The following is a 218,959-nucleotide window of genomic DNA, read 5'->3' as shown; positions in this document are numbered from 1 at the left end:
CCATCTTTGTCTATCCAGGCACATTCCTTCCTTCTCAGCTTGGTGCCATTCTACTATTCTTCCTTCCAGGTCCTGGTTTGCTTGACTGATCTACCATTTCCTTGGTCTGCCTCAAGGTCTTTTGCCTTCCAGTTCCTTTTCTAGCCATTTTTTTGCTGTTGTCATTTGTTCCATCCTTTTTACATGGCTGTACCATTTGAGTCTTGATGTCTTTGCAGTTTTGCTTAGTGTCTGCTTTACTTGTGTATTGTGACGGATCTCTTCATTGCAGATCTTATCTGTTCTTTTTTTTTCTGTAGCATTGACCTCAGGAACTTCATTTCTGCAGCTTGAAGTCTGCTTTATTGTTGATTGGCAGTAAAGAAAATCAAAGAAGAATTTGTAAAGGGAATTACAATCCAAGCAGAGGAAATCAAAAACTTGAGATTTGCCGATGATATTGTTATTTTATCTGAGACTGCAGAAGATCTCGAAGTTGCTGAATGATATGGACAGAGTCGCGGGTAAGGAGTACAAGATGAAAATAAGTAAGTCCAAAGCAAAAGTAATGGAGTGCAGTCGAACAAAGGCAGGTTATGCAGGAAATATTAGATTAGGAAATGAAGTCTTAAAGGAAGTACACGAATATTGTTACTTGAATAGTAAAATAACTAACGATGGCAGAAGTAAGAAGGACATAAAATGCAGACTAGGACAAGCAAGGAAGAGCTTTCTTAAGAAAAGAAATTTCTTCACTTCTAACATTGATATAGGAATTAGAAAGATGTTTCTGAAATCTTTCATCTGGAGCGTGGCATTGTATGGAAGTGAAACATGGATGATAACTAGGTCAGAAAGAAAGAGAATAGAAGCTTTTGAAATGTGGTGTTACAGAAAAATGCTGAAGGTGAGATGGATAGAGATACTGAATCGAACTGGTGAGAGGAGATCGATTTGGCTAAATTTGACGAGAAGAGATGGAATGATAGGACACATCTTAAGACACCCAGGACTTGTTCAGTTGGTTTTTGAAGGAAGTGTAGGTGGTAAGAACAATAGGGGTAGACCAAGATATTATGAATGTGACAAGCAGATGTAGGATGCAATAGTTACGTAGAAATGAAAAGTTTAGCACAGGATAGGGTGGCATGGAGAGCAGCAGTATCAAACCAGTCTATGGACTGATGACTCAAACAACAACAACAACAACAGTTTTCAAGGGCATATGTAGTTATTGGCACAAAATATACCTAATATAGGGTTCTTTTTGTACTTACAGGTATTAGGTGGTACTTGGTTATCCCAAAGATTAGACCTAACTTGGTGATAAAATTGTGCTCCTGTTTGGACTCTATTAGTGATTTCAGCAGAGGACTTTGCATCACTACCAAGATATTGAAAATGAAAAATGGTTAACATTTCCTAGTTTCTCGCTGTCCTGTTGGATGTTAGCCTATAGGGCTTGCCTGCTGACTGGCATCACTACTGTTTTTGTTTGGCTGATTTTTAGGCCACACTGCTTAAACTGCTGGTTCCAAGTGTTTAATTTCTGTTGAACTTCTGTTCCTCCCCAAATCACCACATCATTTGCAAAGATTAATGCATTGAAGTCTTCGTTAGATTCATTTTTTACGTTCTTCATTACTTCATCCATCACCATAATGAACAGGAGAGGTGACAATGTGCTGCCCTGTTGCACTCCTTTATTTGTAGTGAGCCAGTCAGAATAACTATCTCCTAGCTGGATACAACTCTGGCAGTGGTTGTACAACATTTTTATCTTGTTGGTGAGCTACATTGGCATGTACCTTCTTTCCAGACATTCCCATATTTTATCTTTGGCAAGCTGTCGTACGCCTTTTCTATATCCAGGAAGATAAAAATGATCTCTATTCCCTTCTCCCAGTGTTTTTCTCAGTTGTTGTTCCGTTGCTTCTAAACCTGTACTGTTCCTCTTCAAGTTGTGATTCAATAATGGCCCTTAATCATCATTCAATAAATTTCTCCATCTACTTAAGTCCGTGTGACAGGAGTGTGATTCCTCTGTAGTTGCCACATTTTCGCTTGCTTCCTTTCTTGAAGAGGGGAACATTGATGCCTTTTATCCAATTTTCTGGGACGGTGGTATGTCTTTCCTAACATTTCTGGCTTTCCTTGTCCTTTCTCATTTAGATCCTTTCCATTCTGGAGCTGCACAAAATGATTCCTAATCTCTTTTTGTATGTCTTTACTCTTCCATGTGATACTTCCATTTTCTTTCTCTAGAGCATTTATTGGAGTAAATGGATTCCTTTTATTTTTCATGGCCCTATACAGTAGCTTCTTGTTGCTTTTACAGTCTTCCTTCAATTTCTCAGTAAACTCCATCCTACATTTTTTCCATCTTTATTCCTTTTGCTTTCAGTTTTAGTTCTTTGTATTTTCGATCTAATTCTGTAAACCTGTCCATGTTCTTTCTACACACTTCTGGTTATCCTTGTCCTTCTGTTTTCTTGCCATATTTCATTCCCTTATTACACTCTGGACACCATCATTCCACTGCGGGATTTCCTTCTCTTTCACTCTTATGCTAGTCTTCCCAACAGTGTCAATTACAGTACTCACAATATGGCAGTGTAATTTAAGGGGATTGGTATAACTAATGCTATCTATAATTGTTAGTATGTGTGAAGTTTAAAATGTATCATCTAACAATGCCCCATGAACTGCTAGACAGCAATTGGCTGCAATTTGTTAATTGTGGTACATCTAATATCTTGATTGGAGGACGTGGAGTAATATCTCCGGCTTTTATTCCTCGACTCCGCGGGGCGCGAGTGAATTGCCGACGTGCCTTGACCTGTGTTCCTACTCTACGAACAGGGAGTTGGCTTCTAATCGTCTCCAGGATGGCTGTGTTTGCTGTGACAGTCCGTCTAGCCATCATGGCTAGGGGAAATGATTACCGTCCACCGTAGTTATGGGACTGAAGTGGCTGTGGAGCCTCTTACTTACATTGTGCCTGCTGTGTGATGGGTTAATTTGTTTGGTTCTATTTACTATTCAAGTGGGTGATTCGTGCAATGTTATTTAATTTTGTTTAAATACTAACCGTGTGTAATATGCTACTCTTTTATAAAAGGGAATCTGTAAGGATTATTAATGGACCTCTTCGTCGGTAAGTACTGAAAACATATTTTGTGTGAAAGATAGCTTGTCTACCATGACTGTGTTAATACCAGGAGTTTCCAGAATGTAAACATGTCGGTCTGAAATACATTACTATGCAGCGCAAGGGTATTGCATGGATATTTCCTGTGATATTGCGTGAAAATGCCTCAGATCTGGTCTTCATCGCCTGAAATAATGTTTGAAGCTGTTTTAAAGTGTTTCCCTCAAAATTTCAAGGCGATATCCGGTGTGTACTTCGACAGCCTTAAAACTAAAACAGCTGTGGTCTCCGTAAGTGTTCTTTCAGTATTATATTTAAAAAATATTCTAGGCTGTGCCAAGGCCTAGTAGCATAGTATTATCATTGGTAATATTTAAATTTGTCATTCTCAGATGTGTTCTAGTTAATTTTTTTGGGTTGTTGTTGTTATTATTATTATTATTATTATTATTATTATTATTATTATTATTATTATTATTATTATTATTATTATTAGTTTTTCTTGGAACTCATTTATTTTCTTTATAATATTGAAGGTGCTATTATCCTTTCGGAGCTTAATTTGCTTTAACATTACGTATTTTATTCTTGCTTACAACGGTTATGTCATTGTTACGTCAAGATAGTAGGTATTGATTAGATACGACATAATTTGATAAGGATAACATGATTGTTACGAGGTGATTGCCTTTCGGGTAGCGTTGTGGAGCAGGCGCTCGTGTGGGGGAGTGGTCAAGTAAGACCTGATTGATGATAACTGGGCTTTATTGTACCTCATTAAATAACATTGGCAATGTGATTTAAGAAATGTTATAGCTATGATGTTTCTACCATTGAATGTGTTATGGGATTTGGTGAAATTAACTATTTTTGGTGTGAATATGTTGTGGTTTTGACAGATCCCCGACTTATGAATCTTTTCTAGTTCTTACTTTGCCACCGAGCTCGATAGCTGTAGTCGCTTAAGTGAGGCCAGTATCCAGAATTCAGGAGATTGTGGGTTCGAACCCCACTGTCGGCAGCCCTGAAGATGGTTTTCCGTGGTTTCCCATTTTCTCACCAGGCAAATGCTGGGGCTGTACCTTAATTAAGGCTACGGCCGCTTCTTTCCCACTCCTATCCCCTTCCTGCCTCATCGTCGCCGTAAGACCTATCTGTCGGTGCGACGTAAAGCAAAATTTTTAAAAAATCTTACTTTGCCTACTACACTTGTGGTATTAATGTTGATTGGGATGTGTTTCTTCCCTTCTGGTTAAACTTCTTAATTTTATTTCTTGTGTGAATTTTAAATGGTGTTGATATTTTCAAGGCTTTTCAATATTGTTGTAAAAAAAGTCTACTAAAGTCTACTGAAATGGATACTCCATTCTTTAAAAAGGTTCATTGAGAGCTCTCTACCAAACAGTCAAATGACTATTAATCTAAAGGGTTCCTTTTAAAAAAGGAACTGCAGTTCGTGTGTAAGATATATATACATTTTTTTTCTCCCTCTCTAAAGCTATTACAGCTTTGGTGATTTAATATGATTCCAGTGAATGAATAAATTTTCTTGTATTCTTATTTAATTTATTTAGTCAAATGTTGTTTATTTTAAATTTATATGGATTATTTATTGGTGTTACTCCCCTTTTAAAAAAAAATTCTTATTTATTAAATGTTCATGTGGTTTAAACGATTTAGTTTAGGGTATTTCACATGAATTGCTCTATCCTATTTCCCTGGATTTCTCTTGATGTTCCTTTCGACCTTTGGTTCTGCGCAGATTCCATCGCTTCCCAGTTCTGTGTTGTGGTTTTATCGAGGCCTACCCTAAGTAGTTGGCGTGATTTCGCGCTGGGGTGGCCTCTTGTCTCTTTGGTGGTTAGCCTAACAATCGAAGGCTTGGGCTGCGGTATTGTGGCTTCTGTTGTTTGATTGGGCTTTTCTTTGGTTGTTGGTACGCCGCAGAGTGTAAGTGGTAGCAGAGCGTGGTTCTGGGTACGCTGTTGCTATGATTACCGAAGTGAGCAACATTTCACCTTGAGAAATGAATATCACCGAAAGACAGTGAATGGTTGTACGCTCTTCATGCCTTCCTACCGTTTTTCTGCCTGTATGTTTACCTGTTTGCCTGTTGAAATACCAGTTAGATAGGATTAAGGCATGTATCTCACACCTTGGTGGAGCAATTCATTGCAAGTAACTTTGTATATCTTGTATAAATTTATTTACTGGCCAGGTGCACCCGCTTATTGTTCTGGTAATTTGTGTTACATATTCATCCATGATGCCTGCCAGATCTGTACCACATCCTCATATGCTGAGGCATGCGGAGCTTGATTTTGAGTTGAAGATCTGTAATTTGAGCAGCACTGGTACCATTGCTTCCAGTATCAGAGATACGCCTATTGCTCTTCCTGATCTTAGCCCCAAGGATATATGTGAGCATACGACCGTTATTAAGAACTCTTTGTTATAATTTGGTAAAATTTGTAATCGTATTGAGGAACTTGAACCATTGAAATACCAGTTAGATAGGATTAAGGCATGTATCTCACACCTTGTAGGTTGTGTGCAAGACTTTCTAGATGTCTGTATGGACGTCCAGAGTTTAAAAGAGTGTTCTGAACTACCAGCATTGTCTGATTGCATTGGTATCATGTTCAATTCACGTGGGATTAAGACTATGTCTGTTGTATGTCCGGGGCTCCCTTCTCGCTCCGTCAGCCAGCTGCACGCGCGCCTGTGTATCATTCTGCTAGCTTCGACGCGCAGCCCTCAGTGCGCGTGCCTGACCATCGAGTGTACTATAAATAGGAGCTCCCTGCCTGCTCAATTGCCCACTTGCCCCGGTGTCCAGCTCCAGAATACACCCTACGTCGAGCACGGAGGCTACTCCTCTTGAAAATGTGCTTCGACCAGGTGGACTGAATTTCTGGCAGTACGAGGTTTCACCTCTGGTCACCGCTCCCTTACCTGTTTCCGCTGCCTATGTTCCGTAATTCTTTTGCAAGCCATTCTCATTCCCTAATTTACGCAAGCTCCCTTAGTTTCGCTAGGTGGAATTTCTTCAATCAATTGAACTTGCTTTTTAGGAATTCAGGCACTTCAACAAACAAGGACTCTCAAAGACATTTATGTTAGTGTGCCAGATAGTTCTCGACTATCAACGTGTCAATTCACAAAGACTATCTTTTCAAGATAGAAGTGTATATAAAGACTGTAAACCTGTACATATTGTATAAAGACAGACTTTTCTCAAGATTCAATATTCCTTTTTGCTTCAAAATAAATTTCAGTTATTTGTGTAAATATCATAAAGTGAAGCAATAAAAGTTGTGTTCTGTAAATTTCAATCTTGGTTACAACACAACTCTATGGCGACGAGGTAAAAACGCAACAACCTACCATTCTTCGACCCCAGTTGCCAACTCTATGGCGACGAGGTAAAAAAGCAACAAACTACACGTCATCGGCCCCAATCGCCAACTCTATAGCAACGAGGTAAACACGGCACTACAATTCAACAGGCCCAGTTGTCAACTCTACGGCGACGTGCTAAACAACGACGACACTCCAACCAGTTCTGACACACAGCTTACCTTACTTTTTTCTTGCACGCATCTCGCAATGGCTACTGCGGAACAACTCGCTACGGTCTTCCAAGCCTTACAGCAGCAACAACAACAGTTTATGCAACAACAACAGGCAGCATTACTTCAGGCTATTCAAGCTATTTCTGTCTCTACCCAGCCATCAGCTATTCCTCCGTTCTCTGCTTTTGATCCGGCTAAGGAAGAATGGTCAGTTTATTTAGCCCGTTTACAACAGCATTTCATCTGCCATTCTGTCACTGATGATCAACGCCGCCGCGCACTATTTCTTAGTTCGGTTGGCAATGCTACGTGTGAATTACTACGTAAATTAAGTCCAGAAGAACACTTATCTGAGGTACCCTTCACGCAGCTCTTGGCCCGTCTCACGGAACACTATGCCAAAGCTCCTCACATAGTGGCTGCTCGCTATAAATTTTTTCAGAGCAGAAAGCAACCCCATCAGACACATACTGAATGGATAACTGAATTGCGTGGTCTAGCTAAACCCTGCCAGTTCATCTGCTCCAAGGACGGTTGTGGTTCATCCTACACTGATTCTCTCATTCGGGACATGATAATATTACATACTCCTGAAGACAAAATACGTTTTGACGCTGTCAAGCAGAGTAACCCTTCTTTAGAAGACGTCCAGCGTATTGCTACGGTTTATGAGCTTACTACCAAGACTGCCGCAGCCATAGCTTCTACACACGAAGTTGCACAAGTCTCGCCTCAGGCCCGCAAGTCCTCTACTACAGTGAACCGTACGGATAAGGCGCTCTCCACCAAGCATTCTCGCCAGGTTCCCTCTCGTAATGCTACACGGAAGCCCACTTCTAAAAGCACCTCGAAACTCCTGCCTTCCTGCCGAGGTTGTTTCAAGCATCATGAACGTCGTGACTGTCGTTTTTTCAAAGCTACTTGTGAACGATGTAATAAACTTGGACACGTTAAGACTGTCTGTCAAAGTTCGCTCCGCCCTGCTAAGACTACTGCAGCACGCCGGAAGCATATACAGCCCCGCCAAGACATGGAAGTTGATCAGATCAATCTTATTCTTCCCACACAGGATTCTCACAAAATCATCATTCCTCTCTCATTCTCTGATCGATCTGTCGATTTTCAATTAGATACTGGATCACCTGTCTCTATTATTAACCTGACTACCTACCACGACTTAGGTTCACCTTCATGCTCTCCAGCTGACATCCAGCTCGTGACATTTAACAAGAAGAAAATTGACATCAAAGGTCAAATCAAGCTTCAGGCTAGTTACAAAGGAATTCAGAAGGCCATTCCTCTTCTCGTAGTTAACAACTACACTGCATCAAACATTATGGGCATGGATCTATTTAACTTATTTGGTTTCCAGATACATGACAACATTAACGTCGTATCTACATTGCATCCTACTTCTGACGTTACCGCTCTCCTAGCGCAGTTTCCTGAAGTCTTCGACTCTCAGCTCGGAACAGCCAAAGACTATACAGCTCACATACAGCTGAAATCCGGAGCTAAGCCTCGCTTCCTCAAATCACGTCCAGTACCCCTAGCACTTCAAGACCAGGTCACGAAAGAATTAGAAAGATGGATACAAACTGGAATTGTTGTACCAGTTACTTCTAGTCAATGGGCTACTCCACTTGTGGTAATCAAGAAACCTGATGGTAATGTTCGACTTTGTGGCGATTTTCGATCTACAGTCAACGCACAACTCGACACAGATATCTTTCCTATTCCACGTCCAGAAGACTTATTCCGTCGTCTCTCTGGTGGACAATTCTTCTCTCGAGTTGATCTTAAAGAAGCATATCTCCAGCTACTTTTAGACGAAGAATCTAAGAAATTTCTCACACTCAACACTCCTCTCGGACTGCTCCAGCTCCAGCGGCTCCCATTCGGTATTTCATCCTCAGCGGCTATTTTTCAGCGCTATTTGGCTCAACTCACCGCCTCCATTCCCGGTTGTGCTAACTACCTGGATGATATTATTGTTACTGGAAAAGATCATCAGGAACATCTAACCAATCTACGCCTCCTTCTCCAGAAATTGAAAGACAATGGCCTACGAGCGAATCTCGCTAAATGTACCTTCTTTCAGCCTCAAGTTCACTACCTAGGACATATACTTGATAAGAATGGAATTCGTCCTAGTACACAGAATGTCTCAGCGATAGTAAACATGCCAGCACCTCAGAACCTCAAGCAGCTTCAGTCCTTCATAGGCAAAGCGAACTATTATAATAAGTTCATTCCACGCTTCGCTACAGTGGCAGCTCCATTAAACGCTCTACGTAAAAAAGGTGTTAAGTTTCAGTGGACTCCGCAATGCCAACAGGCATGGAAAACAATCAACAACGCCTTAATTCAAGCTATACAACTCACTCATTTTCAGCCCGACAAGATCATCACGCTAGCTACTGACGCTTCAGACTACGGTGTCAGTGCCGTTCTCTCCCAGAAGGATCGTCATGGACAAGAACGCCCCATCGCCTTCGCTTCGAAAACACTTAATGACCATCAACGTCGATACTCACAGATAGAGAAAGAAGCTTTAGCCATCATCTTTGGTATTCGCCGTTTCAATGAATATCTCTATGGCAACCATTTCCTGATCATTACCGAACATAAGCCTCTCGTACACTTATTCCATCCTGGTAATAAGATCCCAGAGAATTCCCTCAGAAAGCTTCAAAGATGGTCCATGTTCCTTTCTGATTATTCCTATCAGATTGTATATCGAGCCACATCCCAGCATTGTAATGCTGATGCCCTCTCCCGCTTACCCGTTGGTCCTGATACTGCCTTCGATTCTCAAGAATCTGAATGTCTTCAGTTGGACATAGAACTTGAAGATACTGTATCCAGTTTTCCTATTGATGCTACCTGCATAGCTAAAGCTACGGATAAGGACAGTACACTTGCTACTGTACGTACTTACATCCGCAACGGTTGGCCTCTTCAGAGCACACTTCCTGCCCACCTGGCACCTTATCATCGTATGCAGCATCGTCTCACGACTCGTGCCGGAGTTGTATTACTAGAAGCAGGCACCATCTTCCGAGTGGTTATCCCACTTAGCCTACAGAAACAAGTTCTCGAATTATTACACCAAAGCCATTGGGGTATCTCCAGAACAAAGCAACTCGCCCGTCAACACTGCTACTGGCCCGGTATTGATGCCGCCATCGAAAAGCTAATACGTCATTGTGAGCAATGTCAAACGAATCAGAACGCCCCGTCTTCTGATCTTGCTTCATGGCCTCCTGCTACTACTCCATGGGAACGTGTTCACATCGATTTCGCAGGTCCTTTCCTCAATTCCATGTGGTTAATAGTCATCGATTCACTGTCAAACTTTCCATATGTAGTGGATATGCATTCGACTACTACAACCGAAGCTACCATTCGTGCTCTCCAGAAAATCTTTACTACAGAAGGTTTACCGCAAGTACTCATTTCAGACAATGGACCTCAATTTACAGCTACTGCTTTTCAGAACTTTTGTACACATAATGGCATTCGTCATATCCTTGCACCACCTTTTCACCCTCAATCTAATGGTGAAGCTGAACGCTTCGTACAAACATTTAAAAGAAGTATGAAGAAAGCTGTCTCTTCAGGCTTAACTAAAGACCAAGCCTTGCTCCAACTCTTAAACAACTATAGAACTCTACCAGGCGCTGATAATATCACTCCTGCACAGAAGCTCCATGGACGACCTCACAGAACTTTACTTTCTCTGTTACAGCCTCTCCCGGCCCAGCATAAGACATCACCAACGAAGTTCTCCCTCAACGCCAAGGTCTACACCAGGACATTCAAATCCAACCCACTCTGGATACCTGGAGTCATCTGCAGATCTTTGGGTCATCGTCTATACGAGATACAGACTACGGAGAAACGTATCTGCCGCCATCAAGATCAGATACGTCTGCGCTACCGCCCCTGTCCAGCTATTGATGCTATTGCTAAACCTGATAAATCTATTGCTGAACGCGCTTTAGATCATTTAATAACAATGGGTTCCTTTCAGGACGAGACAGCGCCACTCCGCCCAGTTCCAGCTCCGGACAATACAACAGAGTCATCAGCAGCTCCGCCCCAGCATCGCAGTCGCCGCCAGCGCCGCCGCCGTTTCACGCCGTACCGGCGTATTTAGGAGGGGAGGGTGTTGTATGTCCGGGGCTCCCTTCTCGCTCCGTCAGCCAGCTGCACGCGCGCCTGTGTATCATTCTGCTAGCTTCGACGCGCAGCCCTCAGTGCGCGTGCCTGACCATCGAGTGTACTATAAATAGGAGCTCCCTGCCTGCTCAATTGCCCACTTGCCCCGGTGTCCAGCTCCAGAATACACCCTACGTCGAGCACGGAGGCTACTCCTCTTGAAAATGTGCTTCGACCAGGTGGACTGAATTTCTGGCAGTACGAGGTTTCACCTCTGGTCACCGCTCCCTTACCTGTTTCCGCTGCCTATGTTCCGTAATTCTTTTGCAAGCCATTCTCATTCCCTAATTTACGCAAGCTCCCTTAGTTTCGCTAGGTGGAATTTCTTCAATCAATTGAACTTGCTTTTTAGGAATTCAGGCACTTCAACAAACAAGGACTCTCAAAGACATTTATGTTAGTGTGCCAGATAGTTCTCGACTATCAACGTGTCAATTCACAAAGACTATCTTTTCAAGATAGAAGTGTATATAAAGACTGTAAACCTGTACATATTGTATAAAGACAGACTTTTCTCAAGATTCAATATTCCTTTTTGCTTCAAAATAAATTTCAGTTATTTGTGTAAATATCATAGAGTGAAGCAATAAAAGTTGTGTTCTGTAAATTTCAATCTTGGTTACAACAATGTCCTTCATTATCACCCATGATTGCAGCACTGACAAGGGTTTACAGTGTGAGAAAATCAGTATACCCATCACATCTAATAATCCTGTGCCTACAGGAGTGTTACACGAACACTTCGTCTAATAATAATGTTCCCTCTTCGGTTAGCGATTTGTTTAAGGGTCAGAATTGAAATCTCAATATTGACACCATTGAAGAGGTTATCAGGTTCTTTAGATTCTTTGTGGAGTTAACTCGAACAGCCAATGTGTTTGACATTGACCATAAGGGGATTTTCCGTGCATTGTATCCAAATTGTCTTGGTGTACATAAACATGAAGTTGCTTGGGTTCTTGATAACTCTGTATCGACTGATAAATTCCATGATGTTACTCTGCGAACTTATATCCCTGCTAAGGCGTTAAGAACCTTGATTCCTAAGTATTGCGTTAGAGTCCAAGCAACAAATGAGACATTGACAACCTATATCCTTGATTTCTGCTTTTATTGCAAAGTGTTCATGCTGTCTGTTCCAGAATCTGAGATGGTTGAGGATATCTTAGAAGGTATTTCTCCTCAATATAGGTTGTATTTGGCCGTCTTCAACACTCCTAATACTCTTGCCGATCTTAGAGCTGTGTGCGTGAAAGCGGAGAGTATCAAGTATGCCGACACCTTCATGTGTCAAAACCAGTCAGGACCATCCTCCTATTTCATCCAAGCCTAACCCTGTTAGAAATTGTTATGCCTGTGGTGCGTGGGACCACTTGCACAATAATTGCCCATGCGTTTGACATACTACAGTGTCATCTACCAACCCTGACCTTGGTTGTTACGTTTGTGGTTCGCTGGAACATTTTCAAACGTTTTGTCCTTCCAAAAGGGTCAACTATGGTAAACCTCTTGATCGTGCAGGAAAAAGATGACTAGAGGTGAAAAACTCTCACCCTGTAGCTCCGAGTAAGGGTTCGAGAAGTACTAATAAGGGTTGTAAACCTCTGGAAACCAAATTTCCCCCATCCTGTAATCGTATCTCTGCCAGTATATCTATGTGTGTACCGATGGTAGATTTTGAAATCAGTAACGAACCTGTTAGTGCTAGTATCGACACAGGTAGCGTTGTATGTCTGATGGACGCTGAATAGTGTGAAAGGATGTCTAGTCCGTGTAAACTCCCTTCTATTAAACCTGAGATCTTCAATTGTGTTTGTGCTGATGGTAGACAGTAAAAAGTGCTGGAATCTGTTTTAATTAAGGTTCGCTTTTTCAATTTCTCTTGGAAAATTAGAAGATTTGCGGTGCAAGATCTGTCTTGTCCATTTATCATTGGGGCTGACCTTATATTCAAGGTAGAAATGCTGTTGATTTACAAGACAAGTGTCTTAGTTTCAAATTCTGTCAGTCTCTTAGCTTTCCAATGTGAGTCACATATTCGTGTACTGCCATGTCTGTCATGGATGTCGATCATTGTATTGAGGCGGATCTTGATTTAAGTCATCTGAATGATAACCAGGCTGGTAAAATTTGTGAAATGTGTGACCAATTTAAGGATGTATTCACTGATCGTTTAGGTTGTACAAATGTACTTACTTACAAAATTGATGTTTCTGATAATATTCTGGTTCGATCTGCTCCATATCGTTTGGCCCCTCCCAAAATGAAAATCCTAAAGGAAATCATTGATGATGAGATGCTCCACGATGGCATTATTTGGCCCTCGACTTCACCATATGCTTCTCCAATGTTCTTAGTACCGAAACCCTCTGGTGGTTTCCGTCCAGTCATTGATTATAGACAGTTAAACAGTAAGGTGATACTTCAATCTGTATCCCTTCCTGATCTACACTTGTGTTTCGCTTGGTTTCATGATGCTAAAATTGTTAGTGCGTTTGATCTGAATAAAGCCTACCATCAGATCCTCCTCAACGAGGAGAGCAAACATCTCACTGCATTCTGTACTGATTGGAACTTGTATGAATTAAATTGTTTGCCGTTCGGTTTGTCCACGAGAGCTGCTGTTCTTACCAGACTCCTAGATTCTATCCTGGGGGATATTAAATTTAATTACATATACCACTATTTGGATGATGTCATCGTGTACAGTGAAACCTTTGAGGATCATCTCATACACATCAAGGAAATGTTGGAGCAATTCAGAAAGGCTGGATTAACGGTCAAACTTTACAAGGTTAACTTCGTTACAAGTTATAAATCTCGTTATAAAACTATTGGATTTCAGAATAAGAAGTTATTATATTAATAAAACCACCTTTCCAATACACAATAGTCCTTTATATTCAGGATAAAACCATTAAATTACAAGTAGGACATGTTTCGCTCAATCTTAGTGAGCATCATCAGGTATAGATAACATAATCCATGGTGGGGCAGGGCCCTGATCCTGGTATATATAATGACAAAACGTCTAATGTACATTGATTAAATACGAATTTTAACAATTTAAAAATAATCATTGAGATTATATTATGTCTATTAAAACAAATATTGAAAGTACTGGTCCAAGGAAATGTAAGCATTTTCATACCCAGTCATTAGACTGCTTTTATTTATGTATTTGAGTATTTGCATATCTTGATTGATAGTACTGAAATTATGCCCTGTGTTCCTCATATGAATAAACTGTTTTTAATCATAAACAGTCTAATGCAATTGAGTGAAGATTATTATGGTCATTGATTTATACGAACATTTAATCACTACATACTATAGTAACATTTCATGTCATTCATTCCAATTACATTTTAAGCAATTTTAATGATCAGTATTTGTTTTAATAGACATAATATTATTGATTATTTGTAAATTGTTAAAATTTGTATTTTATCATTGTATATTAGACGTGTTTTCGTTCTATATACCAGGATCAGGGCCCTGACCCACCATGGATTATGTTATCTATAACTGATGATGCTCACTAAGATTGAGCGAAATATGTGCTACTTGTAATTAAATGTTTTTATCCTAAATATAAAGGACTATTGTGTATTGGAAAGGTGGTTTTATTAATATAGGTTCTTATTCTTATAGGTTAACTTCGCCCGTAGTCAGATTTCCTTTTTAGGGCATATTGTATCCCAAAATGGTGTTTCTATTGATCAGTCCAGAACAAAGGCTATTCAGGACTTCAAGCCTCCGGAATAATTACACAGGAGTATTCGTGACTGTATGCAGCCTGGACATTCTAGCTCTGAAACTTTGAACTGTTAGATCAACACCGTAGTACTTTCCGCTAAAAGTGTGTGTGCTGTTTTCATTTTATTGAATATTTCAGATGACAGCATTGCTTTTAATCACAATATTCATACTGGCATCATTGTAATGACCTATGTTGACTTCAGTTAGGAAAACTATAAGGATAGTCTTTCTGAGAATTCCGTAGTGAAGCACGGGTACATCAACTAGTTATTTGATCCAAATAGCATTGCGCTCTGCATAATCACGCAGGTGCTTGATGCAATACTATATTAATCTATGCCTTTGCAAAGTAATGGCATCTAAGTGCATGACTGATTAACACATGTGGAGCATGAGTTCATACTATTTTCAGTAGGCTTTTCAGAGACTGATCATCTCACTCACGTACTTCCTGTGAGCTAATAGAGATGTGTAATTTTTAGCCTTGTAGCCTCGTATAGCAACAGTTGGGCTTTAAGACAATAAGTGTTATAAATATACCGTAGTATTGTATTTCGCGAAACATGAAGAATAAGCAGTTTTGACCAGTTGTATCTCCTGATTTCTCCTGATTTTCATATCAAAACCTCCTGATTTTTAGTTTTGTAAAGTTGGCAGGTATGTCAACAGAATGCTTTTGATAAGTTAAAAAGGGCGCTGTCCAACGCGCCAATTTTGTCTATTCCTGACTTCTCCAAAACCTTTATCATCCAAACTGATGCTTCATCTAAAGCCGTTGATGCCGTACTTTTGCAAGGTTCCGATCTTGGTCGTAGAGCTATCGCCTATGCTTCCCAATGCTCGTCACTGTTAGAAAGTAAATACTCCATCTATGAGTTGGAGGGGTTAGCAGTCCTTTTTGCCCTTGATAAGTTCTGTATGTATGTTGAGCATGTTTATGTTGAGCTTGCAACAGACAATATGGCATTTTCATGGGTTCTCACTCGACCCCGTAGATCTGGTAGATTGACTCAATGGGCTGTTAGGATCTCTTCTTTCAAATTCACTGTTCGGCACATCAGAGGATCTGAGAACGTTATCGCCGATGGCTTGAGCCGCATGTTTGTCGTTCATCAAGATAGTCCTGATCATGCTCCAGGTTTTCTAAATTTGCCTCAACCTTGTGTGGGCACAACTGTCCCAATTAATGCTATTCTTACTGATTTTCCGGTACTGTATCAGGACATTAGTAAGTGTCAGGCTATTGACTCTGAAATAAAGAGTCTTGTGGACTAAATTTCTGCTGGTGCTATTGTTAAACCTTATTCCATTGTCAGTGGTGTTTTACGTTGTTAGTCACGTAGTGACAAGAAGTTCAAAATTGTTGTTCCACCTAATCTCATTCTGGCTATCTTTAAATATGATCATGAAATCTGTTTGTTGAGGACACCTTGGTGTATTTAAAACTCATCAAAGAATCAGATCCTATTTCATTTGGAAGGGGATGGATGTTGAAATACATGAAAGGGTCAAGTCGTGCAAAATTTGTGCTATAAGCAAACCTAATTTGAATTCCTGTGTTGGTTTCTTGTTTTCTTCACCTGCTACACGTCCTATGGAGAAGTTATATATAGATTACTTGGGCCCATTCCCAAGGTCTAGATTGGGTCACCAGTTCGCCCTTGTGTGCGTACACGGTTATACTCGTTTTTGCCGGATCTTCCCAACTCGCCTTGGTAATGCTCAGACCACTATATCTATGTTGAAGTCAATATTCTCGTGTTTTGGTCCTTGTAAATTCCTTCTTTCTGATAACGCTAGAGCCTTTTGTTGTAATACATTTAAGAAATTCTGTTTCGACTTGTCTATCTCCCGTGTCATGACTACCGCCTACTATGTAAACTCTTTCAAGATTAAAATTATTGTGTCCACCTTTTCAATACAAATATACATTTTTAGTGGTTAAATTCTACATGAATTAAACACACCAGTTAGGGACATGTTTCGCCCTAGTTATGGGCATCTTCAGCCTATATTAATCTTAAGGTCAAGAATTAAAACTATAAACATTGGAACTTGTAGTGAACTAACTTAATACTGAATACAATTGTCTTATGCTCTTTACATAGTTTACAATATGTGCAGTATGTACAATATAGTTTACAATATGTACACTATGTACAATATGTGCATTAACTTTGCCACAATTTATGAACAATGAATTAACTTATTTTATAATGACTAGACTTCCAATTGTGGATTGGATTGATCACAGCGTGAATTGGGGTTTCTCAAATTGTATTGACTAGAATTTATCACTGCTGAGTTGGGGTTTCTTCAGCTGTTATGGTCGCCTGAGTCTTAAGAATTTTTACAAAACCGGAATCTTGGTTAAAGTCATTAATATTCAATTTATAGTCCACATGTAGCATTCATCAGAGACAACATTTGGGCTAAAAATAAATTTGTTCTGAATTCTATTCGTATTGGTTATACCCTTCCTCTGCATGAGTTTTAGAAATTTTGATACCAATTTTTGTTCTGCCAGAATTTATGAACATTGAATTAACTTATTTTATAATGACTAGACTTCCAATTGTGGGTTGGATTGATCACAGCGTGAATTGAGGTTTATCAAATTGTATTGACTAGAATTTATCACTGCGCGAGTTGGGGTTTCTTCAGCTGATATGGTCGCCTGAGTTGTAAGAATTTTAACAAAACCGGAATCTTGGTTAAAGTTGTTCATGTTACGGTTTGAAACAGTTTGAATATTCCTTTAGAAAGAAGCATGGTTATGTTTTAAGGTCGAAGCGTGTAAGTAGGACACATGTTGTTGATTTCATTGCTTATTGGATAAAAATATTTGGAAAATTCCGTCATTCTTGTTGTTTAATTTCCCATAGGTGCATATTCAATCTGGGAGGAATAAGAGTTGTCTGTAACTGGATAAGAGAAAAAACAGGGAATTAGAATGATGAATGTGGAACCCAATATGGTAATAAATGTAGAGTGAGTGTTTATTGTATGAACTTACTTGTCTTGTCGGCATAGCCCTAGTGTAGGCACTCCACTCACTCCGCTTGCTGTACACGGAAGCTCCGCGGCCGGTGATGCTCTTTTATTTTTAGTTCACAGGATTGCCGATAGAAGCGTCCTGTACGATCTGTCAGCGATCTCCGAATTGTTGCCAACTGTTAAGGAAATGTCCAGCGGACTGTTGCGAAATTCGTTTTAGGTTACAACCACTAAATTACTTTTTTTCTTGCCGTGCGGGCAGTATGCGCCGCGGCGATAGTTAAGAGCCTCTCGAAGTGAGTGTGGCCCCCGAAGGGGGTGACTGTTCTCATGACAGAGCTTGGCCTGGATTTGCAATGATAGATTACAGCTACTAAATTACTAAAATTTGGTTTAGGCTACAACCACTAAATTACTTTTTTTCTTGCCGTGCGGGCAGTATGCACCGCGGCGATAGTTAAGAGCCTCTCGAAGGGAGTGTGGCCCCCTTTGGGGGCCACTGTTCTCATGACAGAGCTTGGCCTGGATTTGGAAAGATAGGTTACAGCTACTAAATTACATATTCTTCTTGGTGTGTTTCTTGCTGCGTTTTTATTCTGCACGGGTTGGTAACGGAATCAGCGAGTTACGAATTCTGGGAATGACGTCATATCGGCCAATGGCCGTGCTCGTAGCTGGCCCGCTAATGGTGCATGGCGCGTGAAAACTTTCGTTCTGTTATAAAAGTAAACATACATTTTTGGGAGGGTTGGTGGGTCCCTGGCATTGGTAATGAACACATCTCTCTTCTAAAAGGATTTTAAGGTACAATTCATATATATTTCTTCGCCAAGTTGTGTGTTATATACTGGAGTGCCTAGGGTAGGGCGCTACCGTCTTGTCGACGTTAGCTGGGGCCAGTTGTTCCGGTTGTGTCTGAATGGCTAAGCTTGCTACTCCTAGTGTAGTATTGATGCTGTAGCGGAGGGGTGGAGCGTGGTGGGGAAGGGGGCGTGAGTTTCAAATCGTGCGCCCGTATTGTTGCTTGAGAGGCGTTACTTGGATTGGATTGGGCGGGCCTGGTATTAGGTGTGGCTATTGGAGCGCATGCGTTCTGTGATTTAAACATACTGGGAACTTTATTCTGATTTACGGCCTGGATTAACCTCGGAGTTGTTTCATATAACGGATTTTTGTTATCGATGACATCGTTAAGATTATTATTTTTGTTATAAGTTTGATCCAAGTAAATATACAAGTTTTCCGTTTTGTTCAATATTTTCCCCTTGCTTAGGCTTTTAATGACCGTCAAATAATTTTCTATTGAGGTGAACTTATGGCCTGTTTCAGTCATATGCTGGCTCATGGCCAAATACTTATTATGCTTGGAAGCATTGTAATGTTCCAGATACCTCGTGTAAAAGCTCCTCCCGGTTTATCCAAAATATGTGAACTCACATTGGGCACATTTTAACGTATAAACACCTGACCCTGAGTAAATGTTGTTGCTATTATTGACTTTACTGTGGTTGAGGAATATGTTCTGATTATTATTTATTGGCTATGTTGACGCTGTGTTTTTTTTAAATATTAGTGATATAATGGATAGCCAAGCTATTATACGTAAGGGTGGTGTAGCTGTTTGTCTTTGATTTCTCTGTGACTAGGTTGGATGATAGCCTACTACCCGTGTCCCTCCCTTGCAGAGAGAGTTAATCACAATTTAAGATCAGCCCTCATTGCTTACCATCATTCCGATCATTCTAAGTGGGACACCAGTCTTCATTGGTTGCAGTATGCTTTCAGTACTGCGGTTCATGAATCACACATGCAATCTCCTGTTACTATGATGTTGAGTTACGAACCATATTCCCCATTGTCCAATGCATTAAAACTCGATGAGATTCTTCCTGAAAATAGTGCGCTCATGACATGCACAAGGTATGGGATTGTGCCAAAGCTAGATTAGCTGTATCATATGGGAATGTGTGTAAACAATATGGTAAAGGATGTAAGCCATATGGTATATCCATAGGTAATCAAGTCTTTGTCAAGACTTATCCTCATAGTAAGTAAGTTGACAAGTTTGTGGCCAAATTGGCCCCTCGTTTTAATGGTCTTGCACCGTCTTACAGTTTTTGACATCTGTCTCTTTGCTCGTCAGTGACCCTGTTGCTAGGAGAATAATGAGGGTTGACCTGAGCCAGGTGAAGATTGTGTAATTGTAAACTCATTTACTTGATGTAAATTGTAATGTCTTGTATTTACACTGTTGTAAAACTTGATATTTGTAGTAGCTTAAGTCATGTTATATTTTCCATTGTATAAGTGTCAGGGATTATCGGGACCTCATTGTTTTCAAAGACTTATTTCTCCAAGGTTTTAATACTACAGTGGTGAACTGACAATGAACGGCATCCATGTGGCACGCAAATCTTGTGACTGATTGATGTTTCCCAGGTGCTTCTTACCCATATTACCCCTGGTGTGTCTACCCCTTAGATATGTGTCAGCAATGTGCAGTGTAAGTTTCCATCATCTGTGCTGATATGTGGGCTAGATGACCCTTCTATATTGCTGTATGACAATTGCCATTGCCTGTGCTCATATCGACTATGTATGGACAACATCTGCCTGGCAGTATGAACAAGGTGCTGGCCACACCACATTCGTCATTTCTGTGCCACTAATAATTCTGTCGACGACATTGACTCTGTGCTATTGCCATTACATCATAAAGCTAAAAGACTGTGATAACCTCCATTTCCATGTGTACTTGCCTTGTGACACTTAATTCAGTCCCGACGATATGTGTGAACTGTCATGCTTCGCCACTCACTACCTGTATTGACCCGATCTACTCAAACTGTGTTTATCGCCCATCCCTGGTGTGTTCTTTCGGGGGGTGAGGATGTGGCGCAAGGGTGCCCATGCCCGGGGGCAAGGGGGGGGCTGCGGCCCCTCCCTAGGTCGCAGGTAAAGGAAAAAATCTTAATTTAGTCAGGTGGTTTTTCTTTCAAGAAAATGATGTAAAAGTCGGTATTACGTAGAAGTGGTAGTACCGCCCCCACCAACACGCAAGGGATACCGTGGGTGTCATTCTACCGCTGAATACAAGTCTCCATTCATCTCCCAAAATATTAAAAATACCACATACCCCCAGGTCTAGCCCCCCCCCCAATAAACAGTCATATGGGCGCCCATGCTATGGCAGTATAATTTAAGGGGACTGATATAACTACTGCCATCTATAATTGTTAGTCCGTGTGGAGTTTAAAATGTATCACCTAACAATGCCCCATGAACTGCTAAGCAATTGGCTGCAATTTGTTAATTGTGGTACATCTAATATCTTGATTGGAGGACAGGGAGTAATATCTCTGGCTTTTATTACTTGACTCCACGGGGCGCGAGTGAATTGCCGACGTGCGTTGACCTGTGTTCCTACTCTACGAACAGGGAGTTGGCTTCTAATCGTCTCCAAGATGGCTGTGTTTGCTGTGACAGTCCGTCTAGCCATCATGGCTAGGGGAAATGATTACCGTCCACCGTAGTTATGGGACTGAAGTGGCTGTGGAGCCTCTTACTTATATTGTGCCTGCTGTGTGATGGTTTAATTTGTTGTTTCTATTTACTCTTCAAGTGGGTAATTGATGCAATGTTATTTAATTTTGTTTAAATACTAACCGTGTGTAATATGCTACTCTTTTGTATAAAAGGGGATCTGTAAGGATTATTAATGGACCTCTTCGTCGGTAAGTTTTGAAAACATATTTTGTGTGAAAGATAGCTTGTCTACCTTGATAGTGTTAATACCAGGAGTTTCCAGAAGGTAAACATGTCGGACTGAAATACATTACTATGCAGTGCAAGGGTGTTGCGTGGATATTTCCTGTGATATTGTGTGAAAATGGCTGAAATCTGGTCTTCAACGCCTGAAATAATAATTGAAGCAGTTTGAAAGTGTTTCCCTCAAAATTTCAAGATGATATCCTGTGGCCCGGTTGTATAAAGACATCTGACTGGTGATCAATTAAGAACTTAGTTCTGAAAATGACCTGAGATTACGACTTCATCGCGTTGTATAAAACTGAACTCGGTGCGTACATGTGTAGTTCAAATGTAATCGGAGTTTTAAAAAATGGACTTGGCAACACCACAAAACAAATGAAATACGAAATAGCTCTGCCCGTTGGATAATACTTAAATGGTGGGATTGACCTGGCCGTGACTGTCAACAAATGAAATACGAAATTGCCATGACTGTTGAAGGAGAAGAAGATAATATTGTAATCTTGCGAAGTAAACATGGAAGGAACTTCAAAGGAGCGTTCTGCGAATTTCACACCGAAATAAAAGGACGATCTGATGGATATTGTACTATCAAGGTACAAACATGTACCGTAATAGGAAATAAAAGAACCAATATGGTGACATCAAAATTGAAAGAGAAAGCCGTTGACTTGTCAATTTAAAGAGATCTCCAACAACCGTTCGAAAACTTCCTGTAGCATAAAACCTAAAAGTTATTAGTAACATACACATGGGTGACAGGAAATACTTTTAGGTTTTTTTAGTGTGTCCCTTAACTTTATTTCCATTCGTTCCAAAACATCTTTCGATAAACGAAATCTCATTTTGAACATTTGATCACTCATTTCAATCATCGGATTCCATCTGTGCCGAAAGATTCGAGAAGCTCGTTGTAAAATCAACTCTTCTTCATCAGACAAAAATTCGGAATAATCTGACATCCCTGCTAAAGAAAATGTGTGTATGTATATCTATATATTACACAGTTGCTTTGTTTTGTAAACTTGAAACATAATTTAAAAAAGCCGTATCATTATATTATAACTATGATATTCACATAATCTAACTTCTGTAAAAATCAAGCGATCTTTAGCAATATTATTTAACTACTAGTATTCAAGGTATTTATAACTCACCTCGATATTATTAAGGTGCGGTATTCTTACGCAGATACGATACAAGGAAACACTTCTCAAGTCTTAAGGTCTAGTTCAATATTTAATATGAATGAAAATGATCTAGGTTCAAGGAGATTAACCGACGAATATTCGGCAGTCAAATCTGAACTTAGATCGAGACGAGATGATCTTAGATTAGCGTTTATACAACGGAAAATTGAGGTTCAACTTGACTTGCAGCCATTTTTCCTCGTTAAACTCGGATCAAATGTTTTATACAACCGGGCTGGTATATACTTAGGCGGCCTTAAAACTAAAACAGCTGTGGTCTCCGTAATTAAGTGTTCCTTCAGTATTATATTTAAAGACTATTATAGGCTCCGCCAAGGCCCTAGCAGCATAGTATTATCATTGGTAATATTAAAATTTGTCATTCACAGATGTGTTCTACTTAACTTTTCTTGAGTGTTATTAATATTATTATTAATAGATTTTTTTTGGAACTCATTTATTTTCTTTATAATATTGAAGGTGCTATTATCCTTTTAGAGCTTAATTTGCTTTAACATTACGGATTTTATTCCTGCTATTGTTGTGTTGCTCCATCTTATAACGGTTGTCATTGTTATGTCAAGATAGTGGGTATTGATTAGATATGGCATAATTTGATAAGGATAACATGGCCGTTATGAGTTGATTGCCTTTCGGGTAGCGTTGAGGAGCAGGCGCTTGTGTGGGGGAGTGGTCAAGTAAGACCTGATTGATGATGACTGGGGTTCTTGTACCTCATTATATAACATTGGCAATGTGATTTATTAAGTGTGATCGCTTTGATGTTTCTACCATTGAATATGTGATGGGATTTGATGAAATTAACTATCTTTGGTGTGAAGATGTCGTGGTTTGACAGATCCCCGACTTGTGAATTTTTCTAGTTCTTACTTCGCCTACTACACTCGTGGTATTTTGAAATGTTGATTGGGATGTGTTTCTTCCCTTCTGGCTTAACTTCTTAATTTTATTTCTTGTGTGAATTTCAAATGGTGTTGATATTTTCAAGGCTTTTCAATATTGTTGTAAAAAAAGGTATACTAAAATGGGTACCCCCGTTCTTTAAAAAGGTTCATTGAGGGCTCTCTACCAAATAGTCAAATGACTATTAATCTAAAGGGTTCCCAGTTTGTAAGATATATATATCTCTCTCTCTCTCTCTCTCTCTCTCTCTCTCTCTCTCTCTCTCTCCTCTCTCTCTCTCTCTCTCTCTCTCTCCTCTCTCTCTCCTCTCTCCCTCTCCTCTCTCTCTCTCTCTCTCTCTCTCTCTCTCTCTCTCTCTCTCTCTCTCTCTCTCCTCTCTCTCTCTCTCTCTCTCTCTCTCTCTCTCTCTCTCTCTCTCTCTCTCTCTCTCTCTCTCTCTCTCTCTCTCTCTCTCTCTCTCTCTCTCTCTCTCTCTCTCTCTCTCTCTCTCTCTCTCTCTCTCTCTCTCTCTCTCTCTCTCTCTCTCTCTCTCTCTCTCTCTCTCTCTCTCTCATGATTTAATCAATTTAGTGTTTTAGGGTATATCACATGAATTGCTCTATCCTATTTCCATGGATTTCTGTTGATGTTCCTTTCGACCTTTGGTTCTGCCCACATTCCATCGCTTCCCAGTAGTGTGTCTTGTGTTTTTTATTGAGGTCTACCCTAAGTAGTTGGCGTGATTTCACGCTGGGATGGCCTCTTGTCTCTTTGGTGGTTGGGCTAACAATTGAAGACTTGGGCTGCAGTATTGGGCTTCTGTTGTTCGATTGTCCTTTTCTTCGGTTGTTGGTACGCCACAACAAGAACTTTAAATTTTGTCCATTCTTCTTCACCATTTCTTGCATCTTCTCTGGGTAACTCAATGTACTTGATAAATTGGTTATCCAAAATAAATTTCTTGCGAAAGTTTTGAAAAATGTGAGTAATAGTGCCTCTCGCTCCATTCATCAATCCTAATACCCATCGTTTATGTCACTGATATGCCTTTGAGCAGTGCCAGCAGCCTTCGGCAGATGTGCAGGTATACGATAGACACACTCTTGTCCTTGAAGCAGGAAACTGCATCTGAAGGGGGATGGAGTAATATGGTCAACAGCATAGGATGGAGGAGGACTGAGGAAAAACCACTCCATTAATGCAATTGCAGACACACTATTTTGGCTATCTCCCTGCTCAAGTGCCATTTTGGTTGAAACTTAGAATTTCCTAATGTCTTATTTTATCGTGTATGTGTAGAAGTTGGTGATTTTGGTGATCCAGAGAATGACAAATTTCTAATACCATTGATCTAATACCATTGTCAAGTTAAATGACTCAGAAGTTGTGGAAAGTGACTCTTATAGTTAGGGACAAAACAGTCTGAGAAGATCTTAGTCGAGAGATCCTGCAAAAAATAGAACAAGATTGGTTGAACATGAAATACTGCAGAGGGCAGTTTTGTGATAATGGAGCAAACATGGCTGGAAAGTACAAAGGGGTTCAGTCAAAAAGCTAAAATAACATAGAGGGACTGTATGCCCGACATCAGCGCTCCTTGCAGAGGCAAGTTCATAAAGCGCAGCTGTAATTTGAGTTGTCGAAACAAAGCGAGTTGATGCGAGAACATATGATGAGGTGACATGGAGATTGTGCGTGGTGATTGAACATTATGAGTTTCAAGAAGTGAAAAGTTAGATTCTCACCTTCAAGAATGCAGCCAGCCGTATGCTTAGCGTATGTCTGCACTAATCGGAGTAAACTAATCTATAATGTTCCCTTTTTTCAGACTTTGGTACTTGTTTATCTTTGCCCTTGAAAGTTAATTTTGTTGCCATCTGGTGTTGGTGTATGATTCATTGAAGTTTGATATTCAGGTTCTTTCTTTTTCCTCTCCATAATAGTCCTGAAGACTTGTCTTGTGCATTAGTTTGATGTAGGCCTATTTCAGTCAAACGTACACCAAGCATGGTAAGTACAGTATTTTACTGGTGTTCATGAAATTTATGAAGTGTTTATTGTACAGCGAGCGAGTTGGCCGTGCGGTTGGGGGCACGCAGCTGTGAGCTTCCATTCGGGAGATAGTGGGTTTGAATCCCACTGTCGGCAGCCCTGAAGATGGTTTTCAGTGTTTTCCCATTTCCACACCAGGCAAATGCTGGTGCTGTACCTTAGGAACATGGGCGCTTCCTTCCCACTCCTAGCCCTTTCATATCCTACTGTCGCCATAAGACCTAAGACCTATCTGTGTCGGTACGATGTAAAGCAACTTGTAAAAAAGAAAGAGACAGAAAGAATGTTTATTGTAGACGTCAGCAGCATTAATATTTAAAATTAGGCTACACTTCATAATGGACAATTTTCAAGGTTACTTTACAGCTAGTAATCCCAGTATGATACGGTCAAAGGAAAATAAAATGTTCCCTGCACTATAAGTACTTTTACCCAGCGAGTTGGCCGTACAGTTAGGGTTGCACAGCTGTCAGCTTGCATTCGGGAGATAGTGGGTTCGAATCCCACCGTCGGCAGTCCGGAAGATGGTTTTCTGTGGTTTCCCATTTTTACACCAGGCAGTTGCTGAGGCTGTACCTTAATTAAGGCCATGGCTTCTTCCTTCCCAATCCTAGCCCTTTCCCCTCCTTCCGTCACCGAAAACCTTTAATGTGTTTGTCGACGTTAAAGAAGTCGCAAAGGTAAAAAAGTAAAGAAATAATACAATTTATAGTGGTACTCATGGAGATGCAATACATTTAAAAATATGATCAGAATGAGCTTGTAACCTATTGTAGGTCCCTTTGGTTTTAGGGACTTCTTCATAAATGCTCATTTATGTCCATGGCTTTTATTTTAATTTATGCTTAACCACAACAGCCAAGCAGGGTAACGCTCGTGTTTCTTTTCGTGGCCTGTTCGTACATCACTCTATGACTATTCTCATTATCCTTTTCGAACTACCATACAATCAGCTGATCGTGGTATTGGCCTCGCGGCACAACAAGGATGAAGTGGCGCTGTTTGCACTCTGTGATTATTAATGCTCTAAGCGTTTAGCTAACTGCCTTTAATTTTGCCCCAGTTATTCTATCATGCGTATTTTCAATATTTTTCTTCATTCGACAGCCATGCCAACTTGCTTGACCACTGAAAACATGACAGACATTCGTTCAATCAGCTTCAGCCAGGCAGTGCTTCCGCCTCTCTATGATTTTCTAGCTCGTTGGGTCCAGTCAAGAATACTTGAGAAGAATAACTGGCCTATTTTGTACCATGTATTGCTCACACTTTTAATTTAGTAGGCGCACATGCAGCCAACACATCTGTCGAAGCTCAAACTTTTTTCCTATTCTTTGTGGCTTCAACTTCAAGATGGGAAATCTTACAAAAGCATGTTCCCATAACATTAAAAACCCAAAGTAATGCCTATTGCTCACGGTAAAATGTTTTGTAAAATTTCTTGTACAATTTTATAAAAAATTCTTGAAAACAAGTTGTGTAACTCACGGTAAAATAATTTTACAAAATCCGTGGAAGCATCAGGATGGTCATCTATGAACTCACTTCGTAACTATGATGTGCATGTGCTGCCATCTATGGATAAACTTTTAAACCAAGGATTAGGTGTTCAACTTACAGTGTGTTTGAGAGTATGGCTCCAACAAACAAAGCAAACCTTGCTGCTTTAGCTGCAATTATATGCTGTACAGTAGTAAAAAGGAAAAGAAATGCCAGGAAATTCTGGACCTGGGACTGGATCAAAAGAAGAGAAGAGGGTAGAGGACTGCTGTCCTTGGTTGAAAATTAGTTGAGGTTAGAAGACCAGCATTCATGTAGGAATTCGGCAATTATATTTTCTGCCTTTCTTCTTGCATTTCTGTTGTGGTAAAGTAGCGTTTTCACTTTGTACAAACAAGGATATTTCTGGTATTCATCCAGTAAAACACTAACAGCTTCCTTAATCCACCCAGATCCTGCCATTGTAGAAAGAAGTGTTTGTTTACAACCGAGCTTCATAATGTTCTCACGATGTAGCGCCACCATCATCGTGATGTCAGCGTCGCTGATTGGTTTGTTTCGTAAAATTAATTTTACGGAATAGAATATGTCCTATTTTATGAAAAGTTTTATCAAATGTTTTATAAAACTTGAATTTGACCTTGAGCAACAGAAATTTTATAAAATTAAATTATTGAACAATAAATTTGACAGAAAATTTTACCATGAGCAACAAGCATAAGACTAGCTGGCCTGCAAGAGTAGAGGCGGTCGAATATTTTTACAAGAAATTTGTTAAAATTATAAAGGTTGTGGAAGAAGTTGAAACTTGTCAAGACCAGAAACAAAAACCGAGGCAAAATCTATTTTAAAGAATATGAGAAAATTAAAATTCATTGCATTAACTGGTTTCTGGTATGCAACATTTAAAAAAAGAGATCATGTCAATCAGGTTCGGCAAAGAGAAGACCTTACGATTGCTGAAGTTGCTCAAAATATTCAAGGCCTTTTGAATTTTCTTAAAGCTTCTAGAGACGTTTGTACCTCGGAAGCTATTTCTGAGGCCAAAGTATTAGCAGAAAGTAATGAGATATCAATGAAATTCTCAGAAAAAAGGATTAGAGGAAAGAAAAAAATGGCCCATGAGTTTTGTGAGGATGAAGTATCCAAACATTATCAGGAAGATTCATTCAGGAAGTCACTGTTAAAAATAATTGACATTGAAAATGGAGCTACATACCAGATTTAAGGCATTGGAGAAAATTAGTGCAAAGTTTAGTTTTTTGTGTGGTGTCCAAATTCAAGAAATGGAAGTGGAGGACTTAAAGACCAAAGAAGCAGAATTGACAGATATCTATGTAGAAGATCTTAACAAGGAAGAATTTTTTGTTGAAATTGAAAGTTTCAAATACCATGCGCTGGCAGTAGAGAGAGAGAGAGAGAGAGAGAGAGAGAGAGACTTGCAAGATGCCACTGCATCATCCACAATAAGTTTAATTTATTAAAAAAACCAGCTGATAACCTGGATGTTAGGCCCCTTTAAACAACAATCAATCGTTTTAGAAAATCCGTAGAGGGGTATCTCAACCTTATTACAGCCTTAAAAGTATTCCTTCCATCCCAGTTTCTGTTTCCACTGGAGAAAGGAAGCTGGAACCAATAAAAAAATTATTTGAGGACACGATTGCTCAACAAAGGTTAACAAATCTGAGTATTATCCCCATATAGCACAAACGAGCTGCATCCATAAACTATGATGAGATCATAGACATTTTTGCTGCAAAAATAGCTTGGAAAGTGAAATTTTAAATTTATGATTTGCACAATGAGTAATCATATTTTATTTTAATGTTATGAGATGGTGATATTTATTTTGAAATGTATTACCTAAATTACTGTTGTGAAACTCTTGAATTTTAAGGCAGGGGGTGTTGAAAGAAGGGGCAGCAAATTTAAGCTTGCCGCCTTTGGCAAAAATCCTAATTCCGGCCCTGTTGGGAAGGACTCCTCCTTGTGAACATCATCGCTCAAGGAACCACCGTTAATTACAACGCACATCTGACAACCCTGAAGGAACTTCACGCTAGACTGAATTATGTTCGACCACATCAACATCGGAAGGATGTTTCGTTGTTGCACAAGCCTGTCGGAAAACGAAGCCTTGCTGTAGTTTTGCCGTAAATTCTTGTTTCGTGGTCACTGTATAACTGAAGGTTGCCATACTTCAGAGGAAGTTCTAAGACTATGCTAATAAGTGAAATCTGTGAAGATATTGCATTATCTGTGTATTCATAAGCCAGGCTCAAATTTTAATTATATGTCGGCATAGGTTTCTTTATTATGTTGTAACCTACGTGGTTAAGTGTAAGACAGGATCACGAGCCCTAATTTCGCCACTGCATAAACCACAAATAAATAAACATACTGTATGTGATGAAAATCAATTTTAAAAATAATTGTTTAAGTGCCATGAAGTGGTTAAGTGCCACTTTACCTACTACCCCTCAATAGCCGCTCCAATCTCGCATTAAATAAGCCCTGACCCTTGTATTTTCTGTCAGAGTAAAGCAAAACATCAGGGAGTGCCACAAGAGAGTTGCAAATTTCCTTAAGGGCACTTTTGATCAGGATATCAATGTTCTGAACTTGTTATACTGATGTGCCCATGGCCGCCAGATTACAAATACATGTATTTATTTGATCAATTTTCATCACTCTTTGCTATGTATATATATATATTTTTTTTTTTTTTTTAATTTGCAGCTTCTTCTTCTTTTCGCGTTCATGCATGATCGACGTTTCTGACAAGTCTTCACCATTTCCCTTGGTCCCAAATGGCATTTTCTGTTAACTGCTTTTCCCTGAGATCTTCCTGCACACAATCCATCCATCTTCTTTTGGTTCTACCTCTCTCCCTGCTCCCTTCCAGCAATTCATTTTATTAATTGTTTTCAAGACATTTTATCTGACCTGTGTTACATGTAGTTTTCTCATTGAGTAATCAACATATTGGAATATTTGAATGCATAGAACGCATTCTCAATCGGCCGACGCGCTAAATACTGTAATGTACAGGGTGTCCCAAAAGTCTGTTAACATTTGACGAAGCAATACTTCACAGAATATTGGAGATTGACACACATGATTGGCATGACATGGGGTTTTATTGACACTGAAATAAACTATACAAAATGACCAACAGATGGCGCTGAACAGCAACACGTCGGTGATACCGCACGAAACTCGTGTACAGTGTAAAAGGAGCCGTTATGAAAGGGCGTCAGATCACCAGGTCATATTTTGACCCTCTGATTTTATGACAACAGACCACCCAAAAACACAAAACAGTCCAGTCGCTAGCTTAAAACACTAACAAGTAGTAGCATTCATGGCCTCAACAGGCCGAAGGCATATAATTTCTCACGGTTCCCGCCTGAACCAACAAGATAATCCCTGCTGCGTCAGACGCGCCTGCAATCGCGGCATATTGACGTTACCAGAAAAGGCATTGTTAGTGAAGCTTTACTGTACTTTATTTTGGCATCAATAAAACCCCATGTCATGCCAATCGTGTGTCAATTATTACCTCACTGCCTCCAATATCCCGCAAAGTATTGCCTCGTCAAATGTAAACGAACTTTTGGGTCATTCTGTATAATGTTGTTTTCCCACGGTCGCCAGCGCCGTGCTACTTCCCACTGGAAGCGCCGTAACAATACTCACGCATGTTGTTGGCTACGTTTAGTCTGCCGCTAGCCTTACTCTGGTTTTCCGCAATACGGCGCTTGTTGAAAGAAGTCCTTGGTCGTTTTCTGCGAATTGCTACCGCTCCATTGTGTCACAGCAACATCCGGCACTGTCGTTTCCGTAGTGACAAGGGGTGTACCGGTAATTTCTAAGGAACGCCATACCACCACAGGTTTTAAGCAAAAATGCCTAATTTTGTATTTTTAAAAGTCCGAAGAAACTGGAAATTACTTTTTAAACTCAATAGATAATTTACGATTGTATTTCCTTTTGCGAACTGAAATAACATCAGTATTTATCCGATTTAAATTTTTTTGAATAACTAATTAAATAAAACGGGTGTGTTTATGACCACGCTTTTAAAGCAGATAGCTATAATAATAATAATAATAATAATAATAATAATGATAATTGTCTGACTTAAGAGTTCCGAGATAATAAACTACGAGTAACTCTGCTCGTTCTAAATTTGGCAACCCTGCAGTCTCAAGGTCGCGTACGCCTGGACGTCTCATTCCCCACTCCTTTACGGCCTGTCATTATACAATCCCGCGCTATGAATGTCTAGTCAGCCACGTTCAGCAGTTGTGTGAGCAGTGTGTTGTTATTGTGTCGTTGCGTAATGCTCAGTTTTGCTGTGCGTTTTTCGAAAATAAAAAGAAACAAAAAAGGGCTAAACTTATGTAGCTTTTCTCGCGTGAAACCACTCTTCTTCATCGAGCAAAACTGACTTCAATCTATTTCGGATAGTGCATCACGGAATGTGAAGTCACAGATAATAAGGATATTGATTCTATAAAATCGTTAACAAGGATATTGATTCTATAAAATCGTTAGACTTACCCGTGTCTGGTAGCCCATGATGGACTACTGGTATGTGGTACGGAATAAGCTTAGTCATGATATAGGCTTTTTGGCGAAGGTATGCCATGTCAAGAAAACAAGGTGAAATTCTTTACGTTTCGCAGTCTGTACGAGCCGTAAAAGCATCAATAAGTACAAGCTTAGTACAGTTCATTAAATTTGAGAACTGTCCTCGAAATAATCTGTAAACAAGCAGAACATTTGAAATTAAATGTTTTCTCTATAATTTAAGGTAGGCCTACTCTTAATTTTGTGCTCAGTTTAATTAATGTAGACGTGAGGTTTTGTTGAAGGCCACTCGTCAAGTATTTTGAGTAGACTACGTTTAGAAGAGACTCGTAATCATGCTTTCTTTGGTCTCGTGCGTTCATAGGTACATAGTATTTTGTAATATTGAAATCACTTGCAGAGAGCCTCAAAACTCGACATTTTGTTCTCAACATTGTCAAAAGTTTTCCGGGGGAGGATCCACTTCGCTCGCTATTCTGGGGGCTATTCCATACCCCTTTTCAAGTTGCATTTAAAGTCACTGGAGGGATAGTACGGCTTATATATAGGCCATCCGATGGTCCCTGTGAACCGATTAAGCCTACAATAACTTCGGTCTTTTCGAGATTGAGAAGGAGAGAGTTATCACTGGCGTACACGTCGAGATGTAGCCTAAGTCCGTGTTTACGTCTCTTATCGTCCGATATATGTTTGATACCAACGTGACATAAAATTTGTTTTCAAGGTTTTTCAAAGATGTCTGGACAGTTTTTATGTCAACAGTCCAATTCTGCGGGACTGGAACCCAACATAGTATGTCACTTTCTAGTTGTGGAAACATCGATCAGCTGAAGATACATGTAAGTTTTAGTGATTCTCTATTATTTTATTTTAATATTACGTCCATGTGCCATTCGTCACTATCATTACTTGTATCTTTATATCTAGGATTGGCTGTAGTCCAACTGTGTGTAACATAACTTTATTATTTTAACTTTTCATGATAAATAAAATTATTTTCAGTTACTTGGTTCATTTTCAATTCAATTACGTAATTTTGTGAAACAATAAAGTTTAATACAAATATTTATTTTGACATAATTTGGGTATTGCTGCAAATGCATTTCCTAAGTTTTAAAACCGCTTATATAAATCACACATTCGTAAAAGTAATAAAGAAGTTATATAAAAATAACTAATACTGTATTTTTACACCAATTCAATTGTTTTGTAAGTCTAAGTAACAATAATGAGGTTATTCGTACAATATAATATTTACGTTCTGTAAGCTGAATTGTTTGACGATGATAATAATGAATTGTAGGTAGGTTTTTGGTTCATCACCTTTAAAAACATAATAAAATGTTTCATATTAACAAGAGTAATAAAAGTACGCCAATGTTACATAGTATTTTAAAAAATTGAAATCACGCGCAAAGGGCGTGGATCCATTTCCCTCGCTATTCTGGGGCTATTCCATACCCCATACACGGTTCTCTCGTAGCTAAATTTATCACTACACTACTACCTGGAGAGAAAAAACGATGATACGGCCATTAGTCGTGGCTTCGGGGACGACGCAGTTTTTCCAGCTGGCATCGATTCCCTGGAGTACGGTCGGAACATCTGCTTGGACAAGAACAGTGGCTATGTTGCATAGAAATGCGTATCAGTGTTCTACTACTTACTGTGTATCTGGCTGTAAAATAATGTTTCACCTTGAGAGTTCCTGTTGCATTATTTCTTGAAGCGCCTTCCTTTATTAATGACTAGCAGGTTCCCGCGGCTTCGCCCGCATTTATTAATTCAACCGCGTTAGATATTTCTAAAGCGTTTAATCAAATGCAAAAGAAAAACTATATTTCACCCCCTTTCAACCCCCGCCCGAAGGAATGTCTTACCCTACAGTTTTATTTCCCAAACAGTAAATCATATGAGTATCGTGTTTGGTTGAGAGCTATGCTGGAATATGCACACATACATCCACGATCTCGGTCATTTCGGACATTCCTTTCTCCCCTTCTAACCCCCATTCCTATTGGAGTGAACTTCGACTCAAACGGCATCCAGAGTGTCACGGTACATCTCAGCTACCCCAAAGACTATGAACTCGCTACTAATATCGATCATTTTTCGGATTTTTACATTTCACCCCTTCCTTTCGGGGTGCTAGGGGTTTCCTGTCCCTACAGTAATTTTTCCAGATATTAAGTTATGTATGTATACAGTTTGGTTGAGAGCTATGCTGAAACTTACACACACTTTCACCCGTAATGTCATTTTAGAAATTTTCTTTCTTCATTCCTTCTCACCCCCTATGCCATGAGGACTGAACTTGGACTTTTCATTTTTAAATATCGTTTATAGAAGAAGAAAATTTTTAGAAACACATCATAATCTTTACATCCTGTTGGTTAGGCAACCCGCTGATCAGATTTGTCATGCGGTTTACTTTCCTTCTCTATTTTCTTTTTTTCAGCCTTCTTACCCGCTATGCCGAACTACCCATGAGATTTCGTTCAAATCACTTCCTAAACCCTCCCAGATGTAATGAGAATAAATCGTGAAATTTTCACCGAAATCGGTCCAGTAGTTTTTGAGTACACCCGAGACATACATTCATTTTTATATATTCTAACGTGCCAGCCCCATGGTAACTCCCTTCGGTATTTCCAGGAAGGGGCTGGTGACTCAGACGACCTGGAATCTCCTAACTGGCCTTTCCGTGAATTGTTCTCGGCGGCCGGCTTACCTGTGAGTTTCTTCGAGATTCGACGGGAATGTTCTGCTTCCAGTAACGTGAAATTTCTGGATCAAATTACGCGAGCTATAAAAAGGGAGACTAGCCGCGGACTGTCAGTCAGTGTTGGGCTCCGAGGTGGAGCCAGTGTGACACTCAGTGAGTTGGAGTACGGTGGCTGGGCTGAGGGCGACAGGGGTGTTGGCTGTCGCTAGTGTCCCACAGAGATCTGAACCAGGAGCTGTGGTTGTGGTGTCGGAGAGACCAGTGAGTGTGTAACTTTAGGCGACAGAACGGTAGGCTGTACTGTGTGTTCGTGTAATTCTGTGGACTGAGAATCGCCGTGAACCAGCGAGGAAACGCGCTATCATGAGTGCGAGGATAAATGGACCTGTGTTGATGTTCGCTGTTGTGACTATCGTCCTGCTGTTGAATACTGTTGAGCTGTTTAATCGTTCATTGCATAGGACTATGTGAAGTACATCTGTGGAGACGAACCAGCGATCACTGGCACTGCGTTCCAATCCAGCTGTCTACGCACAGCTGCTGTAGGAGGTGACTGGACTTTGGGAAAGTGAAAGAAAGAATTATAGCCATTCCGCAGGTAGCAACTGGCCGGGACGGGTGTGTACAGAAAAGAGATTTGAAAATGGGCTGGTAATTAGTGTGGCCATTCATAACTGGTTAAAATTGTTTGGGCCGATTGCAGAAACGGTGTTTAGACGATGTGTACGGTTAAACAATGCCGAAGTATGGCTGCCGCATTGCAGAGACGTTATTTGTCACTTAGACACTGCCTGAAACCTATGTTCAACCGGTCATGATTAAACACTGCCGAGAGCACTGTTTAACCTCAAATGAGAGGAGTGAGTCGCAATCAGAGGATATGTACCATGAAACATACAATTTGTGTTATCATGTTGAGACGATTCCGGAAAGAAAGGTTAGTCCGACGGCCTCTCTGTGGGTCTCCCGCTGCTAAATTACAGCAATTCATTTGACATGCACGGGGAGATAGATCTTAAAATAAGCTTTCTTTTTTCAAGAGACTTGTTTCTTGAGACTGACAAAGGGGCAGTCCGGTAACTGTTAATTTAAAAAGAAAAAAAATACTTGGCAACCGATATATTTTATTATATACATGGTGTAATTTCCATAGAATTATAGGTCACTTCGACTACATACATATCAAAATTACGTGTCTCGATCTTCAGAGGGCTGTCACATACATCAACTTGAGGGATTCACGTATATTTACTGCCAAGTAAACACACATAATAGTGAAAACTGAAAGTAGGATGTATGTGGTTTATATATATATATAATCGTATAAGTTTTCGGCAGATAGGAAAAGGCAAGTGGTGGTGATGGTGGTGATTATTGTTTAAAGAGGAGGACTTGGTAAGAAGAGCCGTGGCCATAATAACAGCCCTAGTATTTTCCTGGTGCAAAAATAGGGAAATTTCAGGGCTGCCGTTGATACGTTTCGAACTACAATTTCCGGAATGAAAGTTACATCTGTATGGCCCGTACAACACACTCGGTTACACATTTCTATTGCTTCATCTTCTCTTCGTCGAAGCTACCGTATTTACGAGTAGATTACACTCCCTGTAACAACGCTATACTGTAATCAAAGCTACACTTCCCCATACGGTGGCGTGTCGCTTTAGAGTCGATAATATTACGAGATTTAATTTCCACCGAAAGCGATACTATTATCTGTGCGCAAGTCATAAGTAGGAAGACAAACAGCTGACTGGAGTTCGAAGCGCGCACCGACGAATTTCATTGGTTGCGACAAGCAAAGAGTTGCTTGAAAGATACTTATATCTGCATTTTCAAACCAATATTGAAACTTTAGACGATGTGTAGTTAAACGTCGGCTGTGCGTTGTTTATTCAATGGAAGATCGTGCTCGATTTAGACGTTGTTTAGGTAGACATTGTCTAAGGCTTAATACTAGTCATCGTTTCTACAATCGGCCCTGTTTGTGTTTAAATGTGTGTGTGTGTGTGCATTTATTAGGCCATTCTGAAATAAATTAGAGTAATGAAACAGATGGAGTTTTATCTGTAACAATATATAGAAGATACGTTTCGAAATATTGTTCAAAATATCGTGAAATATCTTAAAATATATTATTCAGCGGCGTAACGAATGCGATTCGGGCCAGCCTGCCAAATAAAAAATTCGGGCTCCCTGAGATAAATTGTAAAAAAAAAAAAAAAGCCTACGAATAACTAATATAAATGTAATTACAGCAGGTGGAAGTATTGCAATGTATTGTTAAGTTCAGTGGCATGCGGTGAACATTTTCATTACCCCGTTGCAAAAAAAACAAAACGTTTTTAAAAATATAAACAATCGTAGCCCCACTACACTCCATTACCATTTTATAAGGCTGCATTTTTCGTGGAAAGGTCTACCTGAGAAAGATCTTTGAAGAATGTTTTCAACCGCGCGCTCGCACATACTCCCAAATGTATATTCATGGCAGTGACGACACCATCATAACTTAATCTATAGCAGATTTTAAACTATGTACTTACAGTTTCATCCGATGACCCTTCGTGATAGTACTGTCATGGTTTTCGCAAAAATACAATGGGACTATCTGTTTTTTTACTTAAAAAGCCTAATCTAAACTAATCAGCAAAATTTAACTGGTATTTCACCGTCGTTGAAGTTTTATAGTTTCACTCGCATACTAAGTGTACGTGCATCAACGACAAATGAGGGAAAATATTTGTCACGACGTATAACACACGTTACATTCATGAAGATGCACAGAACTCACGAAACCTTCTCCTATAATCCAAGAGGAACACTACAAAAATTCACTACATACCACCATCACAGACAACCATTCGCGCTTAACTCTGTGTTCATGCTGGGCAACCTAAATATTTTTCTGCGGCTATCGAAACATATAGTCTACAGATGCCATCAATGAATTGCTCGAAAAAACTATACTTGCCGAAACCCAAGACTAAAATATATTCTTCTATATTACAAATCACTTCATATACTGGCTCTATTTTCATTAGCAAGACGATGTGCAAGTGGCTATACTGTTAAAATGTTGATATTTTTCTTGCAGTCTCTAGTGTGTGGCACTGAAGACTTCGAGTGTCAAGTATTAAAACTAACACCCCTTACGTAAGCTAGCTGGCCTGTCGCTGTAAATTGCTGTCGGGGGAGGGGCACAGCTTCGCCTCGAGGAAGCTTCAGGTGCATGCGTCACCCAAGTGACCTTAAACTTCGTTGGGGATAGCTCTCTATTGCGCCGGCAAGGAAACCCAGCTCGCTGGAGAAGCTGAACTGCGGTAGTGGGAGCGGTTTGTAGAGACAGCTGTGCTTGGCTTAGATGTTCGCAATTTTTTAAACATTATAAAAAGCGTTCTAAGGAATAATTAGAAAATGTTAATACAAAATTCTTTACCCCAGCAGCGCTGGGGTAGATGGGGTTCAGTGCACGCCATTGGTTAAGTTATATGAACAAAGGGATTATTCGTTTTTGTAGGATTATTAAAAAATACAGTTTAAAAGGTTTTATTTGTTTGCTTCCGTGGTTTAAGGGCTGAGCTGTTGAACTGCCAACCGTGCACCACTTAGATCTTCGTACTTAACTAATTAGTTTCATTTTTTATTAATTTATTCGATTACAACACAAAAAATATACGAGTAAAATTAAATTAAAAACTGTTCAAATAAAGTTCGGAAAATAACAGACCGCACGTCTGATCGACCCCTTTAAACAGCAAGCAACATCATTACTACACCAACTTCTTATTGGCATTATACAGTGTTGTCGAATAAATGTGTGACAAAAATAAATGTTCAACAAATTTTGTGCATAATCTCAAGTGCTCTACACATCACCAAAGTATCATTTTCCTACTAATATACGATATTTTGGTATCAAATTTCATCGCTGTAATTACTTTTTTTGTTGCGAGATACGGCAAGGGCAGGCATTGTTTACGGCTCTGTGTGTTACACACGTACCGTATTTAAGGCCATGGCCGCTTCCTTTCCACGCGTAGCCCTTCCCTGTCTCATCGTAGCCATAATTCCTATCTATGTCGGTGCGACGTAAAACCAATTGTAAAAAAATATTCTATTTACGTCGCACCGACACAGATAGGTCTTATGGCGACGATGGGTCGGGAAAGGCCTAGGAATGAGATGGAAGCGGCCGTGGCCTTAATTAAGGTACAGCCCCTGGTGTGAAAATGGGGAACTACGGAAAACCGTCTTCAGGGCTGCCGACAGTGGGATTCGAAACCACTATCTCCCGGGTGCGAGCTCGCAGCTGCGCGGCCCTAACTCCACGGCTAGCTCAGCCGGTACAATTAAATAGAAGTACGGCATGATCATGCAATTAAAAGTTATTTAGTATTTTAATACACACTAAGGAATTAACCGACACTGAAGAGGCTAACAGACTGACGAATGCTTGCGGCATACCGGTGAATTATAACTCAGTGTCCACGACCTTGGCAAAAACATTATACCCCTACTACCCTTCCCCACAGCACATGCAAAGTCTCCACTACTTGCCGTAGCGCTATACAAATCGGTTAGCCGCGACGAACGGCATTTGGTGCTTATTGCCGCCAAAAATTATGTTAATAATTAACGAAAATAAAGGAAAGAATTAGCAGATAAAACACAAAGGCTTGTACAGATAACGTTTCTTTTACAAATAATTCGCTGTGAGCTTGCATCCGGGATATCGTGGGTTCGAATCCCACTGTGAGCAGCCCTGAAGATGATTTTCCGTGGTTTCCCATTTTCACACCACGCAAATGCTGTTGCTGTACCTTAATTAAGGCCACGGCCGCTTCCTTCCAACTCCTAGGCCTTTCCTATCCCATCGTCGCCATAAGACCTATCTGTGTCGGTGCGACGTAAAGCAATTAGCAAAACAAATAATAATAATTCCTAGTTCCAGGTGGCTAAAGTGAATATGTAATGTTTACTCCACAAAGTGGCGAGGGGCGGGGGCGACTTTCCCTTCACGCCCCACCCCTAATCACGGCTACTGTTTGTTAACACGCCAAAGATGCAAAAAAGGAAATTTAATCAATTGTTAATTTATACATGTGTAGACATTCCACTCGATAAAAAGAATTTCTTGTATGAAACAAAAACGATACTGTTCGGTGAAGTACTTGTGTAGAAGGCATACGTCTGTTTGGAGCTTCGGTTGCATTCCGACCGGGTTGTCCAGATTAAAATAATGTCTACGTATTCGTCGCTGCTGAACACACTAGCCATTGGCGATAAGCAGACAGTAAATGTAGTGCGGCTGTACCATACACCAGCCTAGAACTATGCGGTCGAAAACGATGTTTACTAATGCAAGAGGTGCATTCGACCGCCAGCGCTGAGTAACATGCTGCAAGTGTGACTCTGTTTCTTATCTCTTCATATTCTGACGTAAAATGCCCGCTGGCAGTAGTTCCCCTGTTAAAATCAGTTGGTAGACACCCCACACATCACTTATGCATGCAGGACGTTTATAAGTAGAAAGTACGGCGTCCGTGAGCCACCTGGTATGTGTGGGTGGGTACGCTCACTTCCGTCGCTGTTTGTATCGCTTTGATGAGGGTTGATATTCTCTCGTCAATCTCGGCGGGACTTTCAGGGGTGGTATTTTCTATTCCCTGTAACAGCGAATCATGTTTCCTTGCGAACTTGTCCCATTTGGCTGCTTTATAGTTTAGCCTTCGCTTGGGATTTAGCTCGTATCCGTCAGGGTCAGCATCCAGTGTTAGAAGTACTGGTTGGTGTCTTGATGCTAGGTCATTGATCGCCTTCATATTGTATTCCAGAGGGCTGTGATTGAGTAGGGCAATGTCTAGGATATCAGAAGTCTGCCGTTTCGGAGCTAGGAAGGTGCGTTCCTTGGGTGCGGCTATTACGTATTCGCGGGCGAGCATGTGTTCGTATAGCGGGGTGCCTTGTTTGTTATGCTTAAGACAACCCCAGCTTTCGTGTATCGAGTAGATGTCTCCGCCAATTATCGTGTTTCTGGCTAGTCCTAGGAGTACGTCAGTGTCGCCTGTGTTTTCGGCCCTTGGGGGGGAGTACGTTGCAGTGACGTTGATTAACGTCCCACGTACTAGTAGGCGTATTCCGCATGCTTCCATTGCCACTAATTCTGGAATTTCGAGCTCCATGTGTTTTAGATCCCTTCTAACCAGGACTGCCACGCCGCCTCTGGGTGAGGGTCTGTCGTACTTGTGTACTGTGTAGCCTATAACTGTTAATTTCGAGTCTGGGGCGAGAAATGTCTCCGCGATTAGTGCTACGTGTATTTCGTGCTTTACGAGGAAGTCTTCGAGGTCTATTGTTGCGTATTCCTTCGCACTTTCAAATTAGAACTCGCAGCCCGTGTGTGTTGTGTGCATTTATGTGGTGTGTATTTTATGCAGCCATTTCAGGGAATAGAGATAAATGACTCGATGAGGTTTACTATTATCCGCAGCCACTTGAGATACTCCTCAGCTGCCACCCTTTTTAAGAAGTTGAAAATGGTGGGGATCAGAGTGGTCAGAGGTATCTTTATGCCTAGTGACTTCAGTATGTCCTCGGCTGTGTTGGTCTTTTGACCTGGAGGTTCTCGTGAGAGTTGTGGTTGGGGTGGTGGGTTTGGTGTTGTGTTAGTGGTGGTGGGCTCGGTCTGGGTAGCGGAAGCTTTGTGTGTGATCCTAGTTACCGTGCGCTGACTGCGAGGGTTCCCTGGTCGTGGTCTTTGCGTTCCTTTTGTTGCATTCGGTTGGGGGTTGGTCCTGCTTTGGTTGTTTGAGGCTGGATTTCTGTTGCCCGAGGCTTGGAGAGGGGTTTGTTTGAGTTTGAGCCTCGGGGTGTCTGTTTTGTCTTGTTTGTTTATTTTGTGTCTTTCCTCGGCCTGAGGGACCTGTTCCATTAGCAGGGCCTCGATTTCCTGGTTGGCCAGGTTTACCTGAGCCGGCCCCGTGGTGTAGGGGTAGCGTGCCTGCCTCTTACCCGTAGGCCCCGGGTTCGATTCCCGGCCAGGTCAGGGATTTTTACCTGGACCTGAGGGCTGGCTCGAGGTCCACTCAGCCTACGTGATTAGAATTGAGGAGCTATCTGACGGTGAGATAGCGGCCCCAGTCTAGAAAGCCAAGAATAACGACCGAGAGGACTCGTCGTGCTGACCACACGACACCTCGTAATCTGCAGGCCTTCGGGCTGAGCAGCGGTCGCTTGGTAGGCCAAGGCCTTTGAAGGGCTGTAGTGCCAAGGGGTTTGGTTTGGTTTTCAGGTTTACCTGAAGCGCCTGGAGGCAAGGGGGGACTTTGTTGTCTGAAGGGCGTTTTTGAGCCTCCGGGTGACCACGCTGTTGTTCTCCTGCGCCCTTCGGTCTCTTAGCTCTGAGGGAGCTTTCGTATTCCCTGAAGCTCGGGCATTCACTGTAGTTAGCCGCGTGTTTCCCCTCGCAGTTACAACATTTAACTTATTTTCTGTCTCCGCCATTCGGACAGCCACGGGAGGAGTGGAGCCCAGCGCACCACCTGCATCTTGGGCTAAGCTTACACCCCACTTGGGAGTGACCGAACCTTTGGCACACACTACACTGAGTGCACGTGGCTTTAGGCCGGTAAAGCTCCACCTTCACAGCCATGCTTAGGAGGGTGCGCAGACTCTCCATCCTCTCTACTTCCGACTGGTCCGATAGCGTGACAAGGTAAATTGGGGCTTGTTTCCGCCTCTCCCTTGTTCGCATCCGCTGTACACACAGGACTAGGATTTGCTCGGCAAAGATGGCGTCTGTAATCTCATTAAGCGTGTACTTTTTTACGGGGGTTCTGAGTACATATCTCTTAGTCCTCCCGTAGTTGAGCAATTTGTATTGAATTTCTTGCTCGTCAAACGCGATAGTTGCCAGGTGATAGCTTTTTTTCTGAATATAGTATCAGCTGGACAGCTTCGTGTGAATCTCTCCTGGGCATTACGAACTTGTAATTCCTTTCGCTGTGCGGGAGGTATTTGAGCAGCGCAGATTCAATTTTCATTAGGTCACTGGTATATATTGTGATAGGGTGGTTTCTCATGTTTTGTGGCGTCTCTTGGGTTGCTGTACCGTTGAGTTTAGGGACCCTTCAGAGCGAACCGAGGCGTTGGGTTGATCGTCTGGGTTTCCTTACCCTGCTTCCGCTCCCTCCGGCGTGTCCTTCTGCTCTCGACTACTGCATAGCGCCCCTGCTGGCTCTCCGCTTCAGGGGCCGTGGCCTGCGGGGTGGGCGCCATGAGCTCCGGTACTATCCTCCCCCCCCCCCTCCTTCTGAGAGGTTTCCTTGGTCTGGGTGATGAGAGATTCATCTATCTCCAGCCTCGAATTGAGTTGGAGTCCGCGGTTGAGCCGTTCCGGTCTGTAACCTCGAGCAAGTCCCCTATCTCTTCCCCTTGGGAGGTCCGGCTCAGGGCGTAGCCCTGGTTCCCGTTCGCTCTCCTGCTCCACGTACCACTCAGCCCGGTTTCCCTGTGCAGCGCACCTCTAGTTCGGGGCTCTGCTGTAATGCTTGCACTGGTATGTGCGTCCCTGAGGTTACGGTTGTGGTGGGATTGTGCGTGTTGAGGTGGTAGTGACTGTATAGGTTGGTGTGCGCGCCACGTTTGCAATGTATCGTCCTGTGAGATGGATATTCTGCTCCAGGTATAGTGCCTGCCCGTCAGGTGATGTACCCGGTGCCAGGTTTGCTATACCTGTCCGCAGTGATTTTTCCGATCTCGTGCGGCGTTCAGTGTGCGTCGGGGCCTACCCGCTATCCGGTACACTCCCCGTGCGTGCCGCAGTACTGCCGTCTGAGCACGCGGCGCTTAACGGTGTCCTTCCAGCCGGGGGGGTAGCCGGCATAGTGGCCTCTACCACTGCCTTCGTGATGTCCAGGCCGTACTGTAACGAGCGCGGGAAAGCAATCAGCTGATCGTTAGGGGGGAAGTTTAGCACGTGAGTTGGTAGAATTAAACATAGATTTTCGCAGTTTTATTGAAATTTTTAACGATGGCTGCATGTTCACTCAGATATATGTGAGAATGAGTCGTCATCGACTGCATTATTAAGTGGAAAGTCGTTAATTAGTGTAGAAAACTTAGTGTGAGCGTGTATTTTTGTGAAGCTATAGGTTAAGAAGATCGTTCTTCAGTGTTTTAATTTTGTACTTTATTTGTGTAAAGTCATATTTATAGTGTAAAATCAATGGAGTTTGTGCATTCTGTGTTTTATTATTAGGCCTAACCACGAATTGTATATACTTGAATTAAGATGATCAGTGAGGGAAATCACCATGCCTAGGAGTTGCTGTGTGCCTGGCTGCAAAGCCAATTATGAACAAGGAGAGTACACTTCGGTATTTGTGTTTCCTTCTGATGAAGAACGAGTTAAGTTATGGAAGAAGGCTATTCCCAGGGAGAATTTAATAGTTAATCAAAACACAGTTGTGTGTATCAAGCACTTTCCTGAAAATCACATCCTGAGAGAAATAAGAGTGTCTCGTCCAGATGGTGAGTTAAATGTTTTTATTATGTCATAAACATGGGTAACATTAGGTAGGTGCTATATTTTTATGTGATCAGACCTATGACTTATCTGAATTCGATGTATTTGAAAATGCAAGTCTTATTTATGAGTATCACCGAGCTCGATAGCTGCAGTCGCTTAACTGCGGCCAGTATCCGGTATTCGGGAGACAGTGGGTTCGAACTCCACTGTCGGCAGCCCTGAAGATGGTTTTCCGTGGTTTCCCATTTTCACGCCAGGCAAATGCTGGGGCTGTACCTTAATTAAGGCCACGGCCGCTTCCTTCCCATTCCTAGACCTTTCCTCTCCCATCGTCACCGTAAGACCTATCTATGTCGATGCGACGAAAAGCAAATAGGAAACAAATTAAAAAATATATATGAGTATCAAAGAGCAGTGTGATTTATGTAAATCTTATCTTCTGACAGATTCAGATCTTATATATGAATTACCTCCAGAAGTAAGATATCTCAATTTACTAAATCGATGGGGCTTAAAGTATCCATCAGACATATCAATAGAACTTGGAATTGAGGCGTACAAAGTATTATGTGTGTTGGTGTCAGATACATATAAGATGGTATTTCTAAATTCAGACAATCCTAAGTGTGTCACAAAATCCTTGGCTTTGGAGTCAATGCAGTCGGCAGATTCCCTAGTCGTTTGTGACTGCGGGAAGAAATTGGAAGACCTGGCCGGACAGTGTATATATATTTGGGTGAATATAGTTTTAAATAACTTTTCCAAATTTCACATCCTGTGTATTCAACAAAGTGTGTCAAAGAGAGCAGACCTACTCCATACTGGTGTAACTTCCTGTAGGAGGTCCAGGAAAGCAGCAGTGTTCATGGAGTGGAAACAGTGAGGTACAGACATAATTTATATTTGTAATAAATAGTAATGGTAATTGGCTGCATGTTTTCTGTCAGTGTGTATGATGTAAATGTTCCAGTTGACCAGAAAATGGATAAAATCGCAAGAATATGTCTCAAAGTGTTAGGCTGTACTCACGCAAACGAACGTATATACGCGATAAATAGAACGTTACGGAGAAGAATATGCATTGTATGTCAGAATTAACAAATATTTGACGATAGGTTTTGGTTTTATAAGGTGTTAACAGTTCTTTAAGTAATTTAAACGAGTGTGTCATTCAAGCGGAGCGTATGCGTATCGCCTTCAAGTCCCCCCCAAAGCGTGACGTCATCAGAGGTACAGTACGGCCTGGACATTACGAAGGCAGTGCCTCTACCTTTCAGGGTCTCGGTTGTGGAAACGATGACCGGGAATTGTGTTTAGTGAGGCGGGGGGGGGGGGGGGGAAGCTACACTCTGACAAGAGCGTAGCGGCGCTGGTCTGGGTGGCTACCAACTCTTGGAGTCCCTGCAGTTCGTGAGAGCGCTGTGAGAACAGCGCTTCGTTCACGACCGACGATATGACGTTCGCTACTTGGGTAGAGTGCTGTGATAACAGCTGCTTCGCCCTAGCGGCCATCTTTGGATGTTCTCGGCGCTCGAAGTTTGTGAGGTCCCAGGCTCATTAACAAATTGCTCTTTCGAAAGCTTGCTCTTTTGGATAGAATGTGCCTGGTCCTGTGTGTGTAATTGTGGGGATGAGCTAAAAAGAACTAGTGAACGCGGGGTGATCCGACACGAACGGGCCCCTGGCTCACAGCAATCCCTGACTAACCCTAGGAACTAGAGATGGGCACTATCGACTGATAACTATCGAACTAGTCGATTGTTTAAACTATCGTAACAGTCGACTACTTTAAAAAACAAGTCGACTGAATTCAGTCGCATTCCCGCCACGCATCTCTCCACGTTCCACTGTCCAGTCAGCACAAAACAAGTCGACTGAATTCAGTCGCATTCCCGCCACGTATCTCTCCACGTTTCACTGTCCAGTCAGCACAAAACAAGTCGACTGAATTCAGTCGCACTCAAGTCACAGCGACATGGAAGCGAATGGAACTATCGGTTCATGGTCACTTTGGATATGTAATACCGGTATATAATTATGTTAACTTCATATGTACCTACGATATATGGCGATTTTCTCTTGTCGTTTATATGCTCTTTATTTCGTTGCATATTTGTTTATGTTACTTACGTTAAGCCCTATTCATACATAAGGTATAACCATAGCGTATCGCTATGGTATAACTATAATAATAATAATAATAATAATAATAATAATAATAATAATAATAATAATAATAATAATAATAATAATCTAAATAACTATAATAATAATCTAGAAAATACGGTAGGCCTAGTATTGTGTTTGGCTGTTCTCATCTACAGTATATCTTGATCGTGTACTACAGCAACGCGTTTTACATGTTATTATTGTTAACATTGTTCGGGAATAGAGCCTCATTTGCGTCTTTCTACGTTTCACTGTCCATTTAGCACCAAGAAAGGCCATTCGTATGATGTTGGTTCAGTGGCGTATCCTGGAATCTCCACTGAGGCATGCAACTAGTAACCATGCAGTTAACACAATGTATTAAGTAAATTTCAATTCTACTCACCCTAATTACATGTAGGTGAACTCGAGCCAAACAGTTTTACTGTAAGTTTCTGGATTGAAAGTGCGTACACAATTCTTGTTTTCTCTTTTTAAATTTACGAGGGTCCGCCTCTGTGGTGTAGTAGTTAATGTAATTAGCTGCCACCCCCGGACGCCCGGGTTCGCTTCCCAGCTCTGCCACGAAATTTGAAAAGTGGTACGAGGGCTGGATCGGGGTCCACTCAACCTCGGGAGGTCAACTGAGTAGAGGTGGGTTCGATTCCCACCTCAGCCATCCTCGAAGTGGTTTTCCGTGGTTTCCCACTTCTCCTCCAGGCCACGGCCACTTCAGGCCACGGCCGCTTCCTTCTCTCTTCCTTGTCTATCCCTTCCAATCTTCCCATCCCCCGCAATGCCCCTGTTCAGCATAGCAGGTGAGGCAGCCTGGGCGAGGTACTGGTCATCCTCCCCAGTTGTATCCCCCGACCCAGAGTCTGAAGCTCCAGGACACTGCCCTTGAGGCGGTAGAGGAGGGATCCCTCGCTGAGTCCGAGGGAAAAGCCAACCCTGGAGGGTAAGCAGAAGAAGAAGAAGAAGAAATTTACGAGGGAAGGTAGAGGTCTCGCGGCTTTAACTATTTGCATCTTTTCATCAAACGAACGGCCAGTAAATGGCTTTTCAAACTGATTTACAATTATATCCGTTTTAGAATCATCCATCGTTAATACCACATGTGCGCAAAACGACGAATAGCACAGGAACAGCACACACAGAATGAACTCACTAATCAGCAAAACACACAATGAATTAACTCACTAGTTAGCCACAACCACTGATCTCTATGTATAGAGATCAGTGGCCACAACTCAAGCACTGGAGATAAGTCACCCCAGTGCAAGACCATCTACAATAATATCAGACCTTAATACAAAAAAAACATGGCCGACGCATCGGTTCCATGTAAACACGCATGTGATACATAAACATAACCTTTTGCTTATCGTATTGAATTGCTAAGCTGTCAATAATAACGAACATAAACTTTACTTTGGGTAATAGACCAACACTATCTAGAAATGGCCTATATTTAGATAAGCAGTATGTGGATAATTCAAAACACAAATATTTTCTATGATCTAGTATGGTAAAGGAAATAGGTAATACAGAATTGCATTCTAAAATAACAGTCCTGCCTGGGGGAATATTTGATGCGTTTCAATTCAGTCAATTCATTAATCACCAATGATCTGAATTTAGTGCTGTCGTCCAAGTGGCAGATTACGTATCAATTGTCTACTTAGTCTTTTCTTAAGTGATTTCAAAGAAATTGGAAATTTATCGAATTGGTGAAGATATACTACGGGGCACCCTTGGTAAATTATTCCAGACCGTAATTCTTCTTCCTATAAATCAGTACTTGTTTTAGAAATACATTTATTTGAATGACCTTCCTATTACCATACGCTTTTAAGTATAATAGCCTACCTCGTTCAAGAAATTTGTTAGAAACATAACCTTGTCGCGAATTTCAATTCTCTCATAACAATGATTCTGATAATGATCCACCAAACTGCTACATCTGTTTCACTTCAGATAATCAATAGGAAAATCAATTTGAAATTCTCTGGTAGCACATGCATTTTCGTTTAAAGCACTTTAACACCCAAATCGTTAGCAACGTAAATACGTACTGTAAGTGACAGTATATCAGTTACCTTGTCCTCTAATTTAACAAGGAGAATATAATCTTCATTCACAGATAAAATAAATAGCTTTATCACTTTTTATAACCTCACTTTCACAATCCTCAAAAGGTATAGTAATTGAGAAATGTACTAGGATTACGACCAACACACACGAAAAAAACAGCACATCAAGTACACGGAACACATCCTCTCTATTAGCAAATTTATCCTCGAATGTTTTAATGCACCCTAATAAATTACTTGTAACTACGAAATCGTCACGATGCATTAAGTACACTTGATCTGAATGTGAGTGTATCTCCTGTAATATGAATTACATCCAGGCCTGCAATACCGATCGATACGTCCTAATATATCAAGATAGTTTCAAAACCGAATTTAAAAAAAACATGAATACACTAACGTTTCCTAATCAAACCAAACCAACAGAAAGAACTAAACAGATGCTTCGCACATGCTCATGTTTACATTTGAACAAACCGATCGGGGCGCCATTTTAGCTAATATCGATAGCTGCATTAAGGTCTGATCAAGACCAACTACAATATATCAGACCTTAATGCTACTATCGATTGGGTGGAAAATGGCGCCATCGTGGGCGAGCGTTTGAGACATGTGGTTGGTACATATCTGTGTTTACTTTCTGTTAAAGAGTGTTGTTTTGATCCAGTTATTGAAGTATAAAGTAATCTATAACGGTTTATTAGTACGTTGTATTGTTAGGAGCGTATATGATGGTATTATTAGTGTACAGTCAAAGACCAAACTGTCGTATGTGTGTAACCAAATTTTGTGGTTAGGGAAATCTCTTTCCAACCGAAAACGGTGAGCCTATTAGTTTTTGTTTTCTTATTCAGTCGGTGTAATTTCATGAAATTTGACGATAAATATTAGTTTCTTTGTAGAATATAAGTGTGTGAGTATTCATATGGGTCAGTGATAACTTAGAATCTGTAATTATGCGCAGTCATGTGAGAATGTGTTTTGATCGTGTTGTGAACCGTATTTAAATCGAACTATGGCAATGCCTCTCATACAACCATTCTTTAGTTTTCCAAGGAATAAAACATTAAGAGAGAAGTGGATTAAGAACATACATCGTGAATATTTTTACAAAGCAGTAGTGTGCATATGTCATCTGAGAGTAAGTATGAGGTTAGGGAAGACTTTATTTATAAGTTAATTCTAAATGGTGGACCTATTCGTATTCCTCGAAAATAATTCATTTAGATGATAATTGATACGGTGATGTTCCATCAGTGTCTTACGTGCTTCAAAGTGTTGCGTGATTTAGATGCAATTGTATTTTGCAAGAATATTTGCTTGCCTGCAGAAACATTTGGCTTGATCTTGGAGTATAAAAACTTATAGTGTGACAGATGGAGCAATCTGTACACTTACACAGAAGAAATAGTGACTTGCAGGGATTAGCTTCGTTCGTAACGCAGGGGTTTTATTGTACCAATACCTACCGATTCATGCTGTGGATATCCGTTATCAAGTAGTCTGCACCAAATTGATGCTCATCCATGTAGGTTAGACATCATTGTTTAGAGTCAATAGTTTTTATATTCATGTTCTTCAATGGGGAAAATCCTATTATATCTTTAGTGTCTGAACGTTTCATTACTAAGTTTACCATCATTGTTGAGGCCGATGACCTTCGATGTTAGGCCCCTTTAAACAACAAGCATCATCATCATCATCATCATCATCATCATTGTTGGAAGTTGTGCTATACCATACGTCAAAATATGTTTTAAGATTTTCCAGTAAGGAAGGCTCAACATCACCAGGGGCCGTTCATTGTGCTGGCGTAATCATTTCGGTTGTACTTCCCTTTCATTGAGTGCTGAATATTAGAAATTGTCCACCATTTCGAAACTAAGGCAACACGTTATGTTTTATAGTTCTCATGAGAGTGAAGAAATTGAGGAATATCGCTCCTTAAATTATTTTTAAACATTCAAAATGATGTTATAAATATTGTAACAGTTTTATAGTGTATTTCCATCTATCCACCGAAGTGAAATCTAAGAGAAAACGTTATTTGACTAAGTGAGATTTCTAAGTAATCAGCGTGTTGTTCTCTTTTGCTGTGGGGTTGTTCATCTATTCTAGCAGAATATGTGTGATCCAACTTTATTATATGTGGTGAGTAGTTGTTGACGAAGCGTTTTCATAAGTGCAACAGTGATTTATCATGTTAAATTACTACCGTTGGCAAAATATGTACGTGATCTTTTCGTAATTTCTGGCGGATTGAACCAGATATTGTGTAGCTCTTTCAGTGGTATCAACACAAGTAACTTAATGTGACCCCGGGCTGAGTGGCTCAGACGGTTGAAGCTCTAGCCTTCTGACCCCAAGTTGGCGGGTTTGATCCCGGCTCGGTCCGGTAGTATTTGAAGGTGCTCAAATACGTCAGCCTCGTGTCGGTAGATTTACTGGCAGGTAAAAGAACTCCTGCGGGACTAAATTCCGGCATCTCCGAAAACCGTGAGTTGGTTTATTGTCGAAATTCAGTTATTGCGTGCTACCCTAAGCTTCATCAATCGGCAGCTACTGCGCCCACGATGTCCACCATCTTGGTTTTGATATTACGGTCTGATATATTGTAGTCGGTCTTGGTCTGATATATTGTAGTTGGTCTTGCCCAGTGGCATTGGTCAGTTTCGTCACGTTGGGTTCTCGCTAGGGGGTAATCTGTGTGTCCCGTTCGCTGTAAACATGTCGACTTTCTCCAAGTTGCTAACAGATGGCAGAGGGTAGCACGGGTATGGGGTGACAAATTCTGACCAAGTTTCAATTGCAGCGACATCGTTCGGAGGGTTTCAGAACTACGTCTGCCACTGAATGCAATTTTAAGATTGAATGCCTTACGTCGTTAACTCCTCCATTTGCTGTCTCTTTCTTCCGAGAGTGGAGTAGACGGCGAGACTACACCAGCACCACACGTAATCAAGCAACGGAACTAGTACAGTTGCGCGGACCTTTTGAACTTCTGAGAGATGAAATCGTTAATATTTGACCTGAAACAACCTAAAATCGTAAATCAGACAGTTCTTTGTGTTATCATAACGCATGCAATGAATGCCTTGCATTCAAGGAGAATACGCCCCTGTGTTGGTTCGTATTAAGGGCATCTCTCTATCTGTTAGCCCCGTGTACGAACGAGTGCGTAAATCGGATTTTAATGCGTGTCTATACAAGTGATTTCTAATTATTGGTAAACTGCGTTAAAATGAGGCGAATACGTAAAAGTACGGCTCTCCACTTTTGATACGGAGAGTTTCGACTGGAAACATTCGAATTTTTTTCATGGACTGACTAGTTGCGTTATATGAATACTTTCATTCGACTGAAATCATTCGACTGTTCAGTCTTCTCGACAGGAAGTAATGAATACTTTTGTTCGACTGAAAACATTCGACTATTTAGTCGATAGTTCGAAGGGACTATCGCCCGACTAGTCGATAGCGGTTTTCAGTCGATAGTGCCCATCTCTACTAGGAACCGAGAAGTGGTAGCCGGTTGGGACGAGTGTGTGTCCATCTCGAAGGTCTAAAGGGCCCCATACACGCGCAGACTTCTGGAATACTTACCTGCACAGACTTGCCTCTGGGAGGTAAGTCGGAAGTATGCAGTTGCCCACACACGCTCAGACTAAATGATTATTTACCGAGGAGGTTGAATACGACGCGCTCAGCTGTTTTCTGTTTAAGATTATGCACTTCAGATAGTTGAAAAATATATACGGATTGAAATTAATTAGATAGTCGGTATAGAGGATGAGTTGTTGTTTGGCCATAATGTAGCGCTCTGCACAAAGAAGACGCGCAAGAAATGATTTCAGTTTTCATATTTGTAGGTTATCACGTTTACATTTATTGCCGCAACTCTGAGATAGCGCTTTCGTCGCAAAGTCTCCAGCTGAATTCAAACAGCGCCAGAATGTCAGAGACTTGCCTGCAGACTTTTTGTCGGCAGACTTATCGGCCATACACACAGAGACATGTCTGATGAGACTGGTTTGCGCAGACTTACCTCCGACTAAGTCTGCGCGTGTATGGGGCCCTTTAGAGGTCTCGTAGTTGGGCGAGCAGAGCATAGCACTACCCGCAGCCGTTGAGAGGAGAGAGCGGAGGGAGATGCACGTATGTCCTTTCACTTCCACAGTCGAGCTCGTCCTCTATTAACCATGCGTTCCTCATCGTATATACTTCCTCACCTCATACTTCTGACTTAATTATATAGATAAGATTGCTGGTATTTCAGTCCCGTTTACTTCTACATTTTTGTAGAAAAACACTGCAGGGTTGCTTTTATAGTAGTAATCTAGTTTTCTTTTTATAGGAAGATCTGCTAAAAATGAAATGCAATCTTTCAGATGCTGTGTCCTCTTTGTTGGTTGTAATCGAACCCGTGTTCATGGATCGGACACCACCACTGATCTCTCGAGGAAGCTAATTAGCCAGTGAACAATGGGTACGACCGCTATAAAATTCAAAATTGTGTTTAATAATAATAGTGCATGGCATCTGTATAGGATTGGTGGTGACCTAATGAGGATAAAATGAATGGCGAAGAAGTCATAAACACCCAGTCCTCAAGCCAGGGGAATTAACAGTATGAGGGGGTTGATTGTGAAAATTGAACCGGGCCATCGGACTAAAGGCAAGCATTTTATCCATTTAGCCAGAAAGCCGGACTTTAATTTGCTAAACCTTAGGCTACCATCTCCGCTGATCAGGTGTTGAGTATTGGAAGTGCCAGAGGCCGGGGCAGTGGCTTTGTGAAGCAGCCTTGACAACACAGCAGGCTTCTCCGTTAAACCAATAATCGAAAAGGTAGTAACCTACGCCTAGTGGTAGCCGACGTCTTATCCCAGCATACGCCACTGATGTTTACATTCATTGTCGTAAATAGTGAAAAAAAATGAAAATCCACAGCCTGTTTCCAGTCATTTGACCGGGTCAGGAATGGAATGAATGAAGCCCCGTTATAGCGGCGAGGATGGAAATTGTGCCGGCTGCCAAAGCCTGTCGCACTCCTCTGGGGCAATGATTAATGCATGATTAATGAAATGAAATATTAGAGAGTGTTGCTGGAATAAAAGATGGCAGGGAAAACCGGAGTACCCGGAGAAAAGCCTGTCCCGCCTCCGCTTCGTCCAGCACAAATCTCACATGGAGGGACCGGCATTTGAACCACGGAACACAGCGGTGAGAGGCCGGCGATTATCGTAAATAGTGGATGATGAAATTAAATTGATTTTCAAACCCCTAACTCAACTGTAAATAGAGAATGATTCGGTTCCTTCTACCATGTAGGGATGCAATACCTAGCCTGCATTGTTCTGGGATAACTTAGCTCTTTCTTATCTCAATGCGCAATAACATTTTAATTCCCAATATAGCAAAATATCCTACTTCCATCCTTGTGTGTTTTCAGTGCCTGTACTGCAGAGACAACGCGTTCTGTATGTGGAATTCAACTAGCTGGGACGTTGCCATAGTTACGGAGGGGCGAAACAACCAAGGATCATAATAAGAAAAACTGTATTTGGAACTGTATGACGTCAAGGTAGTATGATGTTTGTTTGCTGCATCGCCCTCTACAATAACTGCGCTAATACGCCTTCCCAAAGAGCGATATGGGCCTAGTTCCCGTTTTTACCGCCGAGCTCTGCTTCGCTGGTATCTCACGTTAAGTAGGTATTTTGCATATTTCTGTTTAAATAATAGTCAATCACTCGATAAACATATTTGAATCACGCCTTACACCTTAATAAAGAAATTCAGTGAAGAACGTATCCCTCCGCAGCGGAAAAACCGTACAAAATAATGTTACCGGTAGCTGTAATAAATACTGTAGAAAATAAATAATTTCACACACTTTTCTGTTTTAAGTGTTTCGCGCTGTCGCGTTTAAAAAGATCTCTGTATGTATGTGGCTATGCTATTTAAGAATACAGGAATAGCACACTCCCAAATAACTTCACTCAGTAACTGTGAATGTCCGATTTAAGGACAACCCTGAAGTTAGGAAAATTACGCAACACAGGCACTAAATAGTCACTCATAGATGCAACAGGATTTTTATGCACAAATGTTTGTACTTTCAATATAAAATCATGAATAAATTTCGAAATTCACTGTGGCAAATCAGATGGGTACTGAAGCCTGCTGTTTTAATCTCTGTTATAAATCAAGTCCATTAGTACTGTTGAACACCTTGGTCTCGTCAAAAAAAAAAAAAATCAAGCGTCGTGTCCGGCTGCAATGTTGCTACGTGTGCTACTGACATGTATGTCGAATAATTGCTTTTACTGATAACACATTTAACAGTGGTACCTGCATTAAAAATTCCTGCATATCTGTATACGAATGGTCGTTTAGATATTCTAGGGCTGTTATTACTTCAGTCGCGAAAATGCAGTATCTTTCACGCGCCACACGTTCATTTTCTTAAATTTAGACGGCTCGATGTTTTTGGGTGTAAGAAAATGGAACCGGTTTCACAGTTTCATTTGATTGTATCTGATACAGTTTTTGATAAAATCACCATTTAGAGCCTATATCCTGGGAACCATCAAACATAGAATTTTTAGTAAAGAATTTCTTACTTTTTCAGAATGTGCTATTGGTCGAAAGCAAAAAGAGGCATTTCACTATCAACAGGATGACAGATCTTCGGTTCAATGTCTTTCGAAGAAGATATTCTTGTTATCATGCTAACATTAGTCTTATGATCGTCACTCACAATGCGCAACACTAAAAAAACGCAAGCCTCGATTTCCTTTGCAATTTGCTTTTACGTCGCACCGACACAGATAGGTCTTATGGCGACGATGGGATAGGAAAGGGCTAGGAGTGGAGGGAAGCAGCCGTGGCCTTAATTAAGGTACAACCCCAGCATTTGCCTGGTGTGAAAATGGGAAACCATGGAGAAACATCTTTAGGGATGCCGACAGTGGGGTTCGAACTCACTATCTCCCGAATACTGGATACTGGCCGCACTTTAGCGACTGCAGCTATCGAGCTCGGTCTTGGACTTCCTTTATTGTTGTGAGTGTTAACGTATGTAGCTCTCTACCTAAGAACCTCTTAAAGAAGAAAAATGCTGCTGGATCTCCTACGTACCGTGAAAGTGTGGATTTATTCGGTGTGGCAAACATATCGTTTCGATTATCTCGAATTGAAATTCGGTGAGAAATTCCTTTTTGAAGTAACATGTAGCCATTTATGACATTACTCGTTGAAAGTAAATTCATGAAACGAAATCCTACTTGCCGATCTGCTTTTCATCTTACATTAAGGCACACAGTAGTAAACAGTATTATGTACATACAGTAAATATTAAATTGGTTCACGATCAAAGAAACAAATCAAATAAGGTAAACTCAGGCTCAAATTACACCATTAAGCGTGTCTCGTCAAGAAGACTAATACCAGCTTCCCAGCGCTCCAAGCGCCTGAACTGGTAACTATGACGTGTTCGCTCGTTTACATGTGTGAGTGGGCGAATGAGAAGGCGTATTAGCGCAGTCATAGTAGAGGGCGATGGTTTGCTGCAAAGAGCGCTAGAGTGGTATCGATACTGATTAACATTGCGGCCAACTTGACTAATTGAAGTTTTGGTTTAACTCTTTTATAAACAACTCTTAGGATTAGACCTCTCCGTTCGTTCATTAGCTTTTCTTTTATCAAGTTCAGTTAGTCACGGTAACAACATGTAGATTTTTTTAAAGAGATTAGGTGCTCACATTAGACTGGCAATTGAAATACATTAATACCTCACAGTTGAAAGTGTTTCTGTTGGCAAGCAGCCTTCCAGGTTCTATGTGGTTTACTTTGCAGTTCTTGTTTTCTTCTCGGTATCTTGTTTATGCTAATTTGATTCTTTACACTTATTTGTCTAATGAGGTTGTATCACATTTCGTTTCATTTCTAAGAAATTGTGATTTCTTAAAGGATTTTGCTTTTTCTCGGCTGAGGTAAGGCTATTAACCCCGTGACGCCTTTGTACTGTAGTGTTGGCTACACATTCTCTTTGGCGTTGGCCATGTTGAGGAACTGCCACTCGAGACAATAACATTGATGTTTCCTGTCCTTTATAAATACTAATGATGATGATAATAATGTTGTTCGGATCATCAGGTCATAGATTGGCTTAATAATAATAATAATAATAATAATAATAATAATAATAATAATAATAATAATAATAATAATCGTATGCCCCAGCTACAGTGTTGCAAATATTTTTTTTATTTGTCTCCATTTTGTCTACCTACGGTCAATTTGGAGGTTCCTGGTGTGAAAATGGGAAACCACGGAAAACCATTTTCAGGGCTGCCGCTAGTGGGGTTCGAACCTACTATCTCCTGAATACTGGATACTGGCCACACTTAAGTGACTGCAGCTATCGAGCTCGGTTTTTTATATTTTAGAAAACGAATGGCGCCTTGTATTCCGCGGGAGAATAACACCCACGGTTTCCCTTGCCTGTTGGTAGGGGCGGTACTACCACTTCTACGTAATACCGACTTCTAAATAATTTTCTTGAAAGAAAAACACCGTACTACATTCGGTTTTTACCTTTCCCTGAGAGCTAGAGGGGCTCCGCGGCCACCCCTTGCCCCCGGGCATGGGCGCCCTTGAGACTCAATCTACGGTTGAGTTTTAATTAATTTCGTATCACAAGAGATATTTTACATGCAGACATTGTACAATATAGAATGCCGAATGAACTTTTCTCTACCTTTCAAAAAATCCAACTACCTCTTCTGCGTTTAAAGTTCATTTCTATATAATGTATCCATACAGCGCATGAGATTTGACTTATGTATGCTCACTAAGAAAGTGTCCGGCTCCATGGCTAAATGGTTAGCGTGCTGGCCTTTGGTCGCGGGGGTCCCGGGTTCGATTCCCTTCAGGTTCGGGAATTTTAACCATCATTGGTTAATTTCGCTGGCACGGGGGCTGGGTGTATGAGTCGTATGTGTCGTCTTCATCATCATTTCATCCTCATCACTACGCGCAGGTCGCCTTTGGGAGTCAAATCAAAAGAACTGCACCTGGCGAGCCGAACATGTCCTCGGACACTCATTTCAATGAGAAAGTTAGTGTTTTGAGTCATCGTATATGCAAAAGCGATTCTTTTTCTTTTTGAATATTAATAGTGGAGAGTTTTCATGCTTGTGTTGATGTCTGCGAGTTAGTGTCCTCTGTCATGTAAGTGGTGTGTTAATGATTTTGTGTTTTGTTTAAGTGCTCTAATGTGCTTTTGGTTGGCTACATTGTTCAGTGTTCCACGTCGGCGTTGTCAAGGCGGTAAAGAAGTGTTTAGTAGTTCCATGGTAGTTCGCCCGGAAGGACGTGGATTCAATTCCTTCTCAGTAACTCGAGAAATTAGAAACGTGGCTATAATTTCTGGAGAGATACTTGGCTGTAAGGTTCGTTTGGCATGCAACATAATGAGTGTCAAGGTTACAGAATGCGGAATTCCCAATTTTCCACACCTCAATTCTTGATCTATGTCAAGACCGTTTCGCTTCTTTTATATAACTAGAAATTAGGACCTGAATTTCTCTCTAATTTCTAAGGAAAATGACATCTCCGCCATTAATTTCATTTTAAACAGTTTCGCAGATAGTTACAACACACATTTGTATTGGCACGGATATAAAGACTCTTTATGTAGGGAAATAAAAAACCGTTCCTCTGCACCTCTAAAAGTGTTATAAATAGTGAAGAGGAGAATACAGTACGGTGATTGTACAAGGGACACGTCCTTTTCAATCTTGGCAATTTCAGTTCTGGGCGTGACTACGAGTACAACTTCAGATCTTCGGGTTATACATGACGTATCCGAAGTTACACAAGAAGAGGGTGAAATAGCATCGATTCACTGGTAGATGAAGTACAATAAAATTCTACAAGAGACATGAGCGCCCATGCCTGGGGGCAAGGTGGGGACGCGCCTCCCACCCCCTAGCCCTCAGGGAAAGAAAAAATCTAATATAGTCAGGTGTTTTTCTTTCAAGAAAATGATTTAAAAATCGGTATTACGTAGAGGTGGTCGGGGATACTGTGTGTGGGATTCTACCGTGGAATACAAGTCGCCATTCATCTTCCAAAAGGTTAAAAATACTACATACCCCTGGTCTAGCCCCGCCCTTACAAACTATTCTTTGGGCGCCCATAACAAGAGATCTGTATATTTGCATATATTATATGCAAAAGACTGTTACAGTACATTATGAAAAAGAGGAAGAAATTAATATCTTCAGTTTGACATGGTCTCAGGAAGTAAAACGGCACAGTCTTGCGGATAGAGCAAACTGACCAAAACAAGATGCTTTCGGAGACATGGGCGCCCGCAAGGGGGGGCAAGGGGGGCACTTGCCCCCCCTGGAATTCTAAAGATGTTGATGTTCAATTGTTTAATATCATACCAGATTATTTCATAAACTGAAATTACTGACAGTCATCTAGCATATGTTATAACTGGAAGTTTCTGTAAAGAATTTAATGTTGCTGATGTTATATTGGTTTTTATATTCCAAGAAAATTGTTAATGTGCCCTCCCCTGGAAAAGATCCTGCGGGCGCCCATGTTCGGAGACAATCATTTTCCATTGTAAAAAAAACTGATGTGAAGGAATTGAACGACGCCAATGATGATCACCTTCATGTTCAAGGCAGTGCAGTATTAAACAGTTCCTGTAGAATTTAGCTGCGAGGGTTTTAATACGTATACAGGTCCGCTATATTAACTTAGAAACACTAAATTGACTTGTGAAAAATTTGCTTTCCTAACTGGGATGTCAGAGTAAAAGTGATGTCGCAAAAGTGGCCGAGAAATTAGTCAAAATGGTAAGTGCAAATATAGACCATTCCAGCAAAGTTAACTGTATTCCATTCCGACCAATGTGCCTTCAGTTTGGAAACGACATCTGCTTGGATCTTTAGCTGTGCAGAAAGGTAAACAGTGACGAACACCCCGCGATGTACTCATGCTATGGTGTTAGCGTGTAACTGTTCAAACGGAAAATGCTACCTACTATGGCACATCTTACGCCTTCCTAAATGAACGTTGTTACGCCGACGCAACAGGCAGATGGCTATGTTCTATTGACAATAACCGCTCAGTGTTATACAGCCATGCCGGCAAATTCTTCAACGTACAAATGTGTACGTTTGCCCCCTTTTCACTGTTTTAAAAGTCTGGATCGTTCGGTCCATAAGTAAAAAAAAGGAAGCTGTATATTGTAAATGACATACTCATGCTCTCATTGAAATGTGGAATGGTCTCCAAGAGACTTTCAGGGATGTTTCACACGCAAGTCCTATCTATGACAGTGAAAACGTTTAGCAACATCGTTCAGGGCCCAAGACTGCACATACAGTAGATGAAGGATGGCATCAGGCTGATCTGAAAATACAGCATGTCTCATCACGAATGATGGAATATTTCCAGGCGTTCAACCCTTTCGGCTCTCCTTTCATTTATTGTTTTGTTCTGAATTTCTGCTCCAGTCCTCGATATCGGTAAACACTTCGACTAGTTTAATAAAATTCTAACATTAAAATCAAATGCACATAAACAAATGTCGGGACCAGGTTTCGACGCATGTTCCAGTACGTTTTTGGTTTGTAATGACCTAGTTTTTGTCGACGTGGTAGCGGGTCCTATTGATCAATGTGACTGTTTTAATAATTATGTTATAGTTTTACGTCCCACGAGCTACTTTCTTACCATTTTCGGAGACCTCGAAGTGCCGGAATGTTGTCCCGCAGGAGTTCTTTTACATGCAAGTAAATCTACCGACATGCAACTGTTTTACTTGGCCTACTACCACTTGCTTGCTTTGCCAGATGATGACTAGGACATAGAGTAGTGATCTATTTTATCCTCTTTGTTAGTGATCCAAGATACATCTGATGACCCGACCTCAGGAAAAAAATCAGGGCCGACTAAAGAAATGATTGGTGGCCACCGGCTTATTCTGAGTAAAAAATTTTAAAACACGAAAAGTAAATAATATTCATCCCATTTTGCATTCATTAGTTACGAAATTCATTTTCTGAGAAAGTAGTCGAAGTGCCTTTTGTGTTTAACAAATTTTTTATTATTACCGGTACCGGTGTTATTATTAGCAACACTACTTTATTTAAAAAGTAAAGGCTTCAACATTTCCAAAATGATATGCTTTATAAAAATTTGAGGATCGTGAATCTCGCTTTTGCTTCTCTTGGCCGTTACGGCCGAGTCCCCTTTACTCCTGGATGCCAACCTGCTCTCATAATCAGAAATCCAATTAGTGACCGTGATATCCTCGAACGTTCGTACTGCTTCTTATTTTCGAAAACGTGTAGAAGTATTTTGGAGATATTTTGACATTTTTCTGGTTGTGTTGATGAGGTTTGCATGGACGTTGTTTTAAGGAACAAAACACGATTACCAGGTCTTGTACATTTTGTAATTATTTGTGAATTTGAATAAATAGAAGTACGAGTAAAATGGTTTGTCTTTGATACTGTTACCTTTAATAAATTTTGTTTCGAGAGCTGGTTTTCGTTGGTTTATCGGGTGTGGTGTTTCGAGAGATGGTTTTCGTTGGTTTATCGTGTGTGGTGCCATCTATGAATTGATGTTACTACTAGGATACATTGTGTACTATACTACTGCAATCGGGTCACAGCAAGTTCAGAAGCGTTAAAAGTCTTTGCTTTGTTGATTTTCATGGCGTTAATTTCACATGCTGAATCTGTTAATTGATAAAAATGCCACATATGTTCGAACTAGTGATGTAGCAGGTGACAGAGAGTTGCATAGACGGTTGCTATTGATGCTTTTGCTTCGGTAAGTTCAAAACTTGGTTTGTGGAGTGGTGCCATTGAATCATGGCTAACAGAATGCCAATTTGCTGACGTTCGTAAGTTTCTTTGTATAGTTGATATGGTAAATATCATAGCCGCTTTGCAATGTAGCCGCCTTTCTGTGAATTTAGCGGCTAAAATAAAAATCTTGCTGTCTGGAAGACTCTGCAAGTTGTATCATATTTGACACTGAAAATAAAGCAAGGTTAAGTGCGTCTTCTGTTCAACGTAATTTCAGGAAATTATATCCAGTTGCTGCAATATAGTATAGTTTGGTGTCTGATTCTGTAGAGCGCATATTATAACTTTTAATGATAATTTTATTTGAGATAGCTTTGTACTGCATTATTGTTTAGTTGAGGACAAGCAGTGCTGTAGTAGGCTTGTGCATCTCGATTTTGGTATTTTGTATTGCTAGTGGTGTCGCAAAGGGACATAATTTTTTCATTACTTATCCATTTTAATTTCGGTGTGGGGTGAGTCAAGATGTATAGTGAACTGCAAAACAAAAGGAAATATTTTCCTTATGATATGTGGGTTGATAAAATATTAGCAGAAAGAATCTGTCATCTTCAGTCCTTTCATTTTATAATTCCTTTTAGTAATAATGCATGCTTAATCTTAATACTAAATTTATAAAAATCATATTTGAATAACTTTTCTTAAAGTGAAAAGTAGTAGGCCTATTATAAATTTTGATCAATCCTATGTCTAGTTGAAGGCACACCCCAGGGTTCTCTTCTTGGTCCTCATCTTTTCATTCTTTGGGTCAATGATATACTACGACCAGAACACAGCACAGTTATTCTATATGCTGATGATGATTCAGTTTCAGCATAAGATTCAAATATTTCTAGTTTACCTGATAAAACTCTGTATAGGCCTATGTCAGTCACTTGAATAAGTGCTACAAAGATAAAGGCTTCAGAGTACATCCTTCAAAAACTTGCTGTGTAATAGTAAAGAACACAGTGTAGAAGTAAACCTTACCTGTGATTGTGAAAACGTTCATCAAGTAACCTCAGCCAAAATTTTGTGTATGACAGTAGGCATAAATAGTAATGTAACATGGGAAGGACATATAAGTGAAATATGTATAGGAAATCCTTCATTTTAAAAGGAATTTCTAATTACATAATCACTGACCACAAACTGTAATATGCAGTGGTTAGTTATACATTGTCATTTATCATATGATATTGAAATAGGAGTCCTCCTCATGGCCATGGTCGTTATAGCATCAAGTCTGTATGGTCTGACTCTGTGGTTAGCCGGTTGGAGTCCTGTTGGCTGAAAATTTTCACCATAAGAGTGTTGGCCGACAGGGTAAGAGAGGTGGTAGTATACAATTTCTAATTACTAGTTTGCATACTAAAGGCCTGGGTTCAATTACAAACTTCTGCAGTGTTCATATGGAGTGAGGGCATATGATGCTGTTGATGGTGATTCATCCATTAGATGGGGATGTTAAACCTGGAGCAAACCCCTTGGTACACTTCTGACAAGGGTAGGCTACATGCCGGCACCAGCTTTCACCGACTCCCTTCCTACTGTCATATCATACTATCATTTTGTCTCATTAACTTCTCTGATGAGGTTGACATCAGGAAGGGCATCCAGTCGTAAAAGCTCTCTACGAAGGTTCATCTCACTTCATACATATCCCTTTAGTGATATAGAATGAAGGTTGGTCATACATTGAAATATAGAGAGGAGCGGAACAGACATGTTATTCAAATTACAGAAAAGGGTAGGCCTAGTTAGATTCATAGGTTAAATTTTACTAAAGGAATCCAACATGATGTGGCTCGCACAGCGTCATAACACATTACACAAGGTTGCCAACTTAGGCGTGGCTTGTGACAAGGCTGTTGGTCTAGTTTGATTATTCGCCAGTGACAGGTCCATTGGTCTGGGGCGCAAGCAAAGGGGATCTGGGCATGCAAGCCTCCAGGTTAAAGCAGTGAAGTGGCCCACAGGCTTCTACAGTAGTAACCCTTGCGACAGTATTGGCTAGAGACAAGACTATAGATCCGCCAAAAAAAAAAAAAAAAACCCTGGTGAAATTCACTCCTATACTTCTATGATATATACATTCATGTCACTGTTACATCCGGCACATGCACATGTCTTCACTGTTTTGTTATTTCGTTATTTTAGCAGAATGTGCCCGCTCTGTTGCCACACATGATGCGAGCTCTATCGGAGGCAATAGCAAACTGCTGCGGCCAATAGGAACACAGAAAATGGTTGCATTTCCCAGTTTGACATATTCTGCATTTTTCTTTTTCTTTATAAGTATACTTCTAGTGGCAGGCAAGCATTAAGCACAAAGGAAGGATTTCTTCTCACTGCTGCTTCAGGTTTCTCTTTAAATCATTTTTGCATGATTTTCTCATTCCTGAACATGCACCCCTAATTGGTAAAGTGCTATTGATTCACTTTTTGACTGAGATGAAAAATCATGTAGGCTTTTATTTCAGTAAAATTATATTTTAACACTTCATGGTTTAGACAGTTTCTGCAAAAAGGAATGAACACACTCTTGTTAAATGTGTTTTCCAAGTCTCAACACTGGATTTACATGAGAACTTTTACAAAAGTGTCAGGGATTATAAATATGCTGGGTGGTTCACCTGCCTCTTGCGATCTTGTTTTATGCAACCTGCTGTGTATACTACAATTTACCGAGCTCGATAGCTGCAGTCGCTTAAGTGCGGTTAGTTTCCAGTAATCGGGAGATAGTGGGTTCGAGCCCCACTGTCAGCAGCCCTGAAGATGGTTTTCCGTGGTTTCCCATTTTCACACCAGGCAAATGCCGGGGCTGTACCTTAATTAAGGCCACGGCCGCTTCCTTCTACTTCCTAAGCCTCTCCTATACCATCGTCGCCATAAGACATATCTGTGTCGGTGCGACGTAAAGCAAATAGCAAAAAAAAAAAAAAAAAAAACTGCAATTCTGAAATGCATCAGTCCCTCTCCCTAAACTAGTGTAATGTGAGATATGTGGTTATGGATTAGAAGACAGCAGGAATCATGAGCAGCACTAATAATCCATTATGGGTAACCATAATTTACCCATAAAATGAGCGCACGTACATTACAACAGGAGGTGCACAAACAGTCCGGGAACAGGTATTTTATAGGGACTGCCAGCTGCACGTCAAGCCTCTCAATAGCTCACCCGGCAGGGACACTGTTGGAGGTGTGATAGTGGACAGTGCTTGAAGGTACGGAGGTTCAGATCCCATGCAAGCGATTTTATTGTACCGTCAATTGCCTGGGATTTGGCAAAGTTGCATACTTGATAGTTTCCACAGACAGTTATGTTTGTTTTCCTCTGAAAAGGGTTGTTGGTATTGTGGTATATGGTATGGAGGTGGTTTGGAAGAGACTACGAAATGTGACAAAATTTCATTTACCTACATCGTTTAATGCACCATGTGTTCGAACTGACAACCTCCATGGTCGATACTGACCTGTGCAAGGTGTTTTAACGACCACCTGGCATATTGCAACATCTTCGGCATAAAGGATTGGTACGCGTCGGGGATGAGCTGACTAAGGTGACCAGGATTTGCTGGCACCTGTGCATACACTATTTGTTTTACATTGCCCCATGGTAAAAAATCCAGGGGCGTTAGATCGGATGATGTGGCGGGTCAGGGAACAGGTCTTCTCCTTCCTATCCAGTTATTACGATACGTTGCATGGAGGTGTTCCGGGCGATCACCGCTGTGTGAGGTGGAGCTCTGTCGTGTTGAAGCAACATCCTGCAGCGAGCATGGAGTGGGACGTGTTCTAACAGTGGTGGTAGTTCATCTTGGAGAAATTGCAGATAGCTTTCTTCCATCAGATGGCTCTCAATGTAATGGGGTACCAGTGAGGTGATCAGCTGTAATGCCACACCACACGTTCACTCCCCACTGTAGGCCTACCTGAAAAGCTGCCTGTTGTACCCAGTGGGTTTTAGAACTCGTTTTGTTCTTGAATAAGATGGTGACAAAAAAAAAAAAAGCTACATGTTGTAGCGTCTGTTAACAGAACGCCACCTGGGCTTTGAAATCATGACCATGAAGCTCCTGGTGTAAGTGCAGACGGTACAGATGAAACCACTGGGCATGCAATATCCTCATAACAGGCATCCGTATGATGTTTGTCTCCTGTGCCCCAGGGGCTCCTAACTTGGGAGCATGGGTTGGTGACCACGGGGGCCTTAGCTGAGTGCTGGCATTGCTTTCACTTGTGCCAGGCTTCTCAGTTTCATCTATCCTACCCGACCTCCCTTGGTTAACTCTTGCTCTTTTCCGACCCCAACTATTAGAGCATTCGAAACCTAGGGATTCTTTCATTTGCATGTCCTTTGTGGCCCTTTTGGCCGGTACCTTCATTTTTCAAAGTGTCCGATCCCTTCCATTTTTTTTCCCTTCCGGTTAGTGTTAATAGAGGATGGTTGACCAGTGTACTTCCTCTTAAAACAATGATCACCACCACCACTCTTCTGTGCAGTGGCCTGTATGCTAGTGTGAGGGTTATCCTGGATAGCGTCCAGAACAACTTCTGCATTATGAGCAGGTGTGACAGGATAATCGCGAACAGGCCGGGTCCTTCCCAGGGACAGCCTGCAGACGTCCTTCCACACTCCGAAATGCCATGCCTGTCGGTTGTCGTCTATCTGGATAGCGTTCTTGATGCATGCATCGTGCCTAGTATGCATTCTGTCCAGCTTATCCATAGCTGATAAACAAATCCACATAGGTACTCGTTGCTGTAATACATCACAAGGCAGTGAATAATGAATAAGCTTTGTGTTGTGACTTGCCTCGAAGGCGGGGAGTTCACGGACTTACATATTTACCTGCCATTGAATGTTATCGTTCCAATGGGGCACACTTTGCCCTAGATGTCTGTTACGAAGCCTGGAATAACTTACAACTTAGCTAACTGGTTGCCTCTGTCTTACTCACAGACCATAACCTCTCATCCTCGTCCAACCCAGGTCCATACCCTATACCATGTTACCAGGTCCTTTACAGGGCCAAATAAACAAATCAGTCTGTGGAAACTATTAAGTATGCAACCTCACTACATCCCAGACAATCGGCAGGAAAAAATAAAAATTACTTGCTTGGGATTCGAACCTCTGTACCCTTGAGCACTTCAACCGCACCCCTGCCAGGTGAAGTAATGCGAGGCTTGATATGTAGCAGGCAGTTCTCAGCCTATACAATACGATACCACACCTGCCAAGTTTCCTGATTTAGGGGGGAGACTCCCGATTTTAGACAGTTTTTCCCGCCTCCCGATTATTCTGTTATTTCTCCTGATTTTAGCTTATTTTTTGGTGAACTTCAAACATTTGTTTTCAGATCCCGCCATTTCACCTTTGTACGCCAGTGGCCGGAAGGCCTTCGCTCATTGGCCGCTTTCAAATTAAGTATAGATGTTTATTAATATGTGAAATGCGTGCAAATGTGCAATGTTTATTGAAACCTGTATATCGCGACACGTATATCGATTGCAAATCTCTCGTTCTCGCGTGCTATGTTAGTGTTCATTCCTATCAGTCTAGTCGATTCTAGAGAGGCTAATCGCTAGATTTGTAATAGAATTCAACTTAGAACTAACAGACTTTGGTTAAAAAATGAGTTTTCTCTATAAGAAAAAAGCCTTCTTAAATCAGCGTCTGTATGAGACTCACCTTAAGGCCAGTGCATCTCTTACTAGCGCTCAGTGGAACATCTTTCAGGATATTGTTCACTAAACTGTTCAATATATTGTCTAAGAATTTCACAGATAGCGACCACACACTTTTCTAGAGATTTTAGGAGCCATTTGGAGACAATTCTGGCAAATTATAATTTATTACTTGATAAAAATAGCATTGCGCTTAGCACAATCGCGCGGGCGCATGATGCAGTATATTAATCTATGTATTTGCTAAGTAATGTCATCTAAGTGCACGACTAATTCACACGTGTGGAGCATGAATTCATACTATTTTCGGAAAGCTTATCAGAGGATACAGATGTTGATTTCCATGGGGAATCGGAAATATTTGTTCCAGATGAGTAAATTTATAATACCAATATAAATGGTCCATTATTGGACATTATAAATTTTCCAGCTAACTCATTCCTGGTTGCCAGCGTTTCGCCCCCGTGTGCTAGGCTGGGCTCATCAGTTGGTACCTAACACACCCACCAAGACGCATGGCTAGTGCAAACCGTGGAGGCCATTGCGTAGGCTAATTGTAGCCACCGGCAGTGCCAATGCACTATGAGAGACTTTGTCTCGTTACCAAAAATTGATGCCTACTTGGCTATCAGATGATACAGATATTGATTCCCATAGGGAATCTGAAATATTTGTTCCGAATGAGTAAATTTATAATACCAATATAAATGGTCCGTTATTGGACATTGTGGGTTACTGTAGTTACGTCCTAGTTCGTGAACCATGGGCAACGGCTGAGTGGCCTAGTAAGTGGTCCTGAGAGTCGGGATACCAGTTGCTATGGAATGGGAGTGGGCATCTCGGACATATTCTGAGTCCTGGCCGTCCGTGTGCTCAGGCGGCTAGGACTATACAATCCACCGGTGGTCCATAACCCGTTAGAGGAGAGATCCTCACTTGGACTATGTGCAAGTAGGGTAGCATCCTGCTTCATGAATCGACCAAGCTCAGAACATTTTAAGCAAGCCTCGGACCTATGGGAGTAACGGAGTACCACTCCCATTTGACAGGCGAATGACTCCTTGGAAACAGCTTGGCAAACGAAATGGAATTCGATGGGGAGCTATCAATATTAATGGGGCTTATGGAAGAAAGAAGGTAGAACTGGCTGAGTCAGCAAAGAGGATGCATCTGGATGTGCTAGGAGTAAGTGATATTCGGGTAAGGGGAGAGAACGAGGAAGAGATAGGAGTTTATAAAGTGTACTTGACGGGTGTTAGAAAGGGAAGGGCAGAGTCTGGGGTAGGGCTCTTTATCAGGAATACCGTTGCACGGAACATAGTTTCTGTTAGGCACGTAAATGAGCGAATGATGTGGGTAGATTTGTCAGTTGGAGGAATTAGGACTAGAATTGTGTCCGTGTATTCACCATGTGAGGGTGCAGATGAGGGTGAAGTGGACAAGTTTTATGAAGCATTGAGTGACATCGTGGTCAGGGTCAACAGCAAGGATAGAATAGTGCTAATGGGCGATTTCAATGCGAGAGTTGGGAATAGAACTGAAGGATACGAAAGGGTGATTGGTAAATGTGGGGAAGATATGGAAGCTAATGGGAATGGGAAGCGTTTGCTGGACTTCTGTGCTAGTATGGGTTTAGCTGTTACGAATATATTCTTCAAGCATAAGGCTATTCACCGCTACACACGGGAGGCTAGGGGTACCAGATCCATAATAGACTATATCTTAACAGACTTCAAATTCAGGAAATCTGTTAGGAATGTACGAGTTTTCCGGGGATTTTTCGATGATACAGACCACTATCTGATCTGTAGTGAACTAAGTATCTGTAGGCCTAAGGTAGAGAAAGTGAAATCTGTCTGCAAACGAATAAGGGTAGAAAATCTCCAGGACGAGGAAATTAGACGGAAGTACATGGATATGATTAGTGAAAAGTTTCGAACAGTAGACAGTAAGCAGGTTCAGGATATAGAAAGTGAATGGGTGGCATACAGGGATGCTGTAGTAGAAACAGCAAGGGAATGCCTAGGAACAACTGTGTGTAAAGATGGGAAAAGGCGAACATCTTGGTGGAATGATGAAGTGAGAACAGCTTGTAAACGTAAAAAGAAGGCTTATCAGAAATGGCTCCAAACAAGGGCCGAGGCAGACAGGGATTTGTATGTAGATGAAAGAAACAGAGCGAAACAAATATTTGTTGAATCCAAAAAGAAGTCATGGGAAGATTTTGGTAACAACCTGGAACGGCTAGGTCAAGCAGCAGGGAAACCTTTCTGGACAGTAATAAAGAATCTTAGGAAGGGAGGGAAAAAGGAAATGAGCAGTGTTTTGAGTAATTCAGGTGAACTCATAATAGATCCCAGGGAATCACTGGAGAGGTGGAGGGAATATTTCGAACTTCTTCTCAATGTAAAAGGAAATCATCCTGGTGGTGTTGTGAATAGCCAAGCTCATGGGGAGGAGGAAAATGATGTTGGTGAAATTATGCTTGAGGAAGTGGAAAGGATGGTAAATAAACTCCATTTTCATAAAGCAGCAGGAATATATGAAACTAGACCTGAAATGGTGAAGTATAGTGGGAAGGCAGGGATGAAATGGCTTCATAGAGTAGTAAAATTAGCGTGGAGTGTTGGTAAGGTACCTTCAGATTGGGCGAAAGCAGTAATTGCCCCTATCTATAAGCAAGGGAACAGGAAGGATTGCAACAACTATCGAGGTATCTCACTAATTAGTATACCAAGTAATGTATTCACTGGCATCTTAGAAGGGAGGGTGTGATCAGTCGTTGAAAGGAAGTTGGATGAAAACCAGTGTGGTTTCAGACCACAGAGAGGCTGTCAGGATCAGATTTTCAGTATGCGCCAGGTAATTGAAAAATGCTACGAGAGGAATAGGCAGGTGTGTTTGTTTCGTAGATGTAGAGAAAGCATATGACAGGGTACCGAGGGAAAAGATGTTCGCCATACTGGGGGACTATGGAATTAAAGGTAGATTATTAAAATCAATCAAAGGCATTTATGTTGACAATTGGGCTTCGGTGAGAATTGATGGTAGAATGAGTTCTTGGTTCAGGGTACTTACAGGGGTTAGACAAGGCTGTAATCTTTCACCTTTGCTGTTTGTAGTTTACATGGATCATCTGCTGAAAGGTATAAAATGGCAGGGAGGGATTCAATTAGGTGGAAATGTAGTAAGCAGTGTGGCCTATGCTGACGACTTGGTCTTAATGGCAGATTGTGCCGAAAGCCTACAGTCTAATATCGTGGAACTTGAAAATAGGTGCAATGAATATGGTATGAAAATTAGCCTCTCGAAGACTAAATTGATGTCAGTAGGTAAGAAATTCAACAGAATTGAATGTCAGATTGGTGATACAAAGCTAGAACAGGTCAATAATTTCAAGTATTTAGGTTGTGTGTTCTCCCAGGATGGTAATATAGTAAGTGAGATTGAATCAAGGTGTCGTAAAGCTAATGCAGTGAGCTTGCAGCTGCGATCAACAGTATTCTGTAAGAAGGAAGTCAGCTCCCAGACAAAACTATCTTTATATCGGTCTGTTTTCAGACCAATTTTGCTTTACGGGAGCGAGAGCTGGGTGGACTCAGGATATCTTATTCATAAGTTAGAAGTAACAGACATGAAAGTAGCAAGAATGATTGCTGGTACAAACAGGTGGGAACAATGGCAGGAGGGTACCTGGAATGAGGAGATAAAGGCTAATTTTGGAATGAACTCGATGGATGAAGCTGTACGCATAAACCGGCTTCGGTGGTGGGGTCATGTGAGGTGAATGGAGGAGGATAGGTTACCTAGGAGAATAATGGACTCTGCTATGGAAGGTAAAAGAAGTAGAAGTAGACCAAGATGACGATGGTTAGACTCGGTTTCTAACGATTTAAAGATAAGAGGTATAGAACTAAATGAGGCCACAACACTAGTTGCAAATCGAGGATTGTGGCGACGTTTAGTAAATTCACAGAGGCTTGCAGACTGAACGCTGAAAGGCATAACAGTCTATAATGATAATGTATGTATGTATGTATGTATGTATGTATAAATTTTCCAGCTAACTCACTCCTGGTTGCCAGCGTTTCGCCCCCATGTGCATACCGGTATGCACTGGCCATGCGTCGTGGTGGGTGTGCTCTCTATTAGTCAACATTAATATGATGTTAGCTCGCCTGGTGGCCATGATCATTATAGCGTGGTTAGCCAGTTGGAGTTCCATTAGTTCAAAACATTTTCACCATTAGAATGTTGGCTGGCGGTGTAGGAGAGGTGGTAGTATAAAATTTCTAAAATTTCTAATCACTAGATTGTGTGCCAGGAGCCTAGATTAAATTCCAAACCTCTTCGCAGTGCTCATATGGAGTGAAGACGTGACACTGTTGATGGTGGTTCATCTGTCAGGGGACATAAATCTTTGAGCAGACACCTTGGTGTTACTCTACGGGAGTAGGCTACGTGCCAACATGGTTTCACCTTCTTCCTACCTCATCCCACATTCAGATGCGCAGTTCGCTTATAGGCGTCAAATAGAAATATATGTACCAGGTGAGCTGAACGTGTCGTCGGACACTCCCGGCACCAAAAGCCATACGATAAATAAATAAATAAATAAATAAATAAATAAATAAATAAATTCAATGTTGGCCTGTCTTCTTCATATATCACAGCCCTGACTCTGTTGGAGAGACTTTCCAGTATGTATTGGAACGTTTCCATGGGAATAGCATCCCATTCTTCCCGAAGAGCCTTAGCCAGGACGTTGAAGTCTGAAATGAGACTCGCCTCAAGGCCAGTGCATCTCTTTCTAGCACTCGGTGGAACATCTTTCAGGATATTGTTCACTTTAAACTGTTCAATGGGGCTAATGACCTTCGATGTTAGGCCCCTTTAAACAACAAGCAGCAGCAAGCAAACTGTTCAATATATTGTCTAAGAATTTCAAAGATAGCGACTACTGAAACAAAATCGTTGTTCTAACTCATCCTACAGGTGTTCTGTTGGGACTCTGTACGGGCCAGTACGGTTGTAAAATATTATCATCCTTAAACCATTGGCTTGGAGAGCCCGCTTTATGATTTGGAGCGTTATGTTGGTGTAAACAATGATTGTCACCGAACCGATTTTGCATGGTAGGCAGTATGGAATCATTCAAAATGTGTTGATATCCTCGTGCCGTGCACTTCAAGAGAGCAGAGTCCATACTATGAGAAACATCCCCATGCCATACTGTATTACCATCTCTTGCAAATTTCGCTGTTGGTACTAAACATTCAGGTAGATAGTGTTCCCTGAGCTTTCTCCATACCCAGATCGTCCCATCAGATTGCCTCTTTCTTATTCGTTTATGCCTACAATGACCATGTGGTTCTTAACTCTGATGAGCTTTTTTCTTCCTCTTAGCCCAGTATTCCTTCATTCTAGCGCTATGGATGTCTTTTCTTTCTTGAGTCCATTTCACTCCTACTCCTGAGCGCAGTGATTTCGCTGTTAATGACTGGAGAGAGTCAGATGTCTCGATAAACTTTCTGAACTTATCTCAGTTGTAAATGTCAATGTGACCAATGTTTAGGTATTGTAGGTCTTTTCTACATTCGTCCATTTGGCGTTTGTAGTTTTCCCTCTAGATACAGTGTTGAAGATCCTTTAAGTGAGTCTCTGGCTGTCCATCCTGACTACGTGACCATAGAACATTAGTCTTCTCTTCCTCACAGCTGTTGTAATGCTCTCAATTTTACTGTACAGTTCTTTGTTGTGCCTGATTCTGTACCCATCTCCTTCTTTAATGGGTCTCATAATCCTTCTGAGGATCTTTCGCTCTTTTTCAGTTCCAGTTTTCTGATTTGTCCTTTCCGGGTCATGTTTAGGCATTCCGATGCATACAGGGCAGATGGTCTTACTACAGTGTTGTAGTGTCTAAGTTTAATAAGATTCAAGGAGAGGGATTTACACTTCTATATGTTCTTACAAAGATGATAAGCTCTTTCTAATTTAGTGCATCTACTCTTCATTGCAAGGTTCTCATTAACATTTGGGATTATCTATTCTCCAAGATATTTGAATGAGTTAGCCTTGTGTATTATTTTGTCCCCCAGAGAATTGAAGTTGGGTGCTTCTCTGATATTGGTCAGAAATTCTGTTTTGTTGATAGCGATCTTCAGCCCTACTTTAGCTGCTATGCGTTCGAGGGAGGATAGCTGGTAGTTTCTTCTTCCATACTTGAAGCTAAGAGTGTGAGGTCATCTGCGAAGGCTAAGCAAGTGTCTGTTAACTTGTCTTTTTTGTAGCCGATTTTGAATCCAGAGTTGTCAGCTAGTGTGTTCTTCCATTTCCGAATGACCTTCTCCAACAGACAGTTAAACAGAATTGGGGACAAACCATCTCCTTGTCTAACACTTGTTTTGATCTCAAAGCTTTTAATAATACCCCTGTGAATTTGACTTTGGACATTGACAATTTATAATATGATGGTTCCACTGTTCCAGTGCATGGTGGCATTGCTCTTTACACCACGCCAGGCAGGCACATTTTATTAAGAGGGGAAATGTTTGATTTATGGGCAGCTGCTCGATCATGAAACTCTATTCCTTTTAATTCCTGATACACTGTCATGTTGCTGGCTGTACTTTGCACAGCACTTTGACATTCTCCGGTGATTCTTTCTATTGAAAACCAATGATTTTCTCGCACTGCTCTCTTTAATGCCCGTTGCTCTCTGGGAGCTGGTATGTGTGGCCAACCAGATTGTGGTTATGCTTTGGTTGTACCTTCAAGTTTCCATTTTACAGTTACAAAACTGACAGTCGATTTGGGTACTTCGTAACGTTAGAAATGTCCCTTGCAGATTTCTTGCTTGTGTGGCAACCAATGATTACTGCATGTTGGAAGTCGCAAAGCTCACCTGACCTTCTGATATTGCTGTCCTGTAGTCGCACTTAGAAATACATACCTCCTGCCTCCTTCTCTACTGGTACGATGCATCATTTGGTGTTGTTTAATAGTGTACAAGGGTGTCCGGATATTTTTGATCGGAAAGTGTTTATTCAATGAGTCATTGAGTCAATGTAATGGTATGCCACTATAACGCTCTAGTAGTGCGTTTGATGATAGGTAAAGTATGTGTGTTTTTAATTCTTGTTTATTCTAGTTAGGAGTCTTTTTAAGATACAAAATTTCAGGTTTTAAAGACAGTGTTTTACCTGAGAAAACGTCTGACAAAGACAACTGCCAAGCTAAGGTGCAGGAGCAACCTCCTGGATGAATTGTGTGACACTGGCTGAATGGATACGCTGCAGGTGTCAGCACTCGGCTTGGTTTATTCAGCTGCAAAGTTTTGTGTGCCATTGTGGATTAATAGCTCCTGCACACGAAAGGTAGATATGCAGTGGAATGGAACCATGTGCATTGTTAGTTACTCCCACATTCTCTGTGCCTATTGTGAGACATTTTCCACCCCTTGATGCAAGATGGAAGAATCCCCTTCTCCAGAAATATAGAAAATATGTATAAAAGTGATCAGCTTCCAATTTTAAATGACATAACACTTCTGGAGTGAAACAGGCTCTCTTCTAGACATCTCTTAATCTCCAATGCAAAATCTCCTTAGAAGATGAATGCAGCATCTTCAGCTCATGAAAAGAAGACTGGAAACAGACCTGCCCTATGTTTAAGCTTGGCTTGCATCCTCAAGAAACTACCTGGTTTAGATCAGCCCTGAATGGTACTGGTACTGAATCCAGATTGGCCATGAAACATGCGCAGATGCTGTGCATAAGTGGGTGAAAATGCACTCGTCACAATGTGACTGGTGCTGAGGATCAAACAGTCCAACATATATCAACTAAGTGTAAAATCCGGGTGTACCATGGAGACTGGTGATTTTCTCTGACACTGTAAGCTAGCACGGTAGATTGTATAAACAATGTATGTACAGTAGATGTCTGTAAGTAATTTGTATATAATAAGTGTAGGTTCTTGTATTTGTAGTTAATGCTAGAGACTCCAGTGATTCCTTGACTGATGTTATCTGTAGTGTAATTGTACAAAACTGTACTATATTTAATAATAATAATAATAATAATAATAATAATAATAATAATAATAATAATAATAATAATAATAATAACAACCATTTTAGAAATGGTTATATTGTGACCTTCAATAGAACAATTTTTCTAATGACATCCTTAACTGTATTTTCTTCCAGGAATATTAGAATAAACATATAATTTTGAAGAACTGTGGCCGTTAATGTTTCATTATCTAATATCTCCTCTTTGTGTGTAGATAACTCGGCACTATGGTCAGTCGCAAAAGCACGGCTCGTCGCATGGTGAAGAAAGAGGCTGAAAGGTTGGAAGACGACACAAGTTTCATGTTGCGTGAGTGAACAATATGATACCAGTATCTCGCACCGAATTCACAAAAATATGCTTGTGCTATCGTCACTAGAGTAGATAATGATGCATATTCTATTAGGCTTGTAATCACTGCTTTCTGCTCTCATTTGTAAAATCATCTCTTATATAAATGAAGTTCTGCTGTTGTACATAGCATCATTTGTTCATCAATAAAGGAAACTGTTTTTATAACTTATTCCTCAAGAAAATCATGGAATCTTAACCTGTAGTTGCTCACAATCATTCTACCCGCACCAAGCAATTTGACTGTACGGTTTCAGTTGCGTTCCTAGGAGATTCCACCATCAGCAACCATGGAGGTTGTTTCCTGTGTTTTCCCAATTTTTGCAGTAGACAAATGCTGGTACTGAACCTTAATTAAGACCACAGTTGCTACATTCCCAATCCTAGCCATTTCCCATTCTGGCATTGCTGAAAACCTTTCACGAGCACGAGTTAGTGCGATGTTAAACATGTTTGCCTAGTGTAAAAAATGGGAAAATATGGAAAACCATCTTTAGTGCTGACGATGATTGGGTTTGAACCCACCTTTCCTGAAATACAACAAATGAACACACATTAAATGGAAATAATTTGAGGAGATGCACTTATCCCCCCAACAAGTTACTCATCAATAGGAACATTTTTATCTGCTTCTAAAAGCCATTGTATATTATCCAATGTTGAGCATTTTGCACTTCAGTCACATTTGTCTAATAGAAATGGAAAAATAGTAGTGAAAATCAATAATGCAGCTTTCTGGTTATTTCAGCATATATCATAATTGAGACGTTCAAATTCAAGCCCCAACATTTCCATACATTTCTGAAAAGTTGCACATTACTGGAATCTCTGCATTGTAGGTTTTGATTCTCATAGGCAACTCAAAATACTTGTTGTGAATGAAGACATTCTTAACTATATAATTGGTCCATTTTGGGTTGCCAGCGTTTCGCCCCAGTGTGCCAGTTTGGGCTAATCAATTGGTAACTAAGACGCCTGCCCAGATGCATGGCTAGCGCATGTAGTGGAGGCCACTGTGCAGACTACTTGGAGTCTTAGATGGTGGAGAGACTTGGGCTCTGTTACAAAAATTGATGCTTACTAGACCATCAGATGATATATATTTTTATTCCCACATTTGTGCTGAATGAGTGAATTCATAACTCCAATATAATTTGTCCATTGTTGGAAATTATACATTCTCGGTTGCCAGTATGTGCGCCTTGATCTTTTTATGATCATGGGAATTTTTTCTCGGATAAAATTATGGAATTTATTGACGTGATATAGGCTTTTGGGTTTATGCCGTGTCAAGAAAATAAGGTAATTCTTTACCTTTCGCAGAGAACTTTGCTCCGTGTCTTCAGAAGAAAATCTCGACTGTTCACGAGGAAGACTTCTCAAAGAATGAGACTGGAGTTTAGTCGTTATAATAGAAATGGAGGTGGTATGTTCATTCGTCGCCAGATGGTTCACCAGACGCGGTACAGTGCTAGTGTTCGAAGCGGAAGCTGACGGAACCGTCAGAATCGGTCTGAGAGGGGAGTCGCATACCATAACAGGTGTATACGCATATGAAAGTATGACATTGACACAAGCCTGGAATGAAACATCTGGTGATGAGGAATGTACTAATTCGGAAAACACCAAAACAAAATAACAATAGTGAAGGGACAGGGAAGGGAACTACCTTGACAAGTTCTTAATGGCTGGCAACCATGTATTACTTAATTGATAGCCATTGTCCCTGTTGAAATTGCTAGGATTTCTACGTATTTCCACAGCTTCCCGTATAATCCTGGACCTGTAATGTCTAGTTTGGATAAGAGCTCTAGCATCTTGGAACCGACGATAGAGCGTGCTCAGCTATTGCTGATTTGTCTGGCTGGTTGAAACGAATATTTCGTTCATGTTCCTTGATATGAGTACCAATGGACTGGCACGTTTGGCCAATGTATGCCTTGCTGCAAGTACAGGGAATTTCGTATAACTCAGGATGTAAAAATGGGGACAATTTGTCCTTGGTTTTACCCAGACTGTGAGCAATTTTAGTGACTGTGCCAAACATGGTTTTTATATTGTGTTTGCGGAGGACCTTGGCAGTTCGATCTGTGGTGTTGTGAATGTAAGGCAAGTAGGCAGTTCCCTTCACTTCTTTCCTCTGTGACCTTTTCTTGGTCGTTTCTCTGGGATGCAGGGCTCTATGAATCTGCACATCGCTGTAACCATTATCCTTGACGTGACTTTGAGTGTGTCCCTTTCCACCTGGATATCTGATGGCTCACAAATTTGTCTCGCCCTCTTAGTGAGTGTCGTGAGAATGCCTTATTTTTTTGCCGGATGGTGGTGAGAATCTGCATGAAAATAGCGATCTGTGTGAGTAGGCTTACGATAGATGATAAGTCCTAAGGAGCAGTCTGGTTTCTTTCTTCTTAGAACATCTAAGAAAGGAAGGCATCCATCTGACTCCATCTCCATAGTGAATTTAATTTCTACTTTTACCTACAAATATTTTAATAACACAGGGGTGTTAAAATATTGTTGCACAAATAATACAGCAAACAGGAAACTAAAAGTAATCCCTTTTCCCAAATTAGCAAATCATGTAACTGAAATGCCCTATAGCAGGGATAGTGAACCTATGATATGTAAACATGACTTCTGTGGTATGTCAGACAACATACAACATATTTTAATGTTTTTAATGTACTATAAATAGGTAAAAAAAATGTAGCGACATAGCATATTTTAACTTTATGCTTTAATAACTCAACATGACAAGAAAGATTTCCTCATCACAAAACAGTCAGAAACATCGATGACTATTGGATGGATCATAGACCTCCTATCAGCCGATTTGTTTGACAAACCCTTCAAAAAAAAAATTTAATACCTCCTAACTTCAAAATGAAACTGTTGCTAAAGAATTCCAAAATGCCATAACAGAGCAACTGACTACCAGTACAATCAATACCAAGGATGTAGAGCTGGAATGGGCCATACTTAAAACTTCATCAAAGATTTGACAGAAAAAACAATTGGCTATTAGAAAAGAAAGGGAAATGACTGGTTTGATGATAAGAATGAAAACATTCTGAAACTAATTAGTAAAAAGAAAAGTGGTGGTGGGGGAAGCCTACTTATCCTTTTCACAAGACTTTCCCTCTTTATTGAAGAAAGCATGTTTCCAAGAACTTAAGATGAAATTTCAGGCTGATATAAGACAGATGAAAAGCGAACGGTGGCAGCAAAAACCCAAGGAACTCCAGAATTTGTCCGATACCAGAGACCTTCTGAATTTCTACGATAAACTAACGGAAGTTTTGCCCTCTCGCTCTTCATCAGGTGCGCTGAAAGCCGTTGACAATAATGCCATCCTTACAGAGCCAAGACATACTAAGATGCTGGAAAGAACACTTCAGCCTACTTCTAAATCAAAGCTCAAATGCTGCCAAAGACTTCCTCCAACATGTGCCACTACATCCTCTGCAACTGTGGATGGCAGTCCAACAAACCTTCCATGAATTCACCAATGCCCTCAAAAGTATGAAGCCAAGAAAATTTCCTGGACCAGGTAACATCCCTCTGGAACTTACTCGAAGTGGAGGACTGTCTTTGGAGACCAGGATTTTCTTCCTAATTCTTGTAATTTGGGAAACACGGAAGGTGCTTGCCGACGTGAAAAATGCCACTGTAGGCAATTTTCAAGAAATGTGATCGAGGTATCTGTGGCATTTCGCATCTATCCATAGCAGGAAAAGTTCTAGCAAGGATTTTGTTGAACAGTCTTCAGACTGTCTGAAATGGTACTGCCTGAGTCTCGATGTGGGTTTTGTGCCTCAAGAGGTACCATTGACATGATCTTTTGTGCAAGACAAATCCAACAGATGCAGAGAACAACAAATCCCGCTTCTTTTAGTATTTTACGATCTGGAAAAGGCCTTTGATTCTGTTCCTGGAGAAGTTATGTGGATGGTATTAAGGTGCTATGGCTGTCCTGACCGTTTTATAGGCTTAAGCCAGGCTCTTCATGATGGAATGGTTGGACGAGTTCTTCACCTGCATGAGCTATCAGAATAATTCCCTATCATAAATGGACTTCAGCAAGGCCGCGTGCAAATAATCCTGTATTCTCCTGATTTTGAAAACCTATCGAACTTGTTTATGTCCTGTATACTCCTGATTTTGAAAAACTATTGACTTGTTTGCAACAGTTATAATTCTTATCTCGGACAGGCCGGGAGGAATTTTAATATAAGGTACTTGGGAACACGTCACTGCCCTGAAGTACAATAAATTTTTAGTTGTAGGACAGCATATGCGTGACTATAATCACAAATTCAGACATAAAACAAGATATGGAAATTCTCAAAATCATCATCAATGGACCCCTCCTTAACATTACCGAAAGCTGCTTCATACAATCATACATACATACATACATACATACATTATTATTATAGACTGTTATGCCTTTCAGCGTTCAGTCTGCAAGCCATGTGAATTTACTAAACGTCGCCACAATCCTCGATTTGCAACTAGTGTTGTGGCCTCATTTAGTTCTATACCTCTTATCTTTAAATCATTAGAAACAGAGTCTAACCATCATCACCTTGGTCTACCTCTACTTCTCTTACCCTCCATAGCAGAGTCCATTATTCTCCTATGAAACCTATCCTCCTCCATTCGCCTCACATGACCCCACCCCCGAAGCCGGTTTATGCGTACAGCTTCATCCATCGAGTTCATTAATAAATTAGCCTTTATCTCCTAATTCCGCGTACCCTCTTGCGATTGTTCCCACCTGTTTGTACCAGCAATCATTCTTGCTACTTTCATGTCTGTTACTTCTAACTTATGAATAAGATATCTTGAGTCCACCCAGCTTTCGCTCCCGTAAAGCAAAGTTGGTCTGAAAACAGACCTATGTAAAGATAGTTTCGTCTGGGAGCTCACTTCCTTCTTACAGAATACTGTCGATCGCAAGTGCGAGCTCACTGCATTAGCTTTACGACACCTTGATTCAATCTCACTTACTATATGACCATCCTGGGAGAACACACAACCTAAATACTTGAATATTTGGACCTGTTCTAGCTTTGTATCACCAATCTGACATTCAATTCTGTTGAATTTCTTACCTACTGACATCAATTTAGTCTTCGAGAGGGTAATTTTCATACCATACTCATTGCACCTATTTTCAATTTCTAAGATATTAGGCTGCAGGCTTTCGGCACAATCTGCCATTAAGACCAAGTCGTCAGCATAGGCCAGACTGCTTACTACATTTCCACCTAACTGAATCCCTCCCTGCCATTTTATACCTTCCAGCAGATGATCCATGTAAACTACGAACAGCAAAGGTGAAAGATTACAGCCTTGTCTAACCCCTGCAAGTACCCATAACCAAGAACTCATTCTACCATCAATTCTCACTGAAGCCCAATTGTCAACATAAATGCCTTTGATTGATTTTAATAATCTACCTTTAATTCCATAGTCCCCCAGTATGGCGAACATCTTTTCCCTCGGTACCCTGTCATATGCTTTCTCTACATCTACGAAACATAAACACACCTGCCTATTCCTCTCGTAGCATTTTTCAATTACCTGGCGCATACTGAAAATCTGATCCTGACAGCCTCTCTGTGGTCTGAAACCACACTGGTTTTCATCCAACTTCCTCTCAACAACTGACCGCACCCTCCCTTCCACGATGCCAGTGAATACTTTGCCTGGTATACTAATCAATGAGATACCTTGATAGTTGTTGCAATCCTTCCTGTTCCCTTGCTTATAGATAGGTGCAATTACTGCTTTTACCCAATCTGAAGGTACCTTACCAACACTCCATGCTAATATTACTACTCTCTGAAGCCATTTCATCCCTGCCTTCCCACTATACTTCACCATTTCAGGTCTAATTTCATCTATTCCTGCTTCTTTATGACAATGGAGTTTATTTACCATCCTTTCCACTTCCTCAAGCATAATTTCACCAACATCATTTTCCTCTTCCCCATGAGCTTGACTGTTCACAACACCACCAGGATGATTTCCTTTTACATTGAGAAGAAGTTCAAAATATTCCCTCCACCTCTCCAGTGATTCCGTGGGATTTACTATGAGTTCACCTGAATTACTCAAAACACTGTTCGTTTCCTTTTTCCCTCCCTTCCTAAGATTCTTTATTACTGTCCAGAAAGGTTTCCCTGCTGCTTGACCTAGCCTTTCCAGGTTGTTACCAAAATCTTCCCATGACTTCTTTTTGGATTCAACAAATATTTGTTTCGCTCTGTTTCTTCCATCTACATACAAATCCCTGTCTGCCTCGGCCCTTGTTTGGAGCCATTTCTGATAAGCCTTCTTTTTACGTTTACAAGCTGCTCTCACTTCATCATTCCACCAAGATGTTCGCCTTTTCCCGTCTTTACACACAGTTGTTCCTAGGCATTCCCTTCCTGTTTCTACTACAGCATCCCTGTATGCCACCCATTCACTTTCTATATCCTGAACCTGCTTACTGTCTACTGTTCGAAACTTCTCACTAATCATATCCATGTACTTCTAATTTCCTCGTCCTGGAGATTTTCTACCCGTATTTGTTTGCAGACAGATTTCACTTTCTCTACCCTAGGCCTAGAGATACTTAGTTCACTACAGATCAGATAGTGGTCTGTATCATCGAAAAATCCCTGGGAAACTCGTTCATTCCTAACAGATTTCCTGAATTCGAAGTCTGTTGAGATATAGTCTGTTACGGATCTGGTACCCCTAGCCTCCCATGTGTAGCGGTGAATAGCCTTATGCTTGAAGAATGTATTCGTAACAGCTAAACCCATACTAGCACAGAAGTCCAGCAAACGCTTCCCATTCCCATTTATCTTCCCCACATTTACCAATCACCCTTTCGTATCCTTCAGTTCTATTCTCAACTCTTCCATTGAAATCGCCCATTAGCACTATTCTATCCTTGCTGTTGACCCTGATCACGATGTCACTCAATGCTTCATAAAACTTGTCAACTTCATCCTCATCTGCAGCCTCACATGGTGAATACACGGACACAATTCTAGTCCTAATTCCTCCAACTGACAAATCTACCCACATCATTCGCTCATTTACGTGCCTAACAGAAACTATGTTCCGTGCAATGGTATTCCTGATAAAGAACCCTACCCCAGACTCTGCCCTTCCCTTTCTAACACCCGTCAAGTACACTTTATAATCTCCTATCTCTTCCTCGTTATCTCCCCTTACCTGAATATCACTTACTCCTAGCACATCCAAATGCATCCTCTTTGCTGACTCAGCCAGTTCTACTTTCTTTCTTCCATAAGCCCCATTAATATTGATAGCTCCCCATCGAATTCCATTTCGTTCACCAAGTTGTTTCCAAGGAGTCCCTCGCCTGTCAAATGGCAGGGACTCCATTACTCCCATAGGTCCGAGGCTTGCTTAAAATGTTCTGAGCTCGGTAAATTCATGAAGCAGGATGCTACCCTACTTGCACATAGTCCAAGTGTGGATCTCTCCTCTAACGAGTTATGGACCACCGGTGAATTGTATAGTCTTGGCAGCCGGAGCGCAAAGAGGGCCACGACTCAGAATATGTCCAAGATGCCTACTCCCATTCCATAACAACTGGTATCCCGACTCTCAGGACCACTTACTAGGCCACTCAGCCGAACTAGGACGTGACTACAGTAACCCACAAATATGAACCATTCATACAATCATATAGATCAGTATTTTTACCCAAATCATAATCTTAGGGCCGTTTTCTCCAAATGAGTTTAAACTAGGTTTATTTTAATCTGGTTAAAGTCTGAGTTTAAACTAACATTCATTTTCCCCACATTGGTTTAAACTTTGTACCAAGTTTAAACTTGGTTCAAAGTTAAACCTTGTATGTTGTATGTTTAAACTGCTGTTTATATTCAGCCTTCTGGATATTTAATTCACGTATCTGTAATTTTCCTAGTAGAATGGTTAGTTTTGACACAAGTACTTTAGTACTTAAGTAGAAAATGTAGGGTACTAAAATTAGAATGTAGTATTAGCATTAGAAAAATGGAAGAATTTATTGAAGTCTTTGATTAAATAAGAAATAATTCTGATGTTCAACTGGGGTCACGAAGCCGCATTCCAACAAATTTTTACAAATTTGGAAAATCGGATGTAAGTTGTGTTTTTTTTATTTTATGGATTTATAATTCGTAGGCGAACAGCAAGGCTTGTCTTGTATCAAAGAAGGATTCATTTAAAACATCAGCTGCACGAAATAATGCTATTTAGCTAGAAGCAATGATTCTGGTTGCTTTAAGATGGATAGATGGAACGATGTGGAATATGTATGTATGTATGTATGTATGTATGTATGTATGTATGTATGTATGTATGTATGTATGTACCTTAAAGACTGAAAGAATCGGTTGAATGACAAGGAAAAGATTCATAAAAACTAGTGTGGAATGTTGCCCTGAATGGGTGTGAGACCTGGCTTTACAATTTACATACATTTTTCTTTTAAGATGTACATATGATCAATTACTTGTAATATTTTTGGAATTCAACATATCACTTCGTTAGGTTTTCATAAAATGTGATTAATAGAACAGTTTTTTAGTGAAATGTTCTTCATTGGGAAAAATATGTATTTTAAAATGTAGTTCTAGTATTAAGAGGTGGCTGCCAATGTAGAGATTTACGTTTTGCTATGAACAGGGTATAGCTGATGCTGTTTATGCCCTAAAACTTCAGTGATATCCAAAAACTAGGAACATTTATTAAGAATGAGTCGAGGAATAAGATTTTTAAAAATCCTTACCTTCATCAGTTTTGTCCGACTCACTAGTACCCATAACCTCTGGTATTGGTTTCTTGAACAATACATTCAGTATCATTGGATGAACTTTCATGTAACTTGTAATTGAATTCACATTCAGAGTTTTCGAGTCCCTTGTCAGTTAACTCGGTCATTCTCAGCCACTTATATTTTTTTGTATATGTGATGAAACCAGAACTTCTTCCAGCACTGTTTACTTACTGACTGACTGTCCCAGCTACACATTCAAATACAACAATAGCAATAACAGAAGGAAGAACTGTCACTGGAGGATCTCATTTTTGTCAGCCCACAGAATATTCTTGACCCAGCTACACATGCTAATCCAAGAATAGGAGTAACACAACAATGAACTGTCACATTAATAAGAAATTAAAATGAAGGTCCACCTATTCAATACAGTTTAGTATGTCATACTTTGGTACCAGTTTTGACACCACTTCTTCAGCCATTTATGGACTAAAATAAACGTGTAAATGGCCAACTAAATTCAATCAAATTAATGCTTTAAAATATTTGTACGTTATTATAAATTACTTTGCATATTAGGCAAAAAATCTCTCGGTCTATGATACCATGATTAGGGAATTTTGAAGTCCACTAGTCGAATTTGTCATGTGTGACATTGCCATTTATATTAATCAAATCAAAATAACTTTATTTGAAAATGAGGTGTCTACCTCGGAGGCAAATGATAAACAAAAATACATTATCAAGCAATAAGTTTTAAATTAAAAAGAAAATCAGACATTTTCCTAAATTACAATATTATTATTATTATTATTATTATTATTATTATTATTATTATTATTATTATTATTATTATTATTATTGTTGTTGTTGTTGTTTGAGTCATCAGTCCATAGACTGGTTTGATGCAGCTCTCCATGCCACCGTATCCTGTGCTAACCTTTTCATTTCTACGTAACTATTGCATCCTACGTCTGCTCTAATCTGCTTGTCATATTCATACCTTGGCCTACCCCTACCGTTCTTACCCCCTACACTTCTTTCAAAAACCAACTGAACAAGTCCTGGGTGTCTTAAGATGTGTCCTATCATTCTAACTCTTCTTCTCGTCAAATTTAGCCAAATAGATCTCCTCTCACCAATTCTATTCAGTATCTCTTCATTCGTGATTCGATCTATCCATCTCACCTTCAGCATTCTTCTGTAACACCACATTTCAAAAGCTACTATTCTCTTTCTTTCTGAGCCAGTTATTGTCCATGTTTCACTTCCATACAATGCCACGCTCCACACGAACGTCTTCAAAAACATCTTTCTAATTCCGATATCAATGTTTGAAGTGAGCAAATTTCTTTTCTTAAGAAAGCTCTTCCTTGCTTGTGCTAGTCTGCATTTTATGTCCTCCTTACTTCTGCCATCGTTAGTTATTTTACTACCCAAGTAACAATATTCATCTACTTCCTTTAAGACTTCATTTCCTAATCTAATATTTCCCGCATCACCTGCCTTCGTTCGACTGCACTCCATTACTTTTGTTTTGGACTTATTTATTTTCATCTTGTACTCCTTACCCAAGACTTCATCCATACCATTCAGCAACTTCTCGAGATCTTCTGCAGTCTCAGATAAAATAACAATATCATCGGCAAATCTCAAGGTTTTGATTTCTTCTCCTTGGACTGTGATTCCCTTTCCAAATTTCTCTTTGATTTCCCTTACTGCCTGTTCTATGTAAACATTGAAAAGGAGAGGGGACGGGGACAAACTGCAGCCTTGCCTCACTCCTTTCTGGATTGCTGCTTCTTTTTCAAAGCCCTCGATTCTTATCACTGCAGACTGATTTTTATACAGATTGTAGATAATTCTTCGTTCTCGGTATCTGATCCCCATCATCTTCAGAATCATAAATAGCTTGGTCCAATCAACATTATCGAATGCCTTTTCTAGATCTACGAATGCCATGTACGTGGGCTTGTCCTTCTTGATTCGATCCTCTAAGATCAGACGTAAAGTCAGGATTGCTTCACGTGTTCCTACATTTCTTCTGAAGCCAAATTGATCTTCTTCCAACTCAGCTTCAACTTGTTTTTCCATTCTTCTGTAAATAATACGTGTTAAAATTTTGCAGGCATGAGATACTAAACTAATGGTGCGGTAGTTTTCACACCTGTCAGCACCGGCTTTCTTGGGAATAGGTATAACAACATTCTTCTGAAAATCGGATGGGACTTCTCCTGTCTCATACATCTTGCACACTAAATGAAATAACCTTGCCATGCTGGTTTCTCCTAAGGCAGTCAGTAATTCAGAGGGAATGTCATCAATTCCAGGTGCCTTGTTCCTATTTAGGTCACTCACAGCTCTGTCAAACTCTGACCTCAAAATTGGGTCTCCCATTTCATCAGCATCAACATCCTCTTCATGTTCCAGAACCAAATTATCTACATCTTTACCTTGATACAACTGTTGGATATGCTCCTGCCATCTTTCTGCTTTGTCTTCTTTCCCTAGAAGTGGTTTTCCATCTGAGCTCTTAATACTCATACACCTAGATTTCCTTTCTCCAAAGGTTTCCTTGATTTTCCTGTATGCAGCATCTACCTTTCCCAGGATCATACAGCCTTCGACATCCTTGCACTTCTCCTTCAGCCATTCTTCCTTAGCTATCTTGCACTTTCTATCCACTTGATTCTTTAATCGCCTGTATTCTTTTCTGCCCTCTTCATTTCTAGCGTTCTTGTATTTTTGTCGTTCATCAATCAGGTCTAGTATCTCCTGAGTTATCCACTGATTCTTAGTTGATCTTTTCTTCCTTCCTAACATTTCTTCAGCAGCCCTATTGACTTCATTTTTCATGACTCTCCACTCTTCCTCTATAGTCTTTCCTTCAGCCTTTTCATTTAGTCCTTGTGCAACATGTTCCTTGAAACAATGCCTCACACTCTTTTCTTTCAACTTGTCTAGATCCCATCTTTTTGCATTCTTTCCTTTCTTCAATTTCTTCAACTTCAGATGGCATTTCATGACCAACAAGTTGTGGTCAGAGTCCACGTCTGCTCCTGGGAAAGTTTTGCAATCCAACACCTGGTTTCTGAATCTCTGCCTAATCATAATGAAGTCTATTTGATACCTTCCAGTGTCTCCAGGTCTCGTCCACGTATACAGCCGTCGTTTGTGGTGTTTGAACCAAGTATTGGCAAGGACTAAATTATGATCAGTGCAGAATTCAACCAGCCGAGTTCCTCTTTCGTTCCTTTGTCCCAATCCAAATTCTCCTACTGTACTACCTTCTCTTCCTTGGCCTACCACTGCATTCCAGTCTCCCATCACAATTAGATTCTCGTCACCCTTTACATATTGTATTAAATCTTCTATCTCCTCATATATTCTTTCGATTTCTTCATCATCCGCTGAACTAGTAGGCATATAGACCTGCACTATTGTGGTGGGCATTGGTTTGGTGTCTATCTTGACGACAATAATTCTTTCACTATGCTGGTCGTAGTAGCTTACCCGCTGTCCTATTTTCTTATTCATTATTAAACCAACTCCTGCATTTCCTCTGTTTGATTTTGTGTTGATAATTCGGTAGTCGCCTGACCAAAAATCTTGTTCTTCCTGCCAACGTACTTCACTTATGCCAACTACATCTAACTTTAGCCTATCCATCTCCCTTTTCAGATTCTCTAACCTACCACAACAATTCAAACTTCTAACATTCCACGCTCCGACTCGCAGAATGTCAGTATCCATCTTCCTGATGATCGCCCCCTCTCGTGTAGTCCCCACCCGGAGATCCTCCGGAATATTTTACCCGGGAGGAAGCCATCATCAGTACATCATTCATACAGAGAGAGCTGCATGTCCTCGAGAGTTAGTTACGGCTGTAGTTTCCCGTTGCTTTCAGCCGTGTAGCAGTATCAACACAGCTAAGCCATGTTGAGTATTATTACAAGGCCGTATCAGTCAATCATCTAGACTGCCGCCCTTGCAACTACCGAAAGGCTGCTACCCCCCTTTCGATGAACCATTCGTTAGTCTGGTCTCTCAACAGATACCCATCCGATATGGTTGCACCTGCGGCTCGGCTATCTGCATCATTGGGACACGCAAGCCTCCCCACCACGGCAAGGTCACATGGTTCGCAGAGGAGGATTATTATTATTATTATTATTATTATTATTATTATTATTATTATTATTATTATTATTATTATTATTATTAACTTTATTGGCCACAGTGGACCACTTGAATCTTCCAAGTACACTTTTTCTTTGAAGGTTGTACTGTTTGATTCTTCTTATCTGCCCAATACTTCTTCATTTGTTCTGATTGCAGTGTTCTTAATTTGTCTGAAATCTCTGCATAATTTAGTTGAAAATACAGTATTCAGTTTACACTAACAAATTTTTCTATTAAACACACAGCTCATTCTTAATCAGTTTATATTATTTACATAATATCTTCTGTACTTACACACATAATCAACTCATACGGTATGTGGGATCACTTCAAATAATACTATACAACTGCTATAAGATTTAAATTTACATTGCTTTTTATTTTTTACCATCTCAAATGAGCAGTCCTAATAAGTGACCACATGTACAATTAAAGTATTAAAATTGGGGCTGAGCTGTTGCACTGGTGTATGAAGTTAAAATAACCATCTTGTGTTTGTAATTGATAAAAATTTGTTGTGCTGAGTAACATATATTGGTGAGAGTTGTGTCAAATGCAATCCCAGCTGTGGTTGAACAAGTGTTCACAAGATGATTTAACTTGAGATGGTACATTTAAATTGTTTAATGGCAGGGACCTAGCAAAACCAAAAGAACTTCAGTCTAAGTCCTAATTGATGAGCGGTTGTCAGTAAGGTTCGCGCTGAGCAAATAGGTCCCTTCATGATGTCAAACTATGCACACATACACACACCCAGGAACAAACAACAATACGGATCATGATGAAGTTTATATATTTTTTTTTTTTTCTTGGGGCCGATGACTTTCGATGTTAGGCCTGTTTAAACAACAGGCAGCATTTTTTCTTCTTGTGAACAATGTTCAGTACCTCAGTGTTGGTCTTCTTCTCTACCCAGTTTATCTGTTGCAGCAGACGCCAACACCACATCTCAAAAGGCTTTTAGCCTCTTAATATCACTCTTAGTTAATGTCCAGGTCTCAGCAGAATACAGCACAATCAGATGAGAGTTATGACCATGAAATGTCGCTGGGATCGATGACTGACCCCTTCGTTTCGTACGAGACTGTTAAAACATTGCTGACGGGATACTCCTCGCATTGCCAATTCCCTGTGCCCGTTAGTGATGGGACATTCGATTCATTTTACTGAATCTATTCATTTTATTCCATTCACGTTACTGAATCGAAACAGTGATCCGATTCACGGTTCATTGGTCACCGCTCCTACTACATCTGTGTACTATGTGCTGGTAAGACAGCAGCAACGGCATTCAGTGCTCGCAGCTGCCATCTGGTCTTCATACTATGAACTCCTTTCTTAGAAAAAATGCTAGTTACTCTCATACATCGAAGGTTTCCGGCGACGCAGGGTGGGAAAGGTTACGATTAGGAAGGTAGCAGCCATGGCCTGAATTAAGGTACAGTCCCAGCATTTCCTGGTGTGAAAATGGGGAAACTACGGAAAAACCGTCTTAACGGCTGCTGACGGTGGGATTCGAACCCACCATCCCCCGAATGCAAGCGCATAGCCACGCGATATTAACCGCACGACAACTCGCTCAGTCATTTAAAAAAAAAGTATTTTTCTATCAGCTGAGGATTTTTTTTAATCGTCATGTTTTGTATAGGCTACCCGAGATGTACAGTAGCCCGCCGGTTTTCTGATTCAACATACTGTTATTGCGTCTGTCCACATATGATTGAAGTATTGTGCAACAGTGTGACATATGAACTGAGAATACTGAGCCATTCTTCCCAATATAAAACTGGTACTTTTGAGTGGTTATGAGCATGACTCATAGTCATAGAGCAGGCTAGAGTCGAGTTTAATTGTCAAATGTCAACTAAGTTATAATACTAAGATTCATTAAACTAATAAATAGTATAACCTAATAGCCTACCTACTTACTAGCTACTTCAGAATTATGTTGTGACTACCTTTTTAACACTGCAAATAAATCCATCTATTATTTAAACCTCCCTGTAAGAAGAGGACATTGAATGCAAATGGGTATTATTTTCAAATAAGCTGAGCTCGAGAGTCCATTATAGCATACGATTCTTTCAGTGTAGCATGGCTCACTGTATGTCTCGCTGCAGAGGAAGCTCGGCTCTCCGCGTGTCCAGTGAGCCGATAAGGAGCCGTGTGTATCATGTGTCTCACTAAGCCGTGCTCGTTCACGATTCTTTTGATGTGCCATGATTCACTGTCTCGCTGCAGCGGAAGCTCGTCCAGTGAGTGCGCCACTCAGCACTGTCTGCTGGGAGTAAGCTGAATTGTGTGCCGTGAGCTCGCCGTTCCTCTAAATCTATTCACTCGGACACTTGAATGAATCGATACACTGCTTCGAATCATGCATTCAGTAGCCAACACTAGTGCCTGTCCATTTTCTGAGCAACTTAATGCAAAAGCACATGCATAGAATGAAATGAGCCTGGCTTCATTAACCTTGTACTGATTGTGATAACATTTACTGGAAACCTTCTGAAGGAGTCCTAATTATGTTTTCTGATGTGATAAGTTGTGTAGCAATGACCTCGGTGGAGCGGCATGTGGCAACTTATACAGATTTCACATTGTTTTGATGAGTGTATACCTTTACCATCACTACTCACACTTTCATCAGAATAGCTTTCAATATCGAACCTGCGTTCTTCAATGTTACTTGGGCATTCTGAATAATTAACTGTATACAGTTCATTAAATATTTTGTCTGATCTAAACATGCGGTCAGTCCGGGAAGTGTCATCTTACCCACCACATGGCTGTTTGAATGACTTAAATATGAGGTCGGAAAACTAAGAAATTGAAGCATAAAACAAAAGCAGAACTAAAAATAAAGGTAGCATGTAATAAACAAAACCTTCAACAACAAGATTCTATCAACCTTGACCGCTAGCTAGTTTTAGAAGTTCCAAGAGATGTCACCAAATGTACAAGCCTTGTGAACACAAATTAACTGGGGACCCATCCGCAACGTTCGGCTAGCCAAACACGAGTAGACTCGGGTCTCATCCACAGTGTGTTAATAGGGCCTTTACTAAGGCACAACAGCTTGTTTGAACTGACTTGGACCGGGCGAGTTGGCCGTGCGCGTAGAGGCGTGCGGCTGTGAGCTTGCATCCGGGAGATAGTAGGTTCGAATCCCACTATCGGCAGCCCTGAAGATGGTTTTCTGTGGTTTCCCATTTTCACACCAGGCAAATGCTCTGGCTGTACCTTAATTAAGGCCACCGCCGCTTCCTTCCAACTCCTAGGCCTTTCCAATCCCATCGTCGCCATAAGACCTATCTGTGTCGGTGCGACGTAAAGCCCATAGCAAAAAATGAACTGACTTGGGAAAGAATGCGTGAGGGAAGGGGTACAGTGAAAGACTCTGATTCCAGTATATTCAGCAGATAATGGAAGATTTCAACTGTGAAGATATGTTGAACTCAAGAGGAAGGCAGCAAATAGAGGCGACTGGAGAGCTGCTGTAGACCAGTGTATGTATTCGGTACCTGACGAGGACCATTGAATGTGTTAACATGGGGTTGAATGTTAAATGGCGTCTCAATAATTTTCTTCATATTATAATTGGGGGATTGGGAAATAGATTAGTTCCTCTTATGCCCTCGGATCCTTTCAGTACTGTGAGGTGAATGCCATGTAGAACATCTTTACTGAGTCTGTTACAGAAGTCGGCATAGGAAGACGAGCTTCATGCCTCTGTCTGCAACTATGTTCCAATTTTATGAGCCATTTGACTATCTGTAGTATTTTTTAAAATTACTTGTGTACCACTGGTCCATCTTTTACCATAAAAAGTTAAAAATGAATTTTTCTTTTAGTTTTATTCATCATCCTCATCATCATTATCTAAAGGCTTCGCCTTGTCGCTGCAACTATTGATCTCTTCTCTCTGCGATCCTTTTCATCTCTCCATAACCTTGGCATCCCATCATCTCAACTACCTCTTCAGTGATCTTCTTCCGTGGTTTCCCTCTGCCTTTCTTTCCCATCACCTTGCCTTCGAACAAGTTCTTTATGAAGTTATTATGCCGGAGAATGTGACCGAAAACTGACGCTTTTCTCCTTTTTTATCGTTGTTAGTAAATGTCTCTGGGTGTTTATTTCTCTAAGCACTGCTTCATTAGTTTTCTTCTCAATCCAGCTAGTTCTTGTCATCTTCCTCCATAGCCACATTTCCACTGCCTCTAGTCGTTTCACGTCCTAGTTTTATGTTTTAAGAAAAATATTTTTATATGCATTTTTTCATCAAGTAATTTATAGTACTTCATCAACTAGTTCATTTGCACTTAACATGTTGCTGTAATACCAAATGCCTCAGTTATGTTTTATCATTTTAAGTGTAAATTGTAAAGTCAAGATTGTTAAAAAAGTAAATCAACCCAACCAGTAAGTTAGGAGTAATATTAGAATTTAGGATATTGTTTTCAGGGTTGGTGAAAGCGTGAACTAAAACTTGTCCTTGTGTTCCTAGTCGTTTATCACCTGTCGGTGCTCATTTTTATTTTTTACTCCCTTTTTCCTGTTTTTATCCACCTTTCTTCTTAACCTATACTTCCCACATGAAGCTACAAATCTGTCAAAGTGGCCCCTCAACGAGTGTTGAAGCTGGCCCTTCTGCTGAAACTGGGAAGCAGAAACAATCTCATCTGTTGCTGAGAAGAAATGTACGGGATTTATGAGGATAGAGCCCATCTGTTTGAAGATGGCAGTGTATGAAGGGGAGATAGTTTCCTTTTGTGTTTTAATGTTAGTCCTTGACTCCATTTTCTGTTACTCCTTCCCACTCTTTGACTTCTGTATTTATCTTATTGTGTATTCTTGTTCATGTCTTTATGTGTATGACTTAAAGCAAATTTTGTCTTATTTATGGATTCCCTCAGTGTTCATTAAGCTTTCTTACCAATACAGTACTGATTAACATATTTTTTCTTCTTATTTAAGAGTCCTTTCAAGAAAATAACATCGCCTTGGCAAAAGCCTTGGCAAAACAGAAAGCCATGCAGAAGGACTTCAAAGAGATGGAAGTCGCCAACAACATCTTGAAAGCCAAGGGCAAGATGTGTGCTCGACAATGCAAGGTGAGCATATTGGAGACAAGTTAAGTGTCATATTCTCTATTTGTATCCCCTTTGATCTCATTGCTATACCCCTACATTGCTAGCTTTTTACTGTGGAACTTTGCTGGTTCTGATCAAGCGATTCAGCCACCTTAATTGATGAATTGGGTTTTACTCATACTTCCCTGATCAGCTGTTCGATTAATAGCAACCTAGTTCAAGTCATAGCTGTTGTCTCGAGGAACTCCCAGAGAAGGTATTTATGTATTTAATATTGAACTGTATGAGAGGAAACTGGCAGTAACAGTTTCTGCAGACTTTAAGACTGTGACTGCATGCAAACACTTTCTTGGCTTAGCCTGCCTACACCATTAAAAACATCCACAAACTACATGTTTAAGGATTGTAGACCATGACTGATGTTCCGTCCTTATTCCATGGAGGTCAAAGTTCTGCTGGCTGTAAGTCAACTTGAAATTCAAATGTATGACACATGATGGCACCACAGCATAGAGGTGTGATGATACAGCTTATTTCTGCTGAAATCTCACTTTTCAAAAATTTGTTGGTTACATCTTTATTCCAAGGAAGTCTTCAGTTGTGATTATGAGGGTGTGTAGTGTGCCAGTACAAACGGCATAGGGGCCAATGGCCTATTGTTATGAATAAAACCGTTTCATTACTCTAATTTATTTCAGGATGACCCAATAAATGCATATGCACACTCTCTCTCTCTCTCTCTCTCTCTCTCTCTCTCTCTCAATTATGAATGGCAACACTTACTAATTATGTCTATGTCTGTTTAAAAGTCCCTCTTCCTTATGTTACAGCAAGCAGTGCAGACTGTTGCTATACCTATGAGCAGTTAATCCTTACTTTCACTTCTCCAAGTCCAGTCACCTCGGGCAGCAGCTTTTTGTAGACTGCTGGATCTGAACACAGAGCTACAGGCCACTTGACACACGATGACTGTTCATTGGTTCGATTCCACAGATAGTCCAGTAATTCACACAGTCACATGCAGTGAACCACTAAACAGCTCTACAGTATATAACAGCAGGACGTTACAGCAGCAAGCATTAACACGAGTCCATTTTCCCTTGCACTCACGATAGCGGCTTCCCTCGCTGACTGATGCCGAGCCTCAGTCCACAGAAATACACAAACATACAGTATACAGTAGTCTTCTGTTCCGTCATCTCCAGCTCACCCACTCATTGGTCTCTCCGACACTACAGCAGCTCCTCGTTCAGACCAGATCTCTATCGCCCTCAGCCCAGCCACCGAACCCTAACACAGGGAGTTTCACACCGACTCCACTACAGAGCCCAACTCTGACTATAGCTCCACCACGGAGCCTAACTGTGACTGACTGTCCGTGGCTAGCCTCCCTTTATATAGCCCGGGTGAATTGAGCCTAAATCGGAAAGTTTTATCCAGAGTAAATATTGTATTGTAACAGTGTATGCATTACAACAGTATGTAATTTATTCGGGTATGTATATTAATCATCATCATTTAACTGTCTCCTGTTTCCTGGGCACAGAGCAAGAGCGCTCTCCACTTACGTCTATGCAAGTATTCTTCTTCTTCTTCTTCTTCTACAACTTAACACAATTCCACCCCTCTTCCTTGCATATCATCTTTTGTTTGGGAGATCCATCATGTCCTTGATCTGCCTCTAGGTCGCTTTCCCTCCTGATCTTTGACAAACCATTTTTGTGCTATACCCTCTTAAGATCCATCGTCTTCAAATGTCCAGACCATCTCAATCTTAATGTTACTAGAATTTCGTCGAGTTTCACTTGGATGCCTTCGTGGACCTTTTCATTCCGGATCTTATCTCTTCTTGTTTTCTGCAGCATTGACCTCAGGAATTTCATTTCTGCAGCCTGAAGTCTGCTGTTATCCATTCTGTTGAGGGTGCAAGTTTCCAGACTGTATGTTGTTATTGATACAAAGTAGGCCTGATACAAAGTTTTCTTAGATGTTAAGGGGGTACAGAATGCCCTATGCTCCCAATGATAAAATCGGCTGTTTATATTGTACCTTTTCTCTGAAACCACTGGAGGTAGACACTTCAAATTTTTGCAGCTTATAGTTGAATAGCTTGGTCTTCTACTGAAACAAGCGTAAGATATTATTTTTTATTTTGAAACTAGATATTTTTGGAATTTTTAGAATATATTTTTGCTAATAAAATTTGTAATATTCAGACAAATTAAAACTGTTATTTCAGCAATTGAAAGAGGTATTTGTAAGTATGTCCTACAAATTTCAAGTTCATATATTCAAAACTGGCTGAGAAAATGCACCTTAAGTATTAAAAAAGTAAACTTACGGGAAACGGGCTTCAAAGTTAACACATCAATGCATGCCAGGTCCATAGCTTGGATTATCTTTATCTTCTTCAAATTCCTCTTGTAGTCTCATCTTGGCACCTCTCCTGTCCTTTTTGCCTTGAAAAGCTTTTCTTTTGAAGGGCATTTTCATCAGACCTTAGCCTTACCAGGTCTTTATGCAACATTGCATCAACAGTACGACACCCAACATTCAACCCTAACACCTTCAAAACTTTGTAACTTGTGATATTTCCCTGGTTAAAACTTGAAACAGCATCATATACACCAAAATGAAGAGTGCAAATACCCACAAACACTGTTTTGGATAGGCGGTTCCAGATGACACTATTGACACACTCCTTTAGCTTTTGTGTCCTGCCGTGCAGGCATTTTTTCAGGAGATTTTTGTCAAAAAGATCCCTGAAAATTGGTTTGATTTCATCCGTAATGGCTGGTGGCAAACTGTGAGGATGGTTATATTTCTCCCCTGTTACTTTGCTCCTGTTATATTTGCACCAGGTGCCTGTCCCTGAAAGACACAAGCCATGTACAGGATTTTCATTACTGGAATAAATGTTGAAATATGATGCCCAGACAGCTTTCCTCATTGCTTCCACATGATCAGTATTTTTCCTGATGGTCACCACAGTAATTATGGAGAGTATCAATGACTGAATCAGTCAATCTGTTCTTACCCTCTAATATTCTACCATCACTAAGTTTCTTTCCCTTTATGCTTGATTTTAGTCTTCTAAATATTGTCCCCATACGTTTCCAAACGTGACCAACACATTCCATTTTGGTTATATTTACATCATTTCCATAGGGCTTAGAATCCTGAACAACTTGGAAAGCCTTAGAGTCACCATCCCGTAAGTAATACAAATACTTAGCATTGTACCACTGAATAGAACGTTGGTCAAGTGACTTGCAAGAGACCGTCATGTCTACTCACAACAGAAATCTAACGCGCATCATCATATAAATTATTTTTAAAAGCACACTTGTAGTTATCATATCATCATAATTCATACACCATTTTAAAGAGGGCATTTGACATATTAAGAAATAACAATAATATAAAAATGACAATTATTTGGCAAAATACCCATTCCGTATCCCCTTAAAGGAATTTGGCTGTCCCAGAGGAGGTTCTGACCTGATGGTACAAATGAGCTCCTTTCTGAATCCTATTGTTGATTTCATCTGAACAACGGCCATGTCAAGTTACAATGCTGCCAAGGTATTGGAACCGATCAACTTCTGCTACTTTTTTTCCATCCACCATAATATTCATACTTCTTCTTTGCCTGCTAACCTTCATGGCTACTGTCTTCGTAGGGCTAATTTTCAGGCCAAACTCCTTAAATTGGTTGTTCCAAGCATCTAGTTTCTGCTGTATTTCATCCTCTGTGCAACCCCAAATCACCACATTGTCTGCAAAAGCCAATGCCTTGAAATCAGTACCAACACACTGTTCTTTCACCCTCTTTATGATTTTGTCCATTAGAGATGAATAACAGTTAGCCTGCTTGGAGGTCATGATCGTTAAAGTGTTGAAGTCTAATAAACGGTCTGACACCGTGGTTAGCCGGTTCAAGTCCCGTTGGTCAAAAACCTCTCTCCGCAGTGCTCATATGGAGTGAGGGCATATGACGCTGTTGATGATGATCCATCCGTCGGATGGGGACGTTAAGCCTTGAGGAGACCCCCTTTGTGCTATTCGACAGGAGTATGCTATGTGCCAGCACCAGGTTTCACCCTCTTCTTTTCTACTATCATATATCACATCATTCATTTCATCTCATTAACTCCTCTAATGAGTTTGACGTCAGGAAGGGCATCCGGTCATTAAAAAAACCACCACGACATATTCATCTCACCTCTTACCCGACCCCGTAGAGAAAATGGAACAAGGGTTAGACAAACAAACAAAACAGAGATGAATAACAGCGCCTTGTTGCACTCCCTTAGAAATAACAAACCAATCTGAATATCTGCTCCCTATTTGGACACAGCTCTGACAATGGGTATACAGCATTTTCACTTTTCTGATAAGAGAGTCTGGAATGTTTCTTTATAGACCGTCCCAGATCTTGTCCCTAGGCATGCTGTCATAAGCATTTTCGAGATCCAAGAAGACAAAGATGATATCTCTTTCTTTCTCCCAGTATTTCTCTATAATCATCCTAACAGCAAAGATGAGCGATTTTTCTATCACCCCTAAATCCACATTGTTCTTCTAGCTGAGGTTTAATGATGTTCGTGAGCCGTTTATCAGTAATTTTCTCCATAAGCTTTAATCCATGAGACAGGAGTGCGATTCCTCTGTAGTTGCTTCATTGACGTCTGATTCCCTTTTGAAGAGGGGAACCATAATCCCCTTTGTCCAATCTTCTGGAACCTTATCTTCCTTCCAGATGGCATTAATAACTCTGAACAATTCAATGAAGTCCAGGAATTCCCGCAGCCTTTATCATGTCAATACTCACTTCATCGATGCCAGGTGACTTGCCTTTCCGCATGTTCTTTAAAGTGTTTTCAATCTCTGACCAGGTCAGGGGAAGCTCACTTTCACTTTTCTCACTCTCAGGTTCTGAACCTTCTCCTTTTCATCTTTTCCATTATATAACTGCGCAAAATAGTTTCTCACCAATTATGTCTTGTCTCTTTCCATACAACCATTCCATCCTCATTTTCTATAGCTTTCACTTGTATTGTTTCTTCTGTTTTTCATAATGCTGTACAAGAGATTGTTGTTTTTGCCGTCCTTTTCTAATTTGGCAGTGAAATTCAACCAACATTTTTCTTTCTCCGATTTGATTATCTGTTAGCTTAATACTGACCTGGACTGGACAGATTAGAGGCTTTTGAAGTGTGGTTACGCAGGAGAATGCTCAGTATAGCCTGGACAGATTTTGTAACCAATAATGAAGTGTTAAGGAGAGCTAGAACTGAGTGTTTGCTGATAAACGTCATCAAAGCTAGGAAAACAGCTTCTTTAAGCCATGTTCTACGATGTAGAAAGTACAGGCTTCTACACCTGATGTTATAAGGAAAGATAGAAGGCAAGCGAGGAGCTGGTAGGCCACCGATGTCATCAAAGACTGGATTTGCATCAGCAACACCGAACGACTCTTCAAGTTACCTAAAGAAAGGGGAGCTTTCTCCAGGGTGATTACCACAGTCTGGGAGACTGGATATGTTACAACAACAAAAACAAGATGAAGATGATTTTCATATGCACATACATTGAAGATACTTGGAAAATAATCAGTCAGCAAACATTTTCTGTAGAGGCAATACACTCACCCTTTTCCATTTCTGCTCTCGCATCATTCGGCTGCATAGTATGAGATGTAACTGATGTTTTTGAACTGACTGCCATTCTGTCTGACTGTTTAGAGCAGTGACCATGCCATGCTGGCACTAGTGAGTGCAACACGGATGCTCAGTTTGCTAGTTACAGTAACTGGACGCACCAGTAGATAATTCTCTTCCTTGTCCTTCTTTTTATCCCCATTCTGTTTTTGTAGTTTATACTATTTCAGTTCGTTTGTTTATTTATTACAATGATAATTATATGAAACAATGACTGTGTAAAAATCATACAGTTACATACATCAATTGTATCTGTCACCTTCTTCTCTTCTTCACAAATGGGTCACTTACGACCACGCGGAATCAACATTTTAGTGCAATATTTCTTCATACGCAGTGAATGGGTGCGTTTTTGTTGCAGGGGCCATACATGCTGGTTAGTCTTTCTCTCATCCTCATTGCATTTTTTCTTTCCACAATTATTGTTTGTACAGATGCTTTCTGTTTCATCTTTTGATTCATTGACTTTCTTGTTCTTCATTCCATCCTTTCTGCCTCCCCATCTATATACATTGTTCTCTCTTCATTTCTTTTTTTCCAATACATTATTTATCTCCATTTGTTTCTCATTGCTCCTGAGTGACCACAGCATCCTGCCCCGACTCAAACTTTCTATATAAGTTGAAAAACTAGTATAGTGGTTCCACCTAGTCAATACCTCCAAGTCTATTTACAATTCAAAGTTGTAAAAACATCATAATATAATAACAGGACTTGTTTTGGCTGCTCTGTCTGTTATTTCATACCGCGCAACATGACCTGACAGCAGTTGATTTCCACTAAGTGGTCTGGCTGGCATTAATTCAATTTAATCTACATTTGTAAATTTGTAACATTTCGGAAGTTTTTATATGAAGTGGAACAACAGTTTGATGAATCAGCTGTCATTATTTTTACATGAAACAAATTTTAAGGACAGAAGAAACTTTTAATTACATCATCGTCATCTATTACGTAGAACTGTTCTGACTTCATCACATTACACCAAGTGACTTCTTCATCTGATGATTCAAGATGCAACCCTTGCGGCGTCACAATATATTCTAAGACCCGTTACTGCATGCAATTAACCTTGATTCACAGTTTAAAGCTCAAAAATGCCATTGGGGGGGGGGGGGGGGATGTATCCAGCAAGATGCATTTACAGTATTCAAATAATGCGCTTGGATAACTCACCGGCAAGCATAACCTCACGCAGTGAAATCAAAGAAAGAGAACATGAATCAAAGACGAGGAAAAATCTATACTGGCTCCCCTGTGCAAGTGCTTTATTCATTGGATTACTGTACTGTATGCATTTTAGATGCCTTGTGCTTGCACGGAAAGTACCCGATGCCCTTAAAACATCGCGGCGTATTGATCTTTCCTATGATGAGGGGAGAAAGTCTCTCGCTTCCATCCACATTACAACAGTACAGTGACTATACTTGTACGATTTCCCACCGTGGTATTTCAAAGACCCATTAATGCATGCAATCATCTTGATTCTCAGTTTAAACTTTTCAAATGCCAAGGAAAACTCTATTTCAGAAATTTATCCAACAAGGTGCATTTACATTATTCAAATAATGCACTTGTATAAAACAATGACAAACGTAACCTCATGCAATGAAAGGAAGAAAAACACGATTCAAAGACGAGGAAAAATTATGCTGGCTCCCCTGTGCAAATGCTTTATCTCTTGGATTACTGTACTGTCTGCATTTTTAGATGCCTTGTACTGGCATGGAAAGTGCCCAACTCCTTTAAAACATCGTGGCTTTTCAAACTTTCCTATGACAGGGGAAGGAAGTCTCTCGCTTCAGTGTGCACTGCATATTAACACAGTACATTTTCCGGCTGGCAATTCTCTCCTTTAACACCATAAGTCCGTTTGGCCTCATCATTTAAAAAAGTATAACAAACAATTCAGTTTCATCAGCATTGACAATATTTTTTGGTGCGTACGAATTGATTATAGGCTATAAGCCACGCTTTTTCGTCAACTGTCGGCATCGCCAGTGTTCGTGGATTCTACCTTCCTGTACAATGCCTGCTACGTGATATTGTGCCGTTCCTTAAAACGCTGAATACAAAATAATTACGATTCCGCTAGAACATAGCAGATATGAAGCACACTGTAGACACGCCAAAGTAGGTGAAAGTGCGCAAAGTTACCCCGTCACGTTCCGGAAGACGTGTTCTTTCATGACGCGGATAAATTTTGAATTTATTTTACTCCGTAAAATACTATTTTTTTTCCTTCAAAATGCAAAGGCAGTTTCGAATTAAAAGTCTGAATTTCGGTGTCGGGACTGACATTATTAATTATCTGTATTAAGTTAATTCTAGACAGTTGAAGATGGCCTAATGCGGCCAAAACATGTCGTTTTATTTTGCTATGAAGGTTTTTAAACTTTCGGAAATAGACTTGTAGGTATTGATTAGGTGGAACCTATTCTACTAGTTTTTCAACTTATATAACATAATTGTCAATACAGATCCAAAATGAAATTTATTTCACAAACTTCCTATGCCTATTGGACACTTTCTTCACAGAATTTCATAAGGTTTCATGCATTCTTTGATGAGAAACTTAATGATGATGCATTGCACAATAGACGGATATACTTGCTGCGTACTTATTTCACTACTGATTAGAGGAAAGCCTCACCGTATGTATCAGTGAGGAGTTGGCTTCACACATCCCCATCACTCTGCACTTAAGACCACAATCAGATTACATTGATATTTCAGTTGCTAGATGAAACTTCCAATTTGTATTTGATTCACCTCTGTATTTATTAAGAAATAAATTACAAGTGAAAATGGCATGTACAAAAATATAACTCATAGGTGTGAAACATTACAAAATCAGGTAATTTAACTTAGTTACTTCCCGATATTGACTCCATCACGTGATGTTTCATTATTGTATTTCAGGAGTTGACAGAAGTGCTGGATGAACATCTACAGGTAGTACTTGGCCAGGTGTCCACTTTCGTTGATAGTTTGATGGTCATAGCCTCGGTTGTCAAGAAACATAAACAGAAGAATGAAGCTCTTCTTCAAATGATAGAAAATGATGAAATTGCTGAAGGTAAGTCACCTTCATATAAATGTATAAATATTGTGCTATTATATTTGCAGCACAGATTGCAACTGTATGACACCATTTTAAAATTTGTAACAACTGTATATGAAATCTTAAAAAATTCTTGCCAATGAAGGAAACATGAAACTTCTTGAATACCCATTTCATTTTTTCCAAAATTATTCCTGCGTATATGCCACTCTCCCCGTAAGGCCACAAACCCAATTTCATATGTATTTCAGCTGCTAAGCATAACCTTGGCCTTGTTGACTTTGATTTTATGAAATTCCTTATTCTTTTTTTGTTAGTTGGTCATCTGACATACTGAAAATGTGACCATAGAATAGCAGTCTTTTCCTTTTAATCGATGCTGTGATTGATTCTGTCTTGCTGTACACAGCTTAATTAGATTATTATTATTATTATTATTATTATTATTATTATTATCATCATCATCATCATCATCATCATCATCCCCCTTGCTGTCAGAGTAGTGTAATTCTATAAAAGTATTATGGTCGAAATGTTTCCAGAAAGGCAGCTACTAGTTTACTTCTTACCATATTTATTTACAGTTTAATTTATCATATTGACTATTTACATTTTAAAGGCTTTAACAGATATGGATATGAAATATAATCTGCAATTTTATTCATATATACTGACTGACATTTTATTATTCTTCATGTGAATGACTTATAACTTGGAGAATCTCATTATTATAACTCTGAGAATCTTAATATCATTACATTGAAAATCAGGAGTTTAATAGGAGTCTGCCTTGTCAATGCTATACACTCTTAAACAAAACGGTTTATTACATTTATCTATTTGTACATGTTTCGAGAAAATAGTCCTTTTCCTCAGCAAAAATAATTCCCTAAAAGACATTGATAACTTAATTATAATCACACATTACATGATAATTAAAACCTTACCAGTTTATACTGTTATGACTAATTCTTCTAACAAAAACTGTTCTGGTCCCACTATGGAATTTCTAATAAATTTTGAACTGCTAGATATAATTAGAACTGCTGTCCAATTTTACAGTTAAAATTATTTAAAAAACTCTTTCTTCCTTATTATTAATAAAATATATTTTGTATTCTATACAATTCTTCGTATTAATACAACTACGGTATGTGCATAGCAAATCTTCTTATAAAATTAATTAATAAAAGAATAGTTAACTTTCATTTTGCACGGTGAAACATTTTTAATCGCTGCACACACAACCTTCAGCAATGTTGAACAGTCTTTGAAAAGATTTGAAATTTTTCTTGTGAACTATTGAACTGGAAGGAAAATGTGATGGTGTACAACAGGCATTTTAGTCGTGTGTTTCTGAAGGCTAGATTTAAATTGAACACGATGGATCATCCATATCGATTTTTCACTACGTCCCCTGCCCACACTAGCGAGCTATCTTGTGCTGCCGATTATTAATCTCCGTTGACTGGTGAAAAGAAATATTCAAGTTGAAAATAAGGGAGAACATGCCTTCATAATTCTTCTTTTTCTTCAGAAGTGCATAAGTAACATGACAGATAGCTTTCGTTAGCTACTGTAGGTCAAAATAAAGACCGAAATAAACAACTGATTTCAGTAATAACTATGTAATCGGCCTTACGTACCACTAACTACTTTTACCGGTTTTCGGAAACGCCTAGGTGTCAAAATTTAGTCCCGCAGGAGTTCTTTTACGTACCAGTAAATCTATAGACACGAGGCTGATGTATTTCAGAACCTTCAAATATCACCGGACTGAGCCAGGATCAAACCTTAACCTACCAAGTTGGGGTCAGAAGGCCAGTGCTTCAACCATCTTAGCCACTCAGCCCGGCAGTTTAAGTACCTACAGTAAATAAATAAAAATGTGATACATCTCAAGGTACGACAGTATGCATCACCTATTTCAGAGGTTAGTTTATTACCACGTCGGGTTAAATTTCAGAAAGGCTGTTCCCTCATAAATTTTCAGCAAAATTATTATTATTATTATTACGGTATTATTTTGCCAGGACGTACAGTATGTTTCCATGATATGTGCATGGTGAAATATTTGGTTTTTTGCGTATCTTTTCTGAAATTTAAGGAAAATCGTGTATAACGACAATCCGCTATAGCGATGAAATTTTTTGCCGTTGAAAATTCTCACTATAACGGACTTCTACTGTATTTGTAGTACTGTTACAGGGCTGATGACTTAGCTGTTAGGCCTCTTTAAACAACAATCAGCATCATCAGTTCTGTTACAAAAATCAATTGTATTTTTTTGCAAGTTGCTTTACGTCGCACGACACAGATAGGTCTTATGGCGGCTAGGAGTGGTTAGGAAGCGGCCGTGGCCTTAGTTGAGTTACAGACTGGTGTGAAAATGGGAAACCACGGAAAACCATCTTCAGGGCTTCCGACAGTGGTGTTCGAACCCACTATCTCCCGAATACTGGATACTGGCCGAAATCAATTGTATTATTAAGTATAATTGTAGAAGTAAATTTATAATGCTTCCCTAAAAATCTTTGGTTAAAATGTGCTGTCTTTTATGTTAGGCCATTTCTAAAATTTATTATTGGCCTTATGGATATATTTTGTTTATGATTCTTGGTAGCTCTCTTAAAGTGGGTAAACCTGGGCTCATACTTATTAAGCAATTAGTATCCTTTGAATTGAGTAAAAATCTTTAAAAATTAAACTTTTTTTTTTTAAGTTTCTTCTGACTACTTTAAAATTCTTGTTTGCTAGGAATTCTGCTGTTTTATCAGTGTATTCTTGCCTATTCTTCTATTTTTACATTAAGTTTTTTACTATTACAATTCATTAGCAGTCCTTTCTAATCCTCATACTCTTATTATTTTGGAAAGCTTTTTAACGACTTCATGTCTTACAGAATCTTGTTCATCTATTGCTATATTGGATAATTATAACCTGTTCTGTTTCCGCTATCAATTTAACTATTTCTCTTTTCTTATTATTAACTTCTGGCCAATTATATTTAGGTCCTTTCTCTTAATATTTCCAATTCTTTCTCATTGAATACCGTTTGTCAAGTTTTTACCAGAAGATACAAAGTACAGAGTCTTTTTGTTTTGCCGGCTCCGTGTGTCAGGGGAACATGCACGGAAGGCGATAGCGCAGCCGGGTGACTCATTTGCCAAGAGATATATTGCTTCATGACCGGCTAAGATCTAATGCAGTACGGTAGCGATAACCATTGCTTCACAGCAATGGTTTAGTTCAACTTCTGTGATATTGGTAGCATGTTCAATGTGTTCGCTTTAAAAAAGCGTAGTTTTTGTAGGAATACTAATCATGTGTTTAACGAGTGATGTATACAGTAGAACAGCATGTATCCATTGTGTTGTGCTATGCGAAGCATTCTTCTTTCAATTCATTTGCAAATTTCCTGGCATCCTCCTTCCCCATGGGAGTACGGTACATAAATTAGTAAAGAAGTTCTGCACCACCGGGTCCATTCTTAACAAGAAATCACGCAGGAGATGAACTATTTTAACAGAGGAAAAGCTTGGCGAAATTGGAGCTTTCTTGGAAAGAACTCCAACAAAATCCCTGTCGCATCTTGCTATACAAGCTATTCTGTCATTATCTTCTGCCCACAAAGCAACAAAACTGTTAAAAGCAAAACCGTACAAACCCACCCCTGCCCAATATTTAAGAGTGTGTCATTATCTTCTGCCCACAAAGCAACAAAACTGTTAAAAGCAAAACCGTACAAACCCACCCCTGCCCAATATTTAAGAGGACCTGACAGTTTTGTTAGGGTTGGGTATTATAACTAGTTGCTTCAGTCAGTTCACGATGGGTATGTTGACCCAGAACTTTTATTTTAATAGTGATGGAAGCATGGCTACACTGAAGTGGCTATGTAAATAGTCAAAACAATCGCTACTGGTGTGCAGAAAATCCCCACCAGATGCATGTCCATCCACTTCATGATGTAAAGATAGGAGTTTGGTGTGCAAAAAGTGCTCGGAGAATTATAGGGCCTATATTTTTCCGTGAAACAATAACTGCTCATTGATATATAGACCTCATTCTCAGACCATTCTTTTAAGAGCTGACAGAAAAAGAAAGGAGTAATGGTCACTTTATGCAATATAATGCAATGGCACACACTGCTAATCGGTCTATGGAGATAAGAAGTTATTAATAAAAACCACCTTTCCAATACATGACAGTCCTTTGTATAGGATAAAACTCATCATCATCATCATCATCATCATCATCATCATTTCCCTTTATCCAGCTGTAGCCGGGTAGGGGCAAATATGGTTCCTCTCCACTTTCTTCGGTCTTTCCACCACTCCTCCTCCAACACTGTGTCCCAGTCCAGGTTTCTTTCTATAATGCTGCGTTGGATGGTATCCTTCCATCTCAATCGTGGTCGTCCACGGCCTCTCCTTCCTTGGATTTGCATTTCCATCACCTTTTTTGGCATTCTTTCGTCGCTCATTCGCTTTATGTGCCCAAACCATCTTAGTCGGCTCTTCTCTATTCTATCATTCATTTTTTTCCACTCCAATTTCTTCCCGGATTTTCTCATTCCTTATTTTGTCTCTTCTACTCTTCTGTATCATGCTCCTCAAGAATTTCATTTTGGCTGCCTGTATTCGACTCTCATCCTTCTTTGTCATTGTCCAATTTTCTGCTCCGTAAGTTGTTATGGGTACGTAATACATCTTGTACGTAGTATTCTTTGCTTCCATTGGCACATCTTTGTCCCATAACATATTTCTTACACTATGATAGAAACAACTTCCAGCTTGAATCCTTTTACTAATCTCAGCATCCAGTCGAGCATTCTCCATTAATTCACTCCCCAGGTATTTAAACGTTTTCAGTACTTCCAGGGGCTTGTCTGCAAGTCTAATCTGACCTTTCCCTTCTTTCTCCCCTCTAGTCATAACAAGAGTTTTACTCTTTTCTACACTTATTTTCAATCCACATTCTTCAATCTTCCCATTCACCACATTCAACTGTTCTTGAACCTTCATGTTGTCTTCTCCCTAAATCACAATATCATCTGCAAATAACATCATGCTCATTTCTTTTCCTCCATATGCTGCTTTTGCTGTTCTCATGATGTCATCCATCAGTATTGTAAACAGGCTAGGTGATAGAACACTTCCCTGTCTCAGCCCACTAGTTATTTTGAACCAACTTGTCCTGCCAACTTGTGTTTGCACGCAACTACAACATTCCTTATACAATGCCATGATCATTTTTATTAATCCCTGTCCAATTCCTTTTTGCACCAGACTGTCCCAAACTTTCGTCCTAGGGACACTGTCATATGCCTTTTCAATATCAATGAATGTCATCACCATATCATTCCCGTACTCCCAATGCTTTTCCATTAGTTGTCTCATAATGAAAATGGGTTCTATTGTTGACCTTCTACTTCTGAAACCAAACTGATTTTCCTGTATCTGCTTCTCAACCCTCAACCTTATTCTACTTTCCAGTATCCTTTCTATTATCTTAGCAACATGCGATATTAGAGTAATTCCCCTGTAGTTCTTCAAAACTTTCTTATCACCTTTCTTGAAAATTGGGATGATTATTCCTTTTTGCCAATCCTCAGGGACCTCCTTATTCTCCCAGTCATTCCTGAGAACCCGATATGTCCACTGCAGGCCTACAGCTCCAGCTGCCTTTATCATCTCCACTGAAATTTCATCTATTCCAGCAGTTTTTCCATTCTTCATCTTTCTTACTGCCATTTCAATTTCATTCATTGTAATTTCTTTATCCATTTCTTCGTCAACTAATTGCCTTTCCTGGCCGTCTATTGAATGACTGTCATCTGTTCTTATGTTCAGCAGCTTCTGAAAATACTCTCTCCATCTATTTCTTATTTCTTATTTCTTCTGGCTTTGTTAAAATTATGCCACCTTCATCCTTCACAAATCTGGTGTTTACTTGATCTCTCTGTTTGTTTCTTAAGATACCATACAGTAATTTCTTGCTGCCCTGCGTATCATCTCTCAATGTCTGTGTGAATAAGGCCCAGCTTTTCCTCTTTTCTTCCTCCACTACTTTCTTGGCCAAATTCTTTGCCTCCACATATTTTCTTCTACTTTCTTCAGTCTTAGATGTTTTCCATGCCATTTTCTTTTCCTTCACTTTAATCTTTACCCTATCATTCCACCAGTGTGTTTCTTTGTCTTTCACATTTCCTGATGTTCTGCCACACACCTTTTCTGCACATCCAACCAGTGCTTCCTTAAATCTTTTCCATTCCTCTTCAACATTCCCCACCTCTGTCCTGGGTACCAATGGTATTATTTCCCTTTGGAATTCTTCTTGTATGCTTTTCTCCTTCAACTTCCATACTTTAATTCTTTTTTCTCTTCTTAATTGGGGTTTTTCAATCTTTCCAACGTTCATTTTTCCTATCACAACTCTGTGATCTCCACCAAAGGCTTCTTCAGGCATGGCTGTTACATCTACAAGGTTCTTCCGGTGTTCTTTCTCTATGATTATATAATCAATCATGGTCTTTGTTCGTCTGTCTCCCCAACCATACCTTGTAATCTTCTGACTGTTCTTCTTCCTAAACCAGGTGTTTCCAACAATCATTTGATTCCTCATGCAAAAATCCACCAACAACTCACCTTCTGGATTTACATTTCCATATCCAAAGGGCCCTACAACATCTTCCTTTCCTTGTCTTTCCATTCCAACTTGTGCATTTAGATCTCCCATCAATAGTACTTCCTCTCTCTCCACTTCCTCTAAGAAGTCCTCTAGATGTTCATCTATGCAACCAGTTTGTGGGGCATACAACTGAAATAGAATTTTCACGCCATTTTCAAACTGGAGTCTCATCATCATCATCCTATCACTGACGTACTTTATATATTCCAGATATTCTTGGATTTCTCTTCTAAGTATGATGGCCACTCCATTTTTTGCTTCAGGTCCTCCGCTGTAATACAGCCTGTATCCTTCTCTCAAAGGGATCTCCCCAGTAAAATACCATTAAGCAAAGATTTATTATGATCATTGATTTATACGAACAATCACTCAACAGCATATTATTGTAACATCTTCATGTCATTCATTCCACTTACATTTTAAGCAATTTTAATGGTCACTATTTGTTTTAATAAACATAATATAATCTTACTGATTATTTTTAAATTGTTAAAAATTGTTTTTTTTAAATCAATGTATTATAGACATTTTTACATTATATATACCGGGATCAGGGCCCTGTATTATAGACATTTTTACATTATATATACCGGGATCAGTAAGATTATATTATGTTTATTAAAACAAATAGTGACCATTAAAATTGCTTAAAATGTAAGTGGAATGAATGACATGAAGATGTTACAATAATATGCTGTTGAGTGATAGTTCGTATAAATCAATGATCATAATAATCTTTGCTTAATGGTATTTTACTGCTTGCAATTAAAACAGTTTTTCACATTAGGAGTTAGCTCTTGTAATGAACTATGATCTTGTTTCATAGATTAAACGTGATGAGGTGTGTTGAAATCACATGTACTGGTTGAAAAACGAACTGTACAGATGGATAAAATGTTGCCTGGATCGGCGTAAAAAACCTTATGAGACTCCCTTGCGTTGTTTCAAACATTATTATGTATAGATGGTGTATTATTATTGGGCTTCAAATGGGGAACTACTGATCTTGTAAGTGAAAAACATAAATCAGGTGTGCCCCTTGCGTTGGTTGAGGAGTGATTTGTCCCTTAGTTGTTTACGGAGATTTGATGGTCACTGACTTGCTGCTACATGTGTATCTTGAACCAACGCGTAATGGGCGGAGAGGTGAGGCGCAATCTGGGAAGACTGCCGCCATCTGGATATTTGGCTACTGGATTGCGGTGCCGGTTGGTAGCGCCTAAGTCATACAGGGTGCCTCTCAACTAGACACATTAGGTTGCCATCAGATGAAGTCGGTCACCGCTGCCATTGCAACATAAACCAACACGCAGCAGACAGGGGAATACTTAAGGCAAGGATACCCTGACTAGAAGATCTTGGAGACAAGACAGTTTTCAAGGGAGGTTTTTTTTTTTTTTTTCTTTCTTTAATTTACTGACTAGCTTAGTCACCCTAACAGTGTCTCAACAAATTTCATGTAGAGACCCCCTCCTACACCAGGGACTTAGGGTACCCAGCCCCCGGGGCAAGCACTATTCATACATTTCAGACAAGATTAAAGGTGGGTGAAAGAAAAATAAAACTACAGGAGTATACCCAGAGCCAGGAATGTTAGGGGAATAAATTCCAATCAGTGACCCTAAACTAAAACCTACCTAACTTACTTATCATACTAAAGCCCATTACCCTAAAGGAGATAAATGCTTAAGGAGGATACCTAATGTATTTATACACATCAATTACAATTCCTATTACTAAATTACTCAAATAACTTATGATTAGGGTACAGAGATAACTAATACATGCTGGCCGGCATCTAAAATCTTACTACTCTGCTGATCCTTTTCCTTTTGGGATCACTTACTAATCAGATATTGGGGTAAGAAATTTTAAGATGGTGCAAGGACCTCGAAATCTGGGGGCCAACTTACTGATAACATGGTCAGCAGCACTACTGACGGGATGTGTTTTAACAAACACCTGGTCACCCACAGACAGATTGTGGGGTCTTCGCCCGTGATTGTGATTACGCTGAACTTTAGCATAATAAACTTTCAAGTTTTTTCGCGTGCAGTGCCAATTAGCTCGGATCTTTTTCTGGGCTGGCGTTGTCAAGCAGAAGATCATTAATGACCACAGATTTGAGAGTGGAGAATTTGGAGTAAAGGCTAGCATTAATGAAGCAGGAGTTTGTTTATGACTCTCATGGACGGCAGTGTTGAAAGCAAATCCAATTTAGTGATTAATCCCACTTAGAGTGGTCAGCAGAGTGATAGGCAATGAGAGCAGATCAAAGATTACGATTCACGCTTTCAGCATAATTTGGCCTCTGATAATACGGGGTAGTGGTTACGTGAGAGATGGATAGATCAAAACAGAAAGTACAGAACCGCGCAGAGGTTAAAGCTTTTGCATTATCACTCACCAAAAATTGACAGGGGCCGAACGAAGCAAAGATCTGTTTCATAATCTATATTACTTCTTGCTTGATCCCATTCTAACCTAGAAATATTCTTTGGTATTTGTAGATTTGTCATGTAGGTTATGATGTAATTTTTATTAACATGTACTGTATATATTTCATTTCTAAACCACAATAATAAACAAAATGTTTTTTTTAAGAGTGTATTGTTAAGGTGGACTCCTATTAATCGTTACAAATCTCATTTCTAAGAAGGGTCCGTTATTTTATGTTTGTAGATAGATTTTCACATGACATTCCACTGTTTTCAAGGGGCATCAATGTTGATTCATCCTCATAAATGTTCATATGTTTTTAATGTGTTTATTATGCATGTCTCTTAGTTTATAAGAGAATTATTACTTCGTTTGATTGTAAGCTGATGATAGCTTGAAACAAGTCGAAATAATATGTACTGAGCAATTGTAACTCATCACAAGTAATACAAGCTTCGATTAGTTTGACCTTAATTAACATTTTATTTTGTAACGCACTCCTATTAAACTTCTGATTTTCAGTGTAATGAGATTAATGGTAAAAGCCAATACGGACCAAAAGAGACCATCAATATGGTCAGATTAATGTTGATTTTGCCTGTGTATGATTTTTCCATACTTTCTTTTTGAATCCCTTGCTGTAAATGTATTACCAGTAAAGAACAACTCTTAATACTGTAATATTTTTGGTTTTCAGTTCCAGTCACTGCTATGTCCAGAACCCAGCTTGTAAACCCAATGGTTGGTGGGCACACACTTAAGAAAGCCAGCATTGCCCTTCAGCGACTTGATATGACCAATTTAAACATGGCTCAGAACAACGGGATGCCAGTGGAAGATGATGAAGGTATACCGACGACATAAATTCAGTCATTTGTTATAGTCGAAGTAATTTCTTTTCAGTGTCGACTGTATTCATTTATAACTGTTAGGTTTTTCAGCCTGTCAAAACTAATTTATGAATAACTAAAATTTAGAAATTAATGTTGTTTCTTTATCAGGTAAAATCTATTATTACATGGTTTATTTTTCAGGTATTTTCTAAATTTTATTTATTTATTCATTAGTTTCAGCAGACTGAAAAACCTAGCAGTTAAATTAATACGCAGACTTTCATGGCCACTCAATGACATATTAGGTGATATTAGGTCGCGTAATGTAAATGATCTGCTGACATGTTTCGATCCTGTGACCAAGATCGTCTTCAGAGCAATAACAAATTATGTATTGGCAACAGTCACTTCATAGTAACTTAGTAACTACTCAGAATAGAGACCCTGTTAGAAATATAGTTCATTCCAGGGCCTCCAAGAGTCAAGGAGAAAGATGTTGATGAGTTAACTATGGTGAGTAGCCATGATCTACTCAGTATATAGCCATCACCTTTGTTAAAATTATTTGGGTGTTTACCAATTTCTATCACCTCGCGAATGATTCTGGGTATAAAATGTTTCGGTTTGTAAATGACAGAAGTTGCATAAAAAATGTTTTGATGGTCATTAAGTATGGCATGTTCTTTAACACTCGTTTCTACCTTCTTACATGTTTGGCCAACATAAACCTATCCACAGGAGCAAGGAATCATGTATATTCCAGCACAGTTTAACCAATAGGATCTTTGACGGATTGCATGCAATTGCGTATTAGGCTTAAAAATGGTCTGGATATTGTGCCTTCCGAGAATATTGCCAATGCTATCCGTGACAGATTGTACGTATGGAAAGAATGCCAGACTCTTAAGACGAGAATCGCGTGACAGTCTGTCTTTTGGCTTAGGATGTAGCACTTCGTCAATCTGTTTCCTTGAGTAGCCATTGGTCAGGAATGCTCTGGTTTGTGAGAAGGATAAATTAAACAGTGGACTTGAGTTCCTAACCGGAACAGACTGGGTGAGGACTAGTTTTAGGGACATCAGTCATGTTAGTACATTGCTTTCTCTTTGTCATTTTAATATGAAAATGCAGATTCACACAAATGCATTGAACTGAAACATGAGTGTTGCATTTGTTGCATCTCTTTAAGTTGGTAGTAATTTCAGAAGTGAATCTTATTCTGTAAGGACTTTTAGAAAAACACATTTTTCAGAATTAATATCTCATTTTCAAGGATCAACTTTCTCATTGAATATATTTTACTGATGTTAGCAGCAATTTATTTTTTGTTTTAAGTCTGATTTGATTGGATATGACATGTAATCAACAATTGTTTTAATTTTTCGAATCTTCCTTTACATAATTTTGTTGGCAATCACTGCTTATGGAGCAAGATCTATGACAGGCCATACTAATGGGTTTATTGGCCTCGGTCGACAGAATAACCATTTTCCTAATTTGCTTGTTTACCTACCACTGTATAATTCACCAGCAGTGTTTTTCTTGTTCTTTCATATCACAACCTATGTTGACCACATACCTCACTGTCTGAAAAATTCAGAACACTTTTCGATAGGTTGTTAGAAAAATGATCAAAAATATTACTGTATTTCTCCGAATCCAAGATAACTTTCTTTCTCAGGATTTCATATGAAAAATCAAGTCGTCTTGCATTCGCAATCTGACACTAATGAACACCTCTGGCAGCTACCACGGTAACCCTGCTGTTTCCCTTCAACCCTGCATGTGCAAACAAAACTTGTTGGCTTTCACTGTGTGAGTCTTTATTAAGCCTATATATCGCTAGCCGCTGCAGCTGGTTGTATGCTGCCTCCATGTTACATCACTGGTTCTCAGAAAATAGTGAAGCATTTATCAAATCTGCAGAATGGTATCAAAACATTACTCACTTGAGCTAGCTGCAAGGTCGACCAGTATGTACTTTCGAGCTCCAGCTGTTACTCGAATTGGAATAGCAAGGGAGTGACCCTTCGAATTCTTAGAAAGGCCACAACTACTCGGTGGTAGAGTTACAACGTGTCTACTGTACCTGATGCTTAGTAAAATTAACAGATTTATAGACAGCAGGATATTTTCATTATGGATTGTCGTATTGTAGGGAAGAATTGTCGTATTGTAGAGACACGTGGAACAGGTATTGCCAGCAAATTGTCAACGGGTTCCTGTTGAGATTATGATGCCATTTTTAAGTCAGTGGTTATTAAACATGTGAAATGAATAACTGTGCAGCTGCAAGAAAGTATGGCCTAACTAAAGCCAAAGTTTGGCGTTAGCGTGAAGACGAAGATAGATTAAAAATGCGTACTGTACAAAACATGCATTCAGTGGCCCACAACAAGAATTTTAAAGAAGTCGAAGATGAAATTATGAAATTGTGAGCACCTTTCACTTGATTAAAGTTCTCCTGGTAGAACGATATTGCGGATAACCAAGTTCCCCATCTTGTGAGAACAGGTTCCAGCGCAAGGGAAACCTGAGGCAGATGTGTTTTGTACAACTGTACACAAGCCGGTGCTTTTAGGAACATATTTTCTTCTCGCTTGAAATGACTTTGTTGACAGATGGAAAGAGGGTACGTATCTTGCAATACGATGCCATCCATGGACGAAACATGTGACATTGATGCGACTTGGAAAAAATACTCTAAGAGACTGACCAGCTTTCATCATATACGAAGCTGTATCTGTGGCCGAAAGGCGCACTTTGTAACAATCGTTTTCTGATTCACTAGGCCACAGAAGTGGCAGGGAATCGTTAACAAATCTTGCAACTGTAGCGTGTGGTTGGATTTTTCTAGCACTTTGCACGAATGTAAATGAGGTTTGCCAGGTTCTTCTGGACATAATTGACCCACTATGCAGTTCGCAATGTATTGACAATGTTTCATCTACCGATATCCAGACACAATCCTCTCCTATGTCAGATCGTATCGAATTCACGACAGAGCGTGCATTGAAAGTAAATTGTTCTTCCTTAGAGTAGATTCATCTGGTATCCGTTGATTAGCACAATACTTTTCAAGAAATGAGCGTAGATGTGGATTATTCAAACTTCATACAAAAGTTCCACAAATATCAGCGGAAAATGTACTAACTTCACTCCGTGTTTCCACGTAGGTTAAAAGTAGCGTTGCATATTGTTACTCTGTTCTTTTGATCTGAGATGTGAAGTCGTTTTCGAATGCTGTTCAGTTTGACATTTTTTATCGCATTTTACACTTTTGTCGCACACTTGACAGTACACTACATCAGTCACTTGTATAGTCACTATTGCCTGATATCCACGGTTTAATTAAAGAAGACCTAGAGCTCTTATCTTTAGCCTTTTTTACATTTTAGGGTATTTCAGTAAAAACACTGCAGTAGACAAAGAGCAAGTTAACAGATGAACGCCCTTGTTTAAGCAAACCTAGGGAGGCTACTGTAAGGAGGAAGGAATGTCAGAAAAAAAGGAGATAGCTGTGGTGAAAAGGATCATAATCCGTATACCTGCTTGTATTGCGACACTGAAAGCATTTTCCATGATCAGGAAAGGCTTCTCGTGTTGCCGAGGGATGTACAACATATAAAGTTCATTAGATTTTCATTTAGTTCAGAGATCTTAGATAATCGATCACACATAAGAGAAAAATATCTGTATATGCACTAACGTTCAGAATATGCATTAACGTTCCAAATATGCATTTGCATATGCGCATATGCATTTTTAAATAATTCGAGCCCTACTAATAACTAAACAAATGTATAAACACACAATTGACATAAAAACAAATGTACAAACACACAATTGACATTAAAATCTGTGATGAACTATGTGTAAAATTTGAAAAATAAATTAGGCTCTGAATTCTTAGCATCTGCAGTATGCTCATCATCCAGACTCTTTCTTGCATTAATATTCATAGAATTGTTAGTTCCATAACTGCTAATCATTACAATTTCAATTGCAAAACGGAAACTGCTAAATATTGATTCTGTAGTCAGATCATTAATCACCAAATCTACTTTAGTGGTGTTAGCAGTATGCAAGCCACTGGACCCCACTGGAAATAACCACCAGCTGACGCAGAACTGCTAGATTGTGTTTCCACATCAACCAACGTAAATAAAATGAAATGTTCCCATATTGCTTGTTAAAATCATGGTGAAATGCTGTTGGACATTGTCCGGACGGCACATGAAGATATGGTTAAAACTGACACGTTCCTAATTTGTGGCTGGTATAAATTCGCAATTCATTGTGGTGCCCATGAATTTAATCTGAATAAATGGAATTATATAAAATTAATGAATTGAAGGAGAGAGCGTGTTAGTCAAATGTCACAGATTATATGAGACTTGCCTCTCGTTGCGGCATGTGGTGCGTGGCCTATTGTTGTGTGCCTCATACTAACGGTTGTGAGATTCAAAGGAAAAGGAAGGGATGGGACAAGGTGAGAGGTCAGAAAAAGGAGAGGGAGGGGAAGGTGGGATTAAGGCGGTGCCGAAGGATGTGGGGAAAATAGCTGGCTGCTGAGGAAAGGTCCTGTTAATATTATGAAAAACTGAATTGTGACTTGTTGGGTTGATGTTTCTAAAATTGGAAATTAGAAGGAGGTCAAATACGATATTTGGTTTTTCTGAAATGTCATTTAGATTATGATTTGGTTTAAAATATTGATCTTACCGGGCGAGTTGACCGTACGCGTAGAGGCACGCGGCTGTGAGCTTGCATCCGGGAGATCGTAGGTTTGAATCCCACTATCGGCAGCCCTGAAGATGGTTTTCCGTGGTTTCCCATTTTCACACCAGGCAAATGGTGGGACTGTACCTTAATAAAGGCCACGGCCGCTTCATTCCAACTCCTAGGCCTATCCCATCCCATTGTCGCCGTAAGACCTATCTGTGGAAATTCTAAGTTCCCATGGAGGGAATTAGATATTTTTCCACCAATAGAGCATATCAAAATCAGATCAAAAATTAGATGTTTGGCTTTTCAGGCGTTTGCTCTATTAACCAGCATTTCGTCTTAGGTCTGACACTAGACTCTTCAGAGTGGGATGTGTCAGACTCTGAAGAGTCTAGTATCAGACCTGAGACGAAATGCTGGTTAATAGAGCAAACGCCTGAAAAGCCAAACATCTATTTTTTGATCTGATTTTGATATGCTCTATTGGTGGAAAAATATCTAATTCCCTCCATGGGAACTTAGAATTTCCATTTGGAATTGCTAGGCGGGCATTAATTCCATTGTGGAGTCTTATCTCCCGTATGCAGTTATCAGACTGTGCCTCATAAAAGGCTTCTGATAAGTTGACCTGCATACACCCCAGCATCAGTGGGTAGGGTCTGACACATCCCACTCTGAAGAGTCTAGTGTCAGACCTAAGACGAAATGCTGGTTAATAGAGCAAACGCCTGAAAAGCCAAACATCAGACCTATCTGTGTCGGTGCAACGTAAAGCCCCTAGCAAAAAAAATATAAATAAATATTGATCTATATGTGTGAAGCATCTTTCAGTAATGTTAAGGAGGGGTCTTTTGTTGATGATTTTGAGAATTTCCATATCTGGTTTTATGTCTCTGAATTTGTGGTTATAGTAATGCACATGCTGCCATAAAGCTGAGAATGTATTGTACTTCAGGGCATTGATGTGCTCCGAGTACCTTATATTAAAATTCTTCCCGGTCTGACCGACATAAGAAGAATTACAACCACCGAGCTCGATAGCTGCAGTCGCTTAAGTGCGGCCAGTATCCAGTATTCGAGAGACAGTAGGTTCGAACGCCACTGTCGGCAGCCCTGAAAATGGTTTTCCGTGGTTTCCCATTTTCACACCAGGCAAATGCTGGGGCTGTATCTTAATTAAGGCCATGGCCGCTTCCTTCCCAGTCGTAGCCCTTTCCTGTCGCATCGTCGCCATAAGACATATCTGTGTCTGTGCGACAAAAAAGCCAGCAGCAGAAAAAAAAAAATTACAACTGTTGCAAATAATCCTGTATACTCCTGATTTTCTTCGATTTTGAAAAACTATTGAACTTGTTGTATGGGTGTGGTATTATATAAGACTTCTGCATTTCTATTGTTGGTTTTGAAAACTACTTTTACATCGTGCTTTTTAAAGATGTTGATGACTTTGTAAATTTGTTCGTTGAACGTAAAGATAGAAAGGGAGTTGTTTGGTTTATCTTTTTCAAAGTGGTAGAGGGGTGATATTTATGTTTATTGATTATTTTTATTTATTGGGACGTAAAGCCAATAACATTATTATTCAATTCCTCATTTTGTTTGTAATTATAATGGGAGTTGATAATAATGTCTCTTTCTAGCAAGAGGTGATGGAATTGATCGCACAAGGCCAATGAACAGGGTCACTCAAACGTTAGAAGTTGATGAAGAAATGCTGGTGAACATCAATGGAGATGAAAATCCTGCTGTAGTACAAGAAGAGCCTGTCGTAATACAAGACATTCAAGTTTCAGGTATTTATAAGCAGGTTTTTGTAATATTTAACTCAAATGTAAGCGATAATTTTTATTTTTTGCCCATATTGATGGTTGTAACTCACTTTTAACAATCTTAGCTTGTAACTTGATGTTTTATTCCACCCAATCGATATGTGTATTTTATAATACCAATATAAATGGTCCGTTATTGGACATTATAAATTTTCCAGCTAACTCATTCGTGGTTGCCAGCGTTTCGCCCCTTAGCCTACGTAGTGGCCTCCACGGTATGCACTAGCTAGCGTCTTGGTAGGTGTGCGAGGTACCAACTGAAGAGCCCAGCCTAGCACACGGGGGTGAAACGCTGGCAACCAGGAATGAGTTAGCTGGAAGATTTATAATGTCCAATAACGGACCATTTATATTCGTGTTATAAATTTACTCATTCGGAACAAATATTTCAGATTCCCTATGGGAATCCAAATCTATATATCATATCATGTGTATTTTATACGAATAGGACTAGTTTCGATCTTATGACTGGATCATCTTCAGCTGTTCATTTGAACAAGATGTTTTGAACGTCTTAACAACCATTATCAGTAGGGCTCGAAAGTTGAAAACTTATAAATTGCCTAAAAAGAACTTTAAAAACTGTCAAAAAGGACGTAAAAATGTGACCCAAATTTGTTTATAATTTTTTATTTAATTACATATTTAATGAAGGAATACTATGTTTAAAAATGCAAGATTCTGGTGGTGTGCAACATGCAGTACAAAAACATGAGAGTGAAATATTTCAGACAGTACAGTTTTTAGATTTAACATAATTTTTAAAAAAGGAATTCTGTCTTTGTTAAAAAAGTACTTGCTGAGTTTAAAATGAAATATTTTTTCCACCTAGAATGAATTCAGTGAACCAGCAATGGACATCCTGGAGAAAGACATTGAAATTGGTATTACTGGAATCATATTTGGCTTAACCGCAGTAGGATTGCAGAAATTGGAATTTGGAAACCTTACCTCAGTTGGCTCTGCAGTATATCACAATAGTCATCTCCAGGTTCTTTGGTGTAAAAGATCGTCTGATTTCAGATAGCACGTTGCGAAACATCGAGAAACTTCTCTCCACATCAGCGGATGTTTAGGGTTCATAATTAAATCGAGTGAGATCGTCCTCTTCAAAAACACATCATTATTTTCTCCTTTCATTATTTCACTTCATCATCATCATCATCGTCAGTTGGTTTACTCATTGCTGAGCATCGTGACCTCATTACTTCACTTCATTAGTAACTGCATCCTTAACGAGATTTTTCCATCCTGAGCGGTCTTCAGCTCTTCTTAAGATATTGTGAAGAGGTAGACCGGTGATCTTATTTGCTTGGTCTAACCATCTACTTGGTGTTCTGCCTGTTGGTCTGGTGTCTTCAATTTTGCCTTGCAGAATGGTCTTTTCCAAATTGTCTCCTTCTCTCCTCAAAATGTGTCTCAGGAACTGGAGGTAACTCACTAACGTGGAAAGATAAACGTTTTGTGATACTCAGTTCTTCTATAATGGATGCATTTGTTCTTTCTGTCCATGGTATGCGGAGCGTTCTCCGTCAACACCACATATTCGGTTCTTGTCGCTAGCCTTCACAGTCCAGGTCTCGCAACCGTACAGGAAAACAGAAAACACCAGTGATTCCACCAGTCGTATTTTCACAGTTTTGGATAATGCCCGGTTTTGCCAGATCTTTCTAAGATTAACCTAGGACGATCCGTCTTTTTATTTCTTTATTACAATTTCTCATGTTACTGATTATGGAGCCCAGATATACACAGTCATTCACAAACGCCAGATCTTTCAGGCATCCTGTTACTTGGATTGGGATTTGACTTCGTCGGTTGATAACCATTAGTTTGGTCTTTTTCATGTTAATTTCTAGACCAAAATCCAAACTAATGTTTGTCACTGTAGAGAGCAATTCATCAAGTTCTTTTTTAATTTTTTTAATTATTTTGCTACGGGCTTTACGTCGCACCGACACAGATAGGTCTTATGTCGACGATCATCAAGTTCTTGTCCACTTCCTGTAATGAGTGAAGTATCATCAGTGAAGCATAAATTGTTGATTTTCCTACTACCGATTGAAATTCCACTATCCCAGCCATCCAGTGCTCTTCTCATTACATACTCTGCGTTGATGTTGTAGAGTTGGAGTGACAATATGCAGCCTTGCCTGGCTCCATTTATCACATTGAAAAATTCTGAGCATCAACCCTTAGAGTTGCATTATGACTATTACAAAGACCTTTCAATAATGACATGAAGTGTTTTGGGATTCCACATTCATTGAGCACTTCCCACAACTTGTCCCACTTTACACAGTCAAAGGCCTTTTTATAATTGAGGAAACAAATACAGGCAGGGACACAGAACTCGCTGCATTTTTCACTTATCTGCCTCGTGTTTGTTATTGACTCTCGTGTACCTTTACCTGCCACATAACCTTGCTTGTTAAGCAGAAATCTGAGATTGCGAGAAAGTTTTTAGTCGTTGATTCATTAGGTACAGCAGAACTTTACTAGCATGTGGTATTAATGCTGTGGTGCAGTAATTAGAACAGTCTCTAACTGACCCTCTTTTGTGAAGGGGGATGAGAACAGATGTAATCCAGTCTTAAGGCCATTCTCCAGTTTTCCACACTTTATTATATATTGAATGTAAAGCATGGAGGCCATCTTCTCCCATTACTTTCAGCATTTCTCCAGTAATACCATCTATGTCTGGGGCTTTGTTGTTTTTGAGATGTTTGGTGGCGTTCTCAATTTCACTAAATGGGATAGCAAGCTCTGTGTCACATTCCATGCAATTGTTCTCTTATGCTATTACCTTTGCCTATAAGGTTATGCAGTGTTGTTTCCACCTGGATATTACTTCTTTCTTGTCACCAATTACATTTCCCTGTGCGTCTTCAGTCATCTATGTACGTGGTTTGAACTCTCGGGTGATGCTATTTATCTTCTTGTAAAGGTCATGTTTCATTTAGCTTGTGATGGTGGTCTATTTCATCACAGATATTGGTAAGATACTGTATCTTGTCGATTCTACAATTGCACTGTATTGTTCGGCAAAGTTCTCTGTATGTTTCCTCATCTTCTGCAGTTTGTATACCACATTTCATCAATGTACTCCTTTCTTCAATCAATGGTAGTGTAGATGTTGAAATCCAGGGATGTTTTGCTTCAGGAGTCTTAGGAACTTGTTTTTTTTTTTTTTTTTTTTTTTTGCTAGGGGCTTTACGTCGCGCCGACGCAGATAGGTCTTATGGCGACGACGGGATTGGAAAGGCCAAGGAGTTGGAAGGAAGCGGCCGTGGCCTTAATTAAGGTACAGCCCCAGCATTTGCCTGGTGTGAAAATGGGAAACCACGGAAAACCATTTTCAGGGCTGCCGATAGTGGGATTCGAACCTACTATCTCCCGGATGCAATAGGAACTTGTTTGGGAAGGGATGAATTGATGATTTCCTTCATCTTGTCCCATGTTTGAGAAGAAGCTCTTTCCTCCTCTACTTGCTGGAATTTTGTTCTTATTCTTTCACCAAACTCATGGAGAATATCTTTGTCAATAATGCGTACCTGTTTTACTCTCACCTTCTTCAATGATTACAATTTTATCTGCATTTTCATAGATAGCAGTATATAATCACTACCACAATCTGCTGCAGGGTAGGTCTTACAATCCAGGATTGAAGTCTGCCGACATTGCCTCACCAAAATGAAATCAGTTTGATTCCTAACCTTATCCAGGAGAAATCCATGTGGAGCGACGCCTTGTGTGATGTTGGAAGAGGGTGTTACAGATAAGTTGTTATTCACACAAAATTCTAATAAATGCTCTCCGCATTCATTTCTCACCCCCAGACCGTGCAGTCCAACCATAAGTCTCGCATGTCTATCATCTATACAATAGTCTTACCTACCTCCGCGTTAAAATCCCCTTGGATGACTAATATTTCCTTTTTAGGTATCCTACTGATGGTATATTCCAGATGGTCATAAAATTCTTCTATTTCTTCTTTTAGTGAAAATGATGTTGATATTACAAGGAGAAGCTTTCATCTTAATACAGATAATTGTATCACAGATGGGCTCATAACCCATAACAGCATTGTTAAGATTATTTGGAATTACTACAGCGACACCATTACGACTCATATCCTCACTTTCAGAAAAACATATATTATTTGTTTGAATCATAAAATGGCCACAGCCTCTCCAGTGTGTCTCACTAAGTCCAAGTATGTCCACATCATGAAGTTTCATTTCTCTTTCAATGATGTGTAGTTTTCCCATCTGCAAGAGACCTCGTACATTCCAGGTTGCTATTCTTCTGACGACTCGTAAGGATGGTTGAGATAAATCTTCATATTCCAAGGCTCCTCTCAACCTTTTCGTCTTGTCGTCCCCCTGGAGAGCCGACTGGGGGACTTACTCCAGAATCTAATTTGAGATTGAGTAAACCCATGAGGTTGTCTTGGGAAAATAACTGGTGGTTTCCCGTTGCCTTCCACTGACCCACCATTCCTCTCTGCTCACCGACCCAGTTTCCCGCTGGGATTGGATACCCAACCTTCCATTGGGTTGCTCGGCCTAATAGGGGCACCGCATGTAGTTAGAAACAGAAGAATTAAGGTGTGAGAGGCTGAGAGAACTCTCTTGGTGAGTTCTTATAATTGCATCACACCCCCATTTAGCCAGAGTCTCAAAGTGATCGCAGAGACTCTCCTTACGTCGCTTCCCAGGGCGCAATATTTCACTTATCTTGTACATAATTTGATACCCCTGGTTTTTTTCCAACACTAGTTTAATTTTTCATTTCATTTTCCCTCTTCTCAGATACAATTCAAATATATGTATTTACTAGAGAAAAGATGTTTAAGGAGATGGATGAACATTGAGAATGGGAAGTAATGTGGTCGAAAGAAGGTGAAGTTAAGGGAAAAAGCTGTGAACACCTAAAAAATTCTGAAAAAAAGGACCAATAAGCCAGAAAACTCTGGGAAAGGCAAAAATAAAAATAAAAATCCACTATTTTCTGGCCTTCAGTGACTCAGAATGAACATAAACCGTATTTTATCCCATAAGCTCCCCCCTCGCATATTTCCCTCCCCTACGATTTTTCATCATTAAAAATGATTTTATTAATATCGTGCATAATTCCCTCTCCTGGTTTGTTCTTACTGGAGCGGCCTTCAAATGACTTGATAATGGACAACAATGAACACAGCGGTACTTGACATAAAATGTTTCCATTGTCACAACATACTGTAAATTTGAACAGTGAAGTTGTAGACGTGTTTCTAAGTCAGTTTGTTACAAGTCGTCATAATGTCGAAATATTCAAACTACACGGCAAATGGATACAAATGGAGTGAAAGCTGCAGGAAGACATTTCTCCGTTGATCCTAATTCAATACGGTATTGGTGGAGTCAAAAAGATGAATTCGTGACTGCAAAGGCAAGCTCCAAATCTTTCCGTGGGCCTAAAACAGGGAAATATCCCGAAATTAATAATGGTGTAATTGCCTAAGTCAATGAACTTCGGAATGATTGTTTGCTGTCTCTTACGAAATGATTCAGAACAAAGCTCACGAGATAGCTGCCATGCTCAACATTGACAGAAAGGCTTTTAAAGCAAGCATTGGTTGGGTGATTCGTTTTATGAGACGGCAAAATCTCAGTTTACAGAGGAGAACATCTTTGTGCCGGCGTTTACCTCGAGGCTACACGTATAAGGTAATCGAGTTCCATCGTTACGTAATACAAGTGTGACAGCAATATGAGTATTTACTCTCTCAGGTTGGTAACGCTGACCAGACGCGAGTGTTTTTTGATATGCCGCATAACACCACGTTGCTCCAACTGGCTCAAAGAGTGTCCTTGTGAAGACGACTGGAGCAGAGATTAAGATGCACAGTGATGTTGTGCATTACAGCAGGTGGCAACAAACTTCCACCGTACGCCATCTTTAAAAGGAAGACATTACCAAAGGAGACTGCACCACATGGAATTCACTCACGAGTTCAAGAAAAGGGCTGGATGACAACAGATTTGATGGTGGATTGGTTGGAGAAAGTCTGGGGAAGACGATCAGGGGCATTATTACAAAAGAAATCCCTTCTTGTCTCAGACAGTTTCCAGGGTCACCTGGTGGAAGCTGTAAAAGAGAAAATAAAACTGATGAAGTCCCATCCTGTCATCATCCCTGAAGGTTTAACGTCCATTCTTCAAACTTTAGATATCAGCATCAACCAACCTTTCAAAGAACATCTTCGACGCCTGTATTCAGAATGGATGGCGGCGGGATCTCATCAGCTGACTCCAGGAGGCTGGAATTTCTTGTGCCATTGACGGTTCCAAGGACGACATGTTGTGAAATAGTGAAAATGAAGATGATGTGTTGTTTGAGCTTGAAAATAGTGATGATACTGACGAAAGTGAGGCCGCAGAATAGTGAGAGAAAAGAAACAATGAAACAATGCATTGCTGCTCTTCATTGTGGCCTAATGAAACCGTGGTATTCTTTTGTGTTAATTGAAAATAAATACTGGTAGGTACCACTTTTTTCACATACCACTATTACCGTAAATATAACTTTTACCTAATACATCGTTTCCCTTCCTGTCTGAATGCCTAGAAGCACCACTCGCATAATTCCCTCCCTAGTGTTTTCGAGAAAAGAAAAGGGGGGGGGGGGATTACGCAATAAAATACGGTATTATGTTGGGCCTCGTCCTCGGATACTGGAGAAAAAAAAGGATTTTTCCTCTTCTTCCGAGACCTAATTATTAGGTTGTTTTGCCTGTAATTTGTACATAATCTTTTGAATATTTTAAAACATTGTTCATTTGTGTGTTGCAACCTGTACACAATTCAAACATTCTTATCAAGTTTTTAAATTAATCTATTCTCATTATTTCATAAGACTAGTATCAAGTGAAAATTCAATCATTTTAATGAGCACTAAAGTGTTCTATAGTGTATTTGTACTTTTAGCTCTGGGTTTACAAACCCCGTTTTATTTAATGATCGTGTCCTTATTTTAATTTAACTAGTTTAAATGAATAGCTGAAGATGACAAGAGTCATACGGTTGAAACTAGTCCTATTCGTATAAAATATATGTATTGATTAGGTGCAATAAAACATAAGTTGCAAACCAAGATTGTTAAAAGTGATACGTAACTCAATACATTAATCTTTGCTTCGTAGTTTCTCTCTGTTTTCATCCATTCAATCTAGGATGTCTGATGGTCTTCCCATGGATCATGTGTTCAGCTCTTTCAGTTCAGCGATTGCCATGCCAGTATCCTTTTATGCCATCTAACTTACGTGATCGTGTTTGTCCAGTTCCTCTCTTGCCACTCACCATTCTGAGCACGACCTCCTTTTCCAAGGAGGTACTGTCATTCTGTGGCCAAAGTACGACATCTTTTGTCTCACTTTACTCCCTTCCAAGGAGATTCTGGGCTCGGATGGGTCCGAGATATTCTGATATGATGATGCTTGTTGTTTAACGGGGCCTAACATCTAAGGTCATCAGCCCCGCCTTCTTTCTTCAGGGCGCATGTGGCTGTAGAGGAAACAAAGAGAACTTTTCGTTTGGTTCTCTCACGTACAGTATGTCCCTATTGAACTGTCAAATTTGTAAACAAACCGGGAAGGAAGGGTAGAGAAGTAATAATTACATTAAGAAATTAGTACTTATGAGATAGACAGTATTTGTGCAACTTTAAGAAGTGAATGTATTGGATGGTTATAAGTAAACTTTTCATACTTAACTGTGTCTATCTGGAAAATTAGCAGTTGTATGAAAATGAAACTTAAACCAAACATTGCCAATAGGGTTGGGCACTATGTCCCTGTTTTGGCACACTGTGCCGGTGCACAGTTATGTTCCGCTGTTCCAGAACACCGAGTGTCAATTGTTCCGAAACATTCTCAAGCGAGACGGAGACACTGACTCGCTGTCCCATCAGAAGCGCCACTATGCACTGCCCTTCGCCTACTAGCTGAACTGTGCAGTGGGCGCACGGGACACTGGACTGTAACTGCGCAGTGTAGAGAGAACTTTGAGAGGCAACATTACATGCTCCGCACCAGCGGGAATTTGCCTTTACGGAACGTGCTATGTGGTGTGTGCTTGTGTGTAGTCATGGCCATTTCCAGCATAAAGCTGCACGGAACGTGAACGGACAGTCGGAACACTGAAATTCGCGCCCATTAATCACGTTTAAAGGCTGCTCCCTCTCATCTTCCATTTACCTACTTTAATATTTCGAAAATTTCCCTCAACACTTTCTCGGGGATTGACGTTAAAAATTAATTTGGACTTTAAGGAAACTTTTAAGCCCAAGAAAAATATAGGTCATTGCTTTGGAATTAGGAATATAACTGGATGAAAACATTGTTGTTCTTTCGTGCTGTTATGTTCTCTGCACTTCGAATTCCTTTTCTCTCAACTTCCATTTACTTTCTTTAATATCTCGAAAATTTCCCTCAACACTTTCTCGGGGATTTGGGTTAAAAATTAATTTGGACTGTAAGGAAACTTTTAAGACCAAGAAAAATATAGGTCATCACTTAGGAATTAAAGATATAACTGGATGAAAAAATGTTTACACTCCAGCACAGGGTACTTAGCCGGTATTGACAGTCAGACACAGCCAAGACCAACTAATCTATCTAGTGCGGCCTTGACACAGCACGTTCAGTACAGGCACATTCCAGCTGACGCGGAGCATATCATGTTGCCTTTCGAAGTTCTCTCTACGACGCAGTTACAGTCCCGTGTCCCGGCACTCTGTACTGAAACACTCCGCCTCAAGCTCCTAATGTTGCGGAACAACTGAATGTTCCGGTCTGCCCAACCCTAATTGCCAAGGGCATCATTTTCATTTCCCCTTGTCCAGCTCCTTCCAAGTCAAGGTGTTGATGGCACTTTTCCACAGTTGCCTCTCCTTCCACCATTTCTTTTCAGTTATTGTACTCCAGTCCAATCTTTTTCTTATACTGTTCTTGACAGAGTTCATAGATTTTGTTCTGGACCTCCCTCTTGCCCTTTTTCCTTCTATCTTAGCCTCCACCACTTGTTTTAGTGTCCTTCCCTGCTCCATCCTCATATGTCCAAACCATATCTATTTATTCTTCTCCATCCTATCACACAGTTTTTCTACCCCTTTTTTCTGACCTCAACTTTTTTTTTTGAATTCATTTTACATCACACCGACATAGATAGGTCTTACAACGTCATAACATTTCTTACTCTGTCTTTTCTCGTTTTCCCTACCATACTCCTCAGTAACTTCATTTCACTGGCCTGAATTTTACTCTCATTTCTTGCTGTCAAAGTCCAAGTCTCTAAGGCATACGTTTATATAGGGGTATAGTATATCGTGTACATTTCATAGGATGTTCTCTGTTTCATACCAGGTTCCTTATGTTCTGGTAGAACGTATATCCCACTTGTATCCTTCTGCTGATCTCTTATCCAACCTTGCATCTTGCATTATTTCACTTCCCAAATACTTGAATCATTCAACAACCTCAAGGTTTTGTCTCCTGATACTAACGGTTCCTTTTCTTTCTCCTCTCATCGTCACTACTGTTTTGCTCTTCTCTACGCTGATTTTCATACCATATTTCTCAGTACTGTCATTTTAAAGCCTCTAGTTGCATTTGCACTTCTGTATTTTTGACTCCCCAGATCACTATGTCATCTGCACACAAGAATATTTTCATATCCTCTCCATATCTTGCCTTTGTTTCCTTTAGAATTTCATCCATAACCATTATACACATAAGTGGAGACAGCACACTTCTGTCTTAGTCCAGTTTGGTTTCTAAACCAATCTGTTCTCCCCACTGGCATCTGGACACAACTGAAACAATTCTTACATATTGCTTTCGCTAGTTCCCTTGATTGCCTTCCTCATCCTTTTCTTTCCATGGTTTCCACACACCTTTTCTCTATTAACACTTCTCTTGATCAAGGAATACCATCACCAGATCTTTTCCATATTCCCCCTGTTTTTCCATCAGTAATCTCATGGTGAATATAGGGTCTGTTGTTGACCTGCCCTGTTGAAATCCATACTGCTATTCTTCTAAATTTTTTTCCACCTTTCCTCTCATCCTCCTTTCAATTATTCTCTCCAATATTTTGGCTACTTGTGACACCAAGGACATGCGGAAGAGAAATAATGCACAAGCAAGTCCTGTGAAGCACTTTTAATGTGTTGCCATATCGTGCAGTATGACTGTTTGTTATGGATGTATCGTCCATCAAACTACAAAGTGTATTTGATCAAAGTGTATTGAACACTGTCCAGGGCAGTTTTAAAGCATAGGGGAACATGCTGCATGGCTGTGCAAAACATCTCCGTGGGCATACCTGGTACCTCTCCTTATATGCTTCTTCAGATCAACACATTTGTGGATATTCTCCTGACAAAACAACTAGAAATCACAAGAAGTGAAGCTTCCACGGTGTGAAGAATTATTTAATTTAATTTCCGGGTTGAACCGTGTTGTACTTGTACGCATATCACGTACAGTTTGTCGACGTTTCGAATACATTGCAGTATTCTTTGTCAAGGCGGCTGAAATACCCCTACTCGATCCGAGGTAATCAGTCTCCCAGGCAGAAATTTCTAATGCACAAGCAAGTCCTGTGAAGTATTCTTGCTTTATTAATTCTTATGAATTTCTCCTCCCTTTGAGGACAATAACTGTGTGGTAAGATAGTTGATTAAGGAGCATAATGGAATTGCATCAGCTGGTAAGTACAGTAAAAGATCAATTAAACATGGTCCAATATACCGCGGATTCAGATTTAATGAGGTGAAGACTGGGAGACTGATTACCTCGGATCGAGTAGGGGTATTTCAGACGCCTTGACAAAGAATACTGCAATGTATTCGAAACGTCGGCAAACTGTACGTGATATGCGTACAAGTACAACATGGTTCAACCCGGAAATTAAATTAAATAAAAAGAAATCACAAGAATTCAATTCGGGTGATCATGGTGGCCAAGCATTTGGAAATGTTCAGCTAAAAATTTGATCCTCACCAAATGTGTAGCAGAGAATCTCTTGTAACGGACAAAAGATGTGTGGCGGAGCCCCATCATGCATAAAAGCAGTAGTGTCCAATGCATCTCTCTCTTGTAGTGCGGGTATTATATTTTGGTGAAGCACGTTGCAGTAACATTGGCCAGTCATGGTGAATGTCCTTGGACCTTGAGCATCAACCTCTTCAGAGAACAATGGACTATTGAAAACAAGACTTTTAATAATAAATTAATATTGTGTACTCTTCACCTCATTAAATCTGAATCCGCGGTATATTGGACCATGTTTAATTGATTTTTTACTGTACTTACCAGCTGATGCAATTCCATTATGTTCCTTAATCAACTATCTTACCACACAGTTATTGTCCTCAAAGGCAGGAGAAATTCAGAAGAATTAATAAAGCAAGGGACGAAGAATAAGTGATTGACATTTGGGTTGTGAAATTATCAAACAGTTTGGGTGAAAGATAGAGCTTAAACTCAGTAGCAGCTGGCAGGCATAGCAGGAAATCTGCTATTTATTTACATAATACTCACTGATAATCATCACCGTGCTAAGATTGTCCCTTATTCGGTTTCACCGCCGATCACATTCTCAGTTCAGTACTTGCTCAAGCTCGATAGCTGCAGTCACTTAAGTGTGGTTGGTATCCAGTATATCACACCTCACTGTTGATAGAATTTTACGTCGTCCTGCTCCACAGATTTGCATTGGAAATAACTCGCGGTCATTATGTCCTCAGACATCTGCTGACAAAAGTCTGGCAAGGTTCTGTACTTGCAGTTTGTTTAGTCCTTGCACTTCTGTACTTCCTAGTAATTTCTGTTTTGATATTGTTTTATCTGCATATTTAGGGAATGCTTTATATATATATATATATATGTATCTGTAGTGTGTGTTTCTTTTTTGCTTTCTTTCTAATAAAGCGATGGTACTAAATTAACATAACTGTTTCTTATGCACATCATTTTGATTGCTTTCAACAAAGTATTTACATTTTAACATTATTTACATCAGGAAATCATGTTGAATCAAATGCGTAACGTTTAAAATATCAAAACTGTGATGTGTCGGCATAATTTCACAGTGCTATTGGTTAATGATACCTTTTTCTGTACAGGAAGTGGTGGGAGGGCTGGGCGTGGAAGACCCAGGAGTAGACCGCCTCGAACCACAGGAACAAATGAAGACGTGCCTGTTGTGCTTAATTCTAATGAAGTCGCTGTTGAAGTGCGGGAAGAACCAGCAGTAATACACGAAAATGGGGTTTCTAGCGATGAGGATTCAGATGCTGAAGTATCCATAGTTGAAGCTAATCCAGCTCAAAATAGTCATCCCTTGAGGAGGAACAGTAGTACGCAAGTCAATGACTCAAGTTTCAGTGCGGATACTTCTGCTATATTGGTTTGTATTCTTTACATTATTTGTTGATTGATGTTAAATACAAAGCAACTAGTATATAATATGTAAGTAGCTGTTGTACCCTGCTTAGTTTTTGTGCATTTGCAGCAGAAATGTGATTTAGTGGAGTAAGTAGTAGCATATAAGGCAGAGCACACATCAGTTAACACTCTGTTATTGAAATGTTGAGAACATTTAGGAACTTAGGACATCATAGGTCATCACATTTTATTTCTTCCAGCTGGGCAATATTAGAATGTTCAAGGCCTTGGAAGTCTTGAATCTTTCATTTCTGTACCTTTTCTTGATTCCTTTTTGTACCCCATTATTTGAGTGATTGTTTCTTCATGTATTCAACAGTAATCATCAGTATCTTCATGATCAACAGGGGATGATGATTTTGCAATTCTTCAGTTCTTCACTTTATAAAATGAAAATTTAAATTGAATATCTCCAGAAAGAAGCTATATATTGACTTCTATTTTCTTCCTTCTTAGGCCCTTGTATACAAAAATTATATGGAAGTCTGGTACTGTTATGAAGAATATTATCTAATCAGCACTTCAATTTCCATATTGACTATATACGTGACAATGGCGATATTATATCAAGTTTATCTACAATAATAAAATGAAATGTCTCATTCTTTCTATCTGTGTGTGATGCCCAGCGTAATCTGCGGCATGCAGAGACCTGAAATTTTTAACATAGGTAGATTGAAGGGGTTCTGAATGCACCTCGAAGCCAGAGTTTTAGTTTTCGCTTTGGTTGGTGAGTTATGAATGAAAAATCATCGAAAAACATATGTTATATGACAATCCAATGTGCAGTCACCAAGATTAATGGATAGATTCACCGGGCGAGTTGGCCGTACGGTTAGGGGTGTGCAGTTGTGAGCTCGCATCTGGGAGATAGTGGGTTCGAACCCCACTGTCAGCAGCCCTGTAGATGGTTTTCCGTGGTTTCCCATTAAGGCCAGGGCCGCTTCCTTCCCCTTCCTAGGCCTTTCCTGTCTCATTGTCGCCATAAGACCTATCTGTGTCGGTGCGATGTAAAGCAACTAGCAAAAAAATAATTTATGATGCGCTAAGCGGGGAAAACATGTTAATGAGGAACGCACTAACGAGGTTTCATTGTATTCACAGATTGATATGCAAATTAGTTGTTTTGTTTGGCTCTTGCATACCTTTGCGAACATGTACTCTGTGATGAACGTGAATAAGAGTAAAACTAGGTAATGATTGTCCGATGTAATACAGTGGAACCTCGATTCTCCGTTTTTGGAGGGACCACCGAAAAAAAACCGTACAACACGGGAAAATGGAAAATCCGGGAATGAATGAACCATGAACAATTTGGCTAAACATCACAAAAATAAATATGTATACTTAAAATCTTACAAACACCCCTAAACCAAACTATAGCCCCAATGGGCCTTCCACCTACTAAGCGACCGCTGCTCGGTCCGAATGAATGAACCATGAACAATTTGGCTAAACATCACAAAAATAAATATGTATACTTAAAATCTTACAAACACCCCTAAACCAAACTATAGCCCCAATGGGCCTTCCACCTACTAAGCGACCGCTGCTCGGTCCGAACGCCTGCAGATTACGAGGTGACGCATGGTCAGTGTGACGAATCCTCTCGGCCGTTATTCCTACCTCTCTAGACCGGGATCGCCATCTCACCATTAAATAGCGCCTCAATTAAAGGTAATCGTAGAATGACTTAACCTGGAACCAGCCCTCATATCCAGGTAAAAGTGTCTGACCTGGCCGGGAATCGAACCTGGGTCCTCCGGGTGAGAGGCAGGCAAGTTCGACCGCGGGCCCGGCTTCAAACATTAATTACTGGTATGCGACTTAAAAGTCTCGAAACTTTACATTCAGTTTTACCGGGGAAACTTCTTTCAGTTCAGCAACTTTGATCGGTCAAACTGTTCGAAAAACCTAATAACATTAAGCCAAACAATCGACCACAAGTATTTTTTAATTCTCTAATCTAATAAAATAAAGCACATTGGATACAAAATCGTCCAACATGATGGCGAAATCCCTTTTTCTTTAAATCTTCCATTGTAATTTGGTCACCGGTATACTGTTCGTAGTCAGTTTGTGGAAATCTACCGCGCAAATTAGGCCTACGGCCTATATCGACTTTTAAAGGTTATGTTGAACTCGAGAATATTATTTCGAATGTAAGTATCGATTCTCAAGCTTTCGAATGCATTATATTCAATAATGCCCGTCACTAATCACGATTAAATTGGAAAGAGAAAAAATATCATCAAAACTTCCGAATTTACGGTTATTCGCGACCTTGACCTCAGCTGGAAAACGCCCTCGCTGTCCAAGTCGGTACGAGTGCGAATTGATGCAAAGGTTTTTACATGTAACGTGCGCAAATAAAACGACTGCGGTTTTAACATTTTAACACAATAACGTGAAATTCCTAGTCTTACATTAGGACCGAAACAGTAAAAGGCAATCCCAAAACCTCCCATGGCTTTATGTATGTAAGGTGAAACATCTGTTCAGGTCTCGATAACGTAATCGTATGCGATAATATTAAAATACTAAATTTATGTTACTTAAGAAGGAGCAGTTTAGATTCCTGCTTGAAAGCTCAGTGACTATACAGTGCCCTGAGGGAAGTGCCGAAAACCTGTTCGGCGATACACTCGAAATAAAAAAGTAAACATCTAACCCTGGACATAATGTAGACGCTTTGCAAGTACGAACATTTGACGAAACTCGTTCCGTCTTCAAGTAGAGCTGTCGAAATGCGCTCTGTCTCCTTCCAATTATTGTGGATACACTCTGCTTTGTGATTTCGATTCTCTAAACAATACCACCTGTATGCGTTGCCGCCCTTTCGTGAGATACAGTTTCTTGAAAAACGCGTGATCGAGGATTTAGCGTTGATGGGACTGAAATTTCTGAACGGTTGATACGGGAAATCGTTTCTTCGAGGAACGGATAATGCGGGATTTTTACAACGTGATTTAATTAGGTTGCTCGCGGGACCACATAATTTAAACGGATAATACGGGAAAACGTAGCTTCCGGGAACGTTGAATCGAGGTTCTACTGTATTGGAAATAGGGTTACGCATTCATTCTGCTCAAAAATTTTCCCTGACATTGGTAAGTTGGTGATATCAGAGAATCATCAGGTGGTGTCCTACATGGAGAAAAAGGACCTTTTTTTTTAGAGGCTGAAATTCTAATTCTTGAATTCTCTTTACAAAAAGTGTCATCCTTACATTCCTCTCCCCTCAGTCTCTTTCTCACTTAACCCCTATCTCTCTCCTTCCGGGCTCGGTCTCACCCTGCGAACCCTGGGCTGCCCACTCGAAATGGCCTGCAATTTTTTTTTTTTTTTTTTACTGTGAGAATGGTGAAGAATTTTGGATATTCAACTGTTTTTGCTTTTTCTGTGTTCAGTACGAAAACTTTGAAGCTGACTTGAGTTCTAATAGTGTGTAATTTTGAACTTTCCGTATGAAATTCTTACTTACTACTTTTTTCCTATATTCAGCAACTCCAGTTTTTGCTTAAGCATCAGAATGCTTCGCAGATTTATCCATCTTGTTATAGTTCCATATGCTGATAAACAAACTGTATACACCAGGTCTACACTGAGTCTGTCAGTTAACTGACAATGCACTTCACTTAAGCTGAACTGTTGGCTACTGAATGGTGAGAGGTCGTCTTAATAATACAAGCAATAAAGAACATCGATCATTGTACGATCAGAGTTTCTTGGAATTCCTGAGAGCTTTATTCTTTTCTTCTCCCCTCCTGAATGAAAGCAGTATTGAATTGCTTGTTATTCGAATGCCAGATAAGAGGGTTTCTACTGTGTTCATTTTGTTCCTGCCTTCATTATCCTGTACCTTTCTTTACTTAGAGTTACTATGAGTTGTTGTATGGCGTTATTTTATAATGCGTAACATATTTATTTGAAACGTGCATAAAATGTCCGAGAATTCTAACCATTACCCCAGTTCAACAAATCTTGGATATGCTAGTTATCACCACAACCAACAAATTTACCATTCTCTGTTTCAGTGTAAATTATTTGAATATTTTGGTAGAACTTACTGGGAATGGAAAATGAGAATTGTATTGTAGTACATAAAGAACAGTAGCTACTGGTTGTGTGGTTGTACAACTTTCCACTACTTTTTGCAATTTGCGAAGTATATAATAACAACAGAACATTTCATGGTTAAGATTACTGTTGCAAGAAAATTGCTCGTTTGTTTTAATTGGCCTTGCAAATGGATCAGTAACCCATATGCACCTGGCTGCCACGTACACTAACATTGCTTGGGACCCACCATCTTTCAAGTTGCATGCTTTCATTTAAAATAATACTGCATATATTGTTACGGTATCTGTTTTATATTACTCAGAAATACCACACAGTTCATCCCAATACACTAACAGAACAATAAGTAGAATTAAAACATGAAATTCTCCATAAAATCTTAAATTTTCCACTATCTTTGTTCAGAAGTAAATACTTACTAAGTTCAAGGAACCTAGCTCGAGGAATGACAGTTCTAAAATATGGCTTGTCAACACTTAGGTCTTTACACCAGTGACTGTGAATTGTAGGCTTCTGTATTAATCCCATTAGAACGCAAAAAGCAATATACCCATGTATTTCATGCAAGTTTGTCGGTAAAAAGTCTAGATCAGTACTATTGGTTTCATCTTCAACGTACTGTACTGTACTCTTACCTAAGTAGTATATGAAAATGAATTCCTTACTTTCATTTTCATAAATTCCACTTGTAGGGCACACTACACTTGTTCCTGAAAAGGTATGAATAACTGGAATATTCTGTTCTTGCATCAAGTTCAGCTTAACATGCTGTTCATCCTCTTCACTAACATCGCTTTCACTATCACTTTCACTGTTGCATAAATCTTGTGATGATACACACACAGTCACAAGGAACTTCCCCATCACTATCACTGCCGAAATCAGAACGTAAAACATCTAGCAAACTTTGAATTTCTTTATTACTGAGTTTTTCCCGCTAACGCGTGTTTTTTCGAGGCCATCTTCATGACAACAAAACATTGATCATCTGGTCAGTAATTACATCAATTCACCTCAGAAACCAAACAATAGAGAGAACAAGAATGCCAGAAAACAATCAGTTGAGCTATCTAATTAGAGTTTCAACTTTTGTCTACAGTTAATAGCACTTGGACATGTTGTTATACGAGACAGTACCGCTCAGCGTAACCAATCCACTTACAGATGTTTAGCCCAGCTGTTAGGCCATGTACCAGTCCGCTTATGGGTGCATGTGGGTTAAATGTCCTGTGGTGCAAAGTGGGCTTGTTATTTAATTTTCGTAGTTATCTTTGCTGATGCAAGTGGCAAACTCATTCACCAATTCGAGATTGCTTGGGTTCGGATTCAAGCAAACTAGTATATATATTTTTTTAAACTTTGGTTTGGAAGGTGTGTACAGTCGCTTGTCTCACTTACAATGCATATCTGTTCTAGGATATGTCGATACAGACCAAGTTCCCACACTATCCTCTTGGGAGACCACTTCGTTCGCCAAGTAAGTATATATAACCTAATTTGATCATCATTAAAACTGGTACAGAAATGACTAATGTACTAGGTTTCAATAAAATTATGTGGAGATTAGTTTTGATGTTTATGTCTTACTGGATAAGGTTAAGGGTAAAAAAAGAGGGGGGGGGGGGGGCGAGGGAAACTTAATGTAGGCGAAGATGTAGAAGAAATACAGGTAGATGTCATATATCAGAACTGTAACATTATTTTTTTTAAATTACTACGCGTATACATACATGACACGTCAGATTTTTGACACTGAGTGAGTTGGCTACTCAGTTTGGACTTAGTGGGTTCAAACCCCACTGTGATAGTCTCTTTCGTAAAAGCCCCATGCTGAATTATTTTTAATAATTGACATCGAAATAACATGTGAATGCCAGACAGGATCTCAATTTATCTTAAATTGTTACACTAACTACAGAAGGTGCTAAGCGGATCACTAACACAAAATATGACTACACTATGTCTAGTAAAATCAGGGTTGTCCAACATATGAGTAAAAGACCAACAATTAGACAAACATCAAAAATAATAATGAAAGAGCAATAATGAACTCAACATATACAGGCTGGGTGGGGTATAACTAGAGGTATGATCTCTTCGCATTAATTTTTGAATGATTTTGTGAGGAAGATACTCATTTTCGCGTTATTTTGCAAAATAGACATTGCCGTATCGCTTTAATTTCGCTTTAATGAAATTCTAAAATTAATAATTGTTTTCTTAGTTGGTTGGCTGTGGGAAGGTCTCCAAATCCTAACCAATAGAAAAAAGAAAAATCTTCATCAGAAAGAGATCTTAGAAAACCTAGTCTTACTGTCACTGATCGTTGATTGTGGAGGTTTAATTGATGGACTGTATATACCTGGCACATACTTTTGAAGCCATTTGCGGACTGCAGGGTCATCTAACTTCTCCAGCGGGATGTTGGCTTTGAGTAGCATCGCTGTTGTTTCGTGAATAAATTCTATTTTTTCACTCTTGGCTTTCTTTTGCATATCTAATGGGAGTTCTATTGTTGCCTGCTGTTTCACTGTTGGAGTGCTAAATTTATGTTCTGATTCTTATTTTTAAAACAATGTTTTGAGACAGTATCTCTTTTCTCCCACTCGATACAAACATTACAAAATCTACACATTAAAATATTGCTTTCCGAAACGTACAAACCTTCACTCGCAAACTGTTTAGCTCTGCTGTGCACCGTAACACTTGTCGAGCGAACCATCTTCGCTACTGTCTTTGATCACTTTCTTAATTTTACTTGACCACGAAGCCGAATTACACCAGTCAATTGTGCTACTTGTAGAAGTCAGTAGGAATTACAGGATTGCACAATGCCATGAGGAGTCAGGCTGGGGTCAGATTACCCAGCCACCACAAGAACAACATTCCAAACATTTCATTTGGCCAGAAGCCTGGAGCCAACCCCTTTTCTTTGATGCCATGTCTTAAAGAGATTATCCAGAACATTAATGATAACATCTTACCTGTTGATGAATCTTTGTTCGCTCTTCCTTTTCTTTTCATCTTGGAACAAAATGTCAAGTTTGTTATTCACTACAGATTTTGCTGTAATATCGCGCTTATCGTGAAATAATTGAATTTTGCTTTAAAATGGCCTTATTGCTTTAATTCGCGAACATAATATCCATATTTTCTTAACCAGAAACATATCATTCGTAAAGATATCGCAAAATCGCTTCAAAATTTTTTTTGACGCGTTTATCGTTAATGTGAAAAAATCATGCCTCTAGGTATAACTAAACAGCCACAAACACACGATGTCCCAGGTCAATAAGAGCTGGAATACGGGCAAATACTACGTAAAGGGTGCATGGTTTACCCTAGGGAAAAAAAAATTCCTTTATGATACTTTCAGATGACTATCAGGCTAACCGGATGTTCTGTAGGCTTTGTGTTTGTGCTGTGATATGGAATGTAACAAAACAAAGAAAAAAAATTAGGTCCGGAGTGTTTCTGCGTATGGCAAGTGGTTCTCTCAAAAATCCATGTTAATGGAATTAAATAACTCTGTGGGCGAATATTTAACGTAAGCAGTTCGGCAACGGCGCTAGAAGTGTCGTGTGCCAGTTTGGAGCTCTGCTGTTGCTAGCCAGCGGTGATGTGGTTAGCCGGGTTCCCCCCTCCATAATTGTAAAGTGTCTTGTGTTTTAACTCAACGTGAATAAAAAGCAAACTGCTCAAACAAACGTAATGAACCAGAAGCACGTGGAGGGTAGGATTGAGGAACTGCATTCAAGGCCAGTGTCTAGCGTTTCAATAAACACGTGTGTTGTGTTCGGTTTCAGTGCACCCACGTACTGAAACGGACGATTTACAATTATTGTTACTTCATTTTTTCTGCTTGGATTTATGGTAATATCAAACTGTCAAGACTTGAAATATTACATCAAGACTCTACTGTACTCCAAAGTCAATAAGCTGCAGAAATGTAGTGCTATGGCGTAACGTGACATACCAAAGTGAACTCATAGCAATTGTTCGAAGTAAACATCCTGGGTCTTGTATACAGGCTTCACTTCTAATCCAGTTGTGACCCATTCGTGCCAAGACATGATATAAATATGTTACCTCCGTATCATCCTGGAGTATTGGGCATCATCAGCTAAAACTCGAATAAGATTTCCTGGGATATAGCCATGTATGCTGCATTCACCTCGTTCCACAGTTGTTCATCTTTGGTGGTTGGCATTGGGTCACGGCACCGCACCCGCCGTTGCATCATATCCCACACAGTATCGATTGGCAACAAGTCAGTGATTGGGCAGGCCAGGGCAACAATCTGACATCCTGTGACAACAAGAAGGCACGTGTTTTTGCAGCAACATGTGACTGCGCATTGTCCTGCTGAAATACGGTGTCTGGGGCGTCTTGCAGGAAGGGTATGGCTGCGGGTCACAGGATGTCATTCACGTAGGTCAAACTGGTCACAGTGCCCTGGACACGCACCAGCTGTGATCCCCTGGTACTCGTGAAAGTGAACTCCAGCCAGATGCCAGGATTTGGCTGCATGTCTGTGCGTGTAACTTGTTTGTTTCTCAGATTTGTTCCTGTGTGTGTTTGATGTTTATACACAAAACCTGTTCGTCACACTTTGTCCTCTCATGATAACCACAGTAAGAGGTTACACCTGACTCATCTGTAAGGGGCTTTTCCTGGTTCCGGTCTTGCACACTGCTGAAAGTGATTTTGCCATGTATGACAAGCATTTCATCTTGTATTCTCCTAAACCACACATCTTTTTATATACTATTCTTGCATCTTTCAGCTCTTAATGATCTGGGACATGATGTATAAACTGCTACCTAGATACTGTATATCTCATCCCACCTGTATACTTCTGATGGTTACAGAAGGTCCTAACTGTCCGCTTTCAAACACAAATATATAACTACACTAAATACAATAACTTTAGGGCTGCCCAGTTTGAGTAAAAATATATATACATTTTAGAGTAAATTTTTTATCCAAGGTAAACACTGAAAATGCATTAAAAATGCCTATGCATATTGGTATGAAATCACTTTATCAAAAATGGTCCAGTCTGGTTAATCAAGGATTGTCCAAAAATGGTAATTCCAAAAATGCAGGTAGCCTATATGTTTCAAAATGCATAACTCCTTTGGATGTGTTTGAAGCAGTGTTTTTCCACTGTTGCAAATGTAATTTTCAACTCTGCAACATTTTCTCCAAAACAAACTTTAAGCCGTTGGTGTGTTCTGTAACAGGCCTATGCCCGGTTTCTGGAATAGTGAGGTATGTGAGATAGCTATTGCTATGTTACAGTTGTTGACTCGATAAATCTTCGCTGCGTTGCAGACCATAATAGCAGTTAACTTATAGAATTGTTAACTATTGGCTCGTTGATCAAGTTTCATAACTACTCACTAGATGCCACCCCTTGTACTGCTTTGTTTTTATGCAGTAGATGTTTTCCCTAGACTGTCAGGCGCATGCCCACTAGTAATGTGTCGTATTTGTTGTTTCCTTGCGGCGAGAAATTGGTATTCTGACTAGTTCTTGCAGGCATGGGTGTCAGATTCGTAGGGTTTAAGGACAGTCAGAAGAATGTGTCATTGTTTGAGGATTTCTAATGGAATATGCACATTAGCAGCACGTCATGCGTGATCCAGTATGCACTGAGCTTTATAAACATACCGTACCTATTCCCTGGTATTCCAAAGTACATACATTGTTTCACCACAGTATAGTGAAAAATATTGCATAATTACCTTGTATAAACTGTTAGTTTCTTGTAATGTAATATCATTAATTAAAAACAATCCCACGATAAAAGTATATGCCCACTGCCAATGTAAGTAGGCCTACAGTACTACTATAAATTTGTAATTATCTTATACTCATTTACTGGTACCAGTGCTTTTATGGACACAAAAATGCAGTGACAGATACAAATATGATAAAATTCAATAGTATAAACGTGCATCTTAATATTTGAACAAGAGGGGGCAATGGAAAACTATTTGACACAGGACGCAGATTGTTGCCTGTAAGCTCAACCAAACATATGACAGTATATTTGCTTAGTCTGAATCTGTCTTTCAATTCATGATGATAGTTGTCAGTGTTCTAGAATGTTAATCATGTCTAGAACTACTTCGTCGAAGGATATGAGAAAGCACAAAAACAATGTATTAACTGCGGATATACAGTACGGTACTGCGTGTTGCGCTCGTTAAGTTAATGAATAGATATCTCTTGCTCAGGGCCCTCTAAAGTTAGCGGGCGTTTTATCGAACCAATCGTATCTTACGTTCATCAACGCAAAAACGCAAGTTAACCATCCAATACCGCTATAGCTTCGATATCTTGTGTTCCATAAACCAGACACTAGAGTAATAATACTATTTGCATCATCAAAATCGTGCACGATTGGACTATTGGAACATCAGAGGATATGTACGGCATCTTATTCTTTACATTGGTCAACATCTGCACTTTCATTATAATCACTGTCATTACTATCAACATTATCCTCTAAATAACTAAAATTGGAGAATTCAACTTCCGATTGTAATGTGGATAACACCCGTATATCCTCAGATTCAGGAAGGTTGCACTATTTGCTGGTGAACGACATAGTTTACTCATCCCTGACGTGGCCCCTCTGCCAGTTTGCGTGCTGGGTATCCCACAGCTGATAAAGCTGATAAAGCAGGGTGTCGTATTTTTATTATTAACTCAATAATGAATCAACAGATAATCATTACACAAATTTCAATATACTGCAGAGAAATGGCTGTAATGCCCACAGAGTTTTAATAATTTCTCATGTCAGCATTGCGAGTATTGTGTAGTTATAATCGGATGTATGTCTCACTCTTAACATTACGGGTGGAGCACAGCAGTGGTCATTCTCCACGTTCACAATGCCTGAGTTTGAACGTTTTCTGATGTCAACATGACGAGAATTGCATAATTATAATCAGACGTGTGTCTCACACATAATATTACAGGCACAGCACGGCAGTGGTCATTCTCCGTGCTCGCAGTATTGTGAGCGTACCAATGTGAAGTTTAAGTTGGTTTTCCATGGTTTTGCAGTTTCACAGCAGGAATATGCTGGGGCTGTACCTTAATTAAGGCCACGGCCGCTTCCTTCCAATTCCTAGGCCTTTCCTATCCCATTGTCGCCGTAAGACATATCTGTGTCAGTGCGACGTAAAGCAAATAGCCAAAAAAAAAAAAAAAAAAAAAAAAAAAGCCACAGTTACTTCCTTCCCAGTCTCAGCCCTTTCCTTTCTTATCACTGACATAAGATCTGTGTCGGTGTAAAATTAAAAAAAAAAAGGGGGGGGTAGAGAAAAAGAAAGAAAATCCTGACAGATATTGTTTTGTTCTGTCCAGTTCCTCAGCATCATGGCCTTCGGTACTGAGGATCCTTCATTTGAGATTTTAGCTGCATCTGGTTGTCCCAATACACGGTTCACTCGCACCCCTCCTAGGGTGTGGGAACAGTGACAGAATTTTTTTTTATTTTTGGGGGTTTTTGATGTACAGTGTTATTTAGCATTAAAAAATGTAATCTTCTATTTTTGTATTACTACAAGGTAGGATATTTCAACTATTTTGATAAAGATTGCCATTGGGAACAATTATTTACAACAATAGATCCCACACTCTCTGATCCTCTCCCTCCTCACTTCTTCTGCTTCTTTCTAAGACGTCGTCTCCGAACGGAGGTTGATGATCCACACGGCCAGCTCTGATCTTGACATTTCAGCACGAGAGACCTCTTCCGATGTACAACAATGCCATCTTCGGATATCCTTCAACCTCGAGTTTCTTTGTCATCCAATGCCATACCTGCCAACTTTCCCGATTTAGGCGGGAGACTCCTGATTTTAACAGTTCTTCCCGCCTCCTGATTATTCTATTATTTCTTCCGATTTTGGCTTATTTTTTTGTGAACTTCAAACATTTGTTTTCAAATCTCACCATTTCGGCATTTTTACGCCAGTGGCCGGAAGTTCTTCGCTCATTGGCCGCTTTCAAACGAAATATCGACGTTCATTAATGTGAGAAGTGTGCGCAAATTGTTCGATGTTTATTGAAACCTGTATATCGCGATGCGTACATTGATTGTCAATCTCTCGTTCTCGTGTGCTATGTTCGTGTTCATTCACATCAGTCTAGTCAATTCCATTCTCTTTGGTCGATTCTAGAGACTAGTCGCTAGATATGGAGGCTTTCTTAGTAATTTAGTGACAGAATTTCAATTATAATGACTAGTGACTTTTCTAGAGATTTTAGGAGCCATATGGAGACAATTCTGACTAATTTTAATTTATCTCAATATAAATAAAATAGTTTTGTCTGTACATTGTTCAGAATGAAATTTCCGTACCGGTCGTGACCACAGTAACAAGGGGAAATGTACATTTTAATTTTCCGTAATTTCTGTCTGTATGTATGCACGCTCATCATGAGAAAAGCGGCTGAAGAGAATTTAATGACAATCGGTATGTAACGTCTGGTAATAAGTCGCTACAATCTAGGTCATAAATAATTTGATTCACGCTGAGTGAAATGGTAGTTTAGGGGAAGGCCTAAAAATAATTCTCAATATTTATATTATTATTGGCCCTATCGATAAAGACTACATAACTAAAGTTACATATTATTAAATTTTCTATCATTTATGTCTTATACATTTTTACCGTACCGGCTACGATAACAGAGATATTCATGAATTTATATATTTTGCTAAGTCCATATCAGCGCCGAGGTATGAGAAAATGGGTGAACAGAATTTTATGTAAAGTTGGGGAATAAGGAACTACAGTCTACGCTATAAATAATTTTATTCACTTTGTTCGAAATGGTAGTTTAGGGGAAGGTACCCGAAATTTAATTTTGAATTACCTATCTTATTGGTCATATTGAAAACTACTACATAACAAAAGTTATAGAGAATACAATTTCCGATTATTTATGTCTTACTCAGTTTTACCGTACCGACTATAATAATATTGGTGGTGACGGTCATTAAATTTTGAAGACAATTCTAAGAATGAGAAAAAAGTCATGAAGGGGTGATGGCTTGAATAATAATACCATGGGGAGTCGTGAAAGAAAGGACGACTCACTTTACATTACATTCTCAAAGATCGCAGAGTCGGAAGAAAACTAAATGTGAAGGCCTCCAATACAGAAAGCTCATAAAATTGATCAACAATAACATTATGTTGACCATTGTTTGTTGTGATGTGCTTTGTGCACTGTGGCTTTGTGTATTCTGCTGTCATTTATCTCCGATAGATGGGATTACTGCTGCGTATTGAGTATAACAGCCTGCCTGAATATTGGTGGGAAGTAGCTGGCAGGTATGAAATAGACCTTTTCCCATGAATTTTCCCTTCAATAATTAATTGTAGGATCTGGTATTTATTGCCTCTCATTTGTCCAAAGTATCTTGTTTTTCGTTGTTTTATGACAATTAGTAGTTCTCTTTGCTTTTCCATCCGGCGAAGGACCTCAACATTCAAAACTTTCAGTATCCATGGTATACGTAGAATACGTCTGTACAAATACATTTCAAATGCCTTAATTTGTTCTTGGTATTTGGGTCCAAGGTCCAACTTTCACATCCATGAAGGAGGGCAGAGAATATGTAACAGCGGGTCATTCTGATTCTTAGTGATAAGCTGAGGTCTGAGCGTATGAATAATTTTCTCATATTAATTAATTGTTTCCGGGCTTGTTCTATTCGTTCTATTCTAGATTTAACCTCTTTCATGATTCCTCCACAATCATCCGCCAATGCTTCCTTGAAGATTGCCTCAGAATAAATATTGAACAGAAGAGGAGATAATACACAACCTTGATGTTCACCTTTTCTGATTAAAGTTGTTCCTGAAGTTCCTTGATCAGTTTTGAGATCTGCTGTCTGATCCCAGTATAGATTACTGATTATACGTAGATCGTTGCGTTTAATACCAAGTTGTGGAAGAATCGTGATTAACTTTTCATGTTTAACACAGTCAAATGCCTTTCAGTAATCTATAAAACAAGCATAAACATCCACGTTCATGCACCGCTGTGTTAATACATTTAAGGACAAAAGTGCTTCACGCATGCCAAGACCATTCTTAAAACCAAATTGACTCTGATCCATGCAAGATTCACATTTCTTATATATTCGAGAGTGCATGATTCGGAGGAAAATTTGGAGTACACAAGACATCAAACTTACCAAACGGTAGTTGTCACAATGAGACAAGTTGAACTTCTTCGGCAGCGGAATGAATGTTGATTTTAGCCAGTCATATGGTATCTTTCCTGAGGCATAGATTTGATTAAATAATGATGATATGATGTCAAGGCTGGTAGATTCCTGTTCTATCATGACTTTAAGAACTTCGGCATAAACTCCATCTGGGTCCCTGGCTTTACCATTCTTCTGAAGTTTTATAGCTTGTACAACTTCATTCTTAGTTATTTCATGGCCAATTTCATTTATTCTTTCATCAGGTGTGGGGGGAATTATCCCTATCATCTTCAAAAAGAGATTTGATGTATTCCTGCCATCTTTTGAGCTTCTCTTCTACACCTAAGATGATTTCATGGTTGTCATTTCTGAGAATTTGTCCATGTTGTTTCCATTGCATTCCATTAAGCTCTTTTACCTTTTCATGCAGATTGAAAAAAAAATCATGCTTCTCTTGAAGGATCTCAATTTCTTTGCATTTGTCAGACATCCACATTTCTCGAGTTTCTCTGCATTTTCTACATATGGCTTTGTTCAATTCTTTGTATTGAATTTGATCTTTTGTTTTATATTTCCATCTTCAAGTCATCAGTTCCAGAATTTCCTCTGTCATCCAATTCTGCTGCTTTTTGTTGTTAATGTGTCCTATGTGAATGTCTTGGGCCTCAGTCAGGCTGTCTTAACAGAATTGCATGTGGATTCCACTTCTGTTGGATTTCTGTTTTCTGTTGTTTTCATCTTTTCTTCCAGAGCATTTCTCTTACATCCTGATACACTAGTTTTTTTTAATTTATATCAACATGTTTGGATGGTGGAGCATTTCTTATAGCTTTTCTAAATCTAAGCATTCTGAAATCCATTACTACTGGATTATGATCACCTTTAATATCAGCACCAGGATACGTTTTCATGGATGCCATATATTTCTTTAGATGTTGACCTACCAAAATGAAATCAGTTTGATCCCTTATAATATTTTCAGCATTATTGGAAGGTGAAGTCCATGTGTACAGTCGCCTTCGAGGAAGCTTGAAGAACGTGATAGAAACGAACAAGTCGTATTCTGCAAAAAACTGTACCGGTCTGTCTCCTTTGAAATTTCTTATTCCAAGACCATAGTTGCCCACTATATTATTTTCTACACCAGATCCAATTTTTGCATTAAAATCTCCCAAGACCAGTGTTATCTCTCCCTTTTTGGTGAGCTTCATTACTTCTTCTAAGGTGTTGTAGAAAGATTCTATTTCTTCGTCATCTTTATCAGCAGTTGGTTCATGAGCTTGAATGATGTTCTTAATCCGATGTGATGTTTGCAATCTCAATAGTGCTATAAAATCCAAAACTGATTTTGCAATAATTTATGAGACAACCACAGCAACTCCATATCTATGATTGGTGTCTGTTCCAATAATATTGAGTCATTGAGGGCTCTGATAGTGCAGAGGGGTTGGTAGAGGTGATAATGACCGTGCAGCAGCGATAGTAGGTGGCCATACACCATTATTCTTTCCTCTGTAAAATTGCGGCGTGTTGAAATGGCACGATTAACACATACGAAAGAATGGCGTGTGGAAAGAGCTTTCTCCCATACACAGTAAATAACTCGCCAGGGAATTTAGCACGTGATACCACGGCACGTTCTGTTTCCGATGTAAAGACCGTATGTGTGAATGGACCATGTCATCTAGACTGGCATGTTGTCATATACAAATTTTCAACGTAACTAAGTCGTACCTTTGGTGACTGCAGTATTTTTTGCATGTAGAGTCGAAATAAGTGTGCTGACTAACAATATGCATGAGAGAAAAAGAAAAATATTGTTGCTTGTGCCATAATCTGAACTTTTGAGGGACTTCCCATCAGATTGTGAATATTATCTGAAGTAGTGTCATGCTCTGAAGTAAACAATAGATAGAAATACCACAGGTTTTGTACATACTGGTCTCACTAGAAGAATTTTCTTAAACATCTCACATTATTTAACCTGTTTTCTTAAAGAGCCCCTCATCGATTGAATTTCTTTGGAATCAAAGTCACTATCAACGTTTGGGTCAACTTACGGTAAAACTCAACGAGAGCATCATGTGCTGTATTCTTTAGATTTCTGTTCACATTTTCCTTCGATTTCACCTTCCCGGATGAGACCTATAAATCTCAATATATTCAGTCAAAAAATGCCCTGTTAGTGTGATGAACGTCGGCCGTTCATAAACTTCAAGGCACACGTTAACATAAGCAGCACTTAGCATGTGGTGTGTTGTGTTATGGCATGATGTGGCTACTTAGCGGCTGCACCCGCAGCACATGCTATTCCATATGATTGTGCTCACAATTATACTTTTGGGGTTCTCGACCTAATCAATACTTGTATAGTGTTAATATCTATTTACGTTTAAAAGCACAGTATGTGTGGATTATACCCTATCTCAAATTACCTGGGAGATAAGAATAACTAGTCCGGCTACGTGTGCGTTGCAGTACTAGTCGCATAAAAACATCGGTCAAGAAACCGCAAAATCGATTACTAGTTGAAATAATCTGTAACTAACATATTATAAGAAGAATACAACATTTATACAATCACCAGAATGAATCAAGATGATATTCAATACAATTCTGAAGGTTAATGTACTCACCAATGTCACCTGCGGAAGAAAGATACGTTACTCAGTCTCCTCCATACCGTCGTCGTCATCACTGTCAGAGTAGTTCACGTTTATCACTATCTGTTCAACGACATCATGTACTAACTGGTGTATATCCCACATTAATTTTTCTTTGGTCTTGATGACGTGTTTTACACACATTTACCAATGTTGAGGGGTCTTTAGTTCAATCCCTTCCAGCAGCAGTTTTCTTACTTCTGCAAGGGTGAAAGATTTGTTGTTCCTAGCCACATGGACCTTAACTTGGCTCCACACGCTGTCAATTGGATTTAAAGAACAATGGTACGGAGGTAACCTTAAAACTTGCCTTCCCAATTGTGATGCAATATCATCTACTTGATATGCACCTCACGAGTCCTTAATATGCTGTTGGATGACATTAAGAAGTTCCAACTTGACATTGTTCGGTTCATAAGGGATTCCCTCCCCATCCAGAAACTTAATTATATCTCCCTTTCTCCACGATTGATTGGGCAGTTTCTCAATTCTAATTGAATGGTAGGTCTCATTGTCAATAACAGTTAATGTTATTGCCTCAAGACAAGAACATTCACAAACCATTCTTCTAATAAATCTCCACTCATGTCCTCGTGATAATCTTTCGTGGAGTTATATTCAAAACACAGTAGCCCTCCCTCCACGAAACCTTTCTCGTTGCCGATACGTGCAATTATCAAGCGTTTCCCTTTCCCCGAAGGATTCTTTAAGCCACTTGATAATCCCTTCAAGAATGCGTCCTTACTGGATTTGATAGTTTCATCACTCAATACTTCCGCACAGGTACATCCTGAATTAACCCTCGTCTCATCCAACTCCTCCTGAAACTTTATCTGATGCAAATAACGTCTTCGCTACAAAAATATTTCCTCCCTTTCAGTAAGTAGTGGTTGGCGACTACACAACATAAATTTTAAATTTGAAGTTTTTAAAAGCCTATGAAGCTTTGCACGCAAAAATGAAGGCAAGGTTTCATTACTCTTCACAAATCCTTTAGATCTTGTTGATTGTTGGTTTTCCACTTCTAAAGAAAAACTCGTGAACTTTTCACCGAATTGCGTCCTTAGTGAAACAATCATGTACTTGTTCACTAACTTTGTTTTATTCCAACTTTTTTCGGGGGAAAAAAGTCCTAGAAATGCCAGTAGTAGTGGCTACTAATCTCATCACATTTTCGAGAGTACTACCAGGATTTGCATCACTAAACTTCTTTAAAATGTTGAGAACACACTTTTTTTTCTCGACTTCTCACTGCTTTTCCCTTCTTGTGCTTTATGCGAGAAGGGCCGGGCTCACCCATCTTCCCTCCACACGGAACTTTAACTAAGGTTATGTAAACGTAAATCAAAACATTTAAGTCCTAAACACCAACACAAAGACTGACTACAAACTTAATAATTATATATTCAGAGGTGCCAACTATTACAGATTGTCCATAATTGTTACGGATTTCACCTCACGATTGCAGGATTATGGTCAAAGGAGAAATTATTACGGAAAAGCTGACATTATCACGAAAAATAATTTTCTATGGGAAAAAAGAAAAGAAGGCAAAATGTTCAATCCTTTCGAGCCTTTCTCCTAAATTGTCCCCGCTTCAATGCTTGTAAGTTGGCAATGATACCTATTCAATCGTGAGTTCCTTTTGCTACCCATAAGCGTTGTAAGATTCACTGTGAATAAAGGAGCTCAGGCGCTGCTCTTTCCCACTATAAATCCTTCAGCAATGTTGTATTTGCTGTGTTAAGTGTACCTGACAGTTGACATAAAGATTGAGAAAGAAGTTAGGCCTGCATTAAGCGCATCTGCACTGGAATCGCTTATGGTTCAGCAGACGAAAATGTCATCACAGTGGGAAGGATGCTTCAAGAAAAATTACAGTGAAAAGTAGCTGCTGCGTGAGAAACAGGCTACGGGGAATGTTTTATCACAGAACTAACAGGTTGTGTGCAAATGTTATTGTGTAATATGATATAATTTCGAATAGATTGCCAGAGGGAAGGGTTCTGCTGTTGACACATCGCCCCTCTCGAAGGGCACTTTAATGCATGAGTATTGGTTATAATTTGAAACTAAACAGTTCTTAAAAACTGAAAAGTGAAGATAAGCGGATTTAGATGACGTACATAACTTCACGCAGAAATAACATTATTTAACACATGTAAAGTATTTTTAACACCTTACCGAAAGATAGACAGTACCACCGCATTTACCACGTGTTTTTGGTATTTATCTCCCTGGTTATTTGAGATAGGGTATAGTTTAGATCCTCTGTTTGGGATCAACTTCAGCTGCTAAATGTATCATGAACATAAATGTATCAAGATAGCAATACATTAAATTTAAAATATTACACTATTTAAGATATGTGCATTTCTAAATTATGGTGATAATAACACGTTAACGTCCTCATCACGTATCTGAATTCGTTCAGGATTCACTTTCACACCTCCACGCTCAGTCCGGTGGTATTTGAAGGTGCTCTTATACGTCAGCCTTGTGTCGGTAAATTTACTGGCACGTAAAAGAACTTTTGCGGGACAAAATTTTGGCACCTCAGCGTCTCCGGAAACCATAAAACTAGTTAGGGGGACGTAAAGCAAATAACATTGAATTTAATCACACCTCCATGTACTAGTTGCAGTGATTTACACAGAGCATTGTTGATTCAGAATTCACAGTAGTACTTGGCACCATTTGGTGAGAAAAGTATAAAGGATCTGCTACGTCAGGCAGATATACACAAATTTTTCTAATGTCTGAACAGAGTCTGTGATAAAACATGGATTCAAATCAGTGACGCTGTCACATTCAGTAAAACAGGGCTGGAATTGTTTCGCTTTAAAAACCAATTTACACTGGTAGGAAAGTTCTTGTTGTCTGTTGATGTGTTGTCTTCTTGTGAGTATTGCATTTGTGGTTAGAAGAGAACCTCCCTTGAATAAATTGGTATAATTTAACTAGTTGTGAGTTGTTGACATTTGATTGTGTAATATGGGATGTCCTTTATCCCGAGCTGGTTGTTTGTGCTCGGCTATCATTTGAAGTGGGTGGGTGGGAGAGGCAAAAAATGTATAGACAACAAAAAGTACCCGCATCTAGGGCTATAGCGGGAGGAGGAGGAGGAGGAGGAGTAAATATAAAAACTGAAGAATCTACAAAATAGTAAGTTTTTTCATGCTCTCTGAGCGAATTTTGATAGAGACATCAAGGTTGAATCTAACAAATTGAGCATGGTAACAATAAAACTTTCATCAAAGGAACAATAATTACTCATGTATTACAATTAAATAGAAGTTCAGCATGGTTATACAATTAAGCTGTCATTCAATACACACTACACACTAACAAAGTAATAGACACTAGATAACTGCACAGGCGCATTCACTGAGTGAGAATGCCAGACCGAATGCGCACAGTAAGAGTGTGAATCATACCTCGCTGTCCATGACTGGCATAATTATGCCCCTGCTACCCTTCATCATAGCACGTGCTACATGCTGCTGCGCGAGTCTCCGCTACTTGTCGACTACTTGGTGTGACGCTGTACGAATCGGTTAGTCGCAATGAACGTCATTTTGTGCGTATTTCCACTAAGTATTTTTCTTAATAATTAAAGGAAGGAAGTAGCTGATAAAAACAGTAGGGACTGTACAAATTGGGGTTTTTTTTTTAGTAGTTTGTAGTTTCAGGCAATTTTTAAATAACTGTTAGGTTCGTCAGTCTGCCGAAACATTTTTTAAAATGTGGCTAAAATGGAATATATTTTTCTCCGCTAAGTGAGGGGCCCCTCCCCTTAATCGCCGGTAAGTAAACCACCAGTAAGTAAACCTGTATCACTTTCAGAAGCTGTACCACTGCCAGATTTACTCCCGCTCGTTTGTAATATACACTCGGTTTTATTCCTTGCAATATGAAGTTTGCTATGGCTGGCCATTTCTGGCGACTACCAAGCAGGGAATCGCCCTACTTTGAGACAGTTTCCTGCTGCAAGATGCCATCTATGGATGGAAGGCTTGAACTAGTTGCAGAAGGCTACCTCTCTTAAGACTGTCTGCCAGGCGTCTGTGTGTGCACGGTCACAGTCGTGTGACCTCCTGGCAAGCGGCTAGGTACGCTAATCAGTTAAACTATTTTACTTCATCCAGTGGCAGAGAAACCAAACTCTATTGCTTTGTCAGTGGAGATCTTGTGCACGCTGACGTTGTGCAATGTTTAATGCTGAACTAACCTCTTTTCTGTTCTGAGAAACAAAATTTGCTTAAAAGTAGATGTTTCCAGTTCTTCAGATGGTGAAAATTCGCAGCACATTTCCAGCATTCCTCAGCACTCTTAAAGTTTTGCAACATGCTGGGAATCTCTGGTCTAAATGCATTAAATAAGACCACTCACTTGGTATGTTACCTATGCACAATCTCCTCATACGAGGACAGGGCCGGCCAAAGTTGGTTAAGTTGCTCATCCTCTTTATTTATTCTTATCCTGCTTGATTTGTTGCCTGTATTCCAATTATGTTTGTCAAACTTAGAAGAAACTAATATTGTTTTTAAATTTTTGTTCTAGGTGTTTCATTGGAACGTCTGAATATTCGTCCCTCTTCTCGAAGCATGCCATCTTCCCAAAGACAACTGGGTCAGCCTACAGATGTCAATGTATTAAGTGCCTCATCCGTTCAGTGTAACAAAACTGTCCGACAGCAAATTTCTAATCATGATAACTTCAGTAATAGAGTCAACAGAAATTCTAGCACTCATGGATCCGACCTCGTTGTCTCTAGCAGTTCAGAATCTTGTCAGGTAAATAGGAAATTATCTCACACGGTCAATTTAGTGGACATACGAAGCTCCATCTCTCTTAATAAAGCCTGTAGTACAAGCCAAACCAATCTGCGAGACGAAGAAGAAATAGTATCTTTACAAGAGCCTAATAGGCTGGTGCCCAGAGTTAGTTTGGTTGATATAGGCAATAACTTGAAAAGTAGTCAAAAGCCATGTGCGGATTCTCCTGAAGAAATTGCTTGTATATTTGAAGGAAGGAATCTTAATCCTAGAGTTCATTTAGTAGACATTGGTAAACCAAATTATGGAGACGCAAATGATGCTGAAGTTGTGTGTTTTGCGGATAGCAGAACAGTAGAATCTCGAGTGAATTTTTTTGCAAACGATGGAACAAGTTACGATGAGTCAACTACAAGCTTAAGTGACATTAGCGTGAAACTAACGACAGACAGAAAAGTGAATGGGAGTGCTGAAATGAGCTGTAACAAGGAATTGAAAATCATGCTTCCTAAAGTGGACGTTAACACTCCTAGCCTGAACAGGAGGTCGAGGGAACCTTCGGTGTCCAGAGTTAGTGGGACCAGTGTTGTTCAGTCTTGCCCTAATGAGAACAAGAACAGTGTTTTGCATTTCCAAGACAGTATAGTGTCTCTTGTATCGTCAGGTGCCTCTCAAGTAACTCCTCAAAAGAACAATGAACGTACTAACAGTGAAATAGGAAGTTCACCCTCTGGAACCAAGTTAATACCTCGAGTGAATCTAGTGGATATCATATCATCACCTCCTAAAGCAGGTAAGAGTCAGTGTTGTTATTTAATTTTTTGCAAGAATTATAAGAATCTCTATTCAGAATTTTTTTTTTATTAAACAGCTGAAATATTATAATTTTAGGCCCTAGAAAGCAAATGATTTGAGAAAAGACTACATGGAAAGTAAAGGAAATGTACCAAGGGAGTGTGAGTAGGAGGGAGAACAGATTGGCTAAGAGTGGTTTGAAGTGAGTTAGCACACTCCCACCATCACATTTTATTGTAGTAATGGCTCATACATGGATGAAAATGGCAGAGGAAATAGGAGTTTCTACGTAAAGATGAAAACGGTGGTATTTGCAGATGATTGGATGGTATGCGGAATGTAGGGAGGAGGAAGTTCAGGAGCAGTAAGGGCAGGATGAAATAGAATAGTACAGGGATATGGCATAAAATTAAGTATATAGAAAGAGACGGTACTTACAACTAGGAAGAGGGGTAGACCAATGACTGGAGTAACAGAAGGTGAGAAAAAACTGAGGAAGGTGGAGAGCTTCAGGCAACTTAATACAGAAAAATGGAAGAAAATTTAGAAATAGTGATTGACAAGCTTATATTCTGAACAGACCTGGCCAACAGCTGTGCAGAATGATGAAATAATTCTCAAAAGTGTTAGAAGCTTGGTGTGAAGTAAATATGCCTCCTAAACAGCAAAAGAATGGCATACTATACCCCAAAACTGACATTTGCTTCAGAAACTTGGGATAATGAGGGGATGAGAGAAGAGCAGGATTCAGGCCAGTAAAATGAAATTTTTAACACATTCACTCCCAGCTCCCTCCTTTGCTAATTAATCATATAACCCAGGGAATTTTAGATGGCACCCTGACTAGCCAGGTAACATGTAACATATGGCTTTAACTTGGTATCACTCCTATAAAATCTGAAAATGTATACATACCTTCACAAGATGATCTAGTACGAGTGGGTTGGCGTGAATTCAAATCTGACTACGGTCAGGTACGATATTTTACATACGTGTAATCTAATCCAACCAAGCTCGGATATGGGAGTGAATGTGTTAATAAGAAAATTAGGAGTAACAAAAATGAATAAGAAATGATCCAGGTTAAAGAGCTAGTATAAGTGGAACCATTGCAGGATAGGATAGATGAATCACAGCTTAGGTGGTGTGCACATAGGAAGAGAATGGAGAAGAGGAGGCGAGTTAGTGACCTTGTGACTGCTATCCAATAATGAGTAAAATTTTACAAAGCTAATGATACCAAACCTTCCTTATTTTAACTTCCTCACTCCTCTGTTCCAAGCAGTTTCATCCTATCTTTCCTTGAACCATTCCATAAAGTACTTTTTTTGCTACCTTCACTATCTTCCTTCATTACCTTGGCCCACTCTTCCATCCACCACCACCCCTTCTCTGGCACCACCCTATGTGCTTCCTTCTTGACTGATACTCTTCTCTTTCTTCCACCATTCTAAAAGCACTATACATTTTCTGCACTATGTTTTTTTGTTTCATCCCTCTAGCACAGGGTTTCCTTCCCTTTTTTTTTTCCTTCATACTAGGCCTTCCACATACTGTACTACATTTGCTGCCTCTGAGTCTATTTCTGAATATTCTCCATCCTTCTTTCCCCCCCCCCCCCCCCCCCTTACCTATTTTCAGATATTCCTCCCTGGTTTTTGTCTTATTTCAGTGTCCATACTTTTATTAGTCTCTCTCTCTCTCTTGGTTTTCTGTCCCTTTCTTGTCCTTAGTTCCCCCTCAGGTTCATTAAGAGCAGTCTATGTTCTCTGATGGTATTACTTTAATATCCTTAATGCCCCTCCTAATTCGCAGTCAGATACCATATAGTCCATCACTAACTTTCTAGATCGGTTTCTGTCTTATCGCGTTATTTTATGGCTCTCTTATTTTTGAACCAAGTCTTTCCAAGCAATAACTTATTCCTTCTGATAAATCCAGCGATTTATCATCAAACTTAGTTCTTGAACTGCTTGGTTGCATAGTATTTTCCAAGGCGATTGTTCTCTCCGCCCACAGAGGACCCTTCAAGGCGAATCAGTGGTTAGTAATGGTGCATTTGTTTCACTTTAACATTATTCAAGGCCAAAAGTGAATGATCGGCCAGTATATGTGTTGTCTTGTTAGAGTAATACCAGCATGACACAATTCACAACTTCTAATAATATTTTGGTCAGTATTTCACAATATATCGACTAATCTTGTTTCTTTAAAGCAGCTTTTTCATGAGTGAATTTATGTACTTGGTTTTTATTATTAAGAAATGCACAGAAGTTGTGTATATATGTTACATAAGTTACATAAGTAATTAAGCACAATAGCCTATCAGGGGTATAACTCATTTTTTACAAGCGGTAATGTGGTAACGATCACAAGGTTGATCACACAACTCGCATATACAGTTATTCCCGGGATCGTGAAAACGTTGTTCTTGCATACTTTGTGGTGGTACCCATGCACAGCTGTTGAGGTCACCAGGTGTCGCAGGGCTTGATTCGTGTTGGCCTAGGATCGATTTACCATGGCTTCTGTAGTATAAAAGTCCAGCCAGATTTCTCTTTGTTTCTTTTGTCTTTCGAGGAGCAGTTTATTCGAGCTGTCAGTAGATGGGAGTCTTGTACGCAGTTCTTCTATAAAGATCGGTTCTCTCGCTAGCTCGTACACTAGCCTCGACTTGGTTTTTAAAACATGGATACCACATTTCATTTATGAGAAGAATTTCTGCTCCTTAACCATATCACTGCTGCTGGGCTGAGTTCAGACAGTAGAGGTGACCTTCCGAGCTCAAGATTTCGGGTTCGATCCTGTCTGTCCAATGGTATTTGAAGGTGTTCAAATACATTGGCTTCATTTCGGTAGATTTTCTGGCACTTAAAAGAACTCTGTGGGGAAAAATTCCAGCACCTTTGAGTCTCGAAAAAACCATAAAAGTAATTATTGGTTCATAAAACCAATGTTATTATCATCATCATAATCATCACATGGCTGCCTATATATTTGGGCGATTCATAAACTAAGAATATTTGCTCATATTGACTGTGCAGCTGGTTTTGCATGAGCTGTATTGAACTTAATGTAGTAATTTGCCTGATGGATTTATTGGTCCATTGCTGGCCTCGCAGTGTAGTGGTAACATGCCTACCTTTTACATAGAGGTCCCGGGTTCGATTCCTGGCCAGGTCAGAGAATTTTACCTGGAACTGAGGACTGGTTCGAGGTCGACTCAGCCTACGTGATTACAATTTAGGAGCTATCTGACGGTGAGATGGCGACCCCGATCTAGAAAGCAAAGAAGAATGACTGAGAGGATTCGTCGTACTGACTACATGACACCTCGTAATCTGCAGACCTTTGGGCTGAGCAGCGGTTGCTTAACTCTTTCCCGCAGATTGCGTAGTAAAGCATACTGAAGTTGCACATTGTCTCCCGCGGGTTGCGTAGTAAAGCATACTCGACTTTCAAACCGACTTCCTCTGCCATCTGTCTGCTAAACATATAACTTTTTGGAACCAGCGAATTCTCTATGCTTCCTAGTTACTACTGGCTTGCACGGAATCCTAAAATAAAGTGTTCTTTTATACGTTTTCTTAGATAGAACAGACAGCTGACTGAATGTAAACACACTGCAGCAACATGGCTGCTCATAACCACTTGAAGGCGGAAGATATTTGTTACAAATTAGATCAGTATGTTGACAAATACAATGGTAGTGAGTTTGAAGTTGTAGATATGATAATAAAAATAGTATGGGAAGCATTTGGGACAGGGTATGAATCTGAGAGAAATCGAAATACGGCACAGGACAGGAAATGTTCATTCAGGTACCGTCTAGTTTTAAAATATTAGGCCTACTTGTAAAATACATAATTGTCGGTTTTAATACTTCAGTTAATTATCTTTCGGACTATGAGCCTCTACTTGATTACATAATAGCCTATTCCAACTAATGTCAGTTTATCTTCCAATCCCATTCATTCAAAAATTGCTTATAGTTTGTATGTCCGAGAGGAAGCACGATTTGCTATCGAAATATCTTCATCCGACTGATCCCGAAAATGAAACAAATTGGGAGATTCAGGGTGAATTCCTACGTTCTCTGCATTACCAAGAAAATAAGAGCCCCATCTTGTCCAGCAATTTAGACTGACTTCAAGAACAAGCAATTTAACATTATGCACCATATTGGATGCTTCCTGATGTACCATTCTGAACAGGGGGGGGGGGGTCTTGCGTGTAATTAGGTGATCTCATTGTATCATTTTAGAATAAATATTGTGTATTTTCCATTGTTAAAAAATTTGAAATTGATATCTTAAATGGTTTTTACAGAAAAAAAATATTTAGTGAAGGTACTCCACAACTATATCTGACAAGCAAATTATTACTCTAGGTTTCGCCCGACAGTGAGTCAATGATATTCCGTGGGAAAGGGTTAATAGGCCAAAGCCATTTGGGGCTGTCGCACCATGGGTTGGGTTTGGTTTGGTTTGTTTTTATTTAGTAGTGCATAACGTATTCAATGTCCATGTAGATTGCGGATTACAATTCACCCACGGTAACCTCTGTCTGTCGTATAAGGCGACTAAAAAGGAAAACCGAGTAACTCCCGAGATAAGGAGTCCTCCTCCACCGTGTTAATGGCCTCTTAGGAGGGTGGATGAGCAGTTGAAGGTTCAGGGCAATCTCTTGCCCTTGAGATGGGAAACCATCCCTAAAGGTGGAAGAACCTATAGGTCAATGGCATGAGGATGTAGAAAGCAATGGGAAACTACTACATTAAAGATCGTAAGAATATCCCATGTATAGTAGCCATACTGAGTTCTGATGATAGAGTTGATTCTACTGATCATGGAAATCAGAAGTTAAGATCCAGCAGGAGTGGGAACAACAGCGAGGCCTCTCCGGTCGTCATCCCGCGAAATCCTCGCAAGGAAAACAAATTTTTTATTGGCACATGTAATTTTAATACATTGGTCAAATTGGGAAGGTTGGAGAAACTAAAAAATTCAATGGTGAAGAACAGATTAGATATTCTAGGTGTACGTGAGACAAGATGGGCCGGCAATGAGGACTTCAGATCGGAGGACTTAAGAAAAATTCATAATGGCAACAATAGTACCAGAAGTAGTGGAGTGGCAATCGTGTTGGGAGGTGAATGGCTCCACCATGTTGAGAACACTTATATTAATGACAGAATCCTAATGTTGTAAAAGCCAGACCAGTAGACTTGGTCTTAATACAAGTGTATTTTCCCACTACCAACAGTAAGGATGATGATGTAGAAGAGCTGTATGAAAACAGCAAAGAACTATTTGAAATTGTTGACAAGAATGCCAGTGTGATTTTGATGGGTGATTTTAGTGTTTCTGTATGTTCAAATGAAAATGTTCAATACAGTGGTAAATTTGGTCTGGGAGAAACAAATTCAAGAGGCAGAAGACTGTTAGAATTTTGGGGGCAGCACAAGAAGGTCATATCAAACATGTTTTGAGGTTCCCAAAGATGTCATATTTGGAAAGCCGCTGGAGATGCAAGAAGATAGTGGTAAAACACAGGTACAGAAATCAAGTGAAATCCAATCATAGTTATCCAGGTGCTGAAATCAACAGTGATCACATTCTTGTTGCAGCTAAATGTGATGTCAGATTCTAGAAGTCTCAAACAGCTTCAAGATTCTTACTTACTTACTTACTTACTTACTTACTTACTTACTTACTTACTTATCCGGCGCTACAGCCCTGTGTGAGCCTTGGCCTCTTCTACGATAGTCCGCCATCTACTTCGATCCTGAGCAGCTGCTCTCCATGGGCGGATGTTCATTGCACTTACTTATCTGGCACTACAGCCCTGTGTGAGCCTTGGCCTCTTCTACGATAGTCCGCCATCTACTTCGATCCTGAACAGCTGCTCTCCATGGGCGGATGTTCATTGCCCTCAGGTCGGCTTCAACTTCATCGCTCTATCTATTACGGGGCCTTCCTTGTCGCCGTCTTTTGTCTACTCAGGATTTAACTACTTTTCTTGGCATTCGAAATTCCTCCATTCTTTCCACATGGCCAAGCCCTCGCAGTCTTTGTGCCTTAATAAATCTAACTATATCCTCCTGGTCTAATATGTTCTGTATTTCAGCATTCGTCCTTATCCTCCAACCATTCTGGTCTTGAATTGGGCTATATATTAGTCTAATAATCTTTCTTTCAAATATTCTTAATTTATTTGCATCATCAACTAAAAGGTTCCAGGCTTCTGAGCCATGTCACTACAGGTCTAATAAGGGTCTTATATATTTTGAATTTTGTAGGTTTAGACAATAGACGAGATTTAAATAATGTAAGATTTGCATAATAGGCCCTGTTTCCAGCTATTATTCTACGATGTATCTCCTCACTTATTCTGTTATTGTTTGTCAACATGGTTCCCAAATACTCAAAACTTCATACATTCTCAAAATTATGCCCATTTATTGTCAGATTATCTTGACTATTTCTGCCCTCTATAACAGTCACATGCATATACTTGGATTTACTGTCTTTCACCTTCAATCCTATCCGTTTTCCTGCTTCCTCCATTTCAAGAAACATTTTCTTCAAATATCTATCATTCCTGGCCATTAACACTACATCATCTGCACACGCACAAATTTGTTTAGATTTGTATACAATATTTCCGGTATCCATTATTTTTTCAAGGACTTGGTTAATTGCCAGGTTAAACAAAGTAGCTGAGAGTGCATCACCTTGTCTGACTCCTATATTAAGAGCAAACTCATTTCCAATTCTTCCATCCACCATCACCTTTGCCTAATCAGTTTCTGTGGTATTCCTGTTGTCTCCATATATTCATATAGCTTATCCTTGTATATACTGTCAAATGCTTGTCTAAAATCTACAAACAACATACATAGATCTATATTATGCTCATAGCATTTTTATTGTTTGACGTACCACGAATATTTGATCTAATGTGTCTCCTATTTCGCCTGATGCCACACTGTACTTCATCCAATCTCTCTTCAGCAGATGGAGTCAGATATTGTAATAATATATTTGAAAATACTTTATAGATGATATTGAGTAATGTAATTCCCCTATAGTTAGTGCATTCATATTTATTTCCCTTCTTATATATTGGGAAAATTATTCCTGTATTCCACTCATCAGGTATCCGTTCTTCCTCCCAAATCTTAATAATCAGTTCATGTATCTCTTGTAGCATTTCTTTGCTACTATTTTTAATCATTTCACTTGTTATTCCGTCTTCTCCTGCTGCTTTATGGTTATTTAATTTTGCAATAGCATTTTCTACATCTTTCAGCCCATTGTTCTGGCCCACTCTGCTCCATATGCCTTTCACTTTCTTCCACCTCTTCTCTTTCCTTATTACGGAGCTCTCGGAAGTATTCGGTCCATCTTTCACTTATTTCCTCTTCATTCTGTAATAGCTTGCCTTCTTTATTCTTACAACCATTCAGTCTTGGCTTATACCCCTTCCTGAAATAATTTTCATTATAGAACTCCTTTGTCCTCTTGCATATTAGTCTGCCAAGCCCACTGTAATGCATGCACCAACCAGCCCTATGAGAGACATTTTCACACCATTTATAGTAGGGACTGGCTGCATAAGGAATGACATTACTAGCATCGCTCATACCTCAGCCACTTTCATATTGTCAAAGCCAAGGATGAGACTGAGACAGGTCAATGAAAGTAACAAATGTATTCTAGCCCCTACCGGAAGACATAGTGCACTGTAAACACTACATCCTGCCAGCAAAGGCATGGGGATCTCTTATGATCTGTAATAAGATTTTCTCTGTGTCATTTAAAAAAAAATTAATTTTGAAGAATAGTGGCTGTGTTCTTCAGCAGGTTACCTCTGGATTAGAATGGCCAGAAGTGTGTCTCACAGCTGTGTTCAAAGTTGTTACCGAACATTCTCAGAACTGCAAACTCTGTTCAAGATGGGTACAATGGATGCTCACAGATGGGCACAAAGCTGAACGAATGGGTTCTCCGTTGACTTTCTTGGAGCATCATGAACATTATGACAAGCTCTTCAACCAAATTGTCAGAAACGGATGAATTATGGGTTTTGAAATAAATTCTCTAAAAAAAAAAAAAAAAAAAAAAAAAAAAAAAAAAAAAAAAAAAAAAAAAAAAGTAAAAGCAGCCCAAAAAAGGCATTTTAGCTCACAGATAGTATTTTAATTCATTTTTAAGTTTAACGGCCTTGTAACAACCGCCCCCCGTCGCACACTACCCCCCCCCCCCCCCTTCCACCTATATGTCCTTTACTAACATTAGTTTTTAAAGTCAACAAATATTTAACTATGTGATTGCTTTATGGTGTTTTATCTAAGCTTTTGTGTATGCAGCTGATGATGATCGCAAAACGATCAAAACATGTCCTGTTATTCTTAATGATTTTATAAATTGCCAAAGGCAAAATAAAAGAAAGGTATCGATTAGGTGGAAATATTTTCTTATATTGATTAGATGCAGTAGCCATGCGTCTTGGTGCGTGTGCTGTTTACCAACTGATGAGCCCAACTTAGCACACTGGGGCAAAACGCTGGCAACCAGGAATTAGTTAGCTGGAAAATTTATAATGTCCAATAACGGACCAACTATTTTGGTATCATTTATGGGATGCTTCGATGCTGGTGTATGCTCCATGAACCTTGCACAAACTACACAAGACCAATTGTGGGTAGCAGTGCAAAATGCGTGGGTCCAAATCCCTCCTGAACTATTCCAACACCATGTAGAGTCGATGCCTCGCTGTATTGCTGCTGTTTTGAGGGCTTGCGGAGTAGCAACTCGTTATCAACATCACATTCAGTGTCTTCCCATTACTTTTGCCACTCCATGAATATACACTCGCACACTTTCCGAACATGATGCCTAATAGGTGAAACCCGTATATGTTCATTGTGGTGCAGTGCTCGCGTTCCCATATGTATGGGTAAAATTGTCATGCTTTGATTTTGCACTTCGATCTTCAAAGAGGTTCCATGTTAAAGGTGTGATGAGCAAACACTTGATACACATAGGTTTGTCTCAACAACTTAATAATTTGAACTCAGTTTTAATTGTTTTCTCTTATGATTGTGTAGTCCACTGCAGGAGTTGCACGTTCTTCCACAGTGCCTGTAGATATTTCCAGAAAGGCCTGCTTGTAGGAAATCAGTCCGTTGTTGGTGTCTCCTCTATCTTCTGTCTTCTGCACCATGTTGGCGATTAGCTTTGAATATGTGGACACCATTATAAATATGTCCTTCAGAGAGACCAATACAATGATGCTTAGACTTGGTTTACAAACAACAGTCTTGGAAGTAAATGAGGGAGCAGATCTAGTTGCAAGTAGAGGATTGTGAAGGCACTTAATTCACAGATATTTGCAGACAATGTTGAAAGGCATAATGGTCTACAATGAAGATTGATGGATGTACTGTATCAACCTCATCTATAAGGTCGCATTCATTTTTATTTTTGTGAATGTCATGACTTGTTAATTTATAAGATAATTTTAGTAGTAATTGCTAAACTCTATTAAGCCTTCTAAAATTATTCATTATTTAATTTGTTTTAGGTTCGAAGCCAAACGGAAGGAAAGTTATCTCTTCTTCAGAGAAAGTTCAAGAAGTAGGACAGGCAGGTGAAAAGAAGTCGGTTGTAGCTTTACACAGAGATGCCGTCGAGGAGTTACAGAAGAAAAGTGTCCATAATGGTCGGTTTCGTAAACGAAGAACACCTACAGCTGTCCCAGGCGATTCCTCTCCTGTATTATCAAGAAATGTAGTTCAGTTTTCTGTTCCCGGGAGGAAATCTGAGGATGACATTCGGCCTGTGAGAAAGGAAGAGCAGTCTCCAATTGTTAGTCCACAGAAGGTTCCTACACCTACTGGCAGGAAGAGAATGGCCCCATTAAATGTTACAGCAATCTCTTCAGATGACATGCTTCAAAGTCGATATCAGGGAAAGAAGCCTTCATCTTTGTCTAGACTGGAGGCTATTCAGAATAGTATTCAGTCAGTTACAGAATCCATGAATCAGCAGAGATCTGTTGTGGATATCAGTGAAAGTCAGCCAATGGTTAACGGTCTTGCCGAGGAGTCAGCTGAACCTAGGCCAGCTGACAGAGTTCAAGGACCATCTGTGCAGGTATTCATTTCAACATATGTGTATATATGTGGAAATAGTAGACTGTAAAGGTTAACCCACTGAATGCTTTTTAGGCCAGTCATATTTTGCTTGTGCATGTACCCTCAAGGACATTCACCTGTGCTGTGCCAAGATTACTTCAAGTGCTAATTTTGATCTTGGGGTGTACACTGCCCTAACAAGAGTGAGAAACTGATTCTAGAATATTTTGCTTGTGCATGTACCCTGAATAACAATCGCCCATGCTGTGCCAAGATACCTTCAAGTGCTAATTTTTATCTTCAAGTGTTCACTGTCCTAAAAAGACTGAGAAAATAATCATACAAGAGCTTAACTTTATACAGAGTATCACTATTATTGCCTTGTGTTGCATTATTATTGAAATGAATGAATTTAGAAATCTGTTCATATCTGTTCCTAGACATTATATGCTCATTGTATAAAAAACAGAACACCTTGAAAGACTAGAGATAGGAAGTTCATATTCACAGGACATGTTCATTAGTATGTTCTGCAGAAACTGTTGGCATTTCAGTCGCCTAGGTTCAGCATGTGTCTTGTTGCCTAGTAGGCACTGGATCCTCCATGGGCACTGATAACTTGTTCCATGCGTAATGGCATCAATGCGTATAAAGCGCGAATGGCGTCCTGGGGTATAGCAATCCATGTTGCATTCTCCTGGTTCCACAGTTCATCTTGGTGGTTGGCATTGAGTCACAGCACTGTACCCGTCGTTTCACCATATCCCACACATTTTCGATTGGCGACTAGTCCGATAATCGGGCAGGCCAGGGCAACAGTCTGACATCCTGTGACAAGAGGGCACGTGTTCGTGCAGCAACATGTGTTTGCGCATTGTCCTGTTAAAATATGGCGCCTGGGGTGTATGGCTACGGGTCGCAGAATGTCATTCACGTAGGTCAGACGGGTCACAGTGCACTGGACACACACCAGCTATGATTTGTGGTTGTACCCAATAGCACCCCACGCCATAAGGCCTTGATTTGGCGCTGTGTGTGGTGTGCGAATGCAGTCAATGTGATGCCTCTCCCCCTGTATGCCGTGAATCAAAACACTGCCATCATTTTCAAATAAACAGAACCTGAATTCGTCCAAAAACACTATCTGCTGCCATTTCTGTCCCCAGTGATATCATTCCATACACCATTGCAGTCTAGCATTTTTATCCACGCGAGTAAATAGTTAGGCGGAGAAGTGGACAACGCGCCGGTAACCCAGACCGTAATAAACAGCGACGGACTGTCACTCCTGATAGTGTACGATGTGTTACACTGTTCCACTGTTGCACCAGAGCTGAGGAGGGTGCAGATCTGTCCTCCAATGCCATTCGGATGAAGTGTCGATCTTCTCGAGGGGTGGTCTGGGTGGTGCGACTAGACCCATCTCATCGTGTTCCACACCCTTCTGTGAACCATTCTGTACACACCATTTGTATTGCCGACACACTTCGTCCCACATGAGCAGCACTTTCTCGGGTGGATGCATCTCGTTCTCTCATGCCAATATTGCGCCCTCTTTCAGACTCACCCATTTGGCAGTACGGTTCTCGCATACATCAGCTAGGCATCCTGCAAATCTGCTCAAGTCACACTGATCCATTACCTTCGGTTTTTAGCGACAGCGAGAGCCGCGGGCATATTTTACCGGTCAGTGGTGGTGCGCCGAGAAATCGATGTGGACCTTGAACCTGAGGGCCGACATAGTACTTCAGAAGATACTAGTGCACATGTCCTGTGAATATGAACTTCCTATCTCTAGTCTTTCAAGGTGTTCTGGTTTTTATGAACATGAGTGAAAATTGGGGTGGCAGTAATCTGTTGAGTTGATCAGTATATAGGTGATTGTGGGTTTCTTTTCAACACCTAGAAACATCCAAATTCCTCAAAATGAATTCATTTTGCAAGGTACTATTGGTTTCCACTTTTGAAATCAAGCATTTTTTGTTGCAGTTCTAACATTGGTATATAGGAACTGATCAGCATATACATTTTTTTCTACACAAAGCATTGATGTAAAATTGTCTGTAATTCTGTAATGATTGTCTTAAAAGGAATTCCATGCATGAAGATGTTTGAAAATGGGTATTTGACCCCACCATCATATATAAATTGGAGAGAGATTGGCTTATCAACATCCGTCGGCTGAAACTCGATCCGACTATATATAACTTCTTCCTGCATGCATTGACCAGTTCAACTCAGTTTATGGACGTGTAACATTAGATCACACCATATTGGTTTTTAATGCACCTGGTTCAACAGATGTAGGTCATGCAACTACAGTGATATCATCATGATCACTAAGATCACTGTCAAGACGATTCCTTAGAGCATTTGATCATATTTTCACCCATACCCTTACCACCTCCATAGTGTAATGGTCAGCATGATTGGTGGACATCCTCAGAGGCCCGGGTTCATTTCCTGGTACTGCCAGAGATTTAAGAATGACAGGACAACTTGGTTTGTGGTTAAAATGGTACATGGAGTTCACCTCCATTGTGGGTGTGCTAGAAAGGAGCTGCATCAAGTCAGGACAAGGACATGAGTTTACCTTCTCCATATACTCAGTATCCATTGAGAAAGTGGTTTGTTCTGAATCCCTATGAATGTAAATTCCACCTAAGATATCACTTTGTTTTTAAAAAAATTTGCTGACAGCAGCCTTTGCTGAATACTGTACATCAACCACACATTCAAAGACAGTGTACTTGCTTTATATTGAATATAACGCCGAGGGCAAGCTGTGAATTAATTCTTTAAAGAATGAACAGTATCCCAAGAACAGCAAATAGCCAGCAAGTTCCATAAATGTTGAGGAAATAGCGAAGTATTTCAAACATAGCGCCAGCCTGACTGAGGTCACGTTCGGCTCTATGAGAGAGTTTTATAAACCTGACATAGGTTGCGTTTGGCAATCAGTGTATTAAGAACATTGTGACATTGCCATGGTTAGGAGGAAGAGGAAGGAGAGACATGCACACCACTCTAAAGGATAAGAACAGGTATCGTCATCATTGTAATTCCACCCCCACCCCCTTATGTTGCAGTCAGATCATGGCAAATATGGTTCATCTCCAAGGTCTTATTTCCTGACTCGAGAAGAAATCCCATGTTCCTAGTTTTTTTACCGCCAGTCTTCATCTATACCTTATATCTCTTCCCTTTTCATTTGTGTATCTTGTATTCCTCCACATTTTGCACATCAGGGCTAAAGATCTGTCTAGATGGTCCCTCAACAGCTGTTGACGCTTGCCCTTCTGATGAAGTTCGAAAGTGGAAGCAAGCTCATCAAGGGCTGAAGAGGAATGGATGAGTAAAAACTGAATAGTGACTGTTGTTCTAAGAATCGCTTAAGTGCGGCCAGTATCCTGTATTCGGGAGATAGTAGGTTCGAACCCCACTGTCGGCAGCCCTGAAAATGGTTTTCCGTGGTTTCCCATTTTCACACCAGGCAAATGCTGGGGCTGTACCTTAATTAAGGTCACGGCCGCTTCCTTCCCACTCCTAGCCCTTCCTTGTCCCATCGTCGCCATAAGACCTATCTGTGTCGGTGCGACGTAAAGCAACTAGCAACAAAAAAGAAAGTTGTTCTAAGACGTAACATCTAGGTAATTGGCCCCAAAATGACAAACCAAAATAGTCTTTAGCCTGTAAATAGAAAAGAAATAACATGCTATGTTTTGTTACATAAACACAGTTTTTGTATATTATTCTTACAAACTAAGGTGCATGTGAATATATAAAAACATCAGTTCAGTATAAGCAAGCGACAAGTGCAGATGTGTGGAGAGTGATTGCGGTGAGGCATGGTGGGAGTGGAGCAGTACCGGGCGGCTATCGGCAGCTGGCTGAGGAGGTAGAAGACAAACCCGGGGGGGATGGCAAGAAAGGATGGAAAAAGGAAGATTGGAGAGGTGCTACTGGTGGTGGCAGTGGTAGCGGTGCTGCTGGTGATCGGGGAGGTGGAATTGAACCCCGGCCCAAACGGAAACTTGAACTGGGAAGATGCGGAGAAGATTCGGGTGGTGGTGAGGGAAGTGTTAAAGGAGCAACACCATTGTGATGGTGTAATAGAGAAGTTGGAGGCTATGATCAAGGGACAAGAGGAACTCAGAGATGGGATGAAAACAATTACGTGGGAGGTGGAGACAATGTCAGGAAGGAGCGAGAAAGAGATTCAGGGGTTAACAGAAAAAAATCAAGAGTTTCGAAGAGGAGGTTGTGACATTGAAGAGAGAGTCAGCAGCCGTAAGCCAGAATAGGATGAGGAATTGTCTTTTTATAAATAGGGTGCAGGAAGAAGGGCCAGAAACGAAGATAGATATTATATACAAAGTCGTGGATGTTATACAAGGTAAAATGAAAATAACTTTAGTGAGGTGGACATTGACGACGTGGTAAGAGTAGGGAAAGTGAAGAGTCACTGACCGATAAAAGTCCAACTGCTGTCTACACTAATGGCGGATATAATAAGAAACTTGAGCAACCTACAAGGGAAAAAAATTTAGGTTAAGAGGGACATGGGGAGCGAAGGCAGCGAGATTCTAAGAATTCTGAATGGCTGTGCGGTTAGGAGCGCGCAGCTATGAGCTTGCATCCGGGAGATAGTGGGTTCGAACCCCACTGTCGGCAGCCCTGAAGATGGTTTTCCGTGGTTTCCCATTTTCACACCAGCCAAATGCTGGGGCTGTACCTTAATTAAGGCCACGGCCGCTTCCTTCCCATTCCTAGGCCTTTCCTATCCCTTCGTCGCCATAAGACCTATGTCGGTGCGACGTAAAACAAAAAACAAAAAAAGAAATTCTGAAGAGGCATCAAGGGAGAGCAAGATCTCAGGGGTTGAATGTGTATATAAGTGGGCAACGGCTGTTTTTGTCCAGCGGAAAATGGAGACGATCTTAGACCGTAGCAGAGTTGAAAGTCATGGAAGAGAGCCTTAAAGAAGAGGGCCTGGGTTCAAGGCAAGATGGAAGTCAGGTGGCAGATCAAGAGGAGCGAAAGGCCAAAGTAAGAATTGAATCTAACGAAGGGTTAAGTGTACAGTGCAGCATGGAACTAAGCGCAAGGACTCGGGAGGTAGAGGCCCAAAAAAAATCTAATACAGAATTCAGGGTGTATGGGCATAATAATGAGGGAAGTGGATCGAAGGACGAAAAAAATGGGGAAGATACATTGATGAAGGGAAGAAGCAGGAGTCTAAAAGATCTGTGGGGTGAGAAATATAGGGGTACAGAGGAAAAAGATAAGCAAGATCGCCCTAAATCGTCAAAATATGGAGGAGTGGAGATTGAAGGAGAGAGTATAATAGTGAAGAGAAGTAAAAATAAAGATGGCAATGGACGAGGAAGAGAGGGTAAGTTATAACTAGATTGGAAGGTAGGATTTGTAAATATCGAAGGTTTATTAAGCAAAGTAATCCTGAGGTGATAAAGGTAGTTGAAAGTTTTGATATTGTAGGTTTATTAAGCAAAGTAATACTGAAGTGATAAAGGCAGTTGAAAGTTTATATATTGTAGCACTACTGGAGACTTGGATACAAATAGGTACGGAGATAACTTTGGGGGGGGGGAGAATAAGGGACAAGCGCCAGGAGGGATAGTGCTGTTAATTAAAGAGGAGATCAGCGAATTATTTGAGGAAATTAACAATGACTTGGATGAAGTGTAAGGTTAAGATTTAACGTAGGATGGAAGGAGGGAATGGAAAGAACGATATGTATAGCGTGTGTTTGTCACCCCAAGGGATCTCTGTACGCTAATGAAAAGTTTTTTGAGGAGCTACTCCTAGAAATCAGTATTATCAGGGGGAAGTTCGAAGAAGACGGAATACTATTACTTGGCGATTGGAATGCCAGAATAGGGGAATTATGCCCAATGTTTAGCAAAGATGACGAGTCAGATTTAAAGGTAGAAAGAAGTAAAGATAAGGAAAGAAACAGTTATGGAGGGATGCTATTGGAATTTTGTGAGGCAGGAAAATTATATATTCTAAATGGTTTCTGAGAGGGGGACCGAGAAGGAAAATTGACATATATCTTACCACAAGGGGGAAGTGTGATTGACTTAGTATTGTGTTCGGTTGGTATACTAGGGAAAATCAGAAGGATAAAAATTGAAGATTGGGCCGTCACTCCATGCGCCGATAGGGGTGTGGATAGATAGTGTAGGGGAAGAAAGGGAGGGGCTCAAAAAGAGTTTGGCAGAGAGGGGCAAGAGTTATTATAAATAAATATATATATGGACTGAGAGTACACAACGAGAAATAGAGGACCTTATGAGGTAATCAGGTGTGGCTGGGAAGTAGCGTTGGATGAGAATAATATAGACAGAGCATTGGACGTAACTGAATATCCTACAAGGAGGGCTGTGCGGATTGAGCAAGGAAAGAGAAGAAGAAAGAATGGAGGGGATGGATGGTACAATAAGGAATGCAAGGTATTAAGGAGCGAAGTTATGTCGGCTCTAAAAAAAATTAAGTGGACGTATTGAAGATAGAGAATCTTTCTGTAGGTTAAGGAAAGTGTACAAAAGGAAAATTGTCGAGAGGAAAAAGTTTTGGACAGTAGAACAAACAGTCAGTTAATAGGGAATGTAGGTTAAACCAAGCAGAGATAGTATGGGAAGGAAGAAACAGAATTAATAATAAAGGAGGGAAAACGTTTGCCAAAGCCAAAATCGATTACAACCCATGGGTAACTTATTTTGGCGGCTTGATAGGAGTCGTGGACAGATGGAAGTGTGAGGACGGGATACATGGAGAAATATGGAAGTTAGTATATACAAACTCTACAAGATATGTCTATAGAGGAAGTACAAGGGGTAATAGGCAAACTGAAGAATAGATCGGCGAGGGGAAGGAATGGTATAGATAACTCATGTTGGAGAAAAGTATGGAATTACAGTCAGATCTAGGAGGGAATAGTAAGATTTAATAGGATCTTCAATAGTGACATAATACCAAACAAATGGGAAGGTGGGATCATCTGTCCAATTTGCAAAAAGAAAGGGAACAAAAACTTACCAGTAATTACTGAGGAATAACGTTACTAGACTCTTTGAGTAAGATTTATACAGGGGTTTTGGCAAATAGATTAGCGACCTGGGCCGAAAAGCAGTCAATAATATCAATATTCCAAGGGGGATTTCTAAAAGGAAAAAGAATAACAGACAACATTATAACAGTCAGGATGATATTAGGGAAATACTTAAGTAGGGAAAGAGGCTGTGTATCTAGCGGCCATAGACTTTGAAAAAGCCTTTGATACGGTCAGCAGAAAAGCTCTGATAGAAAAATAGGCAGGTTGGGAGTATCAAGAAAAATGATAGACGATAGGGGGTTATAAAAAAAGGTTTATTGTTGTATCAAGATAGAAGATAATTTAATTAGTGAGCCCATAGATTGCAGGACGGGGCTAAAACAAGGATGCAAACTTTCGCCATTGTTATTCTTGCTGTTCATTAATGATATTTTGGATGGGCATGGAAGAGAAAAATGGGCAATGCCGGTAATGAATAATTTGGAGATACCGGGTTTGATTTTCGCACGTCATATTAATGGCTTTGACAGGAGGGGGTTTACAAAAGAGCTTGAATGAGTTGTCGGAGTTTGCAAAGAAGTGGGCATTAAGAGTTAACAGTAATAAATCAAAGGTACTTATAAGTAGAATAAGAGGCAGAAAAGGAAATGGATATTACAGCTGGAGAAAGCATAGAAGTAAACAAGATAGAATATTTAGGAGTGCTGTTAAACAGAAGGGGAGGGTGGAAAGATTGTATAAAGAGGGCAAAATTGAAAGGGGTTGCAGCACTTTCTGTAGTTAAAATCTTAGTAACAGAATTCCCGGGGTTAAGCTATAGGATATTGAGATTAGTATTAAAGATGGTAGTGTTAAGCAAAACATTATATGGGGCAGAAGTATGGGGGTGGAGAAAAAAGGGATATGTTAAAGCAAATTATACATAAATTTAGTAAGGTAAGTATGAGACTGCCTCATATTACAGCAAACTTGGGGGTGTCATTATTATGTGGAGAATATATTGAAGTGGATTGCGTGAGAAGTGTTCTGGATGCGCCTGAAACGGAGAGGGTAGCCTAGTGGTACAGGAAGCCTTCAGGCAGCAGGAAAAGAGTATGTATGCAGAGAGTAGGTTGGTTAAAATTGAAACCTACGTGGAGAGGGTAGGTTTGGGTTATATTTGGTTGGAGACATGGAAGTAGTGGCCAGAGAGTTATGATAGCTAGAATTAAGGACATGCAAACGCAGAGGTGGATAGACGAATGCAGGAAGAGAGCTTCTCTTAGTTTATTTTATAAGATACTCCCAAGTCTCTAAGATTAATATAAGGTTTGGAAATAAAAGGCCGGCCCCGTGGTGTAGGGGTAGCGTGCCTGCCTCATACCCGGAGACCCCAGGTTCGATTCCCGGCCAGGTCAGGGATTTTTACCTGGACCTGAGGGCTGGTACGAGGTCCACTCAGCCTACGTGATTAGAATTGAGGAGTTATCTGACAGTGAGATAGGGGCCCCGGTCTAGAAAGCCAAGAATAACTGCCGAGATGATTCATTGTGCTGACCACACGACATCTCATAACCTGCAGGCCTTCGGGCTGAGCAGCGGTCGCTTGGTAGGCCAAGGCCCTTCAAGGGCTGTAGTGCCATGGGGTTTGGTTTTTGGAAATAAAAGGCAGAAAGGGGGGTGATTTGGTGGATAATTGGGTTATACAAGAATAAGGGTTGGATCAGGAGAAAAGATAACTCCCTATATATTTTATGCAGGAAAAAAACGGATGATTTACATTTAGTTGGCGAGTGTGTGGAAACTGAGAAGTTGAGGAAGAAGTTCTTAAGTGACAAACAGATAGTGATGTGTAGACACAGTGTTAATCATAATGTTATTGCATGGATAATTAAAGAGTGGAACAATGAAGGCAGTTTGAATAAATCCTTAGCGCCGTGAGAAATCTGTGTGAAAAGAAAATGAGATCAGAATGTTGCTTAGATGGAAGTAGTGATTATGTAAGTGAACAAACGGATAGGAATTTAAATGGTAACGAGGACAGTACAGATTCAGCAGAAGGAAGGTTAGCGCACTCAACAGAATGTCATGTTTTGCCAGAACCAGACGGTAGTGGTATATCGTAATACTAGACCAGCTGGCTCTTGCAGGGAAAAGATGAGTCAACACCAGGCTGTAGCTTGCGTAACGAGATTGCCTTATTTTAAGATATCAGGTTACGTAACCTAATTAACAGGTGTCGTATCAAATTTTATCATTTGCCAATAGTGCCGACTTATCCTGATTTTGATTCATTTGTTCTTTATAGTTTGCGACACCAAGTTTCATTTATTTTGACAGGTGCTCATTTCTCACTATTTAGTCTTCAATAGTAGGAAATGGGAAGAAGGAGGGCAGAACATAACCGCAAAAGGACGGGATAGGATGGGCCTATTCCAAATGTATGTAGAGAGTCTGAAAGAGAATGATAGAGGCATATGTGGAGAGAGAGAGAGAGAGAGACGGGCACATGAAGAGATGGATTTCCGCCTCATGTGGCCGGCCGCAAATGGAATGGTGAGAAATTTGCACTGTCAGCTGGTAAGGGTTGTTGGGGTCTTCCCTTTGAGCCCCACGAGTAGAGCCAGGCGTGTCATCATTGGGAGGGTGGCTCTGTTTCTCACCAGGGGGGATAACACGGCCAGACGGTTGTAGTAGTAGGTCATTTGATGATGATGATTATGATGATTATTATTATTATTATTATCATTATCTTGTTTTATTAAGATTCAGTGGAGACGATGGACGTTGCGTGCAGGGACTGAGGATGACTACTGTGGTGACCCTCACTATGGGGTGTCACGTTTCCAGAGTATCCGATGGACCTCATGGCATGTTCAAGGAGTTTCCTTTTCGTCTGTGTTTTGCTTTTTAATGTTCCATTTAAGACATTATTATTATCATTGTTTTGTGCATGTAATGTGACATTGTGAACATGTATCTGGGCTAAATGCCTGTAATGTTCAATGTTCAATAAATGAATAAATAAATTTTAAAAACGTAAATAAGAAATATATACAAAAACCGCTGGACAAACCTTCTGTAAGTATGAATGTTAAGACGTCAACACAAGTTTCAGACATGACAATTAAATTAATATAATGAAGATATCATGAGGATGCAGGACTCGAGACTTCTGAAACAACTAGTACAACACAATCTCGTCTCAAAAAATACCACAACAGGATGTAAATGGATCAGAGAAGTAAGAGAGGATCTGAAGGAAATAGGCCTTACAACAGAAGACACCAAAAATAAGATAAAATTGAATACAAAACTCAAGAATACAAACCTCCGCTTTACCCTTACACAAAACAAACCAACAACATGCACATTTTCAACTGAGGAAAGGGCACGAAGATCGGAGCGTCTGAAGAAGTACTGGGAGGACCGCAAAGCCCGAACAATCCCTTCAAAGAGACCTGAACGACGGACTGACTAAAGTGATCCTATGTGGTCATAAAAGAAGAAGAAGAAGAAGAAGAAGAAGAAGAAGATAGAAAGCAAAGCTCAACAAATAAAATAAAAAGAAATCCAGAGCATAAAAGTGAAAAAGAAATAGAAAAGGTCATAATGAAAAACGGGTAACGTACAAACTGAAAAGTATAAGCCAATGCATAAACAGAGTTCAATACATAACATAATGGAAATACAAGAATGGCAATAAGCAGTGTTCTGTGTACACAAGTTAAAAGCTAAATGCTATGTGCTTTTTGCACTATAATAATAATATTAATAATAATAATACAATATTAATTATAAGAAACAAGTGTTCTTCAATTGTACAGTAAAATGGCCATGTTACTAACCTACATCACCAGTCACATGAAACAATCAGCAGTATTCAACTGGTAATCACTGTATGCAGTCTTAAATTTTGATATTGACTTAGGGTTCCTGACAGCAACTAAAAGTGAATTCCAAAGTTGCAACCCAGCCATAACGAATTATCTATTATACATAGAAGAGCGGTTTACAGGAACAACAAGGGAAGTGCCTGATATAATGTTACAATTATGGAATGAGGGCAATAAATGGAATTTTGAAGAAATGTATTTGGGTAGATTTTCATTCCGAGTTCGATATATCAACATAAGTATATGAAACTTCTAGAAGGTTAAGTGTAAGAGAGGGCCATGAGCCCTGACTTCGCCACAAATGTAAATTAGGAATAAATAAATAAAGTTTAAAAAAAAAAAAATTGAATACCAGAGTTCAATGCTCATTAAAGTTTCGTAGTTTGTACACTTGTGACATCAACGAGGACAATGTTGCAATAGTCAAGTATTGGTAGTATCGAAGTTTGCAGAAGTTGTATCTTTACGTCTTGTGGCAAAATATCCTTATGTCGTTTGAAGGTGTATTTCTTACATGTGCAGACCTGTCAAGAGTTTGTCAGTCATAGTCATACCTAGGTTCTTCACTTCCTTATTGAATAGGATTAGAGTTGCATTTAATGTCACCAGAGGAATGGTATATTTTTATACATGACGTTTAATAATTTCTGAGAAGTGATTATAATATTGTTTCGAGATTTTTTTAAGGTTGAGGAGGAGAAAGTTTTCACTAGCTTACACACCGAGTTGTTGAAGGTCAGTTAATATCTCATGTTGCGTTCGATATAGCTTTTATATTAATATGGCAGTAAATTTGGAGGTAATCGGCAAAAGGGCGATATATTTTGTATGCATGTTCAGTCCTCAGCCAGAAGGCTGTTCCATAGATGTCCTAGGCTTCACTGAAGAGGTGTGCTAGGGAAATGAGGAGTAAGGTAGTTTCTTATTGCTTTTCTCACTGAGCCAGAAGTTGCTATTACATATCAGTCCACCAAGCCCATTGAAACGCATGCACCAACCGACACTATGAGCAACATTTGTACACCATTCATAGTAGAGACTGGCTGCATAAGGAATGGCATTATTAGCATTGTCAAAGGCAGAGATAAGACTGAGACTGATCAATGAAAGTAACAAAATTCCTCTAGCCCATACCAGAAGACATAGTGCAGTGTAAACACTAGGAAAGGAACAGTATCTATTATACTTTATTTTAGAAGAGGTATCATTAATATAGAGAACAAACAGAAGAGGACCAAGGACAGAACCTTGTGGAGCTTCTGCCTTTCTGACCCGCCACTGTGAAAGGATACCATGAGCTATAACACACTGTTTACGATCTATAAGGTAAGAGCAGAAAAATGTTGTAGCTTCAGTACTGGTACGAAAAATGATTCAAGTTTCTTTAACAATATCTGGGTATTGATCATGTCAAAAGCACTGCTGAAGTCGAGGTGTGTGAGTATAGTCATTTGTCATTCGTTCATTGCTTGTCTGATGTCGTCAGTCACTTTCAGTAAGGCAGTTGCTGTACTGTGGCCCTTCTTGAACCCAGACTGCAGCAGATCCAGAAAGGAGTTAGAGTGCAGGTATTCCTGTATTTGAATGTGTACCAACCATTCTAGTGCTTTGGAGAGGGCAGGAAGAATAGTAATTTGACTGTAATCTGATAGAAGTTTTGAAGCTGGGTTCTTAGAAAGTGGGACTACATTAGCTAATTTCCAAGTGTGCCATTCTTCAGACAGTAATTGAAAATATGGATGAGAATGTGGAGAACAGCACCAGTAATATTGTGTATAAAAGGGACAGGAATATAATCGACCTCACTCGCCGTGGATTTAATAAAAAACAGGACTTTCTTAACTTAATTAGTGCTGACTGTACGAAAGGCAAAGCAGGGGTGATTTTGAGGGACAAATGATGGGCTGTTATCTGTAAGTCATCTGTTAAGCGGATTAGACTGAGTCCTATCTTCCATGAAATACGGGTTCAGTTTGTCAAGTTGAATGTCAAGTATCTGGTTCTTTTCCCTCGTCTACCTATGCCCATAGCTCGTTGATTTTTCCAGGCACTAGCCATAATTAAGTTACTGATTCACAAATACATTTAAATTTAATATTACATACTATTTGTTTAGTTTTATTCCTGATTATAATATTCAGAGTCAGTTTGGTCACATACATTTGTAGCATCAAAACAGAGCATCATGCTGAGACATCATGTTTTTAACCTTTCAAGTGGTACATTTCTTTTGAGTAGCTACTAATACAGTGGCACATTTTCCATAAGGTACTGGGAAGTAACATATAGTGAGATACTCTTGTGCAGTATAGTATTTCTATCAGGTTCAAAAAGTACAGATGTATCAACCTGTCAAAAATGATCATAGTACGAAAGGCAAGGCATCTGGCTCCCCGAGGAAAGCAGCGCGAACTTACGGTGAGATACTTTTAATAGGTCAGGTATTTTCATCAGGTTTAAAAAACAAAGCCTAACTTTCAAGCTGTTAAAATGATTACAGTGCCAGGGGCAAGGAAAGAGAATCTGGATCAGTGAGGAAAGCAATGGAAACCTATAATAACATACGAGACTAATCTACAGACACATTGCTTTCGGGTGGGTACACACTTCGGAATCTGTTATTCAAATGGTCCAGAATAGGTTTCAATTTGTAGAGTTTCTTTGGACAACATGTGGCTTCATCGTATGCTTCGTTATCGACGAAGTGTAAGAATTTGAGAAGGAGATAAAATCTTCTTTCAGAGATCAGTCCCAAAAATATTGGGGTCACTAATATCTGTCTACGAGAAAAGTAGCTCTTGTTGTCAAGTATCTGATGAATGCCTTACAAGAGAAAGCATGCAAGTAAAGTCATAATTTCATCTTTATTCGTGTCGGTCCACTGATTCACTCTCGAATATAGTTTCAAGGTTGGTGTGCTTTCTAAAAACTGTTGAGCATACCGGTTGGTTTCCCTACTTACTAATTCAGGAATGATAAACAATTGACAATATTCTAGCAGATTATTTACGTCTTTAATTTGTACATTTAGTCCAGGTTGCGCCGAAAGTGTTAGTCTTGTCCGTTCAGATCCTACCTTTGTCCACACACTGAACTAAATATTACCGCTAGTGCTATCATCACGTTCACTTGAGTAGCTTTCACCATTGCACTTGCTATCTCCTGTCATTTCAACACTAGCCTCACTATCAGATGACGCATCACTCTCCGAATTGTCATTGTGTAATAAATCAAAGAGTTCTTCTTCTCGCAGAGGTTTCCAAGCTCTGCTTGCACCTGCCATAATGAACTATCTACTGCTCTCAGCAGCCTGGTGGCCGGTAGTGGCTGGCTACCAGCTGGGCACGGAACGAAAGCATTTCACCCGGTCAGCCGGTCACGCGGTTTTCGGAGAGTGCTGCTGTAGGCAAAGCTCAAAACAGCAGCCACTCCTAGCACTTTCCTATCCCATCGTCACCATAAGACCTCTTATTTGTTAGAATTTAATAATAATAGGTCTATTCCCTGCAGACACCACTTCAGCTACCGTCCTCTTCATAGTGCCCAATCTGTGGCACCGATTTGTGCTGTTAATAGACAATTGAGGAGTGCCTGTTCAAAAGGCGCTATTTCCACCCTAAGAAAATTGTAGGAAAACTCAAGGAAATGTATAATAAAAGGCACATGGACCGTACTCATGATCGGGTATGATACCACTTTTAAGGAATTACATGTTTCTGGTCTGGATTGCTCATCGCATTCGATAGTATTAGACTACTGGAATGCATTTTTAAAATGTTGAAGTGGAAATAGCACAAAGTTTCTAACAACACAACATAGGTGTCCTCCCTTGTTGTGGAGGGGGGGGGGGAGGCAGTTCCTTCTGCTGTGGTGTTCTGCCTCATCAAGTTGATTATCCTGCCGATCTAGATATTCTTGTAGGCGGGCCTACTCCATCTTCATCTCACTTAATCCCGCAGATATAATTTCTCAGAAGTCCTGAAAGACTGATGGAAGGACAGTTAGAGCGTTGCCGGGGTTGGCAGCACTTGCTGCACCAGCAGCCATGGCTTGCTCCAAGCGAACTTGAAATTCAGACATTTGTTTTTCAAACTTTTTCAGACATTCATCGAGTAGCGGAAATAAGTTAAGGGCTAGAACTGTATAATTTACTAATCTCATTTGTCTGTAACTTGTACTGATGTCTTAACGTTCACATCACAGAAGGTTTATCCAGTGGTTTTTAATTATTTTTTAAATTTATTTTTGTTTATATGCACTTAGTTTGTAAGACTAGTATATGGAGTCTGTATTTATGTAAAAAAACTTAGCATGTTATTTCTGTTGTATTTCTAGACTGAAGATGTCTTCGAATACAAAGTTGAAACTTAAGTACCTCAGTTGATGACAATTCGTTATAAACACAACTTCTAAATCCACCGAGCGAATTGGTCGTGCATCTGTGAGCTTGCGTTCGGGAGGTAGTGGGTTCAAGCCCCACTGTCGGCAGCCCTGATGATGCTTTTTCCGTGGTTTCCCATTTTTGCGCCAGGCAAGTGTTGGGGCTGTACCGTAATTAAGACCCCTCTTAGCCCTTTTCTATCCCATCGTCGCCATAAGACCTCTTATTTGTTGGTGCAACGTAAAGCAAATTCTAAAAAAAAATAATAATAAATTTAAAAACAGTGCTAAAACTCATCATTATTTCATTTCGTGCGGCTGTTTCTAGCTGAGTGCAGCCTTTGTAAGGCAGACCCTCCGATGAGGATGGGCGGCATCTGCCATGTGTAGGTAACTGTGTTATTGTGGTGGAGGATAGTGTTATGTGTGGTGTGTGAGTTGCAGGGATGTTGGGGACAGCACAAACACGCAGCCCCTGAGCAATTGGAATTAACCAATCAATCATTGTCTAAAGGCAATACCTTGTCTATTCAGCCATTGTTTTCTGTCTTCAGCTTGTCATTTCGTCTCACAGTAGGAACTACATCCAACATTTTGCATCAATATTTGAAGGAATTGCTTCCTAGGTCGACCTCTTCCCTTCTTTCCTAAGATCTTTTCCTTCTAGTAGATTAGTTAGAAAGGTATTATGACGCACTCTGTGTCCAACAAATTTAGCTGTTCTTCTATGTATTGTTATAAACAGCTGTTTCTTCTCCTGTATTTCTCACAGGATACTTTCATCGGTTCTTTTTTCAGTCCAACTGACTTTTAGCATTTGCCTCCAGACCCACACCACATCTCAACTGCTTCAAGCTGTTTCCTGTCCTGTTTTTGGATTGTCCATATTTCACATTCATGTAAGAGTACGCTCCACACAAATGACATAACAAAACTTTTCCTAATCTCAGTATGTAGATGTATATTGGTCAGAAGATTTCTTTTGTTGCTGAATGCTTGTTTGGCAAGCGCTATTCTTCTTATTTCTTTGCTTTAACGGTTATCATTTGTGATTACACTTCCGAGGTAAGGGGAACTGGTGACTTGTTCCACTATTTTGTTAGCAAGCCTGATGTTGGTGTGATTTTGCTCAGGATGTTTACTTACAATATTTTTTGTCTTCGCGTTAATGTTTATGTATAAATCTACTAAATTTGATGACAGTATATTCAGCATCTTGGATAATTGCTTTTCTGAGTCTGCAAATCGAATACAATGGATTTGTTGTCCATTTATTCCAATTCTTTTTGTGTTCGTCTTGAACTTCTTTATAGCTTTTAGCTTTTTCAATGAATACATTAAAGAGGTATGGTGATAGTGGGCAACCCTGTCTTACTCCCTTCCTGATTTTGCTGCTTCCTTTGATGTCTACTATTGTGGTATGATCTTCATAAAGTTGTAGTATCAGCCTCTTATCTTTTCAGTCTAATCCTGAAGACTTAGTAGTTTTGAAGATTTGATCCCAATTTACATTATCAAAAGTATTTTCAATATCTACAAATGCTATATATGCATTTCTATTCATCTCCAGTCTTCTTTCTAATATTGTTCTTAGAGCCAAGATTGCTTCTCTTGTTCCCATCCCTTTCCTGAACCAAACTGGTCTGGATCAGTTTGGAAATCAAGTTTGTTATTTAACCAAGGTTAAAATCACTGACCCATCGAGAAATCAAACCCGGGACCTTCTGAACCGAAGGCCAGTCCGCTGACCATTCAGCCGAGTCGGACACCCATCATTATGAGTAAATACCACAACATGTCTGCTACAACCATTAAATACTTATTTTGTACAGGGTCTCTCATATTAACTAAGACTGTTGAAGTGGCATATTTATTCTCCGATATACAAGCTGCAATATGGGAGGCGCGCGCATAGTTCTTGACTTGGCAAGTAGCCTGCACGTATTTGACCTGGCAAGCACCTGTCGCCAGTCTGAATCTCGGCTGGTAACATGATTAGACAGTTATCATTTTCATATGTAAAAGTTCTGGTTTTGTCTTAATGGACTTGTGAATAGTCATAACCCCTGCTATTGGTGTGCAGAAAATCCTAATGGTGTTTATGAAGTCCCTCATTACGATAGGAAGATTGGTGTTTGGTGTGCTGTTGGTGCAAGACGAATAATTGGGCCTATTTTTTTTTTAGAGATGACAGTAAATGCAGAGAGGTACCAAGATGACATTTTGATGCTGTTCCTCCATCAGTTAAGTGAAGAAGAAAAATCCGTGGGTGGTTTCAACAAGATTCAGCCCCTGCTCATACAGCATAAGATTCCCTTCTTACAATCACGGAAGTGTTTGCAGACGGTGATCAGTGCTGGTCTATTTTCCCCTCATTCTCCAGATCTAACAATGTGCGATTTTTACTTGTGGGATAAATGGAAAAAGAAAAAAAGTGTATTGAACAAATCCTCACACATTGGGAGAACTGAAAGAAAACATTACGAATGAAATCAGAAACATTACAGTGGCAGAACTCACTCGTGTCAGCCAGAATGTTGTTACCAGATACAATGCCTGTATAACCCAGGAAGGACAACACTTCGAGTGTCTTTTATTAGGTAATATTTCATATAAGATTGTATTCATGCTTAAAGCAGGGCGGCAGGGCAGCCGCGCGCGACATGAGTTCGGCTGAGGCTGCTGCCGTAGCACAGAGTACAAATAGCGTGCATTCAGTCTTAGTTTATAGCAGAAACCCTGTACTTGCAAATTTATTTCCAACAGTAATTACAGTTCATGGATCAAAAATGCCATGAGTTAATTTATCTTCTTATTGATTTTGGTAGGCCTAGCTCATCAGGGCAGAGTGCGATAGGTAGGTTTAAATAAAGATACAGTCCTAGATCAGCCCAAGCCTAACAAGCATTTGCCAGTTTATGCCCAAGCCCATGCAGACCTTCAAAACCCAATAAATCAATATCAGTAACGGAAAGGAACAGACAAGTGCATGTGTCCAACCTGTGTCATGTTTCTTTAGGGGTCAGTTATGAAATGAGATGAATCTCTGTAGCGAGTTTTTGTGACCAGATGACATTATAAATGTAATCCTCATCAGAGGAGTTAATGAGATGGAACAGTGACATGATATGATAATGGAAAGGATGCTAAATATTGCTAATTCCTAAATAGTTTCTTTTTAAAACGTATTTTATATAAAATTTTGGACAAACAGGCCAGGCTGGGCCTAAGAACCTTGTCCTAATCAGACCTCTATTGTGTTCATCCTTTTCTGTGTTCCTTTTCTTGTCCTGCCTTTATATGTGACCTGCTTTGATATTTGTTTGTTCCTTTTCATTATTTAATGTATAAAAGCCCTTATGTATATTACAGGCTCCTGTTGCAACTCAATCATATCCAGTGTTAAGAATGGATGATGATCCTCTTGAAGGTCCTAGTTGGTTATACGATGTAAGTACTTGTATTTAATCGTATATATCTACAGTATGTCTAGAAAAGATTTTCATAACTATATGGATAAAAAAAATTTATTAACATGCGGAAATTTTTTTTTAAGTGGTACGTTAGTGATGGAGTCCTCAGGCTGCCTCAAAATACTGAATGTATTAGTGGGAGGGGACCTCTCAGTTGGTCAGTTTCTTTAATCTATCAATTGCTAAGCTGTCTGTAGACGGGCTGATGTGGCCACTCCTCTGGTACTGCACCCATCTATAGATATTGTGTATGCGTGTGCATACAAGAACTTCCTTTTTTCTTGTCAATCTCTGGCATGGTTTCTATTTCTTTGCCATATAGAAAAGATTTTCCAGACGTAAATAGTAGAGCTTTTTGTAAAAGTCTTGTCATCTGTAGCCGGAGTTCATCCATCATTGAAACAAACATGGCAGAACAACCAAGTTCTTATCGCTGCATTATGATTTTTGATCAAAGGAATTCATCAGATTTGTTAAAATGTTAACTTTTTGTACTTGTAAGAGAGGAGCAGTGTGTATTAGTTTCCAGACTTTAGGAAATAATGTAAATGAGGGCACAAAAAAAAAAAAAAAAAAAAAAAAAATCTGTCGAAGGTTGGCGATCGTGGCTAGGCTAATCTTTGAGTCTGCCACATCAAAAAGCAGCGTCCTGCTCATCTTGAACAAGTCCCTCAGTTTCTTCAGTGAGGAGATTCTTCTTTGGCCAGGTCTCCCTTATCCTGAGATCTTCCCTTGCATCACTACCTGTAGGATCCTGTACTTTTCATTCCACATCACGTCCGAGATGTTCAAGTTCCTGCTTCTTGATGGAAAGTAGTACTTGGGCTTGTTTAGTCTTTCCTTCATCTCAGTATTCCTTCAGCTTTTTGTTTCAAAAGGTTCCAGTTTCTTGTAAGGCCCTGAGTCCATCATTTCATTCCATACAGTAGCATGGGAAATACGTAGCTCCTGACCACTGACAACCTCAGATCTAGATTGAGATTGCGGTTGCCGAGAAACATCATTTTAACAAAGGAGTTTCGCACATGTTCAACTCTTGGCTGAGCTCCCATTGTTCATTCAGATTGCACCCAAGTTACTTGTTGTGTTGAACATGTTTGATCTCCCCAATGCCAAGCCAGAAAGTCTCACTTGGATGGACCTCTGCTTGCTCACAATCATGAACTTGGTTACAATTCAAATGAAGAAATTGTTCCACCTATTCAGTACACATTGCATTGTAATTATCTTCAATATGGACCACTATGAAAATGATAAATTATGACATGAACTTTGTCTTTTTCACATCATCTTGAGCCAGCCAGGTCTCTCTCTCTCTCTCCCCCCCCAAGTTGCTGCAAGCAGTGTCGACTCTTCCCAGCAAGACTTGAAGATCTTTTGCGCTCTCTTCACACAGCGCGATATCGTCTGCATAGCGAATGTTGTGATGTGCTCTCTGTTGATGTAGATGTCGTCTGTTGTGGCTGTCTCCAGTGCTTCGTCCAGTACTGCCTGTGAATAGATGTTAAAAAGCAGGAGAGATAAAACACTCACCTGATGGATTCCTTGCTGGATTTTGATCTCTTGCATTGCTTTCTGGTTCCAGTACAGATTTGCAATGATGTGGATGTGTCTGCTCTTGAGACTGATCTTAGTATTTAAAGTCTATCATATTGTACTTATCAAATACCTTTCTGTAATAAACAAAACATGCATACACATCCTTGTTCATGTCCTGGAAACACTACCAGGACCCATATGCAGTACAGCACTTCACATGTCCCCAATCCGTTGCTGACCCAAACTATATTTCTTAGTGTCTCCTCGCATCTAGCATAGACTCTGCCATGGATGATCAGAAACATTTTCAGAACATTGCTCATTAAGCTGGTTGTGCAGTGTTCCTGATATCACTGTGTGTGGTCTTCTTTGGTAGACTGATGGTGGACTCATGTCATTCGTTTGGAATTACGCTGGTTTTGTTCGCCTGATTGAAGAGGTCTGTGAAGACGACATTGTTATCGTTGTCCACCAGCTTGAGAATTTCGACACACACCTGATCCAGCCCAGTAGCTTAACCGCTCTTCAGTTGTCGAACAACTCTCCACACCTCCTCCTGCAAGATTTTGAGACCAGCGTATGTTTCAACCACACTGTGCTGCTCTGGTCTGGTGTTCTCAAATAGCTGCTCAAGGTACGCCTTCCATAGCTTCAGCTTATCAGCTGTGCCCGTTACCAGTCAGTTGTTCTTGTTGACCAGCACATTCATGCTGTTCTGTGCTTTCTATTCGTTTACAGCATCTCTTTGATCCTCTTGTGCACGCTGAAGTTGTCATGTCTCTCCTGTAGTTCCTCAGTCTCAAGACACTTTCATCTTTCATGACAACTATTCTTCTTGAGGGGACTTAATCTTGGCTTTTATTTCCTGATGTATCTGGTCATAACACTGTTGGTTACGATTCTTCCATTTCTCTAATAGTATAAATTGAACAATAAGAGTAGGTTCCTACATTTGCAATTAATAAAGACCCTATATTTTGTAACATTTTAAGCCATAAGTTAAAAATTATGACTTTTAAAATGTTTCTCACTTATGAAGGGTAAAACTTGGCACAGTATGTTGGTAACTCAGCACCTAAATGGTTAATCAGTCTGTTCAAATTGCGGGTGTGGTAACTGTGAGTGACATGTGGTTTGGATTACATGTAGAAAGAAATTATTGTTATGATCTTAATATCAGTAGTTTGAATCCCACAGTCAACAGCTCTGAAGATGGTTTCCCATTTTCACAACCAGGCAAATTCTGGGGCTGTACCTTAATTAAGGCCACGACCAATACCTTCCCCATTCTAGCCCTTTCCCACACTTGCGTTGCCGAAAATCTTCCATGTCTTAGAGCGACATTAAACCACTAGGGGAAAAAAACCCCTACAAAATCCAAATTCTGTGAAAGCGAGACAGTCTTTATATTTCATATGAATTAATTGATTTTGTGTGAAGGTCCATAAACATAGTTCTTAAATAAGCAAAAGGAACCTTTGGGCATTGTTACGGCAAATATGTGCATGAAGATTTCAGTAAGCCCAAGTCTGCGAAATTTTTAGGTATAGTCCCTTCGGTTCTTGTAATGAAACCAATCACAGTCGTTGATTCACGATGGTACTTTTCTCAGGAGAATTGACAGTTGACTCATCGACTCATCTTTTGGCAGCATTCATTGCCTCAGACTGGCTTTTATGGGTCTCTAATTTGTAAAAAATCAGTAATGTATGCATGAGGAGAGTTTGACTCAAATGCAAAGATATCTGCTTGTTGATTGTATCAGCATTGGACAGCTCATGCATTTCTTCATAGAAATTGAATCTCTTCTCCTTCATGGCATTGGCGTGGCTTATCTAGTAATGTGAAGACCTAAGTTGATCAAAAGAAGTCTTAGTAGCAGTTTCTTAAAGAAAACCTTTTTCCTTACCTTGCTGGCTGTTTCAAAGAAAAAGTAGTTTTTACTTAGTATGTATTCATATTTAAACATGAGTGTCACTATTGAGTAAAAATGAGTTTGTTTTTTGTTGTAAACTTTTGAAATAACATTATTTCACTCTGGAATAGAAAAGTCTAAGTCTTGATCCTTCTTTATCTTGTAAAATTTTAAAGAGAGTCCCAAATTTGTTGTACAGTACAATCTTAATAAAATGGCCCCCTCGGAGCCAGAGGACTGGCAGATTATTGCGATTTATAGGCTGTAACTTCTGTTTACTAGATTTTTTTTTTTTTTTTTTTTTACATATTCAAACTGTTTTGTATGTGTACATTTCATTTAATATTGAATGTATGTTCAGTATGTGCTGTAAGTGAAGTACATACTGGGAGTATTTTGGATAATAAACTCATAAACACATACACCAGTTGAGAACACCTACAAACCACTGGAATAAACATAACATTACATACTGTATTTTGAGAAAGGAAGTAGCTTACAGAAGGCTGCAATCCTGAAAAGAACCATGCATCGAGTGTTTCATCAACTGTCTCTCACCCACTTGCAGCAGTTTTTACAGAAATTTCCATTTTTGCCCTATTCTCTTATAGAGGGTTATGTTCTCAGACCTTCTGCCACCATCTTCTGAATAGACATTCAAAATTGTTAGGTATGGGGATCCACCTATTCAGTACAAGAAATAGTGATAATTATAAAGTCATCACATATTCGTACCTAACAATTTTGAATGTAAATCTTGATTCAATACAGAACCTAAAAATGAAATTTTTGACACTAGATCTTCTGATAGCACGTCTCCCTAACCTTACTTTTGCACTTCTTTTGTTATCTTGGCTCGGATCTCGACAATTTTATGCACGCAAATCGTGTCATCATCTGCAAGCTTCTACTTCATTCTAATATGTTAATTTCTCTTTCACCTCTTGCCGCTACAATACGCCATTATATGTCACCTCTTTCTTGCTGTAAATACTCCCAACATCTCTCTACTCTCCGTCGGTGCTACGGATTTAGTTTGAGTCTGGAACCAACTTCTACTTTTGTCTGGATGACAGTACTTTATTTCACATCATGAGTTCTGATGTGTCTTCAGCTACATTCACATAGGGGGAGAGATTTCTAAATTTTCGGGTGAAGCTGGTTCTTCCTATTACATGTGATGAAAATCATCTTTTTGATCTGTTGACTCATCATCATAGGTTGTTCTGCCATCCGGCAGGTCCAATCATGGCTGTGACCTCCATATCTCTCGATCTTGTGCCCTTTTCTTCTTTTCTGCGTTATCTTCCTTTCTTTTTCTAATGCTGTCTAATAATTGATATCGTCTCCTTGGAACGAAACTGTCCCGTCACATGTTTTCAAGCATTTTCTGTTTTAGGTCTGCATCACATGGGAATTCATGAAACGAAATGGCTTTACTATTCCCGCCCTGGCTTTTGCAATACGGCACACATTAATAAAACATTCCGTAAATAATATGCCGATACCAGCACCTACAAGTAAAAAAAAAATAATACTTTAATTAGATGATTGCCAGCTTTCATTTTATAAATAGGCCTTATTTTGTATTAAGTTAATACAAAATATTCCACAGTGTGGCCTGGTTATTGTGCTGGGTCTTAAGTAATAGTGGTGTGAATTAATAATGACCTTAAGCGGGCATGCAATTGTAGATACAAATGACCATTATAACATTTTAAATTTACATATGTATCGACTACTGTATGCATTGGTACCTTCTCTATTTCCTGAATTATGATGAATTGTCGTACATACCACTCAGAAGATAACTAGCACTGCAGTATTTCACACCAGACTACACGCAATACTTACTGTTACAGTATAAAACGCTAGCTAATTTCAACTTAAAACTATGGTCTCAGCATTAAGCAGTAGGTTCCTTGGATGCTATACACGCAGAGAGACATCAGCTAGCGCTCCTGCAGGAAATATGGTAACCATAATATGTTCGCTAGAAAGCACAGAAAGCGTGCTGAGTGAAGAGGCATGTAGTAGATAGCAAAAGGCGATAATATGATATACGGTACAATATGCCACTGGCACCATTCATCGCTAATTTCTATATGCAAGATTTTGAAGAGTGTTGTCTTCAATCTTGCATAGTCAGTTGTTGATATATGTTGACAAATTTATCTGGTCCTATGGTGAACACAAATTATCCATATTTTTGGATCACTTAAACAGAATACATCCAAACATTATATTTATCATGGAGACCGAGCTTGTGGGATGTTTGCCGTTCTTGGGTGTTTTGGTTTCTAGGAAATCGGGATGAACTTAGGTCTTTAGAGTTACTGTAAACACACCCATACTAATAGATATTTTAATGGGTCCTCTCACCACCGTCCTTGCCAAAAGCGTGCTGTGCTTAACACCCTTATCAGCCAAGCCAGGGAGGTTTGTGAGTAAGTTACGATAAATGGTAAACTTTAATTCCTAACCAGAACATTCCTGAGCAATGGCTACTCAATGAAACAGATAGGTGAAGTGCTACATCCTAAGCCAAAAGATAGATTGTCGTGATTCTCGTTCTTAAAGTCTGGCCTTCTTGCCGTGCACACAGTCTGTCACGGATAGGATTGGCAATATTCTCATAAGGCACAATATCAAGACCATCTCTAAGCCTAATATTATTGTAGGCAATTGCTAGCAATCTGTTAAAGATTCTATTGGTTTAAACTGTGCTGGAGTATGTTATGATTCCTTGTTTCTGTTGATTGGTTTATGTTGGCCAAACATGTAGGAAAGTAGCACCTAGAGTTGAACATCGCAGGCACTCACGTCTTTGCCAGTCAGAGAAATCTCCTGTGACAGAATGTCATACATAATGACCATCAAATCATTTTTGATGCAGCTTCTGTCATTTGCTAAGATAAACATGAACTTAGATGTTTTGGTTTCTAGGAAAACAAATGGAACTTACATCATTTGGTTTACCATAAAACCACCCATCCTAATTGACATTTTCATGGGTCCTCTCATCACCAGAAAATGCTGTTGTTTTGGAACTGCCAGTCATGTGTGTTCTAGATACAAGAGATTATATTGCAACAGCAAACATTATTTGAAATAATGATATTATTTTGGGGATGTTAGGTTTTTTTTTTCCTTTGTAAAGTGATGCTAGGTTATGTAATAATTATTATATGCTGTCGCTTATCAAACCTGCAACCAGGATAGTCTTCTGAGAAATTACAATGATGTTAGTCGCAGTTGTCACTCCGTAGTAAACTAGACTCCAAGATAGAGAGAGGCTGAATGGCACCTCTGGACACGACGCAGGTTTGCTGCTCCTAGACGCAAGGCCAGCCATTTTAAATGATGTATATAGGGTGGATTTTTTAACAATTTTCTTTGTCACACCGATGCAGATAGGTCTTAATGGCGACGATAGGATAGGAAAGGGCTAGGAGTGGGAAGGAAGCGGCCATGGCCTTAATTGAGAAGGCACAGCCCCGGCATTTGCCTGGTATGAAAATGGAAAACCACGGAAGACAATCTTCAAGGCTGCCGACAGTGGGATTCGAACCCACTATCTCCAGAATGCAAGCTCACAGCTACGTGACTTAAACCGTGCAACTACTCGCTGGGTGATATATTTAGTTTGGATCCACATACAGCACTATCAATGATTATGTGGTTGTAAGGAAACCACACAAATCAGTTATGGTGCCAAAATGTGGCGTACACAGGATGAGGAGTGAGGTAGTTTGCCATTGCTTTCTTCAGTGGCCCAGATGGTGGAATTGCAGCACAGCTGACCTACGAGTAGCACTCGGATGCACCACCCATACATCAGCAACTTCCAAACTTTTGCAATCATAAATGGGAGTGGGAATACAGAGGTTGGTATATTTGCCGTGGCCTCTCCCAAATGACAGATTAAAACAAAAAACACTACATTCATCAAGAAATGGGGACAGGCAGTGAGATTATCATAGAATTATTCTCATTGACGACGGGCCCCAAACGGAGGCTGCTACCCCATGTAGACGGGATGGTTCAAGCCTCCAAGAAAGAAATTACAGTGGAACCTCAATGCATCGTTCCTGTATTGTCAATACGGACCTTAATGAAATTCATAACCAACGATGATTGAAAGTAGTTAAAATTATAGCCAACAGATAACACAACAAGTTACAAACGATGCCTGTGCGTAAAAACGAAGATCTCCAGGGCCCATCAACAACCGCTGCCCGTAGTACCACGGAGATCTCCGGGGCCGGTCGTCGGTGTGCTAACATGAAATTGTGAATGTTCCCTTTGGAGAAATGAATTGTCAACTTCCTCTACTCACATAGGAAGTTGTATGTTGGTGCATTTCACCCACAGGATAAAATTTCAGTGATGTTAAAGAAATTCTCAGATTCCTTGAATGTTTAGCAGCACAGAAATGATAAACCCTACTTCATTTTATCTTCATACTCTAATTGGTTGTTAGCAAGGGTTTAAGTAGTGCTTAAGATGGGTTGTTTTACAATACAGTGTTACATTTTCTGTAGTTTGTATAGAGGTTGTTTCATAAGTTGAGACAACTGCATTATATCTTCTGAGCCTGTAGGAGTGTTGTACGCCACCTCCTACTGAAAGCCATCAACTGACGGCCTCTGTGTGATATGATGACTAGTTAACAGCACCCGATAATGTCAGTGTGCTACCAGCTTTTTTCCAAGATGCATGTAAGTAAAGTTGAACATCAATCACACCTGTAAACCACAGTTTTCTGTAGCAGAAATGCTTGTCAGTTGTATGGGAAACTAAGTGAAACTATTCTGATTTACTGTATCAAATGGTTGAATCCTTCAGACATGGGCACTTAGCAACCATTGAACTGCTGTAGAGTGGACGTTCCATGTCTGCTCACGCAGATGTATCGGTAGCCGTTGTTGAAAATTGCTTAACAGAAGACGGAAGTTCGGTTGTAATGACAGTGTTCTGAATTTTTAAATAGAAACAGCAGATGTGGAAGATTTGTGTGCATAGGACAATTAATATTTACTTAACTTTCAACTGCCCCTTGCCATTAGCTACTGTATCCAGACTCAGTTTGGTGCTACCATTGAGAAACACATTCCAGTGGCCTTCACTGCACACATACTGGATTTATATTGCTTCTATGATACAGTTGCCATGACTTCTGAAACGGCCATAATATAGGTCTAATTTTTGTGTACTTCTGTTCTTCTATGTGACATTTTCATTCTGTAGACACAAGACTCTAGATCTGGCTACTACACAAGGCACCATGGAAATTCTGATCCATCATTCTGCGTGGGCAGCTCAGACGAGGAGGAGATCAGTTTCGACAGTCCATACCCTCCAAGGAAAAAGAAAAGAAAACATTCAGACAACAGGTATGGTGTGCAAATTTTTTATTATGAAAGAAGTTACATAAAACATTTTCTTAAATGTATAAGTATGTTCCCATTTGGGAAATATTATTTGCAGTTTTGTAAGATCAATTGAGGTCTTTATGTAAAAAAGAGTTTACTAAAAACAGCTTTGGCAAATCCATCCGTCCGTTCTGCTGGACCGATTTGCTTCATTTTTATTTTATTATCTCCGGAATTATCTGCCTGTGAATCATGAGACATCGAAAGGTCTCTAAGTTCAGCCAACTTTGACTAATCATAAAATCAAATCATTAAACAGTCACTCTAATAATTGCAGGCTAATTCTTTTCGTACCCCGCAATACATTCTGTACTTAGCAGGTTGCAAAGCAGCTAACACTTTCATTCATATTCTGATTTTGGTGCTCTTTGAAGGCACTTAGATACATTAGTCTCGTGTCTGTAGATTTACTGGCACGTAAAAGAACTCCTGCAGGACTAAATTCCGGAACCTCAGCATCTCCAAAAACCGAAAAAGTACCTAGTGGGACGTGAAGCAAGTAACATTAATTTTATTATTCTTGCATCCAGGAGATAGTAGGTTCGAATCCCACTATCGGCAGCCCTGAAAATGGTTTTCCGTGGTTTCCCATTTTCACACCAGGCAAATGCTGGGGCTGTACCTTAATTAAGGCCACGGCCGCTTCCTTCCAACTCCTAGGCCTTTCCTATCCCATCGTCGCCATAAGACCTATCTGTGTCGGTGCGACGTAAAGCCCCTAGCAAAAAAAAATTTTTTTATTATTATTATTATTATTATTATTATTATTATTATTATTATATACAGGGTGCGGCAGAAATGCCTGACTAATTTCAAACGTAAATAATTCGGCAACGCAACAAGCCATTTAAAGATTTATTGCACAGTTGGAAAGAGTAGTGTTTGCCATTTGCATCATATACACATACACACTAGGTTTTGAAAATAATGTCGTCCAAATGCCGACCGTCCTGTTCGATGCACCTCTGAAGCCTCTCCCTGAAGTTCCGCATGACTCGGTTGAGCATGTCTTGTGGTATTGCCTCGATTTCTTCATAGATTGCAGCTTTCAGGTCATGTAGTGATCGCGGCTTACGTCGGAAGACGCGATCCTTCGAATATCCCCAGAGAAAGAAATCACACGGGGCGAGGTCAGAGGAATGGGCTGGCCACGGAACGTCACCCCGTAAGGAGATGAGACTTCCTGGAAACATTTCTCTGAGGAGACCCATCGACTGTGTGTGCAGTGGCACCATCTTGTTGGAACCACACAGCAGGATTCCCTAAGTTGGTGAGTGTCGGCTGCAGGAAGTTGCGCAACAGCTGTACGTAACGATCTGATGTTACAGTTCTGTCCTCCTCTTCAAAAAAGTAAGGGACTACAATTCCGAAATCAGCAACAGCGCACCAAACAGTAACACGCTCATTGTGGAGAGGTCGCTCATGGATCTGTTGAAGATTGGTTGTGGACCAGTACCGAAAATGTTGTTTATCAACGTAGCCTGATTAATGAAAGTGTGCTTAATCACTTGCCAGGACACTGGTGTCAGCTACTACAACTTCCAGGATAGTCTCACAACACGCTCTGCGGTTGACCCAATCACGTTCGCATGGTTTCTGAACACCCACCCTTTTGTATGGATGGAACTGCATGTAAAATCCTCCTTACGGTGCGATCGGAGAGTCCTAGAGCACGTGAATGCCTATGCACCGAACGTTGAGCAGATTGCATAATGGCGTCTCGCTGCATGAATGGTCTCTGGTGTTCGGATGGTGCAAGACCTACCAAGCAGCTTCGTTTTCACACTCTAACCACTTTTTCTCAAACGGTTCACCCATAACAGAATGGTGTTCTTGCTCGGAACTTTCTTATGTCGACCTAAGCCAAAGTGTCTGCGAAACAAATGCTGTGTTGTGGTAACAGTCGGCATTTTTGAAATAAGTCTCCATCACGAAACCTTGGTGTTCACCATTCCACGCCATGCTAGCGACTGGCTAGCTGACTGACCAGCCCGGACGAGACAGTGCAAGTGTTCTCCAAGGCTAGGACCGCGCGCACCAGGACAATAACACATTTTTGAAAGCGGTGGCCAATACAACCTTTAGTTCGCTCGAATCTACTGTATGTGACATAAATGGAAAACCCTGCTCTTTTAAACTGCGCAACAAAATTGTGAATGGCTTGTTGCGTTGCTGAGTTATTCAAGTCTGAAATTCGTCGGGTATTTCTGCCGCATCCTGTATGTTACAGTTGTTTCATCCTTAGTAATATCATGAATGCAGCCATGTTTGATTACTGTCAAGCTAGAGAGTATACACTTCCTCTGATCATGGAAGAATACTATTCCCTGCTAGATAATCAGTCAATACTGATCTGCATTGCCCAGGTGGCAGATTCCCTATCTGTTGTTCTCCTATCCTTTTCTTAAATGATTTCAAAGAAATTGGATATTTATTGACCATCTCTCTTGGTAAGTTATTCCAATCCCTACCTCCCCTTCCAACTCTATCTTCATATTGTGATCTTTCCTACTTTTTAAGACAACACTCAAACTTGTCTGCTAATGTCATTCCACGCCATCTCCCAGTTGACAGCTTGTAACATACCAGTTACGATAAAAATGTTAATTCCCATAGGGAACCTGTAATATTTGTTCTGAATGAGTAAATTTATAATACGAATATAGTTGGTCCGTTATTGGACATTATACATTTTTCAGCTAACTCATTCCTGATTCACAGAGATAAGTTTAAGGTTCAACCTTTTCAGTACAAATTACGAGTTGTATATGATATTATTTAAAACATTTATTTAATAATGGTACCGGTTTCGACATTTAAATATCAGTTCAACAATGATAAAGGTGTTTTAATTTATTCCACCTATTCAATACTTATATTATCACGTATAGTTGTTACATAATTAAATTCTTAGTTACATGGGACATGTTTCGCCCTCAATTAAGGGCATCTTCAGCCTAAATACAATAATCAAAAATACAACTAAATTAAAAGTGGACGTTAAATACAATCATCAAAAATACAACTAAAATAAAAAGTGGAAGTTAAAAGTTTAGTCTGTTCTTAAAATTCAGAACAATAAAATTGTGAAAAATGATAAAATAAAAAGATGCTAATGGAAAACTGTCTTTTAAAATTCGAATTAAAACAGTTCATATAAAATATTGGAAAATCAAAGTGGTAGTAATAAAAAGCCAACGACATGAGGGCGTGTACACAAGCATAAACTAGATTGTCATGAATACAATCTTTTCAAGGCCGTTGATGAAATTCGTAGTAAGTAAGGCAGAAGCATCTATTGAAAAATTGTAAGAGGCCGTTAGCACCGGTAGGTAATAAAATGGCTGAATCCTTGCCAGAAAATGTCAACAGATGCAGATTCAGCCATTTTATTACCTACCGGTGCTAACGGCCTCTTACAATTTTTCAATAGATGCTTCTGCCTTACTTACTACGAATTTCATCAACGGCCTTGAAAAGATTGTATTCATGACAATCAAGTTTATGCTTGTGTACACGCCCTCATGTCGTTGGCTTTTTATTACTACCACTTTGATTTTCCAATATTTTATATGAACTGTTTTAATTCGAATTTTAATAGAAGTTTTAGTCTCTGACAAGATTATAGTTTAATCATAAGACAGTTTTCCATTAGCATCTTTTTATTTTATCATTTTTCACAATTTTATTGTTCTGAATTTTAAGAACAGACTAAACTTTTAACTTCCACTTTTTATTTTAGTTGTATTTTTGATGATTGTATTTAACGTCCACTTTTAATTTAGTTGTATTTTTGATTATTGTATTTAGGCTGAAGATGCCCTTAATTGAGGGCGAAACATGTCCCATGTAACTAAGAATTTAATTATGTAACAACTATACGTGATAATATAAGTATTGAATAGGTGGAATAAATTAAAACACCTTTATCATTGTTGAACTGTTAAATTTTCAATACGGACCTAAAATGAGGTTTATAACATGTAATTTAAATATCATCCATAAAAATCATTATTCACACAATTGAGAAAAAACGTGCTAATTAAAATTGACGTTGTGAGACATAGATTTTTTACCAATAAAAGATTAAAAGTTTTGACATGTATCGGCGCATGAAAGTCTTTTGAAATGCTTATTTACACTGTGCTAAATTCCTGGTTGTCAGCGTTTCGTCCCAGTGTGCTATGTTGGGCTCATCAGTTGGTAAATAGCACACCTACCAAGACTCATGGCTAGTGCATACCACTTAGTCGAACAGCATCTTTCTCCCAGTTCTTCCCAGCCCAAACTGTGCAACATTTTTGTTACGCTACTCTTTTGTCAGAAATCACCTAGAACAAATCGAGCTGCTTTTCTTTGGACTTTTTCCAGTTCTTGAATCAAGTAATCCTGGTGAGGGACCCATACACTCCAACCATACTCTAGTTGGGGTATTATATATGTCCTTTATTTACAATCCACCGAGCTCGATAGCTGCAGTCGCTTAAGTGCGGCCAGTATCAGTATTCGGGAGATAGTTGGTTCGAACCCCACTGTCGGCAGCCCTGAAAATGGTATTCCGTGGTTTCCCATTTTCACACCAGGCAAATGCAGGGGCTGTACTTTAATTAAGGCCACGGCCGCTTCCTTCCCACTCCTAGCCCTTTCCTGTCCCATCGTCGCCATAAGACCTATCTGTGTCTGTGCGACGTAAAGCAACTAGCAAAAAAATAATAATAATAATAATAATAATACAATCCCATTTATGTGATTACCCCAATGAAGATCTTTCCTTATAATAACACATAGGAACTTACAATGATCCCCATAAGGATCTTTCACCCCATCAGTGCACCAATTAAAACTGAAAGGACTTTTCCTGTTCGTTAAACTCACAACCTGACTTTTTTAAGCCCGTTTTTCATCATACCATTGCCTGCTGTCCATCTCGCAACATTATCAAGGTCATTTTGCAGTTTCTCACAATCCTGTAACTCTTTCATTCTCTAACCTTACCCAGCTTCCAAATATAGGGTGTTTCAAAAAGAATATACGTATTTTGAATGCATATATTTATTAAACTGTAAGACATACGAATATGAAACTTTACACACATATTTACGAACCTCTAAAGTTCAGATTACGGATGTTAAATATGTCCTCCATCAGCGACATGAACAGTATCACATCGATACTCAAATTCCTCCCATACTCGGGCAAGCATGTCCTTTGTCACTGATGTTATGGCAGTACGGATCCGGTTCTTCAACTCTTCCAGGTTCTGTGGGATTGGTGGTACATAAATGTTGTCTTTAATGAAACCCCACAGGAAGAAGTCACAGGGTGTCAAATCCAGTGACTGTGGAGCCCAGCTGAGACATGTCAAGTCGCCAGCTCCTTGATGACCAATCCAATGGTTCTGTAGAGTTTCATTCAGATATTCACGCACTTGGCAACTCCAGTGAGAGGGTGCCCCGTCTTGTTGAAAAATGAAGTTGTCTTCATGCAGCCTCGGAAACAACCAGTTTTGTAACATAGCGAGATACTTGCTGACCGTTAACCGTGTTTCTATCAAAGAAGAAAGCTCCGTAAACAGATGATCGGGATATCGCATAAAACACATTTACTTTGGGCGAATCTCGTACATGTTCAATGACTGCATGTGGGTTCTGTAGGCCCCAAATTCGAACATTGTGTTTGTTCACCTGACCACTAACCTGGAAAGTCGCTTCATCACTGAACACAATACGTTGCAAAAGTGTTATCATTGTCAATAGCATCAGGTATCTCATTACAAAATGCCACATGTTTGCGTTTGTCATCAGGACACAGAACTTGTAACAGCTGTAACTTGTACGGCTTCATAACCAACTGACGTCTTTAAACACGTCAAATTGTTGTTGTAGGCAGTTGTAACTCCCGACTGACACAAGAAATTGATTTTGAAGGACTGCGTTGAAAAGCAGTTTCAATTCATGCAACATTTTCTTCAGGAACACGAGAGCGGCCAAGGACTCTTTCCTTTACATACACATCCTGTATCTACAAACTGTCGATACCATCTGCGAATGTTCCACCCATTTGGAGGATCAATTTGGTACCTCAACTTGAAACATCTTTGCGCTGTAATCACGGAACTGCATTTCACAAACTCGAGAACACAGAATGATTTCTGCTGCGGAGTAGCCATTTTAAACATATGACGGTTACCAAGCAAAACAGAAGACAGCTGACATCTAGCGGCTATTAATATAAACTAGACTATGTATTCGTTTCTCCAATAGCCGAGCCGAGGCGCAGCGATCGATAGTTTGGACAAAGTAATACTTTGTAATACATATATTCTTTTTGAAACACCTTATATATTCAACAGATGGCAGTGTGTTCGTAATAACTTACATGCTGAAGCGCTACATACAAACAGATCACATCATGACATATGCCTTAGACGTATCTGCAAACACCTATTGAAGGATAACCTAGCTACACTAGAAAGAGTGAAGGCCATGTATCTTAAAATTCTCTGCCTGGCAAAAAAAAACGCACCTTCGAGACTAACTTAGTAGCTCACAAGACAATTGTTCAATATAGAAGAATTGCGATTAAAAATACCATTGCCTTCTACGGCACAGTACCAAGTGAATGTACGGATAGATTTAGCAAACGAGGGGCATGATGACTTTGGAATGGATGAATTCTGACTGCGAAATGTGGTGTGCCATAACGCGCTTCTTATTCAATATTTTAAAATCATTGAAAAGGGTAAGCAAAAGAAATTACAACAGGTATGTCAAGACAAGTTACCTGACCTATTTATAATGAATGCTGCAGAGCAGCACGGGTCCTCTTACGAGGACGGTTTGAATAGTTCTCGGAATCACCGCTAGATGTCAGTGCTAGAGCAACGAGGTTCCCGCGCAATAATCACACATCCTTTGTGAGTGAACACGTGGCACGTCAGTGCTCTAGCTGCAGGAGTATGGTAGTGACGACTCTTTGTTGTTGTTCCCGCGTAGTGATTTGTGATAATGGAAAAAACTGAAATTCGACCAGTGATTAAATACTTTGTAAAGAAAGGTATGAAAGCAAAGGAAATTCATGCCGACTTTCAGAACACACCGGGGGACTCTGCTTCTTCTTTTCAACTGTTGCCAAGTGGACCAGCGAGTTTAAATTTGGTCGGGAGAGCTTGGATGATGATCCGCGTAGTGGACGGCCAAAAAGTGTTACGACCCCAGAATTTATCGCAAATGTGCATAAAATGGTCATGGAGGATCGTCAACTGAAAGTGTGAGAGATTGCTGAAGCTGTAGGGATGTCTTCTGAATGGGTATATTATATTTTAACCTAAGAATTGGGTATGAAAAAATTATCCGCAAGATGGGTGCCGCGGCTCTTGACATTGGACAATAAACGCACCAGATTGGAAATGTCCGAACAAAGTCTGGCCAGTTTTCAGTGTAACCAACAAGATTTTTTTGCGCCGGTTTGGGACGACAGATGAAACTTGGGTCCACTACTATACCCCAGAGACCAAACAGCAGTCAAAGCAGTGGAAACATGCTGATTCACCACCACCAAAGAAAGCAAAGGCAGTGCGTTCGGCCGGAAAGGTCATGGCCTCAGTTTTCTGGGATGCAAAAGGCATTCTGCTGATAGATTATTTTCCTACTGGCCAAACAATTACGTGGCAATACTATGCAAACCTCCTAGACCAACTACAGGAAAAGATACGCGAAACAAGGCCTGGTTTGGCAAGGAAAAATGTCATCTTTCACAGGACAACGCTCCGCCACACACAAGTGTTGTTGCCATGGCAAAACTTCATGAACTGAGGTACGAATTGTTGCCAAATCCACCTTATTCACCTGATTTGGCACCATCAAACTTTCATCTATTCCTCAAGCTGGAAATTTTCCTCGGTGGACGGAGATTTTCTACAAGGGAAGAACTGACAGCCGAATTGGAGAGGTATTTTGCAGGTCTGGAGGAATCTCATTTTTAAGATGGGATCAAGGCATTGGAACATCGCTGGACCAAATGCATTAGTCTACAGGGAGAGTATGTTGAAAAATAAAAGCAGTTCCACCGAGGTAAGATACTTCATTCTAGTACATTCCGAGAACTTTTCAAACCACCTATGTAGTATGTATTTCACCGAGCTCGATAGCTGCAGTTGCTTAAGTGCGGCCAGTATCCAGTAATCGGGAGATACTGGGTTCGAATCCCACTGTCGGCAGCCCTGAAGATGGGTTCCCGTGGTTTCCCATTTTCACACCAGGCAAATGCTGGGGCTGTACTTTAATTAAGGCCATGGCCGCTTCCTTCCAACTCCTAGCCCTTTCCTATCTTGTCGTCGCCTTAAGACCTGTGTCGGTGTGACGTAAAGCCACTAGCAAAAAAGAAAGGGTGTGTGTGTGTGTGTGTGTGTGTGTGTGTGTGTGTGTGTGTGTGTGTGTCTCTCTCTCTCTCAGCAGTTTCATTGAGGGACAGTATTTTTAAACTCTGTGTTTATTTATTACCATATCTCTTGTCCAGTTACATATGTGGAGATTATGTGTTAACAGTGGTTTGAATTGTCGATTGGAGTCCTTTATTTAAAAAGTTTTAGGCATAGTAAATCCCTTTGTGATAATATTTCTCCTCTTTTTCTTTTGATAGCAAAAGATCAGCGACGACTGCCACCGAGAACAAAACTAAATCTTCAGACCTAGGTAAGTTTATTAGCTTTTTCTTGGTCTCATACCCATTTAGAGCATGAAGATCAGTTTCAAATATGAATTGCAGGGTTAAGAATTAATCTCTGTAGCAAATAAGAAGTTGTATGTACTGTGCTGTTGTCGTCATGAAGAATTCAGTCTTATGACTGATCTACCCATTTGGCTCAGTCTTGAGCAGCCTGTTTCACTTTTTCGTATCTTCACAGTCCGGCTTTCTTAATGAACATCTTCATGGAGGTCTTTCTTGGTCTTTCTCAGGGGCACTTGCCTCATATTTTATCTTCAGTCTCCTGTATCATCAAATTGACATGCCAAAGCCTATGGTGTATTCACATATGCTGTTGCTTTCTAATCCAAGTTGGCAGCTACTTCCTTTCTTGTACGTTGTCTAACACCCCAGCATTGGTCATCTTCCTTGTCCAATTAATTTTTGCATTCAATGCCAAAAATCACTACTCTGAAGCTTCCAGCCTCTTGCACATTCTAGTACATTCCGAGAACTTTGCAAACCACCTACGTAGTATGTATTTCACCGAGCTCGATAGCTGCAGTTGCTTAAATGCGGCCAGTATCCAGTAATCGGGAGATAGTGGGTTCGAATCACACTGTCGGCAGCCCTGAAGATGGGTATGAAGGACATGGTATTCTTGATAATAATGTGAGTTTTGGAACTTATTATCTTTACAAATTCCCGCCTTCTTTACTTTATTAACTTAGTACCTACCTTGCCATAAATATATGAGGTAATAATTCCCACGGTTTTTGTGTCAGATGTGTGTTTGGTCTTGCTGTATTTATTAATTACAGTAGAAGCCCGCTATAGCGAGTACGGCATATAACGAGAACATCGCTATAGCGACAATTTTTGTCCGTCCCTTCAAAATTCCTGTATTAAACTGTGTATTATCCTTTGGTTACAGCGAGAGCAATATCACTGATGCATCCGTTATTACGAGCGATTATGCGCGCACGATTTTTTCCTTTACTGATATTTATGCATCCAATCATTATACTGCATGCTATCGATCATTTTCAGTATTATTTTCTCACTATGACCACTAGCAAGCTCTCTCGTCAACATTCGAAGGCAATTTCGGAGTCGATTAGTAATACCCATTGACTGCTCTTTCATAAAGAAAATGAAAAGGAAAGAGGAGAACATGTTTTCGTAACAAATGCGTAAATAAAGTGTCCGATAACAGTTGTTAACTTGTTAAAGATAAAGGCTGAATATGTGATCACTTAATTTTAATGCTAAATGCTGCAATTAAGTAAGAATTGGATACACCTCAAGATATAGCAGAGTGCGTCATTGATTACAGAGGTTAGTTTATATTACGGAAAGGCTATTATCATGTACATTTATAGCGAGAAGGTTATACTGGCGCTTGAAGTAGGTCTTCATCATACATATACTGTAGTACAGTGAAGTTAGGATAGGTGACCCTATTTGAATAAGAAAACTGAAACGTTCGCCACAAAAGGCGATTGATCATCTTCGGTACCAGTACGGTATAGTTTTCGCGCTATGTGCATTTCCGAGCTCTCTCCTCAACATTTGAAGGCGATGTTTGATTCGATTAGTAATACCTGTCAACTGCTGTTCTCTAAATAAAATTTGAAATGAAAGAGGATAACACATTTTCGTAATAAATGCTTAAATAACGTGGCCGATTGCAGTTGTTAACTCTTTAAACATAAATTAAAAATAATGAATAAAATAATTTTAATATTATACCATATACTGAAATGAAGTAAGAATGTGATACACCTCAAGATATGGGAGGGTACATCACTGATTTTAGAAGATAGTTTGTTTTCTTGCATCTAGTTAAATTTCGGAAAGACTATTCCCATGTTTTTTTTTTTGCGAGGAGGTTATCATTTCTCTACATGCGTTTCAAATACATTTTCATGATACATCTACGGTTAAGTTAGGAGATGCCTTTTGAAGAAGAAAACTGAAATGTTTTCCACAGAAGCCTCTGGAGTTATGCCGTATTTTTCCGAATCCAAGATGATATTTTTTTCTCAGAATCTATTGTGAAAAATCAAGGGTCATTTTGCATTCCCGGCCTGACAGTAATGAACACCACTGGTAACTACCACAGTATCCACGCTGTTTTCTTTTCTCTGCCACGCACGCGCGCACACACGCAAAACTCGTTGACAATACCATTAAGTTTTATAGACAGCAGGAATATTTTCGTGACGGATCGTCGTATTGTAAAGATGTGGAACAGGTATTGCAGGAAAATTTTCAACGGGTTCTCGTCGATATTATGATGTAATACCAATATAAATGGTCCGTTATTGGACATTATAAATTTTTTCCAGCTAACTCATTCCTGGTTGTCAGCGCCTCGCCCCCGTGTGCTAGGCTGGGCTCATCAGTTGGTACCTAGCACACCTACCAAGACGCCCGTTTTAAGTTAATGGCTATTAAACACTCGGAAATGTATAATAATTGTGCAACCGCAAAAAAATATGGCGTAGGCCTAACTAAAGCCAATATTCGGCGTCACCGTGAAGACAAAGATAGCTTAAAAATGCATACTATACAAAAAATGGATTCAGTGGCCCGCAACAAGGACGCTTTAAAGAAGTCGAAGATTAAATTTTGAGCTATGTGCACAAAAATGCAAGGGCGGAATTGCCATACCGTGGTGCAGTAAACTCGTTAGTTTATTTTCAAAGTCCGCGATTAGGCCTTATACATCGCTAGTTGCTGAAGTTGGTCGAATCTGGCAAGCGAGACGTGCGTGTAGCGGCAGCCATATCTGACACTGAGTGAAAGTAACAGTTTTTTAGTAAGCAAGAATATTTTCCTGATGGATCGTCGTGTATTGTAGAGACGCGTGGATTATGTATTGCCAGCAAATTTTCAACAACTTCTCTTCGATATAGTGATGTCAATTTTAAGTTAATGGTTATTAAACCCGCTGAAATAAAGTATAATTGTACAGCCGCAAAAAATACGGCATAACTAAAGCCAATGTTCGGCGTCTACAAATAGTCAAAAAATGCGTAGGGCCTACTGTATAAGAAAGACGTATGATTTTACAAAGCACTTTTTAAGCCTTATTAAAAAAATTTGAAGAAAAAAGTGGTCTTGGATTCGGAGAAATACAGTAATATTTTTTTCAGAATGAAATTAAACATACACTTTCACATAGTATCGGATTTCGAAAAATAACAAGTAAGCCGTAGTGTGGATATTATCCGTGAAAACGCAAGTTTTGAACAAAGTGATTGCTGTTTCATACTGATTTTAATGTGTATGGGGGTTTTCCTGACTTTTTACACAAAATCAGATATAACGATAATCCGGTATAGCGAGTAAATTTTTCGCCGTTATGAGTTCTCGCTATAACGGACTTCTACTGTAATGATTAATTTTAATTTTTTTGAAAAAATTTTAATATAGTTTACTGATAAGTAGATTAGATATATAAACATGTATGAAACCATAAATATGCAAAAATATTAGTAATTTGGGCCAAAATGTACTTCGTACTTGAAAGTCCCGACAGGATTGATGGGAATATTTTCAAGGTGCACACGAATGACAAACTACTTCACTATGATGGTAGCCAAAAAGGAATTGTAAGCCTGAAAATCAGTATATTTGTTTTAATGTGGTGTCCAGCTCGATGGCTAAATGGTTAGCATGCTAGGTGTTGATCCAAGAGGTTCCATGTTCATTTCGCGCCCACGTCTGAGTTTTTACTTCCACTGGGGGCTCGGTGTTTGTGGAGTCTTCATCATTAGAATTCCTCTTAGATAGGGTCCTATCCTCGCGGACGCGCAGGTCGCCTATAGAGTGTCAACTCGAAAGACTTGTACCAGGCCTCTCCTGTGGCCACATGCCATTATGATGATAATGATGATGATGTAACAGCAATGGTAAACATAGAGGTAACAGTACTAGTAACTGTAGTAGTAATTATTGAGCCTTATTTCAGCAGCTGAGTGATTAGATATAAATTGCCATTCTTATGAAGACGGCAGTAAAAATCCTTTCTTGCTTTTCAGCATTATAGATCTCTACAGAAAACGCCTCCTCACTATAATTACTAAATTCACTAGGAGTACCTATGTACCCAAGTATATTATATCAGTTACTTTGAGGCATTTTCTGCAGAGTTGAAAAGTAAGAAAGGATTTTTACTGCAGACTCCGTTAGAGTGGTAATCTATATGTATATATGAGTGATGAACTAAAGCTAAAAAATAATTTGTGATGTTATTTACCATGAATAGGCTGTCCAATAACCCATGGATACTAATACAATTAGTCACATCCAAACATAACCTCAGCCACTGTTTGTTGTATTTGGAACCTGACGGGACCTAGAAGTCCCCAGTATTTTATCACATGAAAATTGCTACACAAAGAATTTTACAGACAATACTTTGTAATAAGTATTCATTTAGTGGGAGGGGGGGAAATGTTAGCTTATCATCTGAGCAGTAGAAATGTTACTAAAAATGATATGTTCTTTGCACTCCAGTATTCACCAAAACGGGATGGCCTATGGAGCGGTGATAAGGGAACAGGGAACTGGAAATCAAGTAGGGATGACATAAAATTGTTAGTGTTGAACTGTAGAAGTATTGTAAAGAAAGGAATAGAATTAAGTAATTTAATAGATATATATTTACCAGATAATGTAATAGGAGTTGAATCATGGCTGAGGTATGATATAATGGATGCAGAAATTTTCTCACCGCACTGGAGTGTGTATCGTAGAGATAGGATAAGAGTGGTGGGAGGGGGAGTGTTCATTCTGGTGAAAGAAGAATTTGTAAGCTACGAAAAAGTTAAAGATGAGACATATGAAATTCTAGGTGTAAGGCTCATTTCTAAAGATAATAGGCAACTTGATATATTTGGAGTGTACAGATCGGGAAAGGGTAGCACTGACGCGGATTCGGAATTATTTTATAGGATAGTCAGCTATGTGGGAAATGACATGGAAAGAAATGTGATTGTAGCGGGAGATCTGAATTTGCCAGATGTAAATTGGGAAGGAAATGCAAACGACAGGAAGCATGACCAACAAATGGCAAATAAGTTAATATGGGAAGGACAGCTAATTCAGAAAGTGATGGAACCAACCAGAGGGAAAAATATCCTGGATGTCGTGCTGATAAAACCAGATGAGCTCTATAGGGAAACTGAAGTAATAGATGGTATTAGTGATCATGAAGCTGTTTTTGTCGTAGTTAAAAATAAATGTGATAGAAAGGAAGGTCTTAAAAGTAGGACTGTTAGGCAGTACCATATGCCTGATAAAGCAGGCATGAGACAGTTTCTAAAAAGTAACTATGATCGGTGGAAAACGGTAAATAAAAATGTAAACAGACTGTGGGATGGGTTTAAAGAAATTGTTGAGGAATGCGAAAACAGGTTTGTACCTTTAAGAGTGGTAAGGAATGGTAAAGACCCACCTTATTATAATAGAGAAATAAACAGACTAAGAAGGAGGTGCAGACTGGAAAGAGATAGTTAGAAATGGCTGTGGAAGTAAGGAGAAATTAAAGGAACTTAGAGGAGACTAAGGCCAAAGAAGTAATAAAATTTACATATGATAATAATGACATTTACAATAAGATACAAAAGTTGAAAACTAGAAAAGCGGCTGGAATTGATCAGATTTCTGGGGATATACTAAAGACAATAGTACCATATCTGAAGTACTTATTTGATTATTGTTTGGTCGAAGGAGCTATACCAGATGAATGGAGAGTTGCTGTAGTAGTCCCTGTGTATAAAGGAAAGGGTGATAGACATAAAGCTGAAAATTACAGGCCAGTAAGTTTGACATGCATTGTATGTAAGCTTTGGGAAGGCATTCTTTCTGATTGTATTAGACATGTTTGTGAAATTAATAACTGGTTCGATAGAAGGCAATTCGGTTTTAGGAAAGGTTATTCCACTGAAGCTCAACTTGTAGGATTCCAGCAAGATATAGCAGATATCTTGGATTCAGGAGGTCAAATGGACTGTATCGCGATTGACCTGTCTAAAGCATTTGATAGGGTGGATCATGGGAGACTACTGGCAAAAATGAGTGCAATTGGACTAGACAAAAGAGTGACTGAATGGGTTGCTATATTTCTAGAAAATAGATCTCAGAGAGTTAGAGTAGGTGAAGCTTTGTCTGACCCTGTAATAGTTGAGAGGGGAGTTCCTCAGGGCAGTGTTATCGGACCTTTATGTTTTCTTATATATATAAATGATATGAGTAAAGGAGTGGAATCGGAGGTAAGGCTTTTTGCGGATGATGTTATTCTCTATAGAGTGATAAATAAGTTACAAGATTGTGAGCAACTGCAACGTGACCTCGAAAATGTTGCGAGATGGACAGCAGGCAATGGTATGTTGATAAACGGGGTTAAAAGTCAGGTTGTGAGTTTCACAAATAGGAAAAGCCCTCTCAGTTTTAATTACTGTGTTGATGGGGTGAAAGTTCCTTTTGGGGATCATTGTAAGTATCTAGGTGTTAATATAAGGAAAGATCTTCATTGGGGTAATCACATAAATGGGATTGTAAATAAAGGGTACCGATCTCTGCACATGGTTATGAGGCTGTTTAGGGGTTGTAGTAAGGATGTAAAGGAGAGTGCATATAAGTCTCTGGTAAGACCCCAACTAGAGTATGGTTCCAGTGTATGGGACCCTCACCAGGATTACCTGATTCAAGAACGGGAAAATATCCAAAGAAAAGCAGCTCGATTTGTTCTGAGTGATTTCCGACAAAAGAGTAGCGTTACAAAAATGTTGCAATGTTTGGGTTGGGAAGAATTGAGAGAAAGAAGAAGAGCTGCTCGACTAAGTGGTATGTTACAAGTAATGAAAATCATTTTATTTTTCGTATTGAAAGAATCTCAGTAATAATATAAGAGAATTTATTGGACTCCAACCTATTCAATATTACCGGATGTTAACATTTTTAGTTAAACATCGTTAAAATGGAGACATGTTTCGCCCTCCATGTGGGGCATCATCAGTCATATCAAAGCACCTCAAAATTAAACCAGACGTCTGGTTGTAAATTATGAACATAATATGTAAAAAAGAATACATTAAAAAACACGTACAAAGTCCTATCCTAAATGAAATAACAATAGACTAGTTACACATAGTAAAATACGCTAGTGGTTTCTTAATATTAAAATGAGGTCATCATATGCACAGTATAAAAATGAAAGTAATCAAAGTCTATATGATATTGAGTTTGATGGTAGTTCTACGTAGTATATACAAATGTTGGCAAAATAAAACACAATTTATAATTACTGTACACTTATTTATAATTGTTAAAATTGATGAGGTAAAACATTCCAATTTGTCTATTTGTAAATTGGCTCCAACCAAAATAATTCGCCCTAGGATTCATGAGGTAGTCAACTCCGTTGGTCACTCTCTATTTGAATGGAGTGCACAGTGCAAGTGAACAGCTTTTGTTGATTATAAAATGAGGCTGTGCTAAGACAGAGTTAAAAACAACACCGGCTTCAAATGAAGATAGTTAAAAACATCATTAGGTTCTTCCTAGTTGACTAAAGGTTTGCGTATATTTTGTTGTTGAAGTGTGGGAAAGTCAGTTGTTGGTTGAATGGGCAACGGTCGAAAATGTTGTGCAGTGCAATCTGTGTTTGAGCTGTCCTACATGTGAGGGAAATCTGAAAATGGATAAAATGATAGGATTTAGTTCTTAATTTACTAGATTTCTTTGTATTGAATAGGTGGATATTAAAAATAACTCTTGTAACATACTTTGTATTTATGTACATTCAGTACGGACCTAACATGAGAATTATAACATGTAACATACCACTTAGTCGAGCAGCTCATCTCCTTTCTCTCAAGTCTTCCCAGCGCAAACTTTGCAAAATTTTTGTAACACTACTCTTTTGTCGGAAATCACCCAGAACAAATCGAGCTGCTTTTCTTTGGATTTTTTCCAGTTCTTGAATCAAGTAATCCTGGTGAGGGTCCCATACACTGGAACCATACTCTAGTTGGGGTCTTACCAGAGACTTATATGCCCTTTGCTTTACATCCTTACTACAACCCCTAAATACCCTCATAACCATGTGCAGAGATCTGTACCTTTTATTAACAATCATATTTATGTGATCACCCCAATGAAGATCTTTCCTTATATTAACACCTAGGTACTTACAATGATCCCCAAAAGGAACTTTCACCCCATCAACGCTGTAATTAAAACTGAGAGGACTTTTTCTATTTGTGAAACTCACAACCTGACATTTAACCCTGTTTATCATCATACCATCTCCTACCGTCCATCTCATAACATTATCGAGGCCATTTTGCAGTTGCTCACAATCTTGTAACTTATTTATTACTCTGTAGAGAATATCATCATCTGCAAACAGCCTTATCTCTGATTCCACTTCTTTACACTTATCATTGATATATATAAGAAAACATTAAGGTCCAATAATACTGCCTTGAGGAATTCCCCCCGTAATTATTACAGGGTCAGATAAAGCTTCGCCTACTCTAATTCTCTGAGTTCTATTTTCTAGAAATACAGCCACCCATTCAGTCACTCTTTTTTTCTAGTCCAGTTGCACTCATTTTTGCCAGTAGTCTCCCATGATCTACCCTATCAAATGCCTTAGATAGGTCAATCGCTATACAGTCCATTTGACTTCCTGAATCCAGGATATCCGCTATATCTTGCTGGAATCCTACAAGTTGAGCTTCAGTGGAAAACCCAAACTGCCTTCTGTCAAATGAGTTATTAAATTTGCAAACATGTCTAATATAATCAGAAAGAATGCTTTCCCATGCCTGTAATTTTCAGCTTTGTCCATCATCCTTTCCTTTATACACAGCTGCTATTATAGCAACTCTCCATTCATTTGGTATAGCCAACTTCAGTGAAAATATATTAAAAGTTACATGAATTAACTCATTTACAAACTAATTTTAATGTACTGAGCATGCTCATGTGTACCATTTTTTCATGCATAGGATGCAGTTTTACGCTTCTAAGATTTTGTACCTGTAATCCACAACGTACTGAATTTTAATCATACCCTTGTTTGATGCGATGAAGTACAGCATCCAGAAGAAAAATTTATGAAAGTTTTAATGGTGTGAAACACCCTAAAGCACTCCAGGGAATGCAAAGCCACCAAATACTTTCACAGTCATATCTCGTTACACTTTTCTTGCTTGTCTTGTTTTCAACACAGTCACGGCATGGTTTAGGGTTATAAGCCTTGTGAAATATTCCCAGTGAACTCCTACAGGGTGAGTAGGGATTTTTTTTTTCTTGTGAATAACTGATCAGCAAAGTTGTTCCTTTCAGTAGCTATCTCATTCCATAAAGAGTTGTGAATCACATGTTGAGAAATGTGCAGAGGGAAGGGATCTGGAGGCAGAGTCCTGTTTATGATGGGTTTTATTCCAGAATTTCATAAAAAATCATATTTGAATGGTTTATCACCTGTTTTATCCCATTCCCAGCCATCTTCCATTGTCTTTTTGTAGGCAGGATCCTCACTTTCAAACACGTCATCACTCTTACGTGAAATTTTTGTTATGCTGCTATAATTTTCACTGCTAGTAAATAAAATTGATTCATTTTCTAAAACTACATCACTGCTCAATTCACTCTGACTGTCCCATAATATACGTTCGATTTTGTTCCTTGTAATGCAATGTTTACAAGGGCTGGCCATTTCTGTTGATTATCAAGCAGGTAATCACCCTACTTGGGAGCGATTGCCTGTTACATGATGCAATCTGTGACATTCATTCCAACTTCGAGAGAGCAGATTCTCAACTTACAGACGGTATACACGTCATGCCATCTGTGGATAGAAGGCTTGAACTAGTTGTAGAAAGCTTATCTCTCAACAGACAGCCTGCCAGGCATCTGTGTATGAATGGTCACTGCACACGCAGCTGCCTGGCAGACGGCAGAGTATGCCAATCAGTAATAAAAGCTTTTCTATTGTAAAGTGTAAACCGTCAGTACGGAATGATACTAATATCTTGTAAACTCTGCTAATCTGCAGGCCCTTAATGAAACATTTCTCATTGCTGATGTGAGCTATTATCAATCCTTTCCCTTTCCTCAAAGTATTCTGTAATATTGTTAAATATTTTGTTTGATAATAAGATTGAATAAATATGGACGCAAATTGAGGTTGTGTAAGTGCAAGCAGTGTAAGTTCAAAGTGACGGCACTAGTTCTAGGCCTAATTTGCAAGCTCTCGTCCAACTCGAATAAAAGTATTTTGTATGATAATAAGATTGGACGAATAATGAATGAAAATAGAGGTCGTGCAATACAAGAAGTGATGGCAGCACTGGATATATGATTGATGATCATAGTTGTAGGCCTATTTATTTACATGTCGTCTAACTTCCACAGCAATGTTTTGTATGATAAGATTAAGTGAACTATGAAAAAACGTTGAGTTTTGTAGTACTCCCCCCCGAAGTGGCGAGTGTAGCTAAAATCAATTTTTGTGTGACCAAGTGAGTTTCCATGCGGTTAGGATCGTGCAGTTCTGAGCTTGCATTCAGGTGGTAGTGAGTTTGAATCGCAACATCAGCAGCTCTGAAGATGGTTTTCTGTAGCTTCCCATTTTCACACCAAGGAAATGCTGGGGGCTGTACCTTAATTAAGACCACAGCCGATACCTTCCCAATCCTACCCCTTTCCCATCCTTCCTTCACCGGAAACCTTTGATGTGTCAGTGTGATGTTAAAAAAGTAGCCAAAAAGAAAAATGTTTACTAGGGGTGACAGCTACGATATTAATGCCTTTGAAGTGTTGCTTTTTCAACAAACTAAATCCTGACTACCAACTTCATTGATAATGTTATAATTTTAATTATTAGCAAGAAGGAAAATTGCAATAATAAGTGCCTCTGCTAGCGCAGTAAAATAAGCAACAGCAATACCCCAACAGCTCTTTCTACATGGGTTACATATTATCAAAGTGAGCCTGCATTAAGAGTCAAAAGGGGTGTTTCACGGTTGGCACTTTCCTTTGTTTATCCAGCTTTCTTCCTACTCTGCTCTTCTCACATCAAGACTGAAGATCTGTCAAGATGGCCATCGGGGTGAGTCCGGTGAGGGTCCCTCGAGGAGCGAGACTCCTGCCGAGCCCGCTGTTGCGAGCTCAGGTGAGTCCCATACGTACTCTGTAAGCAGCGGCTCCGTCCGTCGCCGACAGTGGGAGTGTCACACACTGCTTGGCCGCGTCTCCTTCGATGCAGACGTTCGGGATTGGGTACCTACCTCCCTCGCTCAGTGGAGCGGGGATAACACGAGGGGACCCCTCGCGGCTTCGGCCCGGCGGGCAGGTTTTAAACGAACGCAACGCCCATGCTCGAAACACTTCTTAGCTCTGTGACGAGAAACCCACTCACCCTGGAATGAACGATCGCAAAATGAAAAAAACAACCCTGAGCGGTGGATCACTCGGCTCATGTGTTGATGAAGACCCGCCTCCTGATGAAGCTGGGTGGCAGAAACGTGCTTGTCGAGGCTGAGGAGAAATGGATGCAGAAGAACTGGGATTGACAAGAGAGCCAATCTATCTCCAGACGGCAGCGTATGAAGATCAGGATATTGTCCTCGTCATTTTGTGTTTTCTTTCTATTTCTCCCTCTTCGCACACTGACCTATTATTGTACTTTTCCTGTTCTGTGTTCTTTTCATTGCTCCTGTCTTTATATATCAACGGCTGAGAACGAAAAGGTTAAAACTATAAAAAATAATTTTTGAGATTTTACCATCAATGTATAGTTTTTTTTGTTTTTTGTTTTTTTCCTTTTTTCTTCCATCCTCTACAACCTCCGAAAGTGTTCTGACATTAGTCGCTTTGCTTAATTAAAAGGGTCATTTTGAGTTGTAACTCTTTTCTAAATTATAATAACTGATGAAAGCACTATGTACACACCAGTTTTCATAAAAATTATGTAACAAGTGTGTTTTTGAGAGGCAATGATGTAAATTGCTAAAACTTTAAACTCTTCTCTTGAAAAATCATGATTTTGAATTGTAACCGTTTATTTCTCGTCCATTGATACACGGCTTGAATTGCATTTGTTTGTTCCTTTCCATTACGTACTGAGATACGGTTTACATGGCTGAAGTGACCAATTCTAGAATCTCAAGCTCTGCCACAGTACTCGGACACCAAATAAGTCAAAGCTCCGGGCTGTAAAAGTTGGCAGTTATTTCTTGTCTGATATCTTGCTCACTCTCTCCCGTTCAACTTGTCCCTTGTCACTGTTCAAAATTAGGTGGGCTCTCACGGACAATATGTCACCATATCGGACGATCGGACACTGCATTCTGCCTGATGCAGATGGCAGTTTGGTACTACTTCACATTAGACTTTAGAAAATATTATTTATTCATATTTCTGTATAGATTTGGCTGTCAACTCTGTTCACATTTACTATCCACCAATTGAGAATACATCATTGCTTTGGAAGGCATGCTTTAAGTGTGCAGGCAATATGGCTGACCCATCGAAGTTGGTGATTGGTAATCATTGTTTCAGTGCTCTTCTAGATAATTCGATTCCAGTCAAATGCTAGGTCACTTATGCTGAGAAATAGGAATATACCAGCTTTTGGGGACCTGTTGCACACCTCTGCATGAACTTAATTCTACTTAATGGCCTCTTTCAAGTTACTGATATTTGTTTGATATTCCTACCATTTTACTCTCTAAGTATTTTAATGCCTGGGTGCACCAATCTAGGTAAATACCAGACTTTATGAAACTATGGTAAAACTCATACGGTGGTATTGTTAAAAGCACCATGACTGTTGTTTGGTTTCGATACTGTGGTTTCTTTATACTTGTTTATCTTGCTATTATTCCTCTTGGAAGCAATTCAAAGTAGTGTTCAGAAGGCAGTGATAAGTTCAACTGTAACTTGTCCTTAATTTATCCAGAAGACTATGCTAATTTCAACAGCCACCTGTCCTTAATTTATACAGTTTTTCTTTGGTCTTAAACTATCAGTTGTCTTTTTATTTCTAGGAGGAATATTACTTTTATTTATTTGTATTGTAAGGTTAGCCTCAAATGAATTCTAAAAATGTTTTTCATAACCTCTCTTTGTGTGAGTGGAAGTTTTATGGACTGTGGTGCGTATGATGCAGTTGCATGTGGGACGTGGTGTATTATTTGTCTCACAGTTGTTTTGTCGACGTTATTAACATCATGTAAAACAAAAACTAAAGGTTTCCACCTATTCAGTACTATTTGCTGTAACCTTAAAAAAGTTGCATATATTTGTTGAAACTAGTTTCGGTCTTACTAGAGACTGTCATCAGTCAAAATCAATAAAAATTAAGGTAAGACATGAATTATAGATAAAATTTATGAAGCATGCCTGTGTTGCTGAAACCAGGTGAAACACTTAAAATACCAGCACTTGAGGAATCTTCCAGAACTCAGCTCAGCTGAAACAGGTGTGAACAGAATGATGTTGATGGGAAAGAGTTGAGAGTTTGTTTCCAGTATGGCAAAAAAAAAGTTTTTTGCCTAAGATAGGGCTGACTGATGTAGAATGGTGGATGATTTGTGGAGGGAATTATTTTTAGATCTTGATCATTATTTGTGAATTTATGGTTTGAGTCCATCATATGTTTTCCCATAGCTGAAAATTTATTATATTTACATGAATGTACATGTTCTAAGTACCTCATGTCAAAGTTTCTACCTGAAATTTATTACCTATGATTATTAACATCGCAGATCACTTGATGAAATGTTGCGGTCACAGAAAATCACAGTGCAGTGAGATGTCTGTTTTTCGGCAAAACAGGATTATTTCTCTGAGTAGGTAACTCAAGTCAGTCACCAATTAATTGTAAGAAGGATGTCACAGTCTCTTTCTTCATGTGAAACCTTTTTTATTGAAACAAAGAGTCCATCTAGTCTTCAAATGATCACCCGTCTCATTATTCTCAAGATATTGTAAATATATGAGATGTGCTGTTTTAACAATCAGATTATAGCACTTTGGATGCATGCCATGTTTAACTTTATAATTTACTCGTAAAGTTATGTAAAGTGCATAGGCCTATCCAGTAAGGCACCTTTTGATACAAAGGCTTGATTTGCTTCTTAATCACTCACTCATGAGCAGTAAACTTTTCATCATAGTAAAATGTCAAAAATTTCTAATTCATGCATGGTGTAACGGAAATTCTACTTAACCACGGGTAAGTCACAACCGAGGTTGACGCACTCAGGCATAAAACTGGTACTTTTCCAGACATTTTAAGTGTCTTCTGTAAGAAGTACAGTACAAGTATCAGATCTATAAGTAAGTGTGTGTGTAATACTAAGGCATTCTAAACGTACCGCTTGGTCTCGACACCGAGATCGTGGTTGTCGAAGACTTATTTATAGAGACGACCAAACACCGCACCAGCTAATCCGAAATCTGGATTCAGTTCCCACCTCATCCAAGGATTTTTTATCTTGGTCTGAAAGCTGGAACAGGATTTTTCTCAGTTCCGTGAATGGAGGAGCTGCCTGGTATGAGAGAACAGACCCAGTTACAAAAGCCAAGCTAGAAAGCTGAAAATATCATGCAAGACACTGTAACCTTCCAATATTTGCTGGTTATCTGGCGGGACATAAAGGCCCGCTACAGGATTTGTGTGTTATGTAGGTGGTTTAACATTACATAATCATTAATACAAGTTGTCCATTTCATGACCGTATCGATGAATATAATCAAGAAGTTAGTAAAATAACCACCTAATCAATACTTTATTATTGCCTCAGGCAAAATTTAATTTAAATTAGAACTTACAGGACATGTTTCGACCACTTAGTGGTCCTCTTCAGCTGTATAAAGAAAGAATTGAGAAGAAAAACATTAGCACAACAAGCACAAATAATAAAAGTTCTATGGAGACTCCTTTGTTTAAAAATGGAGGTCATCAGAACAGGACATCTTGCCTCTCGTTCTTGTGTGGAAAAGATGTTTATTCTGCACTGTCTGGAGGGTTTGTCTTTGAGCGCGACCTGGTGAAGTAACGTTACTTTTCCAAACAAGAACGAGAGGCAAGATGTCCTGTTCTGATGACCTCCATTTTTAAACAAAGGAGTATCCAAAGAACTTTTATTATTTGTGCTTATTGTGCTAATGTTTTTGTTCTCAATTCTTTCTTTATACAGCTAAAGAGGACCACTAAGTGGTCGAAACATGTCCTGTAAGTTCTAATTTATATTCAATTTTGCCTGAGGCAATAATAAAGTATCGATTAGGTGGTTATTTTACTAACTTCTTGATTACATAATCACTTGTGCAGAGGTGTGTAACAGGCCCCACCAGCTGGTATATTCCTATTTCTCAAGTGCAAGTGACCTGGCACTTGACTGAAATCAGATAATTTAGGAGATGAAATATGATTGGATGCTATATCATACAGGAAGTTAATATTGTTTTAAGAGGAAGTACAATTGTATGACTATCCTCTCTTAATCCATTCGAGTCACAATAAATGGCCACATTGTTGACTGTTGAATCAGATTTAATTTGCCTGCCTTTAGTTCGAGTGTACCTGTCACACAAAAATAGGCATAAAATAAAAGCTAATGCAGATAATCCACAAAATTTAACATTCATGACTTACCCATTCTTTATTCCTTGAGTGACTGCTGGCTGTGGTACGAATGATTCATTTGAAATAATTTCAAAAAGAGCGGATCCGTGTACTCTAAGAACATCACAATTTCGGGCGGTGGGCGGACTATACCTTTTTTGTAAGTATTTCTGAAACACTAATGTGTGTCACCGGCTGCACGCGTTTGGAAGAATCTGGCATGGCGCTTTCACTCTTACTTTCTTCATTATTCTGCTCACTTCATTAACTTTCACTGTTGCTATTACTATGCTCAAACACTGATTAGTTTTCCAAAACGTCATTGTTGCCATAATCGCCATCTAAAACAGTGTCTGCAAGCGCCTTCAATCTCTCGTCGACATTACTGTGAAACCGTTTCATAATGAATACTGAATACCAATGAAAATAAACTTATTCAACAATTCCAGTGTCACACAGACAGATAGACATACATACATACATACATACACATACAGCATTTTTTACCAACAGTACATGCCTCTAGTTCCCTACAGTGTGTATTTGTCAAAAATTATATTGCAAAGGGAATCTAATATACGAGGCACTGCGTCATTGCAAGCTGAACTCGTCGTTTGATTCATGCACCAAAACCCCGCGTACGACCACAGCTCGTCATATGACACAAATGGGTTAATCCTAGTCATTTGGTGGTGGTGGTGGTTTTAAAAGGAAGTACAACTAGGTAACCATCCCCAATGCTAGTCTGAGGGGAAAGAATGGAAGAAATACAATTCTTTTGAAGAAAGAGGATATCAGCAAAAGGTGGTGGAAATGAAAGATTCCTTGGGCCTTACAAACCTAATACCATCAGGGTCGGAAAAGGACAAAAGTTGACTAAGAAAGGTTAGATAGGAACGATGAAAGTTAGATGAAAGTTTATGGAAGCAACGTCCATCTCGGCTCGAAAGGGGTTCGCTAATTACAAAAGGCAGGGAATACCGTGGATGTATCCCAGTGCGTGTACCTACTTGAGGATGCTAGAAATACTTGTGCCCTCCTTTATTAATAAGGACATAATTCAAAAGTTCTAACCTAACATGTATATCTTCTGTATTTTTACCTAGGTAACATTCTGCTCCTTTGTATGTGCTGCTTAACTACTTTTTATCTATATTTCCGCCTTTGTTGGATGTACTTCAAAGTTTTAAAAAATTGTTTAAACATTCATATTTCTCTTGCAGCGCAAGGCCGAAGATCTCTTCGACTTCGTCAGAAAACATCACGGCAGACAATAAAGGAACGGAAGATATCGTAGTGGAAAAGTTTAATCTGTTTGTTTTTTTCTCTAAATATAGATAATTCCAAAGCGTCATCTCTGATTGTGTGATAAAAAAAATTACTGCTGGGACATTTTCAAATGTGATACATATTTCTATATTTAGTAACCTTCCTTCAAGTAGAAGTTTTATAAAATATGTAGTCTGTTCGCGTGTAGTTACTGGTATGAGTAGCATGAAATGTTGTTTGTTACTAAATTGTCTGTCTTGTCCGTCTGTCTTGAATTTTTGTGGTTTTTTTTAAATTTAAGTTTCCTTGATGCCAATTAGTTCCAGAATTTTTTTTTTTATTTTTTATTTTTTTAAGAATGTCTGTAAATTGCTATCTTTATTGCATCATTCCATCTCATGCAGTTAAGTCCTTAAAATTGAGTTTCTGTGTTTACTCCTGAATTGGTCACCCTTGGAATATCATATCTAAAACAAATGTGTGTTAAAATTGATCAACAGTTGCCACTTTAATGTTCAGTACTAGTAAACTTCATGTAAATTAATACATTTATGTTGTGTGGTAAGTTTCATGGTGTAACTTACATCTTTTAAACAATTTAGAGGACTCGGTCAGCTTTCCTTCCACTGTGTCTGTCGCAACCAAATTTTTGATACCATGTTTATTATGTTAATATCTAAACAGCCCCAAAGATTGAATCCCTAAACATAATTGGTTTTTTTAAGTGTATATTTTGAACATGTATTTAAGGAATATTTTCAAAACAAACTTTGTACTACAAAATTTCAATTTTTGGACTTTGTTTTTTAGTTACGTTTACAAGACATAATGCAACAGATTTATGCATCCGCTTGGTGTTAAAAAAGTGATGTATTAATATACTTTAAATATATTTTTTAAAATGTGAGATATTTTATTCAAAAGTATATATTTATAAATTATATGAACAAACTGCATTTTTACAGTAGAACTGAGAAGATATGGTACGACTAACTGCTGTGAAAGTTTCATTGAGATTGGTTAGCATTTACCATAAAATACTGGTATTTTTTAAATGAGAACAATGAACTTGCAGAAAAAAAATAGATGTTTAAATAAAATAAGTTATGAGATCACAATATTGTCACTTGTTTTGTCTATGTTAAGGTCATATTATATCATAGTTAAATCAGTTATATTCCAAATTATATTTACAAAATATGATCACCCCAGGGACAATAGAAGTTTGGTCATTATGCATCGGACAACCTGACTTGAACATGCGCAGTTTCAGTGTGATATTTTTCTACCATATATCTGCACACATACGTATTATATCATACAAAAGTTGAAATTTCAATGAGGTTTCCACCTTTTCAATACAAAGTGTATGCTGTACAGGATAGTATTTACAACATTTTTTTATTCAAGGGACCAGTTTCGACACATTTGAGAAGCGTCGTCATCAGTCTAAATTACAAATCTAGCGAGATACACAATAGTTTATGATAACAATGTATAAACATAGTGACACTTAACATTTTTTTGACAACAGTTTCACAGATTCACAATTAAGTAATTTATTTTCCACCTAGTCGATACAATGATTGTTTAAGGCAATTTAATGGTTAAAAGTGGTACATGTTTCGTATATTATCAACATCTTCAGCCTCATAACACTGTTTAGATGAAAAATATATACAGTAAATTGACAAAGTAATGCTTTAGAGGAAGTGTCTTTAAAATTAACATAAGATTGACAACATAATGTTGAAGTGCGATACGGACCATGCAGCTGATTTTATGTAACAGTTTCACATTTAAAAAGTTGGGGGTTTTTATAAAATATTGGCATGTTTTTGCATCGCGTATGC

At 39.6% G+C, this 218,959-nt stretch overlaps 1 protein-coding gene across 4 annotated transcripts; it reads left to right on the top strand.

The window, feature by feature from the left end:
- The first annotated feature begins 53,661 nt into the window (after window positions 1–53,661).
- Window positions 53,662–218,013, top strand: LOC136884349 (uncharacterized). Of its 4 annotated transcripts, none has more exons than XM_068229931.1 (14): window positions 53,662–53,784; window positions 75,074–75,168; window positions 93,167–93,303; window positions 101,928–102,084; window positions 111,899–112,048; window positions 118,403–118,555; window positions 130,766–131,049; window positions 136,584–136,644; window positions 152,643–153,650; window positions 163,244–163,815; window positions 182,502–182,579; window positions 191,307–191,452; window positions 200,132–200,184; window positions 217,061–218,013. In XM_068229931.1, the coding sequence occupies exons 2-14, from the start codon at window positions 75,087–75,089 to the stop codon at window positions 217,132–217,134; spliced, it is 2,955 nt and encodes a 984-aa protein (XP_068086032.1). In that variant the 5' UTR covers window positions 53,662–53,784; window positions 75,074–75,086; the 3' UTR covers window positions 217,135–218,013. The 4 variants fall into 4 exon arrangements, with proteins under 4 accessions (XP_068086032.1, XP_067012564.2, XP_067012567.2 ...); XM_067156463.2 differs by lacking the exon at window positions 53,662–53,784 and adding an exon at window positions 60,899–61,070; XM_067156466.2 differs by lacking the exons at window positions 53,662–53,784; window positions 75,074–75,168 and adding an exon at window positions 60,899–61,070.
- The last annotated feature ends 946 nt before the right edge of the window (window positions 218,014–218,959 follow it).

This window comes from Anabrus simplex, chromosome 12 (genome assembly GCF_040414725.1).
Source record: "Anabrus simplex isolate iqAnaSimp1 chromosome 12, ASM4041472v1, whole genome shotgun sequence".
Classification (NCBI taxonomy): Eukaryota; Metazoa; Arthropoda; class Insecta; order Orthoptera; family Tettigoniidae; genus Anabrus; species Anabrus simplex.
The sequence above is the reverse complement of the archived record's forward strand: the minus strand, read 5'-3'. Positions and strand labels throughout refer to the sequence as shown.

What these genes read in the sequence shown, in the direction of transcription:
- LOC136884349 (XM_068229931.1), top strand. Translation starts at nt 75,087, where the DNA reads ATGGTCAGTCGCAAAAGCACGGCTCGTCGCATGGTGAAGAAAGAGGCT. An exon ending in ATCATCACCTCCTAAAGCAG is followed by an intron (nt 153,651 to 163,243) that starts GTAAGAGTCAGT and finishes AATTTGTTTTAG; the next exon opens with GTTCGAAGCCAAACGGAAGG. An exon ending in AGAAAACATTCAGACAACAG is followed by an intron (nt 191,453 to 200,131) that starts GTATGGTGTGCA and finishes TTCTTTTGATAG; the next exon opens with CAAAAGATCAGCGACGACTG.